General features: G+C 44.1%; 2 long non-coding RNA genes across 3 annotated transcripts; one reads left to right on the top strand and one right to left on the bottom strand.

Annotated features, from left to right (window-relative positions):
* Positions 1–16,362: 16,362 nt before the first annotated feature.
* On the bottom strand, positions 16,363–154,598 carry LOC118153821 (uncharacterized). Of its 2 annotated transcripts, none has more exons than XR_008481616.2 (6): positions 154,478–154,598; positions 137,101–137,371; positions 136,476–136,646; positions 131,768–131,919; positions 129,630–129,787; positions 16,363–20,494 (listed from the first exon to the last, which is right to left on the bottom strand). It is a non-coding gene; the product is annotated as an uncharacterized LOC118153821 (long non-coding RNA). The 2 variants fall into 2 exon arrangements; XR_013536398.1 differs by lacking the exon at positions 16,363–20,494 and adding an exon at positions 125,208–125,997.
* LOC118153820 (uncharacterized) lies at positions 87,039–88,834 on the top strand. Its single transcript, XR_004743430.3, has 3 exons — positions 87,039–87,222; positions 87,694–87,807; positions 88,280–88,834. It is a non-coding gene; the product is annotated as an uncharacterized LOC118153820 (long non-coding RNA).
* Positions 154,599–236,844: the final 82,246 nt, after the last annotated feature.

Below are 236,844 nucleotides of genomic sequence, written 5' to 3'. Positions count from 1 at the left end.
CAATGACACAGATGGTAATTGTACCCCCTGCTGAGCTGTGCCTGCAGATACGAGGGTGTGGGGGTTGGGAGGGTGGCAGGGAGAAGTGGAATAGGGCAGGGAATCTGTACCTGACTGGGAAGGGAGGAGCCTCCCCGAGCATTGCTCTTGTCTAGGAGCAATTGGACTTTCTAGGCATGGGCCATAGGTGCCAAGAAAGCTTCAGTAATTCAGAGGTGGCAAAGAGAGCACAGTGAGGAAGCCTGAGTTCCTTTACTGGCTAGAGCTGAATAGGCTGCATTGTCTCATGCAAACCTTACCTCTCCGAGTCCTGTTTTGCCCCTCTGTAAAATGGGCAGGTTTTCTAGTTGCTATTGAAGAGCCTTTCTTTAAGGAAGGCAAGGGAATAGGATGACAGTGATTTGGGGCCAGTTGTGCTTTTCTAGTTTGGGCAAATGACATCATTTTCCCAGATGTAGTTTTTTAATCTGCAAAATGGGGAAAGTATTTTATTTCTAGTGCAGAGTTTCTTGCAAAGGGTTTATATTCAAGAAACGATAGCTATGAGGATTCTTCCAGCTCTAACCAGTTCTGGTGTGGGGTCTGATTAGTAGGTGCTGGAATAAGGGTTGTTAGATTTGGCTTTATGACATGATGACCCCATATTACCCCCTCTGATGGCACAGGGGCAGCATCTGGGCAAGTCTGAGGGACAGAAAGCATTGAAGGACCACGGACTACAGAAGTCGGTGTGGTTAGACGCAGAGCCTGTGGGATCAGCCATCCACTGGAAGGTGCAAAGGTACTGGGGCAGCAAGAAAGGCCTGGTGCAAGAGGATGGCAGGAGTGCTCACCGCTTTGCTCCTCCTGCCTACCTGGTGTGCATCAGCCAGTGAACACAGGTGCTTAGTAGAGAAAGCACCTCATCTTTGTCCCATTTTTATGAATTTTCCTATAAGTCATTCATCAAAGGTCTTGAACTTGCAAGTTGTCTTCTAAATTAAGCTACTGGACACCTCAAGCTGATGGCATTGATAAGAGGAGGTGGGTCCACTTTAATAAACTTTCATTTTGGAGTAATTTTACATTTACAGACATGTTGCAAAGAGAACATAGAATGATCATGTGCCTCTCACTGGTTTTCCTCATTGTTAACATCTTTTATTACTATACTACTTTTTTTTTTTTTTAAACAGAGTCTTGCTCTATCACCCAGACTGGAGTGCAGTGGTATGATCTTGGCTCAGTGCAACCTCCACCTCCTAGGTTCAGGTGATTCTCATGCCTCAGTCTCCCAAAGAGCTGGGACTACAAGCATGTGTCATCACGCTCGGCTAAGTTTTGTTTTTTTAGTGGAGACGAGATTTCCACCATGTTGGTCTTGAACTCCTGGCCTCAAGTGATCTGCTAACCTCGGCCTCCCAAAGTGCTGGGATTATAGGCATGATCTACTGTGACTGGCCTACTATAATACTTTTGTGAAAACAAAGACATGGGTTGACATTGACAGCTATTAACTAAACTCCAGATTTGAGTTCCACCAGTTTTTCACTGATGGCCTCATTCTGCTCTGGGATCCAACCTGGGGTACCACACTGCATTGCGTTTTCTTGTCTTCTCAGTCTCTTCTAGTCTGTGATGGTTTCTCATTCCTGCCTTGCTTTTTGTGGCCTTAACAGTCTTGGGAAGTACTAACCAGGTAGAGTGTCCAGTGGGCTCATTTTAAACAACTGGACATCACAAACTAAAGGGGATGTTGAAGTTGGTGGCATCATGTGATGCCACCTCTTGGGATGTGGGGGATATTGGCCAACCTCCAGTGAGAGCTGGTTGGTGTCCTGAGGAAAGGCAGGGAGGAGGAGAGGCTGCTGTGGAGGAAATTCTAACAGAACTGGGGCCGGCAGATGGCTGGTGGCTGAAATGAAATTCTGGAGAAAACATGATGTCACATTGTGAATGCACTGCTGACGGATTCCCGGAGGCACACTTGGTCTGAATGAGGGTCCGCTCCCTCATTCCTTGTGCCCCTCTTCATCCCAGCAGCACAGGAAGGGTCACTGAAGAGGCAGAGTGGCTTCTCCCCAGCATCTGCTTCCAGCTCTGCTCTTTCACCCAATATGCACAGATCTATCGCCTCCTGCCTTACTTCAGCTCAAGAGAAAACAACACACTGATGTCAGTGGGCACAATGCATGCTTTGTAAGCATCCTTTCCAAGGCAAATGAATTCTTTGTTTGAAATATTTTTAAGAAAGTGAAACACTTTTAGTTCTTTCTGATCCCTTTCCTCGCCCTCTCCTTTTTAGGGCTTTCTGTTGTAGCACCTAAAACTAGCTGCACTGCTTACTCTTTTCGGTGTCATCTTGGGACCATGAGGTGACAAGCCAACCCTCTAAGGGGACTAAGCACAAAGAAAATAGTATCCCAGATCCTCAGTGACACCCCTGAGCTTCTCTACCAATGGAGGACGCTTTTATCTCTGAACACATGTCAGAAAAATAGAGTGTATTTGTACTGGTGGAAAAAAGAAATCCTGATTGCGTAGGTGATTTTATGTGCTTTACTCCCTCCAAACTATGAGCCCACCATAGCCAGCATGGGATCAGCGAATTCCTAATGAATGCCTGCTGACCAAGTGTGTGGAACATTTGGAAAGTCATGTTTACACAGTCTGAGTCTTTTCAAACAAATTTTCTCCATCAATCATCTCCTCTATCCAGCCACTTCTGCCTCAATCTCTTCCTCTTTTCCCCCTGCTTCTCCTTGAAGCTGCTCCATATGGAAACCGCCTCACTCTCACCTGTCCAGGTCATCTGCCCCAGCTGAGGACAGTAGGATTTCTGGGTGTGGGAAGTAGAAAAGTTCCTTTTTAAAGTTTCCTTTCTTGTTAAAGAATAAATCATAAATGTGCTAATAACTCTTTGTTAAGCCCTAGCCTATGCAGCTGTTAGACATGCCATGCTTATAGGCACGTAGTACATTCTATGTCCTTGTACTTTAACCAAGATATCTGTGCTGGACATGCTCACAGGCACGTCCCAGCTCTCCTTTGCTTTTACCTGTTTAGAAAAGTTTTAAGTTGTTAGCCAATCAGTTTTAGTTTAGATTGTGAGGTATGGCTTCAGCCAATGGAGATCAGACACAGCATTAAGGATGACCCCAAATGGATAAGGGATAAATTTGTGTGTTTTCCTTTGTTCATTGTACTCCCATGGTACGATGGCTAGTGAGAGTACCTGTCCTGCAGTCCAGGAAGTAAAAATTGCATTGCTGAAAGGTCCTTTGTCTCAGTGCTAATTTTTCTTTGTGCCACCGAACATCTATTTCCAACACTGGGCCTTATGTTAAGCATTTCACATGCTATTTTATGTAATCTTCCTCTCAACCTTTTTCAATGGGTAGGGTTTTAGCCTCATTTTGCAGATGAGAAAACTGAGGCTCAGGGGTTCAATGGCTTTAGTCAAGATCATGCAGCTAGAAAGAGAAAGCTGGTTGGAGCTAAGGTCTATTTGGCTTTGAATGACCCCATCCCTGTGGGCTCTAACAAGCCACCCATGTCCACTCACCTGTCCATTCCTCACCACCCCACCCATGGGGTGCACCTGGACAACTGCAGCTCCTCTCAGAGAAGCCTTGGTCTCCTTCCCCTGTACAGTCATCTCACACACATGCTTGTTCTCCATCTCTCAGATGATGAAGGAAATTCCATGGAAAGGGCACTGCTGAGTCACTCCTGACAGAGGGCATGGCCAATACCCATCCCATGAGCCCAAGGGATCATGGAGGGACGAAGAGCTGCTATTCTCTTTGAGCTCCCTGAGCTGGATCAAGGGATCCTCTAGGGAGAAGAAGAAGGAGAGGAAAGAATTCCCAGATCCTGCCCTGCATCCTCCCCAGTGCCAGATCCCCTAGGTCTGTGGGCTCACTGTCAGGAGAAAACCATTCTATCACAGGACACATATAGGACAGGAGGGCAGAGTAACTTGAATAAATAAAGAGCTCCTCTGGATTTTGTCTATTTCCTTCTATTTCCTCCCATGTGTTCTCCCCAATGGGAACCAAGGGATAAGGTGTCGAGAAGAAACCGAAATGCAGAAGATCGAGACTCTCAGCAGCCCAGGCTGACTCTGGTACTTTTAAATCACATGACCAGTGTTCTCCAAGTCTTCTCACCTCTCAGAGCCACAGTTTCCTCACCAGAAGAGTGGAGACCCTGAAGTTAGAGAAGTCCCATTGGGTCTTTGCATTGTGCCTGACACCTTCCATGCATGACTTTACTTATTTCCTTTCCTTCAGAGATGTCCTAATTCGTAGTCATAGTTCCATGTGGATACTTTTTGGGTTAATGCCTGCTTCTAACACTGGACATATCCACAAGCAGGGGCCATGCCAGGGTTGATGAATGCAGCTTCCCCAGGACCTAGACAGCATCTGTGCAGGACAGGGATGAACATATCAGTAAGGAGATGTTCGATGAATGGTGCCCAGTAGCTTGCTTCTCTGCCCATCCCCTCCATCTCTTCCTGGGGCCGCACTGAGGCAGGACTATGTTCCTATGTCTGGAAGTTGTGAGATTCAGACACCTGCTGGGGTGGAGAATTGGAGGAGGTGATGGCTGGGAGCCGGCAGAGGACCTGGAGACACAGAGGGTGTCTGCATCATTCAGAAAGGCCCTGCTCCTCCTGCTTTCATCAGTGTAGGCAGCTCAGAAGAACAAGGAATGCATTTTCAAAGGATAGGAGCAGAGTTGGAGGAGAACACTTCAAACAGGAAGCATTGAGTGGATGGAGAAGATGAATATTCAAGGATGAGGACGGGAAGGTGTGGTTTGCCTGGGTCTAGGACAGCAAACCTACCTGGAATGCTCAGGGGAAGGGGAGAGGTTACTGGGGTGGGACCACGGGTCAGGGCAGGAGGCTGGAGGGGCACGAGGAAACCCCAGTGCATTTGGGCTTCTCCTGGAGCTCGATGCTGAGGCCACTGGGTGCAGAAACCCCTATATGGAGGAGGGAGGGATGGTGCCTCTTGACCATCGCCTGGGCCTGCTGTTGTCATGGCGACCGGTAGTGGGGAGCATGGAGCAGGGTCTTTTGGTTTATGTATGAGTTTGAGCCTCAGAATCCCAGGCTGAGCTTAGGACGAAGAGCTGGGGCCACCTGCTCTCTTTCAGGATCTCCAGGTACGGAGGCAGTTTCAGGACCTTGCCTGCCTTTCTCTCCCTGCTCCCAGCTAGCACAGCCCTGGACTATGGGTCTGGCACCAGCACCCCTCCCAGTTCCTCAAACCTGAGGGCTGACAGGGCTCAGGTGTACATCAGCCTCTCTGACAGCCTCCACCCAGTTCCCACCAAGCTAGGAGGAGCAGGGAAATGGGAAGTGACAGCAAGTGCTAGGAGTCACTAAGTCTCTGTCACCTTGATTTCTAGCCAGACAGAGCTGGCTCTGAACAAATGTAGCACTTCAGAGATGCCCTTTTCCCCAAAGGATCCACCTTGCCCTCTGCCCCTCCCTCACCCCGGATCAGGCTCAGCTGTTTCCTGGACCCTGGGCCTCCTCTCCAGGGTCCAGCCCCAGCCCCAGTCCCCCCAGGGCCCATCCTCGGTGCCCAGCCAGAACCATCCTTGATGTTTCATAAGTCAGATCTGACTCCTCCACTCCCAAACCACAAGCACCTCTTTCCCTATCTTCAGGACCTTGCTCTCAGCATAAACAACTCTCTTCATCACTTGCTTAAAATTACCCTTGAAAGGGTTGCTACAAGGACATCCAACAATCATGGGGTCAGACTCTCAGGAATAATTAATTACTCCATCTGTGTTCAATTCATTTGTCTCCTTTTATTTTTTACTGACAAACTGACGGGGTTTCAAGCTACTGTGACTTTCTCCAAACAGTACTGCTTTTTGAAATAATCTAGGCAATGCCCTGTTTGTTACATGACAAACTTTGGAAGGACTCTTTCCCTTGGGAAAGCATTAAGAAAAATAATTCCATCTTATATGCAGGCATTTATAGTATCTATGATGCCATTTCGGCCAAGTCACCCCCTTCTTGTGATCCTTCAAAGTCCTGCAAGATAAGATACAGACCCCATAAACAGTCTGCGACTGATCTAGCCAAACTTGCCATCCGTGTTTTTCCAGCCTTGCCCAAGACTTTACCCTCAGCCCTTGGATTAAATTTTGTTTTGTTTTGTTTTGTTTTTTGGAGATGGAGTCTCACTCTGTCATCCAGGCTAGAGTGCAATCTCGGCTCACTGCAACCTCCGCCTTCCAGTTTGGATGATTCCCCTGCTTTAGCCTCCAGAGTAGCTGGGATTACAGGCACCCACCACCACACCGGCTAATTTTTTGTATTTTTAATAGATTTGGGGTTTCATCATGTTAGCCAGGCTGGTCTCGAACTCTTGACCTCAGATGATCCACCCACCTTGGCCTCCCAAAGTGCTGAGATTACAGGCGTGAGCCATTGTGCCCGGACTGGGCCACCATGCCCAGCTTCCTGGATTAAATTCTCTGACTCCCCCAGACTGAAATGCCCCCCAATCCAATCACAGACACACATATGCAAGCACAAATACATATGCTAACACACACATACACGTGCATGAGTATAAATACACATATACACACATGTGCACATAAAAGATACACATATATGTTCTACAAAACATCCATATGGACACATGAGCACATGCATGTGTACAGATGCATCTGCAGGTACATACACACATCTGTGTACCTGCACACACACACACAAATGCTTTTTTGTGTGTTTATTTTCATTATGACACTGATACCTTGACCATACTAGAGTGTCTTTGGGTCCTGGTCTGCCCCTCCTCAACTCAACTCCTGGGCCTCAGGGAGCTGACAGTCCCAGAGCCTGGTGAGGGATCATTTAGCACCTCGGTCAGGAGGCAGGGCCCCGGCACTGGTTCTGCCACTGCCTTTTGCTCCGGGTCTGTGGGATGTTCCTGCCCCACTCTGAGGTCCGGTCTCCTGTGAGGACAGTGGTGTGCACTGGCCAGCCATGGGTCCTGCCATCTATCAGCCTGCATGCACCAGGAGGAAGCAGGCCAGTCCCTGCTCCTCTGGTGGGCAGCAGCTGGGAGATCACTCTATAACTCCCCAGTGCAGTGGCCACAATCTCCCAGCCCAGCTTATTTACGATGCTTTTAGCTCCGAGCAGACCCATTTCTGAACTCCTCTCCAAGATATAAATTATCTTAAAGGGCTGATTTGTATCAGTGTGGTTGGACAATGCCTAACTGGGAAGCACTACTGCCTTTCAACAATTTCAAGCCAGGGAGAACTATGGATTTTTTTTTTTTCGCCCTAATTGAGCACTTCAAAAAGAGGGGTTGGAAACCTTCAATAGGTTTCATTTTTAGGGAAAGCAATTTTGACTTATTAGGCACTGTTGGCTTCAGAAACAAGCTTGCTAATGACTTCTATTTAAATATTTTCCTCCAGCTGAGAGGTTTTATTTTTTTTAAATACAGTGTTAATGGATTCAACATTCCCTCTGTGAGTATTTTCTCACCGCAACCTCTGAACTTTCTTGGCCAGATCTTCTGAAATGGTCAAGAGAACCCAAGCAGATTGTGTTAAGAAAACCCCCGGCCAGGCACCGTGGCTCATGCCTCTAATCCCAGCACTTTGGGAGGCCAAGGCAGGCAGATCACCTGAGGTTAGGAGTTCCAGACCAGCCTGACCAATATGGGAAACCTGTCTCTACTAAAAATACAAAAATTAGCCAGTTGTGGTGGTGAGCACCTGTAATTCCAGCTACTCAGGAGGCAGAGACAGGAGAATAGCTTGAACCCTGGAGGCAGAAGTTGCACTGAGCTGAGATCACACCACTACACTCCAGCCTGGGTGACAGAGTAAGACTCCATCTCAAAAGAAAAGAAAAGAAGAGGGGACTCAAGATGGCGCTGTGAGAACAACCCAGGATTGGAGCCCGCGTTGAATTCGCAAACGGTGAGTCAGTGCTGCATTTCCAGACTGATCTTTGTTGCCCACAGAACGGGGAAACTCCCAAGTATAAAAAGACACGGGACGCCAGGCAGTAGGTCTGCCTGGCGAAGCCGGCAGCCGGGGCGGCGGCGGCCGGCCCTACCCAGCAATCCCCACAGGGCGCGCTTGTCCGGGTGCCTTGTTGAACCGGCAACCCGAGACTTGAGAGGGCTGGACTTGAAACTGAACGAGACTTGCACAGTAGCCCAGCCCAGGGGATTGCAGGGACAGATCGCTTGGGATACCCAGTGGGACGAACAAAACCGCCATTTCAAACTATCCCGGGCAGACGGTCCGAGACGCTCTGTGGGGGAGGGGCGTCCACCACTACGGAGGCAACCTGCCCCAACTGATATACACGCCCACTGCTGACGCAGCCAACCGTTGCCGAGGCAACCCGCCCCAACTGAGATACACGCCCACTGCTGACGCAGCCAGCCGTTGCCGAGGCAACCCGTCCCTACTGAGATACACGCCCACTGCTGACGCAGCCTGCCGTTGCTGAGGCAACACGCTACAACGAAGAGACTCCGCCGCAGGGCGTGGCGGAGACCACAGCAGAGCCGGCAGGAACAGCGCGAATCACACAACAGCAGGGCGGAGCCTCGGCAGCCAAACAGTGGCTAGTCTGCCTTTGAGCTGGGCAGGACACCTGATCGGACATCCAAAAATAAAGCCCAAACCCCTCAACACAGAGCATTTGAGAAAAAAAAAAAAAGGGTTGTTTAATGAGCTGTGTTGCAGCAGAATCAAACATAGCAGCCTAACAGCCCTGAATGAACAACAGAGTGCACAGCTCAGAAATTAAACCCCTATAAAGTACAAACTGTCTCCTCAAGCAGCTCCCTGACCCCTCTATATCCAAAAGACTGTCATTAGGCAGGCATCATCCTGGGACAAAGAGAGCAGAAAAAGAAACTGGTAGCATCCCTCGCTGTGCCACGGCTACTAGAGGTGCACCCCAGACAAGCAGGGTCTGGAGCGGACCTCAACAGTCGTACAGCGAAGGGGCTAGACTGGTAGAAGGAAAACCAAGCAACAGAAATACTTCGTCATCAACATTCTGGGTGTCCACTCAGAGACCCAAACGAAAAGTCAGCAACTACGCAGACGACCAGCGGACAAATCCACAAAGATGGGAAGAAACCAGCGCAAAAAGGAGGAAAACACCCGAAACCAGAACACATCGCCTCCTAGAAAGGACCAAAACTCCTCACCAGCAAGGGAACAAAGCTGGACGGAGAATGACTGTGACGAAATGACGGAATTAGACTTCAGAAGATGGATAATGAGAAACTTTTGTGAGCTAAAAGATCATGTATTAAATCAATGCAAAGAAACTAAGAACCTTGAAAAAAGATTTGAAAAAAGATTCGAGGAAATGATAACAAGAATGGATACCTTAGAGAGGAATATGAATGAATTAAAGGAGCTGAAAAACACAATACGAGAACTTCGCGAAGCAAACGCAAGTTTCAATAGCCGAATTGACCAAGCAGAAGAAAGAATATCTGAAGTCGAAGACCAACTCAATGAAATAAAACGAGAAACCAAGATCAGAGAAAAAAGCGCAAAAAGGAATGAACAAAGTCTCCAAGAAATGTGGGACTATGTGAAAAGACCTAACCTACGTTTGATAGGTGTACCAGAATGTGACGAAGAGAATGAATCCCAGCTGGAAAATACTCTTCAGGACATCATCCAGGAAAATTTCCCCCACCTAGCAAGACAAGCCAACACTCAATTGCAGGAAATACAGAGAACACCACAAAGATATTCCGCAAGAAGAGCAACCCCAAGGCACATAATCGTCAGATTCAACAGGGTTGAAATAAAGGAGAGAATACTAAGGGCAGCCAGAGAGAAAGGTCGGGTCACCCACAAAGGGAAGCCCATCAGACTCACAGCAGATCTCTCGGCAGAAACACTACAAGCCAGAAGAGAGTGGGGGCCAATATTCAACATTCTTAAAGAAAAGAACTTTCAACCCAGAATTTCATATCCAGCCAAACTGAGCTTCAGAAGTGAAGGAAGAATAAAATCCTTTGCGAACAAGCAAGTACTCAGAGATTTTGTCACCACCAGGCCTGCTTTACAAGAGCTCCTAAAAGAGGCACTACACATAGAAAAGATCAATCAGTACCAGCCATTCCAAAATCACACTGAATGCTAAAGAGCTTCAACATAATGAAGAATCTACAACAACTAACAGGCAAAACAGCCACTTAGAATCAAAATGGCAGTATCAAATTCACACATAACAATATTAACCCTAAATGTAAATGGACTAAATGCACCAATCAAAAGACACAGACTGGCAAATTGGATAAAAATCCAAAACCCATCAGTGTGCTGTATCCAGGAAACCCATCTCACATGCAAGGATACACAAAGGCTCAAAATAAAGGGATGGAGGAAGATTTACCAAGCTAATGGAAAGCAAAAAAAAGCAGGAGTTGCAATTCTCATCTCTGATAAAATAGACTTTAAAGCAACAAAGATCAAAAGAGACAAAGAAGGCCATTACATAATGGTAAAAGGATTGATACAACAAGAAGAGCTAACGATCCTAAACATATATGGACCCAACACAGGAGCACCCAGATACATAAGGCAAGTTCTTAATGACTTACAGAAGGACTTAGACTCCCACACAATAATAGTGGGAGACTTTAACACTCCACTGTCAATACTAGACAGATCAACCAGACAGAAAATCAACAAGGATACCCAGGGCTTGAACTCAGACCTGGAGCAAGCAAACCTGGTGGACATTTACAGAACTCTCCACCCCAAATCCACAGAATACACATTCTTCTCAGCACCACATCACACCTACTCTAAAATTGACCACATAATTGGAAGTAAAGCACTGCTCAACAAATGCAAAACAACTGAAATCATAACAAACAGCCTCTCAGACCATAGTGCAATCAAGTTAGAACTCAGAATTCAGAAACCGACCCAGAACCGCACAGCTTCATGGAAACTGAAAAACTGGCTCTTGAATGTTGACTGGGTAAACAACGAAATGAAGGCAGAAATAAAGAAGTTCTTCGAAACCAATGAGAATGAAGACACAACGTGCCAGAACCTCTGGGACACATTTAAAGCAGTCTCTAGAGGAAAGTATATAGCAATAAGTGCCCATATGAGGAGAATGGAGAGATCCAAAATTGACACCCTATCGTCAAAATTGAAAGAGCTAGAGGAGCAAGATCAAAAAAACTCAAAACCCAGCAGAAGACAAGAAATTACTAAGATCAGAGCTGAGCTGAAGGAGATTGAGACACGAAAAACCCTTCAAAAAATCAATAAATCCAAGAGCTGGTTTTTTGAAAAGATCAACAAAATAGACAGACCACTAGCCAGATTGATTAAAAAGAAAAGAGAGAACAACCGAATAGATGCAATAAAAAATGATAAAGGGGAAATCACCACAGATTCCACAGAAATTCAAACCATCATCAGAGAATATTACAAACAACTCTATGCACATAAACTAGTAAACCTGGAAGAAATGGATAAATTCCTGGACTCCTGTGTCCTCCCAAGCCTAAACCAGGAGGAAGCTGAAACTATGAATAGACCAATAACAAGGTCTGAAGTTGAGGCAGCAATTAAGAGCCTACCTCACAAAAAAAGCCCAGGTCCAGATGGGTTCACAGCCGAATTCTACCAGACACACAAGGAGGAGCTGGTACCATTCCTTCTAAAACTATTTCAAACAATCCAAAAAGAGGGAATCCTTCCCAAATCATTTTATGAGACCAACATCATCCTGATACCAAAACCCGGCAGAGACCCAACGAGAAAAGAAAACTTCAGGCCAATATCCATGATGAACATAGATGCAAAAATCTTCAATAAAGTATTGGCAAGCCGATTGCAACAGCAAATCAAAAAACTTATTCATCATGATCAAGTAGGATTCATCCCAGGGATGCAAGGCTGGTTCAACATACGCAAGTCTATCAACGTAATTCACCACATAAACAGAACCAAAAACAAAAACCACATGATTATCTCAATTGATGCAGAGAAGGCATTTGACAAAATTCAACAGCCCTTTATGCTAAAAACCCTCAATAAACTCGGTATCGATGGAACGTATCTCAAAGTAATAAAAGCTATTTATGACAAACCAACAGCCAATATCATACTGAATGGGCAAAAACTGGAAGCATTCCCTTTGAAATCTGGTACTAGACAAGGATGCCCTCTCTCACCACTCCTATTCAATATAGTACTGGAAGTTCTAGCCAGAGCAATCAGGCAAGAAAAAGAAATAAAGGGTATTCAAATAGGAAAGGTGGAAGCCAAATTGTCTCTATTTGCAGACGACATGATAGTATACCTAGAAGACCCCATCGCCTCAGCCCAAAAACTCCTGAAACTGATAAACAACTTCAGCAAAGTCTCAGGATATAAAATCAATGTGCAAAAATCACAAGCATTCGTCTACACCAATAACAGACTTAAAGAAAGCCAAATCAAGAGCGAACTGCCATTCACAATTGCTACAAAAAGAATAAAATACCTTGGAATACAACTCACAAGGAATGTAAGGGACCTCTTCAAGGAGAACTACAAACCACTGCTCAACGAAATCAGAGAGGACACAAACAGATGGAGAAACATTCCATGTTCATGGTTAGGAAGAATTAATATCGTGAAAATGGCTATACTGCCCAAAGTAATTTACAGAATCAACGCTATCCCCATCAAGCTACCATTGACTTTCTTCACAGAACTGGAAAAAACCACCATGAACTTCATATGGAACCAAAAGAGAGCCCGCATAGCCAAGTCAATTCTAAGCAAAAAGAACACAGCGGGGGGCATCACACTACCGGATTTCAAACTATACTACAAGGCTACAGTAATGAAAACAGCATGGTACTGGTACCAAAACAGAGATATAGACCAATGGAACAAAACAGAGGCACCGGAGGCAACACAACATACATACAACTATACAATCTTTGATAAACCTGACAAAAACAAGCAATGGGGCAAGGATTCCATGTTTAACAAATGGTGTTGGGAAAACTGGCTAGCCATGTGCAGAAAGCAGAAACTGGACCCCTTCCTGACACCTTACACTAAAATTAACTCCAGATGGATTAAAGACTTAAACATAAGACCTGGCACCATAAAAACCCTAGAAGGAAATCTAGGCAAAACTATCCAGGACATAGGAGTAGGCAAGGACTTCATGAACAAAACACCAAGAGCATTGGCAACAAAAGCCAAAATAGACAAATGGGACCTAATGAAACTCCACAGCTTCTGCACGGCAAAAGAAACAGTCACTAGAGTGGATCGGCAACCAACAGAATGGGAAAAAATTTTCGCAGTCTACCCATCTGACAAAGGGCTGATATCCAGAATTTACAAACAACTCAAGCAGATTTACAGGAAAAAAACAAACAAGCCCATTCAAAAGTGGGCAAAGGATATGAACAGATACTTTACGAAAGAAGACATATATGAGGCCAACAATCATATGAAAAAATGCTCATCGTCACTGGTCATCAGAGAGATGCAAATCAAAACCACATTGAGATACCATCTCACGCCAGTTAGAATGGCGATCATTAAAAAATCTGGAGACAACAGATGCTGGAGAGGATGTGGAGAAAAAGGAACACTTTTACACTGTTGGTGGGAGTGTAAATTAGTTCAACCATTGTGGAAGACAGTGTGGCGATTCCTCAAGGCCTTAGAAATAGAAATTCCATTTGACCCAGCAATCCCATTACTGGGTATATATCCAAAAGACTATAAATCGTTCTACTATAAGGACACATGTACACGAATGTTCATTGCAGCACTGTTTACAATAGCAAAGACCTGGAATCAACCCAAATGCCCATTGATAATAGACTGGATTGGAAAAATGTGGCACATATACACCATGGAATATTATGCAGCAATCAGAAATGATGAGTTCGTGTCGTTTGTAGGGACATGGATGAATCTGGAAAACATCATCCTCAGCAAACTGACACAAGAACAGAAAATGAAACACCGCATATTCTCACTCATAGGTGGGTGATGAAAAATGAGAACACATGGACACAGAAAGGGGAGTACTAAACACTGGGGTCTATTGGGGGGAAAAGGGGAGGGCCAGTGGGAGGGGGAGGTGGGGAGGGATAGCCTGGGGAGAAATGCCAAATGTGGGTGAAGGGGAGAAGAAAAGCAAAGCACACTGCCATGTGTGTACCTACGCAACTGTCTTGCATGCTCTGCTCATGTACCCCAAAACCTATAATCCAATAAAAAATTAAAAAAAATAAAAAAATAAAAATTAAAAAAAAAATAAAAAAAAAAAAAAAAAAAAAAAAAAAAAAAAGAAAAGAAAAGAAAATGCCTGTTGGACTTACCTGCAGGAATGATGGCTGCCACCCACCTAGGCCTTATTTAGAGCTTCCAGTGATCTGCTATATGGAATTACAATCTTAGATGGCATTACTGGTTTCTCAAAATCTTTCCCTGACTCCTCATCCCCTACGGGTTGAATCCACACCCTCTGGCTTTGGGAAAAAAATAAAAATAAAAAAAAGGCCCACCGTTCATACATGTCCCTGCAAAGGACATGAACTCAACGATCATTCTCAGCAAACTGACACAAGAACAGAAAACCAAACACTGCATGTTCTCTCATAAGTGGATGTTGAACAATGAGAACACATGGACACAGGGAGGGGAACATCACACACCAGGGCCTCGGGGGTGGGGGGCTAGGGAAGGAATAGCATGGGGTTGGGGGATTGGGGAGGGATAGCATTAGGAGAAATATGTAATGTAGATGACTGGGCGATGGATGCAGCAAACCACCACCATGGCACGTGTATATCTATGTAACAAACTTGCCCAATCTGCACATGAACCCTAGAACTTAAAGTATAGTAAATAATCTTTTTTTAAAAAGGCCCACCCTGTCCTCATCTGGGACCACAGTTTCCTCCAGGAAGAGACTGTGCTGGCTGCACTGGGGAATTATCTCGTGGTATCCCCCTGCCTCTGCCAGAATCACAGGGCTCCCTCTTGAGCCCCAGGCTGGAAGCAATGGTGGGAGCTTGCACAAACTCCTGGCTGTCTTCTGGGGTGTGAGACCTGCACAGGCTCCCAGGGCCCAGGATCTAGAAAGGTCCACACCTAGTTTAATGTCCTGCTGTTGATATCTTGAAATTCTTAATAATTTATAAACAAGAGGTCCCACACTCTCATTTTACACTGGGTCCTACAAATCATGTCACAGATCCTGCCTAGACTCTCTGTCCTCTCCTCCTCCTCTCTATCTTTCTCTGTCCGTGCTGTTTCCTCTACACCAAGTATCAGCCCCAGCACATCCCTGCCTACTCCTTGCCCTGTGGTAAACCGGGTACAGTAGGCAGGGAGGCAGTCAAACCCAGTGGTGGAACAAAGCCAGGGGTCAGGGTACAAACCTCAGCTCCACCACTTCCAAGTTGCAATGACCTCAGACAAGCAACTTCGCCTCTCTGAGCCTTAGCCTTCCCATCTGAAAAATGGAATCATCATCATCCCTACTTCCTAGGTTGCTACAAAAACGAACTTACAGATAATCACAGAGCATCTGTAAGAGTGTCCCTTGCAGAGTGAGAGATTAATGATGTTGGTCACTGGTATTATTTCTTCTTGAGTGGGATTGATTATCCATCCTTTTATGAAGACTTTGTTCACTGGCCTGACTCCTTCACCTGAAGTTAGAGGTCCTGTTCATGCTCCTGCAGCCTCCCTCCTCTCCTGTCCATGTTATGATTGTTTCGGTATATCACAACTGCCTGTCATAATACTTTACAAATGCTTTTGTTTGCAAGCGTCAGGCACTCCTTCAAACTAGCTTGCTGGGCATCCATAAGGTCTGGGATATAAACTTGGAAAACCTCTGGAAATGCAGCAATTATCCACTTTTCCTCTTTTTCTTCTGCTTTTATCTGAGCATTGGCCTCATTCATTCTCTCTCTCTCTCTCTCTCCCCCCAGACCAGCATCCTCCTCAATTTAGCCACAAGCTTAAAAAGTGTCACTCCACAGGCTTTTAACTATACCTTATGGTTCTAATCACTGAAAAGTTGGGCCATTCCTGATTCAGTCGCAAAGTTCTTCAGACTGAGGCTTGATTGGGCTCTCCAGGCTCAGATGCTCATCAATGAGCCCAAGCTACAAGGTGACCTTACCCTCCATCCTGACTCAATCCTTTTGCACTCATCTACTGCACCTGTCTGTCTTTCCCTAAAGGGCCATAAAGGACCCCTAAAACACTACATAGTTCTCATTGTTATATGTAAATTTTCAGTGCTGCAAAGAAAAATCAGTCCTGGGACAAAGGATCGCTCAGCAAAGCAATTCTTTTTACTGCCTGCAGAAATGGTACCCTTGTTAGCAATCTTCCCACAAAGGTACAATGAACAAAGGAAAAGCAGACATATTTATCCCTTATGCATTTGGGGTTGTCCTTACTGCTGTGTCTGATCCCCATTGGCTAGAGCCAGACCTCACAATCTAAACTAAAACCAATTGGCTAACAACTTAAAACTTTTCTAAACAGGTAAAAGCAACAGAGAACAAAAAGGAGGTCCAAATAAGGAAGGGGCATAGGCTGCGAGCTGGGACATGCCTGTGAGCACGTCCAGCACAGATAACTTGATTAAAGTACAAAGACATAGAGTGTATGACATTCCTGAAAGCATGTCTAATAGCTACATAGGATAAGGCTTAACAAAGAGCTACTAGTGAAAAAAGCAAGAAGGCTTTGAAGAAAGTGTTTAAAATAAACTATTATTTCTAACACTTATGATTTTTCTTAAACAAGAAGGGAAACTTTGAAGAGGAACTTTCCTACTTCCCACACTCATCTTTACCCTTCAGTACCCAGCCCAGTGCTTGAAACATATGTTGTTGTTGACTTAAGGAATGAATGAACGATGGGGGAGGGGCTTGCATGTCCCATGCGGCACACCATGGAATCTCCCAGCTATTCTGTTTCCTGCAGGAATCCAGTAAAGGGCCCTGTCCCAGAAGCCAAAAGCCTCTGAGGCAGCAACTTACCCAGGAAAAGATCACCTCTAAGCAACACACTCAGGCAGGGCTGTGCCTGGTCCCTCACCCCCATGTAGAGCAAGTCCTACCAGCCTCTCCTGCTTGCACTCAAAACAAATCAGGGCTCGGTCTTCCTGAATATGCAGTGTGCAGCCTCAGAATTTAAGTTGATTTCTGCAGGAGGGAACCTGCTCACTCAACAGAATCTACACCCTCAGAAATTATTAAAGGAGCAGAATTAAATTCACTGAGGTCAGAGGTCGGAAAATGCTGGAAACAAGGCAATCCCAGCAGAACCTTTATTAATTGCTGCAGCTGAACATGCTAGAGGGGCAGAAACACTGCTGAATTATTTACCTGGGCCCTAATATCAAAGTAAATAACAGAGGACATGTTTCACAGCCAGTGGCCCCATGAGCTCGGGACATAGTGGTAGTCAGGGTGTTCCCGGCACCTAAGGTGACTCTAGAACCAACACCTACTGACCCTAATTGGCCCCTGCCTAGCTCCTTCCTAGAGCAAGACAGGACCGGGTGAAGATGCAAAGGAAAAGAGTGTGCCTGCTCAGAATTCCTCAAAGGAAACCCAATATGCTGACTGTTGGATTTACAGTTTTTTGCAAAGGGCTCTGTGCATTGGCAGACTTCTAGGAAGCCAGTGTAATGCTCTTCTTCCTGAGTTCCCATCTCAAAGAATGTAGTTGAAGGGAGTGCCTTCTCCCCTTTCCTGGTGTGCATGCAGAAGGCTTTTTCAAAGCTCCTCTCTGGTCTTTGTTCATTTATCTTCTCAGAAGTGAGTGACCACAGGAAGCGGGCACTGTGCTGCCTGCCCCCCACCCCTAGCAGAAGGACCACTTGCCCTGGTCCAGGTAGCAAAACACAGTCAGGTTCCTCTGCTTGGCTTGATGCAGTAGTGAAAGATTTGTGCACCTCTATCTTTTTGTGTGTGTGTTTGTTCAACATGTTCAAACCTTGAGTGAGGAATAAGGTGCTATTTATTGGGGAGGTGTTCAGAGACCTCAATTTTTTTTCTGCTTGGATCAAAAGCTACAGTCACCCACAAAGTCAACATATCACTTGGCCTAAGAAACAACCTGCCTGTCCATACCAGAACGGTTAAAAGACAACTACACAACTATAAAGAACCTATTTGGCCTAATCTAGGTGTCAAGACCTACTCAGGTTAAAGTGTGATGCCCAGGGTCACAGCCACAGGCTCTTGCTGCCCCTGAAACCACTCCATGTACCAATGTGGCTTCCTGAATTCCACATATATTTTTCTCTTCCCCAGTGCACCAAATATGAAGGCTTTGTGAAGAAATCCCTAGCAAGTGGCACCTTGCTACTTCTCCTAGGTTTTGAACAAGTTGTGAAATAAAATAAAAAGTAAAGATAAAGGCCAAAATATCAAGTTTGTTACTTCTAAAAGACATGTGGAAAATGTGGCCTTGGGTCTATTAGACAAGTGGCTTCCTAGTACTAAACTCCCAAACCTGGCAGGTGTATCCACTCAGTCCCAGGCAGCATGAAGGGTCCTGCCCCAGTGAGACTTACGTCTTAGAAGAGCACAGAACTTTTGCCCTCTGAAGTCAGACTTGACCCCAAGAAGAAGAAGAACAAAGCCCAGTGCAATTATTCTTCCTAAGTTTGCCTATCAGAAGAGTCAGCATGTGAAAAGCTGGAGAAAGGTCATGTGTGCTTAGGGGAAAATCCCTTCTCCTGGGACCCAGGAGTGGAGAAAAATGAGTTCCCTTCTAACAATTGGTAACTCTGTTCAGTCACCCAAGCCAGAAACTAGGGCATCATTATCTCCTCCTACCTGTCCACTTCACACATGACTATTTAGTCACTATATCCTGTTGATACCAAATTTCCTTCTAAATAAACTTCAAATCTGTCCACTTCTCTCCAACACCACTGACAATACCCTGGTCCAAGCTGTCTCTCTCCTAGACAACAGCAGTAACTTCCTCACTTGTCTCCTTGTTTCTGTTCTTCTCCCTCCCCCAGCCATTCTTCCCTTCTCAGAGTAGTCATTCTAGAATGAAATTGGTCATATCATTGATCTTCTTAGAACTCTTCAGCTCCTTACAGTGCTGCCTTCAATCTTCAAACTCATGTCTTCCTGATTCCTCCTAATTCTGTGCTTCAGTTATATTGACCATCTCCCTGTGCCTCCAATGAATTGTGCCCATTCATGCCCCAGGGCCTTTATACATGCAGTTTGCTGGTCTGTTCTCCTGCTCCTTCTTTACTTTTTTACCTGGATAAATTTAAATAATTTTTTAAGTCACAAGATGGGATTATAAATATACAACATTCATGGATAGGCAGTCTTAATATCATGAAGATGTCCAGATCCAATAAAATCCCAATCAAAATTCCAAAGTGCTAAATTTTTAACAGTATCTTCTAAAATGATTCTAAATATGTATGTAGGACTAAAGCCTGTAGAATAGCCAGAACATTTCTGATAAAGAAGATCCAGGAGAAGTGACTTATGCTAACAAATACCAGCACTTATTTTGATGCCAGAATAATTCAGTCAGTTGTGGAAAAACAGACTAATAGAGTCCAGAAAAAAGATTCATACACAGAGAGACAATAGACTTACATATCAAGACATTGGAAAAGGGAAGGGTTTTTTTGTTTTGTTTAGTTTTCTATTTTGTTATTTTGTTTTTAAATAAATAGTGCTATGTAGGTATTCATATAGGAAGAAGTACAGCTTGATGCCTACACCTCATACCATACTCAATGAGGCAAGCTACAGCTAGATGATGATATAATATATTTAAGGATTAGTATCAATAATATGTAAAGAATTACAACTGGGCCTGGGGCAGTGGCCCATACCTGTAATCCCAGCACTTTGGGAGGCTGAGGCAGGTGGATCACATGAGTTCAGGAGTTTGAGACTAGCCTGGACAACATGGCAAAAACCCATCTCTAAAATTAAAATAATAATAATAAAAAGAACTACAACCATAACTCAAGGTAACCAAATGATTGCTAATTAATTAATAATAAAATTGGATCACACATGGACCAAAAATGAAAGTGTATTATAAAAATGTATCAGTCTGCTCAGCCTGCCATAACAGAATGCCAAAAACCAGATGGCTTAAACAACAATTATTGGTTTCCTCACAGTTCTGGAGGCTGAAAGTCCAAGATCAAGGTGCCAGGAGGGTTGGTTTCTGGTGAGGGCACTTTTCCTTGCTCACAGATAGATGGCTTTCTTTTTGCTGTGTCTTCATGTGGCCTTTCCTCTGTGCCCTTGAACTCCTGGTATCTCTTCATCTTCTTATGACGACACCAGTCCTCTTGGATTAGGGCTTCATCCTTATGACTTCATTTAATCTTAATTACATCCTTGAAGGTCCTGTCTCCAATTACAGTCAAATTGGGGGATAGAGGTTCAACCTATGAACAGGAGGGAATCACAATTTAGTCCACAACATGAGCTAAGGATGGTGCTTCATCCAATTGTGTGCCCCTAAAACTTAGGTATTAATAAGACCATATATACTGAAAATGTTTGAAAATAGCGACTAAGCAGACACTCACATGTACATGTTCACAGTAACATTCACAATAGCCAAAGGCGGAAACAACCCAAGCATCTATCAACAGATGGACAGATAAACAAAATGTGGTATATCCATCCAATGAAATTTCATTCAGCCATAAAAAAATATGAATCAGCTCTGATACCTGCTACAATATGGATGAACCTTGAAAATATTACGCTAGGTGAAAGATGCAGACACAAAGGATAAATTTCGTATTAGGCAAATTTATAGAAACAGAAAGTAGATTAGAGGCTACAGGGGGTTGGGAGAGGAGGGAATGAGGCATTATTGCTTAATGGCCAGTTTGTTTAGGTGGATGAAAAAATTTTGGAAAAAGATAGTGGTGGTGGTTACATAATGTTGTGAATGTAATTAATGCCACTGATTACATGTAACCAATATGTACTTAAGGATGATTAAAATGGCAAACAGATATAAATATACATGAAATATATATTTATATAAATATACTCAAATATATATTTCATATATATTTATATGGTATATGTAAATACTATATTTGTACTATATACAAATATATATGCTATATGTGTGTGTGTGTGTATATATATTTACCACACTAATAAAATAAAAAGACCAAGCCAAATCCCTTTCCTTGTCTTCCACAGCACCTACATGTCTTCATAAGATTTATGCCAGTGGTGCTTTATTTGTTTGTCCAACTTCAAGTCTGCTCAACAAATTAATAAATAATCGTTAAGTAGTTGAATGAACAAAAAGCAGGAACCACATTAGCCTTATTTTCTGCTACATCTACAACTTCCTGCAGGGTAACATACACAATTAACTATTTCTGAAATCAATGAGTTGGCAGAACAATGCCTGAATTCATCAACAAAGGGCAGGGGAGTCTCCTCAGTTACTGAGTCCATTCTTTGTTCCTAGCAAAGTGCCTGAGACTTAGCAGGCACTTGGTGATATATTTATCAAGTGAATGAACACATGAATGAATTAGTGAATGAATGAATTGGTGTCCAGGGTACAGAAGGAGGGAGGTGACAGTCCTGCTGCCCAGGTATGGTCAGAGATACCCTGAGAGTTTGGTCACATGCTAAGAGGAAGTACAGAGACAATGAGCATTAGACAGAAGATTTCTGCAAATGTTGAAGGAACTGGAAAAGGTGTGACACTTTGTCTTCAAATGTGTCTTTAAACATCTGCCAGGCTGTCACAGGAAGGAGGAGGCAGACGTATTCTGGGGTCCCCAAGGAACCAGCGGAGGAAACTTCAGTAAGGCAGATCTGGGCACAATGTGGAAACGAAGATCTGCACACTTTGTGCACCAACCACATGTGAAGTATTTTGCAAGTTGTTTAACATACATTCACATCTCCCCGAACCAGGCATGATTTCCCCACACTTTATAGATGGAAGATGATGTGCCTTGCTCAAAGTCACAGATAGAACAGGACAAGCCAGGACACAAACCCAGGGCCAGCTGACCTCATGGCCTATAGTGTAGAGCTGACCAAAAAAGGCATAGTCTTCCTTGTGAGTTCTCCATCCCTGAGCTGACCGAGTAGAGGCTTGGTTGATCACTTAGCTGAGAGAAAACACAAGGTGTAACTGAAAGGACAGACTGAACTAGAGTCTTGCTAGTTCCCTGACTATGGGTTCACCCACTCTTTTATTGGGTCCACCCCAGAATCGAAATGGCTTTTGAAACGTTGGTCTAGTGACCTTACTTTAAACAAGATCTATCTGTCCTCTGAGACCACACCTGACTTCAACTGCAAGAATTGCAAATAGATTTTATGTTTCAATTTGATTCAATTGTTAGTGGCTGTCTGAAGTGCTGCCTTAAAAATAATTCTAAAGCTCTGTTTAGGCTTCATGGGAAAGTGTGCTTTGATTGATTAGTGATGTCTGTCACAGGTGCAGGGTAGTAGCTAGCAGACATTTGCTCGGTGTTTGCCATCCTTGCTCCAGGACATGCATTTTAACTCTGGAGAGCCCCATTGGATAATAGTGGTAAAGCCACATTCATCTAAGAAAATACCAAGTACATTGTCTTAGAGCCAGAAAAGGGATTAATTTTCAACATGGAGATTTGCAGCAGTCCAGATTCCAATTCCTAAACACTACTCAACTCCCTTCTTTGTGGGCTTGTTCTTTAATTAGGAAGTTCTGCAAACACTTCAAAGCTGAGCCGTTTCCTGGCCATCCCACCCCAGTGCCTGTCCCTGCCAGCTCCCCAGTCGCCCCAACCCACAGTCTCCTCAGAGCACCAGACTGCCTGTTTTGATCAAGCAAATTGAAATGTATATTTCCCACTGTGAGGTAAATAGCCATCCCCACCACATCTTTATCCCTGAAGCCAATTAGAGCCATGGCTGCCTTCCCAAGAAGAACAGGAGAGCATCTCTGTCTCATCTCTTCTTCTGATGTTTGGAGGATGCAGTAGGCCCGCATCATAGCCTGTCTAGGCCTCCAGAAAATCTGGGATCCTTCCTTGGGCAAGTGACTTCAGGGAATTTCTTAGCCAGCCTTGCCTCTCCAATTTGCAGACACTTTCCCACAGGTGCCTCAGTGGTTACGAGTGTGGGCCAGGCAAGGTGACTCACACCTATAATTCCAGCACTTTGGGAGGCTGAGGAAGACGGACCACTTGAGGTCAGGAGTTCGAGACCAGCCCAGCCAACATGGTAAAACCCGTCTCTACTAAAAATAAAAAAATTAGCCGGGCATGGTGGCGCACACCTGTAATCTCAGCTACTCAAGGGGCTGAGGCAGGTGAATCACTCGAACCCATGAGACAGAGGTTGCAGTGAGCCAAGACTGCACCACTGCACTTCAGTCTGGGTGACAGAGTGAGACTCTGTCTCAAAAGAAAAAAAAAAAAGAGTATGGGGTTTGGAGCCTGACCAACTTGGGTTCAATTTTTTTTTCTTTTTTCTTTTTTTTTTTTTGAGAGAGAATCTCGCTTTGTTGCCCAGGCTGGAGTGCAATAGTGTGATCTTGGCCCACTGCAACCTCTGCTCCCAGGTTCAAGCAATTCTCCTCTCTCAGCCTCCTGAGTAGCTGGGATTACAGGCATGCACCACCACTCCTGGCTAATTTTGTATAATTAATAGAGATGGGGTTCAAATCTTGATTCTGCCATATACTTCCCATGTTACTTTGGAGAAGTCATTTAGTCTGTCTGAGCTTGACTTTCCTCATTTCTAAAAGGGGAAGAATATTCTAAACCTCATGATGCTTTATTTATTCCACTGTCACTCATGCATATCCAGCATGCGCATCTGCTCCACGCCATGGCTGCGGTTTGCATTCAAGCCTTATCTGCTGCTCTTCTCTGTCTAAGGTTTGTGCCTTGTTAGGCATAACTCAAAAATGTTTTAAGCCACAGACACTTCTGTTGGAATTTGTCAGTGTCTTCTCTGCCTGTGTAGGGACATTAAGTCATCTTGAAGCAGGTTGTTTTCTTTCTTTCCTGGGAAGAATATCTGAAAGAAGTCCTCTTAGTGATGGAATGAGGCACACCGAGGAGCTCACCCTCCCATAAGAAAGGAACCAAGGGATCTTTTCTGAGATTTGACCATGGTTGTACCTCCCAATATTCCAGAGCTGGTGACTGGGAGAAAATTTGGCATAGTAGGGGCCTGTTGGGGAAAAAAGAAGTTTCAAGAGCCCAGCTTCTTCCTCATATCTGAAGTTCAGTGATGCAGTTTGAGAAGGGTCTGACTCAGGTCTGCTGGAAGCCCCGGGAGAACACACCTTGAGCTGTGCTCAGCCGCCAAGCTTGGGCTGTAGTTTTTGTCTGGCTCAGAGGTGGCTCTGGCTAGAAGCCCCTCTTCCTGGAGGGGGATGTGCTGGAGGGAAAATACTGGAGCCAGAGAGTGTAAACTAAGAACATTATCCTCAGGAACTGAAGATGCCCGGCAGCCTGCTGAGCATGCAGATCTGATACAGCATGCTACTTATACGGTAGCCATTAGCCAGCCACATGTGGCTACTTAAGACGAAAATCAAATTAATTAAAATGAAATACACTCGAACCTTTAGTTCTTCAATCCCAACTAGCCGCATTTCAAGGGTTCAATTGCCGCATGTGGTTAGTGGTTACCTTAGATGGTGCAGAAGGACAGAACATGCCAATCACTGCAATACATTCTGCTGGACGGTGCTAATCTAGAAAAGAGTTTCTCAACACCGGCACTGCTGACGTTTTGGACCTGATAAATTTTCATCCTGGGAGGCTGTCCCATGAAGGTAGAATGTTTAGCAGAATCTCTGGCCTTTACCCACTAGATGCCAGCAGCACCTGACTCCCACTTGTGACAGCCAAAATATCTCCAGGCATGGCCCAATGTCCTTTGGAGAAAGGGGGAAATTGCCCCCAGTTTCTGCCTAGGGAAGCCCATTTGAGACTCAGAGTTCAGGGTGTTTTATTATTATTATTGGGACTTGATCACATAGGCACTCTTTGGTTGGCAACTGCCAACATTTCAGACTCTCATAAGGAAAATACATCAACACATTGTGCAAAGACTCTAGGCACAGCAAAGAAATTTTATCAGCTGAAGAGTGTTTCAAAAGCCAAGTTCTACGACACCAGCCAAGGGCCAACCTTGCAAGCAAGTTCTAAAGATAGAAGCTTTGAGCTTGCTGTATTAATTCTTTTCTCTACTTTTCTTTTCCCATACCAAAGGCTACTACACTCTTTGTAACACTTTTCGTGCCTCCAAGATAAAGCTGATCCATGGCCTCTAGATCCAGTAGCTTCCTATGACTCGCCGTATCGCAAGAGAAACCATAAGGACCTTGCAACTGCCTGCATATTTCCTGCAACCTGTAAGCACCTTCAAGGCAGGGACTGGCATCGTGAGTTGGTGCTCCGAGGGCCACCGCCCTGGAAGCAGATCTCGTGGTCCCTCAAACAGGAGAGTCAAAAGCAGCCTGAGCTCACATCCTCACTCTGCTGCCAACTGAGATCATATTTTTCCAGGTGGCTCATTGGCCGAGAATACTTGGAATGGACTACTGAGATCCCAGCTGGGCATTAGCAAGGCATCCCAAAGTGCCCGTGTGAACCAGGTGAGGGAGAGAGCTGTCACTGGCTGGGGAATGATGCTTAGCCTCACCTTAGGAGAAGGACCTGGTAAGATGCTCCTGGGAAGAGATGAGGCAGAGGAAGGGCTGCCTTGAAGTTCCCAGTCCTTTTAGTTGAAAAACAGGGTTCATACCCCATCCCCTCGACTTTGGAGTCCAGGTGACCTGCGTTGTAATTCCAGCTTCACCATTTCCTGTGAGATGTGGCAAGTGTCTTAGCTTCTCTGAGCCTCAGTTGGCTCATCTGTAACATGGGAATACCTCCTTCCTGAGGCTGTTGTCAAGGTCACCTGAACTAAGACACATACAGCATTTAGCATAGCACCTCCCCAGCACCCTGTAAGTGGAGCTGGTTGTGACCTCCATCATCATGGTCACTGAATGATTATTGTCAGGATTTGTGGTTCAATTTGCCCTGCTCCTTTGAGCAATGAGCAGAGGAAAGCCTTCCTGAGTGTCAGGCCCTACCTGGCTGGGTGTATCCTTTGGGCAGTTCCAGCTGCCACAGGAGTGTTTGGCTTGGACCCCATGGCTCCCTCCCATCCCTCAGGCCAGTGTGGTCAGTTGGGCTTACCCTGGAAAAACATTTACCATCTCTTTCCGAATAAAAACAACCCCAGAAACTTGTGCGTAACCATGGCAACTGCTTTCCGAACAGGATTATTGTTACTTTATCAGAAAGTTCTCTTTTCCTTCAGCTTTTAGATGCTCCAAAGTTCACTGAATTTTTAAGTGTAGTTTTCATTGTATCTTGGAGCTAAATCTTTTTGCACTAGAAACTGTTCCCCAATCAGTAATGAAAGCCTCCAGTGAAGAGTCTAGAAATCTTCTCCAAAGCAAAGACAACTTATATTTCTTCAAGTTCCTCACCACCTCTGTCTACTTTTACCCCTCGTGAATATCATCTGGGATGTCAATGTCTTCTTGCTACGGATGACCAGTTTTGTCTCCTGGGTCTTCCCTAAGCTGCTCCACTCAGAGCCCTGGGAAGCAGGAACTGTGGGCTCCTCAGAGCAGGCAGCTGCCAGATTCAGCCCTACAGCTGAGCTTTCAGGGCACTGAGCACAGATAAATGTGAGTTGTTCAAGCCAGTCCCAGCTTTCCAGACCAAGGGTGAGATTTTTTAACCTCCTTGGGCTCCAGTTTCCTCTTTGTAAAGGGGCTGATGATATAAGTTAACTACCTAACACATTGTCATGCATCTAGTAAGGGCTCTATAACTGAATGAATGGTTTAACTAATTAATTCCTTGCTGTGCCTCTTGCAAATTTCAAACCAAGAAATGACTGCAGAAGTTCGTTATGAGCTGCAAACTGCTTCTAAGTGCATGTGAGTGTTGCTTAGGGTTGTTACAGGCTAATAATGAGAATGCCACCAGCAGTTGGCCCACCCTGCCAGCAGAAGTGCCTCCTGCAAACCCTGCTCTGCTGTGCTCAGCTTCTCCATGCCTGCCTTGATCATCTGCACTCCTCCCAGAGGAGAGCCATGAGTCCAGCCTTGAGAGATGACAGTCTGAGCTCTTCCACCCTGTCTTTCTTCCTGGTGTCCTTCCACCCTCTGGCCTCTCGGGATTCAGACTAAAAACCACCGCCTACAGGGAAGGGTGAAGGAGGGAACATAAATGCCAAAGCCGAGATCTGGGAATGGTAGTGATCTGGTTTAAATATCTGCCTCCTCTAATTCTCATGCTAAAATGTGATCCCCAGTGTTGGGGGTGGGGCCTGATGAAAGCTATTTGGGTTCTGAAGGAAGATCCCTCAGGAACAGCGTGGTGTCCTCCCTGTGCTAATGAGTGACCAAGAGACCCGATGGTTAGGCAGGCACGGTGGCTCACGCCTGTAATCCCAGCATTTTGGGAGGCCGAGGCGGGTGGATCACCAGAGACCGGGAGTTCAAGACCAGCCTGGCCAACTTAGTGAAACCCCACCTCTACTAAAAATACAAAAATTAGCTGGGCATGGTGGTGCATGCCATGCCTGTAATCACAGCACTTTGGGAGACTGAGGAGGACGGATCACAAGGTCAGGAGATCAAGACCATCCTGTCCAACATGGTGAAACCTGTCTCCACTAAAAATAAAAAAAAATAGCCGAGCATCGTGGCATGTGCCTGTAATCCCATCTACTTGGGAGGCTGAGGCAGAAGAATTACTTGAACCTGGGAGGTGGGTGGTGGAGGGAGCTGAGTACCATTGCACTCCAGTTTGAGCAACAGAGTAAGACTCCGTCTAAAAAAAAAAAGGTCTGGGACCTCCCCACCCATCTCCTGCTCCTTCCCTGGCCATGTAGCACACCTCCATCCCTCCACCTGCTGCCATTATCTTAAGCTTCTTGAAGCCTCACCAGAAGTAGATGCCAGCACTATACCTCTTGCACAGTCTGTAGAACCATGAGCCAAAAATAAGCTTTTTTTTTCCCCCCAAATTACCCAGCCTCAGGTACTCCTTTACAGCAATGCAAAATGAACAGGTGGTTTATCTGACTTCATCTTGTTGTTGTCCAGGGAGAAATAAAACCCCTGCAGTTTTCTCCATGAATTAACCAGTCCCCAGAAAAATTGGCCATGCCTTTCACCCCTTCAGGTTTAGAGGCTGCATAGAGGACATTCCTTTCCCAGCTGCTTAAGGTGAACAAGTCCTTGGGTAGTAGAGGAGAGGAACAAGGTGTCGGAATCCAGACGGGAGGCTCCAGTCTGTTCCCGATACAGAAGCTGGTGGCAGCGCCGTGGGGGAGACACTGCACGCAGCTCGACAGGCTGCTCACAGCAGGGCCAGATGGTGCTGGATGGTTTCCAGCAAACCACAGAGACAGAGGCATTCGACCTGGAGGTAGCATCAAGGGGACAGTGGGTGTTGCTGGGCTCCACAGATCTACTTAGAGGGTTAACGCTTCTCAGAGAAAGAAGGAGCTGGCTCTTGCTGTCACACTAGTGTCTCTTGTACTCGCTCCGCTAAGACAATCACCATTTTACAGCTAGAGAAACTGAGGCTCAAAATAGTTGAGCAAATTGCTTAAGGGCCATGGCTAATAACTGGCCTGGTGGCTGCTGGAATGCCATCCCAGGGATGCTATGGTCACACCTCTGACTCTCTCCTGCTCCAGGAAGCCCCTGCCAAGGTGGGAGCCCAGCCTTAGAAGAGCCTTGGAGGAAGGAGGGTTGCTGAGGGGAGGGTCAGAGCACACTGGGAAACAATAAGGTGCAGAAGGAGTGTGGGGAAGGTAGGGGAGTGGGCGAGGTCACTGGGGATCAATGTCCAGCCAGAAGACAGCCTGAACCAGAAAGCTGGGGCCACCCCCTTGGAAAAGGCACCTTCTCTCTGACTTAACAAGGATAGGTTATTTATACACACACCATCAATGCCCAGGCTGAGCCTGAAGTTGGCATCACATGAACGCTGGCTTCATCTATGAGTGACACTATCTAGGGAAGCACACGGGCTAGAGCAGTTCCAGTGAGGTCGCCTTTTACCCTATTATCCTGCTGGTGTGAGTGTCTAAAATTAGCTCGTCGATACTGTAAATACTGCTGAAAGGTCAGGCCTCCTGCAGCCCGCAGTTGGGGAAGTCTCAGCACTGAGTGACTTTGACCAAGTGCAAAAACACAGCTGTTTAAAATTTCAAAGCTGGCCCAGAAAGAGCTCAAGGCTGGGTTGTTTAAGATTTCTCCCTTCCTCGACCATCCATGACCACTGTCACCAAGTCCTGCTTATTCAACCCCAAGAACAGCCTTTATGTCATCTGCCTGCCCCTATCTCAGCCCTGGCCACACCATTTTCACCTGGACGATTGCTCAGCTTCCCTTCTCACTGGCCTTCCTGGCCCTCCATCCAACCCTCCAAACTGGCCCAGCAAAAATCTTCATAAAGAACACTCATTATTGGCTGGGTATGGTAGCTCACACCTGTAATCCCAGCACTTTGGGAGGCTAAGGTAGGCAGATCACTTGAGGTCAGGAGTTTGAGACCAGTCTGGCCAACCCAGTGAAACCCCGTCTCTACTAAAAATACAAAAATTAGCCGGGCGTGGTGATGGGCACCTGTTATCCCAGCAACTCAGGAGGCTGAGGAATGAGAATTGCTTGAACCCGGTAGGCAGAGGTTGCAGTAAGCCAAGATTATGCCACTGCTCTCTAGCCTGGGTGATAGAACAAGACTTACTGCCCCCAAAAAAGAACACTTATTATTATTATTAAGTTATATAAGCATTTAACGAGGGATTAATACATGCCAAGCCCCAACCACTTTATACACTTCTCAAAATAATCCTAGGCCTTAAGCTACTATTATCATCCATGCCATCATCTAAACGTGTCCCTTAAAGTCTATATGTTGGAAACTTAATCCCCAGTGCAATGGTCTTAGGAGGTGGAGTCTGGGCAGGTGTTTAGGTCATGAGGGCTCCACCTTCATGAATGGATTAATGCTGCTGTGAAAATAGGGCCTGCAGAGTGAGCTCATCCCCTCCTGCTCCTCCACCTTCCACCATGTCAGGGTGCCTTGAGCAGGCCCACACCAGGTGCCAGTGTCTTGCTCTTGGACTTCTCAGCCTCCAGAACTGTGAGAGAATATATTCATATTTCTGTTCCCTATGACTTACCCAGTCTCAAGTATTTCTGTTATGGCAGCACAAAAATAGACTAAGACAACCGCCATCATACAGCTGGGGAAACTGAGTCTTGGAATAGTTGAGCAAATTGCTTGAGGGCCATGGTTTGTTAATAAGTAGCAGATCTGGGGTTCCAACAGAGCTCTGTTTGGCTCTGGGGCCCTTATTCTTAGCCTCTATGCCATACAGGACAGCTCTATTGCCAGATAGAAATTAGACACGGCTCCCTCAAAGAGCTCGGTGTTTCGAGAGACAAATAGGCCCAGAGAGAACTTATAAAGCATTGAGACAGAGGCTGCTCAAAAGGAATAAGGAGTGGCCAGAGATGATACATTTACCTGGCTGGGGTAGCTGGAGGGGGATCTGCTGCCTCACTGAGGACTTGGCTGGAGGAGGCATAGGATGAGGAGGACATTTTGTACAGAGGGAACAGCATATTGGGGGGTTTTGGTAAACAGGGTAAAACTGAGAATTATGACCTGGTAGCAGAAGAAGTAACAGCAATGAAGTAGGGACAAGCAGTATGACTAATAAGCATCTTACACATCATCTGTCCCCATTACGCTCTGCCTGCAAGCCAGCTCCTTGCCTCAGATATTCTTATCTCACTGCACGGCAGCTCCATTTTCCAGAGGCTTAGACCAAACAGCTTGGCGTCATCCTTCATGCCTCTTTTCTTTCATCTCATATCTGGGCCATCAGAAAATGTATTCACCTTTACTTTCAAACTCTATACAGGATTGGATTGCTTCTCACCACCCACTCTGGCCCCCACACCTGATCGGAGCTGAGCCACCATGACTTTGCCCCTGGATGACCGCAGTCACCTCGGAACTTATTTTTGCCTCTGCAGTCTATTTTTTACAGTGACCAGAGTGACTCTCTGTTGGCTGGAGTGCAGTGGCATGACCTCAGCTCACTGATACCTCCACCTCCTGGGTTCAAGAGATTCTCCTGCCTCAGCCTCCTGAGTAGCTGAGATTACAGGCACCCACCACCACGCCCAGCTAATTTTTGTATTTTTAGTAGAGATAGGGTTTCACTATGTTGGCCAGGCTGGTCTCAAACTCCGGACCTCAAGTGATCGACCTACCGCGGCCTCCCAAAGTGCTGGGATTACAGGTGTAAGCCGCCATACACGGCCCAGAATGACTCTTCTTAAAAGTAAGTCAGATTGTGTCACTCTTCTGCTGAAAACGCTCCCATTGGAGTAAGTCAGAGCAAAAGGCAGATCCTGACAGTGACCTGCAGTGGCTGGTGGAATCTGCCCCACCTTGAGTCCCTGGGCTGTCTTTCTCATCCCTGAGCTGTCTTTCTCATCCCTGAGCTATCTTTCTCATCCCTGAGCTGTCGTCTTTCTCATCCCTGTGCCCTCTCTGCTCTGGCCACACAGGCCTCCCAGCTGTTCCTGAACACTCTTGCATGTGCCTACTTGAGTCCCTGCATCTATTGTTCCCTTGCCTGGTACCCACACAACTCACTCCTTCAGGTAGGTGTGCACTCAGTCACCTTCTCACTGAGGCCTTCTCTGGCCATGCTTCTTAAAATCCGAATCTTCAGGCCAGGTGCAGTGGCTCATGCATGTGATCTCAGCACTCCGGGAGACTGAGGTGGGTGGATCACCAGTGGTCAGGAGTTTGAGACCAGCCTGGCCAACATGGCAAAACCTCGTATCTACTAAAAAATGCAAAAATTAGCTGGGTGTGGTGGCACCTGCCTGTAGTTCCAGCTATTCAGAAGGCTGAGGCTGGAGAATTGCTTGAACCCGGGGAGGCAGAGGTTGCAGTGAGCCAAGATCATGCCACTGCACTCCAGCCTGGGCAGCAGAGCGATACTCCATCTCAAAAAATAAAAAATCCAAACCTTCCTCCCCAACAATATTTCACATCCCTTTTCTCTGATTTTTTTTCTTTTTAGCACTACTAAATATGACTGTTAAACATATTAGATATTTAACTCACTTTGTAAATAGTCTGTTTCCCTCAATAACAAAAGGTAAACTGCATGAGAATAGGGATATTTTATTTTATTTTGTCACTTGGAGCTGCTGGGGAGAAAAAGGAAAGGTTTGAGATAAATAGGTTGGTGGCCAGGACTTTTGAGGCCCGGACCTTTGATATCCCTAAAGCGCAGGCTTTCTGGGGAATGGAGAAGCCAGGGAAGTTGTAGGAAAGGAATGGATACAGGGACAGAGAACCTCGACTGTCAGAGACCTGATCTGATCAGAATCAAAGTCACTTGGGATGCAGGCAGAAGTCAAGGAGGAGAGAAGTAGGAACCACAACTGTCTGGGAAGCCAGGGCGCTGGGCACTCAGGAGATGGACAGCTTTGGCCACAGGCTGAAGTTGAAGCACAAGGCCATGGGTCTGGAAGCCACACTGAGGTCACACGTCTTCACACACCCACAGAGTCTCTTTTGTCACCTTCAGTACAAAGTCTAAGCTCTGAGTGGTATCAGAAGTCCCTTATCATTTCACCTAGGCCTGCCCCCTTGGCCTCAGCCCTTCTCACATGGGACTTAGAAAGAAACAGACTTTGTAGCAAGAGAATCTGGTTGGAGCCCTGGTCTGCTGCTGACTCAACTCTCTGAGCCTGTTTCCTCATTGCAAAATAGGGATCAACGTACCTACTCTGTAAGGTTCCTGTCTGGATTAAATTAAATGAGATACCCCCATATGCAAACTGCTTAGCAGAATATTAGACGTAGACTTTGTGGTTGACAAATGGTAGCTGCTGTTTGACCACTCACTTCTCTGAGTCTCATTGTCTTCATATGTAAAATGGGTCTGGCGATACCAACGTATGGGCTTGTCATAAGGATCCAGTGAGAGTAGGCTGGTGGGAATTCATGCAAACAAATCTTGGACCATGTGGTCTACACCAGTGGTCCCCACCTTTCCAGCACCAGGGGCCAGTTTCATGGGAGATCATTTTTCCACAGATCAGGATGGTTTAGGGATGATTCAAGCACATTACATTTATTGTGCACTTTCTTTCTTTCTTTTTTTTTTTTTTTTTTTGAGACGGAGTTTTACTCTTATTACCCAGGCTGGAGTGCAATGGCGTGATCTCAGCTCACCGCAACCTCCACCTCCTGGGTTCAGGCAATTCTCCTGCCTCAGCCTCCCGAGTAGCTGGGATTACAGGCACGAGCCACCATGCCCAGCTAAGTTTTTGTATTTTTAGTAGAGACGGGGTTTCACCATGTTGACCAGGATGGTCTCGATCTCTTGACCTCATGATTCACCTGCCTCGGCCTCCCAAAGTACTGGGATTACAGATGTGAGCCACCACGCTTGGCCTGAAATAATTATATATTACCACTCACCATAATGTAGACTCAGTGGGAGCCCTGAGCTTGTTTTCCTGCAACTAGACAATCCATCAGGGGATGATGGGAGACAGTGGCAGGTCATCAGATGTTAGATTCTCATAAGGAGCGGGCAACCCAGATCCCTCGCATGCACAGTTCACAATAGGGTTCCCACTCCTATGAGAATCTAATGCTGCTGCTGATCTGACAGGAAGCAGAGCTCAGGTGGTAATATGAGTGATCAGGAGTAGCTGTAAAGACAGATGAACCTTTGCTCACTCACCCACCACTCACCTCCTGCTGTGCAGCTCGATTCCTAACAGGCCACAGACTGATCTCAGGGTTGGGGAACCCTGAGTTACACCATGCAACACCCACCTACCCACACTTTCCTGAACAGATTTCCTCCTTTCACCCCCTGAATCTTCATCAGGATGTCCTCTCGGCCTGGAAGCCCTCTTTCCCCAGTCACTCTGCTTGGGCTGGCCTGTCCCAAGGCCCAGCCCTATCTACTCTTACCTTCCCCAGGAAGCCATCCTTCAACGTTCTCCCTCAAATTCCCTGGCTCTCTGCTCAATCAGCTTAGTATCAGAGCTAGTTATTGGTTTATTAGCTTATTTCTGTTTCCCAGCTAGATTGTGAGCTCGTATAGGGGACCGAGGGGGTCCTCACGGGGTGTGGAGCTTTGCAGCCCCCAGTCTAAAGTGTGGCAGCTTCTGATCAAAGTCGTTGTAATTGGATTACAGTAGAGGAATTGAGGGGAGCAGCCTTCTCACCCTCAACTCCTCTTGCAATCAGATGTCTGACTGCTTCTTTAGGATAGGGATTAATTGAACCAAGGGCAATTTTCCTAGCAAAAAGAAGCCAATTTAGGGTTTTCAAAATAATTGCAGTTCTGTGTTATATCCCATTTGGGGGAGGTGACACGACACAGATAAATTCGAGGCAATTGGCAGAGGTGTCCCCATTTTTCTTAATAAAGGATGCACTTAATCTCTTAAGATCACTTATGGCCAGGTGCAGTGGCTCATTCCTGCAATCATGGCACTTTAGGAGGCCAAGGTGGGCAGATCACAAGGTCAGGAGATCGAGACTATCTTGGTTAACATGGTGAAACTCCATCTCTACTAAAAATACAAAAAATTAGCCAGACATGGTGGCATGTGCCTGTAGTTCCAGCTAGTGTGGAGGTTGAGGCATGAGAATCACTTGAACTCGAGAGGTAGAGGTTGCAGCGAGCTGAGATCACACCATTGCACTCCAGCCTGGTGACAGAGAAAGACTGTCTCAAAAAAAAAAAAAAACAAACAAACATTTACAAGTGCCCTCCCACCAGCTGAGATTCCTTCAACTACCCAGATACCCCAACCCACCACAGCAGGGCTCAGAGCAGGGGTCACAGGTTGCAAGAGTCTTTGAACTGACTGCACCATGGACTACACCATAGTTAAGCCACGGTGACCCCTGTGACCCACACGTGCACCTCCAAATGGCCTCCCAGAGCCAAAAAGTCCAAGGTAACAGGAAAACCACAAAAGAAGAAGAATAGCTAGCTCCTGCAATGCCTGATTAACCAACCTTGAAACATTCTGCCATTGTTCCTGCCTCAACTGATAAGCCAACCTTGTGGCATTGGACCCTGTGACAACCCCCCACCAGCTTGCAAAAACCACCCTAAACTGTAACTTTCCACTGCCTACCCCAATGAATGAAACCAGCTCCTATTCCACCACCCTCTACTGACTCTCTTTTCGGACTCAGCACGCTCACACCCAAGTGAATAAACAGCCTTTTTGCTCACACAAAGCTCGTTTAGGTGGTCTCTTGATTCAGAGCGTGCTTAACACAGGCCTCCTGGCTCTGGGTTGAGTCATGGCCACCTGCACGATCTCCAGGTTGGAGTTTACCCAGAAGCTACTGGCCACCTGGCCAGTGTCCACTGCCTCCCTGACCGTCACAGCCCATCCTCTGCAGCCTTCAGTGTATCTCCTGCTGGAGGGCCATATCAGCCACCTTGCTGTATTCTCTGCTTCCCCAGAATTCTCCTCCAGTCCCTCCTTCATGCTAACTGGCATGGGGGGAAATCTTTCTAGAATAAACATCTGAACATGCCCCCATCTCCTTTGTCACTTGTAAAATTCCTTCTTTTTTTCAAAACCCAGCTTTAATGTTACCCCATCTGTAAGGACTTTCTCTGCCTCTCCAAAGTCAAAGGTACTCCGTTGACACCTGTGTTTCTCTTTGTAACACTTGCTACTTTATGCAGGCTTGTTTTGATATGTCTGACTTCCCTGCCATGAGCCCTTAAAGAACTGGGCAGAAATGTTGGAGAATATCTCTGTGTTTCTGGAGTCACAAAGATGGTAGGATGGAGGGGAGCCTGTCTCTTCTCCTGGTGTGTGACCAGAGTTGCCTGTGAAGGCTTGTCTGCCACTCATGGGGTCTGCTGCAACTCTCCAGCTTGGAGATACCACTAGAACTAAGAAGGGTTGGCAGTGTCAGCCAAGCAGACCGAATTCAAAGCAAGATCCTGTCGCAGTGAAGGGCCTGGAGAGCAAATCAGAAAGTGGAAGCACACAGTGAGAGCTGGGAGGAGGCAGAGGCTGCTTGGATCCACAGTGGCCCAGAGCTCACCCTCAGAACTTACAGAAGCTCTTGGTGGAGGATCAGAGCCTGGTGAGACAGCTGCCCCTAACCCACCAGGCTGTGAGATCCTCCAGGGAAGGGATAATTGGCTTGCTCTGTGTCCCCAGTGTCTCCTAACTCAGAGCTGAGCATGAAGAGTGTTTGTTGGACAGAACTAAAGGGATGCTGGCTGGCTTGCTGCTAGAGTTGGGGCAGAGAGAAGAGAGCCTACAGAGTGGAGATGGGGGGTGCCTGGAGCCACAGACCAGGAGAAGGCAGGGGCTGACATACACATCACAGGGCCCCTGAGCCCAGCCTTCTGCACCACCCACTACCTCTCCAGCCATTAATGATCCCAACGCTGTAGTAGTGAGATGGAGTTGCCTTTGCCAGAGCCCTGAGGTCCATGCTTCTCCTCACAGTGTGTTAGAGGCCCTTTGTGAGCAAGTGATGTGGCACCCCATACACCTATAGGAGGCACAAAACAGTGACTCTCGTGTCCCATCTGGGGCCTGATTTTTCCCAGCTATAGCTAGAGGTTGCCAACCTGGTCTACAGGCTCTTAGCAGTGGATTTTCAGAGTGTATCACTGAGAAATAGCCACAACAAATTCTGCACAGTGACTGTCTCTGGATGGCGGGCTTTCAGCAGAGTTTCAGTCTTCCTGTACTTTTCAGTGTCTTCCTAACATTGGCAATATGCTCACAATATTTTAGTAACCAGAAAATGCAATAGCAAATGTCATCTCTTCATGTAAATAGATTGAGAGTACTGCCGAGGTGGCACAGGGGAATTCCAGAAGGCTCGTGTGAGGTGGGAGTGGGGGAAGCACACATATTCCTGGGGTAGAGGGTGGTTACATTGGCTTGGAGGCCAGGGTCCACTCAGGTGCAGTGAGAGATGCAGATGTAACCAGAGCATGGCCCCACCTGTGAAAAAACCTGAATGCCAGGTGAGATGCATGTACTTGATCTTGAAGGAGAGGTAGGAGCCACCAGGGGCCATGAGCTAGGGAGCTCTGGCATCAGTGCTGTGATTCGATGGACCACTCTGGCTGCGGTGGCCAATTGGAAGATGGCTGTCACAGCCTGGGAAAGATGGGAGGGGACACTGAACCACAGTGGCAGGGGGCCGGAGGAGACGGACATGAGAGGCAGTGCAGAATTCTGTCAGGCAAATGTTCTGAGGCTGAGATGGGAGTTCCAGTTGAAGAGATGGGATATTTGAGATGCAGAAGTGAAGGGATATGAGCAGGGGTGTGATGTGTTCTGATCTGCCCTACGGGGACCTCTCTTCATCCCTTCTGCCACAGGCTTGGTGTAAGTCTCCTTATTTCTGTCCCGAATCACAAGAGCAGCTTCCTGACTACACTACCATGCTGTCCTGTGGCTCTCTCCCAACCAACCTCTCAGAACAGCTGATGGGAACATGGTAGAACAGGGCTTTTCAAAGTTGGAGGTTCATCAAGTCATGCAGCTCCTGTTAAAATGCAGGTCCAGAGTGAGGATATGATATGGTTTGGCTGTGTCCCCATACAAATCTCGACTTGAATTTTATCTCCCAGAATTCCCATGTATTGTGGGAAGGGCCCAGGGGGAAGTCATGAAATCATGGGGGCTGGTCTTTCCCATGCTATTCTTGTGATAGTTAATACGCCTCACAAGCTCTGATGGGTTTATCAGGGGTTTCTGCTTTTGCTTTTCCTTATTTTTTCTCTTGCTGCCACCATGTAAGAAATGCCTTTCACCTGCCTCATGATTCTGAGGCCTCCCCAGCCATGTGGGACTATAAGTCCAAGTAAATCTTTCTTTTTTCCCAGTCTCAGGCCTGTCTTTATTGGCAGCATGAAGACAGACTAATACAATAGATTGATACTCGTAGAGTGGGACATTGCTGAAACGATACCTGAAAATGTGGAAGTGACTTTGGAACCGGGTAAAAGGAAGAAAGTGAAACAGTTTGGAGGGCTCAGAAGATAAGAAAATGTCCATGCTGATGTCATCTCAGATGGAGACAAGAAACTTGTCGGGAATTGAAGTAAAGGTGACTCTTGTTATGTTTTAGCAGAGATTGGTGGCATTCTGCCCCTGCCCTAGAGATCTGTGGAACTTTGAACTTGAGAAAGTTGGTTTTGGGTGTCTGGTGAAAGAATTTCTAAACAGCAAAGCATTCAAGAGATGCCTTGGGTGCTGTTAAAGGCATTCAGTGTTATAAGGAAAGTAGAGCATAAAAGTTTAGAAAACTTGCAGACTGACTATGAGATAGAAAAGAAAAACCCATTTTCTGGGGAGAAATTCAAGCTGGCTGCAGAAATTTGAATAAGTATCAAGGAGCCTACTGTTAATCCCCAAGATCATGGGGAAAATGTCTCCAAGCCATGTCAGAGACCTTCACAGCAGCCCTCCCCATCACAGGCTCAGAGGCCCAAGAGGAAAAAATGGTTCCATGGGCTGGGTCCAGGATACCTGTGCTGTGTGCAGCCTAGGGGCTTGGTGCCTTGTGTCCCAGCTGCTATAGTGGCTGAAAGGAGCCAAGGTACAGCTTGAGCTGTAGCTTTAGAGGGTGCAAGCCCCAAGCCTTGGCAGCTTCTATGTGGTGTTGAGCCTGTGGGTGCCCAGAAATCAAGAATTGAGGTTTAGGAACCTCTACCTAGATTTCAGAAGATACATGGAAATGCCTGGATGTACAGACAAAAGATTGCTGCAGAGGGGTGGTGCCCTCATGGAGAACCTTTGCTAGGGCAGTGCAGAAGGGAAATGTGGCATTGGAACTCACACGCAGAGTCCCTAGTGGAGCTGTGAGAAGAGGGCCACTGACCTCTAGACCCCAGAATGGTAGATCCACTGACAGCTTGCACTGTGTGCCTTGAAAAGCTGCAGACACTCAACATCAGCCTGTGAAAGCAGCCAGGAGGGAGGCTGTACCCTGCAGAGCCACAGGGATTGAGCTGCCCAAGACCATGGGAACCCACCTCTTGCATTGGTGTTACCTGGATGTGAGACCTGGAGTCAAAGGCGATCATTTTTGAACTTTAAGATTTGACTGACCCACTGGATTTCGGACTTGCATGGGCCCTGTAATCCCTTTGTTTTGGCCAATTTCTCTCATTTGGAATGGTTGTATTTACCCAATATCTGTACACCCATTGTATCTAGGAAGTCACTAACTTGCTTTTGATTTTACAGTCTCATAGGCAGAAGGGACTTGCCTTGTTTCAGATGAGACTTTGGAGTATGGACTTTTGGGTTAATGCTGAAATGAGTTAAGAATTTGGGAGACTGTTGAGAAGGCATGATTAGTTTTGAAATGTGAAGATATGAGACTTGGCAGGGCCAGGGGTGGAATGACATGATTTGACTGTGTTCCCATCCAAATCTCAACTTGAATTCTATCCCCCAGAATTCTCATGTGTTCTGGGAGGGATCCAGGGGGAGGTCATTGAATCATGGGGGCTAGTCTTTTGTATGCTATTCTTGTGATAGTTAATAAGTCTCATGAGATCCGATGGGTTTATCAGGGGCGTCCACTTTTGCTTCTTCCTCATTTTTTCTCTTGCCACCACCATGTAAGAGGTGCCTTTCACCTTCCACCATGATTCTGAGGCCTCCCCAGCCATGTGGAACTGTAGGTCCAATTAAACCTCTTTTTCTTCCCATCTCAGGTATGTCTTTATCAGCAGTATGAAAACAGACTAATACAGGATAAAAAGTCAGCATTTCCAACAAACTTGCAGGTGATGGCCACACCGCTAGTCCACACTTTGCATGGAAAGAGTCTAAAACCCAAGTCTGATCATGAGACTGCCCTTCCCACAACACTTTAGCAGTACCCCATGGCCCAAAAAATCAGGACCAAAATGCTTCACAAGGCTTCCGAGGCCTGCCGGGATCCCACTCTTGCCCACTTCTCTGGCCTCTTCCTAGACCACTTACTTTCCAGTCTCTCTTTTACCCAGGCATACAGGACTGTCTTCTTCACTTGTGGGCTGACCTCCAGAACCTCCTTCATGTTGTTCTTGCTGCCTGGGATATCCCAATTCCCTCCACTACAACCACCAGAACCACCACCACACACACACACACACACACACACACACACACACTCACACATACACATCACAATCCCTTTGTTTGTGGGAGCCTTTCTTATCCCCCTGCTCCCCAACATGCTCCCACTTTGTAGCATTTGGCTCTTTTGTAATTACATAGTCTATGTCCTTCCCTGCCACTGGTTCATGGCAGGTACGCAGAACATTTTTGTTGAATAGTCCTGAGCTCAATAATCAAACCAAGTCTGTATGACTCCAGGCAGTATGGTTTCATAAAACCACATCTCCCTGCTTTTGAAGTAGAACTCAAGAAATCCACCTGAGCAACGGCTGCCTTCACATGAGTATCTGCACATCTAAACAGCCTCTGAAATCTGATTTCCCGACTCTCATCAAGGTTGGCAGCCCCACCCAGGAACTACCTGCCTCCTTCCCTCCACTGAGGCCACCCCTATCTCACCTCCGACCTGCAGGTTCAGTTCTGCCCTGGACATTTTATGTGTCCTGAGGCAGGAGCTCAGGAGAGGCTCAACTTGCTCTGACTTGGATCCCCAGAGCTGATACCTCCTGGGTCCAGGTGTCTCCTGAGAGTCAGTACCATCCTGCCCCACAGCCCAGTGACTGCCTGGTCCCATTTGCCTGCAGAGTCCACCTGGAGCTTCAGGTCTGTCTGTGCTCTGTCATCTGTTTCCCCTGGGTCTGGAGTCTACCACTGGAGTTATGTTTCCATCACTCACCCAGTCTCCTAGATGGCTATCAAAGCATCCTGTTGGCTGGGTGTGATGGCTCACGCCTGTAATCCCAGCACTTTGGGAGGCCAAAGGCAGTGGATCATGAGGTCAGGAGATCAAGACCATCCTGACCAACATGGAGAAACCCCATCTCTACTAAAAATATAAAAATTAGCTGGGCATGGTGGCATGTGCCTGTAATCCCAGCTACTCAGGAGGCTGAAGCAGAAGAATTGCTTGATCCAGGGAGTTGGAGGTTGCAGTAAGCAGAGATCTCGCCACTACACTCCAGCTTGGCAACAGAGCAAAACTCCATCAAAAAACAAACAAAAAAAACACCCTGTCATGCTCAGCTGGACTAACTTGACACCTTTTGGCAGCCAGGGAGATCACCATCTTCTCCAGAGTTAATACCAAGCTGGTCAGGCTTGAAATCCCTGCTTCACTGATGGTTGGGCATTTTCCCAACCCTTACTGCATCCCCAGAACAATGCCTAAACTAGGATGAGATCCCAGCACTTTTTTATCATCTCTAATCTACTGTTGCAATTCATATTTTCTTGCCCAGCAGGTGGTAAGTCATTCCCAGCTGCTTAGTTAAGGACTCATATTCAAACTTCTTCTGTTAAGCTATGCAGCTCCATTGTATTATATGTGTGAATGATACCCAGTGGAGCTGTGCATGTGGTAATCCTGCATCCTAACCCTCTAGCCGGGGATCTTTCCATAAAAAAAGCCAGATTAGTGTGATGCTCGGAGACATCCATACAACCTGTGGGATTCTCATTGAGTCGACCCTGTGCGCTCAGGGGTTTTCATGAAAGGTCATTAGGATACATTATCAGCTAAGGCTCCCTTTGGCCTTAACTGGCAAATCACTGAGAGATTCAGATTTCCATCATTAACTGAGTCCAAACGTAGGTGACCTCTCTTGAATCTGGGAAGGGCATGAGAAAGGAGGACCCATCATTAGGGAAGCTGATGATGAGCTGATTACTGCTAGCCATGCCGGATTTTCCTTTTAAATTATTCATAAACACAAGTTTAAATGTGTGTGTCCAAGCAGCCATCTAAAAACTAAATAAGAAGATGCAGTTAGAAAATATTGCCCTGTTGGAAACAGCCAGACCAAACTTGACAACTGATCACTTTGTGAATGGATTTATTCTGTTTTCAACATTTCAACTAGAATTTCATGTGCTTGTCATGGAAGGAAGAAGGGGACAGTCCACATTCGGTTGGTGTTTAACCCTGTACTAGCCTGATCCATGCTGTGGGCCTGCCCATCCTGTGGCTCTGCACTTAGTGCCTTAGTGCTTTCCTAAGGCTGGAAACCTTGCCCTTTAGCCATGGGTGCCGGGTTCTCTGGGGTCCTTGCGGTGAAATGTGCAGGAATCTCGCCTGTGGCTCATCAGAGAGTGCTCTCCTAAAGTGCAGGTGAGAGAAATGTAGACTTTCCAAAGTCATACTTGGAGTCAGCAAATTACAGGTACAAAAACAGGAAGGTGAATGGATTTTCTAAAATAGCAAACAGTCTCATATACTTAGAGGGATGACAAAATTTGGAATTTAGTTTTCACTAAAGAGGAGGAGCCTTCTTATATCCCAGGCTTTTGGTTAGGACGTCTGAAGGGTCACCTTGAAAGAGTAATGGCTAGCCAGAAATAGACAAAGCTTTAAACAAAGAAAGCCTGGATTCAAACTGCCATGTTAATAAAACACAGGAGAAAAGTTATGTAATCATCTCAATAAATGCAAAAATGCATATAAGAATTTTATATATTTTTATTTATTTATTTATTTATTTATAGACAGAGTCTTGCTCTGTCACCCAGGCTGGTGTACAGTGGCACGACCTTGGCTCACTGCAACCTCTGCCTCCTGGGTTCAAGTGAATCTCATGCCTCAGTGTCTGAAGCAGCTGTGATTACAGGCATGCACCACCACACCCAGCTAATTTTTGCGTTTTTTGTAGAGATGGGGTTTCACCATGTTGGCCAGACTGATCTCGAACTGGTCTCAAGTGATCTGCTAGCCTCAGCCTACCAAAGTGCTGGGATTATAGACGTGAGCCACTGGCCCTAAAAATGTAATATTTGCTTATAATGAAAACCTTATAGAAAATTAAGAATAGTCAGAAATCTCCTTAGTTTGGTAAACCTACAGGAGTATTATTATACTTAATAGCAAAATATAAAGTATTCCCTAGAGTTTGGAGATACTTTGCTATCACAAATGCTATTCTGCATTGTATTAGAGAAATCCTAGTTAGTGCAATAAGAAAAGACTTTTTGTTTTAATGTATAGGATTAGAGAGAAAAATACCAAATTGTTATTTTTTGACAATGACATGATTTTCATTTTTCACCAGTGACATGATTACATATACAGAAAATTTTAAAAAGTCTACAGATAAATTATTAGAGTAAATTGTGAATTTATTCAGGTTACTTAATATGAGATTGATATATAAAAATAAATTATGTTTCTACATAGTTACAGTAAGCAGAAAAAAATTTTTTGAAGCATAGCATTTACAATAGCATAAAAAAATCAAATAGTGAGAAATAAACCTCATAGAATATTTGTGAGACCTCTTCCTAGAAAACTATAAAACATGGAGTTAAAGAATCCCTAAATAAATGAGCTGTGTTTTATGGACTAGAAGACGCCATGTTACAAAAACATCAATTCTTCCCAAATTGATCTGTAGATTTGATGTAATATTAATTAAAATTCCAGAAGGTGCTATATGTAGGAATTTATCATTCTAAAATTTATGTAAACTGAAAAGGGCTGACAACATCCAAGACAATTACTATCTGATGTTAAGGTTTTTTTTTTTTTTAGAAAGCTACGGTAATTAAGATAGCATTGTATTTGCACAAGGCACACATAGAGAACTCACAAAATGACTCACATATATGTGTGTATGTGTGTACACACACGATTGATTAATGGCAAAGATGGCACTGCCCAACAGTGGGGAAAGGACGGTCTTCTCATTAACTAGTGATAGGCAACAACTGAATATCCATATGGGAAAAACTAATGTTGGTCTGTACCTTACCTCACACCATATACAAAATTAATTCAAGCTGGATTATAGATTTAAATATGAGAGGCAAAACAGTAAAGCTTCTAGGGAACGATAAAGGAAACTGTCTTTATAACCTTGGGATAAAGTTTTCTCAAACAGGACACAAAGGCACTAAACTTAAAAGAAAGGATTGATAAATTGGACCACATTAAAAGTAAGAACATTATTTATCAAATGACACTATAAAGAGAGTAAAAAAGCAAACCAATGTACGAAAAGATATTCTCCACACATCTAGCTGACAAAGACTAATATAAAATATGCTTAGAACAGCTACAGATAAATAAGAGAAAAATAATAGAAAACAAGGCAAAATATTTGAACAGCACTTTAGATAAGAGCATATTTAAATGGCCAATAAACTATGAAAATATGTTCAAAATCATTGCTAATCAGGGAAATGCACATTAAAACCACAATGAGATTCACTATTCTGTCTAAAATAAAAGACTTTAAGTGCTGACAAAGATGTGAAAACTAGAGCTCTCTTATACTACTTGAGGGAATGTAAGTTTGAACAATCACTTTGGAAAAGAATTTCTCCACCAAATTGAGATGATGCATACCTTATAACCAGCAAGTCTAGTCCTGGGCATATGACCAACAGAAACAGCTTACAGCTATGTCTGTAGCATACACTCTGAGAATGTTCACAGTAATATTATGCAAAAACTGGAAACAACTCAAATTTCCTTTAAAAAGAACAATGGACAGGCACAGCAGCTCACACCTGTAATCCCAGCACTTGGGAGGCCGAGGCAGGCGGATCACATGGTCAGGAAATCAAGACCATGTTGGCCAACATGGTAAAACCCTGTCTCTACTAAATATACAAAAATTAGTCGGGTGTGGTGGCATGCACCTGTAATCCCAGCTACTTAGGAGGCTGAGGCAGGAGAATCGCCTGAACCTGGGAGGTGGAGGTTGCAGTGATCCAAGATCTGCACTCCAGCCTGGGCGACAGAGCGAGAGTAAAAAAGAATGGTAAATCAATTTCAATCTATTTGTAGAGTGAAACTTTTAAAAACAATGAAAAGAAGGCACTGAAATTTCCAATAACATGGATGAATCTCACAAATAATCTTGAACAAAAAACCTGGCACAGCATAGCATATACTTGTTGATCCCATATAAAACCAACAAAAATTGCATGAGTCTCTTTTGTTTTTGTTTGTTTGGTTTTTGGTTTTTGGTTTTTGGTTTGTTTGTTTGTTTTGAGATAGAGTCTCACTCTGTCGCCCAGGGTGGAGTGCAATGGCACGATCTCCGCTCACTGCAACCTCAGCCTCCTGGGTTCAAGCAATTCTCCTGCCTCAGCCTCCTTAGTAGCTAGGATTACAGGCATGTGGCACCACACCTGGCTAATTTTTGTATTTTTAGTAGAGATGGGATTTCATCATGTTGGTCAGGCTGGTTTTGAACTCCTGACCTCGTAATGTGCCCACCTCAGCCTCCCAAAGTGCTGGGATTACAGGTGTGAGCCACCACACCCAGCCGTGTGACTCTATTGCAATATTTGCTTGATTGCAGTGGTGTAGAACCGAACCTGCAGTATCTCTAAGGTATGCCTGTATCTCTGGGTATGCTGGAAAAGGAAAGATGGGAGAGAAAAGGTGTTAGTTTCTCCAACCTTTTCCTCTAAATTCTAGGAGATGAAATTGTCAGTCAGGCTTTTACTTGACTTACACTCGCAGCAGATCCTTAATAACTTGTTCTTTGGCGAGAACAAACTTATTCATCCCAGTGAATTCATGATGATTTTATTGCCTCGGGAGTTGAGGGGGTTGTTTCTTGTTTTCTGTTTCCTTAGCTAAATGTTTCAACACACTGTAGTTGAAACACGGCTACTGCTGAAGAGAAGGAAAAATCAACAGAGGACTTGAGTTTATTGGGTTTCTCTTCTGGATTTCTATTGTGAAGTAATTTCTAGAATTGGAATCCAGAAAATGAAGCAAATTGCATAGCGCATAGAGATTTCGTGATATCTTTGCTTCGATACCCCGTCTTTGACCCACCCTGCCCGTGATTAGAAATCCTGGATCTTTCTCAACATAATGCCAAAACACACGTGCTTGTGCATACTCAGGGACACATGTTTCCTGACCCTTAGCCCCAAATCTTTCTATTACTTCCTGCTTCCTCTTTGGACATTCCTTGGCCGGGTGAAAAATTCCTGCCATGTTCTTAGCCTTGGTTCCCCACTTGAACAGTGACGGGGCTGGATAAATGATCTCTCTGATCTCATCTTACTCAGCCCCCAGGCTTTGGTTCTCTGGTTCTCCCTTCCTCTTTTGGAAGCAACATGTAGGCACAGGTAGAGCACAGGCAACGCTGAAAGCCCTTTGATCCTGCAAAGAATTCAGGAGGATCTAAAAGAATCATCTTATGCCTTGATGTGGCTATAGCCCATGGTTTCAGCTTAATCCTATATGCAAAGCCAGGAGTTTCTCCTGTCGGTTACAGAAGGGGCTGTGGAATGGGCCAGTCATCTCCATCACACTGCCTGGGCTGTCCAGCAGCCCCCAGGTAGTCTTCCTGCCACTAGAATGCCTACTCCATTCACATATTCACTCACTCATTCATTATTTAATAATTCATATATTCCACACTACACTGACAAATCCTGGATCTTGAAAAGACCTCCCCACCACAGTCATCAGATACAAGTCCCCGCCTTAGCACATTAATGTCTCACCATTGACCATTGAAATTTGCAATTTCTTTTTCCATGTCCTTAGCCAGTGATCGCACAGCTCTCCTAAGATCAGCCCCAAATGCGAGTGCCCTGCAGGTCAGGAAGGGCTGCCTAACTGCTGCAGTCCCGGTCGTGTCCAGCACTCATGGTGGTGCAGCTCAAGTAGCCACCTTAGCAGCTGCAGGGGGCTCCGCTGTCTCCTCTCCGAGGAACCTGAGGCGCCCGTGTGAGAGGAGCGTACCCTCTCTGGACCAACTCTCTGACTGATGTAGAGCCCCCTTAAGGCCCAAGGTACCTACGGCAGCCCCAGGGATTGGTCTCGGTGGCAGCTGCCAGTGTTCCTGCATTAATGCCGCTCTTGGCCTCCGTTCATCACATTACCTGGCTTCCTTTCAGCACAGAGGCTGTGTAGTGAAGGATGTAATTTCCTGGCTCTAATGCATGATAAGGTTCAACTTAAAGGATAAAATAAAATCACCTTGGAAGGCAGACACTAGGAAGTCATAGATACGACTTAGTCCTCAGCGATATTCAGGGCCGGACAGATTGGAGAAAGCACAGGCGAGTCCCTGGTGTTCATGATAGCACAGCCACCCTGTGGCTCCCAGTTCCTAGTTCCACGGCCAGGTTCAGGATGCAGTGGGGCCAGGGGTGGAGCTCTGTGCAGAACGAACCTATTACTTTATTTTCCCCCACTGCTAATCACCTTTCCCCACACCTTAGACCACTCCACTTCTCTAGCCCATAAATATCTTCCAAGCCTCACCTGTGGGGAGACAGATGCAAGGGGCATTCTCCTGCTGGAGTCAGGACTTTCTATGTAGCCATGGAGTTGACTGTCCTAAATCTACAGGGCTCGTTTAAATAACTGGAAACTATAACCTCGGGGACATCCACCCTGGGTTCGAATCAGTGGCCCCGGCCACCTTTTCCCCCAACAAAGGTCCCTCAAAGAGGTAGAAGCTTCACCAGTTACGCATATGGCCTTCTGGAAGCCTTGTCACCACCCCTGGAGTAACACATGACAACGTGGAGCCAGGAATGAGGAGGGGACTGGGACTGACCCAAGGTTATTGGGTGAGTCATCGACCTAGACAGAGTTTTGACATTTAGGAGTCAAGGGTCAACAGGGAGACAGTGTTCAACAGAAGTGCAACAGCCATGGTGAAGAAGGGATTCCACCTTCCACCCTGACCACCACTGACACCATCCTGATGGGTAAAGGGAGGAGAGGGGACAAGGGTGGGAGGAGTAGTGAGACCCACAAGGGCAGCTTCTGCCAGGAAGTGTCCCCACATAGACACCGGCCCTCCTAGAGGCACAGCTCAGGGCAGATTATTCTTTGGCTGGACTTGTAGAACTTTGATAAAACCCTCCCTCCAGGGAGGTGGGGAGCAGCTCAGCCACCTCCCCTGCTCTCTTGCCCAGAAATGTCCAAAAAGATGCTTGGAGGCCAGGCGCGGTGGCTTACACCTATAACCCCAGCACTTTGGGAGGCCAAGGTGGGCAGATCACAAGGTCAGAAGTGTTAAACCAGCCTGACCAACATTGTGAAACCCTGTCTCTCTAAAAAAAAAAAAAAAAAAATTCGGAAATTAGCCAGGCGTGGTGATGGGCATCTGTAATCCCAGCTACTCAGGAGGCTGAGGCAGGAGAATCGCTTGAACCCAGGAGGTGTAGGTTGCAGTGAGCCGAGGTCATGCCACTGCACTCCAGCCTCGGCAGTAGAGCAAGACTCTGTCTCGGAAAAAAAAAAAAAGAAGATGCTGAGAAGAAGTGGATGTTCTCTGGCTCTGTCCTTAGGAGAAGCTCAGCAGAGCCTGCCTCAGCCGCACACAGAGACGCTGTATCAGGGGATGAGGGAGCTCGGGCTCTCCCACTCTCAGTCTGGGTCAGGCACTGCATCTGCCTTAGGGATGGCCCTTCAAGAACCCAGTGTCCTCCAGACAGGAAGAAGGCTTTTGTTATTCCCAAAAGAAAGCAAAGGGGCTGGGTTCCAGGCACCAGAACTTGCCTCCATTTCTGGCTCTGGGAGGAGCTCAGATTTCTGGAATCTCCTCCAGGCCCTGAGTAAGAAGTTTCTCAGTGTCTCAAGAGTTGGTGCTCATGGAAAGACTGAACCTGAGGGAGACGGTAGTCAACAGAGCTGCATTTAGCACCTTCACCCATAAGAGCTTCCTGAAGGGCTCTCTTATGCTGTCATTGAAACCGAGGGGCTAGCTTCATCAGGTCTACCTGCCTGCTTGCTTTTGGTTGCTTGCTTTTTCTGATTGTTTCCTCTTTCTCCGTGAAGCTGAAGGTAGCTGAAGGCCTTGTGGCTGGATGCTGAAACTTAACCTTCACCAGCTACTTTATAGTAACATTCGTAGGCCACATGGCAGTGGTCACTTCAGTTAGTTATTTATTTATCTTTTTTTTTGAGACAGTGCTGTTGTGTTGCCCAGGCTAGAGCACAGTGGTGTGATCTCGGCTCACTGCAACATTTACCTCCTGGGTTTAAGCTATTCTCTGCCTTAGCCTCCCAAGTAGCTGGGATTATAGGCACCCGCCACCATGCCTGGCTAATTTTTGTATTTGTTAGTAGAGACAGGGTTTCACTGTCTTGGTCAGGCTTGTCTTGAACTCTTGACCTCATGATCCACCTGCCTCAGCCTCCCAAAATGCTAGGATTACAGGCCTGAGCCACTGCGCCCAGCCCACTTCAGTTTTTTTCAGGAACTAGGGCCAGCTCTTGAACCAGTCAAGATCACCAAGTATTCAACTGGGCCTGTGCAAGTGACCAAGAGGTGGTCTTTTTTATATCAGAGGACCAAAAACTCCACCTTCCACCCTCAGACCATGATTTTCTGTACCTATGTCCCATGAAATGCCATGAACCCTGACTACGCTTGCACAGAATGAACTTATTACTTCATTTCTCTCCACTGCTAATCACCTTTCCCCACACCTTAGACCACCCCACTTCTCTAGCCCATAAATAGCTCCAAGACTTACCTGTGGGGAGACGGATGTGAGAGGTGACCCCCGTTATCCTCACTTGGTGCCCTTGCAAATAAATCCTTTCTCTTTTGCAAAACTCATGTCACAGTGATTGATTTACTCTGCATGAGCAGAACAGACCTGGACCTGGCATATGACCTCCTTCAATCTCCTCACCTTGCTTTTAGGTGAGGATAGGAGCACCAATATGCAGGGATGAGTTTTGTTTTTTGTTTTTGAGACAAAGTTTTGCTCTTATTGCCCAGGGTGGAGTACAATGGCACAATCTTGGCTCACCACAACCTCTGCCCCACAGAGGTTCAAGCGATTCTCCTGCCTCAGCCTCAGAAGTAGCTGGGATTATAGGCATACACCACCACGTCTGATTAGTTTTGTATTTTTAGTAGAGACAGGGTTTCTCTGTGTTGGTCAGACTGGTCTCGAACTCCCAACCTTAGGTGATCTGCCTGCCTCGGCCTCCCAAAATGTTGGGATTATAGGCATGAGCCACCGTGCCTGGCCTAAGGATGAGCTTTAATAAGGGGGAAAGGAACCATGAATGTCCACTAAAATTGGGAGGAGTTGAGATCTACAGCAGAGAAAGAACTAAAGAGAGACAGCTTCAGCTTGGCCATGCACTCCCTGGGCAACCACAGCCAGTAGCATTCCTCTCTCCAAACTTTCACTTGTAAAATAGAGATGGCCTCCAAGGGGTTTTCCCCTAGGAGAGGCTGGGTAAGAACCCAATAAACATAAGGTATAAAAACGAGTCTGTAGAAATGCAGACTGGCAGAAGAGGCTTTCTCCACTCCCTGGCCAATTCACTAGAGCTTCAGAGTCTTCAGGCTTTAACTGAAAGTGTCTGCTCAGAGCGGACTGGCTGTATTTGAACTACCCCGTCTCTCACTCACACACATGGCAGGTCTCTTTGGAGAAGCTTGGACTGAGGCAGTCTTCAAAGATGCAACACCAAATATTTTGAATATTCATGGATGAGTTTCATTCGGGGGAGGGAGGTAGGGTACTAAGCATAATAGCTGGACATGCAGGTTGCAAAGAGACCTAATTTTAGAATTGCTTTGATACTTTTCCATGGCTTAGTCACTGATGCCTGGGATAAGAGAAGCCCAGAAGCAGAAAATGCTGCTTTTTAAAAATGTGTTTCTGTCCCATTATTTCTGAAGCAAAGAGAATTCCTAGCTAGATAGGGCCAAGGGCCACATAGGGAAACTCTCTGCCAATATCTTTAACAGTTAAACATGCATCTACCCTATGGACTTGATGTTTCCATACGAAGTATTTATCCAAGAGAGATAAAAGCATATGTCCACAGAAAGGCTTGGACGAGATTGTTCATAGCTTTTTCATGATAGTCAGAAAGCAGAATTAATCCAGATGTCCATTCTCAGGAGAATGGGTAAACTGCGGCAAAGCCATACAGTTTAATACTACTCAGCAAAAATGGAAAGAAACAAAGGCTACTGATACACATTATACAACGTGGATGAATCTCAAAAATAGGGTTTTACTTGTTTGTTTTGGAGACAGAGTCTTGCTCTGTCAGCCAGGCTAGGATGCAATGGCGCGATCTCAGCTCACTGCAACCTCCACCTCCTAGGTTCAAGCAATTCTCCTGCCTCAGCCTCCTGAGTAGCTGGGATTATAAGTGCTCACCACCACACCCAGCTAATTTTTTGTTTTGTTTTGTTTTATTTTAGTAGAGACAAGTTTCATCATTTTGCCCAGGCTGGTCTCAAATGCCTGACCTCAGATGATCTGCCCACCTCGGCCTCCCAAAGTGCAGGGATTACAGGCATGAATCACCATGCCTAGTAAAAATAGGCATTGAATGAAAGAAGCCAAATATAAATGAGAACAAGACGTAGGATTCCCATTTCTATGAAATTTCAGAATAGGAAAACTCACCTATGGAGATAGAAATCAGATCAGAGGTTGCTTTGGGGCTTGAGGATGGAGCATGAGAGAGATCTCTAGGGTAAGGTCAATGCCCTGTCTTGGATCCACCACATCTCTTCCCCTCCATGACTGCTGTTCAAGTGAAACAGAGTTATTTTCTGTCCCTAAGCTTCCAGCCTTCTGTTTCGACTCATGTCATTCCCTTCCCCTGGAAAGACCCTCCACAGCCAGTCTCTGCAGGCCCAGGGCTTTCTACCCCTAGGAGCTATTGCCATCTTCTCCAAGAAGCCTTCCCACTCTACCCTCAATTAGCAGAAGCTGCCCTGCCCTTCCAGCACTGATCCTATAGGGTTTTTCTTTTCTATTTTTCTTTGAGCCTTGATTACTCTTTGTGTTTCTGGGTTTTTTAAACAGTTGGCTGTGCCCATCTCTTAACTCCCTGGCTACATTTTGACCTGACTAACAGGCTAGGCTATGTGGATTTCAGTCACCCCAACTCTTAACGAAGGGTCCCCAGTAGATGCTCGATGTCTACCTGATGAATAAAAGAACAAATGAATTGCCAATCTTCCTTTTTGTGTCTGCCAGACACTGCATTGCATTATGTCCTGACTCCTTTCATTTCTCAGCCATGTACGATGCAAGCCACACTGATCTTTGCAGGAGCATCCTCTGGGCCCCCAGAGAGGGCTGGGCTGCCAACTTCTCATGGAGTAATTAAATGACAAATTACCTGCAGGCTTTCGGCTGGAAAACCTGTAGGAGCACAGCCTTTCCATATTCATAGGATCTAATGAAATCTGAAAGCTTGGAAGGACCTTCACAGCTTTTGTTCTAAGGGCCTTTATTTACAGATGGGGAAACTGAGGCTCAAAGAGGGTCAATGACTCATTCAAGAATATACGGGGCCTTTTGAGGGTGGAATGCTTATCATTCTCTCCTTGTGTTTCTGTGGAATGGAAGCTTCCATTCCATTTCCCAGGATGAGACAGGATTGGAGGAATATTTTTCATCTTTCTCTTAACTCCTTCCTTCAAGAAGAGGAAAGCCTTATCTGATGGAGAAGTTAATGTAAAGAAAAACCACTAGCCAAGAACTGCCTGGCTTTTCTCATGAACAACAGCAGTCTCCTTCCAGCTGCTGCTTCTATGCAGTAGGCTCACAGACAGGATTCCCAAATCCACCAGCAGAGAAACACACCCAGAGTGAGCCCAGATTCTTCTGGTATTCCAGCCCTCTCTGGGTGATAAATAAAATTCAGGAGAAAAAGACTTATATGACAAACTTTGGGCTCAGTAAAACATGAGTTCACCAGTCTGCCTCTGTTGTAATAAAGTTGATATTGTATCTTGTAGGAATTCACTTAGGATGGTAGCAGAAATATTAAGGTAGCAGAAATGTTTTGTAACTTTATTAAAAATAATATTATTTTATTAAAAATAATAAAGTTACAAAACAGTCTTAAACTTTATTAGAAGGCTTCAAAATGTTTTTATAGTTTTAGTAAAAGTTTCATCTAAAGGCAGCCTAAATCCCCTTTACATTTAGTTGATAACTAAAACAAATAGCTAAAGTATGTAAAAGAGTTTACCTAACATGTTTACTTATGTAGTCTTAAAACTAACCTTTAAGCCAAATAGCCCTCTCAAGAGGAAGTTAACCAAAAAAATTACCCTCTAATAGTGTTTGCTTTGGGCATCAGAACTTGTGCTTTAATCTTCTCCCTAGTAGTATTCACTCAAGCCTTTGTCAATTAAACGTTACTAAATAAATGCAAGTCTCCCTAGCTAGTAAAGGCAAGCAGTTACAACTGTTTACAGCACTCTTCAAAGAGTCTATAAGCAGTCACAAATCCTCAGCCAACCTAGCAAAGCATAATATCTGTTTGTCATTATACTTTATTCATCTGTTGCTAAGTCAAAGTCTGCAAACCAGACCCCCACAAGTAGTAACCCCAACAGTATCTTCATCTTCACATGGCTTCTTGCATCTGTTCACACAGTTGTGATTAATTATCACCCTTACCCTGCACACAGGGACCAGTGGAAGTGCTATGGAATAGCCAGGCCCTTCTCCCCTCTGTCCAGCAAATCTCCTAGAAGTGAGGTAGGAATTGGGAAAAAGGTGTGAGGGATGATGCCCTAGTTTCTTGTTTGGGTGACCAGATGGATGGGGAAGTTGATCTCTTTTTAAACATGCACAAGAGTGGGAGGAGAAGGTTTAGGGAGAAGAAAGCAAGTTCAGTTGGGGCCATGCAAGCTAAGGAGGTTCCAGAACATCCAAGTGGAGCTGTCCAGGGAGCAGGTGGAGGTATGACAACCTGGAGCTCCCAGGAGAGCCCTGGGCTAGAAACTTAGCAACCATCAGAGAACATGGGTGTGGGTATATGCCCATGGAGGGTGCACAAAGTGAGATGGGCACTGAAGAAGGACAGGGCCTGCAGGAGCTGCACGTCTGAGTGGTGGGTGAGAATGAAAAAACCAGAAAAATGAAGGAGAAGGAGCAGAGCTGGAACCAGGAGTATGTGGTGCCTTGGGAACAAAGGATGAAAAGACTTTGAAGGAGTGAACACTCAAGAAGTGACAAGAGCATGTTTTATAGTTTTCAGTGTTGAGCAGAAATCCTCAAAATGTGATCCACAGCCCACAGAACCAGCAATCCCTGACAACAAATTCTCCAGCCCCACCCCAGACCTCCTGAATCAGAAACTCTGGGCTTGCAGTCCAGCAGTTTGTATTTTAATAAACTCCCTGGGTAATTCTGATGCACATTGAAGTTTAAGAATCTCTAGTGTTAGAGAGTGCCTTCTTACACATCTTTAATTAGATTTATTTTTAGGTATTTGCTGGGCATTGATGGAGTTTGATGCCATACAAAATGCTATTTTTAAACTTACTTTTCTAGTGGTTGATTTCTAGTATATATAAATACAATTGATTTATATTGAACTTTCATCCAGCAGCCTTGCAAAATTCACTTATTAATTCTAATTAATTGTCCACAGATTCATTCTTTTGGATTTCCTATGTGACTGTTGAATGATATAAGATGATGACAGAGAGGAGCCCTTAGGTTTAGAAATCAGTCGAACATCATGAGCTATTAATGAGCTATTAATAAGAGCTGTTTTGTAGAAAGAAAAAGTGGTCGCAAGTTAGAATGAAAGGCATTTTGCTGTGTGCCACATGGGTGTGCATATATGAACCTATAGGCACAGAGAACCTTCCAGATATCACGTGTGTAAAGCATAGACTGAAATGCAGACGAGCCAGAATCTCCTCTTTTGTCCCACTATGACTGTCATTCTCTCTCTAGGGACAAAAGTCAGAAGATTGACTAATGTACTATATTTTCCAGGAAAGTGAAAGTGGCCTTTTCAGATCTGGACAGGATTCTTTGCCAGTTACGGTGCCCAACCATCCTGTTTTCCTGGGAATAGGGGGTCTCTGGGATGCAGAACTTTCAGTACTAAACTGGAAGAGTCCCAGACAAACCAAAAAGGTCGGTCACACTAATTTCCCACTTGACCTTCATGGAGCTGAACCACCTGATGACCCAAAATAAATCCAGAGACCGTCATGACAGCATTGCCTGACCCCAGACACATGTGAGGATTGGTGTGGGAACGGTGAATGTTCTGCCGCTGCTGTTTCGGGTCACGCTCCTTAAGTCTTTCAAACCTATGAGCCTGCAGCTCAGCTAACCACATGACCTACTTATTTGGGCTGTCTTCTCTGGATAATGGGCAGAACAGGGGTCTTTGTCACCAGAGTTTTCCTAGAATCTTTTAGCAGATAGTACCACCTTGCAGATTTTTGACCACTGACTCTCAGCATCCAGGGAGTGGAAAAATATGACATATCCACGTACTTCCTATTGAAATGTCAGTTCTTAGTTACATTCCCCCTTAACACTCAAGACAAATTCTCATGTGTAATTTCCATCTCACAGATAAAACGTCATCACTTTGCATGCAAGAAGGCAAATCTTGGAGACTGTTACAGGGATCACCTTGAATTCTCTCTAATTTTAATTGTATTTTTTTAAAAAAAGATGAACTCATTTGCAAATGCCAGTAATTTATTGTTAGTAACAAATTACTAGCAACGTGGCACATATGCACACCAGCATGTTGAGGTACTTCCTTGAGGAGCACTAGGCTTGAAATAAGTCCCTTGGAGCAAGAGGACACCTGTGTGTGGACAGGTGGTGGCTGAGATGCTAGACGTGATCAGAGGTACTGCTATAACAATACGTTCTGATCTTCCAGCCCAGATGGAAATGCAGACACTGTGGCCTCCAGATTCCTCCTCGTGATAGTATCCATGGCCAACAGCTGTAGTGAGTCATAGGCATCACTCACCACCCCCAGCATCCTTCATTCCTCCTTCTCTTGCTGTCTTTTTGCAGGAGGCTGAGGCCTTGAGGAGTCTTAAATCTTCACCGTCCTCCCCCAGACAGGCAGGATGTTGAGGATCCAGGTATCATGGCATCTGGTCCAGACTGCCATGACCCATCACTCATAGGTAAAGGGTAAGGAGCAGGCTGCCTTACAGCAGGGAGAAATGGAAATAATCTAGACATTGAGTCAGAAAGCCCCAATCAAGGGTCCTAGCCTAACCTCTCTGAACCTTCTTAGCCTCTTCATCTCAAATCTCTCAAAATCCACATGCCAAAATCACCATTTTGCAGCCAACAATGTGATAATGCAAGAATCATCAATGGACACCAAAACCACTGGATGAGATGATGTGGGAGAATAGAATAGTCACACAGTCTCCAATAATCACCCCACAGTTACTTGTTAATTACTAAAAGAAAATATACCCATGGGCAACAGCTGGTGGATACCAGCTTAACTAGGTGATCAAATTTAATATCACCAAAATTGGGACAAACTGACATTATGTACCTCTTGAGATAATGCAATGGGAAGTACAAAACGTTTATATGATACTCTAGTGAAAACTTCAACCTGATTTAATCATGAAATAATTAGCATATTCTGATGACTTGGACTCCTCAAAAAGGACAATATCATCATATATATGACTATATAGATATATACATACATAACAATTTAAAGCATTTTATATATTTATACAAAGATTTAAAGGTGGGAAGATACTTTGAAATAAAAGAGTCTAATAAGAATTGACAATCAAATGCAAAGTGGGCTGGCTATGGTAGCTCACACCTATAATCCCAACACTTTGGGTGACTGTGGCAGGAGGTTCACTGGAGCCCAGGAGTTTGAGGCCAGCCGGGGCAACATGATCAAACTCCATCTTTTTTTTTTTTAATGCAATATGATTAATGATCAAATCCCTGATTAGTCTTAGATTTACAAAATTGGGGAAGGGTTATAAAGGACATTGCATCAGATACTTTTTCTGTGTCTTTCCAAATTCTCTTAGCTCCACCTATTTCTCCAGCCATTGCTTTAGCAACATTTCATGCTGGCTTTAATCAGCTTTATGCAGGTGCAGCCTGACAAGGTCTGTCTTCAGACTTGAGCTGCTATGGGACCCTTGATTTCAGCCTGGGTGCTTCTTTGAACCCCCCAACATAGAGTGCCCATGCCTAGGCTGGATGTGCAAGGCTGTTAATGCCCCTGCGCTCATCAGCAACCAGGGGAGAGAGGAACCAGGGGACAAGTCTCAAGCTCATTTTTGGGGGGAACCTAGGCTGGAAGAGATGGTTTGGGTAGATTGAAGAGCTGTTTGAATACATTTTGAATACAATTTGAATACGGACTGTATAGTAGATGTTAATGCTTGAATGGCAAATTCATTCATTTGATAACTGTGCTGTATAAGAGAAGGTTCTTGTTCTTGGATGATACATGTTGAAGTACTCAGGAGGTGAAGTGTCATCATGTCTGCAATTTACTTTCAAATAAACTGGCAAGAAAATGCATGTGTGTGTGTGTATATATGCACACACACGGAGAATGTTAATTTGAAATTAACACACAGAATGTTAATTTGAAAGACAGATGATAGCCATAACACCTGAGGGGCAGATGTCAGCCTCAAAACACTCACAAAGAATGACGTATTTCCCCATGACTGTCCAGGTGGGGCATGTGACACCATGGCTGACAGCCATGTGCTTCTGATACCACCTTCTCGGCATTCCTGTGGACCACATCCACATTGTAGCACAGTGAACAGCAATGATCCCCAAACCTGGACTGGTATGATATCCCTTTGCCTTAGTTATCTATTGCAACACAACAAACTATCCCAAACCTAGTGGCTTAAAATAACAGATATTTATTTCCTTAGTTCCTAGGGGTCAGAAATCTGGCAGCAGCTTAGCTGGGTTGCTCTGCCTCAGTCTCTTGCAAGGCCACAAGGACGGTATCAGCTGGAGCTCAACTGAGGCTGAAGGAATCTCTCCCAAATTTATGTATGTGGCTGCTGAAAGAGACCTTCACTTCCTTACCCCAGAGGCTTCTCCATAGGGATGGCAACTGGCTTTCCCCTAGGTGAGTGATAAGAGAGAGGGAGGCAGACAGAGACAGAGAGAGATCAAGCTCAAAGCCTCAGTGAATTTTATAACCTAACTTCAGAAATGCTCTATTATCACTTCTGCAATATTCTACTGGTCATACAGACCCACCGTGGTACAATGTGGTAGGCGACTACACAAGAACATGAATAACAGGAGACAGGGATCAAGGGCACCATCTCAAAAGCTGGCTACCACATCTCTGAACATGCTGCTTTTCCCCCTAAACCACATGTATCTTCTGAAATCTGCTAGGGCAAAGTTTGGGAGGCCCTGGGAATTCCAAAAATACATGAGTGTGTGCATACACACACACACACACACACACACACACACACACTCCTAAAACAGATGGAAGATCCTGCCCCTCTGGGTCATCCTTGTGTGATGCGTTTGAGCAATGGTCAGTTGCCTGAGTGGAAACACCTAGAAGATCGATGCTGTATCAATCAGCATTTAGGTTTCCTTAGACAAGAGGACGAGGAAGAAAGGCAAGGAGGTGATGGTTGTTATGATAATCTATCGCATCCAAGTAGGAGGGTAAAGTCAGGAAGAGGGGATAAATAGTTAAGGTAAGTCATCTCCAACTAGAGGTGTCCATGGGGCTTTAGAACTGGAAGACTTGAACCAGTTCTTAGTGTTGGAGATGACAGTACTAGAGTACGAATGTGGGGATGACTGAGGCAGGGTTAGGGCTGGAAATGTAACTATAAGAGACTTGGTCAAGGAAATTGATGATGATGATGATGATGATGATTATTATTATTTGAGACGGAGTTTCGCTCTTGTTACCCAGGCTGGAGTGCAATGGCGTGATCTCGGCTCACTGCAACCTCTGCCTCCTGGGTTCAGGCAATTGTCCTGCCTCAGCCTCCTGAGTAGCTGGGATTACAGGCACGCGCCACCATGCCCAGCTAATTTTTTGTATTTTTAGTAGAGACGGGGTTTCACCTTGTTGACCAGGATGGTCTCGATCTCTTGACCTCATGATCCACCCTCCTCGGCCTCCCAAAGTGCCGGGATTACAGGCTTGAGCCACCGTGCCCGGCCGGAAATTGATTATTATTATTACTTTTTTTTTTTGAGATGGAGTTTCACTCTTGTTGCCCAGTCTGGAGTGCAATGGCACAATCTCCACTCACCACGACCTCCACCTCTCAGGTTCCAGCGATTCTAGACTACCTCAGCCTCCAAGTAGCTAGGACTACGGGTGCACGCCACCACACCCAGCTAATTTTTGTAGTTTTAGTAGAGACAGGGTTTCACCATGTTGGCCAAGCTGGTCTCAAAGTCCTGACTTTAGATAATCTGCTTGCCTCACCCTCCCAAAGCACTGGGGTTACAGGCGTGAGCCACCACGCCCAGCGACATAGCATTTTAATTGATCTTATTTTTTAAATATTCTGCAATTTTGCTTTGGATTTCCTAACATGACAGTATGTTTTTTGGGAGAATGTGGGTGTTTGATTGTTTTAGTGACAGGCTTTTGTTGCGGTTATATTTTATTGTTATTATTACCTGATGTCATTAAATTGCAATCAGAGAGTGTCTTCCTTATCATTTCTACTCTTTGGAAAGTACTGTTATTTTATGTCCTAATATCCTATGTGGCCAATTTGATAAACATTCCGACAGATGTTTCAGACGTAGCAAGAGTGTGTTATCCGTTGCTGAAGTGCAGTTACATAGTTTGACTTTATCAGTCATAATTTATTAATTTTACTTTATTACATGTTAGGGTCACTTCTTTTATCTATTGAATCTATCATGGGCTGAGAAATGAAGTCACCCATGACTATTATATTTGTCTCTCTTTCCTTTGATTTTTCTGGGTTTTATAAATGAATTCATTGCCATGTACAGATGCAAAAATATTCATGACAGACCATTAAGAATTGTATCCATTTGTGAAAGGCTCTTTTTGGCCTTTTGCTTTGTGTTTTTCACCTTAAATTCAACCTTGGTGGGTACTGAGGCTTTGACTTCTGCTTGCCTTTCACTGCACTTGCCAGGTATGAGCTCAGCCATCCTTTTATTTTATTTCTTTATTTTTTGAGACAGAGTATCTCTCTGTCACCCAGGCTGGAGTGCAGTGGTGCCATCTCATCTCATTGCAACCTCTGCCTCCTGGGTTCAAGCAATTGTCCTGCCTCAGCCTCCTGAGTAGCTGGGATTACAGGCACCTGTCACCACGCCCAGCTAATTTTTGTAGTTTTAGTAGAGATGGGATTTCGCCATGTTGACCAGGCTGGTCTTGAACTCCTGACCTCATGTGATCCATCTGCCTCAGCCTCCCAAAGTGCTGGGATCACAGATGTAAGCCACCATGCCCGATCTGTCACTTGGTTTAGATGCTCTTGTCTATGGCATATAATTTCTTTGCTTTTTGATACAATCTGAGAGCGTTTTCCTTTAATAGGAGTTTATCTCATTTGCATATTATGTACACATAAGACATTCGTGTTTGTTCTTAGCTAGTTTATCATCTTGCTTATGCTTTGTAAAATTCTTTCATTGCTTTAAAAATGTGTCTTTATATGGCCTATTTTCTTTATGTCCTTTCAAATGTTTTCCTTCCGATAGTTTGAGAAGTTTATAACTTATTTTAATTTTTCTTCATGGTTACCTCCTTAATTTATGAACTATGCTCGTGTTAGCCAACATGTGTCTTGTTCTAGGCATTGCTGCAGCCACCAGATCTGTGGTCCAGGCATAACTGGAGACAAGGCCTTGCCTCAGTCACAAGCCTTGAGCCCCTTACCTCCCTCCTCAGGCTTTGCTATTGAGGCCAAGGCATGGAACATCAGGAAAACCTGTGCAGCATCCACACATGGGTGCCAAGGGAGTGCGGGCGTTTATACCCTTTGAACCACCACCCAGTGGGAGATGGGTGTTTATGGATCAATTCTTCCTGCTTCTTCTCTTTGGACAGCCAGTCCCGAAGCACAGTGTATTCCCACTCATGTTATCCTCCCCTCTTGCCTTGAGTATTAGTATGGGGAGCTCCTAACTCATCATCTTTATCCGCTTTGGGTGTGATCTTTCCCGTGGGTGAAGCTACATCTACATGCTGATCATTGTCATCCTTGCTCCTTTTATTCCCAAAGTTTTTTTTTGCACAGACACTGCTTTCTTCTGGATTATTATTCCTCTTTCAATTCAGGGTGTGTAGTTCACCGTCAGCTGACTTTGAAATACATTCAGGGACTGGGAGGAAGCTGAGTGTCAGGCAAACTAAATTTTGGTCACTGGTCAACTCTCTCACTGATTCTCTTCTCTGGCTTATGGCTATTGTGGGCTGGGAGGAGTCTCCCTGGCTCCCAGTGAAACACCACCCTCACCCTGTGCCACACCAGCAGACCACATGCTTGGGCATCTGTTGGTTCATCCTTTACTCCTCTGCAGCTCTTCTGCACTGCTTACCACCCACAGCCTCCCTGCCATTCTGAAATTTGCTTATTGGAAAAATGATGTTTTTCCCTTCTCTTGTTGGACCCCGCCTCTGAGGTCACTTTAGAGTGTAAGCCAGGACCTAGAAGACTTTCCCAGCTTGTCCACTGTCCTTCCTGAGCAGGGGTCGTGAACTTTAATCTTTAAAGTCCTGCTTTGTCAAACGCTAAGGTTTGTAGAAGCAGAAATCTTGCATCTCCTTCCTCCTCTGGTCTGATTTTCACTGAGGTTGCAGTCAACCCCCATACAATGTAATTCAGGGTTATGGGCATTTCTGAGTTTCATCACTGATAAAACTCACTTTTGGCTTTCAAGGAAAAGGGGGCAGAGATACATTTTTTTTCCTGGCTTTAGCCAAATGTCCCATCCACTTACAGTCTTGGACCAGGAGGAAGTCATGGTTCTCTGATTCTGGAAGGGTAGAGACTGAGGTCAGCATGCCCCTACCCTGTGCTGTGACCACTGAGAATGGAGGCATCCCTTCTAAACATGGTCTGTCTTCACTGCATACCAGGGCACCAATGCGGGAGACATTCTTAGAGTTGCCTTCTTTGCCAACAGACATTTCAGCATAATATGTAGTGGCACATGAAAGAACCCCACCAATGAAGTGACTAAAGGAATTTAGATTTGGAGACCCCTTGGTCTGGGGAGAGAGTGGCACTCACAACCCCTTTTTGAAATAGCAACTGGGTTGGGGTCTGGATCCCCTGGACTGAAGAAAGGAGGGTGTACAAACCCAGTGTCTTCTCTTTCTTCCTATTTCCTCTGCTCTCTCCCCTCTGTCTTCCTCTCCTTTGTCCTCCTTTCCAGCCTGCAACCCCTGTGTGAAATGTCAAAGGCATGAAAATCACATGGAGTCAGGCAGAAGTCTCTTGGGTGCTGAGTCTAAGGCAGAGGGAATTGTCATGGCCTGTAAGTCCAGGCTATGGAGACACTATTAAAAGGTGATTGGCAGGAAAGGGAGGAAGAAGACATTTTAAAATTTACGTTACAGCTTTGGGTCAGCTTTGAGTAGGGTTTTACAGCTGGGAAAGAGAGGAGAAAACCTGAGTTTGGGAGACAGAGCTAACTGGACTCAATTCTCAGCTGCACCACTGAAAGGAAGGACACAGGCAAAGTGATTCATCTTCCTGACTCTCAATTTCTTAATTGATTGAATGGAAACAATAGGACATCCACATTAGAAAATTATTGTAAAGATTAATGAGACAGTTATGCTCCAGAAGATGATAAACTAAATTTATACAGAATCCTTCCATCTACAAGTAGTTAAAAAGTTAGATAAGCACAAAATATTTTTTAAATTAAAAACTCACAAAAAAGAAGGACTAGCCCCAGAAACAAAAGCAGTAAATGTGTGAACTCAACAACACAACAGTCCTGGTTGCATATGCTCACCAGAAATATGTAAGAATCTTTATAGCAGCATGGTTTTTCATAGCCCCAAATTGGAAGCAGCCCAAATGTTCAATATATGTAGAATGGATAAATAGTGATACATTTAAATAATAGACCATCACAAATGATTAAAAGAAAGAAACTCTAGTGACACACACCGGCCTGTTGTTTACAAATGATAGTAAATGAAAGAAACAAGACGCAAAGGAGCACACACAATCTGCATCTCTTTATGCAAAACGCAAGTACAGATTTTTTTTCAAAACTCTTCTGTCTGAAAATGGAGTAGTGTTTACATGATTCTCTGCATTTATCAAAACCCATATAACTTTACATCACATACGATGATCTTTAACAGATATACGTTTTGAAACTCAACCAGTGGATCCCAGAATTGAACAAAGTCCAATATATAAATCTAACAGCGTTACTTGTATATTTGTTCAATTCTGGGATCCACTGGTTGAGTTTCAAAGCAGACTGAAGGGGTAGGAGTGGGGAACTTCAGAGACTTTGAAAAACTGTTTTGTCGGAAAATTATAAAGCCAAAGAAAAGAAGAACTGACTCTGAGGATTGTACTCTAGTTGGTAAGTTTGTTTCTCACAAGGGCACAAGCTAACAATTCTGTAATTACATTAATTATCCTGGGGTCTTTCAAATAAGTTAATAAATAACAGATCATGGAAGCTCGTTACTCCCTGTCAGAGAAAGTTACAATGTTACAATAAGCAAGGCACTGAGACTATAAGGGACAGAATATTGCATTAGAGTCAGTAAGAATTCATATTTAGTTTATATTAAACTACAGACACACATCCACACACACACACTTACACACGCTCACACACACACACAGATGGATGGATACAGAAATAATTGCAAATGTGTATATACACATGGATGACTGAGTGCTCACACATTTTCCTGCTCACACATTTCCCTGCTCCGTGCACTGAGAGGGCCTAGAAGCAGTAATACCCCATTAGCAATATGCACACAGAGAGCCCAGATCTTGGTTGCAAATAATCGTTCTCCAATCAAAGAAACCAGAGCTCCTAGGAGAAATGGCTGACCTGGGGCAGGAAATACACAAGATAAGACTAGAGTACCTTATAGTGCCAGAAAGTAAGGATGCTAAAATAAATAAAAGGATAAATAAATAAGGGGATAGGGGGTGTGCCAAAGCTACACAGAAGCTAATCTAAATACCTGAAAGCACCTCCAACTGCCAAAGCTGGAACAATCTCAGCAGCAAACAAAATTGTCTAGTATTTGTTTAAAAGCCTCAGTATAAAATAAATACACACAAGTCCATATTGATATAAACAAATGAGCTAACAAATAAACAAAGGGTAGAAAAGATAAATTTTGCTTACAGAAGAATTACAAATAATATAAATAGGTACTCCTCCTCCAGGCTCCCCCAACTCACTACCTCCTGAATGGGGGCTGGATTTGGTGACTTCCTTCCAAAACATAGAATATGAAAAAAGGGCTGGGTGCTAGAATATGAAAAAGGGGCTGGGCACAGTAGCTCACAGTTGTAATCCCAACATTTTGGGAGGCCGAGGCAGGTGGATCACCTGAGGTCAGGAGTTCGAGACCAGCCTATTCAACATGGCAAAACCCCGTCTCTACTAAAAATACAAAAATTAGCTGGGCATGGTGGCGGACACCTGTAATCCCAGCTAGTCAGGAGGCCAAGACAGAAGAATTGCTCAAACCCAGGAGGTGGAAGCTGCGGTGAACCGAGATAGCACCATTGCACTCCAGCGTGAGTGACAAAGTGAGACTCCATCTCAAAAAAAAAGGCGGGGTGGGGGGAAATAGCTACTTAACCAGGGCAAAAAGTGGCAAAGAGTATCTTAGCCAAGTGATCAAAATTCACACTGCCAGGAGTAAGTCACGCAGGTATCATCCATCCTTGATGTGAGGCAAAGGACACTGTAGCTCTGTGGTATTATTCTCAAAACCCATCACCTCAGTCTTATCATGAGGAAAATATTAGACCGATCCAAACTGAGGGACAGTCTACAAAATACATGGCCAGTACTGTTCAAAATCTCAAGGTCATTGAAAGCAAGGAAAGTCTAAGGAACTGTCTGAGACAAGACATGAGTAAGAAGGCACGATGGCTAAATGCAATGTGCTGTCCTAGATGGGACCCTGGGACAGAGAGTGACATGAGGGGAAAACTGGTGAAGTTCAAATGCAGTTTAGAGTTTAGTTACTAATAATGGGCCAGTGTTAATTTCTCAGTTTTGACAAATACACAGTGGTTATGAAAGATGTAAGAATCAGGAGAAACTGGGAAAGGGGTATAGTAGAACTCTCTGTGCTGTCTCTGAAACATTTTGGAAATAAAAAATTTTTCCTAAATAAAGTTTATAATGATAATAATATATCATAATAAGAGCTTTGCTCTTATTGCCCAGGCTGGAGTGCAATGGCACCATCTCGGCTCACTGTAACCTCTGCCTCCTGGGTTCAGGCAATTCTCCTGCCTCAGCCTCCCAAGTAGCTGGGATTACAGGTGCTCACCACCATGCCCAGCTGATTTTTGTATTTTTAGTAGACATAGGGTTTCACCATGTTGGTCAGGCTGGTCTCGAACTCCTGACCACAGGTGATCCACCCACCTCAGCCTCCCAAAGCGCTGGGATTGTAATCCCAGGCATGAGCCACCACACCAGTCCTTAAAGTTTATTATTAATAGATGTATCAATTTCCTACCTAGGTATTTTCCCGATCGGATTCTAAACATTTACATAAACATAAAAACCTGCACAGAAATATTAATAGCAACTTTATGCATTATTGTCAAAAACCGGAAGCAACCAAGATGTCCTTTAATAAGTGGGTGACTGGATAAACAAACCATAGTGCAGTATTCCCCACTTACCTGAGATTTTGCTTTCTGTTATTTCAATTACGTATAGTTAACCATGGTCCACACATCTTAAATAAAAAATTCCAGAAATAAACATTTCATAAGTTTTAAATTTCATGGTGTTCCGAGTAGTGTGTTGAAATCGCGAGCCATTCTGCTCCATCCCACCTAGGATGTGAACCATCCCTTTGTCCAGAGAATCCGCACTGTAATCACTCCCTGCCTGTGACTCATTCAGTAGCCAGCCTCGTTATCAGATTGACTGTTGCAGTATTGCAGCCTTGTGTTAAGTACCCCTTATTTTATTTCATGACCCCAAATTGCAAGAGTAATGATGCTGGCATATTGTAAAAATTTTTCTATTTTTCTTATTAGGTATTATTCCTAATCTCTTACTGTGGCTAATTTATAAGTTAAATGTTATTTATATATGCATATATCATTTATGTATATTTGTATGTATAGGAAAATACATACTATATATAGGGTTCAGTACTATCTGCCATTCCAGGCACCCACTGGAAGTCTTGGAACACATCTCTCAAAGATAAGGGGCCCTACTATATATGGAATTCTTTTTCATTGAACAAAGAAATCAGTTATTAAGCCATGAAAAGATAATGGTTGAATCTTAAAGCCATATCGCTAAGCTGAAGAAGCCAGTCTGAAAAGTCTACATATTATATGATTCCAAATATGTGATATTCTAGAAAAGGCAAAGCTAAAGACAGTAAACCAAGATCAGTGGTTGCCAGTGGGTGGATGAGTCAGAGGAGGGTTGAATGTTTGAAACACAAGGCATGTTTTTTAAAGGCAGTATCATTGTTCCATATGATATGCTAATGATGGATGTATGACACTTGAGTCAACAGGGTCTTGCTTTGTTGCCCAGGCTGGAGCGCAGTGGCACAATGATTACAGCTCACTACAGCGTTAAACTCCTGGCATCAGTGGGTCCTTCTGCCTCAGCCTCCTGAGTAACTAGAACTACAGGCATAAGCCACCATGGCTGCCTAATTGCTTTTAGAGATGGGGTCTTACTCTGTTGCCCAGGCTGATCTTGAACTCCTGGCTTCAAGCAATCCTCCTGCCTTGGCCTCCTCAAGTGTTGGGATTATAGGCATAAACCTGGTCCATATGCAAAGTTTTAAAAAACACATTAGGAAGTCAGGCATAGTGGCTCACACCTGTAATCCCAGCACTTTGGAAGGCCAAGGTGGGTGGATCACCTGAGGTCAGGAGTTAGAGTCCAGCCCAGCCAACATGGTGAAATCCCATCTTTACTAAAAATACAAAAAATTAGCTGGATCTGGTGGTATGCACTTATAGTCCCAGCTGCATGGAAGGCTGAGGCAGGAGAATTGCTTGAACCTAGGAGGCAGAGGTTGCAGTGAGCTGAGATCACATCACTGCACTGCAGCCTGGGCAACAGAGTGACCCTCGGTCTCAAAAAATAAAAATAAATAGTAAAAGATAAAAATAGGAGAGTTCAGGAAGGAATGCAGAAGGTGATCCCAAAAAACTAATTATATTAAGAATATAGGAAGCAGCCTAACTGAAGGAGCTGGAAGGAAATGGTGCTGACTGAAGTAACCTCAGAAATGAGTGGCATCTGTAAGACAAAGGAAGCTATGTGAGCACTCTATTTGATAAAGCTGTTTCCCATAGAGGTATGGGTTACCAGTTCTGACCTCCTTATACATGTATACGGAACTTAAACAATTAAGTAAATGGATGGTGAGGGCAGGTTTCTCACTGTGAGTCAGAGCTCACAGACAAGCAAAGGGAGGAGCCAGAATGATGCCTGTAAAAACCCATAGGACTTTACAGCATGAAGAGTGAATTTTCATGGATACAAAGCTTTTTTGTTTTGTTTTGTTTTGTTTTTTCAGAGACAGTGATCTGTCACCCAAGCTGAGTGCAAAGTCGCTATCATAGCTCTCTGTAGCCTCACATTCCTGGGGTGGAGGATTGCTTGAGTGAAGTGTATAAGAATTGGCATTGCGGGCCGGGCGCGGTGGCTCACGCCTGTAATCCCAGCACTTTGGGAGGCCAAGGCGGGTGGATCACAAGGTCAAGAGATCGAGACCATCCTGGTCAACATGGTGAAACCCTGTCTCTACTAAAAATACAAAAAATTAGCTGGGCATGGTGATGCGTGCCTGTAGTCCCAGCTACTCAGGAGGCTGAGGCAGGAGAATTGCTTGAACCCAGAAGGCGGAGGTTGTGGTGAGCCATTGCACTCCAGACTGGGTAACAACAGCGAAACTCTGTCTCAAAAAAAAAAGAATTGGCATTGCACACATCAGTATGAATTCATGTTTAGCTGAAATAGACACATAAGTTTACAAATAGAAATAGTTATAGGCATGTGTATATACATGGGTTAATATACATACATGTAATGCATTGCTCTGTCTGTTTGAGAGGTGCCAATAGCAGCTGTATCCCAACAGCAACAAATACACCTAGCACCCAGACTTTGCTTTCTACTACTATTCTCAAGTGATAGAAACAGGACCCCTTGGAGAAGTGGTTGACTCTAGGACTAGGGCAGAAAATATACAAAATTATCCTGGAGCAAGTTATAGTGCCATAAAGTAAGCAGGTGTTCAAAACACACACATACACACACACACACACACGGGAGTGTGTCAAGAGGCGTCACCTAAGAGAACCCTCAATGGCCAAGGCTGGAACAACTTCAGCCACAAAATAAAGGAAGTAGTATTGGATTAAAACACAATACATATAATAAATATTCATGAGTTCATCCTGATATAAAGAAATTATTAAATAAGTAAATAAATGGTAGAGAAGAGATAAATGTCTGTGGAGAAAAATTCCAAATAATTTATGTAGATACTCCCCCCTCAAGGAAGCGGAACAGAACTCCCCACTCCACCCTATGGTGACTGCATTCTAAAGAGTACAATATTGGAAGAGAGGGGAGATAAAGCGTGACTTTACAGCAGAATAACCTGATAAACACTACCTGAAGCCAGTGATCAAGGCTGACATTAACAGTGATATGTCATGTTGATAGTCTGTATCCTTGATGTGATTTTATTAGAATGGCACTTGAAATTTAGTGAATCATGTATCAATCCATATTGATTTATGCATTGTGACAAATGTACTATAATGTAAGGTGTCAACAATAACAGAAACTGAGTGTAGGGATATGCAGAAACTCTCTGTACTATCTTTGCAATTGCTCTGTAAATAAAAAAACTATTCTAGAATCAAAAGCTTACTTTATTTTTTTTTTAATTTTACTTTAAGTTCTGGGATATATGTGCAGAATGTGCAGGTTTGTTACATAGACATACATGTGCAGAACGTGCAGGTTTGTTACATAGGTATACATGTGCTGTGGTGGTTTGCTGCACCTATCAACCTGTCATCAGGTTTTAAGCCCCACATGCATTAGGTATTTGTCCTAACGCTCTCCCTCCTCTTGCCCCCACCCCCATCCCCTGACAGGCCCCAGTATGTGGCAACCTACAGAATGGGAGAAAATTTTTGCAATCTACCCATCTGACAAAGGTCTAACAACCAGAATCAACAAGGAACTTAAACAAATTTACAAAGAAAAAAAAAACAACAACAAAAAGTGGGCAAAGGATGTGAACAGACACTTCTCGAAAGAAGACATTTATGCAACCAACAAACATATAAAAGAAGTTCGTCATCACTGGTCATTAGAGAATGCAGATCAAAACCACATGAGGTACCATCTCAAGCCAGTTAGAATGGTGATTATTGAAAAGTCAGGAAACAACAGATGCTGGTGAGGAGAAACAGTAACACTTTTACTCTGCTGGAGGGAGTATAAAAAAGCTTGCCTTAACAAAATGAATATCCCTCAAAAAATTAGCATATTAACAGTGCAGAAAAAAGTTTACTAAAAAAAGATATTAATAATCCTGGGTTAATTAATCTTAAAGAATGACAGACTGTTGGAGAAAAGATTGCTCAGGAAAACAAACACACAGACACATGCAAGCAGAAAAAATAAATCTTGGCCTTAGCAATGCATCTTTCACTGGTAAAATGATAAGGAAAATCCAGGGAATAATTGCCATGAAAGTCAAAATGATGATGAATTTTGATGGAATAGGAGCTTGAGGGCAGTTTCTGGGAATGCTGAAAGTGCTCTGTTTCTTAACCTGGGGAGCATTTTCATGGATGATAAATTTGTGATACATTATCAATAAAATATGGAGCTATATTTTTTTATTTTGTGAACTTTTTTATGTGTGTGCTACAGTTCTCAACAAAGGTTAGGAAGATAAACACAGAAGAGACAATATGTCAGAATGATCCATAATGGATGAAAGACACGAATCCTCAGACTTCTTCAGTCTGAAACTGACAAAACTTCTTTTAAAACAAAAATAATGAATTCAGATGATATGCAAGACAAGAAAGAAAAGCAAATACAAAAAAGATTTAATTCTATTAAGTCTGGAAATTCAATTCATAGGTATATTATCTTCTGTGCTTTTCTGAATGTTTGAAATATTTTATAATTGGCTTTTTTAATATGAAAGAACCAGTGAGATCATGTATAACCCATGCCCAAAATCTCCATTTAGAAAAATCAGAACAGTGGTTACCTCAAAGAAGAGATTTTGTAACTAATCAGAAAGTAGAAGGGTACTTTCTGGAAGCTAAAAATGTTTATGTCTTGGTCTGGTCAGTGGTTGCATGGGTATACACAAAAATCTAACCAGCTGTGTACTTGACATAAGTACACTTTACATACTTTAATGCATGTATGTTAAACATCAATGGACAAGTTTAAAGAAGCTTAAAAGCTGTCAACCTTAAATAATGAGATTCAGAAAATATGGTTAAGTATAGAGTTTATTTCAGCACAAAGCTTGAGGACATCTGCCCAGAAGACACTGACTTCAAATGAATGAAGTCAGCATTCCAAAGCAGAAGAATTAAGGTTTCACTGATATAGGCAGAGTCAGAGAAATTTTAGCAGAATTACAATTTCCATACAAGTGCAGTACACACATTGCAGCAATTTGATTGGCTACAGATTGCTATTAATACATTCTAAGGAAGACTATTACTCCATGAGGAAGGGCAGTTATCTGAGATGGTTTCATCTCTGGTACCATTTGGTCTTAATTATTTACAGGAAATAAAATAAAATAAATAAAACAGACAGGCACAGTGGCTCACACCTTTAATTCCAGCACTTTGGGAGGCTGAGGCAGGTGTTTCACCTGAGGTCAGGAGTTCAAGACCAGCCTGGTCAATATGGCTAAACCTGGTTTCTACCAAAAATACAAAAATTAGCCAGGCATGGTGGCACTTGCCTATAATCCCAGCTACTTGGGAGGCTGAGGCAGGAGAATTGCTTTGCTTGAACCCAGGAGGCAGAGGTTGCAGTAAGCTGAGATCGTGCCATTGCACTCCAGCCTGGGCAACAACAGTGAAAGTCTGTCCAAAAAAAAAAAAAAAAAGCAGAAATTGCAGCTGTGTGACACAGACTGCATAGCCACATTCCTCTCAAGGCTCAGAATAATGACATGTTCCAACAGCTTTAAGTTTTAATTATTTTAAGTTTGAAGTATTTAATTTTACAAAGAACCTGTCACATGGTTGACATCAATATGATATATGCATGCTTTGGTCCTGTAGAAGTTAGAAGGACTTTTCCTTGAAATAAACAAAGACCCCCTGCAGCCTGAGAACCTGAGTAGAAAAGGAGTTTATACAAGGATAGACCACCAGGATAACCTGGAGAGCCCATGGGTAGGAGGTGCCTGGGCCTAAGGACACAAAGCTGGAGGAGGAATACAGTCCCCCAACCCCGGACTTTCCCTCCACCTCTCCTCTGTGCTCCTCTCTGTCCACCCTAATTTTTCTCTCTCCCAGATGCCTAGTTTCTCTGTTTCCAAGATCACAAGAGAGAAGAACATAGGTCTCTTTCATCGCTGGGTTGAATTCTGCTTCTTTGAAGAGATGGCCAGAGCAAGGGTAGGATGTCTTCCAAATTCCTAGGGAAGCAGCCTAGCTTCAGTGCCCAACCTTGAGCTAAGCATGCTGACCAGGGAGAGGACACCATGTTGAATCAGGGGCTCATCCACTGTGGCCAAGGCAATCCAAGAGGTGTTCTTTACGACCTGGCAATGCCCTACGTGGTCAGGCAATGACTTGACACTCACTCCTTAGGTCTGGATAGCGTTTCCTACCTTATGAGACATGATTACATTTCTGCCTTTGTGTATTCTTGGGATTTTGATGTTAAGGCTAATTTACAGATGAGAAGCTGGGTTCCTAGAAGACAAGTGACCTGATCAGGACCACATAGTGAGTGCAGCCAAGCCAGGGCTCAGCTCCAGCTGTGCATCTCTATGTGGCGCTTGGGCCTGGGCACCGCTGCCTGCTCCTCCCTAAGTACACGCCTGGAGCTGGAGTAGTTTATGGCAGAGGCAGAGGCCGGGATAGTGTGTGTCACACACAGGTTCCACACTCCTGTAGCCAGGCCTTTTTCAAAGCACACCTCAAACCCCTTTGCCATTAAAGCAGTTACCACTCTTAAGACAACCACTCTTCAGGTCTTTGGCTGGACACGGGGCCTAAATGAACAGTCCCATGAGAATGAAAAACACCAAGTATGTGTGAATGGCAGAGAGCGAGCGGGCCCAGGGTCAGGGTCTGTGAGCACCAGCCTCTTCATTACTGTCTTCTGCCCCTCCTCACCCTAAAGAAAGGCCCGGCAATCTGGGATGCATTTTTTTTCTTTTTGAGACAGAGTCTCATCCTGTCTCCCAGGCTGGAGTGCAATGGTTCTCAGTCTTGGCTCACTGTATCCTCCTAGGTTCAAGCAATTCTCCTGTCTCAGCCTCCCAAGTAGCTGGGACTCCAGCTGTCTGCCACCACACCTGGCTAATTTTTTGTATCTTTAGTAGAGATGGAGTTTCACCATGCTAGTCAGGCTGGTCTCAAACACTGACTTTGTGATCCACCCACCTCAGCCTCCCAAAGTGCTGGGATTACCATTGCTAGCCAGCACGCATGGCTGTGGGATGCTTCTTAATAGCATATCCCAGGTTACAAGAGCACCCTGGTGCCCATTTATTCACAGGATTGGTCCTCAAGGTCACTCTGGGAGAATGAGCATGGAAATAGGAACCTGTGGCTCCTAAGGGTTTTTTGACCCAGGTGGGATTCTAACCCAAGTCTCCTGATCTCAAGGCCCATGGTCCACCCACAGCCCTGTGCTGCTCCCTGCACACTTGGGACAATTAAAGAGGATAGGACAAACCCATGCACAAAGTGAGTGATTGAGATCCCAAGAGCTATGAGAGAATTACCAGACTGTCTTCACGCTCTGTAAAAAACTGAGACCTTTTAGGAAATCATAAATACCCCTCAGTTACTATTTTCTCTATTGTACTCCATCCTAAAAAGTGAGGCCACAATCTTTTCTGCTTTTAAAAGAAGCTCACAGCAAGAAAAGAAAAGGGGCAGAGTGTCGTCTGGATATGGGGACTGAATGTCCAGTCCTTTAAGGCTGGAAGTAATAAGCTTTTTATTAAGGCAGATCCAACTTTTATCATTAGTATGTAATAAATTATTCCCAGCTTTCAATGCCTTGGTAATTGTCTCCAAAGAATCTCATTAAACATTGCTGGATACTTTTGATCATTTTTAATAAAAGTGATAACTTGGAATACTCTTGCATTTCTTAGTGGAAGCTGGAAACTTGAAGCATTTTAATAGATAATTAATGACAGGTAGAAATCCCTAGGGGGAACCACCAGGAGTGTCTTCCTTTGCTCTTCCCAGCAGTCCCCCTCTAGGTCAAGGAAAAAGTTTGCCAAAGTCAGATCATCTTGAGTTCCTGCTCCACTGCTTCCTGGCTGTGGGTCTGTGGGCACATTTCTTAAGTTCCCTGAGCATCTGGTTTTTTTTTTGTTTTTTTCATCTGGGTTGTTGTAACTATCAGCGAGAGGATAAACTTTAAAGCTGCAACATAGAAGATGCTCAGAAAATGCCAAGTTCTATTATCATTAGCCAAGAAACATGTTCTCATATATTTTTATCGAAAGCTCAAAATTGTGAAATTTTAGTTGGAAGTTCCTAAAGTAGCCAGGATTAGTTCATCACAGCCCTTTGGAATCAAGATTTCTCTCTGTTCTGAAATACTAGGTTCATGTCTGTAATCCCAGCACTTTGGGAGTTCGAGGCGGGTGCATCACTTGAGGTCAGGAGTTCGAGACCAGCCTGGCTAACATGATGAAACCCCATCTCTACTAAAAATACAAAAAGTACCCAGGCAGTAGTGGTGCATGCCTTTAATCCAAGCACCTCAGGAGGCTGAGGTAAGAGAATTGCCTGAACCCAGGAGGCAGAGGTTGCCATGAGCCAAGGTTGTGCCACTGTACTCCAGTCTGGGTGACAGAATAAGACTCTGTCTCATAATAATAATAATAATAACATATATTATGCTTTTACTAGGTGCCAGGCATGATGCTCTGACCTTTCATATGAATCATCTCATTTGGTGCTTATGACATTTTTAAGAAGTGGGAACTAGTATCCTCGTTTTACTGATAAAAAAAAAATGAGGTCAAAGAGATTATTTAACTTGTCCAAAGTCACTCAGGTAGGAAGCAGTGAAGCTGGGATTCCAACTCATGCACTCAACCTCTGGCACCGGCGTTCTCTATCACCTTCTCACATTTCTTTCAACATTTTGAGGTTCAAACTCAACTTTATGAAAGCAGAGGACCGATGACTTGGAATCTGCTTCATTCTATCTCCAACCTCCTCCCATGTGAACCAAAGAAGATTCTAAGATTTCCCAGTTATTTTCTAATATCCAGACAACGTCCTCACTAGCCTACTTCCAAATCTGAATTGTGAAGCAGATTATATTTTCCAAAAATAGTCTGTCAGTATCTCCAATCACACATGTTCTCTCCTCTTCTTTTTTTTTTGAGACAAGGTCCCACTTCATCACAGAGGCTGGAGTGCAGTGGCACAAACAGAGCTCACTGCAGCCTTGATTTCCCTGGCTCAGATAATCCTCCCATCTTAGCCTCCCGAGCACAACTGGGAATATATATACATATATATATATATATGTATATATATATATATATATATATATATATATATATATATATATATTTATATATATATACACACATAAATATATTTGAGACAGAGTTTTGCTCTTGTTGCCCAGGCTTAAATGTAATGGTGTGATCTCAGCTCACTGCACTCTCCACCTCCCAGGTTCAAGTGATTCTCCCCACCTCAGCCTCCAGAGTAGCTGGGATTATAGGTGACTGCCATCATGGCCAGCTAATTATTGCATTTTTAGTAGAGATGGGGTTTACCATGTTACCCAGGCTGGTCTCAAACTGCTGACCTCAGGTGATATACCTGCCTCGGCCTCCCAGAGTTCTGGGATAACAGGCATGAGCCACCAAGCCTGGCTGTATTTTTTTGTAAAGAAGGGATTTCTCCATGTTGCCCAGGCTGGTTTTGAATTCTTGAGCTTAAGCAATCTGCCCATGTTGGGTTCTCAAAGCATGCTCTTCTTATAATCTAATTTTGACAGTCTTTCCACTCAGCCATGAAGGTCCATGTTCCCTTCTCTTAAATCTGGGAGGGTTTTTGCTGTGTTACTTCCAAGGGTAGGTCATACAAGATACTTCAGCTTCCACATCAGTCTCCTGGGACACTCAGTCTTGGAGCTCATCACCATGTTGTGAGGAGTCACACATGTTCTGTGATGAAAACCATGAGAAAAGGATCATATGGAAAGGAACGAAGACCCGTCCCCACCAGCACTCAGACCTAGCTGAGATCCCAACCAGTTGCCAAGACCAACGTGCTGCCTCTGTGAGTGAGTCCACCATATTGGAAGTGAATATTGTAGACTCCAGTTGAGCCTAACTAGCTGATGCTACATAGAGCACAGACAAGGCTTCTCACTAAACTCTGTCTAAATTGCAGATTTATGAGTGAAATAAACATTGTTGTCAGCTATTATGTTTTGGGGTAGTTTGTTACATAGCAATAGATAAGCTGGAACAAGTTGCAACCTCTTTTTGGCTTTCCTGACAGATATATTGAACTGTCCTCACATGTTTTCACTTGAATATCCTCAAATCACTTCAGACTTCATGTGTTTAGGGAGTTCCACTTCCACTTCCACTTTGGATATGAAAATGCCCCAAGCAATGTCATTCCCATTCTCACTATGAGAAAGAAATCCAGGTAATCTACAAAATTATAATTTTTTTTGAGCCAATCAGAGAGCTGAGCTCAGAAGGCAGGCAACTTAACTGAATTCTGAAGAGTAGCAAACCCCTTTAAAGAGAAATGGGTCATATGAAATGTTTCACCTCTAGCAAAACATTGGAAAAAGACACAGCCACCATAAAAGTAGGTAAGAAGAAATCAGCTAAAATCCTAGTGAATCCTTAAAGGATGAGTGTAGGCTAGCATGAAAGTACAGAAAATAGATCACAATTACAGTTAGCATGATTCCCTATATAGAAAATCTCGAAAATCTCAAAAATCTGCCAAAAAACTGAACTGCATTAATAAGTGAATTCATCAAGGTTGATTGCAGAACACTCTCAAGTCTTCAAAACATTTCTGAGATAAAGTAAAGAGAGCCTAAATAAATGGGAAGATATACCAAGTTCATGGATCAAAAGACAGCGTATTTTTAAGATGTTAATTTTCCCCAAATTGATGACAATTACAGCTAGCATGAAAGTATAGAAAATTGAGAGCCCCAGAGACAAGGGAAGTTTGCACTCACTTGCAAGTTCTTTTCCAAAAGTTTCAGCTGTGTGCTCATGAAAAAGAACTAGACTTCAGAGCAGGCAATTGAAGAAGGCTCAAGTCAGTGGCACAGGCAGGCAGGTGCTGGTCAGGTGCAGCTGGGTCACAGACACAAAGCCCCTCTCATTTTCTCAGGCATTTCTTTCCCAAAGCAAAAGTGTTAAGCCACTGTGAGGACAGAGAGAAAACCCTCCTGCCCCGAGAGCTTAAGCAAAGATACTCTATTTTAGGGAAGTGGTAGGAGCCAAATCATCTGATTCTGGGGGAGGAGCAGAAACAAAAGCCTTCTGCCCTTGGAGAAGAGGAGGAAACAGTATCAGGTCCAGGACCTTGTACTTATACAAAGCATAGGTCTACTAATTCTGGGAGAATAAGGGGTCCCACACCAACCATAGACACAAGGAGTGTTAGGCTGCCACAGAGAGAGAAGCAAGACTATCAATAAAGTCCCATCCCTGAGGCCCAGAGGCACAAGGTCTTACTAAGAATGAAGATCAATGAGTCCCAGATGCACAAGATCATCCTGAGACTGAAGATCAACAAGAATCTGATTGAAGAAGTATTCCCACTCCTGGGGTAAAAATCATTGACCTCAGCCCCTACTGTTCCTCTATACACAATGTTTGACATTCAATATCAAGCTGTGAGACATGCATCAAAAGAAGGAACACACAATGCATTATCAACAGATAAAGCAAGTAACAGAACCAGACTCCGAGATGATACATCAGACTAAGACTTTCAAATGACTGTGATTAATATGATAAACTAGTGGGGGATAGGTGGAAAAGATACAGGAACTGATGGAGAATTTCAGCAAACAAAGGAAACATTTTATAAATGGGAAAATAAATGTACAAATATGATGTCAGGAATGAAGAATTTCTTTGGCATGCTTATTCGTAGAGTAGACTCAGCTGAAGGATAATTGGTGAACCTGAATATGTCAGTGAAAATCATCCAAACGAAAACTCAAAGTGAAAAACAATAGAGAACATGCAAGAGCTGTGAGACAATATAAAACAGTCTAGCATATATGTAATTGGAGCCAAGAAGGAAGACAGAAAGAGAAAATAGGGGCAAATATTTGAAGAAATAGTGGCTAAGAATTTTCTAAAATTAAGGAAATACAGCAAACCATAGATCCAATTTCAGAAAACCTCAAGCAGAATAATTTACAGCACACACAAACATACACACTGTCTCACAGACACACCTAGATCCATTATAGTTAAACTGCTAAAATCTTAAAATTAAAAAGAAAATGACAATCTTGAATGTACTCAGAGGAAATAAACATTACATACAAAAAACAAATACAAAAACTCAGCAGACTTATGGAAAGAAACGTTGCAAGCTAGAAGAAAATGGGGTAACGCTTTCAGAGTACTAAAATAAAAAGCTGTCAATCTAGATTTTTTTTTGGAGGGACAAAATTTTCTCTATCTTTATTTGCATGTTGGTTTCATAGGTTTATACATGTGTCAAAAGTCATTAAACTGTACATGGACACAGGGAAGGGAGCACTACACACTGGGGTCTATTGGGGGGAATAGGGGAGGGACAGTGTTGGGGGAGCTGGGGAGGGATAGCATGGAAAGAAATGCCAAATGTGGGTGAAGGGGAGGAAGGCAGCAAAACATACTGCCATGTGTGTGCCTATGCAACTATCTTGCATGTTCTGCACATGTACCCCAAAACCTAAAATGCAATTAAAAAAAGAAAAAAAAACTGTACACTTAAGATATTTAACTTTTTCTGTATAAAGCAAAAATGTCTTTTAGAAATGAAGTTAAAAATAGAGATTCTTCAAACAAAAGCCAAAGGGAAGTATTTCTAGCAGGCCTTCACTACAAGAACTGTTAAGGGAAATTCTTTGGGAATATAATACCAGATGGAAATTTGGATCTATACAAATAAATAAAATACAAAAAGTGTAAAAACATTGGTAACTAAAAGACACTTTAAGACTAATTTTAAATTGCTTAAAAGTATAATTGTCTGTCTGAAGCAAAAATAGTAATAATGTGTCTGAGGTTTATAGCAAAGGTAGAAGTAAAATATATATCAGCTATGGCACCAAGAAGAAGTAAGGAAATGGAAATATATAGCTATAAGACTGTTACACTATACCTGAAGTAGTGTAATATTATATGAAGAAAGACTGTGATAAGTCAAAGGTATATATTTAAAACCCTACAGCAATCACTAAAAAGTTCAAAAAGAGATGCCACAAGCAAACCAACAGTGGAGATAAAAATGAGTTATAAAAAATGTCCTACTGACTCAAATGAAAGCAGAAAACTAGAACAAGGCTAAAAAACAAAACAAAACAGCAGATGTAACAAATAGCAAACAACCAGCAAAATTAATATGAGGAGCCCTTTTTTGCCCTTCAGCCTTATTTCCTCCTGAGCCTGTTATAATGTTTAAGTTAGAATTCATCATTCTTAGTGAGCCTCTGCCTCCTTCATCAGCATCCAGCATTCTGTGTACTGTTTCTGAAAGCGCCAAGGCACCTTCTTCCTTTATCCATTAACTCACAGCCACAGAACATTTCAGGCCCTAAAGAATTTTTACCAAAGGTTATTGATTGTATCAAAGGCAGATCAGAGTCAAGCCTGTTATCTGAAGATGAGCCTGTGCAGAGCTGCCTCGTCAGCGAAACATCACATGAGTAACAAAAACTCCATGTCCTCACTGCTCCTGATGCTGGGCTCCTGCTCCTCATCAGAGAGCTACCACAAATTGTTTTCAGGCTGAAATGGAATTTTAAATATAAGATGGTTTTAGAATAGAATCAGTTGCTTTTTAATAGCGAAAAAAGAAAAGAGTTGAGGAGAATTGTATGTTTAAATGTGTATGTTAAATCCAGCAAGCTTAATAAACAAATTAAATATAAATGGCTTAAGCAGCCCAATAAAACGGAAATATCATATTTGATTAACAAAAAGCAAGACCCAGCTTTTTGAATTCAAGATTGATTCAAGACTCAATCAATGCTATATATGATAACAACAGACTGAAAAAGAAAAAGCAAATGATTATCTTAATAAATGTTAAAAAATAAGTTGGTAATATTCAGTATCATATATGATATTTTTAAACCATCCATAATCTAGGAATAGAAGAAATTTTCACAGTATAAAAAAAGACATCTGTGAAGAAACTTGCAACTGAACTTTCATAGCCAATGATAACAGATTAAATGCTTTTCCTCAAAAACAGAGAATAAGACAAGGATGTCTTCTTTCACCACTCCCATTCAATAAAATACTGGAAGTTCTACCATTACAAAAGGCAAGAAAAGGAAATAAAGGCATATGATTTGGAAAGGAAGAACTACAGCTCTATATTAGCAGATGGCATGATTGCCTATATAGAAATCTCAAAAATCTACAAAAAAGTTAACTAAATTAATAAGTGGATTTATTAAGGTTGGTTGCAGAATACTCTGAAGCCTTCAAAACATTTCTGAGAGAAAATAAAGAGAATCTAAATAAATGGAAAGATATACCAAATTCATGGATCAAAAGACAGCATATTTTTAAGATGTTAATTTTCCTCAAATTGATCACAGTCAAAATCTCAGAAGGCTTTTTTTGGTAAAAATTAACAAATTGACTATAAGATGTATGTGGGAAAAAATTATGTGAAAAAGAACCTAGAAAAAAACAAAGCAATTTTTAAAAAGAGAAACATTGGAGGAAGCACACGAGCTGATTTCAAGACTAACTATGCAATTGTAGTAATTAAGACAGTGCACAGTGGCACAAGGAGAGACGTATATACCAACATAACAGAAGAATAGAAAATCCAGACAGAGATATACCCATGTGCAGTTCACTGATTTCCAATGAAGATGCCATGGAAATTCAATAGGGAAAGCATATCTTTTCCAACAAATAACACTGGAAGTATTGGATATCTTTATGAAAAATTATTAACCTCAACCCACTACTTATGCCATATATGAAAATTAATTTCAAATGGATTGTAGACCTAAAGTTAAAACCTAATTTTTAAAAACTTCTAGAAAAAAAATATAGAAAAACATCTTAATGACTTTGAGTTAGTCAGACTTCTTAGGACACAAAAAGTGCAAACCGAAAGTGAAACAAGTGATGAATACAATTTATAAAAATTAAACACTTCTGGTCTTTGAAAGGCATTGTTTAGAATTTTTAAACTTTATTTATTTTTTCAAAAGTTATTGGGGTACAGGTGGTGTGTGGTTACATGAGTAAGTTCTTTAGTGGAGATTTATGAGAACCTGGTGCACCCGTCACCTGAGCAGTAGACACTGCAGCATATTAGTTGTCCTTTGTCCCTCACCCCCTCCTACTCTTCCCCCTAAATTTAAAGACAAACCACAGAGTGTCAGCAGATATTTGCAGAACAACTATGTAATAAAGGACTTGTGTCCAGAATGTGTAAATAACTCTAAAAGTGGGCAAAAGTTTCAAACACACATTTCACCAAATAAGATATGCAGATGACAAGTAAGTACATGAAAAGATGTTCAACATCATTAACCATTACCACAAGGAAATGCAAGTTAAAACCAAAATAAAATAGCACTCTGTACCAACTAAAATTGCCAAAACCTTTTAAACAAATGACAGCAGCAAGTGCTAGTGAGGATACAAAGCCTCTAGAACGTGCATACGTTGCAAAGTGCAATACGAAGTGGTGCCATCACTTTTGGATACAGTTTGGTGCTTCCTTATGAGGCGAAATATACATCTACCACATGATCTGGCAACACTGAGGTCACATTTCAACATGAGATTTTGAGGGGACAAAACATCCAAACCACATCACAACACTGGCCCCTCATCCCTGGCTCCTGCCTTCTGGAGTCCCTAGTGTCTATCGTTCCCATCTTTATGGCCACGGGTACCCAGTGTTTAGCTCTAACTGATAAGTGAGAGCAGGTGGTCTTTGATTTTCTATTTCTGCTTTAATTCACTTAGGATAATGGCTTCCAGCTGCATCCAGGTTTCTGCAAAGGATGTGATTTTGGTTTTTTTCATGGCTGTGTAGTATTCCGTGGTGTTTATGTACCACATTTTCTTTTCTTCTCTTTTTTTAATTTTACTTTTCTTTTTTCTTTACTTTTCTTTTTTAATTTTTAAGTTCTGGGATAGATGTGCAGAACGTGCAGGTTTGTTACATAGGTATACATGTGCCATGCTGGTTTGCTGCACCTATCAACCCATCATCTAGGTTATAAGCCCCACATGCATTAGGTATTTGTCTTAATGCTGTCCCTCCCCTTTCTCCCCACCCCAACACACCCCAGTGTGTGATATTCCCCTCCTTGTGCTCATGCATTCTCATTGTTAAACTCTCACTTATGAGTGAGAACATGCAGTGTTTGGTTTTCTGTTTCTGTGTTAGTTTGCTGAGATGATGGTTTCTATCTTCATCCATGTCCCTACAAAGGACATGAGCTCATTATTTTTTTATGGCTGCATAGTATTCCATGGTGTATAATTCACTATTGATGGAGACTTAAGTTGATTCCATGTCTTTGCTCTTGTGAATAGCATTGTGATGAACATGCCAGGGCATGTGTCCTTTTAGTAGAACAATTTATTTTCCTTTGGGTATACCTAGTAATGGGATTGCTGGATCTAAAGGTAGCTTTAAGTTCTTTTAAGAAATTTCCAAACTGCTTTCCACAGTGGCTGAACTAATTTATATTCTCACCAACAGTGTGAATGTTCCCTTTTCTCTGCAACCTCCCCAACATCTGTTATTTTTTGACTTTTTATAATCACCATTCTGCCTGGCGTGACGGTATCTCATTGTGGTTTTGATTTGCATATCTCTAATAATTAGTGATGTTGGGCATTTTTTCATGTTAGTCACTCATGTGTCTTTTGAGAAGTGTCTGTTCATATCCTGTGCCCACTTTTTAGTGGGGTTATCTGTTTTTTCTTGTTGATTTGTCTAAGTTCTGTGTAGATTCTGGTATTAGTCCCTTCTCAGGTGCAAAGTTGTGAATATTTTCTCCCATTCCGTAGGTTGTATATTTACTCTGTTAATAGTTTCTTTTGCTGTACAGAGGTTCTTTGGTTTAATTAGGTCTCACTTGTCAATTTTTGTTTTTGTTGCAATTGTTATTACTATGTTTAAAAAAAATAAAAAATAAACAGATGAAATTAATTTTAATAATATATTTTATTCACTGCAATATATCCAAAATATTATCATTTCAACATGGAATCAACAAAAAATATCAATGAGATATTTTACATTCTTATTTTCTAACTAAATCTTTAAAATATAATGAGTATGTTATATTTTCAGCACATTTCAATTCTAATTAGCCACTTTCAAGTACTCAGTAACCACATGTAGCTACCAGCTACTCTATTAAGCAAAGTAGACAGGCATCAACTTTTTATCCTCCATGTCAGCTGCAGTGGAGATAACCCAGGAGTGCCCAGTTGGGAACAGTCAAAGACCATGTGTGGTATAGTGGGAAGGACTACTCAGAGTGAGAGGCTGTGAGTTTGAGACCTCGGTTTCCCATGGACTAGCTGTAAAATCATAAGCCAGTTTCTTACCTTCTTTGATCTTTGAGTAAAGTCAGTGGTGGAGGTACCTGCTCTAAACAAAGTCGCTATCAGGATAACATGAATGTATCCATATGCTATGGCTACCATAACAAAATGCCACAGATTGGGTGGTTTAAATAACAGGAATTTATTTTCTCGCAGTTCTGGAGGCTGGAAGTCCAAAATCAAGATGCAGGGTCGGCTTCTCTGAAGGCCTCTTTCCTTGGCTTGCAGGCAGCCACTCTCTTATTGCCTTTTCATGTAACCATCCCTCTGAGTTATTGCCTAGTGCCTCCTGTGTCTGAATTTCCTCTTCTTATAAGTACATCAGTCAGATTGGATTGGGACCTACCCTAGTGGTCTCTTTCTAACTTAAGCACCTCTTCCAAGTTTCTGTCTCCAAGCACAGTCTGTGGAGGTTAGGACTTCAACATGTGAAGTTAGGGGGAATACAAGTTAGTCTATATCAGTGAGTAAAAGAAAGTAGATGCCCTTTGGGTTGCACAAAAGGAGGGAGGAGATATTATTATGGGTTGAGGTCATGGGCCCAACAGAAGGCCATTGCAGTGACCTAACCATGGGGTTTCCCCATCAGAGGGCTGAAGGAAGCCAGGGGACAGTCACTGAATCCCTGTCTCAGGCATTGACTTCCAGCAAACTGCTTTAGGGATACTGTCTCATTACATCTTTTCATTTCAGCGTCCAGGGATGTAAGAAAAAGAGAAAGCAAAGAAACAACAACAAATTTCCCTTCCAACCTCATCTCCACTAAAACTTTCTTCAGCCTTATCCTCCAGCTAAGGAGGTTGTCTCCCAGGCCAGTGGTTCTCAAACTTCTTGTTCTCAGGATCACTTTATACATTTAAAAATATTTTCATTATATAGATTCGAATTATTAATATTCACTATATTTGAAATTAAAGCAGAAATCATAAAAGCATTCATTTCAAAATCATAATAATGTTATCACATGCTAATGTGTTTTTAAATAAACTATATTCTTAGAAGAAACTAGTTAGAAGAGTGACAACGTCTTTGCAAATCTCTTTAATGTCTAGTTTAATAGGAGATGGCTAGAGCCTTCTGTCTGCTTCAGCATTCATTCTGTTCTGTTGTAATATGTTGTGGTTAAAAACATGAAGAAAATTGAGCCTCTAACTACAGATATGTAGTTAGAAAAGGGAGAATGTTTTAGCAATGTTTAATAAAGATAATTATGGGTATTCTCCTTTGATACAATCATCTTTCTTAAAGGTTAGACAAAATAGATGGAACTTGAAATCATATCAACGAACATTTTCGTACTTCATTGTATTAAAATCATCAGTCTATCTTGAACTTTGAATAAGCCATATATCAAGCATAATTTTGTAACATCATGCATTGGTCATTTGGAAAATATTGGTCTACTGAGCTCACAGATACTTCAAATGTTGACACATTTCATTATCCACACCAAAAATTCCCATTTGTTATTATCACCACGGATCTCATCATGTAAGTCTTCAAGTATTGAGAGCTGCTAGGCTGTGCAATTGCGGCTGTTATAAGACCTTCAGAATTCTCATTTTAATTCGAAAACCTGATTTTTATCATTGGCAACAAATATTGTCATTGTTTCTCTTGAAATTAACAGGTTTGCCTTGTTCATTTTCAAGAAGTGTCTGAAAAATGCCTAAGTTTTGATATCCATAGCTTGACTCTGTCATTCTTTCAAGTAAAAATGGCATTCGTCTCATGAGAAAGAGGTGAATTGAGCTCACAACTGAAACAAGCACATGAGAACCTTACCTTGAGACAATCACTGTACTCTGCTAAGCAGCTGCAGTGCTTTATTCATCATACCGAATATTCAAAAGATGTGTACTCAAGACTTGAGAGCTAATAACATTAATAACATTTACTGCTCTATTAAAAACATTCTTAAGTGACATTGATGCTTTTTTACTGCCTTTGCCTGCAGTGAAGAAGACAGTGACTACTAGTAGCCTGTTGACATTGCCTTGATTTATGCTAAACGATTTTACCCACCATTGTTTTGGCAATGTCAGTGCAAATATCACATGGTGGAAGAAGCAAATAACATGTCATTATTGTTATGAAAATTGTTTGACCTTATGGATCCCCTGAAATGTCTCAGAGACTCCCCAAAACTCCAGATCACACTGAAATGTACTCTTTCAAATTTTGAAATCTGAGACTTGGCTTATTTTCTGCCTGAAATACCCATCTAAACTTCTCCACCAGTGAAAATCAAATCCTTCTCTCTGACCCTGTTTGAACTACACCTTACCTATCATCCACATTTCAGTCCCTTCCTTTCTCCTGGGCCAGGGCTAGAGTTGACCAGAAAGAGCTGTTCAGGAAGCTGTCTACAGTGAGGATGTAGGAAGGGCTCAGATGGAGTCATTATGAGGGTTTGTGCAGAGGGCACAGGTAGGTAGGAATATGTTTCTGGGGCCCATAACCTGAAAGCAGAAAACTTAGATTTGGAAAATTAAAGTTCAAAGGGGATAGGAGCAAGATTGCAACCAGAAGACAGAGCCAAGGGTCAGGACAAAATGGTTGGGATCAAGTGAGTAGAACCAACCAGAAGAAAAGTTATAACGAGTAGTTAGTAGAGAGACAGTCTATGTAATCAATGAACTCTAGAAAACATGGGCACATCTCTAAAACACTGTGCAGAAACACAAAGCCAGGAGTTAACCAGTGCAGAATATCCATATTCTTTGGACCAAAAAACACGAGTTGAGCCAGGAGCCCCAGTGTTTGGCAGAGATTTCACAAAGGCCTACATTATTTCTCTACCACTTCCTAATGGTCCTGTCGGCGGAACCCCTCTCCAGGGAAAATAACATTATATTAAGGAAAACACACGTACATATGAAGCTAACAATAAATGTTGTCTACTTGACTCCATCTTTGGGAAAATCAGGGAATAATTGCACTGGAGAGAGTGAAACGGTACATGGATAAATATCAGTCAGGTGTGGTGGCTCATGCCTGTCATCCCAGCACTTTGGGAGGCCAAAGTAGGTGGATCACTTGAGGTCAGGAGTTCAAGACCAGCCTGGCCAACATGGCGAAATCTGATCTCTGCTAAAAATACAAAAAAAAAAAGCCAGGTGTGGTGGCAGGCTCCTATAGTTCCAGCTACTCAGAGGCTGAGGCAGGAGAATTGCTTGAACCCAGGAGGTGGAGGTTACAGTAAGCCAAGATTGTACCACTGCACTCCAGCCTGAGCAACAGAGGGAGACTCTGTCTCAAAAAAAAAACAAAAAAAAAACAAAGTTATGAAGAAAAAGAGTGTGAGTTCCACAGAAAGGTTAATTGAGCCTAAGTCATTAAGAGAGGATTTCTGGGGGTGCCTATTGTCCTATTGTGTCTGTCCCTGACAACTGTGAGCCAACAATTGAAGTCAGTGTAAATTGGACACCACGTGGTAGCACAACGGTGTCACTGTGTTCTACTCACGAGCAGTGCTGCCTGGATGAAACCTTGAAGGGAGCCAAGCATTTCACTGAGCCAGCTACCTACATGGAGCTCTTCGTGCTTCCTAAGGGGTTCATGAGGGTAGAACTGTGAGCCAACAATTGAGGGAGGGCTTAAGTGTTTTAGACAGTTGCTTTGAACACTGATTAGCAGACAAATATCTGTGCACAGGGGCAGCGGCAGGGGGACCCTTATTGACACAGAATAGGCCTCTGAGGGTGGACCTCTTGAATGTATCAGTTTAGGTCAGGGGATTATAATCTGGAGTTCACAGTGAGAGCTCAGCACCTATAACAGGAAACAAACCCTGAGGCTGGACTGGTCATTGGAAATTGGTAAGGAAGAGGAAGAGCCAGTAGAAGGCAATGGGAAGGAATTTAAACATGGCAGAACATGGTGACCCAGGAACATGGGTGATAGAAATCAGAAGCGTATTAGGAGTGGTGAGCATATTGGTCCTGCATTAGCTTCCTAGATGGCCTTCAACAACATAAATTAATTCGTTGGCCTAGAGGTTGAAAGTCTAGAAGCAAGGTGTCAGCAAGGTTTCTTCCTGCAGGGAGGCTCTGAGGGAGAGTCTGTTCCATGCCTGTCTCCTAGTTTCTGGTGTTGCCTTTTTTTTTTTTTTTTAATTGGAGACAGAGTTTCCCTCTTATTGCTCAGGCTGGAGTGCAATGGCTCGATTTCAGCTCACTGCAACCTCCATCTCCTGGATTCAAGCAATTTTCCTTCCTCAGACTCCCAAGTAGCTGGGATTACATGCACCCACCCCATGCCACACTAATTTTTGTTTTTGTTGTTGTTAGTACAGACGGGTTTTTCACCATGTTGGTCATGTTGCCTGCAATTCTTGGTGCACCTGGACCTGTAGATGCATCGCTCTAATCCCTGCCTCCATCGTCACATGGTGAACTCCCTGGGTGTGTCTCTTCTCCCCTTCTAAGGGTACCAGTCCTTTTGGTTTAGGGCCCACTCTAATGACCTTATCTCAATTTAATTGCATCTGCAAAGATCCTATTTCTAAATATGATCACATTCACAAATGAAGAGTATGAGGGTTTCAACCTATCTTTGGGGGTGAGAGTGACACAGTTCAACCTATAATAGGCCCCAACCATAGGCGGTGGTGAATTTACAAGCAGATGGAGTGGGAATGACATTTAGAAATCCAAACAGATGTCAGCCCCACCAATGATGATCAACCCCAACCTGGTGGGTTGTGGGTTCTGTTGAGCAAAGCTGACAAGACCAAAACATAGGAATCCTAGATCTCAGCATGCCAGGGTAGGTAGTACATCATCAAGATCAGGCACTCAGGAACAAGGCAGGGGGTCTAGATCAGAATAGGGGACCAGCATTGGGGCTCCTTCTGGGCTGAATCCCTTCCTCTAGGCTCCTGAAACCCCCACCTGCCTGGGCCTGTCTAATCTTGCACTTGTCAAGAGGTCCCTGCTATGAAGAGAGAAGAGCTGGGGGCCAGAGACTGGAGCAGGAAGGGATTCAGTCAAGGCTGACACTGACCCCAGAGGATGAGCCCTTGGGGGAAAATCGTCTCTTCATGATGTAGCCTCCTGGGCCCAAGTTTTGCCTGTAAAACTAGAACAGGTTCCATCCGCCCTGAACTGCACTCCCTTTCTCGTCTTGGTTTCTCTCTGCAATGACTCACTGGTCTGAGCACGTTCCTCCCCACATCAGCAATGGGAAGCACGGAGAAGACAGTGTCCAGCGCCCTCTGAAGTCATTGGCGACCGCAATGGAAGTAGTTGGGGGTCGACAGTAAAGTTGGAGACTGAAATTATTTGAGCTCTTAAAGTGAGATAATAAGGTAACTTTCCTCCTCCTGGTATGAGCTCATTTAATTGTAAAGATCTTAATAAATTCAGCCTGATTAACTCCAACCTTGTGGGGGAAGGTTATTCAGTGTTGTGGAATTAATTTTAAACAGAAGCAAAAAAAAAAAAAAAATGAGTGAAAAGAAAAAACCTTCAGTGCAGAATAAGGTGGGAGGGAGGTGTGTGTGCAGGAAGTCAGGGCTGGTGAGCACCCACTGGGCCTGCTCTGGAAACCATACCAGAGCCCCTGATTGATCAGTTGCTTTCTCAAACATGGTGGAGCCTCGGGTAACTCCCCCAGGCTGAGAGCAGTTTGATTTGTATACACCTCAGGGCTGAGGTAAAGTGTGAACTCCTCAAGGGTCCGTAGGAGTGTCCAGGACCCCTGTCCTGCTCAATCTCCACCTGTTCACCTCGACCTGCTGTTGTCTTGGTCCTGAGTAGTTTCTGTGTCCATGCTTCCACTGTGCTTAGGAGCCAGGCACTCATGGCTTTTGCTTTCAGGCTCTTTTTACCAGCTGTCTAAATATAGGTAAGTTTCTCTCTTTGGACGTCAGTTTCCTAATGAGGCCAAGGATGCTCATTGCAAGGATTAGGTACACATGGAGTGCTTAGCCCAGTTCCAGGAGCATAACAGCTGTAACTACTATCACTGCCCTATCGTTTGTCTTGCTGTGTACTTTCTGTGGCTTTCCACTCCTGTGGTCCCCATGGACTCTGGCTGAGATGCAGCCCCTGATTCTCCCCATCTCAGACCTCTCTGTTCACCTGCTTGAGTGCCCAACATTGGCATGGACCTACAGGCCAGCCTGAGCAATCTGAAAAAGGAAGTCCATTCATCAAAATACCATTCACGCGGGCCAGGCACTGCACTCTATCTATCATAGGCATTATAGCTAAGCCTCGGGGCAGTCTTAGAATCCTATTCTAGAAAATGGGGATCGGGGAGTTTAGAGAGGTTTAATGGCATGTATTTGAGGCTGAGGAAGCCTAGTTCATTACCTACACCCACACCCATAGCGCCTATGGTTTCTAAACAATTTCAGAAATTGAAATAAGCACTATTCAAACAGCCTCTGCTCTATTGCCCAAAGTTCAGGGCTGCCTTATAAAGTTAGATTGAAGAACATGACGCTGACCAGAAGCAGAAAGAGGACTTTTTTTTTTTTGAGACAGAGTCTCACTTTGTCACCCAAGATGGAGTGCAGTGGTGCCATCTCGGCCCTCTGCAAGCTCCACCTCCAGGGCTCAAGAGATTCTTCCACCTCAGCCTCCTGAGTAGCTGCTACTACAGACGCATATCACCACACCCAGCTAATTTTTGTATTTTTAGTAGAGACGGGGGTTTCACCATGTTGGTCAGGCTGGCCTCGAACTCCTGACCTCGTGATCCACCTGCCTCAGCCTCCCAAAGTGCTGAGATTACAGGCATGAGCCACCCCGCCCAGCCAGAAGGAGAACTTTCTACTCCTTTCCCTTGAATTTAGTTGACCTTGGTATAGGTAGAGCTGCTGGGCAACAGCAGGCCTCCCTGTTTAGGGCTGGGAGGGACCAAAATGGGAATAGAGTTCTGCTCGATGAGCTCAATCCATGGGAGAAAAAAGCCCAGTGCAGGATGTGTGAGGCTCAGGTTAAGCCAGAGGGATCAAGAACACACAGCTGGGGCCACTTGGGTTTACTGCACAGCCCCATCTCAGTGGGAGACAAACATGAGACACAGGTGTCATTCTCTAGCCACCATCCAGCTGTGTGCCTTGACTCTTCCTCTTGGCTGAGCTACAGAGTCCCCGACTTGCTGGTCACTTTCTGCATCTGAAAGTCAGCCAGGTTTAAAACACACAATTGAGATCTGATTCAAAGTTCTCACCATGAAGTAGGACGAGGACTCCCTTTGCTCCTTTGCTCCTCCCACTCTGTTGGAAATAGATGCTCAGTGCAAAGAAAGATTAGCACTGAGACAAAGGATCTTTTAGCAAGGCAATTTTTACTTCCTGAACTGCAGGAAGGGTGCCCTCGCTAGCCATCGTGCCGTGAGAGTACCATGAACAAACAAAACAGACAAATTTATCCCTTACGCATTCGGAGTCATCCTTACTGCTGTGTCTCATCTCCGTTGGCTGGAGCCAGACCTCACAATTTAAACTACAACCCGACTGGCTAATAACTTAAAACTTTTTTAAACAGGTAAAAGCAATGGAGAGCTGGGACATGCCTGTGAGCACATCCAGCACAGATATCTTGGTTAAAGTATAGGGACATGGAATGTACTTAAGCATATCATGTCTAACAGATACATAGGATAGGGCTTAACAAGGTCATTAGCACACTTATTATTTTTTTTTAATTGCATTTTAGGTTTTGGGGTACATGTGAAGAACATGCAAGATTGTTACATAGGTACACACATGGCAGTGTGATTCGAACTTTTAAAAGGAACTTTTCTACTTCCCACACACTCCCTTCTTTGGAGCAAGGAGAGAGAGATTCTGCCTCTAAGATCTTTCCTCCCCTCTGTGGCCCAGGCTGTAGACATCTTTCCCTAAGCACCCTCCCCTACACCGCCTCTCCATGTTAGTTCAGCCCTGGATAAGCCACAGCTGTAGGTATCTCTGCTACTCAAACAAGGTTGAAGCCAGAGGCCAGGACAGTGAGGATGGTGAGCAGGGGTAGATGAGGATCCCAGAGTCTTGTGGCCAGAAAGAACCCTCCAGGCCACTCAGCTTGGCTTCCCATCACAGCTATGTCTTGCATGCCCCGTGTTCTTTCCCAGCATCATCCCCACCATCATCGTCTCTTTCCTGAAACTTTGCTGTTACCTCCCCACCAGCAGGTCTGCCACCCACAGTCATTTGGGTCATGCCCTGTTGGAGGATACCAGACCTGAGGGTGAAAGGGGTTGAAATGCAACCACATAAGTTTGGCCCAGACAAGCCCTGCATCTGTCGAGGAAAGGCTTTTTTTTTTTTTTTTTTTTTTTTTTTTGAGACAAAGTCTCACTTTGTCTCCAGGCTGGAGTGCAGTGGTATGATCTTGGCTCACTGCAACCTCCGCCTCCCAGGTTCAAGTGATTCTCCTGCCTCAGCCTCATGAGTAGCTGTAATGCCCAGCTAACTTTTGTTTGTTTTTTTTTTAGTAGAGATGGGGTTTCACCAAGTTGGCCAGACTGGTCTCCATCTCTTGATCTCATGATCTGCCTGCCTCAGCCTCCCAAGGTGCTGGGATTACAGGCATGAGCCACTGCACCCGGCCAATGTGGATTTTTTAAAAGCATCATTTAGTCAGAGTTGTTGTTTAGCTAAGGGTTATGACCCATAAGCAACCTGGAAATTTCACTTCTTGGTTTCAACCAGCATTTTTTAAAAGATGAAATGGAGTAGAAGAAAACAGAATAAAGAATACCAGAGTGATTTTCACTGCATTTGGGAAAACTGTTGAAATTGCATATGTGTGCACACGTGTGCCCTGGGTTGTGATATACAATGTCTCTCACTGTGGATAATGGTCCAAATCTTTGGAAGCCACAGCTGCAGGTGTCTTGCTGCCCAGCACAGGCTGAGAATGATTGCTTTAGTTTTTCAGGGCTCCTAGAGTCATGGAATTGTTGACTGAAGTAAATGATCAGAATGGGAAGGAAGGCAGCTGCTTGCACTCTTTCTGGTTCCAAATGGTAGCTGCTGCTGAAGTGCTCTGACTATGCCCCTGTTGTGTTTCTGAGGCTTCTGCCTCCCTTGACAACTACCACTCCCAGGTTCTCAGCCCTCCCCCTACACACCTAGCCTATAGAATTTGCTTAGGAGATGTTCGTGGCCCAGATGTGTGTCTGTGGGCTGGTGAGTGTCTTGCAAGTACATCACAGGGCAACTACTTTCAAAAACAGGATGACTCTCAGATGGCGATGATAGGAGCTGTCTTCAGCTGCCAAATTTCACTGTACCCCAACCATGAAGTTCTTGTGGGATCTACTCTTGGCAAGTAGTTCATACTTGGCCTTCATGTCCCCACGGTACCCTGTGACTGAGAGGCCCTGCTGGGTAGCCAACATGATGTATACCTTGCTTCAGATCCAGGTCCACTGGCTCCCTGAGAACAGCACTTAGCAGACTCCCACAAACAAGGACATTCATCTTTGTCAGCCCTAATGAACCACATTTGTCAGACAGGAACCAGAGAGCAGCTGTGTTGGAGGGAGACAAATCACTTAATCCAAGCCTCCTGATGTGGCAGCCCCTGGCACGAAGGAGATCATGGCATTTAACTACGGAGGGGCCTGAAGAACTCACATAGCGGGAGGACTGGTTGCCCTCAACTCTTCCTTTCAGGAGCAAGTGTGTGAGTTGCCTACTGCAGTGTGTGCATTGGCTGGTGCTTCTCTCCTGTATGCTTCACTTGGCTCCAGGGATGTACACCCTGCAGATGCCTGGGCAGGAAGAGAGAGACAGGAGGTAGCAGCCTCTGTTCCCAGCCTGATGCAGGCCCTAGAAAAATGTGTTCAGTGTCATCTCTTTTGGTCTCACCAAGTTGCTCCTATTTAAATGTTTACAAAAGACTCTTAGATCCAAGGGACAGAAACCCATTCCCAATAAGCTCAGGCCAAACAGGATGGATTGACTCATGGATGGTCAGATTGAACAGCCATGCTGACACCAAGGTAAGGGTGCAGCTGGGCTCATGAACAAGGGCATCCAGGAACTCACACATGACCTGGCACCTCTGCTGTCTCTCCATGCTTCTCTTGGCATGCTGGCTTTGTTCTCTCTCCCTGTAGACAGGCTTCCTCCTTCACAGGGAAATTTTGACATTGACAGCTCTCAAATTTTACCTCTTAGGGCTCCCACCACTGGAAAGGTCGATAGATGCTTTTCTTGGCCCCAAACTGAAGAGAGAAGGAGAAGAAATATCCTCCCAGGAAAGAGCTCTGAGCTCTGATTGGCCATTTCAGGGCAATTGCCAACACAGTCATATATGGCATGAGAGGTAGAGTCACCTAGGGCAGTTCCCATGTGAACTACATGGCTGGAATCAGAGAGGAACAGTTATTGGGAAAAGGCGGGAGTCCCCAGCAGACATGCCCACTTTGATGGCCTTTTCCCTCACTTCCCCCAAATCCATATCCAACTCAGCTCCTTCTTCTCTGTAACTACTTTCAGGTCCAGAGGAAGAAAACCACTCCTTTCCCCGAAGACACTGCAGGGAATAAGGTTCAGCAGAATGAGTGAGGTTTTATAATGCTGCCTCCTACCAATCCAATTTTCAGAGCTATGTGTGACATTCAGAAGTGGCACCAGGACAAATGCTGGGCTTGCCAGGTAGTTTTACTTTGTTGATTTCGACAGTCAAATATCCCTGAGGCCAGGATCCTGGTGGACTTAGCATATTTACTAAGCTGCTCCTAATCTCCAGCAGCCCTGGGTGCTCAGGTACACCCAACAGAGTAAGAATTGTACTTCTGAATGACAGTTCACTAACACATTTGGCAAAAGCACTTCACATTCATTTTCTCAGTGGCTTTCAAATTTTTTCCACCATGAACCTCAGTAAAAACTACATCTTAGGAACAAAACAATACATTTTGCTTCATGATCCAGTACACAAATATTTTTACAAAACTAAGTCTCAAAAAATCATACCTACCCTTACTAGAGTGATAAGCCTTGATGTTTTTAAATTATGTTCTTTCTTTTCTATTCTATTTTTATAATGTCACCCAAATTTTTTCATGACTAAACCTACATTTTGATAAACATGTACAGCCTCATTTATTCTCCCCACATTATTATCCTCATTGAGCAGTCATCTTTATAGCAAGAGCTCCATGAAGAATGTACCTTCTGGATGCCAGACCGTCATCCAGGCTTTTTATATGTGATCCCACTTAATACTCTCAGTACTGATATTAACAACTGATCCTCAGATTCCTTATCTGAGGATTGTTTTTATTGCATGGATAAGGAATCTGAGGCTCAGTTATTAAAATCAAATGTTAGACTGTTAAATGGCAACACTGAAACCCATCAGACTATGAAACTCTTACTATCACCACCTGGCTCTCCAAGACTTGGTAAGCCCCTGAGCAAAATCACATGCTGGGTAGATTGAAGATGTCTACAAGGTCTTTGATACTCCTCCCATGACAGGTGGGGCCTAATCTCCATCCTCTTAAATCTGGGCTGGTCTTAGTGATCTGCTTAACCAACCAAATGAGGTAGAATGGATGTACTAAGACTACTGATGGTACATCAGAAGAAGCCTTGGAACATCTCCCTGGGTTTCTTGGGCCTTCTCTCTAGGTGCCTTGGGCCATCATTTGAGAAGTTCAGCTGCCCTGAAACCACTATTCTGAAGCAACAATGTGTATATCCTCTGGTTGACAGTCCCAGGTCAGTTCAGCCTTCCAGCTGTCTCCAGCAAGAAGCCAGATATATGATCAAAGATGTCTTGACCAAGCCAAACTAACCCAGGTGAAACAGAAAAATCACCCAGCTGAGCCCTGCCCTAATTCCTTACCCACACAATTATGAAACATAGTAAATTGATTACTTGTCTTAAGCCATTAAGTTTTGGATATTTTGCTTATAGCAATAGATTACCTGAACACAAGCTTCAAGAGCTCCAAACCACCATCATCTTCCAGCAGAAAGGCTCTTGGGAGTGTGTGCCTTTTCTCTCTGCAATTCATGGTAGATTGGGCAAAGTTTCTACACCACCGTAAGAATCCTGCTGAAAATGTGCTAAGGCCACTCCCCACCACCTTCCTTCCCCTTCTCTGTTACTGAGGCTTCAAGTAAAGATTCTTTATTCTATGAATAAGAAGATGCACTCAGTGATGACTTTGAAGTCTTTCCTAGCCCATCCTGTACATGTTAATCTCCCCCATGCTTCTCTTGACATGCTGGCTTTGTTCTCTCTCCCTGTAGACAGGCTTCCTCTTTCACGGGGAAATTTTGACATTGACAGCTCTCAAATTTCACCTCTTAGGGCTCCCACCACTGGAAAAGTCGATAGACACTTTTCTTGGCCCCAAACTGAAGAGAGAAGGGGAAGAAACATCCTCCCAGGAAGGAGCTCTGAGCTCTGACTGGCCATTTCAGGGCAATTGCCAACACAGTCATATATGGCATGAGAGGTAGAGTCACCTAGGGCAGTTCCCATGTAAACCACTAGTTCACTAGTGGTTCACTGGGTCACTAGTCTGAAGCATGGGTGACTTTGAGACAGCAGGTGTCTGCCAACTGAGAGGGAGAATGTGCCAAGCATATGAAAGTGGGGATAAATAATAGAAAAGCATTTTCTTGCATTTCTACATGAGTCTCAGGGTATCCTGACAGACAGCAGAGGGAGGCAGAAAAACAGCCCTGATATCAAAAAGCTTTTCTTCTTGAAAGGAAGCTTTGTAGCAATTGGGTCCAACACCATACATAGAAAGAAAAAAGGAACCCCAGGCAAACCACACCCCCTAGGAGAATGTACTATTTGGGATGAGGTTGGGGAGGTAGCAGGTAGTGGAGGAGAGGTGCAAAAACTGTTTGTTAATATTTACCCAAATTAATAAGATGTTGAGCAACAGCTTCTATGCAAAAGCCACAGTTAAAATTAGTAAGTAGTTCATCCTGTTCTAACAATATGGAATAATTAATTTCCACACTTGGTTTTTTTTTCCATAAGCAGTAATTAAAGAGAAATATTATATACCTGCACCTGTTTTTCACTGTTGGCTTACCACAGTGAGTAAATCCAATCTTTTATTGATGAGAAGAGATGCACATTGGGAATCTGTAGGAAGAGCATCAAAATCCCTCCAGCCTTCCCTTGAGACATGTGAGAAATCTCAAATTATTAAACCATATGGAGGCCATACTGCTAGCGGGCTGTTTCCACTGTGGGAATGAGGCCTAATTTCTAATTTCCTTCTGACTTTCAGCTCCTCTGAAGGTTTCAGGGCTGTTGAAGGAGTGAGGCTTGTCTGTCGAGTAAGGAGACCCCTGTGAATTGGTTACCCAGAAGACAAAGACAGAGCTGATTTCTGTATCCTCTTACTGCTGCCTTCTCACTGGACCTGGATTCTCTGCCCCACCATGAGTGTGTCAGAAATGGCCCCAGGGAGGACAGACTAAATTCAAGTTCAGAGGCTCCTGGTGACCCTCTGTGGACTCTAGCCATCTCTAACCAGCTTATCTGTCCTTGTCCTCAGACAAAGGGCTTCAGCCATACTGTTAAAGGGAGGCCAGAGCTGGAAGAGACAGGAGAGCTAATATTTGCACAGCACTTCACAGTTTATTCTTTATAGCTCTCACACTCTTTATGCAAAGTTACTTTGTTCTCCAGCTAAATCCCATCAGGGATCCTGCCACCGCTGCTGCTTGGAAATTCTCGTTCCTGCCCTTGGTCTCTGATGCTACCCTAAAACTCAGGCGCCGTGGGCAAACAGATGCCATGGTGAGGAACACCCTGCCTCTCCTTGAACTCCAGTGGGTTTTGTTCCTGGAAATGGGCTGTGCATCAAAATAATGCAGGTAGCCTCTGGTATATCACTTAGGTGGGAACAAAGATAATTAGAGGCAATGGGCCCTGATGGAGGACTTGGAGTATATCTTTTCTTTTTAATTTTTTTTTTTTGAGATGAAGTCTTGCTCTGTCACCCAGGCTGAAGTGCAATGGCACTATCTCGGCTCACCACAACCTTTGCCTACCAGGTTCAAGTGATTCTCCCACTTCAGCCTCCCAAGTAGCTGGGACTGCGGGTGCCCGCCACCACACCTGGCTAATTTTTTGTATTTTTAGTAGAGATGGGGTTTCACCACATTGTCCAGGCTGTTCTTGAACTCCTGATCTTAAGTGATCCACCCGCCCTGGCTTCCCAAAGTGCTGGGATTATAAGTGTGAGCTACTGTGCCACACCGAAGTATGCCTTTTATTAGACACAAACATGAGTATTGTTTATTCAGCTTCAAATGATACAACTTGGGCTGACAAGTAAACATACATCCCGCAGACCCTACAGTGACTGGTCGTGCAGCACCTACCACACTGACATGTAATTTAACTTACTGCCTACAACCCTCGCTCAACTGTGGGCTGCGTGAGGCCAGGAAACCATCTTGCTCACTATCCGATGCCTTATATTGGGGCATAGGAGAGTTGCCCTGTAATGAATTGGTAAATTAACAACTGGGCATTTGCGAACCTTCTTTCTGAGCTGGAGCATTCTGTACTAAGACCTCCTGTGACTTCTAACCCAGTTACTGCAGGGAAAGGGAGAGGAGGCTAAGTCCCAGGGGTCTGGACTGCTTAGAATTCTTGCTCAGGTCACCTGGAGCATAGCTACTGCTGCTGATGCTCTCCTATTCCATCTGGGGTCCTAATTCTTGGGATTTCCTTCTAAGTAGCAATGTCAGAAAGGATTGTAGAAGACACAAGTTGAGTAAGTGTCTGCACAGTTTATTACTTCCAGCGACTTGAGTAGGACTGGAGGAAGAAGCACCAGGTCCCTAGAACCCTGGAGGTGCCCAGCTAAAGTCACCCTGACTTTAGAGGTTCACTCTTCTTCTTAATGACATCATTCTTTGTGGCACCCACCCTCCTAAACTCCATAACATCCCACTGTCTTGGCTCAACTGTGGTGGACCACAATTTTCATTTGATTTTTTTTTTTTTTTTTTTTTGAGATGGAGTTTCATTCTTAACGCCCAGGCTGGAGTGCAATGGTACAATCTCTGTTCACTGCCACCACCACCTCCCAGGTTCAAGCAATTCCCCTGCCTCAGCTTTCTGAGTAGCTGGGATTACAAGAGTGCACCATCCTCCTGACTAATTTTGTATTTTTAGTAGAGAAGGGGTTTCACCATCTTGGCCAGGCTGGTCTTGAACTCCTAACCTCAGGTGATCTGCCCACGTCTGCCTCCCAAAATGCTGGGGTTACAGGCATGAGCCACCATGGGTGGTCGGTGCTACACACTTAAACAATCAGATCTCGGGATAACTCACTCCCTATTGTGAGAACAGCACCAAAGGGGAAATCTGCCCCCATGATTCAATCACTTTCCACCAGGCCCCACCCCCAACATTGAGGATTATCATTTTCTCTGAGATTCAGGCATGGACACAGACCCAAACCATATCACTATGTAATAGTTACTCCTTGTCATAGGCAGAATAATAGCTCCCTAAAGATATCCATAGTTCAGCAGGTGCGGTGACTCACGCCTATAATCCCAGCACTTTGGGAGGTCAGAGCAGGTGGATCACCTGAGGTCGGGAGTTCAAGACCAGCCTAACCAACATGGAAAAACATGTCTCTACTAAAAATACAAAATTAGCTGGGCATGGTGTCAGATGCCTGAAATCCCAGCTACTGAGGAGGCTGAGGCAGGAGAATCACTTGAACCAGGAGGCAGAGGTTTCAGAGAGGGTGATAATGCCACTGTACTCCAACCTGGGCAATAAGATCAAAACTCCATCTCAAGAACAAAAAAGATATCCACAATTCTAGCTGACCTTAAAATGGGGCCATTACCCTGGATTAGCTGGGTGGCCCTGATCTCAAGGATCCTTAAAGGTAGAAGAAGGAATCAGAAGAGAGAGCCAGAGACATGGCTACAGGAGAAGGAAGGGACTCAGCCTGCCAGTGCTGGAGGGGCACTTGTACAAGCTAGAAAAGACAAGTAAGTTGATTCTCCCCTAGAGTCTCCAACACTAGGGAGAGTCTCTGTTCTCCAGAACACAGAACGCAGTTCTGCCAACACATTTGACTGTAGCCCCATGGGGCCTTCTGACCTACAGAACTGCAGGATCAGATCTGCATGGTAATTGGTCACAGTAGCATTAGGAAACTAGTACATCTCCTCTAGTCTCTGCTTCCCACTCCACACCACCACATCCATAGCTGCTCCTGCTAACTTGAATATAACCACATGTACAATCACAAAGAGCTTTTGCCATTGTCCAGACCAGGGCACATCCCCTGACTGCTCCTTCCCATATGTGAAAGAAACCACTGGCCTTGGATGAAGAGTCTCTGCTATTGCAACTTAAGCACCTCAGTTACAACACACGTTTCCAAGGAGCTAAGAGTTCAATGGGAAGCACATTGCTGGGATCCACTGGAGTGGGTTCAAATGATGAAGCCCACAAAGTTTCTCTCTGCAGGTCTTTTCACCAGACACCCCATAATCACACACACACACACACACGCACACACACCAATACACCAGGAGCCAGGGCAATGGCTGTGGTCCCCATTTGGTTCTCACAGGGTGGTGATGCTCACCAAGGAGAACAAGTGGCATTCAATGAATCCTTCCCCCTCACCACCGTTCAGTCTGGCACAGCTGGCTTCCTGAACTTTCCAGGAGAACTGAGGACCACAGACCCACATGGCCAGTGCTTGGAACATCAGCAGGCTCTGGGAACAGTCTGGCCCCTCTGGCTATAGGCGCTGAAGTCTCAGCAGGAGATCATTGACCCTCAAAGCTGTGACCTGGGCAACAGAGCCTTCATGTAATTGGGACTCAATGCTGGGCATCCTCATTCTCTTCTCACTGGTGCCCATGGGTGATATGGGCCCTCTATGCTGGCTGTGGCTACTATTCAGAGTATCTTGGAGTTGAGTCCATTATATTCAGAAAGGGTCTGGGACAAGTCCTCCTGCAGTTCAAAGCAAGTGGGAAGAGGGTAAGCTGGGGTGGATAGATTCGGAGTCATACCTGAGTTGGGCTCAACAGGAACTGTGGGCAACCAGAAGCAGATAAAGCCACAAGCAAGGTCCTGGAGGTTACTGGGGTCCACAACCAAGGGAGCAAGTGCTATTGGCAAGTCCCAAGGACTTGGGTGACTTAGAAAAGGATCAAGGAGTTAGGGGGAAATGAAATCAAAGAGTCTTAAGGGATGGCCATGAAGGAATTTGGGGATACTGGGCCCATGCTAACCCTTAGTTCTGAGAGTGAGTCCCTCTTCCTTGTAGTTATTCTGCCTGTAACCTGTAAATTACCCTGGCCTGCTGAGCAAGACAGCCTAGTGACTTATCATAGTACCGGCAAAGAACTAAATAATGCACACACTCAGTCAATGACTAAAGTCTTGAATCTATTGATTTTGACTGTTTTATCCATGTCTAACCACAAAACTGAAACCTTTTGGATTTTTTGTTATAAGCATTCATGCATAGCTAGTTGGAGCATTTTGGCAATATGCATTAATAACTTCAAAATTAGTCAAATCTTTTTTTTTTTTTTTTTTTTGAGACAGAGTTTCGCTCTTGTTACCCAGGCTGGAGTGCAATGGCACAATCTCGGCTCACCACAACCTCCGCCTCCTGGGTTCAGGCAATTCTCCTGCCTCAGCCTCCTGAGTAGCTGGGATTACAGGCACGCACCACCGTGCCCAGCTAATTTTTTGTAATTTTTAGTAGAGACGGGGTTTCACCATGTTGACCAGGATGGTCTCGATCTGTTGACCTCGTGATCCACCCGCCTCAGCCTCCCAAAGTGCTGGGATTACAGGCTTGAGCCACCGCGCCCGGCCTAGTCAAGTCTTTTGACCTAGTAATTGGCCTTCTAAGAATCTAGCCTAAGAGTATCATTGAAAATCTGGACAAAGACCTTGCACAAAGATGTTCATCACAACATAATTTAGAAAAGAAAAGAATTACTGAGACTTGCAATTTCTGGTCTGGCACGTACGGAGCTTGGACATTGCCAATCTGTCCTAACAGCAAGTAAAAAGCTGGGCAAACTGAAAAAAACAACTCTTCTTAGATCCATGAGAGACATGAGGTCACAGGGCAATCTCCTGCCCCTAAAATTAGAGAGACCAACAGGAGAATACAGAGAATCACAACTTACTGGAGCAGAAACCCATGAGATGAAACCTAAGCAAGAACCAATGCCAGAGTAGGGAAATCTTAACTTTAATTGACAAATTGCTGGAGGCTCAGCATGGACAAGTCGAAGAGATAAATCTTCAGTGGGAGCCATCTTATGAGGGTCCCCCACACTTTCGTACATTTTGCCTCTGGGAGCTCAACCCTGACAGTGACTATCAGAAAAAAATCCCAATACACTAGAGCACTCTGTTCTTCACAAGGTCTTCCTCCAGGAGAAACTATTTAATGGAGCCTAACCTACTTGGTTTTACCAGAAACTAACCAGTGGAAAGGGAAATACCGGATTTTAGCTGACTCTCACCTTCCACATGGTGGGTAGGCAAAAATCCAACTCCAGCTCATGTTAGCCATTCTGTTCCACCTAAGGGGGAGGGACAGAAATTGAGAAGATTGCTGTGTGATGTTTACAGTCCAGAGGCATAAGCTCATTAAAAGACTGAGACCTAATCATAGGATTCTAGAACATTCCACCCCATACACAGACCTTACCATTGCATTATTAAAAACGTACAAACAGTTCCTTTTATCCAATACATCATGTTCAGCACATCATGTCCAGCTGTTGAGAAAAAAAATTATAAGGCAAAAAACATAGTATGAAGTGACAGAGCAAACATCAGAGCCAGACTCAGATAAGACAAGGAGGTTGGAGACTGCTAGTTTAAAATAACTAGGATTAATGTATGGGCTCTCATGGATAAAGTAGACAGCATGCAAGAACAGACAAGCAATGTTAGCAGAGATATGTGATGCCAAGAAAGAACCAGGAAGAAATGCTAGAGATAAAAAACGCTTTAATAGAAATGAAGAATGCTTTTGATGGGCTTATTAGTAGACTGGTCATGGCTGAGGAAAGACTTGCTGCATTTGAAGATATCTTAATAGAGACCTCCAAAACTGAAAAAGCAAACAGAAATAAAAGGACTGAAAAAATAAAAACAGAACAAAATATCCAAGAACTATGAGACAACTACAAAAGGCATAACATATATGCAATGGGAATATCAGAAGGAGAAGAAAGTGAGAAAGGAACAGAAGAAATATTTAAAACAATAATGACTGAGAATTTCTCCCAAATTAATGTCAGATACCAAACCGCAGATCTGGAAGCTAAAAGAACACTGAGTGGGATAAATAACAGCAACACAAAAAATCTACACCTAGGCTTATCATCTTTAAGCTATAGAAAACAAAGAAAAAGTCCTGAAAGAAGCAGTAAGAAAAATACATCTTACCAAAGGTAAGAATTACATCTGACTTTCTCCTCAGAAACCAAACATACAAAACGAGAGTACAGTGAAATATTTAAACTGTTGAGATTTTCAAAAATAACAGCAACTTAGAATTTCATATCCTCAGAAATTATTCTTCACAAGTGAAGGAGAAGTAAAGACTGGCTCATGCAAACAAAAATTTTGTTTGAGCGAAGGGATCAAATCTAACAGATAACAGTTTGCTCAAAATAATAACCGCAATAATATATTCCATATACATGCATATAATATATATTTACATGCTTGTGTGCTTATATATGAGCAAAATTAATAACAGCAACAATAAAAGGGATAAGAAGGAGGAATTGATTATTTTGTTACTATAAGGTACTGGTACTACTCATGAAGCAGAATTGTGTTATTTAAAAGTGGGGTTGAATTAGTTGTAAATGTATATTGCATGCTCTGGGGCAACCATTACAAAAGGTATTAAAAAAAAAAACAGAAGTACAAGCAATATACTAAGAAAAGAAAATGCAATTATATAAAATGTTCAATTGATACCACAAAAGGCAAGAAAAGAGTGGAAAACAAAAATGAGAACATTGAACAATGGAAACAAATAGAAAACAGTAACAAATATATTCAGTATTAATCCAACTATAGCAATAAAACTTTAAATGTCAATGGTCTGAACCTGCCAGTTAAAAGAAAGAGTGGATCCAAAAAAACAAGACCCAAATATATATTTGTCTACAAGAAATATATTCATATCCTTTGCCCATTTTTGAATGGGCTTGTTTTTTTTATTGTAAATCTGTTTTAGTTCTTTGTAAATTCTGGATATCAGCCCTTTGTCAGATGGGTAAACTGCAAAAATTTTTTCCCATTCTGTTGGTTGCCGATTCACTCTAATGACTGTTTCTTTTGCCGTGCAGAAGCTGTGGAGTTTGATTAGGTCCCATTTGTCTATTTTGGCTTTTGTTGCCAATGCTTTTGGTGTTTTGGTCATGAAGTCCTTACTCATGGGCAGGTGATGAACAATGAGAACACATGGACACAGGGAGGGGAGCACTACACACTGGGGTCTGTTGGGGGGAATAGGGGAGGGACATTGGGGGCGGGGGGAGTTGAGGAGGGATAGCATGGAGAGAAATGCCAGATGCGGGCGAAGGGGAGGAAGGCAGCAAATCACTCTTCCACGTGTGTACCTATGCAACTATCTTGCATGTTCTGCACATGTACCCCAAAACCTAAAATGCAATTTAAATATATATATATATAATAAATAAAAAGAAATATGTATTGTCTATAAGAAATCCACTTTAAATATAAGGCATATGTAAATTAAAAGGAAATGAATAGAGAATATGCTATGCCAACAATATTAAAAGAAAGCAGGAGTAGCTATATTAATTTTAGACAGAGCAGACTTTAGAACAAGGAAAGTTATCAGGGACAAAGAGGGTTATTGCATAATGATAAAGGAGTCAGTTCTCCAGGAAGACATAACAATTTTTAATATGTACATGCCTAACAATAGAGCATCCAAATGCAAGATATAAAAACTGATTGGACTGCAAGTATAAGTAGATGGATCAATTATTATAGCTGGAAACTTTAATATCTTTTATCAGAAACGATAGATTCAGCAGATAGAGAATTAGTAAGGGCATAGTGGAACTCAACACCACCACTAATCCACTGGATGTCAGAGACATCTATAGACTTTTTCATCCAACAAAAGAATATATATTTTTCTCAAGCTAACATGAAATATTCACTAGCAGACTACATTCAAAGCATTAAGACACCTTAACAAATTTAAAAGAACAGAAATCATACAATGTTTGCTCTCATATCACAATGAATTAAACTAAAATTCAATGACAGAAAAATAGCAAGAAAATTTCAAAATACTTGAAGATTAAACAACATACTGTTAAATAATATCTGAGTCAAAGTATAAATCTCAAGAAAAATCTAAAAATACTTTGAACTAAATGAAAATGAAAGGACAACTTATCAAACTCAATGGGATGCAGCAAAAACAGTGCTTAGATGGGAAATTTATAGCATTGAACACAGATATTACATAAAAAAAGAAAGTTAAAATTAATTATCTAAGCTTTCACCTTGGGTAACTGTAAAAAAAGAGGAAATAAAATTCAAAGTAAGAAAAATTGTAATAAAAGCCATCTATGACAAACCCACAGTCAACATAACACTGAATGGGGAAAAGTTGAAAGCATCATTTCCTCTGAGAACTGGAACAAGACAAGGAAGCCCATTCTCACCACTACTACTCTTCAGCATTGTACTGGAAATCCTAGCCAGAGCAATCAGACAAGACAAAGAAGACAAAGGGCATCCAAATCTGTAAAGAGGAAGTCAAACTGTCGCTGTTTGCTGATAATATTATTGTTCACCTAGAAAACCCTAAAGACTCCTCCAGAAAACTCCTAGAACTGATAAGAGAATTGAGCAAAGTTTCCAAATACAAAATCAATGTACACAAATTAGTAGCTCTTCTATACACCAACAGTGACCAAGCTGAGAATCAAATCGATAATTCAAACCCTTATATAATAGCTGCAAAACAAAACAAAACCTTAAGAATAAACCTTACCAAGGAGGTGAAAAATCTCTATAAGGACTACAAAACACTGCTGAAAGAAATCATAGATGACACAAACAAACGGGAAACACCCCATGCTCATGGATGGGTAGAATCAATGTTGTGCAAATGACCATGCTGCCAAAAGCAATCTATAAATTCCATGCAATTCCCATCAAAATACCACCACCATTCTTCACAGAATTTTTTAAAAAATTCTAAAATTCATACAGAACCAAGAAAGAGCCCACGTATCCAAAGCAAGACTAAGCAAAAAAGAACAAATCTGGAGGCATCACATTACCTAATTTCAAACTATAGTATAAGACCATAGTTACCAAAATATCACGATACTGGTATAAAAATAGGCACATAGACCAATGTAACAGAGTAGAGAACCCAGAAATAAAACCCAAATACTTACAGCCAACTGATCTTTGACAAAGCAAACAAGAACACAAAGTGGGGAAAGGACATTCTTTTCAACAAATGGTGCTGGGATAATTGGCTAGCCACAGTAGGAGAAAGAAACTGGATCCTCATCTCTCACCTTATACAAAAATCAACTCAGGATGGATTAAAGACTTAAACCTAAGACCTGAAACTATAAAAACTATAGAAGAGAAAGTTGGAAAATCCCTTCTAGACATTGGCTTAGGCAAGGATTTCATGACCAAGAACCCAATAGCAAATGCAATAAAAATAAACATAAATAGCTAGGACTTAATTAAACTAAAGAGCTTTTGCACAGCAAAAGGATCAGTCAGCAAAGTAAACAGACAACCTACAGAGTGGGAGAAAAATCTTCACAATCTATACATCTGACAAAGGACTAATATCCAGAATCTACAATGAACTCAAACAAATCATCAAGAAAAAAAATCCCATCAAAAAGTGGGCTAATGACATGAATAGAAATTTCTCAAAAGAAGATATACAAATGGTCAACAAATACATGAAAAAATGCTCAACAACATCACTAATTACCAGGGAAATGCAAATCAAAACCACAATGCAGTGGTCACCTTACTCCTGCAAGAATGGCCATAATCAAAAAGCAAAAAACAGTAGATGTTGGCATGGATGTAGTGAACAGGGATCACTTGCACACTGCTGGTGGAAATGTAAACTAGTACAACACTATGAAAAACAGTGTGGGGATTTCTTAAAGAACTAAAAGTAGAACTACCATTTGATCCAGCAATCCCATTGCTGGGTATCTTCTCAGAGGAAAAGAAGTCATTATATGAAAAAGATACTTGCACACATATGTTTATAGCAGCACAATTCGCAATTGCAAAAACATGGAACCCACTCAAATGCCCATCAATCAACGAGTGGCTAAAGAAACTGTGAGATGCACACACACACACACACACACACACACACGATAGAATACTACTCAGCCAGAAAAAAGGATGACTTAATGGCATTTGCAGTGACTTGGATGAGATTGGAGACTATTATTCTAAGTGAACTAACTCAGGAATGGAAAACCAAACATCATATGTTCTCACTCATAGTGGGAGCTAAGCTATGGGGATGCAAATGCATAAGAACACAATGGACTTTGGGGACTCAGAGGGAAAGGGTGGGAAGGGGATAAGGAAATAAAAGACTACAAATAGGGTGCAGTGTATACTGCTTGGGTGATGGGTGCACCAAAATCTTACAAATCACCACTAAAGAACTTACTTACAAATCACCACTAAAGAACTTACTCATGTAACCAAACACCACGTGTTCCCCAATAACCTAGAGAAATAAAAAAATTTAAAAATTTTAAAAAGAAAAACAATAAAATTGGAGATGAAAATGAAAGCAGAAAGTCTGTTGTTTTTGTGTGTGTGTGTGTGTTTTTTTACCAGTACTATGCTGTTTTGGTAACAACAGCCTTGTAATATAGTTTGAAGTCAGGTACAATGATGCCTCTGGCTTTGCTCTTTTGGCTTAGAATTGCTTTGACTATTAAGGCTCATTTTTGGTTTCATATAAATTTTAGAATAGTGTTTCTAATTCTGTTTAAAATGACATTGGTAGTTTGATAGGAATGACATTTAATCTGTATATTGCTTTGGGCAGTATGGACATTTTAATCATATTGATTTTTCCAGTGAATGAACATGGGATGTCTTAACATATCTATGTTTCATCTATCATCTATGATTCTTTCAGCAGTATTATGTAGTTCACCTTGTAGAGATCTTAACATATCTATGTTTCATGTATCATCTATGATTCTTTCAGCAGTATTATGTAGTTCTCCTTGTAGAGATCTTTCACCTCCTTGGTTAGATGTGTCCCTAGATATTTTATTTTTATGGCTTTGGAAAGAGCATGGTATTCTTGATCGTCTCTCTGATTAAATATTACTGGTATATGGAAATGCTATTGATACATGCACATTGATTTTATACCCTGAAACTTTACCAAAATCATTTATCAGCTCTAGACAGCTTTTCATGGAGTCCTTATAAAATATTTGTTGTAAGTTTTAATAGCAATAATTAAAAACATTGGAATAGTCAGCCAGGCGCGGTGGCTCAAGCCTGTAATCCCAGAACTTTGGGAGGCCAAGGCGGGTGGATCATAAGGTCAAGAGATCGAGACCATCCTGGTCAACATGGTGAAACCCCCATCTCTACTAAAAATACAAAAAATTAGCTGGGCATGGTGGCGCATGCCTGTAATCCCAGCTACTCAGGAGGCTGAGGCAGGAGAATTGCCTGAACCCAGGAGGCGGAAGTTGTGGTGAGCCGAGATCACGCCATTGCATTCCAGCCTGGGTAACAAGAGCGAAAACTCCGTCTCAAAAAAAAAAAAAAAAAAACATTGGAATAGTCATCAAGATTCATAACTAGACCTTGTACAGGCATTAAGAATTTTCTGATAGTCGCCTCCCAGACTTATCTTTGTCTTGCCTCATAGTTGACCACTGTCATGATTCTTTGTATGTTTTTGTATTTTTACCATTTTGTATCTGTACCATCTGTTACTTCCAATTCTCAGTGCTCTTTTCATTTTGCTTTCTTTGAACATTCTATAAGTACTAGTAAAATTTAAGTGAAAGGTTAAAAAGAAGCAGGAAATCAGTAGAGAAAATCAATGAAAACAAAAGTTTGTTCTTTAAAAATTTGATAAAATCAATAAGCCTCTAGCCAGGCTAAGAAAAAAATGAGAAAGGACACAACTAATATCAGAAGTAAGTGAAGAGAATCACTACAGATCCTATGAATATTAAAAAGATAATAGAACAAGTATTATCAACAACTCTATGCCTACAAATTTGATAAACAAGATGAAATGGAACAATTTCTTAAAAGACATAATCTGCCAAAACTCACACAAAAAGAAATAGACAGGGGAGAGTTGGGGGTGGGGAGGGATAACATGGGGAGAAATGCAGATAGAGTATGCACCTAAAGTTAAATAAATAAATTTTAAAAAAAGAAAGAGAAGATCTGAATAGGCCTATGTCTATTAAATAAATTAAATCAATAATGAATAACTTTTCAAAACAGAAAGCATCAGCCCCGAACTGATTCATTGGTAAGCTTTACCAAACATTTAAGGAACAAATTACACCAATTCCCTATAATTTCTTTCACAAGACAGAAGCAAAGAGATTACTTCCTAATGCATTCTATGAGACCAGCATTACCCTAATGTCAAAATTAAACAAAGTTATTACAAGAAAAGAAAACTACATACCAATCTCTCATAAACATAGATGCCAAAATCCTCAACAAATATTAGCAAGTCAAATCCAACAATGTATAAAAATAAGTATACACCACAACCAAGTGAGATTTACACAAGGCTGGCATGATATTTGAAAAAATCAACAGATAAAATCCATAACATCATTAAGCTAATAAAAAAATCACACAATTGTATCAATAGATGCATGAAAACCACTTGACAAAACCCAACACCCATTCATAATAGAAAATATCAGTATGTTAGGAATAGAGGGGAACTTCACCAACTTGATAGAAAATATGTATTTTTAAAAATACCTACAGGTAACATCACACTTAACAGTGAAAAACTCAAAGCCTTGCCATTAAGATCAGGAAGAAGTCAAGAATGTCCTCTCTCACCACTACATTTTAACGTCATCCTGGAAGTCCTAGCTAATGTGATAAAACAAGAAAATTAAATAAAAGGTATGCAGATTGTAAAAGAAGAAATAAAACTATTTTTATCACAGATAATGTGATTATCTATGTAGAAAATCCAAAAGAATGGACCAAAGAAAAAGCTCCTGGAACTAATAAGAGATTACAGCAAAGTTGTGGGATAAAAGTCAATAATTTTTCTATATAGCAGCTATAAATAAGTGGAACTTAAAATTAAAAACAGCACCATTTACATTAGCATCCCCCAAGGTAAATACTTATGTACAAATCTAACAAAATACGAACAAGATCTAAATGAGAAAAACTGAAACACTAATAAAATAAATCAAAAAAGAACTAAGTAAATGGAGTGATGTCTCATGTTCATGGAGAAAGACTTGATATTGTCAAGATGAGTGTTCTTCCCAACTTGATCTATAAATTCAATTCCATCCCAGTCAAAATCCTGACAAGTTATTTTGTGGATAACAACAAACTAATTCTAAGGTTAATATGGAGAAGCAAAAGGCCCAGAATACCTATACAATATTGAAAAACAATAAGGTTAGGGGACTAACATGACTGACTTCAGGATATACTATAAAGCTACAGCAGTCAAAACAACATGGTATTAGTGAAATAATAGACACATAGATCAATGAAACAGAATAGAGCCCAGAAATACACCAATGTAAATACAGCCAACTCATCTTTGACAAAGGGGTAAAGGCAATGCAATGGAGGAAAGATAGTCTTTCCCACAAATGGTGCAGAAACAACTGAACATTCACATACCAAAAAAATGAATCTAGCTTACATCTTTTATGAAAATTATCTCAAAATGAATCATAGCTCTAAACATAAAACATTCTTAGAAAATAACACAGAAAAAATCTAGATGAGCTTGGGTTTGGTGATGACACTTCTAGATACATCAAAGGCAGAAACCATGAAAGGAGGAATTAATAAGCAGAATTTTATTCAACTTGAACATTTTTGCTGTGTGAAGAAACTCTAAGAGAAGGAAAAGCCACAGACTGAGATAAAATATTTACCAAAGATATATCTGATAAAGGACTGTTATCAAAAATATATAAGAACTCTTAAAATGCAACTATAAGAAAACAATCTGATTTAAAAATGGATCAAAGATCTTAACAGATACATTACAAAAGAAGATAAACAGATGAAAAATAAGCATATAAAAAGATGCTTCACATCATATGTCATAAGGGAAATGTGAATTGAAGCAACAATTAGATACCATTACACACCCATTAGATACCATTACACAAAACCCAGAACGCTGGTAACACCAAAGGCTGATGAGGTTGTGGAACAATAGGAACTCTCATTCAATGCAAAGTGACATAGCTACTTTGGAAAAAAGTTTGGCGGTCTCCTTAAAAACTGAATATACTCTTACCACATGATCTAGCAATTTGTACTCTTTAGTATTTACTCAAAAGAACTGAAAACATATATTCACAAAAAGGAAATGAAAAAATATGTCCACACAAAAACCTGCATGTGAATGTTTGTAGTAGCTTTATTCATACTTGCCAAAACTTGGAAGTAATCAAGACGCCCTGCAGTAGGTGACTGGCTGAACCGTGGTAGTACATTTATACACAGAAATATTATTCAGCACTAAAAACTGATTAGCTATCAAGCCAGGAAAATATATGAGGAAACTTAAATATATATAACTAAGTGAAAGAAGCCAATCTGAAAAAGGCTTCACACTCTATGATTTTCTGAAAATCATATGACATTCTGAAAAAGGCAAAACTATGGAGATAGTAAAAAAGATTAGCAGTTGTCAGGTTTTAGGGAGGATGGAAGAGTGAATAGAACAAAGAATATTTTTAGGGCAGTGAGACTACTCTGTGTGATACTATAATGGTGCATATGTGTCAAAATAAATTTTTCCAAACCCGTACAATGTACACCAAGAGTGAACCCTGATGCTAACTATGGACTTTAGATGATAATGATATGTCAATATAGGTTCATTGATTGTAACAAATCTACCACTCTGGCAAGCAATGTTGCTAATAGGGAAGCGTTATGCATATGTGGGGATAGCACATATATGGGAAATATCTGTACCTTCCTCTCAGTTTTGCTGTGAACCTAAAACTGCTCTAAAAATTAAAATCTGTGAATGAAATGAAATGAAAGGAAGGAAGGAAGGGAGGGAGGGAGGGAGGGTGGGAGGGAGGGAGGGGAGGGGCTGAGACATTACTTAAATATTCAACGAAAGAAAAACAGTTATGTATAGAAAATCCTTATGGTTAAATGTTATGCAGCCACTGAGCATGATTACAGAGACATTATTTTGGAGGTCAAAATACCTTACCTTTGATATAAAATTGTATATCCAGAATGATTGTATGTAGATAAAAATATAAATAATACCTGAATTGAGGAATTTTAATGTTTGCTACTTTCTTTGGTATACTTTTCTACTTTTTCTAAAATTTCCACAATACTCACATACTACTTTTAAAATCATGAAACAAACACATAAACAAAGGATTTGCTACCTTCTTCAAGCTCTCAAAGACTTGGCTTCCTGAAACCAGTGTCCCTCATTAACCTAGCTGAGGTTTTTGAAGCCAGTTCCAACACCCTCCCTGTCAACTCTTGCCTGGCACAGCCCAGCAGGAAAATTATCTGGTTCTAATTCCAAATTCCACTAAAAACACCACAGCTGCTGTCGGTTGGAGCTTTTCTTCTGAATTCTCAACACAGCAGATGCAAAACCTTCCCCACGCCTTTGATTCTCTTCTGCACTGCCAATCTCTCTTTTTATGCAAACACTAAATATATTTTAATGGATCTAGATTGTTACTGCTGTAATTAATCCAAGATTAGGATACTGTAGGCACCGTCAGCTGAGTTCCCAAACTGAGTTCAGAAACTCACAAGTCTCCACAAAAGGATGGATATAAATCTAGTCTGGTCTTGAGAGTCATCTAAGTTCAGAATGGGAATCGAATTCAATCTTGGTTAAACACTAAAGAGAATTTATAGTCCCATCAAAATGAAAATCACAGAGGTAGGCAGGTTTTAGACACAGTTTGATCCAGTAGTTCATGGTGGCTCAGGGCTCTGGTGCTGTTTTCTCTGTCATGTTCTGAGCTCAGTTTCATCCTCAGGCTGGCTTCCCTTGGGGCTGCAGCAATCCAGCGGGTCTCTTGTCCACAGAGTGGCCCATTCAGAAGAAGAGAGGAGGTCATTGTCCCAATAGCCCCAAGAGGAGTGCTATTTGCTCTGACTGGGCTAGCTCCAGTCAGGCATTCACCTGTCAACTGTGAACAGCAGGATGGGGATACATTGATAGGTGTAGACCAGGGATGGGTCCCCATCAAAGCCGGCAGAGCAGTGAACTTCCCCCAAACCACATGGATCCTCAAACAGAGATCCAGCTTCTAGAAAGAAAAAAGTGGATGTTGGGGAGGTTACTACAAATGTCCACCACGGGAATACTGTTTTCCAACATTCCTTTTTGGGAGTGTATCTAAAGACTTGTTTTTACAAATGTTAACTACAGGAACACATAGGGATGTTCGACTCTAGTGCTTCATTCAGAAAATGTTTACCATTCATTTACAAACCTACAGAAGTAAAATATTTTAATATCTATAACTTAATATTTTAATAAAAACAGTGTACTTCATTGTTTCTGGCATTTCAAGAAAATTAATACCTTAAGGACATTGATTCAAAATATTATTTTTTCTTTTTTATTGCATTTTAGGTTTTGGGGTACATGTGCAGAACGTGCAAAATAGTTGCATAGGTACATACATGGCAGTGTGTTTTGCTGCCTTCCTGCCCTTCACCCACATTTGGCATTGCTCCCCAGGCTATCCCTCCCCACCTCCCCCTCCCGCTGGCCCTCCCCTTTTCCCCCCAATAGACCCCAGTGTTTAGTACTCCCCTCCCTGTGTCCATGTGTTCTCATTTTTCATCACCCGCCTATGAGTGAGAATATGCGGTATTTCATTTTCTGTTCTTGTGTCAGTTTCCTGAGAATGATGTTCTCCAGATTATCCATGTCCCTACAAACGACACGAACTCATCATTTCTGATTGCTGCATAATATTCCATGGTGTATATGTGCCACATTTTCCCAATCCAGTCTATCATCAATGGGCATTTGGGTTGATTCTAGGTCTTTGCTATTGTAACAGTACTGCAATGACATTCGTGTGCATGTGTCTTTACAGTAGAATGATTTATAGTCCTTTGGATATATACCCAGTAATGGGATTGCTGGGTCAAATGGAATTTCTATTTCTAAGGCCTTGAGGAATCACCACACTGTCTTCCACAATGGTTGAACTAATTTACACTCCCACCAACAGTGTAAAAGTGTTCCTTTTTCTCCACATCCTCTCCAGCATCTGTTGTCTCCAGATTTTTTAATGATCGCCATTCTAACTGGCGTGAAATGGTATCTCAATGTGGTTTTGATTTGCATCTCTCTGATGACCAGTGATGATGAGCATTTTTTCATATGTTTGTTGGCCTCATATATGTCTTCTTTTGTAAAGTGTCTGTTCATATCCTTTGCCCATTTTTGAATGGGCTGGTTTGTTTTTTTCCTGTAAATTTGTTTGAGTTCTTTGTACATTCTGGGTATCAGCCCTTTGTCAGATGGGTAAACTGCAAAAATTTTTTCCCATTCTGTTGGTTACTGATTCACTCTAGTGACTATTTCTTTTGACCTGCAGAAGCTGTGGAGTTTGATTAGGTCCCATTTGTTTATTTTGGCTTTTGTTGCCAATGCTTTTGGTGTTTTGGTCATGAAGTCCTTGCCTACTCCTATGTCCTGAATGGTTTTGCCTAGATTTTCTTCTAGGGTTTTTATGGTGCCAGGTCTTATGTTTAAGTCTTTAATCAAAAAAAAAAGGAGGGAGAAAGGGCTTTCAGGCAGGGAGCCAGGTGATCAGGCTCGGCAGGTCCCACCCCCACAGGGACAAACAAAACGGCCATTCGAAATGCTCGGGGTTGAGAGTTTCACTGCGGGCACAGCTGAATACAGGACCATGCAGCTCCGTGGGGGAGGGGCGTCCACCACTACTGAGGCATTCCACCCCTACTGAGGTACACGCCCATTGCTGATGCAGCCTGCTGTTGCCAAGGCAACCCGCCATAACAGAGAGACTCCGCCAATAGGGTGGAGCCCACAGCAGCAGGGACTGGAGTGGACCTCAGCAGTCGTACAGCAGAGGGGTTAGACTGTTAAAAGGAAAACTAAGTAACAGAAATACTTCAGCATCAACAATATGGGTGTACACTCAGAGACCCAATTGAAAAGCCAGCAACTACTCAGACGACAGGTGGATAAATCCACAAAGATGGGAAGAAACCAGCACAAAAAGGAGGAAAATACCCGAAACCAAAACACCTCGCCTACTACAAAGGACCAAAACTCCTCACTAGCAAGGGAACAAAGCTGAACAGAGAATGAGTGTGACGAAATGACGAAATCAGACTTCAGAAGGTGGATAATGAGAAACTTCTGTGAGCTAAGAGAACATGTTACAAATCAATGCAAAGAAACTAAGAACCTTGAAAAAAGATTCGAGGAAATGATAACAAGAATGGACAACTTAGAGAGGAATATGAATGAATTGAAGGAGCTGAAAAACACAACATGAGAACTTCGGGAAGCATGCACAAGTTCCAATAGCCGAATTGACCAAGCAGAAGAAAGAATATCAGAAGTCGAAGATCAACTCAATGAAATTAAACGAGAAACCAAGATTAGAGAAAAAAGTGCAAAAAGGAATCAACAAAGTCTCCAACAAATGTGGGATTATGTGAAGAGACCTAACCTACGTTTGATAGGTGTACCGGAATGTGATGAAGAGAATGAATCCAAGCTGGAAAATACTCTTCAGGATATTATCCAGGAAAATTTCCCCAACCTAGCAAGGCAGGCCAATATTCAAGTCCAGGAAATACAGAGAACACCACAAAGATATTCCACAAGAAGAGCAACTCCAAGGCACACAATCGTCAGATTCACCAGGGTTGAAATGAAGGAGAAAATACTAAGGGCAGCCAGAGAGAAAGGTCGGGTCACCCACAAAGGGAAGCCCATCAAACTCACAGCAGATCTCTCGGCAGAAACACTACAAGCCAGAAGAGAGTGGGGGCCAATATTCAACATCCTTAAAGAAAAGAACTTTCAACCCAGAATCTCATATCCAGCCAAACTGGGCTTCATAACTGAAGGAAAAATAAAATCCTTTGCAAACAAGCAAGTACTCAGATTTTGTCACCACCAGGCCTGCTTTACAAGAGCTCCTGAAAGAGGCACTATACATAGAAAGGAACAACCAGTACCAGCCATTCTAAAAACATACCAAATGCTAAAGAGCATCAACAAAAAGAAGAATCTGCATCAACTAATGGGCAAAACAGCCAGCTAGCATCAAAATAGCAGGATCAAATTCACACATAACAATATTAACCCTAAATGTAAACGGGCTAAATGCACCAATCAAAAGACACAGACTGGCAAATTTTGGATAAAAATCCAAAACCCATCGGTGTGCTGTATCCAGGAAACCCATCTCACATGCAAGGATACACAAAGGCTCAAAATAAAGGGATGGAGGAAGATTTACCAAGAAAATGGAGAGAAAAAAAAAGCAGGAGTTGCAATTCTCATCACTGATAAAATAGACTTTAAAGCAACAAAGATCAAAAGAGACAAAGAAGGTCATTACAGAATGGTAAAAGGATCGATACAACAAGAAGAGCTAATGAACCTAAATATATATGGACCCAATACAGGAGCACCCAGATATATAAGGCAAGTTCTTAATGGCTTACAAAGATTCAAAATATTTCAATGGCCCAAGGAAGCAAGGATTAGACTATTGCAGGTTTTCTTTTGGGAAAGAAAAGCAAAGATGAGCTTAATAAATAGACCAACAAAAATGTATTCATAAGGATAGACTTCTCCCTTGGGGTCCTACCAGCATTTGCTTGCTTTCCCCTCTGCCCCAAATGCCCCTCCCACTTCCTGCTCACATGTCAACAGCCTTCACCTGTTCCCTCCTTGGGAAGCCTTGGAAATCCTTTCTCCACTTAGCAGAATCAGTGGTGCTCTACCATGGCCCCCCCCCACAGCTGGCCACCTCTCACGGAATGCCCACTCTGACTTTTTTTTTTTTTTAGACAAAGTCTCACTCTGTTACCCAGGCTGGAGTGCAGTGACCCAATCTCAGCTCACCGCAACCTCAGCCTCCTGGGTTTAAGCAATTCTCCTGCCTCAGCCTCCCAAGTAGCTGGGACTGCAGGCGCATGCCACCACGCCCAGCTAGTTTTTGTATTTTTATTAGAGATGGGGTTTCACCCTGCTGGTCTTGATCTCTTGAACTCATGGCCCGCCTGTCTCTGCCTCCTAAAGTGCTGGGATTACAGGTGGGAACCACTGCACCCAGCCCTGACTTTTTATTACAGGGTGTTGTGTTTCTGTTATCCTGTAGAACATAATAACTTCCAGAAAGAAGGATTTGGGCAAGGAAGGGTACTGTGGAGGATGATGATCAGAAGGAAATCCTGGTGGCTAGGAGGGCCAAAGGATTTTTAACCCCAAAATTTCAGCAAATCCTACCACACGGAACCCTTCCTGGTGATCTGCATTCTGGAGAAATGGGGAAAGTAATCTCTGTTCTAATCTCAAACTGATGTGGCATAGGATGGTAAGAAAGTCAAGGCAGAAAGTAGAACTAAAAGCACGTAGGAGACAGATAATCCCTTCAAGAATCCCTGGAGATTTGGATATGGGCACTGAGATTTCCCCCGGCATGTGGTGGGAGTCCCAGCTAACTCGTCCTCCACATTTTTTTTTTTTTTACTTTAAGTTCTGGGACACATGTGCAGAACAGGCAGATTTGGTACAAAGGTATACAAGTGCCATGGTGGTGTGCTGTGCCTACCAACCCATCATGTAGGTTTTAAGCCCTGTATGCATTAGGCATTTGTTCTAACGTTCTCCCTCCTCTTGCCCGCAATGTGCTGACAGGCCCTGGTATATGATGTTCCCCTCCCTGTGTCCATGTGTTCTCATTGTTCAACTCCCGCTTATGAGTGAGAATGTGCAGTGTTTGGTTTTCTGTTCCTGTGTTAGTTTGCTGAGAATGATGGCTTCCAACTTCATCCATGTCCCTGCAAAGGATACGAACTCATTCTTTGTTATCGTTGCATAGTATTCCATGGTATATATGTGCCAAGGATCTAGAACCAGAAATACTATTTGACCCAGCAATCCCATTATGGGTATATACCCAAAGGATTATAAATCATTCTACTATAAAGACACATCCACACGTATGTTTATTGCAGCACTATTTACAACAGCAAATACTTGTAACCAACCCAAATGCCCATCAGTGATAGACTGGAAAAAGTCCTTCACATCTTAAGAGATCATGCAACAAGATGGGCAACCGACATGTGACAGTTGGGTTGCCTTTTGACAAAAAAAGAAATTGCACTTTTTAAAAAATTCCCCCATTCCCAGTATCTAGAGATTTCCTGCCACTCAGGGGGACATCAGCCAATGCTTTCTGAGTAGAATCATCTGTCTGATTTCAGAAAACAGTCTCTCTCTCTCTCTCTCTCTCTCTCTCTCTCTCTCTCTCTCTCTCTCTCTCTCTGTCTCTTTCTCTTTCCCACCACTCTCTAAGAAGAAAATGCCCACAACTAGGCTGGATAGAGTCCACTCTCCATTGTTACCCTGAGCCCCTCCTGCCCCACCCCCTGTGAAAGCTGCTCTGGTAACACTCTGTTACCACCTCCCACCCCAAGGCACCAGCAGCCCCTTTAACATTTAGAGAAGAGATCTTGAAAATTGCCACCTGCGAATAAAATCCAGCCCACCACCTACTTTCGTTATGACCCATTAAGATGGTTTTTACAGGCTGGGCACAGTGGCTCGCGCTTGAAATCCCAGCACTTTGGGAGGCGGAGGTGGGTGGATCACGAGGTCAAGAGATCAAGACCATCCTGGCCAATATGGTGACACCCCATCTCTACTAAAAATACAAAAAATTATCTGGGCATGGTGGTGTGTGTCTGTAGTCCTAGCTACTCAGGAGGTTGAGGCAGAAGAATTGCTTGAACCCAAAAGGCAGAGGTTGCAGTGAGCCGAGATCACACCACTGCACTCCAGCCTGGCAACAGAGTGAGACTCCGTCTCAAAAAAAAAAAGGTTTTTACATTTTTAAGTAGTTGGAGGAAAAAAAAATCAAAAGATGAGTGATATTTTGTGATGTGAAAACTATATGAAATTCAAATTTCAAATTGGGTACTAAAAAGTATCCAATAAAAATTTACTGTAACACAGCCATCCTCATTCATTTACATATGATCTACAGCTGCTTTCATGCTACAATGGCAAAGCTGAGCAGTTGCCACAGATGTGGTCTGGCCCACAAAGCCAAAAATATTGACTCTCTGACCTGTTAGAGAATTTGCTAAGTCCTGGTTTGGATCTTTAAACTTGGCTCTGCTCTAAGTAAACTCACCGCACCAGTGACTTTTCTCTCTCTGTTTGACCTCACCTGGGACAACTTCACTGTGGCAGAAGAAACAAAAAAGGCCTGCCTTCTAAAGCTGATACTCAGCTTCCCAAACTTATCGTCGATGAGGTGCATCTATCCACCCAGCACCAGGTTAAGAGGCCACCTTGACATGACTCACTCATGAAGGGCAGAAGATTCAGAAACTGGGCTAGGCTGGGCCCGGTGGCTCATGCCTGTACTCCCAGCACTTTGGGAGGCTGAGGTGGGAGGATCACCTGAGGTCAGGAGTTTGAGACAAGCTGGCCAACATGGCAAAACCCTGTCTCTACTAAAAATACAAAAATTAGCCTGCTGTAGTGGCAGGCACTTGTAATCCCAGCTACTTGAGAGGCTGAGTCAGGAGAATTGCTTGAACCTGGGAGATGGAGGTTGCAGTGAGCCGAGATCACACCACTGTACTCCAGCCTGGGCGACAGAGTGATACTCCATCTGCAAAAAAAATAAAAAGAAACTGGCCCATAGCGCAGAGGCTCTGCCCATTTCTGCCCATCAATCTCTCCTCTCCAGAAGCAGAAAACTCTCCTTGTGCCGTTCCCCAACCCCCACAAGTGTTTGTGCCCTGTTAGCCAGTCTGACCCAACTTTGACAGCTCCTGGACACCAAACATAGTCTGACCACCAAAGGAAGCCATCAGCTTTCGCAAACTCATTTGAAATTGAAAAGTGCTGATGAAATCACCCCCATTTCTGACTGAATGCTTTTCTTTCTTACAGAAGAAGGCAGAAAGTTGAAGTTGCTATTCAAACTAGAAAGCTCCTTTTTATAGCTCAAATGAGGAGAGGAAACAGTATAAAGTGTGTTCTTGAAAGCTAATCAAACCCTCAGTTTTCCTTAACCCTGCCTCTTGGATTCACAGGAAGAAGGTGCTGGTTGGAAAGTTCTCTGAAGACCAAGCAGCTCCACAGGGGCTCCCGAGCCATTTTCAAGCTGGTGGAGTCCGGCACCTGCTGAGGTGTCCCAGAACGTGAGCTGGCTTTGCTGCCTCTCAGACAGTCCCAGGATCGCACTGGGTAGGAGCCCAGGATGGAATGGATGTGACCTTCCTGCAAACCAGACAAATCTGGGAGTGATTCCCACTTTCAGCCAGGAAAATTTAGAAAAGTAACAGCTCTCTCTTCCTCTCTGAAATGAGAATATTCCTGGCTTACCTCAAAGGAATCTGGGGGATTAAATAAATGATACAATGTTTATGAACACACTGCTCTGGCATGTGACACATTATTAACCCATCTTAAAACAGCCTCAACCAGGTGCAGTGGCTCACACTTGTAATCCCAGCACTTTGGGAGGCCGAGGCAGGAAGATCACCTGAGGTCAGGAGTTTTGAGACCAAACTGGCCAACATGGAGAAACCCCATCTCTACTAAAAAAAAAGTACAAAAGTAGCTGGGCACAGTGGCTCAGGCCTGTAATCCCAGCACTTTGGGAGGCTGAGATGGGCAGTCGATGAGGTTGAGAGACTGAGACCAGCCTGGCGGACATGGTGAAACCCCGTCTCTACTAAAAACACAAAAATTAGCTAGGCATGGTGGCGCATGACTGTAGTCCCAGCTACTTGGGAGGCTGAAGCAGGAGAATCACTTGAACCCAGGAAACGGAGGTTGCAGTGAGCCGAGATCACGCCATTGCACTCTAGCCTGGAGACAGAGCAAGACTCCATCTCAGAAACTAAAATAAAATTTAAAAATTAGCTGGGTGTGGTAATGTGTGCCTGTAATCCAGCTACTTGGGAGGCTGAGGCAGGAGAATCACTTGAACCCAGAAGGCAGAGGCTGCAGTGAGCATGTCACTGCACTCAAGCCTTGGGCAACAGAGCAAGACTCTATCTCAGAAAAAAAAAAAAAAAAAAAAAAAAAAACAGCCAAGAAGGCAGCATCTTGTTTTTCTTGGGAATTTAAGCCACCCAGAAATAGAAAAGCAAACTTTGTGTTTTCTTAGCACCTTTGCTTAAAACATATGAAGACCATCTGCTATGCTTCCCCCAACACTCACACAGACCCCAACACACACTAACAACAGCGACAGCAACCAAATTGTACCGTGTGTGGAGTACTTCACCAGGTGCCAGGGCAAGTGCTTTACATATTAATTTACTTAATTCTCATAAAAACTCTACCAGGCATGTGTTAGTACTGTATTTCCCCACTTCATAGATGAGCCATCTGAGGTACAGAAAGGTGAAGATAACTAGCAAAAAGGTGGCAAAGGCAGGATCAGAACCCAGACAATACAGTCCCCAAGGCCATAACCCAAACCATGACACTATATTGCCCCCAGCAAAGAGATGTACAAATAGATGGAGAGACGTGCAGATAAATAAGCAAATGAAAAAGTAAATTTGTTAATGCCTTACATGCATGGTGTCTAGGCTAAAGGCATATGCAGAAGCTTCGGGAGGCGACCTGCTAAGAGCTGGTTTGTCACTGCTGGGAATATGGTGGCCAGTTGGAGTGGCAGAGAGTGCCCGCCTCCTGGGGCCATCCAATTCATCCACTTGGCACATTGTCCTCACCAAGCCCCTGAAAGCCAAATTCAAGGCAACAGAGAAAGGTCCAGAGAGTGAGCACTCAAAAGAAAGACACTCTGAGCCACCCTAGTAGGTCGCACCTGCTCATGAGCATCGTTTCAGACCCTAACTCCCATCTGCTGTTATTAAATGTCATCCCATCTCAGTGAACCCTATAGGAAGAGGACGAAGAAAATCCTTTGTTTGAAATTCCTATGTAGGCTAAAAGCAACTGAGCCCCCTTTGGGGGATCGTCATTGCCCAACCCCACAAGAAGGACCTGGAACTCAGCTTTCCTCCGACGTCTGATGTGAATGCCTGGATGAGCCTTCACTTCCTTCTTGAGCCTCAGGGGCAGCCAGAGACCAAGTACATCTTGGCAAATGCTTTTCTAGTTCAATAATGCTGAGGTAAAGAAGCAGTACTGTTTGGCTTGGGCTAATCTTCTCCCCACACTCAAGAAAATGCAGCCTCACCTAAGATTGGGTGGGTGTTGCCAGAGGAAGCATCTCTGCTGGAATGTGGTCACTCCTGGCAAGACTCACTGGGTCAGAGAACCATGTTCTACTACGAGACTCTAGGAGAAAAAGGAGATACGGAAGGAAATATTTTATTGATCATTTACTTTGTTCCAGGCACTGGGCTGAACATTTTATCATTAGGCACAGTGGTAAGAGCACAGACTTGGGGCTTGTCTGAAAAACAACAGCAACAACAACAAAAACAAGTTACACACAGAATTATCTGTCCCAATTCCACTCCTAGGTGGAGTTGAAAACAAGGACTCAAGGCCAGGCACATTAGCTTACACCTGTAATCTGTACTTTGGGAGGCAGAGGTGGGTGGATTGCTTGAGGTTAGGAGTTCGAGACAAGCCTGCCAACATGGTAAAACCCTGTCTCTATTAAAAATACAAAACAAACAAACAAAAACAAAAAAAACTAGCCAGGCCTGGTGGTATGTGCCTGTAGTCCCAGCTACTTAGAAGGCTGAGACAGGAGAATTGCTTGAACCTGGGAGGCAGAGGTTGCAGTGAGCTGAGACTGCACCCCTGCACTCCAGTCTGGGCAAATATTTACTACAGCAGCATTACTCACAGCAAGAAAAAGGGAGAAAGAAATTCACTCTCTATCAGAAGTTCAATGGCTAAACAGTGTGTGCAAAATACATAAAACAAATTATTATTCAGTCACAGAAAGGACTGCAGCGCTGATACATGCTTCAATATGGATGAAAACATCATGCTAAGTGAAATAAAAGCAGGCACAAAAGGACAAGTATCATATGATCCCGCTTACATGAGGTATCTAGAATGGGCAAATTCATAGGGACAAAGTAAAACAGAGGCTCCCAGCAGCTGGGGAGAGGGGAAATGAAGAGGTACTGTTTAATGACTATGTTGTTTCATGTGGGGTAAAGAAAAAAGTTTTCAACTAAATAGTGGTGGTGATGACACAACATTGTCAATGTACTTGGTGCCACTGAATTGTATGCTTCAAAATGGTTATGATGATAACTTTTATGTTACATGTATTTTATCACAGCTTTTTAGAAGTAAAACGTTATGTACATGTAAGGATTTCCTTTTCTTCCCCTCTGCGTCCCTTGTTTATTGTTTCGCAGCAGGATGCCCAACATAGAACAGAATTGCGAGTACCTGGCTGTGCAGAGGAGCCTGTACTTAAGTACAAATGGGAAACACGATTCTTTTGTTTTGAATAAATACCTAAGCACGACTTGGGTCCTGCAAGCATCTGGACTTTAGGTCTGAGCATTGGAACGCCTCACCCGCGGCCCGCAAGGACGCTATGGTTCCCTTCCCGCAGTGATCAAGACCTGAAATCGGTGCTGATGGTTGGATCACAACGCGCCCCTTTTCTAGAGCCTTCCTTGGCTGTCTACAGGCAGGATCCAGCTGGGAAAAAGACGACCGGAATTTCTCTAAGGTCGATGTTCCGCACGGTTGAGGATTCTCCGTGGTTCTCTTGGTTCCCTCGGTGTGTGCGGGGGGAGACTGACCCTTAGATGAGCTTCAGTTCCTCGCACAGGACCAGCAGGAAGGCGCCCCCCATGCCCCAGAGGGCATTGGACCTTCTCAAGGGTCCTTGAGAAGGCCTCGCTCCCCTCATCTCTGAAGACCTTCCTCCAACAGACCATGGTGCCCATGTACTTGATGTCAGCTCCTTTGCGCCCCGACTCATCGTGCTCCACCGCTGCCCCTGTGGAAGGGGTAGGAGACCACGCTGGCCATGGCCACCGTCTCTGCAATCATCCAGCTCACCGGGATGTGCGTGTTCTTGGGGTCGGGGAGCATCCCTTGGCCATAGGGTGCACATGGTAGACGATGATGCCCTGTGCAGAGACACTGAGACACTGGAACCCAGTGCAGGCCCCGGATACCTGGGGCTTTGTGACCTTTGCCAGGCTGTCTCCCAGGCCTCGGAACGCACGTTCAGGGCCCGACTTCCCACGTCGGCAGCCCCCGGGGATGCGGACCATGCAGTCCACGACGCCCTTGCACTGCCTGGGGCCAGCAATCTGCTTCCTGGACCTGCCGCAGCAGCTTGAGCCGCTGAATCAGGGCCACAGCCATCTTCGAGAAGGTGGCAGCGATGCCCAGGCCAAGAAGATCTTGGCGAGGAAGGTGGCCTGTTCCATCATGGTGGTGGGGCGGGCTGACAACGGGAGAACAGGACAGACAGTGAAGGGAGGGCGTCGCGGGCTCAGCCCTGCCCCCTCAGGACCGAAAGCATAAGTACTCCTTACAATGTGTACCTATATTATAACAACCAGGGAACAAGCTGAAGTATAAATAGGGGAACCATTTAATACACACCAGTAAGACTGAGACCTGTTTATGCCGAAAAAGAAAATACAAAATGATGTTTGGCATGTTTTAATAACTATTAAAAACATGCCCATAATGAAAACTAATATACAAAAATTAAGATAATTCTAATTCCTCTCATTTCCTTCCTCCACTCACTTTAACTCGTTAAATTTCTTTTCAATCTACCAACAACAAAAATATCCCACATCAAAATAATTATCCTGACTGCTGCGCTAGTGGACTGAGATCGTTTTACTACTGTCCAAAGCAGTTTCAGTAAGCGTCAAAAGGGTTACCCCATGGCCAAGTCTACAAAAGCAGTATACCTATCCTTCTTCACTCTCACACCGAGAGCTTTCGTTGTTCACCACAACTTACCTCTAGGCATGGTCAGGGCAAGTCAGAATTTCATAGCAGAATACGGAAAAATTGAGAGCAAGACTGAAGCGAACAGGATGTGCTGGTGGAAGTTCTGCCATTGCAATATCACCAGCAGCTTCATAAGCCACAAGGCTGTTCTCTGTAGCCTCCTTCCTGTCCTTTCCTGTGGCAAATTCTGCCAGGACCACCTGTGGTGGTCCCCTTTCTTAAAACAAAACCAAAATTAAAAAAAAATTATCTAGGAGCAATAATTTTTAAAGGAAAATAAGCTAAAGTTCTTTATTATTTAAAATATGTGACAAAAATATATGTAACAATTAGCAGGTGCACTTCAATAATTCTAAATGCTCTCAGGAATGTTTGACTTTTATTTTGTTTTCTCAGACATTTTATATTCAAAATATGAGTAAAAATCCCACAGAAATTAACTGGGGAGCCTCTAAAAATCAACAGAATGGTCACAGACTAAAATTAAACAAGAAAATGGTTCCAAGGAATGGCATGGGAGTTTATTAATTATGAAATAAAATTTCATATATAAAACATTGAGACAGCACTGTGAAATGTATGGCCATTAGGGAGAGGGAAAAGGGATAGGTCCCACAAAAGCAAAAGAATATAAATAAGTAAAGCAAAAGCTAATGCATTTTTATAATAGCCTGACCATCTTTTTATTCCAACATTAACTATCCTTCCAACATTAAACAATTATTCTTAAATAAAAGTTGAAAACCTACATAGACAAAATTCATGATTCTATAAAGGTCAACTTTTAATCTTACATTTTCCCTTCTAGGACAGAACCTACATTTTCTAATAGAAAAGTTTGGACTCTGGCTGAGCATGGTGGCTCACGCCTGTAATCCCAGCTTTGGGAGGCCAAAGAGGGTGGATTACCTGAAGTCAGGAGTTAGAGACCTGCCCAGCCAACATAGTGAAATCCCATCTCTACTAATACAAGAATTAGCCAGGTGTGGTAGCGTACACCTATAATCCCAGCTTCTTGGGAGGCCGAGGCACAAGATTTGCTTGAACCCAGGAGACAAAGGTTGCAGTGAGCCGACACTGCACCACTGCACTCCAGCCCAACGGATAAACTTTAGGTCAGCCTCAACCTGAAAAAATGAAAATAATTTTTTAAACATCAGATTAAGTCGAGAAATTCTATAAGTTATTACACATTCTATCTACCTCTGGCTTTGAGGAAGACAGCTTAGTATTAAATAGAATTCATATCCTCCAAATTCCTTCTCCCCTCTTGACACAAATCAGAGAAAGCTGCCTCTAAGTTATAAAAACTGTCTCTTCCTTTCTGCAGTGCTATACACACACACACACACCCCTCTCACAGTCCAGCTGGTAAATTACCAATGACTAAAATTGCACACTGATGCTTCTTGGTAAATGCTGGTCAATTACATGAATTAACTTCTTTCACAAGATAACAACTATTGTGTCCATTTACATGGGCAAACAGAAGCTAAGACATTTCTTCAAAGATCATCAACTTAAAAGAACTTAATAAGCAGATCTAGGATTTGAACCCATGCAGGTTGAAAGGAACAGAATAAAATTCAAACCCAGGCAGTTTGCCTTCAGTACTCTTTTTCCTAACAACGTTCAACAGGCAATTCCTTTAGTGGTAGAGATCTATAACTAGTTAAGACACCAAAAACCTATGGAACAAGGTGACTATTGCCACTCATCTCTATGTATTTATAATGCTGAAAATGTACACTACCTCTAAACGCACATACCCAGCTTGCTTCCTGTTCTCTATGAACTCGTGACACTGCTGTTGAACCTTTCTAGGTTCCTCTCATTCCCCGGGAAACTTCTTTCTACTAGAAAACATTCTCTCCATGTTTCTTTTATAATCACATCCTAATCTTAGCAAGTAAAACTATTTTCTGAATAAACTACCTCCGTGATGGCTTTTCAAATAGAGACTGCTCTAGGAGAAGGAAGATTTCCAAGTTCTCCTTGCTCCTCACACACTCAATGACTGCTCTCCTGTTACTCCAAACCCTTCCTCTCACAAGTTGACATTCTACATTCTATTTCTCAGTTTCTATCATCCATAGACCTCTAGGCCCTTCTCCCACATTCACCGAGTATCTACAGCCAACCTCTCAGGTGTTGGTGATCTCCAACACCTGAGATCACGCCAAGGTATGATGTGGCCATATTCCACGCAACAGTGTTCTCTGCTCTCTACTCCAAGACATTCACTTGTCCACACCCGTAACTGTGCTGCTCCATACTAGAAGTCTTCCATTGTAATACTCCACGTTTGGCCCATGGAGTTGCTTTTCTCTGTGATTTCTACTTAGGAACTCATCAAGGTATCCAGACTCGTTTTTGTAATCATTGTTTGTTTTTTTTTTTTAATGCATGTATCTCATTCAAGATGTCCAGAGTCTTGAACTTTTCACATCTCCTCCCAATCTGTCAGCTGCTCTCTCTGCTTCCCGCTTCCCTTTCCTAGCTAGCCCAAACCCCACCATGGAGATGGAGCTCACGGGCTTCTCTTTTCAGCACTTTCAACTTTCTCATTTCCTTATTCCTCTGGGACTCAAAATTTGTCTATTGATCATGCAAATTCTTTGACCCAACATATTTCAAATGGTAACATCAGTCCCAGCTTACAACTTTATTTTTAGAGAGAAGGTCTCACTTCTTTGCCCACTACCAGGCTCAAGTGATCCTCCTGCCTCCATCTCCCCAAGTGCTGGGATTACACCCATGAGTCATCATGCCTGGCCCCAGCTCACAACTTTCTATCTGACCTCAGGTATGTTATTTAAACACTCAAAACTCTGATTTGTACATTTATAGGTTGAGATAATAGCTATCCTTTCCAGTGCCATTTTAAAGATTTCATATAATACCTTGCACAAATACACATAATCAAAATATTTCCCCACTGATGACAGTGCCCAGTAGAACTGGTGAGTCAGTAACTGTGGGTCCCCCACCTTGCCCTCTCCCTACCAAGCTCACTTTCCACTTGCCAGGTAATTCCCCTCTGCATTCTCTTTCATGTGTTTATGTGCCTGTCTCTTCCACTGGAATCAGTTTCTCAACAGCAGCACTATTGAAGTTTGGGCAGAATCATTCTTTGCTTTGGGGACTGTCCTGTGCATAGTGCAAGGGTTAGCAGCATCCCAGTCTCCACCCACTAGATGCCAGCAGCACCTTCCAAGCTGTGACAATCAAAAACATCTCCAGAGACTGTCGAATGTTCTCTGAAAGACAAAATCACCTCAACTGAAGTGATGGCACTGGAGAGCTCTGCCACTGTCACAGAAGCCGGGCCAGTCCCAAAGCCTTGCAGCCACTGCTGCAGCTTCGCCACCACCAGGTGCCTTCCAGCTGCCATGCAGGCTTTCCCAGTACTCCCACCAAAGAGAATTAGTATAGCAGATGCTCTTGGTCCTGAGGTGAGCAAAACAGCACGCCCTGTGGGTGAAGCCGGCTTCTTTCCCCGCCACCTCATTTGCTGGATGGGCCCATGGAAGAAGTGGCCTTGAGACAGGCATGGGACGGAAGAGGCTCAGCATCCTGCACCTACCCTTACCAAGGCTCACCAGGCTGACACTCCCGCTGATGAGAGACTCGCACTCAGTCCCTGGGTTGGCACCATTTCCCAGGAGGACCAGCTGCCACCTGCTGGCAGGCTGACCACCCTGCAGAGGGGCAGAGACTGGCTTTCGCTGCACTGAGCCACAATGTGGACATGGACTTGCCGGCGCTGCAGTGCACACGACACTGATTCCCACCAGGACACCCCATTCACAGCGATGGACGAGCAGCAGTGCGCTCCCACTTCAGAGCCTTGGCTCTGCCACTTCTACTTGGAATGTTCTCGGTTCCCTCCAGGCTTCTAGAAGTATCTGGGCCAGGGCTCATGGCTGGATAAGCACCCAAGGTCCCAAACGAGCTTCCCATCCTCGTTTTACTTTTTGGTGAACTTCTGAGCATTTACTGAGATATGACTTCCATCCCCGGCAAGCGCACAGCTCAAAAAACATTCACCAGCCCCCAGATCACAAAGCCAGCCATGCCCAGCCCCTCCCTGTGCCCTGAGCCCTGAAACCAGTGTTCTGACTTCTGAAGACCCCCTGAGCCTACCATTGAACTTTATACCCACGGAAGAATAACCACCTTCATGTTGTAAAGTAAACGCTTACTGTTGAAAAGATTTTGCACGTATATCTTCCACCCAGCTGCCCCGAATAATGACATTTTGCATTACCATGGCACGTTTGTCAAAAATAAGAAATTTAGGCCGGTGTGGTGGCTCAAGCCTGTAATCCCAGCAATTTGGGAGGTGAAGCAGGAGGTTCAGGTTCACTTGAAGGCAGGAGTTTGAGACCAGCCTGGGCAACATATGTAGGCCCTGTCTCTAGAGAAAAGTAAAAGAAATTAGCCAGGCATGGTGGCATGTGCCTATAGTCCCAGCTAGTCAGGTGGCTGAGGTGGGAAGATTGTCTGAGCCTGAGTTCCAGGAAGCAGTGAGCTATGATCAATCACAGACTGCACACCAGCCTAGGTGACAGAGGGAGACTTTATATTTAAAAAAAAAAAGGAAGTTAATGTGGGTGCAATCCTATTAACTAAATGATAATGTGAACCATTATCTAAGGTTATTAATGTAATTATACAAATATGGTGACATTTATTCAGATTTCACCGTTTTTGCCCAACTTCTCACACCTGTCCCAAGATCCCACCTCGGACTCACCCTGTGCCTTCAGCTCATGTCTCCTCGGCTTCCTCCAGATGGTCCAACCAAACACACACCTGGGCTGAAGGGTAGAGCTGATTGCTCCTGGGCCCCACGCCTCCGCAGCATGTTACTGTACTGAGTACTGCAGACGATGGGAACATAATGGTGGCTATCTGTGTACAAACAGAGAAGGATCCTAAAAATACAGTATAAACAACAAAAATGGTACACCTGGCCAGGTGTGGAGGTTCATGCCTATAATCCCAGCACTCTGGGAAGCCAAGTTGGGATGATCACTTGACCCCAGGAGTTCTAGACTAGTCTGGGCAACATAACAAGACCCCATCTCTACTTTTTTTTTTGAAGACAGTCTTGCTCTGTCACCCAGATTGGAGTGCAGTGGTATAATCTCAGCTCACTGCAACCTCTGCCTCCCAGATTCAAGCAATTCTTCTGCCTCGGCCTCCTGAGTAGCTGAGACTATAGGTGAATGCCACCATGCCTGGCTAATTTTTTGTATTTTTAGTAGAGACAGGGTTTCACTGTGTTAGCCAATATGGTCTCAATCTCCTGACCCTCGTGATCCACCCACCTCAGCCTCCCAAAGTGCTGGGATTACAGGCATGAGCCACCGCACCTGGCCACCCCATTTCTTCTTAAATATCAGTTTTTAGAGATTGTACACCTGTATAGCGCAGCTCCATTGTAACCTTATGGGACCACCATCCTATATGTATTCTGGCATGGACTGAAGTGTCGTTATCTGACATGTGATTGCATAAGTAATCTAGAGATGATTTAAAGTATCCGAGAAGATGTACTTAGCTTATATGCAAATACTGCACCATTTTATATCAGGACTTGAGCATCTGTGGATTTTGATATCTGTGGGAGATGGTGAAACTGATTCCCTACATATATTTCAGGCCCCGGAGAAGGCTCAAATCCCTGCGCCTCAGCCCCAGGTAAACTCTATTACTGAGACGAGTTTGCCTGGTGATAACTTCATATAAATGGAATCACACATTATCTGTTCTTTTTGTTTGTGTGTTTGTTTGTTTGTTTTTAATCTATTATAGGTTTAACTTCTATCACTCATACATGAGGTGTGTGAGATTCATTTGCGTGCGTTGGCGTAATGTCTTCATTTTCTTTGCTATATCGTATTCCAGTCTTGAATGTACCATGGTTTTTAATCTGTTCTTCTGTGATGGATATTTGGGAAGTTTCGAGTTTGAGGCTATTACAAATTGTGCTGCTATGAGGGTTGTTTTACTTGTATTTTAGTGAAGATATAGACACATCTGTGTAAGGTATGTGCGCAGGGAGGACATCGCTAGCTCATGGGAGGCAAACGTCTGGCTTTGGTGAATATTGCCAAATCATTCTAAAGTGTTTGCTCCACTTTACCTGCTCATCCATGAGCCAGAGCATTCCATCAACAGCTTGGGCTGTCTCAGAAAGACCTGGGTCTAATCCCACTCAGCCACTCAGTAGCTGTGTCCCTTTGGGCAAACCATGTAACTTCTCTGAGCCTCAGTGTCCTCATCTGTAAATTGGGCCACTGGCAGTCCTTACCTCGCAGGGCCAATGTGAGGACTAAGTGAGATGAAAGCTGACCCCTGAGTGACCCCACTTCTTTCTCTCTCAGACTCAGCAGGAAGATGCCTTCACTGCCCAATGCAAAGGCCACGGGGAGGACGTGCAGCCCCAGGGCTCCCCAGTCTCAGGAGCATAAGCCCTGGATTTTTGTTTCCAGAAACAGCCACCCCTGGGAGAAGGATGGCTCTCAAGTCCCCAAAGCCTGTGCTCCCACCCCATGAAGGTGGCGTCTTCAGCAGAGGGGAAAGGGCTGCACTGTGCCCCCTCACCCTGGCCACCATCTGCCCTCATGACTCAGAGCCCAGTGAGGTCCCCAAGCAGAGCAGTGCAGGGTCTAGCCCCAGCCCTGGGCTCCAGACATCCTGGCCACCCCACCTGCTCCAACCCTGCCACCTCCATCCTTCAGCCTGTGCTTGTCTCCTCACAGTTCAGGACATTTTAGCTCCTTGCATGTCACCATCGTTATCTCAAGGGGAGTGCAGCACAAGGGCAGGGAACACAGTCTATGGATATGTCTCTGGTGCCTGGGAGATGAGAAGCTCAATACATACTTGCCCAGTGTCTTTGTGCATTTCACTAAGCAGAAGACAGCTTTGGAAATGAGAAGAGACCCTCCTGAGGTGACAGTGCATAGCTGGCATTTCCCAAATATTCTCAGCATGCCAGGCACTGAGCTGGCCCATGGACACGTGAGCTCTGGAACCTGTGGGATGCCAGATTACAGGCGTGAGATACTGCAACTGGTAGGAAGTATTGCTTATTTCTTTATTAGAATTTGTACTTTCTGAGTTTGTGTAATTGGCAGGCATTGCTTTTGTGACTAGAAACAGTAAAGGTATAGAAAAACGTGTAGAAAAAAGCAGAAAACCAAATCACATCTACGATAAAAGCCTCACTTCTAAATAAAATGTGCAGAGAAGAAAAATGGAAAAGAAATGCAGTAGGCTGGGCACGTTGGCTCATGCCTGTCATCCCAGCACTTTCGGAGGCCAAGGCAGGAAGATCGCTTGAGGTCAGGAGTTTGAGACCAGCCTGGCCAACACGGCGATACCTCGTCCCTACTTAAAAAAAAATTATCAGGGTGAGTTGGCAAGCACCTGTAACCCCGGCTATTCACGGGGCTGAAGCAGGAGAATTGCTTGAACCTGGGAGGTGGAGGTTGCAGTGAGCCAAGATCTTGCCACTGCCCTTCAGCCTGGGTGACAGAGCGAGCCTCCATCTCAAAAACCAAAAACAAAAAAACTGTAATAGCTGTTGTCTCTGAGGGCTGGGACATCAGGAGACTTCCCCTTTCTGTCTGATTTTTTATATGCTCGTATCCAGATTTTACTGTATGAAATTCCTTTAGCAGCCTCCTAATTACTCTCCCTGCCTCCTTTCCTGCCTGAGTCTGCCATGCATTGTGGTAGAGAAAGTGGTTGCTCCTAGGAAAAGTCTTTGTTCTCCCAGCCTAGTTAACTTCCACTTACCCATCAGTACTGTCCTAAAGGTCTCCCCAACTTCTTTACGGAAGGCTTCTGCAGTGGACGCTGTGACCTGCCACCCAGATGTCCACTTCAGGACCGGGGCCCTCACTTCCTGACTGCCAGGAGACTTGGAGATGGATGCTCACAGACGATTCTCACTCTGGAAATGTCCTGGCTGACGGAGCCTATACCCACTGCCTAGTCCATTGGAGCAGGGATATGCGGTGGGCAATAAAATCCCAGACCGCTTGCCTCCATTCAGTGCAAATTTGAAGGGTCATCTACCCTCCAGAGCTCCCTGTGGGAATGGCTAAGGCCTTTGTTGCAACTGCACTGCAGTTTCTCCGTCTAGCCAGGCCTGGTAGCTTCAACCTCTCACAGGTGCTGGTCCTCAGGGCACTTCCTAAGGAACTTCTTCAACCAGCAACACCTTCTTGGCCTCCCAGGCCAGAGTGGACTCCTTAATTATATGCTCATCCAGGGCATGTATCTCATTTGTAAATTTCACATCCATTTGTGATATCTGGCCAGTGTCTGCCTGTCCCATCAACTGTAATAGCCACAGGGTGGAAACTCTGATTTTATTCACCACTGCATTCTGCCATGCTGGCATGTGGTTTAGAAATATTTGTAGAGTGAACAAATAACTTTATTAACCATTTAATCTAATCCCTTAGGAGGCCATCAACTTTACTTAGGGCTGCAGAATGTCTCATTATTCATTCAATAAATATTTACAAAGAGAAGCTGGATTCTTACCTCTCAAAACAAAAATAGTTCCAGATGGTTCAAAGATGCTTATATGTAAGAAAATGAAGCCGGGTGTGGTGGCTCACGCCTGTAATCCCACCACTTTAGGAGGCCAAGGCAAAAGGATCACCTGAGGTTGGGGGTTCGAGACCAGCCTGAACAACATGAAGAAACACCATCTCTACTAAAAATACAAAATTAGCTGGGTGTGGTGGCACATGCATGTAATCCCAGCTAGTTGGGAGGCTGAGGCAGATGAATCACTTGAACCCAGGAGGCAGAGGTTGCAGTGAGCTGAGATTGTGCCATTGCACTCCAGCCTGAGCAACAAGAGCAAAACTCCATCAAGAAAGAAGAAAGAAAGAAAGAGAGAGAGAGGATAAATATTTACAAAGAGAAACCGGATTCCTACAGGTTCAGTCCTGCTGAGGGTCAGTCCTGTTTCCTTGTCTCTTCTCTGTCTCCTGTGACATCATCCATGTTCCTGGGTATATAAAGCATCTTCATGTCCCCCTCCCATGTCCTCTCTCCTGCTTGGGCTCCCTCTGAGCACAGACTCAGGGATGTAACTGTGTCCTTGGCATCTTCATCTGATAGGCATCTCATGTGAAAAACTCAACTCTGGCTTTTAGCTACTCCGCCAACCTTCTCCTGTTTCAATCTTCATCTCAGTAAACTGGGCCACCATTCATCCAGTTGCCTAGGCCAGACACCTAGGAGTCTTCTTTTTTAATGTAATTTTAATTTTGGGGGTTTTTTTTTGCGACAAAGTCTCACTCTGTTGTCCGGGTTGGAGTGCCATTGCATGATCTCAGCTCACTGCAACCTCCACTTCCTGGGTTCAAGCAATTCTCGTGCCTCAGCCTCCTGAGTGGCTGGTATTACAGGCATGTGCCACCATGCCTGACTAATTTTTGAATTTTTAGGAGAGACAAGGTTTGCCATGTTGGCCATGGCTGGTCTCAAATTCCCATGATCTGCATAGTGAGACCTTGTCACTCCCCTGCTTAAAACCTTCCAGCTCTCTGCTCTACTCTGCTCCTCTCTACTTGCTAGCTGCTGTTTCAGACCCTGCTAGAGTTAAAACTGTGGTGGGAGGAGGAGTAAGGAGTAGAACAGCTCTTTTTGAGCTGGGTGGCTTGCCACCACCTGAGCCTGGCAGTTAATTAGAGCTTCCTTAAAACCTTGTGGTCTTTACTTAAAAATACAAAAATTATGAAGGGGAGGAAGGCAGCAAATCACACTGCCACATGTGTACCTATGTAACTATCTTGCATGTTCTTCACATGTACCCCAAAACCTAAAATGCAATTTAAAAAAAAGGAAAAAAAATACAAAAATTAGCAAGATGTGGTGGTGTATGCCTATAATTCCAGCTACTCTGGAGGCTAAGGCAGGAGAATCACTTCAACCCGGGACAGGGAGGTTGCAGTGAACAAAGATCATGCCATTGCACTCCAGCCTGGACCAAAAGAGCGGAACTCCATATCAAAAAAAAAAAATGTTTTTCAGTAGTGGTCATCCTCACTTACTTGGATGGAAACTTGGACTAAACTTTTCTGTGCATTCTCAGGCAAAGGAAAGTCCTATGGTCACTTTCAATCATAAAACACTATTAGATTCAATCATATGAATGTGTCCAGCCCAAACTATTAATTAGTGCTTCAGTCTCTACTCAAAGACTTCTCCCTTCCCTGCACACCTAGACCTGTGTCTGGAGCCCCTGTCTTTGAGGAAGGGAAACACACTCTCTCTGTCTCTCTCTGCTCTATTCTGCTCCTCCCTCTACTTGCTAGCTGCTGCTTTGGACCCTGCTAGAGTTTAAATTGTGGTGGGGGAACAAGTAAGGAGTAGAACAGCTTTTGTTGAGCTGAGTGACTTGCCTCCATCTGAGCCTGGCAGTTAATTAGAGCTGACTTTCACCGGCAGGTGCTTTTGTGCATTCTTTGGAGCCCCATGCCCCTGGCTGGGGACCTCTTATCTGAAGCACTCGGGTCCTAAGTGATGCGATGCATCCCTTGGGCAGGCTGCTTCCCTGCCCGAAGGACCCCTCTTCATTGAAAGTCCCCTCCACCCCACATAAACTATTAGCATTGGAGTCCCATCCCTTTCCAAAGGCAGTCCTCTGAGCCAGGACTTTACAATTACATATTGAATGCAACCACTTCTCACATCTCCATGCCTACACTTTGAGTTCAAGCCGGAATCACCTCTTGCCTGGTGTGACAGGCGGAATTCTAACATGGCTTCTCAGATTCCTACCCCCACTGTGCACACTCCCACTCCATGTGAGGGTGGGTGGGATCTGTGGCTGATAGAGGTCCCCCACCTCAGATGATACCCTGACCCCAGCTGACACCTTGACCAAAGTGTTGTGAGACCCGAAGCATAGGTCCCAGTTGGGCCATGTCCAGACTCCTGAGCCATGGAGACTGTGAGATCATAAACATATGTTGCTTTATGCTGCTAAATGTGTGGTGATTTATTATGTGGCAATACAAGAACTGTACATTTGGATTATTGTTATGGTCATCTAATTCTCATCCTGCCCTGCTCTTGCTTTTCTTGAGTTTATTGTCAACTCACGAATGATCCAAATTCAGCAGTCCTCTCCAAGCTCTGCCACAAAAGCCTCCCACCCCCTGGCCTTACCTCAACCCTCATAGCCCTATACCCATCACTCTATTTGTCATACTATCTGAAATTACCTCTGCTCACAAATGTAACTGAAGGGCCAAGACTTGAATTGATGGCAAGCAGAGGAGCTGCCAGATGTAAATCTACCCTCTCAGCAACCCTTCTCCAAGTTTCTAGCTTCTGGCAACGCCACTTCCTCCCATTTGTTTCTCTAGCCCCTGGGGAGGTCACTGCTCCTCCAGTTGCTGATCTCCAAGCTACCTTAGTATCTCCCTTTTTGCTTTTTTCAATTTTTCCATATGCATGCAACCAACTTCCTATATTAAATCCCCTCTGTTTGAAATATCTACTGTTCTGATCCAAGTAGCAAAGACAGAAGAACAAAAGAAAAGAAGGAAATACCTACCGTGGATTCTGTTTGCTTAACCAACTCCTCTTCAGGTCATCTTGACTGAGTCTCGGTTCCTTGAAATCCAAAGGTCTTTGACCGTAACAGAGAGGTGTTGTGACTTGTCTACAGATATTAATACATTGCAGCAGATATTTGAATCCAGGCCAGCCTCCCCAGTACAACACCCTGGGATCATACAGGCAAAAAAAAAAAAAAAAAAAAAAGTGAGGGGGGTGATGTGTAGAATGGATGAATGAACACGGTAACAACAATAAGCACTCTGTCTTCTAACTCCCTGCTCTTGGACAAAAACTGGACTAACCCTTTGCTGCCTGCAGAACTTTAAATCTCCTTTCCTTCAGCAAAACACCCAGAGATCAGGCTCTTGTCCAAACTCCTCTCACATCCTATTCTGCAATTTCCTCTGAATGAAGTGATTGCACTATCCTTTTGCAGGGGAAGATTAGTCTTCTCAGTCGGGTGACAGGAGCCAAATGGGAGGTGAAGCATTCTGCCTTCACTCCACCATCTGTCAACATAACCCCAAGCCACCCTCAGGTTTGTGCCGTCCCCGCTTGGCTTGCTCTGCACAGGGCTGCTGATGCCATGATTGCTTTTCTTTCAGTGTGTGAATACTCACTTTCTGAGTACAGCCCGTATTCCCACTTACTCCTCCTGACTCTTTAGAGGAAGCATCCAATATAATGTGCATTGGCTGGCTGAACCACAGTCCAGGAAGGACTGTGGCAAGGAGGGGCAACCAGAATCAGCATCAGGGCAGTTTTTCACATTCAGGATTCTTTGTTTCTTTTTACTTTGCAGCCGCTTTCCACATGTTATCTTCAGTCTGGAATGTCATAAATATAAGGCCACTGGGATTGAGTTGACTTCAGCAAGACTACCCTTTATTGCTGCAAAAAAAAAAAAAAAAAAAAAAAACTGACGATTTCAACACACATCTCTTTGGAACCTCAGAAGTAACATAAATACGATCAGGGAATAGGGTCCAATAATCCAAGCTGAACACCTCCCTTTGGATCCCCTCAGAAGAGAAGGGTGCAGGGGAGGAGAGTGGCCTACCCCTGCCCACAACACCTGCACAATCTCATTTATGTATTTCCCAATAAAGGTGAAATGAACGTTATGGTCCATGGTAATCACGTCTTTTCAAGTCATTTTACACAACTGACATGACAAGAACCAGGAGAGTCAGGAAATGCAATCCCTTCTGACGTCTGCACAGAAGATTAACCACCTCAAAGAAATTAGGAAAGTGTCTTCATAACAGTGACTTGAAGACACTGCTATTCTGTATGTTAATGAAAAATCCATTGATGTTTGGCATTTATCAAATGTCAAAAATTAAATTTAGCTGTCCTGTGATTTTAATTAGTGTTAACCCAGTTAAGCCAGCAGGTAGCTGCCATGATTCAAGCAGACACCTTCATCTGCATATCTTTTCTTGGCTAACGTGCAGAGAAAGGTGTGAGTGGTATGTAAGAATTTCATGAGAAGGCAGTGTTTGAACTGGTCTTTGAAGGAATTTGACAACTGTTCAAAGGAGAGACGCTCATTCCAGAAAGAATGAACAGAACATGCAAAGGGGTGGAGGTTTAAAAGAACAAGCCACATTCCCAGAATAGCAAATAGTCCAGTTTGCCTGGAGAGTGGTGAGGAGATGAGAAGGGAGAAGCAGGCAGGGGCTTGGTGGTGGAGGGTCTCAAAGTCAGAGTTGAAATCATCTTATGGAAATTGGGAGTTATTAAAAGCTTTGGGGAAAAATGTGACATGATCATATCTGGGTTTTAGAAAGAACTCGGAGCAGTGGGCAGAAGGAAGGATGGAAGTGTGGGTAGAAGGATTCAGGAGATATTTCAGGGGTTTCTTGTAGGCTCTGTACCTTTATTTGAAACATCATAAGGTCAGAGAGAACAAAGTGAGCTCCTGTGACATTTCTGTTAAAGATGTGAAAAGTATGATCAGATCACTAGATCACTGTGGTATGAATAAAGCTAAGGGTTTATGACAGTTTGACAATACATGCAGAAGCAGATTTCACGCTTCTGTGATCTTTGGTAAAATCGAAGGCATAGCATTAGCACCCAGAGCAATAAAGGGTGATGCTAATGAGGGTAAGATAATGGAACTCAGTCTTCACAGAGCCTCCTAAACCCCAGTGGGGAAGAAAGATCTTGAGGAGTGGGATGTAGAGGGAGGATGTGTGTAGGAAAAGTTAGTGGACAGTTTGCATATCTACCTGTAAGTAAAAGCATAGCATCTTTGAACAGAATGCAGATTCTGGAGTCAGACAATATGTGTGGTAGTTTTAAATGGGTCCATGTATTTTTTTCAACACTTCTCCCTTAAAAAGGCAGCCTAAATCCCTTCCCCTTGAATGTAGGCTGTATACATATGAATGAATGAATGAATGAATGAATGAATGAATGAATACAATACTCATTCATGTATTGTATGAAGAACTGATGAAGAACTGATGGTGTGTAACTTTCAGAACAAGGTCATAAGTGACATTATAGCCTCTTTGTTGCTATCTCTCTTATATTACTCACTCCAGAGGAAGCCAGCTGCCATGTCACAAGGACACTCAAGCAACCCCGTGGTAAGGAACTGAAGCCCTCCTTCCAACAGCCAGCGGGGAATGGAGGCTTACAGCCAATAGCCATGTGAGTGAACCATCTGAGAAGCAGATCCTATAGCCCTAGTCAAGCCTTCAGATGACTGCAGCCCCAGCCAACCAACCTCTTGATTGAAACCTCATGAAAGGCCCTCAGCCACAACCAAGCTAAGCCCTGAGTTCCTGGCCCACAGAAACTACAAGGTAACATGTTTGTTGTCTTAAGCTGCTAATTTTTGGGCAACAGATAACTAATACATTTGAGTTCATATCCAGCCTCCAACATATATAAATGAGTTTAAACTTCAGTTTTCTAAACTGTGAAATAAGGATAATGGAACACATATCCCAGAGTTGGTGTGAGGATTATGTGAGGCAAGATACTAATAAAGTGGCCCCCTGACCTGCCAGGTATTGCTGATGGTCAAAACACCTGTCCACTTATAATCACAGTAAATAACTGTCAAGTGCAGCCAACCATTGGCACCTAGTTTGACCCAAAAAGAATGAGTGCAGCTTTGGAAGTATGAACTGGATATCAAAAGTGTCATCATGGCCAGGCATGGTGGCTCACGCCTGTAATCCCAGCACTTTGGGAGGCTGAGGCAGGTGGATCACCTGAGGTCTGGAGTTTGAGACCAGCCTGGCCAACATGGTGAAACCCCATCTCTACCAAAAATATAAAAAATTAGCCAGGCATGGTGATGGGCACCTGTAATCCCAGCTACTCAGGAGGCTGAGGCAGGAGAATCGCTTGAACCCAGTGGGCAGAGGTTGCAGCAAGCCAAGATCATGCCATTGCAATCCAGCCTGGGCAATAAGAGCGAAACTTCATCTCCAAAAAGAAAAAAAAATGTCATTGTTACCAGGGTCCCCCATTGGCCTCCAGGCTGACTATGGTTGACTGGAATTCTGGGAAAATGTTGTAAAAACAGAGGTCTTCATGACTTTGTTGACTTCAGAGTTACCACCACTATCATGGAAGGAAGTAACATGTTGATTCAAGACCAATATTTCAAAAGGAATACATTTTGAAAGAGTTTTGTATGTAAATTCTCTTGCAGTTTCCTTCCAGTTTAATCTCTTTGCAACCACCAAAACAACCAATATCCCATAAGTAGATATGGAGAGCATCTATCTGGAATTTTATCTAGTGGCTTTATCTTCTTGTGACCTCTTGGGAGCATACCTCTGAGTGCTAGGACTGGAATGTGGGCACACCTGATATCTTGGCTCCAGGCCTCCTGAATGACTGAGAAACACGAACATTACTTAAATCCTAATAATATAATCTCAGGATTGACACAACTTCACATCTGGCATTTGCACCATGGAGTATGCTTTTAAAGGGGGAATATTCAAAGGGAATTGGCAAGAAAATGCAGGTTTATTTCTTTCTCTATAACTGATCTAATCAACTTCACCATCCTCCATCCCTCTGGCTAACAAAGGGCTGGAGGTAGGGGAGAGGGAGAAGGGCAAACCTTAAACTTTCCAATCAATAGTATTGTGGTCTCTGACAGCTTGATGGTCTCTTCCGAATAACTCAGTCCCTTTCTGATACAATCTTTGTCTCTCAGGTTTCTTGCCACTACCTTTGCTTCTCTTTGAGATGGTGTCTGAGTGTCTGGGGGCTCCTGAGCCCTTGTGCTGAGAAAATAAGGGGACTTCTGTCACAGAATGGGCAGCCACACTGTCTGATCCATTGGAGGGGGTCATGTTTACCTCTTTGGAGTCCAGAGTTCAAGCCATGCACACTCTGGGCCTTCATCCTCATGTCATGCATTGGTGTGTCCTCTATACCACCTGAGCTTCTGGCTTCCTGAACAGCACACACAGTCCATGGGAGCCCAGGGCATCTCCCCAGGCTTATCTATCAGGCCTCACTCACAGCCAAAGCTGTACGCTCCTTTCTAGTCTACAATGGCCTGTCTCTGAGCCAGAGGCTGGGCTATGTCTTCAGAACTAGATCACCCCTCTGACTGCGCCCAGGGGAATGGTCCACCCCCTTCATCTTTTTAAGCTCTCCAATCTCTGTGAATCTTTCTTCAGCATTGCCAGTTTAGGTGCATGTGCCTGGAAGGGCACAAAGACTCTGGCATTTGATCTTCTTGCTTCCGCTCCATCCCTCGCCTCTCCACCCTTCTCCAAGATGGAAGGGATGAGCTTTAGCTTCTTTTCTCATTGGCAAAGACTTCCCCTATACTAAATCCTCTTCTTCCTGGGCACTAGCCTGATTAAAGAAGAAGAACCCCTTCTATATTACCAAAGAAACTCTATGTGTTGACCCACCAGGCCTGGCTCTCTTAATACACAAACTCTGAAACAACTCAAACTAGAAATTACTGTATTCATTCATTTTCATGCTGCTAATAAAGACATATTCGAGACTAGGTCATTTATAAAGGAGAAAGGTTTAATGGACGCACAGTTCCACATGGCTGGGAAGGCCTCACAATCATGGCAGAAGGCAAGGAGGAGCAAGTCACATCTTACATGGATGGCAGCAGGCAAAGAGAGCCTGTGCAGAGGAACTCCTCTTTTTAAAACCATCAGATCTTGTGAGACTTATTCACTGTCATGAGAACAGCATGGAAAGACTTGCCCCCATGATTCAATTACCTCCCACAGGGCCCCTCCCACAACATGTGGGAATTCACAATGAGATTTGCATGGGAATGCAGCCAATGCATATCACAATATTATCCCTATTACACAAATTCTGGAATAAATCATCCATTTGGGAGGCTAAGACCTGCATGTTTCCTGACCTGGAGAGAGCTGGCTGTGCTATGGAAACATGGATCTGGTAAGACTCACGATCATTTGAATATCAGTAAGAGAAAAATGTGTGGAAGGCCAGTACATAACTCTCATGTGCCTAACCTTTGTTTTTAGTACCTCCAAAATAAGAACATGAACCCACATGTTCTGATATAAGAGAGTGAACTTTCAAATAGTGATTTTTTTTTTTCTTTCTTTCTTTTTTTTTTTGATAGAGTCTCGCTCTGTTGCCAGGCTGGAGTTCAATAGCCACAATCTTAGCTCACTGCAACCTCCACCTCCTGAGTTGAAGTGACTCTCCTGCCTCAGTATCCTGAGTAGCTCGGATTACAGGCATGCACCACCAACTCCCAGCTAATGTTTTGTATTTTTAGTAGAGATGGGATTTCACCAAGTTGGCCAGGATGGTCTTGATCTCTTGGCCTCCCAAAGTGCTGGGGTTACAGGTGTGAGCCACGGTGCCCAGCATCAAATAGTGGTTTCTAATAAGACAGAGTAGCAATCCCCAAAGCCTTTCCCCGTGCACACTGTGAACATCCCCCATACCTGCTCACACACACACATGGCCATAGCCTTCAGAATGGCCAGCATAGCACTTCCATCCTTCCTTTGGCAATAAGCAGTGACTTTCTGCAGGCAGAACAACAACTCTGCTTCTCAGTTCAAACAACATAAAGGGCACTGTCTCAGAGACAAGAGGGAAGAGACTGCTGTTAACCCCAAATGCCCATGAGGTGTCCTTGCTCATCTCCACTCCCCAATAGCGCCTTCATTGCCATGCCATTTGTGACACCAGTCAGACATGCAACTTGAGCAGCAATCAACCCCAGTCTTTCTTGTATGCAGTCCAGCAGGTGGCTGGGGGCACAGCCTCTCTCTACACTTTGGAAGAGCAATGGGGTATCTTGTTTAGACTGAACGATGGCTGAGTAGCAAGGGATTGTCTTGAATGTCAGCCTCTTGTACCCAGAAACCATCAAACCAAGCCACAATGAAACCAGGTCAGATGCAACACTGAGGACTAAGGCTAGTACCTCACAACCTCTGAGCCTCTTTCCTGCCTGTGCTTCAGACGGACCCAGGGTGCCTGGGCAGCAATAGCCACAAAGAGAACCTTGTTTATTCCAGGAATGTGATGAGAGGGTGACCTGGGATGGCAGCCAAGCAGCTGGAACCCTCCGTATGGCTCATAAGTTTAATTTCCTGTGGGAGCAGAGGTTCTTTTAGTCAAAGGTAATTAATCTCTTCTTGAAGTGACAGGTGGTTGGAACAATTTCTTTTACTTTCAGCAAACCCACACAAGGTACAACAAGCCTCATGCACAGAAGGAAGGAATTAGTCAAATGCAACAATTGGGACCTGATTTCTTAGCTGCCAAACAGGAATGAGGAAAAGAGACTTGGGCTTTTTTGAAGAGTCTCTTTTATGTTTCCAATAAATGTATCTCAAATCAAGTTTATTGTTTTCAGTTGCACGTGACAGAAAATCCATTATAAACTCATTGAGACAAAAAAGAAAATTGATTGCCATATAACCAAAGAATCTGAAGCGAGCATCAGGTATGGGCTGATCAAGGGTTTGAATTATGTGACCAGCAACTTCTCCATCTCTCTTCATGTCTTTGTTTTTCTCTCTGTGTGGATTCCTTTCTCACTTGAGCACTTCCCTTGTGGCTGAAAAACGACCACCAGAAGCTCCTGGGGCCATATGCTTCTAGGCTGAAATCCAGTGGGCAGAGGGAAATGCGTCCACGTCTTCGTCCTGATATTCACTGCAAAATCATGATGTTCTCTCTGATGGGACAAGCGTCAGTCAGGAGACATCCATGAGCCAATCATGAAGGCCCAGATAATGCAGCATAGGAATTGGCATTAGGCTGGGTTGTATTCTCCATCCTGGCTCACAACAGAGACCAAGGGAGGGACAACCCATAAACAGAATTGAAACTGTTGCCAGGAGACCAGACAAGGGGGTGTGTGGGTACTGAAGAGGAAAACAACCATTATCCTCTACAATTACTAACATGTAATGAGCTCCAGCTGTGTGCAGAGGGCTTTCCATGCCACCTCTCATTTATCCTTTCAACAGCACTGTTCCTGTTTTATAGATAACACAACCAAGAGTCAACACAACTAAAGGACCTGCCCACATGTCAGCCATGAGTGCCAAAGGCAGGATTGGAAACGTGGATCCTAAGTCTGCGCTTCTCACACTCACAGCCTCCATGCAGGGTTCTCGAGTACAGTCACAGAGACTGCTGGGGAGGCCCTGAGCTATTACCCACCCACAATTCGATCACCCTGTGGCAATGCCTTCCTCTGACACTGTGATTATCTGACAATAAATTTGTGCTTGTTTGTTGAATATGTTTTGTCTGGATTTTCTGTCACTGGAAATGGAAAGAACCTTAATGGACAAAGCAGTCACTGTTAGTACAGCTTGTCAATTTTCAGAAAGTGAACTTTTCCTGACTCCCTTAAGAACTCAGCTTCTGCAAAGAGCAAACAGTCCATCTATCCCCAGTATCTCAACGCGACCAGATGTGGACACATCAGCAAATTCAAACTCTTCTTCAGAAATAATCGTTCCTTTCCCAAGTGAATCACTTCCAGCCCCATCTGGAACTCCTTACCACAAATCACAGTCAAGACTTGCTGTGGATTTCAGCTGTTTCTCCACTGAATCGGGAAGCTTCTTATCTTATCTGAACCAGATACAGCCCCTTCAGGGAGCCATCAGGCCTCACAAGGCAGGACATCTTCTGCAAAGAACACCCAAAGCTGAGTGCCCCAAAGCATCTGTCTTCATGATGAGCTGACAGAGGGAAATCAATGCAGGAACCAAGATAAGCCAAGGTGAGCGACGGGAGCGGCGGGTGACAGCTGGCAGTGCTGTTTCAAATGTCCGAAATGTATGTTGTCAAAGCCAAGGAGAGAGACTCAAACCCGAATTCAGCTGTTTCACCTGTGTCTGAAACATGAGAGACCTGTCCTGGAGCTTCTCTTGGCTGTTCTTCCTGTCCCTTCAGAGGTCAAACTTCCCCGGATGGCTCCTTCCCCACCCAGCATCCAGCACAGCTGCCCTTTGCAGGTGTTTAGAGGGAGAGCAATGCTTTCCACTTGTTTCTGTTGTGCTCTGATAAACACATTTCCCCCTTTGAACTCATTATCTGCCCTCACCACCTGACCTCCCTCCACCTCCATTATAGTTTTTATTTTTTGGTTAATGGCTTTAAGCAGGCTAAAAATACCAACATTTTGGTTTCCCCCTTCATCTGATCGGTATCTAAACCAGTGGTTTGCAGCCTTAGTGACACATGAAATTCACCTGTAAGGTTTGTTTTTAATACAAATGCCTGCCCCACCCCCTTCATCTCTGGCAGGATAAACTTTTTCAACTATGACCAGCTCAGAACACTCTTCTAAATGTATGAAACAACCCACACCCTCACTATGTGGGAGGTACTCTGATATTTTCCGCACTACTCTCTCTCTCTCTTTGTTATGCTGATCATGATCTGCTAAGAGCTCAGGCAGATCGGAAAAAAAACTTATCTGAGAAATGAATTCGTGTCATTCTCTCTGGATTTCTCTCTATCCCAGTTTCAGTCCCATAATCCTTTCCTTTTCTCTCTCTCTCTCTTTTTTTTTTTTTTCCTTGTGCAATTCTGTCTTAGAGACTTTTTTTTTTTTTGGCCGGGCAGAATACAGAAACTGCCTGAAGTCAAAGGTTTTTCCAGACTTTTGTAAAATCCTCAACTGTTTGATGAGGTTATGCTTGATATTTCTGAGAGGGACAGAAAGAATGGCTTTGGGAAGTGACAAGAGGTTTGGGGCTGGTTTCTACCAGACTAGAAATGGGGATTCTAGAGTAGCTGGGAACTGTGTCCCTTGTGTTAGGCATGTCCTGGGGAGGATTCCTCCTCCCCTGCTCCTCCTCCTGCATGGATAAATATTTTATGCAGTTTCTGGTTACCTTTTAGAAATTAAGACATCAAATCCTTTCTGAATCAAGTGAAAGTCAGCTTCATTCTAAAGATTCGTTTTAAATATTGGAAAATTCCCCCAAGAAAGGCACTTTTAGCCACCAAGGAAAACAATATAGTGGTTCATCAAAAAATTAAAAACGGAATTACCATATAATCCACCAATTCCCCTTCTGGATATGTGTCCAAGAGCACTGATAGTGAGGTCTCGAGGAGGTATTTGCACACCATGTTCATTGTGACGTTATTCACAACAGCCAAGAAGTGGAAGCAATCCAGGTGTCCACTGACACCTGAATGGCTAAACTAAGATATATGCATAGGCCTGGCATGGTGGCTCACGCCTGTAATCCCAGCACTTTGGGAGGCTGAGGCAGGCAGATCATGAGGTCAAGAGATGAGACTAGCCTGACCAACATGGAGAAAGCCTGTCTCTACTAAAAATACAAAATTAGCCACATGTGGTGGCAGGCACCAGAAATTCCAGCTATTCAGTAGGCTGAGGCAGGAGAATTGCTTGGGAGGCGGAGGTTGCAGTGAGCCGAGATTGTGCCATTGCACTCCAGCCTGGGCAACAAGAGTAAAACTCCACCTAAAAATTTAAAAAAAAAAGGTAAAAAAGATCATGGAGGAGCTGCATATAAATAACCACTTAGTGGTTGGCCAAAAACATAATACCTCCCTCCCTTCTTTAAAAGATGACTATCCAGTGCTGTGTCCAGCTTTAAAGTACAGGATCTGGCCGGGCACAGTGGCTCATACCTATAATCCCAGGCAGAGGTGGGTAGATCACTTGAAGTTAGGAGTTTGAGACCAGCCTGGCCAACATGGCAAAACCCCATCTCTACTAAAAATACAAAAATTCGCCAGGCATGGTAGCAGGCATGTGTAGTCCCAGGTACTTGGGAGGCTGAGGCAGGAGAATCACTTGCACCTGAGTGGCAGATGTTGCAGTGAGCCAAGATTGTGCCGCAGCACTCCAGCCTAGGCGACAGAGTGAGACTCTGTCTCAAAAATAAAAAATAAAATAAAGTCTAGGATATCTGGAAAATGTCCCTTTTTCCTCAGGTTTTATCATAATCCTTCTGTTTTTATCATCCTCTTTCTCTGAACACAATAGGAAATTTAACTACTATTTACATACCCTACAGATATTAATAAGAAAAGATACTTCTTAAAATTTTAACAGAAAACAAATAAAAATACAAGTGAAGGCCATAGCCTTCATTTCTGCCTTTCATCACATGACAAAGCTCATATTTATTACTTTCTCGCCTATGCTAATTCTTCCTAATTCCCCTTGCTTGTGTGCCTTTCTTGACCAGGGTTCTTCACCTGGTAAATAAATACAAATATTGCATCCTTCAATGTATTCTCCTTTGCTGATCGGCCTGTAGCACCCGTTAACTTTTATTCCTGGGTATAGTGGGAGAAAGGGATTTTTTCCATTTGAGCTTCATCTGCAGAGCAAAATCCCTGAATCTCTCATTCCACAGAGCAATCAACATAGGAGACACTAAATTCCCCTCTAATGATGACCAGGGGATAATCTTGGGTTCTAATTTGATGGAATTTGATTGTGATTCTTGGTGGAGGCATTTCTCCCTCAGGAACTAAAATGTATCAATACATGATGGAAGTGAAGGCATATGATGAAAGAGGACCCTTGGTGGGGACACCCCTTCTCCACTATATATTGGTGTTGGTTCGGAACATAGTTCACATCCTGCAAGACAGCATCCCAAGGCTATGAGCTATCATCTCCAGCCAGGACTGTCACTCTAGGTGATTTTTCAGTAGACAATTCACATCTTTTTAGAGGCAGCTTCTTGTTGAAAATGGAGTACAATATAAAACCAGTGAAACTCACTGGCCTCAGTCCATGCCCCTCTCCCCATCTTCTGTTGTAATATAACTCTTTAAATGGAAGGTGATCTTGTGCAAGATGCTATGTGCTATAAAAGCCATTCACTAAGTTCATAACTGGTGGTCATGGCCAAGGCATGGAGGCAGAGAATAACAAGCCCAAATTGCAAATTGGTGTGTATTCTGGGGAGGTCTTATTGCAGTCCCTTCCACAGTGAAAACTGCCACCATGAGGCTGGCTGATCCCCTCAGAATACAGTATAGAGCCCAGACATTGGGGCTCCCAGATCTGCCATCTGTGGATCCACTTCTCCGTGCCTACAATTTTCTTTCATCTTTTAAATGGGAATGATAATAGAATCTACTAAGGATGAAATGAGTTGAATGAACAAGGCCAGGCACTAGTGGATTTTGAAGGCATTGTATACCATTATTATCATCATACCAGACATTTTCTGTGGGTCTCCCACACTTCTGCAGGCCTTCTGAGGAGAGACATTGACAGCTTTTGTACCATACTATCTTTCCAAGGCTGCTTGTATCGCAAACAGAAGATATAGCCTCTCCCTCCTGGGAAGAGGGGAAGATTTGATCACTGTTCAGGCTAATAAAAAGAATGTTTCCCTCTGAGGCAAAGGATGAAGCAGGTTTGCTTGCAGCTCAGTACAAAACATTGGAGTTTCCTAAGCTTGAGTTCCTTCACTGAGACACAAACCTACTACATATGCAGCATCCACCTGGGCCATTTTGCATCACCCCAGGGAACTTGAGGCTAAGGACAGCTGACGAAAGCATGAAGCTCTTCCTGTCTGCTGTGCCTGCTGTGAGTAATAGTCTTTTTTTTCTCTGATCCAGGAGTCTCATGTCTTCTGCCAGCATTCATGAAACTGTAACAGACTAAATAGATAGCTTGCAAGGAAAGATCTCAGACCTTTCAGAGTTCTTTAGAACAAGAAGCATCAAGTTTGTTGCTATTGCTGGGAAATCAGAATCAATAGCAATGACTTCCAGAACAAGCTTGACCCACACTGTTGAACCCATTCACAGGCTCAATGCAGGCCTTCATGGATACCTTATCCAAGACCTATTTGAGAAGTTTTGTTTCCATATATAGCACTTCTTATATATATGTGTGCACTTCATATATATGTAATGTGATGTGATGTGATGATGTGATGTGATGTGATGTGATGTGATGTGATGTGATGTGATGTGATGTGATGATGTGATGTGATGTGATGATGTGATGTGATGTGATGTGATGTGATGATGTGATGTGATGTGATGATGTGATGTGATGTGATGATGTGATGTGATGTGGTGATGTGATGTGATGTGAGGATGTGATGTGATGATGTAGTGTGATATGATGATGTGATGTGATGTGATGTTAAGTTTCAGAAAACGTAACTTCATGGCTAAATCAATCAATAACCCCTAAACAGCTCAGATTACATGGTTATCTACCTTTCCTGATTAGATATTCAGCATCCACTTTATAAAAGAATTGTCCATTTCACAAAAGAAGTTTAATTACTTGCTAATGCTCCAACATTTAAGGAGCTGCACTGTGATTTTTCCAATCAGGGCTTATCCACGGCACTGTAGAGTATCCCAAAAGGCCAAATAACAAAGTATTTAATAACTTAACTGTAGCTTGGAACAGCTGGAGAACAGTTAGGGAGATTAATGCCTCTCCATCCCCACCCCACCCCAAAGATAGCCACATTCTAATCCCCAGAACCTGTGAATAAGTTAGCTACACGCCAAAGGGGAATTAAGGAAACAGATGGAATTAAGGTTGCTAATCAGCTGACCTTAAAGTAGGAAGATTATCCAGGTGAGCCCAATACAATCACAAGGGTCCTTACACATGGAAGAAGGCAAAAGAAGAGGCAGGGTGATGATGTAATGTGATGTGATGTGATGTGATGTGATGTGATGTGATGTGATGTGATGTGATGTGATGTGATGATGTGATGATGTGATGTGACGTGATGATGTGATGTGATGTGATGTGATGATGTGATGTGATGTGATGTGGTGATGTGATGTGATGTGATGATGTGATGTGGTGATGTGATGTGATGTGATGTGATGATGTGATGTGATGTGATGTGATGTGATGTGATGTGATGTGATGTGATGTGATGATGTGATGGGATGTGATGATGTGATGTGATGTGATGTGATGTGATGTGATGTGATGTGATGTGATGATGTGATGTGATGTGATGTGGTGATGTGATGTGATGTGATGATGTGATGATGTGATGTGATGTGATGTGATGTGATGTGATGTGATGTGATGTGATGATGATGTGATGTGATGTGATGTGATGTGATGTGATGTGATGTGATGTGATGTGATGTGATGTGATGTAGATTCAACTGGTTATTGCTGGCTTTGATGATGGATGGGAGCCACAGACCAAGGAATATGGGAAGTTTCCAGGACTGGAAAAGGGCAAGAAAACAGATTCTCACCTACAGCCCTCAGAAAGGAAACTTGATTTTAGCCCCTTGAGATTTCTGACCTACAGAGCCGTGTGATAACAAATATGTGTTGCTTTAAGCCAATGAGTTTACGGTAATTCGAAATAGCGACTACAGAAAACTAATGCAAGAACTTCTCATGTTCTGGGGTCTATTCAAAGCTGGTAGTAAAGACCAACGAACAGGTCAAGACAGGACAGTCAATGTGGGTGTGATGACGTCTCCAGACCCTCAAAGATTTGCTCCTCCTGTTAGTGGAAACCATCTGAAATCCTTTCCTTCACATGAAGTCTAGTGAGACATGATAATTCAGCAACAGCAATATCCATCCCTGAGTTTGGTTTTTGCAATCTCAACCCTGTGGCTCCAAGTGGAATAAGATTCTTTTACTATAGTTAACTGATTTTCCATTACCGGTTGTCAGTTAACGTGTGTGTGTGTGTGTGTGTGTGAAGCCATAGAAGCTACTCTAGCTTAAGCCAAAAAAGGAATCTATTGGAAAGAAGCTGTGTGGCTAATAGACAGAGGCAGAGTTAAACCATAAGGCATCTGTAGGGACAGGAGCTACTTCCATTCCTTTGAACAACAAATCCCTCCACTTCTCCTTCGCACTCACCACACAGGCCTATTTTGAAGATCAAATCAGAGCCTGGAGTGGAGAGAAAGGTGTCAGAGATGGTGAAACCCTGTGCACCAGGGTTTTTCTTGTTACCACCTTCATTCAGACCTTTCATTAAAAGTTAGTTCTGATCGAGATCATCCTGGTCAACATGGTGAAACTCCATCTCTACTAAAAATACAAAAAATGAGCTGGGCATGGTGGCGCGTGCCTGTAATCCCAGCTACTCAGGAGGCTGAGGCAGGAGAATTGCTTGAACCCAGGAGGCGGAGGTTGCGGTGAGCCGAGATCACGCCATTGCACTCCAGCCTGGGTAACAAGAGCGGAACTCCGTCTCAAAAAAAAAAAAAAAAGTTGGTTCAAGCATTGTGTAAGACAGTGTGGTTATTCCTCAGAGTTCTAGAATCACAAATACCATTTGACTCAGCAATCCCATTACTAGGTATATACCGAAAGGATTATAAGTCATTCTACTATAAAGACACATGACATGTATGTTTATTGCAGCACTATTTACAATGGCAAGGATTTGGAACCAACCCAAATGCCCATCAATGATAGACTGGATAAAGAAAATGTGACACATATACACCATGGAATACTATGCAGCCATAGAAAAGAATGAGTTCATGTCCTTTGCAGGCGCATGGATGAAGCTGGAAGCCATCATTCTCAGCAAACTAACAAAGGAAGAGAAAACCAAACACCACACATTCTCACTTATAAATGGGAGTTGAAAAATGAGAAGACATGGACACAGGGAGAGGAAAATCACACTAGGGCCTTTCAGGGGGTGGGCCAAGTGGAGGGAGAGGATTAGGGCAAGCACCTAATGCATCTAGGGTTTAAATCCTAGATGATGGGTTGATAGGTCCACCATGGCCCATGTATACCTATGTAACAAACCTGCACATTCTGCACACATACGCCAGAACTCAAAGTAAAATTTAAAAAAAAAAGTTGACATGGGAGTATCCTTGTGGATAGACCGTGGGAATTCAAATGGAGGCTCACAGCTCACATTTTCCAAGAAGCCCCGCCAAACTCAGATGCCTTCTTTTCTCTGCCGGCACCCTCCCCACTGCTACCCCAAACCCCCAAAAGAGCCACACCGCAGACTTCCCTAGTGCCCTGGACCTTTGATCTAGTGATCAGAAAACTATTTATTCCATCCCAGCATTCTTCAAACTGGTAGACTAAGACACAGAGTGGGTTAAGGCCCCAAGGTATGATTGGCCCCCGAGGCAGCCATCAGTATATTCCAAGGAGGTCACCAAGAGAAACTGAGGCAGCATAGACATGAATGAGAAACACCAGATTTGCTACCTTATTACAACTTCTTCCAGCACACTGCTCAGCCAGCTGTTGAGGATTTCAATAAGCCTGCTCTGCGCTGAGCTCTACATCTAAGGCTGTAACAACTCTGTGAGGTACTAGGTCCATATCAGAGACGGTAACTGTTTCTGAGAGAAGGCACTTTCCCAAACACACACTGCTTGCAAATGTCAGAGCTGGAATTTGAACCCTCACCATGCTAGTCCTGAGGGTACAGGACACCTCACCCACCAGGGCACTATTTCTTTGCACAGTTCCCCCCCCAGCCTGTGGCTTTCACTAACACCCTCCTCTCTCCTGGGACTGAGCACTCCCAGCCCAGGTGTCAGTCCCCCTAGGAGAGGCAATTGCAGCTGTTGTTAATTAGCAGGTATTTCACATCAAGGAGTCACTAATGCACCTGAAGTAGCTTGACAGCAAATAAAGTACTGAAACCCTGGCAGGACCAGCCTCCCCATGAGGCTGAAGCATCCTTGCCTGCCATCCCACTGATCTCGTAGCAGGCCAGGACTTTCTTATCTTTGCCCTTTCTAGCCACTGAGACATGCAGGGAAAAGGTGGGAAAAAAATGCCTATATCTGGCCAGGCGAGGTAGCTCACACCTGTAATCCCAGTACTTTGTGGGGGCCAAGGCAGGTAGATTACAAGGTCAGGAGTTCAAGACCAGCCTGATCAAGATGGTAAAACCCTGTCTACTAAAAATACAAAAAATAAAAAATAAATAGCCGGGTGTGGTGACGGGCACCTGTAATCCCAGCTACTCTGGAGGCTGAGGCAGAGAATTGCTTGAACCCAAGAGGTGGAGGTTGCAGTGAGCCAAGATCATACCACTGCACTCCAGCCTGGGTGACAGAGTGAGACTCCATCTCAAAAAAAACAAAAAGAAGTCCATCTCTCTCTGTCCTCTGGCCTCTGACATTCATCTTCTTTGCCCGAGGCAGGTCTGCAAAGTCAAAGGCTAATTCTACAGGGGATAAATCCTTACATGTGAATTGGCCCCAGCTTTAGGCTGAGCCACAACCCCGGCACCACAAAACTCAATTTGTGCCTCCTAATATTCACATAACAAAGACAGGATTATCTTTTTCCTATTTTCCCTGCTCCTCCCTTTGGTGGGCTAGTTCAATGGTGTAAGAGGCAGCTCAAAGGCATAAGGGGAGCTTTCCCGAGCTCAAAGCTCCCACCTGCAGGTAACCCCAGCCCAAGAGAACCTTGCTTTCCCTCCTGACTCCTCTGGGCCTCATAGCCCTCTTCTCTGAATGCCAGGGAACCATGCCCAGTGGCAACCAAGGAGCACCAGACAGCTGCTGGTTACCTCATCCCCCACAGAAAGTGTGCAGATTCTCCCCAACACACAAAAAGAAAGTGAAGGAATTTTCTCTGACGTTTCTGAGTGCCTAAACCCCCTAAGGTCTTCTTCATCATCTGGGGATATCTAGAGATTTGATGTCCCATTGAAAATATATCTTAAGGCTGGGCACAGAGGCTCATGCCTGTAATCCTAGCACTTTGGGAGGCTGAAGTGGGCAGATCACTCGAGCTCAGGAGTTCAAAACCAACTTGGCCAGTATGGTGAAACCCCATCTCTACTAAATATCTAAAAATATAAAAACAGCCAAGTGTGGTGGCACATGCCGTGATCCTAGCTACTTGGGATTGGGTGGCTGAGGCAGGAGAATTGCTTGAACCTGGGAGGCAGAGGTTGCAGTGAGCAAAGATTGCGCCATTGTACTTCAACCTGGGCAACAAGAGAGAAACTCCATTTCAACAATAACAACAAAAAAAGGTTAATATGATCAATTTTATGTTTTGTATATTTGAACACAAATAAAAATACATTTCCTGCATAAATTTTATGAAAAGCCACAGCTATCAAGTGGCAGGGATGAGCACAGAAACCCTGAGACTAGGGAATCATTTTTGGATGGGCAGAGGAGACCAGAGCAATGGGAGAACGCCAGGTCAGGAGTCAGGTCCTGGGCAGTGGTCTGAGCCCTGCCAGCTGGCCCACATACCATCCTGGGCCTGTCTTTTTCATTCACTGGTTTTTCTGGGCTCTAAAACCAAATCAACAAATGGCTTCAGATTCTCTGATTCTGAGTGTGTCTCTGGTCACAGACCACCATTAAAGATGCCAAGAGCAGGCTCACACAGGGAAGTGTAAACTCTCTCATTCCTGGCCCAGCATCAGATAGAGAGAATGAGCTACTAATTCAGACAGAGGCACCAGGTGCCAAGAGGCACCCTCAGTACTCCCCGCCTGCAGAGACAATAATGGTTTATGACTCTGAACTCACCGGAAGGTTAGCTGGGTCAAAGCAGCAACTTGAGCGTTTGTTTAGATGTCTGTCCAAGAATCTCTCAACTTGCTGCTGGAAGATAATGAGTTCTGAGCCACGCAAGAGTCAAGCGCTCTGTGAATTTGACACAATCTGCTCTTTGATGAGAAATCCATGCATATGAATCACTAAAAAGAGGGAGGGAAGGAAAAACATCATTCGCTTGGAAAATGTTTACTGAGCACTACTGTGTGCTAGACACTGTTCTGGGCACTGGGGATAAGAAACAGGGGTAAACAGAAGAGACACGTCTCTGCCTCAAAGAGTTTGCATTTTACTGGTGGATCCCCCAAACATGAATGAAAGAGTCAGGGAGGAAAATAACACAAGGCCAGAGGGTGAAGAGTATCGGGAGTGCCGCTCAGAAAAGGCTCACGCCTGAAATCCCAGCACTTTGGGAGGCCAAGGCAGGCGGATCAAGACCAGGAGTTCAAGACCAGCCTGGCCAACATGGTGAAACTCTATCTCAACTAAAAAAACAAAATTAGCTGGACATGATGGTAGGTGCCTGTAATCCCAGCACAATGGGAAGCTGAGGCTGGTGGATCACTTGAGGCCAGGAGTTCGAGACTAGCCTGGATCACATGGCAAAATCCTGTCTCTACTAAAAAATACAAAAATTAGCCAGGAGTGGTGGTGTGTGCCTGTAATCCCAGCTATTCGGGAGGCTGAGGCAGGAGATTCACTTAAACCCTGGAGGTGGGGGTTGCAGTGAGCCACTCCAGATTGCACCACTGCACTCTAGTCTGAGCTACAGAGTGAGACTCCATCTCAGACCCAAAAAAAAAAAAGGCAATCAGGAAGGTCTCTGCCTGCATGCTGATGTTCATTGCAGTGCTCATTAAAGTAGCAAAGACATGGAATCAACCCAGTTGCCCATTGAAGTGGACTGGATATAGAAAATGTGGTACATATACACCATGGAATGCTACACAGCCATGAAAAAGAATGAAATCATGTCCTCTGCAGCAACATGGATGCAACTGGAGGCTGTTATCCTAAGTGAATTAACACAGAAACACAAAACCAAATACCACAAATTCTCACTTATGATTGGGAGCTAAACATTGAGTACACATAACATAAAGGTGGGAACAACAGAAAGAGGAGACTCCAAAAGGGGAGAGGAAGGGAGGAGGCAAGGGCTAAAAACATTCCTGCTGGAGATGATGTTCACTATTTGGGTGACAGGATCAATACAAGCCAAAACCTCAGTATCACACAAACTGCACATGTATCCCCTGTGACAAACATGCACATGTATCCCCTGAATCCAAAGTACTACATTTTCTAAAAAAAAAAGAAAAAAAATTTTAAAGCTACACATCTACCAAAAGAGTTCTCTTGAGTAAGTGCTGTGAGCCAAAGCCTGAGTGACAGGCAGGAGCAACCATGCACAAAGCTGCAGAAGGAGCCCGTGGGGCAGAGGAAGACCCAGGGCATGAACCCCAAGATGGAATCCGGCCCGAATCAGCATCTTCCCACAATGGCAATGAGCAGAAGTCTCCAAGGTATGCCAAAGGCCTTGAGCTGAGTGGGGGTGACTTGGCAGAAGCAGAAGAGAACCCTTCACCATTACTGGTCTCCAGAGAAAGCCATGGTCTGGATAATCCCTGAACAAAGGGGACCCCAACTACAGAGAAGAAAGGAAGAACTGGGGTCTGCCCAGCAGGATTTCTCTGGGACACAGTGGATAACATAAGCTTCCGGCTCAGAGCGATGGTCAGCCAGGCATTCACTGGACACAGGAGCCACCAACGCATTTGCCAGAATAAACAAGTTTTCTGTGTGAGGGACACTGGTCACAGGTCAGGCAACTAGGCGTTGGGCTGTCCTCCAGGTAAAAGAAGTATCTGTGAGAGGCACACTACAGACAGCCATGCCCAGCTCCCCTTCACTTCCCCTTAGGTGGGATTGCCAGTGGCTCTGGTATTGGGATCCCAATTTAGCTGGGGGCTCACGAGACACAGGCAGGGATTTAGGAATGACCTGTGCCCTCACCTCCCAAGGCCATGCTTACCTCCCCTGCTCACTTCTCTGCGGCCCCAACAGCTTACTCCTTCCATGCACCAAGCTTATTCCCACTGCAAGGCCTTTGAGCAAGCCGTTCTCTGCCTGGAGTGCTCTCTCTTGCCCTCCTTGCACAGCCAAATCCCTCTTGTCATTCTGGCAAAGACTCAAATGGCTCCTCTTCAGAAGAGACCTCCCACACCCCACCCTACTCCACCTGACGGTTGCTCTCCGTGCAATACCTTACCCTGCTTTCTTCAGGACACTTCTTCCATGAGATTGTCTGACTATAACTATTTGTTACAGTTCACATCCCAAGGGGACTGTGGAATCTATTGATATGGGGCCTTGACAGGGACAGCGCCTCCGTGAAAATGCACAAACCTTAGGGCACAGCTGCCATGTTGGTTGGCACTCAGGAAAGAGCCGACAGCTGGAAGGTTAAGATTGGAGGAGAGGGAGGAAGAAAAGAGGAAGAGGGGAGAAGAGAGAGGGAGGGATGGGATAGATGACAGAAAGGAGGGAAAAGAGGAAAGAGGGAAAGAGAGAGAGAGATTTGGCCCCTGCCCTTAAGGATGACACAGACTATGATGGGAACAGATAGGCAAACAAATAATGACAGTGAGGTACATGTGCTAGCTAATGCACAAACGGTACAGAGGGCGGAATGCTTATGTATGAAGCAAGTCAGGGAGTACTTCAGAGAGGTGGTGTCACAAGAGTTGGTTCTGAAGGATGAATAGGAGTTTTCCAGCGAGACATATTGGGATGTCATGTCTAGGGAGAGTCAATTACATTTGGAAAAGCCAAAACACGGCGTTATCAGGAAAGTACATGCGATATTGTCATAGAACAGGCAACTGGGGACTACTGGAGAATGTACTACAAAAAGCAGCAGGGCCATGTCTATAAGCCTTGAATGCCAGGCCCAGGGCCTAGGACTTGATACCATAGGTAACCAGGGAGCAACTGAAGGGTGTTTCGCAAGCAAGAGACATGTGGCCAGATGTGAGTGGAAAGATTGCTGCAGGGAAGTGTGAAGGATTGTCTAATAGAGTGACCATGACCTAATAGGGAGACTATTAGGCCATGCAAGGGTCAAGGTAAGACATGATGTCTTTGCTAGTGATGGTGGATAAAAAAGTGGGTGGGGAAATTCCAGAAATGTTCTAGGGGCAAAGGGGCAGGGCTTGGTGATTGAATAGGGGATGAGGGAGAAGGGAGACAGAAAAATGCCTCTGTTTCTGGTTTAGGGGCCAGCGAGGTCACGACTGAGCTGAGAGCCCAAGACAGGAGCAGGCTCAGGTGAAGATGATGAGCTCATTATGGACATGTAGGTTTGAGGGTCTGTGGCATGTACTGGGGAAAAGTGTCAGGAATCGGTGGCTACACAGAAACATGGGAGGAAAGGGCTCCAGCATGCTGCTCAGGCTTCTCAATATGGAGGGCTGACCTAAAAGATTTTGCTTGAAAACCAAGAGAACGTGCTGAAAAGGCAATGACCTTGTCTCTTCCTGCTTCCACGGGAGAGTCACAGGATGCTTGACCTTCTGTCTCTCTCTCTTTCTTGTCAAAAGATTCCATAACCTTTTATCTGCAGGGCTGAGGGAGGGCTAGTCCCATTATCTGCCTGTAGAAAGATTCTGGTATGTGACCCCATTCCACCTTCTGCAGGTAGACCTGCATCCTCCTCCCCTTTACAAATGGAGTATTTCTCAGAACATAATGCTCAGGGCCTGGGAGACAGTTGCAAGGCCTCATCTGCTTTCCTCTTCCTCAACCAGAATCCTCCTTCCTCCTGCTACCAGATATGGGGGACTCTGGTGCCAATGTCTCATGGCACAGGCCAGCCACAGACAACAAGTATTTTCGGATTCCTTCCTGTCTTCAAATTCTATGACCTGGACATGTACTGAGCTTCTGACCAGCCCTGCCTAAGGCTTCGATTCCCTGAGAAAAAAGAATTGTCAGAACGCCAGCCTTCCTTCCTTTCTCCACTCCAGACACCCACACTCCACTCCCACCCCTACACTCACTGGGACTGCCACACAACTCTAACATTTCTCTGCTTAAATCCTGCCCAATGTCAAGAGTCCTCGCAGTGCCACTGTCTCCAGGAAGCCTTCCACAATGCCCCAGGGTTTGCAACTCAGTCATACCCTGGCCTTGTGATTTTGTGGATGCTCCTCTTGTCTCCACTCCTCCCCCAGAGCCCTGAAACTTTGTCTGGTTCATCAGCATAAGACTGGGACCACCACACCAACCCCAGTACAATGCTCACAGCAGCCTTTCCTAAAGAGCCAACTGCTGATTGGCCAAATCAGAGACAGCAGAGGGATCCATGAGCCCTGCTGGTTCCCTCATACGTTTAATGAGTCTTATAAATCACATAAAATTTTATAATTCCTATAAATTATGTTTTTATGAAGCATGCAAATCACCTGTAAGATACCACCAGTGGATATAGGTAAGACCCAGAGAGATCTTGATTTTTCTAAAAGAGATGAGTATCCCCTCTGTTGGAAACAGATGCTCAGTGCCACGAAGAAAAAATAGCACTGAGACAAAGGATCTCTCAGCAAAGCAACTTTTACTTCCTGCACCGCAGGAAGGGTGCCCTCACTAGCCATCGTGCCGTGAGAGTACAATGAACAAAGGAAAAGAAGACATATTTATCCCTTACGCATTTGGGGTTGTCCTTACTGCTGTGTCTGATCCCCACTGGTTGGAGCCAGACCTCACAATCTAAGCTAAAACCTGATTGTCTAATAACTTAAAACTTTTCTAAACAGGTAAAAACAATGGAAAAGCCCAAATAAGGAAGGGGCATAGGCTGTGAGCTGGGACATGCCCGTGAGCACGTCCAGCACAGATATCTGGTTAAAGTACAAGGACATAGACTGTACTATGTGTCTATAAGCATGCCTAACAGCTACACAGGATAAGGCTTAACAAAGACTTATTAGCAAATTTATTCTTTAACAAGAAAGGAAATTTTGAAGAGGAACTTTTACTTCCCACACCCTCCCTCATGGGTTCGGCATCCCTCACCCTGGCTGGGCACCAGCACACTCCTATCCAGGTGAAGAAAAAGGAGGCATTTACAATCAAGGATTGAAATTGCAGTAGAACAACATGGGTTAAAATTGCAGGCCTGCCTCAAACTAGCTGAGACTTTGAGCAGGACACACAAGTACGCCCCCACCCTCAGCTTCGTCTTCTACAAAGTGAAGAAAGTGACACCTAACTCAGTGATCTGCCATAAAGATGGACAGTCTTGTCAACAATAAAGCGCTATATACATTTTATGATCATGATTTCATTGGTTCCCAATTCTCTAGTGGGGTGGTACAGGAGTTCGGGCTTATGTCCCAGCAGAGTGATATCGTTCAGTGACTTTGAGCAAGACCCGATCCTGGAGAACAAGGAAATGTTGAGGGAAAAACACGAATGGACTTGCGAGCAGACCATGTCCTGGCTATGTGACCTTGGGCAGCTTTCCTCACCTTTCCAAGACTCTGTGCCACCCACTATAAAGTGAGGATAAACAAGGGGAGCTGAAACTTCTTAAATAAGATGTAGCAGTGCAGGGAAGTACCCAGCACACTCTTCACTTGCAGAAAAAACACAAACACCATTTCTTCTTTTCTTCCAACTCCAGGTTTGCATTTCTATTAGTAAAATAAACTGATTGGATGAGCTGGTCCTGCAAATGAGGCTCTCTCCAGGATGTGAGTTCAAATTAGGTAACATGTGAGAATGGCTTTAGGCAGGAAGTGCTGCATGTAGGTATGGGAAGAATTGTCCCAAGTATTCTGACCAGTTGTTTCCACTGTGCCAGTAAGTGAAGGGGATGACTCATGTAAAGAAAGGGAGAGGCCAGGCAAGGTGTCTCACACCTGTAATTCCAGCATTTTGGGAGACCGAGGTGGGAGAATCGCTTGAGCCCAGGAGTTCAAGACCAGTTTGAGCAACATACAGTTACCCCATCTCTACAAAAAAATTTAAAAAATTATGCAGGCATGGTGGCATGTGCCTGAGTGGGAGGATCACTTGAGCCTGGAAGGTCAAGGCTGTAGAAAGTGGTGAGGGTGATTGTGCCACTGCACCCAGCCTGGGCAACAGAGTAAGACCTTGTCTCAAAGCAAAAAAAAAAAAAAAAAAAAAAAAAAAGGGGGTAGAGATGAGATGAGTATAAAAACCTGGTGGTTACCACTTTAACCAAGATGAACTGACTTTACGTGTCTCCTGATAGGCTTTACTGAGGATACAGTATCAGTTCTGCAGGATTCTTGCAAAAAGGCAATCCTCAGTGTAATTGTGAACAAACATCAGACAAAATCCAGTGAGGAGGCAGTCTGTGAAACAGCCAGCCAGTATTCTTCAAAAGTTTCCAAGCCATAAAAGGTAGACTGAGGACTAACCCAGATTGGAGGAAACAAAAAACTTTGACAACTAAACACAACGTGGACAACTGGCAAAACATGAGCAAACCACGTAGAGTAGTTAGATTATCACATAAATGGTTGTGATCATGATACTGTGAGTATGGAAGACAATATAATTTCGGGGAGCTGGGTAAAGGTACAAAGGGACTCAGTACTATTTTTGAAATTTTGTTGTAAATCTAAAATTATTTTCAAATTTTAAAAATATTTTTAATTTTAAAAAAGAGGAGATTGATTCAAGCAAAGGAGATTGACTCACACCTCCCAGTATCAGGATTCAACATACCGAGGACCCTCTCCTCCACAACTCTATGAGACTCTGCAGACATGGGGTGAGCTTAGGGAGAAGGCAGAGTCCTGCTTTCTTCCAAAATCAGGAGCTAAACTCTCTTAAGTCCCAAGGCCCCACTAGCCTTAGGTAAGTCTCCCCCAGAGACACTGACAGAAGCAGAAAACAGAAAATCAGGTCTAATGGGAGTGTCTTTCCAACTCTCCCACCAGCACCTGTGGGACTCCAGGCTAGAGGAAAAGCCAGCCAGGTGAAGCTCTCTGGTCCCAGGATTTGGACCCCAGCATCTCCCCTGGCATGGAAGGATCCCCTTAGGACATTCCTGCTTTCTCCTTGTAACCCCAGCCCCTGAACCCTTGGGTTCAGTGCGCTCAATCTGCATTCTCTACATTTTTCAATTGGTACGATAGCAAGGACCTTATTGTACCAGCAAAAAATCTCTTGGACTCTTCAAAAATTGTAGTCAACCTTTTAGTATCTTTTCTCTGAGAAAATTCATACTGAAAAAAAAAGCCAATTTATTCACCTTTCAAAGGTAATTCTGTGCCTTACCCATCACAATGAAATGCATACATCTTTAAGAAAAGCTGGTGTGTTTATGTCTACAAAGCAGCTTGGATTCTTAAAGACTCAGAAGAAAGAAAGAAAACCTCATGTGAAAATATCTCTTCTCCAGCCAACCCCACAACAGTGCTTTTTACCCCAGGACTCAGGACCCATGACCACAGGATCTCAGGACCTCATAACACAAGACCCTCAGGATGCAGAACTTCAGAACCTCAGGACCCAGGACCTCAAGACCTCAGGATCTCAGAATCTCAGGACCTCAGAACCCATAGGACTCAGGATTTCAGGACCTCAGGACCTCAGGATTTCAGAACCCAGGACTTCATGACCCAATACCTCAGGACCAAGTCCCTCAAGACCTCAGAATCTCAGGGCTCAGGACCTCAGGACCTCAAGACCTTAGGATCTCAGAACCCAGGATCTCAGGACCAAGTACCTCAGGAAATCAGGACCCAGGACCCTCAGGACTCAGGATTGGAGAACCTCAGCACCCAGGACCTCAAGATCTCAGAATTTCAGGACCCAGTGTCCTCAGGACCTCAGGACCCAAGTTCCAGGACCCTCAGGAACTCAGAACCTCAGAATCTCAGGATCCCGAATCTCAGAACCTCAGGACCTAGAACTTCAAGATCTCAGGACCTAAGGAACTCAGGAATTCAAGAACTCAGGATCTCAGGAGCCAGAAGCTTCAGGGCCTCAGGATCTGAGGACTCCCAGGCCTAATACAAGCTGAGCCACATCAGAGTCTGAGGCAAAGAAAACGTGCACCTGTATATACACTAATCAAAATATCTTCCCATCTTTCAAACTAAGTGGTATAGTTAATGCAAGCTTTACCATTAAATAACATGACTTCATATATACAGAGCTCTTCATTGCCCAATCCACTTTCCTACCATTGTCCACCCCCATAAACCCTGCAAAGAGGAGGGCAACAGCGAGGCAGGCTGATCAGAATCAATTCTTGTTGCACAATGATGCAGGGCCACTAAACAGACAAACAACAGCTTGTCTTTATTTAACATTTGGATATTTTGTTTATCCTGGATTTGTTTGTGCTCATTTTGATTTTTTTAATACTGCATTAAAATATTATTTACCTTGATAATTGAGTTTTCAGGTGCTGGGCCCTTAACTTGTGTGCAGTATGTGAATACCTCACTCGTCTTATCCTACCCGCACCCTAGCTAGCCCCCCATTCCCTTCCCACACTCTCGTTCCCCTCTGCTGCCAGCTGCTCTGTCTTCTTCCAGATGATGGATTTTACCAACAGTTGGAGAGAGAAGTCTCTCCCAGCAGCTGTCTGAAGGATTTCTCTGTCACTTACCTCCTCAGACTCTGAACAGGGCTCTTCCAAGGAGATCTACAGGCTTCAGTGCTCTTCAATTCAACTCCAGGTTCCTGTGAGAAAAGATATTACATCATCCTCCTTCACAACTAGCGATCCTCATCTGGAGCTGCCATGTTCTTGAGGGAAGGCTACATTTCATCCTTCCTGGAGAGGTCTCTGGTCCTGTTCTCCGGGCTAAAGGTACAGAAAACGTGTTCATTTATTCTAGCCACCTTATCATGGAGATGGGAAAACTGGGGCCTAGCAAGGGAAAGGGGCTTATCTGGTGTGAAAGAGAGTAATCAGAGGTGAAGCCAGGGCTCCCAAACTCCAGCACAGAACAGGACAGTCATTGTCAGCTACAGGCTCCACACGCTCGTGGAACAACAGGTGAGAAAGGAGCACCCTTAGCCCCACCACCTCACCCCAAAACTGGTCTCATTTTTCACTGGAGAAAACTCACACAGAATTGAAACCCTCAGCATCATTGGCCGGGCGTGGTGGCTCACGCCTGTAATCCCAGCACTTTAGGAGGCCGAGGCAGGTGGATCACAAGGTCAAGAGATCGAGACCATCCTGGTCAACATGGTGAAACCCCGTCTCTACTAACAATACAAAAAATTAGCTGGGCATGGTGGTGCGTGCCTGTAATCCTAGCTACTCAGGAGGCTGAGGCAGAAGAATTGCCTGAACCCAGGAGGCGGAGGTTGTGGTGAGCCGAGATCACGCCATTGCACTCCAGCCTGGGTAACAAGAGCAAAACTCTGTCTCAAAAAAAAAAAAAGAATTGAAACCCTCAGCATCTGCTTATAGAGACCTGAATTTCCTGGTTATATCACTTAATATCATGCAGTTTTCAGCAAGTGGATAAACCTCTGAGTTTGAGACACTGCATCTGTAAAATAATTTTAGTGTTCTGAAGACAGCAAAGACCAGTGGTTAAGCCCAATGTAGAAAGTAAAAAGTTCCTCTTCAAAGTTTCCCTTCTTATTAAAGAATAATCATAATAAATGTTAGAAATAATAGTTTGTTTTAAAGAAAAAAATTATTCTTCCTTTTAAACAAAAAGTAAACCTTCTTGCTTTTTGCTATTAACTCTTCATTAAGCCCTATTCTATGTAGCTGTTAGACATGCTCACAGGCATGTAGTACATGTCCTTGTACTTTAACCAAGATATTTATGCTGGATGTGCTCACAGGCATGCCCCGGTTCACAGCCATGCCCCAGTTCACAGCCTATGCCCCTTCTTTATTTGGGAATGTTATTACTTTTCTAAGTCCTTTTGTAAGCAACTTCCTCTTTTCCTTTTTTCTCTATTGCCTTTACCTATTTAGAAAAGTTTAAAGTTGTTAGCCAATCAGGTTTAGTTTTAGATTGTGAGGTCTGGCCCCAACCAATGGAGACTGGACACAGCAATAAGGACCCAATGTGTAATAAATAAATATGCCTGTTTGTCCTTTGTTCATTGTACTCTCATGGCAAGATGGTTAACAGGAGTACCCTTTCTGCAGGAAGTAAAATTGCCTTGCTGAGAAAACTTTTTGTCTGAATGCTATTTTTTCTTTGTGACACCTGGTAATAAGCATTCCATTTCTAATACCCAACAGGCCTGGATTTGGGCCAGGGCTGCCCCACTCAGGGCTGTGTGGCATGAGTAAGTCACTTGACCTCTCTTCACTTCCATTTCCTGTGGCATAAATCCTTTTTATGCATATTAAGAAATCATTTCTTTACAACATTGTATCTTTTTTTTTTAATTTTTTATTGCATTTTAGGTTTGGAGGTACATGTGCAGAACATGCAAGACAGTTGCATAGATACACACATGGCAGTGTATTTTGCTGTCTTCCTCCCCTTCACCCACATTTGGCATTTCTCCCCAGGCTATCCCTCCCCAGCTCCCCCTCCCACTAGCCCTCCCCTTTTCCCCCCAATAGACCCCAGTGTTTAGTACTCCCCTCCCTGTGTCCATGTGTTCTCATTTTTCATCACCCGCCTATGAGTGAGAACATGCGGTATTTCATTTTCTGTTCTTGTGTCAGTTTCCTGAGAATGATGTTCTCCAGCTTCATCCATGTCCCTACAAACGACACAAATTCATCATTCCTGATTGCTGCATAATATTCCATGGTGTATATGTGCCACATTTTCCCAATCCACTCTATCATCAATGGGCATTTGGGTTGATTCCAGGTCTTTGCTATTGTAAACAGTGCTGCAAGGAACATTCGTGTGTATGTGTCCTTATAGTAGAACGATTTATAGTCCTTTGGATATATACCCAGGAATGGGATTGCTGGGTCAAATGGAATTTCTATTTCTAAGGCCTTGAGGAATCGCCACACTGTCTTCCACAATGGTTGAACTAATTTACACTCCCACAAACAGTGTAAAAGTGTTCCTTTTTCTCCACATCCTCTCCAGCATCTGTTGTCTCCAGATTTTTTAATGATGGCCATTCTAACTGGCGTGAGATGGTATCTCAGTGTGGTTTTGATTTGCATCTCTCTGATGACCAGTGATGATGAGCATTTTTTCATATCATTGTTGGCCTCATATATGTCTTCTTTTGTAAAGTGTCTGTTCATAACCTTTGCCCATTTTTGAATGGGCTTGTTTGTTTTTTTCCTGTAAATCTGTTTGAGTTCTTCTGGATATCAGCCCTTTGTCAGATGGGTAAACTGCAAAAATTTTTTCCCATTCTGTTGGTTGCCGATTCACTCTAGTGACTGTTCCTTTTGCTGTGCAGAAGCTGTGGAGCTTCATTAGGTCCCATTTGTCTATTTTGGCTTTTGTTGCCAATGCTTTTGGTGTTTTGTTCATGAAGTCCTTGCCTACTCCTATGTCCTGGATGGTTTTGCCTAGATTTCCTTCTAGGGATTTTATGGTGCCAGGTCTTATGTTTAAGTCTTTAATCCATCTGGAGTTAATTTTAGTGTAAGGTGTCAGGAAGGGGTCCAGTTTCTGCTTTCTGCACATGGCTAGCCAGTTTTCCCAACACCATTTGTTAAACAGGGAATCCTTTCCCCATTGCTTGTTTTTGTCAGGTTTATCAAAGATTGTATGGTTGTAGATATGTTGTGTTGCCTCCGATACCTCTGTTCTGTTCCATTGGTCTATGTCTCTGTTTTGGTACCAGTACCATGCTGTTTTGATTACTGTAGCCTTGTAGTATAGTTTGAAATTCAGTAGTGTGATGCCCCCCACTGTGTTCTTTTTGCTTAGAATTGACTTGGCTATGCGGGCTCTCTTTTGGTTCCATATGAAGTTCATGGTGGTTTTTTCCAGTTCTGTGAAGAAAGTCAATGGTAGCTTGATGGGGATAGCGTTGATTCTGTAAATTACTTTGGGCAGTATAGCCATTTTCACGATATTAATTCTTCCTAACCATGAACATGGAATGTTTCTCCATCTGTTTGTGTCCTCTCTTACTTCGTTGAGCAGTGGTTTGTAGTTTTCCTTGAAGAGGTCCCTTACGTTCCTTGTGAGTTGTATTCCTAGGTATTTTATTCTTTTTGTAGCAATTGTGAATGGCAGTTCCTTCTTGATTTGGCTTTCTTTAAGTCTGTTATTGGTGTAGAGGAATGCTTGTGATTTTTGCACATTGATTTTATATCCTGAGACTTTGCTGAAGTTGCTTATCAGTTTCAGGAGTTTTTGGGCTGAGGCGATGGGGTCTTCTAGGTATACTATCATGTCGTCTGCAAATAGAGACAATTTGGCTTCCACCTTTCCTATTTGAATGCCCTTTATTTCTTTTTCTTGCCTGATTGCTCTGGCTAGAACTATATTGAATAGGAGTGGTGAAAGAGGGCATCCTTGTCTAGTGCCGGATTTCAAAGGGAATGCTTCCAATTTTTGCCCATTCAATATGATACTGGCTATTGGTTTGTCATAAATAGCTTTTATTACTTTGAGATACGTTCCATCGATACCGAGTTTATTGAGGGTTTTTAGCATAAAGGGCTGTTGAATTTTGTCGAATGCCTTCTCTGCGTCAATTGAGATAATCATGTGGTTTTTGTTTTTGGTTCTGTTTATGTGGTGAATTATGTTTATAGACTTGCATATGTTGAACCAGCCTTGCATCCCCGGGATGAATCCTACTTGATCATGATGAATAAGTTTTTTGATTTGCTGTTGCAATCGGCTTGCCAATATTTTATTGAAGATTTTTGCATCTATGTTCATCATGGATATTGGCCTGAAGCTTTCTTTTCTTGTTGGGTCTCTGCCAGGTTTTGGTATCAGGATGATATTGGTCTCATAAAATGATTTGGGAAGGATTCCCTCTTTTTGGATTATTTGGAATAGTTTCAGAAGGAATGGTACCAGCTCCTCTTTGTGTGTCTGGTAGAATTTGGCTGTGAACCCATCTGGACCTGGGCTTTTTTTGTGTGGTAGACTCTTAATTGCTGCCTCGACTTCTGACCTTGTTATTGGTCTATTCATAGTTTCGGCTTCCTCCTGGTTTAGGCTTGGGAGGACACAGGAGTCCAGGAATTTATCCATTTCTTCCAGGTTTACTAGTTTATGTGCATAGAGTTGTTTGTAATATTCTCTGATGATGGTTTGAATTTCTGTGGAATCTGTCGTGATTTCCCCTTTATCATTTTTTATTCCATCTATTTGGTTGTTCCCTTTTTTTTTTTTTTAATCAATCTGTCTAGTGGTCTCTCTATTTTGTTGATCTTTTCAAAAAACCAGCTCTTGGATTTATTGATTTTTTGAAGGGTTTTGCGTGTCTCTATCTCCTTCAGTTCAGCTCTGATCTTAGTTATTTCTTGTCTTCTGCTAGGTTTTGAGTTTTTTTGATCTTGCTTCTCCAGCTCTTTCAATTTTGATGATAGGGTGTCAATTTTGGATCTCTCCATTCTCCTCATATGGGCACTTATTGCTATATATTTTCCTCTAGAGACTGCTTTAAATGTGTCCCAGAGATTCTGGCATGTTGTGTCTTCGTTCTCATTGGTTTCGAAGAACTTCTTTATTTCTGCCTTCATTTTATTGTTTATCCAGTCAACATTCAAGAGCCAGTTGTTCAGTTTCCATGAAGCTGTGCGGTTCTGGGTTGGTTTCTCAATTCTGAGTTCTAACTTGATTGCACTATGGTCTGAGAGACTGTTTGTTATGATTTCAGTTGTTTTGCATTTGCCGAGGAGTGCTTTACTTCCAATTACGTGGTCAATTTTAGAGTAGGTGTGATGTGGTGCTGAGAAGAATGTATATTCTGTGGATTTGGGGTGGAGAATTCTGTAAATGTCTATCAGGTTTGCTTGCTCCAGGTCTGAGTTCAAGCCCTGGGTATCCTTGTTGATTTTCTGTCTGGTTGATCTGTCTAATATTGACAGTGGAGTATTAAAGTCTCCCACTATTATTGTGTGGGAGTCTAAGTCTCTTTGTAAGTCATTAAGAACTTGCCTTATGTATCTGGGTGCTCCTGTATTTGGTCCATATATGTTTAGGATCGTTAGCTCTTCTTGTTGTATCGATCCTTTTACCATTATGTATTGGCCTTCTTCGTCTCTTTTGATCTTTGTTGCTTTAAAGTCTATTTTATCAGAGATGAGAATTGCAACTCCTGCTTTTTTTTGCTCTCCATTTGCTTGGTAAATCTTCCTCCATCCCTTTATTTTGAGCCTTTGTGTATCCTTGCATGTGAGATGGGTTTCCTGGATACAGCACACTGATGGGTTTTGGATTTTTATCCAATTTGCCAGTCTGTGTCTTTTGATTGATGCATTTAGTCCATTTATGTTTAGGGTTAATATTGTTATGTGTGAATTTGATACTGCCATTTTGATGCTAGCTGGCTGTTTTGCCAGTTAGTTGTTGTAGATTCTTCATTATGTTGATGCTCTTTAGCATTTCGTGTGATTTTGGAATGGCTGGTACTGGTTGTTCCTTTCAATGTGTAGTGCCTCTTTCAGGAGCTCTCGTGAAGCAGGCCTGGTGGTGACAAAATCTCTGAGTACTTGCTTGTTCGCAAAGGATTTTATTTTTCCTTCACTTATGAAGCTCAGTTTGGCTGGATATGAAATTCTGGGTTGAAAGTTCTTTTCTTTAAGGATGTTGAATATTGGCCCCCACTCTCTTCTGGCTTGTAGTGTTTCTGCCGAGAGATCTGCTGTGAGTCTGATGGGCTTCCCTTTGTAGGTGACCTGACCTTTTTCTCTGGCTGCCCTTAGTATTTTCTCCTTTATTTCAACCTTGTTGAATCTGACGATTATGTGCCTTGGGGTTGCTCTTCTTACAGAATATCTTTGTGGTGTTCTCTGTATTTCCTGCATTTGAGTGTTGGCCTGTCTTGCTAGGTGGGGGAAATTTTCCTGGATGATGTCCTGAAGAGTATTTTCCAGCTTGGATTCATTCTCTTCGTCACATTCTGGTACACCTATCAAACATAGGTTAGGTCTCTTCACATAGTCCCACATTTCTTGGGGACTTTGTTCATTCCTTTTTGTGCTTTTTTCTCTGATCTAGATTTCTCGTTTTATTTCATTGAGTTGATCTTCGACTTCTGATATTCTTTCTTCTGCTTGGTCAATTCGGCTGTTGAAACTTGTGCATGCTTTGTGAAGTTCTCGTATTGTGTTTTTCAGCTCCTTTAATTCATTCATATTCCTCTCTAAGGTATCCATTCTTGTTATCATTTCCTCGAATCTTTTTTCAAATCTTTTTTCAAGGTTCTTAGTTTCTTTGCATTGATTTAAAACATGTTCTTTTAGCTCACAAAAGTTTCTCATTATCCACCTTCTGAAATCTAATTCCGTCATTTCATCACAGTCATTCTCCGTCCAGCTTTGTTCCCTTGCTGGTGAGGAGTTTTGGTCCTTTGTAGGAGGCAAGGTGTTCTGGTTTTGGGTGTTTTTCTCCTTTTTGCGCTGGTTTCTTCCCATCTTTGTGGATTTATCCACCTGTCGTCTGTGTAGTTGCTTGCTTTTCGATTGGGTCTCTGAATGGATGCCCAGATTGTTGATGATGAAGTATTTCTGTTATTTGGTTTTCCTTCTACCAGTCTAGCCCCTCCGCTGTACAACTGCTGAGGTCCACTCCAGGCCCTGCTTGTCTGGGGTGCACCTATAGCAGCTGTGGAACAGTGAGGGATGCTACCAGTTTCTTTTTCTGCTATCTTTGTCCCAGAATGATGCCTGCCAAATGTCAGTCTTCTGGATATAGAGGGGTCAGGGAGCTGCTTGAGGAGACAGTCTGTACTTTATAGGAGCTCAAGTGCTGAGCTGTGAGCTCTGTTGTTCATTCAGGGCTGTTAGGCTGCTACATTTAATTCTGCTGCAACAGAACTCATAAAAAGAAAACTTTTTTTCTCAGATGCTCTGCCTCAGGGGGGTTGGGACTTTCTTTGTGAGTGTCCGTTGTGCTGTCCTGCCCAGCTAGGAGGCAGTCTAGTCACTATTTGCCTGCCGAGGCTCCGCCTTGCTGGTGTGAGGTTCGCCCTGTTGCTGCAGGCTCTGCCCTTCTGCTGCGGTCTCTGCCCTGCTGCCACGGGCTACGCCCTGCGGCGGAGTCTCTCTGTTGTAGCGAGTTGCCTCGGCAATGGCAGGCTGCATCAGCAATGGGTGTGTACCTCAGTAGGGGCGGATTGCCTCAGTAATGGCGGACGACCCTCCCCCACAGAGCTGCACCATACTGGGTTCAGCTGTGCCCTAAGGGAACCTCTCCACCGGGAGCGTTTGGAATCTCCGTTTTGTTTGTCCCTCTGCACTATGCCAAACGCTCTTTTCTTGGAATCTCCTGGGCTGGCTCACTGTCCAAGTCGCATTCAGTCTCAAGTTCAGCCCTCTCAAGTCTCAGATTGCCGATTCAACAGGGCACCCGGACCAGTGTGCTTTGTGCGGAGCGCTGTGTAGCGCCACTGCGCTACAGTGCCGGCCGCAGGCCGCACCGGCCAAAGCCTCTGCCTGGCATCCCCCATCTCTTTTATACCTGGGAATTTCCCCGTTCTGTGGGGAACAAAGATCCGTGTGGAAATGCGGCCCTGACTCACCCTCTCCGCGCATTCACCGAGAGCTTCAATCCTGGGTTGTTCTCACTGCGCCATCTTGAGTCCTCCCTCCACAACATTGTATCTTAAACACATTTGCATGTTAATGACCTTTAATGGCCATAGAGCATTCTATTCACAGTGTATGTATGTCTGTATTAGCTAAATAAATAAAAACATATATAATGATTAAATATATTAAGGTATATATTGCTTAACCATTCATTCTTTTTTAATTCAACAGTGTTTACCCTACTGTGTACCAGATACTTCACTAGGAATGGGGGATACAGCAGTAAGCACTACCTGCTAGACCCCTGACCTCAGGAAATGTACTTTCCTATATTCTCCATTCCCAATTCAGTCATGGTCAGCCCCTGTCCCCAGTTCTCTGCAACTATTCTTCCCAGCCATCCTCAAGTTCAGTGCTCCACAGTGTTTATCCCAATTTGGGGTTCTGAAATCAGGGCTTTGTGTGATCACAAATGACATTTCCAGCAACAGTCAGCAAATGTCCTCCTTCTTTTTGGTAATTACCTTTGGATAAATTCTCAGGTGTGCGATCACTGCACCAAAGGCTGTGAGCCTTTTAATGACTCTTGATACATACAATCAACTTGTTTTCCAAAGAGGCTGCACCCAATTTACACGCTGCCACCAGCAATGTGTGGGTGCCATGCTCAGACCATGACTGTGTTAGCCCTGGGTGTGATAATTATATTTCTTAATTTGTGCTAATTTAATAGGTGTAAAATTGCATCTCATTTTAATTTGCATTTCTTTGATAGTGATGAAGGTTGAACATTTTCTCTAGTAAATATACACATGGATAGCTTGATCCATTTATTCATTCATTATACATTAACTCTGTCCTATACCCCAGACACTGCAAAGTGCCAGAGACTCAGAGATACATAGACTACAGGTCCTACCTTCAAGAACCTTATATCTGACTGGGTGCAGTGGCTCATGCCCATAATCCCAGCACTTTGGGAGGCCAAGGCAGGTGGATCACCTGAGGTCAGGAGTTTGAGATATGGTGAAACCTTATCTCTACCAAAAACACAAAAATTAACTAGGGATGGTGGCTTGTGCCTGTGGTCCCAGCTACCTGGGAGACTGAGACTCAGAAGAATTGCTTGAACCTGAGAGGTGGAGTCCAGCCTGAGTGACAGAAAAAAAAAATAGGAAACAGAGGAAAGCAAACAAGTTAGCCGACAGTCCTGATGTGGTGGGACAGACCATGCGCTAGAGAGGCCTAGCAGACTTGTTGCAGAAAGAGGAGGGACAAAGAGAGGTGACATAGATAAGGGCACCCAACCCAGACTGGGGGATTGAAAACAGTGTCTCACCTGCTCTGGATCAGCCTCCAACAGCCAATGGACAAACAGGCAGGGACCTTCCCTTATGTTGATCCATTCGATTCTTGTGCTGTGTGATGTCTTGGCGAGGGTGAGAGCACCATTCTATTTGTACGTGTGCTTCTGTGTGTCTGCTGTCTATGTGCATTTGTTGTGTTGTGTGACGCAAGTGCCTGGGTGACATGTGTTGTGCCTTTGGGTATACCCTGGGATGTCTCTGTGCTTTGGTCGTATTGAGCACACATCAAGTGTGTTCTCTGGGTGCCATGTGCTAGGGTGCTGTGCTATGCATTCTGCAGTTCTGCGTCAGGCAGATGACCCTGGGTGGGCCTGGGCTCCTGTGGGTGGAGAGCTGTGTAGATTTGCATAGGGCTCCTGCCAACTGAGGGGCCCCACTGCACTGACTCCTTGTGGCCACTGGCCCTGCCTCACTCAACCTTGGTTCTAGCCTCTGCCTCTGTTTGCAGTCTGGTAGGGAGGATGAATCTGGCCTCTGGGGTCGGCTCTGTCATCCAGGCAGACTTAGCATCTTCTCTGGGTTGTCAGTTTTCTCTCTGTCAGCTGAATCCCTGCTGAGCCCGGCAGCCTTCCCTTCTTACAGTCCTCCCTGGCACAAGGGATCCCAAGAGGTGGGCAGACACTCAAGCCTCATTCTCTGCCTTGAGTCACTGGAGGGCTTATGAGAGCCCATGAGAAACCACCAGTCAGGAAAGGCCCCCAGAAAAAGTGGCATGAGTCACTCTGCATGGGCACTGCCACCCCTGGGCCACTGATTGCCCATGGAGGAATAGCCATTGGCCCAGAGGCAAACAAGGCAGAGACTCACTGGTTGGCCAGCAGCCCCCTGCCTTAAATGCCTCCCTTGAACGCCTATAAATCATCATCACACTTTGCCACCTGAAGCAAATCGCCAGGACAAGGCAAGTCCTTCACTCCTCCCTCCTAACACAGCACTCCACCCCACACACACAAGATGTAAACACAATTAGTGTTTTTTAAAAACAGTTTATGGAGATATATTTCACAGACAGCCATACACTCCATCCATTTAATGCACACACAGGTCCGTGGCTTTTAGTATATTCACAGTTGTGCAACCATCACTATAGGCTATAGAATGCTTTCATCACCCTAGAGAAAAAAACCCATGCCCATCAGCCTCACTCTCATTCCCCTCTCTCCTCTAGCCCTGGCCCTAAGCAACCCTAATCTAATTCCTGTCTCTACAGATATGCATATCCTGTTACACTTCATATAAACAGAATTACACGCTATGTGGTCCTTTCTGACTGGCTTCCTTGACTTAGGATAATGTTTTCAAAGTTCATCATCCATGTTGCAGCATGCATCATTATTTTAATCCTTTTTATTGCTAAATAATATTCCACTTTACAGATGCAACCACATTTTATTCATAAACCCATCAATTGATGGACATTGGAGTTGTTTCCACTTTTCGACTATTGTCAAAAGTGTTGCTATGGACATTCACATACAGGTTTTTGTGTTGATGTAGTTTTTATTTTGCCTGAGCACATACCTAGGAGTGGAATTTCTGGGTCATGTAATGACTCTATGTTCAACTTTTTGAAGGACTGCTAATTTTCCAAAATGGCTTTTCCAAAGCACCATGTTGCTTTCCTACCAGGTGTGAATGATTTTTCACATCCTCACCAACAGCCATTAGTTTCCATTTTTTAAGTAGCAGCCATTCTGGTGGGTATGAAATGTAACTTGTGGTTTTGATTTGACTCATTGTTATCAATTTTATATACATTGTTTTTCCACATGCCTTCCTTTCTGTAATTCATAGGCAGGTATAGGTTTGAAGCTTTGTAGAGTTTTGTTTTTTGTTTCTTTCTTTGAGACAAAGTCTCACTCTGTCACCCAGGCTGGAGTACAGTGGCACAATCTCAGCTCACTGCAACCTCTGCTTCCTTGGTTCAAGTGATTCTCCTGCCTCAGCCTCCTGAGTAGCTGGGATTACAGGTGATCACCACCACGCCCAGCTAATTTTTGTATTTTTAGTAGAGACAGAGTTTTATCATGTTGGCCAGGATGGTCTCAAACTCCTGACCTCAGGTGATCCACCTATCTTGGCCTCCCAAAATGCTGGGATTACAGGTGTGAGCCACCGTGCCTGGCTGCTTTGTAGGTTTTTAACACACTCATTCCTGATTTACCTTCTGCAACTTATTTCTTCCCTTATCATATCCTGAAAATCTTTCCACATTAGGACAGACAGATCCATTATTCCGCAATTTATATCGACTGTAGTTTTCCTGGCAATCCTCTGTGGGTATGGATATACATTGACGTTGCCTCATATTTTCACTCTCACAAGTAGTGTTTCAATCTAAACATCGGGGACATGTGTCTTTGTGTAAGAGTGTGAGCAATGCAGACTTCCTAGAAACAGAATTGCTGATTCAAAGTAGAATAATTTAAACTGTGGCAGGACTCGCCAGAGTGAAGTCCAATGAGGCTGTAACAGTTCATACCACCGATAATAACATTTGAGAACACAGACAGTTCTAACTGCTAGATCTACATACAGTTGCAGTGGGCTTTCTCTGAAAGTAATGCATTCCCTTTCATAGGAAGTATATAAGCAGAGAATGAACTTGGTGGTGGGCTCTAGAAAATCAATATCAAAATGTGGCAGGGGATTAAACTTTTTTTTTTTTTTTTTTGAGACAAAGTCTCACTCTGTTGCCCAGGCTGGAGTGCAGTGGTGACATCTCGGCTCACTGGAACCTCTGCCTTCTGAGTTCAAGCGATTCTCCTGCCTCAGCCCCCCAAGCAGCTGGGACTACAGGCATGTGTCACCACACCTGGCTCATTTCTTTATTTATTAGTAGAGATGGGGTTTCATTATGTTGGCCAGGCTGGTCTCAAACTCCTGACCTCTAGTGATCCACCCTCCTTGGCTCCCAAAGTGCTGGGATTACAGGCATGAGCCACCATGTCTGGCCAAATTAGACCATTTTTAAGACCACCATTTTTAAGCTCTCTTCACACTCTGAGAGTTTGTGAGTCTATGAAATGCCTGTACCAGGTGGTGAAGGGTTTCCCAGCTCACGCCTGCTGTCATTTGCACACAACCCTAGCTTCACAGCATATTCCAAATATAACTGGAGGCCCAAATGGACCAATCTCTGTGCAGGATCAATTCAAGGAATCTGTAGTCTGACAGCAAAATATAGTTCAAAGCAATTGTAATTTGTGGACACCTTGTGGTGAAGCCTCTAAAGGGAAATTGTGCTTGCATATGCAGGGAGGGCAGGGCACATTCTCAATGCATAGCAAAATATAAATATTTCTTCTCTTGCCACTTTCCATATCTACACATCTGGAAGCCATTCCTCAAGTATCTTTTCCTTTGTCCCACTCTCAGCCCAATCTGAAATTTTCCCTATTGTCTTTCCTTCCCACCCTCTTTCTCCTCCCTTGTGTTCTTTTCTCTTGCAACAGCTCTTTTCTTTCCAATGCAAATTTCCTGACTCCCATTCCTCTGTCCCCAGCCTGTCTATCACTGTCCAGTTCTGCATTATAAAAGCTAAGGGTCTGAGCTGGCAAAGGTGGAACCCTGTCTAGAAGGCTGGAAAGGGTTGCTGGGGAACTGAACAGGCAGAGAAGGAATTCTCTTCATTTAGAGGAGAATGAGAATGTTCACACACCAGCAATTTTTGTCCCATGTCAGAGTGGGCCCAGTTCTCAGCATGCATACCTATCTGAGGGGGGCAAGTGAGCCCAGTTAAATTCAAACAACACATGATTGAAGACACAACTAGTCATTAGGGGTTATCATTGTATTTGACTGGAGACAACTCACATATTTCTTAGATGGCCTTGCATAAATGTGTGTGCAGACACAGAGAGTGTACCAGAAAGTCACTGGGCTGATTTTATTCTTGTGTAGAAAGGAAAATGGAGATCCAGAGACAAAGAAAGATTTGCCCAGTAAATCAACTGTCCAGACACAGATGGGTTTAGAACTCAGGACCCCTGCCCAGAATGGGCTACATTATTTGTGGGGCCAGTACAAATTGAAAATATGAGGCTGGCCCCTTGTTCAAAAATTCAGATTTTTTTTTTTCCTGAGATGGAGTTTTGCTCTTGTTGCTCAGGCTGGCGTGCAGTGGCGTGACCTCAGCTCACCACAACCCCTACCTCCCAGGTTCAAGTGATTCTTTTGCTTCAACCTCCAGAGTAGCTGGGATTACAGGTATATACCACCATGCCTAGCAAATTTTGTATTTTTAGTAGAGAAGAGTTTCTCCATGTTGGTCAGGCTGGTCTCAAACTCCTGACCTCAAGTGATCCACCTGCCTCGGCCTCCCAAAGTGCTGGGATTACAGGTGTGACCCACCACACCCAGCCCAGAATTTTAAGATAACTACAGCAGGGCATTAAGCCAAGCAAGCAGCCTCTCTAGGGTGCAGCCCTGTGTGGCTGTCCAGGTGGCATATCCATCAAACTGTCCCTGAACCCAAACCTCAGCCCCTGGCATCCTCTCCCTATACCTGCATGGCTCACTGTTGGTTAAAACTAGGGAAGGAGGAAGGATGACTCCTGAGTGTAGCTTGCCCCAACAGGTTCATAGTCTAAATTAGGAATTCGCAAACTCTGCTGCTCAACAGATCACCCAGGGAGCTCGTAAAAGTCCCAGTGCCAAGGCTTTTCCCAGACAAATTAAATCAAAATCTCGGCAGGTAGAATACAGGCATCAAATTTTTTTTTAAAGCTTCCTAGATGAATCCATGTGCAGCCAGGTTTGGGAACCAATGGTCCCAGAGGTATAAACCGGAAGAACCAGCACCTTGAGCACAGAGGACCACAGAGCTCTGGCAGCCAGGCCCTAATCCCATCCCTGGAGCAGGGGATCAGCCTAAGTGCAATCCAATTACTGTCTCTTCTTGTTCTCGCCGGCATAACCCACACCCCAGAGATGACTGAATACATAAATAAACAGGTCTAAGCCCTTCTTAGTTTATTCAGGTTTCCCTGATAAATATGGATTCAGGGAAGTTTCTAAGAAATATAATGCTGTGTCTCTTCAGAATTGTTCGGGTCTATTGGAAAAATAAATATTGAAGAGGCCCATCAGATTATCAACAGTCAAGAAAGGCTTCCACTGAAACCCTGCCCATGTCCTCTCACCACTGAAGGAAAGGGAATCTTGACCGCCACCTTCCCCAACACTCAAGCCTTCAAGTGGGAAGGGCACATGCTGGCTGGAACAGACACATCTCTGTCACTTTCCCAGGCTCTGGGCACTGTGTCAGCTTCCAGTTCTAGCCATTGGTCCCAGACCTCAACAGACCAGCTGGCTGATCTTGGGAAGATGCTGCCCCTCCCTGAATCTCAGTGTCCTCTTTTCTTGGGGTCACACCTCCTCCAAAGGCAGCCTGCTCCCTCTGTGGACACTCCAGACTTCTAGAAACTTCTGCCTGTGTTGGCCTCTATATGCCAGTTGTTTGTGTCAACCAGTGACACCTGCTTCCTTGACCCAGAAAGCCCTGTCGAGTTCTGCAGATGTTGCCTGGGCCTCACCTCTCTTCTCCAGTTTGAGCCCCCAGCCCCTCCTTCATCCCTAACAGGGTGGCTTTTCCTTCCCTCCCAACCTTCTGGTTGTCTCTGAAGTTGACATACTGCAATCTCTAAAAGCATCTTCTGTCAAAAATAAAGGAAAAATTCAAAAGCTCGCATTTAGAGAAATTGACTAGAAAATTTGTTCCAAAGGCTCTCAGACATGATCATACAAATATAATTTGCATGAACTTCATGAGTTTATTTTTGCCAAGAGCATAATAAAATAGGGAGGGCCAGGCATGGTGGCTAGTGCCTGTAATCCCAGCACTTTGGGAGGCTGAGGCGGAAAGATTGCCCGAGCTCAGGAGTTCACGAACAGCCTGGACAACACGGTGAAACCCCATCTCTACTAAAATACAAAAAAAAAAAAAGTTAGCCAGGTGTGGTGGTAGGCACCTGTAGTCCCAGCTACTCAGGAGTCTGAGGCAGGAGAATTGCCTGAACCCAGGAGATGGAGGTTGCAGTGAGCCAAGATTGTGCCATTACATTCTAACCTGGATGACAGAGTGAGACTCCATCTCAAAAATAAAAAAAGGAGAAGGCCGTTAATTGATTAAGGGAGAAATGCTCCAAACATCACTGTCTGTTCCCATTGCCCTCTAGGTGAATCATTTGTGGCCAACACCTACTGAGGAGCAAGGAGACAGAGGAAGAGAGTCCCAAGTTACACAGTTTATCATCTGGCACGCCTAGTTAGCCAACACTCCAGCAGGCAGCCCCATTCCAGGGGCCACGTGGAACATCAGGTTGACTCTGGCACAACCTGGAATGAAAGTGCATGATTCCAAGTGGATCAGCCAGGAAGACTGGCTCCAGGTTGTTCTGCTGTCAGTGAGGCTACAGGCATGAGAAACATCACCTAAGCTAACACACACCTATAGAAGGGGCCCCTGCTCAGAGTGAGGATTGTGCTTCATCTGGAGTTCTTAAGTTTCATCAAAGAACAGCTAAAAAAAATAAGATCATGGAATTTATAATCTCTCCACTTTACAGATGGAGAAACTGAGTCCCAAGAAGGGCTGTGGCATGCCTAGGACTATACAGGGGTCAGTGCTGCAAGCCTGGCTGAAACTCAGACTCAGTGGCTATAGCTGGCACTTCTCTTTGTCCTAGGAGTAAACAGGAAGTACTTGCTCAGGATCCAAGTGGAAGTCCTCTTTTATTACCTTCAAACCATGATGCATTATTTCTCAGGATTCGAAGGGCATGTGGGCTCCGCTGGGCAGTTCTGCTCTACACAGTTTGGCACTCCAGTGGTCACTCCAGTGGCTGCACTCAGCTGAGTTCCTGTGAGGCTGAGGTGTCCCAGATGACCTCTCAGCCTCCCTCCTGGTGTCTTCTCTTCCCATGACCTCTTCTCAATAGTCCAACTCGAGCTTCTCCACACGGAGGCTGCCTTCAAGGAGTGCAAAAGTGGAATGTGCCAGGCCTTCTGAAGGCAAGTCTTGAGCTAACATAGCATCGCTTCCAACACATTCTGTTTGTTAAATCAAGTCACATTGTCTAACCCAGGGCCCGTGTGGAAGGGACTTACACCAAAGTGTGATCCCCAGGAGGCAGGGTGGCCTGTAGTGGTCAGTCCACCATCACCCCTCTTGGGAAAGGCTCCACCCTGAGCCCCACTGCAGCCAAAGCACCTGGGTGGCCACACTGACCATGGACCACTAAATGAGCCTGGGTCTCAACCCCAGGATGACTCAGGTACGTGGGCCGTCATTCAGACCTATCCTGTCCAGCGCATCAGGAGCAGAATGAGAGAGAACAATTGCAATCCATGAGGAGATAGGTTGATGTTTCACAGGACAAAGGACTTTTGATCAGAGGTGGCCAAGGAGGAAGCAGGCTGGCTCAGGAAGTAATATATCCCTGTCACTGGAGGTATATAAAGAGAGTTGAAATGACCACTTACCAGGGTTCTGTGAGTCAGGATGCATTGAGAGGAAGTACGGGATGATAGATGTACAGACTTTGTACAGATTCTGTCAGGGCAGGAGAACTCATATTTCTAAAAAAATTTTTCCATACCCACTGAGTTACAGGCCAGAAAACAATAAACAGGGAGCCATATCGATGGGTGAATGGCTGGAAGATGGATGAGTGAATAAATGGATGGATGGATGGATGGAAGATGGATGGATGAATGGATGGATAGGAGGTGGGTGGATGGATGGAAGATGGCTTGATGGATGGATGGGTCATTGGAGGATGGATGAATGGTTAAGAAGTCAGAGGTCTAGGCAGCTAGAACCAGGAATGAGCACTAGAGCAGTTCTCATCTAGACTCTGCCCCTGAATGACTAGGACTCATTTGTCTTCCTTGCACAATCATCTCCCCTTAGAGCAATAATAAATGAACAATAATCAATTTCCCACACTACAGTAATAACTTTAAAATACAGATTGCTTGCTTAAAATGTGTTGATGGCTCCCCATCTTCCCCATTGCAAATCCTACTCCTCAATTCCTTCTGGACTGATGTGGCCTCTGCCCTGTTTCTTTCCCCCCATCACTGCCCATCACTCCCTGGGCTTTCCTTACAAGATGCAGAATTAATGTTCCCTAAGCCTTCCCCAGTGTTACAAGCATCTACACATTGCCAATTCCTGGGATGGCCTGTCTTACTGTCTGGGCAGGGTGGACTCAACCTTCAAGGCCCCAAGGGTGGGCAACAGAATGGCAGAACCTGGAGTAAGATGTCAAACACTCTGGGGAGTCAAGAAAGGCAGCACAGGGTGATATTAACAGTAAATCCTAACTTTCATGAAGTCTAATAGTTATATAGTAAATCCTAACTTTTACCAAGTGCTTACTATATACCAGACATTGTTCTAAGAACTTTATGTGCTGTATTTTATGTAGTCCACATTATAACCCCATGAGATAGAAACCATTTTTATCCCCATTGTCTGGATAGCGAAATTGAGACTCAGAGAGATTAAGTAACTTAGAGCATACACACAACCCCTTTGCTTTTACTTTTCTGTCTCTTTCACTCAGGATATATGTATGATGGTGACAGATAACTCTTTATATCTTCTCTTTCCTCACACCAACTATGCCCCTCTCTTCACTTTCTCACTATCTATTTTTCCCATCCATTGAGAAAATTTTTTTCACTTGTTCAAAAATATTTAAGTACCTGTTACATTTTCTTGTATGCAGGATCACTCCTGATACATCTCTAATGTGCGGCATGAAGGATAGACCTTTTTCTAAGCAAGACTTTAGGAGAAGTTTGTGGGATGAATGGAGAGACAGATAGATGCATGATGGGTGGATGAAAAGCTGAATAGATGACTGGCTGAGTGGATGGATGGATGGATCATTGGAGGATGGATAGATGGATGAATGGATAGAAGATGGATGGAAGATGGATGTATGGATGGATGGATGGAAGATGGATGGATGAATGGATGGATCATTGCAGGATGGATAGATGGGTGGATCAAAGATGGATGAATGAATTGATAGATTAATAAATATGTGGATGGGTGAATGGATGGAAGATGAATGGGTGAATAAATGGATGGATCACTGTAGGATGGATGGATGGAAGATGGATAGATTAATGGATGGATCATTGGAGGATAGGTAAATGGATGGATGGAAGATGGATGAATATATTGATAGATGAATGAATGGGTGGATGAATGGAAGATGGATGAATAAATTGATAGATGATACATGGATGGGTGGATGGATGGAAGATAGATGAATGAATGGATGGATGGATCACTGGAGGATAGATGGATGTGTCAATAAAAAATGGATGGATGAATGGAGGTCTTCGTGAAATTCTAGTTTGGTTGAACTGATTGGGAAACCAAGTTTTAATGCCCAAGAGCCCCCAGCTGAGCCCTGCCCAACTGCTAGCATATGTTTCCTTTGTTCCAAGAATAGATGGGATTTTTCTCTATTCATCGCCAAGTTCCCACAGTGGCCATTTGTTTTAAGTGTCCAGGGAAGCTCTGTGTCGGTACAATTAGTCCTTGTTAGCAGGCACTGTAACTGGACTGTAATTTCCAGGCTGTTGGATGGTAATTGCACATGGACAGCTCAGCGAGGCTCTGCCCCTGTAATGAGAAGCAGAGCCTCTTCCCCTCTCCATGCTGCTCCTAATGCCAACAAGCAGGTGAGCTCCTGATGCTGTATTAGCACAAGGTGATTTTCATTACTAAATGACTCCAGGGCTGTCCAAATGAGGAGAGCAATTAGGCTGATCAGGGGAAGACAAAGCATCTCTTGATGAGCATAATGATGACACAGGCAGAATTGCTCTGGCCTGGGGCAGAGTGTGAAATCAGAGCCCAGGGTTCTTCTGTGGTACAAATCAGCCATACTCAGTTCCTCGGTCCTCTGCCTGGGCATCCATCACTGCCCCCAGGGCCTCAGCACCCACAGAGAAGAAACAACCAGTAGTCCACATAATTAGAAGAAATTGCATATCCAATACCCCTCACTGAGATTCGCAGTTATGGAGTAGACTCTTTCCAAGAAAAATGTTAGTCATTGAAGAGGAGTTAAATAACTGAGAATTATTTGCTTAAAAGTTCATGCTCCTTAGCACAGCAATTAAAATCCTCCTTGATCTCATTTCCGCTGCATCCTCTAGCCATCAAATTCCACGACTTTTGCCAACACAGCAGACACCACCATGCCTCTGGGTGTTTGCTCATGCTGTTCCATCTCCCTCAATCACCTGTTAAACTGATCAGGTTTTAACCACTGACACCAGCCTCATCACTTAAGTCCCTCACGTCCCCTTCTGGGTTCCTTCTGCAGCTCGTGCACCCTTTAAGCCGTCTCTACTTTTCACACTGCACTGTAATTTATGGTCCACATGCAAGCCTCCCCTATGAGACTGTGCCTGTATCTGTGTCTCTAGCACCCAGAAATCATCCAGGGCAAAGGGCCACAAACTATGGTCCAGGGGCAAAATCCAGCCTGTCCCCTGCTTTCATAGATAAGGTTACATTGGGATGCAGCCACCTCCATTTGTTTACCTCTTGTCCAGCTGCTTCTGTACTACAAAGGCATAGTTGACTTGCAGCAACAGAGACCATGTGGCCTGGAAAACAAAGTATTTACTATCTGACCCTTTTGTCCCATAAAGGGACAAAAGCTATTTCTTCAACCCAGGGTATTTTTTTTAATTTAGAAATTTATTCTGTTTAATCCACAAGTTTGATATAGCTTTAGTTAAGAAAAAAAATCATCAAAACAAAAACAGTGAAACCAAGACACTATTCCAAAGTCTGGGCCCTTCCAGACTTCCAATTACAAGATCTCTGAAAGTTGTATATACCAACTGGAAGAACAAGACAAAAATATGGACAGAGCCATGACATTTCATTAAACAAAATTTTACGTAACTGAAGGATCCTTCCTGGGACTAGCTCATTGCCTTTACCAAAGAGAAAAACAAAACCAAAAACAAAACCAGAAGAATAGAATGAGTCCAGCACATCCATTTGCTTACCTCGTGTCCAGCTGCTTCTGCACTACAAAGGCATAGTTGAATAGTTGCAACATAGATTATGTGGCCTGGAAAACATAAAGCATTTACTATCTGGCCCTTTTGTCCCATAAGGGCCAGATTTATGCTATTCATTAAACCCAGGGTTTTTTCAACTGTGATCCAGGGTGAGAGATGCCTGAGAGGTCTCCCAGGCCAAACCCTCACTCTACAGCATGACGTTATCTTGAGCAACGGTGAGAAATGACTCTCCCAAGGTCATGCGGCTTGACTAAGGCAGAGCTGAGGCCAGATCACAGGTCTCTTGCCCCCTTGCCAAAGCACCACATCCTAGGGCCTGAGATTGAATAGCACTCCTTCTCCCTGGACCTGAGAATGAGAAACTGGGAAAATCCAGACACTGGCACAGAGAAAACCCCACAAAAATATGTCACGGTTGCCAGGCCTTGACAGTTACAGGCCCAGGGAAGCTCATAACAAAGGCTCTGGGGAATAAAAGCCATCGTGATCAGCAGGAGAAGGCACCCTGGGCTGGACCATGACAATCTGGACTCTGGTTTACTAAGAAAAAGTGAATTTGACTTCTCTAAACCTCCGTTTCATCATCTGCCAAATGGGGATGAAAACAGCTGCCTTACAGGGTAAGGGTGTGAGATTCCAGAGATAGGATCAGAGGTGAGGCATCTAAGGAGCCCAGCAACAGTACATTCTCAGGGAAGCTTCCTCTGAGACCTGGAATTAAAGGAACTCTGCATTGGCCCCTCCCTACTCCCTGCTCTGTGTACTGTGATCTTCTCACTCTCCTGAGTCCCCGGCTTCTGACCCACCATGTAAGGAACTTGTCCCACACAGGTCTATGTGCCCAGCTCAAGGCCAGTGCCCTTCTTGGATCCCTAGGACTCTCTTCCCCTCACCTAACCAAGGCTCAGGGAAGTCTCTGAGTGGAGATCTCCTCTGTGGGCAATGCCTTGCCAGGATTGGGCTGATGAAAGCCAATCAGACTTACTCCTCAAGGCTTTTCCCCTGAAAGATTTCCAGCTCTTCCCATGTAGAATGACCTCTGCGCTCCTGAGAGTCTTACATATACCTGGGTTCAAATCCCTGGCCCTGCCTCTTACTAACTGAATAAACGTGAGTGAGTTATTTAGCCTCTCTGAGCCCATGGGAAAACAGCTGGGAGCAACACCTGCATCCCCCTCTTCCTCCTCCTCGTGCTTATCCCTTTTTTCTCAGTCCTGTTTTTCTTCCTGCCACCCCGATACTGTTCTTTTCCTTCCTGCCCAGCTGCTGAGCTGAATGCTAATGGGCCCAAGCTCAGTCTCAGCCATGGAGACTTTTCAGGGAATGTCTGGTCCAACTCCTGGTGGTACACTTAGGGGAGAGGACGAGGAGGGTGAATCTGCAGGAACTGATGAGAAGCTCCAGAACCAGCCTTGATCATGAGACCCTGAAATGCCCTGACCTTCCTCTGAGATTATCTTAGGTTGACAGAGCTGCTATGGCCAAAGAGCTGATTGCCATCCCAGCTTTGGGCCTCAAATTCCCCGACTGTCAAGAGTCTGAATTGGACCTTCTGGCTCTAAGATGCTTTCTCATGTCAGCCTGTAGCCATCCCTTACACTCCCACGTGCTGGCTCCTGACACTCAGTTCCAGTGCTCTTGTCTACACTTGCAGCTGCTTTCCATCATGGCATATGATTAGAAGATTAACATTCGTTTGCAGGCCATTTTTGTCATAAAAAGGTATCAATAAAGGAAGGCCCCCCTCAACCAATCTGCACCCAGGAGAGGTGCCCACTGGTAAATCCTGACACAGAAGCTAAAACTGAGTTTTTCATTCTAGCGATAGCTGGTGAGGCCTAGCCCTGGCCACCCAGCCCCAGGCCCCAGTCATCTCTTGTCCCTCCCTGCCACTTTCTGGGAATGGCTGGCTGGTGAATCCATGAGCAGAACTGCATGGAAGTCTTCAGTTCTACCTCTGGGACCCACAGCCAAGACCTGCCTGCCCTAGGAATCCCTCTGATCCTACTCCCTGAAGAGGGCACCAGCTGTGGCTGGCTTCCCCACCTCTGCCAGCCCCTAATCCCTCTGCCTCTGGTGCTTCGGCCCTCCCTTAAGCCCCTCTTCCAGGGAATCCTGGCCCTGCCCACCTTCAGCAGGATATACCCTTCCTCCCTCTGCCTTGGGCTCACAGCTTCTCCAGGTTAAATCTCTTTGTACTCTAGTTCTTCATGCTTGAGGGTGTGCCTCTGGCTGTTCATGAGTGTGTGACCACTGGGCACATCTGTGAGTATCCATGAGCTCATTAAATGTGGGCTCTGGGAGAATGAGGGTCTATGAACAAGTGTGTCTGTGTGAACATGGGTGTACACATGCACTGTGTTTTTCTGTGTGTGCAGACATGTGTGCATGTGGGCCCCCAGTGCCCATGTGGGCAAGTTGTGGATACACATATCTTTGTGTTTGTATGGATGAATTTTGTGACGGATAACACCCATGTGTTTCATGTTGTATGTTTGTGTCTATGCGTATCCATGAGTGTGGCTGGTAAACTGTCAGGTGTTCAGATAACCAGGTCATTATATCTGATCATTTAGATTGGGTATCCCTATTGTAACAATCATCTGTCATCTCTAAAAGGTCAAAAATCATGCCAATAGGCCTTCCATCTACAGAAATCTTGGGGCACTCCAGATCTCCTTTCCATAGTCTGTATAACTTGGGCTTCATGAAATGCATACAAGGCAATAATAATATTACCCCCATTTTGATGGATGTGGTATCTGGGGCACAGAATGTGAAAGAGGCTTTCCCAGGGTCACATAGCAGGCCAGCCACTGAGCTGAAAATGGAAGCTGAGGCTCCTGATGCCCAGCCCAGTGCCCTTAAATATGCCTCCTGTTTTTGCTCCCTAGGTATGATTAGAAGGTTATGGCTATACAAAAATTAGCTGGGTATCGTGGCATGAATGATTTGAACCTAGGAGGTGGAGGCTGCAGTGAGCCAAGATCGCACCACTACTCCAGCCTGGGCGACAGAGCAAGACTCCATCTCAAAAAAAAAAAAAAAAATAGGTTGGCTTGTTTGGGTATGCTCGCTATTCAAGTCATTCAGCCTTTAAAAGAAATGCATTGTTTATCTTATTGAATTGTAAGTGTTCTTTATATATTTTGCATAAAAGCCCTTTGTCACAAACATTAATGATGTATTAAAAGAGTGGAGGGTTTTACTTGATATGCAGTCTAGTTTATTGATTTATTTTTCCTTCAGTGGTTCGCAACTTATTGTGTCTTTTCTAAGAAATCTAATGTCATGAAGATGTTCTATGTTTTTCTTTAAAAGTTTCATAGTTTTAGCTTTTATGTTTAGGTCTATAATCCATTTTGAATTTTTGTTTGTGGTTTGAGGTAGGGGGTTGAGATTTATTTTTTTCCATATAAATATCTAGTTGTTCCAGAACAATCTGTTGAAGAGTTATCTTTTTCCACTGGATTATCCTGGAGCCCTTGTTAGAAATAAATTGACCATATATATGTGGCCATATCTATGAACTGAAGTCTCTATTCTATTCTGTTGATCTTTATGTCTGTCTTTACACCAATACTACACCGTCCTGATGATTGCAGCTGGTAGATTAAGACATTAGAGAGCATATGTTCTTCTTTGTACAGTCATGCGCTGCATAATGACGTTTCAGTCAACACCCACTGGACTGCATCTATGCTCTGCCGGTTGTATAAAAGTATAGTACATATAATTATTTACAGTACATAATATTGATGATAATAAATGACTTACCGTTTATGTATACTATACTATACTTTTTATATATACTTTTTATTTATACTACCGTTTTTATTTATTATACTATCCTTTATTTTTTTTTTTGAGATGGAGTCTCAATCTTGTTGCCCAGGCTGCAGTGCAGTGGTACAATCTTGTCTCATTGCAACCTCTGCCTCCGAGGTTCAAACGATTCTCCTGCCTCAGACTCCTGAGTAGCTGGGATTACAGGTGCCTGCCACCATACTTGGCTAATATTTTTTATTTTTTATTTTTGTATTTTTAGTAGAGACAGGGTTCTGCCATGTTGGCCAGACTGGTCTCGAACCCCTGACCTCAGGTGATCCGCCTGCCTCGGCCTCCCAAAGCACTGGGATTACAAGTCTGAGACACCACACCCAACCTATACTATACTTTTTATGGTTACTTTGGAGTGTACTCCTTTGGCTTATTAAAAATAAATTAACTGTAAAACGTCTCAAGCAGGCCCTACAAGAGACACCTGAAGAAGGCATTATTATTATGAAAGATGGCAGCTCCATGCATGTTACTGCCCCTGAAGATCTTCCAGTGCAAAGAGATTTGGATGCGGGGGACAGTGATCTTGAAGACTCTGACCCTGTATAGACCCTGTGTCTGACCCTGTGTAGGGTAATGTGTGTATTCATGCCTTAGTTTCTAGCAAAAATGTTTAAAAAGTAAAAAAGGCATACATGCATAAACATTTGAACAGAAAAACAGTTTTTAAATAAGAATATAAAGAAAATATATTTTGTACAGCTGTGTTGTAGGTGATTACAAAAGAATATATTCGTGTTTTAGGCTATTACAAAAGAATCAAACAGTTGGCCAGGCATGGTGGCTCATACCTGTAATCTCAGCACTTTTAGAGGCTGAGGAGGGTGAATCACGAGGTGAAGAGTTCAAGACCAGCCTGGCAAACATGGTGAAACCCTATCTCCACTAACAATACAAAAATTAGCTGGGCATGGTGGCACATGCCTGTAATCCCAGCTACTTGGGAGACTGAGGCAGGAGAATTGCTTGAGCCCAATTCTCTGAGGTAGGGATTCTCCTACCTCAGCCTCCTAAGTAGCTGGAGTTACAGGTGCCTGTCACCATGCCTGGCTAAGTTTCGTATTTTTACTAGAGATGGGGTTTCACCATGTTGGCCAGGCTGGTCTCGATATCCTGACCTCATGATCTACCCGCCTCAGCCTCCTGAAGTGCTGGTGTTACAGGCATGAGCTGCCGCACCCAGACTACAATGAATTTTTAAAATTTGATTTGCTATCCTGCAACCTTGCTGTTTCGTCTGTTCACACTTAATGTAATTACCAATATGGCTAGACTGAAGCTGACCATTAGTTTCTCATTTGTTCCTGTTCTTTGCTCTTCAGTTGCCCCTTCACCACCTTCTGTTCGGTGAATCAACTATTTCTTAATATTTCATTTTCTCTTCTCTATTGGCTTTTTAGCTCCTGCTCCTTTTATTAGTTGTTTTAACATACACTCAGGCTCATCATACACATCCTTAGTCAATTCTGTTTCACTTCCCACAAGATCCTTCATACTTCCTCTTTACTATTTCCCAGTTTACAAATAATCTTATAACAGTATAATTATATCATTCTATTAACACCCTTCATTCTTTCTGCTACTGTTGCCTATCTTTTGCTTTCAGCCACAGATGTTTTAAATCGTGGCTGATATTATTATTATTGGTTTAAACTGTCAACTGTCTTTTTTAAAAAATACAACAGAAAAAGCAGTTTGCTCTTTCCTTCCTGGGGATGCAAGTTTCCATCAGGTTTCATTTCTCTTCAACCTGGAGAACATCCTTTGGCAGTTCTTGCTGTGTAGGTCTCTGCCAACACATTCTCTTAGCTTCCATTTGTCTGAAAAATGACTCTATTTCACCTTCATTTTTGAAGGATGTTTTTACTGAATACAAACAGTAAAACTCTGTAGGCTAACAGGGGTTTTTCCCCCTCTTTAAGCACTACAAAGATGTTATTCCTTTGTCTTTTGGCCCCCACTGTTTCTGAGAAGTCAGTCGTAGTTCTTACCATTGTTATCCTATATAAAATATGTCCTTTTTTTCCTCTGACTCCTTTCAAGATTTCCTCCTTATTTTCAGCAGTTTGGATATGATATGGGTGTGTATGAATTTGTCTTTCTTAAAATTCTCTGAATTTTTTGTAACTGTACGTCTATATTTTATCAAATTTTTATCTCTTTATTTCTTTAAATATTATTTCTGACCCATTTTCACTCATTATTCTGACCTATATTACATATATAATATTCTGACATATATAATGCATTATTTCCAACCTACATTCTCCTTCAATTTCTATTACGTGTCTGTCGGACTATTTGACCTTATGAATTTCTGAGGCTTTGTTCATTTTCTTCAATCATTTCCCTCTCAGCTCTCCTGTGATTGGGTCATTTCTAGTGATTCATCTCCAGATTTATTTCCTCATTCTCTGTCTCCTCTAATCTGCTATGAAGCCCATCCAGTGCATTTTTTAGAAATTTCAATTATTATAGTTTTCAATCCTAGAGTTTCCATTTGGTTATTTTTAGTTTCCATTTCTCTACTGAGATTCCCTATTGATTCATTCAGACTATTTTCCTTTAAGCATTTGAACATATTTATAAAGCTGCTTTAAAGCCTTTGCCTGGTTAAATCGAAGACCTGGGTCATCTCAGGGTAACTTTCTATCACCTGAGTTTTTTTCCTTGATTAGAAGTCACATTTTCCCATTTCTTTGTGAGTGAATTCCTGGCCCACAGGGTGCTTCCAGTCCTGGTCCACTAAGGATCTCAGAGTTTCAGTATCTCTGTTTCAGTTCTAGTCTATAGAAATCTCTCTGTTTTTTAATATGGCAGGTCCTATCAAACACAAGACAAAATTAGAATTGCACTTGCATGACAGCTGTTTGTATTATTTGCATGTGATTGAAGGTGGAGCAGGGAGTCTTCAGCACATGCCCACTCCACTGAGACTAGAAGTCAGAAGTGTTTTTTAATACTTAGAGCTATTAACAGAAAGCAACATGAGATTTCTTTTTTTTTTTGAGACAGTCTTACTGACTGGAGTGCAATGACAGGATCTTGACTCACTGCAAGTTCCACCTACCTGGTTCAAGCAATTCTTCTGCCTCAGTCTCCTGAGTAGCTGGGACTACAGGCACGTACCACCACACCCAGCTAATTTTTTGTTTTTAGTAGAGACGGGGTTCCACCATGTTGGCCAGGCTATTCTCGAACTCCTGACTTCAGGTGATCTGCCGGCCTGCAGCCTCCCAAAGTGCTGAGATTACAGGTGTGAGCCACCCCACCCTGTCAGCCAGCATGAGCTTTTTAGAGTTATGGAGTTACTCTCACTGCAAGCACTTAAGGAAAGCCTCTAGGTCCATTGTGGGGAATACTGCAGAGGAAATTCCTACATGGTGGGGGGCTGGAGCAGACGAATCCTACTTGGACTTGTCCAAACATATCACCTTTCAAATATGAAAGTGCCCAGCACAGAGGCGGTACGTGATAGATGTTTGTAAAGTGCATATGTGATTATTACAGCCAAGTTCAGCTCATTACAGCCCAGTATGGTATGGTCTCTCCTCTGGGTGATATTTACCTTCAAGCAGCAAAGAGCTTCAATCCCAGTGCCCAGGCCTGAAAATCGCTCCCACCATTTCAGAATAGAAAGGAAAATGTTTCTCAACTGAAAAGCACATTTGCTGGTTATGAAAATGATTCAGAGCATTTTTTCACGTCTCTGCATTGATTCCCAGCCTTCTTGTTTTATTGTACAATAACAGGCCCCGGGACGGAGAATATATTACTGCATACGCGTAAAAGAATCTCTTCTCAGGGAATTGTCTGCATACCAAGTGCCATGCCTGATGCAGGTTTTTAGTTTAAAACAAAGGCAGCAGGCTGCCAAGAGAGCATCCAGGCCCTCTTTCTCTATGGCTGATGCACCAGAGCTCAGAAAGCCCAAATGGACCACACGTGAGGTCTGGCTTCATGCCTAACCACAGTAGGCCTGGCTGTGAGAAGTGTCCACCCAAGCCCAGCCCTGGGAAGGAACAGGTGTGCCTCCAATCTGATTGGAGCCAACAGGCTGTTACCATCATCACCACCTAATGGTACTCATCTGTCCACTGCACACTCCCCGACCTAATGCTTCGGGTCCTAATTGTCCTAGCGGTGAAACTCACATTCCCCCTCCCAGCACAACTAAATGACTAAGTAATGGCTCCATAAGCAGCCATCTGATTCGCCTGATCCCAAGAGGAGGAATACACAGACCGGCCGTGTGTGCAGGGCCATGTGCAGGGATCCCCATCCATCTCTGTCACCCAGGGTGCCCACATTCATTCATCAGTCCCTGACAGGAGCTGCTAGTCAGTGGCAAAGCGAGTAACAACGGCCCCTTAGTTCTGTACAAGACCCAGGGTATAAGAGCCGGCTCCCTGCCTTTCTCCTTCCCATGGGGATGAAATGGTGTCTATATCACCCAGGTTTGTTTCTCTGTCTGTTGAGAATCCTGGTTGGATTGAGCATCATCCAGAAACAAAAGGGGTAAAAGGACTCCAAAGCCAGAAGGATATATAGGCCCCTGTGTACAAATAGCAACTGAGCCTCATTTTTCCTTGTATATAAAATGGGGATGATAATCCTTTCCCCCGTGCAATTGTTCTCAAGATCTAGAGAGCTCACATATGAAAGTGCCCACTACAGTGTTGGCCACAGAGAGGGCAAGCAGAACCACATGGGACTGGAAAGGACCCCGGAACAGGTTCATTTCAAGCCAGATCCCAGCTTTCCTCCCAGAGGCTGGAGCCTGTTGGATAAGGCTCTGTCTAGCAGGAAGGATCACTTGCTCTCAAGTCATGCTCAGAAGTGAATCAGGAGACAGACCAAAGGAGACAAGAGACTGCCTGAATCCAGGAGCAGGCCCCTTAGCTACACACAGGACAAGAGTAACCCCTGGAAGTAGATTCGTCCTAATCCTGACCCCAGAGAAGCCCTACCTGTCCCCAGGCCAAGATACAACCTGAGCCACTTGTCGACTGAGTTTGGCCTTTATTCCCATTTCTGACCTTAAGCTGACATCTTACCTTAGACACAACTGATCCCTAATCCCCATCATGTGTCTGCCCATTTGACTCCCCAAATCTGCTTCTGACCCCAAAGGGCCTGGATGAGAGTGTGGACAGTTCTGTGAAGCCCATTTCTTGTTGTGGAGGAGACAGGTGTAAATATTGTAAAAACCCAGAAGTCCTTGTCCCCCGACATTTCACAATCCCACATGCCAGAGGGCAGAAGTGTCAGTGACAACCCCGCCCTGTTCCCGTATTATCTTCCATCTTGTAGCTTCCATTGTTATGTTTATATTCACAATTAAAGTAGGAAAAACAGCTTATCTGAAAGAGGATGGCAGACCCCAGCTGTGGCCTTGAGATTAGAATCCACAGGCTTCAGTGCACAGCCCTGTCCCCATCCTTCTCGACAAAGACCCCGCCCCCATGCACCAATGTCACCAGAGACCCCCTAGACACAGAGGACACTTCAGGCCACCTTCATGGACACGCCATTGTGGATATGCTTCTCTTCTGACTTGGTCACCATTTGTAATCCCCCTCTATCCCCTTTGGCCTCCACCCAACCCTTACCACCAAACCACTCTGAACGTCGAGGTAACTCCATGCCTTTCTCCCTGCCTAGAAAAGTCAGACACTGGCTGTTTATTGATCTCTCCAGTTCCAATGGCCATATTCAGTATCCCAGCCATCTCTGGCAGAGCCAGGCTGGGGACCTAGGCAGTCATGGACTGGACTCTTTAATCAAGCATCTGTGTCTGAGCCGGCCAAGCTGGCACAAGCCCTCCTGGAGTGTGGGAATGGAAGGAAGTATCTCTGCCCTTAGTCCTGCTGCAACTGGGTCAAGAGACAATTGAGTTGGATGTCAAGAGTGTCTCTCCCAAAGACACAAGAGGTGACAAGTGTGGGGACTCAAGAAGAGGCTGGAACTACAGTTGGATACCAAAGTCAGAACCACGAGCTGACAGAAATAGGATAAGAGTGAGGGCGGGCTGATGATAAAAAGAGCAAGACACTTGCCATGACCATCAGAGGTGCAGGCGCCCCAAGATAGGCCTGACACCTGCCTTTGATTCCCGGGCCACAGTGTGTCTGCTTGGAAGTCACTGTTTCGGGCCCTCACCCTTCTCAAGGAAATCTCCCTTGGCCAACTTCACTTGCAAGCCAAGACACTCCTGCCCCCAACTCCCTTTTTGCCCCAAAGCACCTGGCATTTTAGCATACTACATGATTTATTTACGTATTATGTTTAGCCATGGTTGTCCATTTCCTTCAATAGAATGTAAGCTCACGAGGCAGGAAGCCGTTTCACTGACGTATGCAAGTTCCTGGCACATAGCAGATGTATAATAAACATTTATTAAATAAATGAACCAGCATGTGCTCTCAAGTCAAACAAATTCATGTACACATCCTGTCTCAGCGAGTTGCAACTCTGTGACTTTGGCTCATGCACTGCCCACCTCTGATCCTCAGTTTAGCTTTCACACCTGCGGAATGGGGACTGTCTACTGCCACCGGCCTGTGGCGAGGACCCACTGAGGCAATGCTAGGGATGAACCGTAGCTGTTGTTGCCGTGATGGTAGCTTATCAATGCCCACCACAGTCAGCATGACGCGTGGCTGTGGTTGCACCCACAGCACTCAGGTAGCATTCAGGGGGGCTCAGCTGGTGCCCAGATATAAAGCATGAAAGGCTCTACAGGGGCATCTGCGGAGTCTGTGAAAAGTCGCCAGGAAGGAACAGGTATGTTTACACATCACAGGCTGCATTTCCAGCGCATGAAGGTAGATTCTGAGGCTTGCCTTCAGAAGCACCGTTTCCACATGAATGGACTCTCACAGAGAGGAAATGATTTTAATCAGCTCAAGAAACACAAAGCCCATCTATCTTCCATTGTTTAAGGAAAGAATTCATCTTGGGAGTGGGGCAGTAGAGATGATGAAGAGAGTAAAGCCAGGACAGATTTAAATGATAAAGAGAGAATTCTCCATAAAGCAACTGAACAGGAGAGCATATGGGCCCCAGACACCACTCACTGATCATCATAATTCCACGTGTGCCCTTCTCAGCAGTGGAAACGTGGGGTAAGGGCAAAACTCGTAATGACGACAGCCTTTACAGACTACAAAACACTTGCAGATCCATTGTCTCATTTAATTTCCATGAAACCCATTCAGGTTTGGCATTATTCACTCTACATATTCGATGGGAAGACTGGGAATCACAGACGCTGCATAAACGGTCTTCAACATGGTACAGAATCTTCCATCCACTTGTTTACTGTGTTTGTTTACTATACTATACGCTTCTGTATTTTTTTTTTATTTTTGAGATAAAAAATACAACCACCCAGCCTGACTCACCCAGGCTGGAGTTGCAGTCTGAGCTCACTGTAACCTCCCAGGTTCAAGCCATTCTCCTATCTCAGCCTCCCGAGTAACTGAGACTACAGGCACACACCACCACCCCCAGTTAATATTTGTATTTTTTAATAGAGACAAGGTTTCACCATGTTGGTCAGACTGGTCTTGAACTCCTGACCTCAGGTGATCCACTCACGTCAGCCTCCCAAAGTGCTAGGATTACAAGTGTGAGCCACCATGCCCAGCCTCTGTATTTCTTTTTAACTTTTCTATTGATGAATAGCACTCATACAGAAAAGCACCCAAATATATAATGAATTTTCACCAGGGGAACATACCCACATTGGAAAATAGAAGACAATTGTCAGCAACCCAGAAGCCCCCCTCCTCCCCTGCCATGCTTCTTCCCAGGCCAAACCCTCCTTTTCTCCAAAGGTAACCTGACCTCCGTCCCCACACATTAGTTCTGTCTGTGCTTCTGTAAACACAATCATTCCAGATTTATTCTTTTGCTCAACATCATGCTTGCCATGTGTGTTGTCATGTGTGGTTGTGTATGTTGTCATAGCTGGAGTTCATTCATTCCATGGCTATATATTCCATTGTTCAAATATAACAAAATTAATGTATCATTCAAGGTAAGTTGGTTATATACATCTAGCAGTGGACTTTCTGTGTGATCATGTGTGCACATTTTGTGTTCCAAATAGTTTGGAAAGTATTGATGCAGCTCTGATGGGTGGAGGAACACCAGCGTTCTTCATTCTGAGTTTAATTTTAATTGGAAAACAATGACACAGACACACGTGGAGTCGTTTTAAGGAGCAGAGAGTTTCTAGAGTAGGCAAGAAAGAAGGGATAAGAAAGAAGACAGAAGTTTCCCTGTGCAGAGACAGAGGGAGGGGGCTCCAAAGCCTAGAGAGGAGACCCCACGTGCCACAAATACCAGCCAGTTTTATGAGGAGACTGGAGGAGGTGGTGTCTGATTTGCAGAGGACTCAGGGGATTGGTTTGACCACATATGTCATTCTGGAAGCCCGAGAAAAAACTGGCCCTCCCACCCTGGCCTTTTAATATGCAAATACAGGGCTCCAGGAAGTCTACACGTGGGGATATGTGGGGGTGGCCATGCTGCCAGGCACATGTGGGGGCAAGGAAAATGAAGGCAGAATCACCGTGTTTGAGTGCACCCAGTTTCTAATGGCTGTCATTTGCATATTAAAGATTGCCTGTCCGGCTCTAAGAGCCAGGGCTTTTCTGCTAGACAAGAAACATTTCTGGAGCTGCTTTAAAAATGAAAACTTTCCAAGGACCCCTTTTCCTCCCTATCTGTCTAAAATAATTTCTCAATAATGCCTACCACATTCCACCACTGTGGATATATTAACTCCTACCACAGTAGTGTTCCGGAGTAGTTGTGTAGATTTATACTTGCACCAGAGTAGAAGACATCGTCAACAACACTTTATATTGTCAGTCTTTCACTTTCAGCCATTCTGGTAGATGTGAAAAGGATCTCAGCTGTGGTTTTGATTTGCAGTTCCTTGGACTAATCAGGGCGAGCTCCTTTTCCAATGCTTACTGGCCATCTGGATTGCCTCACTTGTGAGGGGGCTGTTCCAGTGTTATATCACTTTTTCGTGGTCTTTTTCCTAATTGATTTATATGAGCTATTTATGTATTCTGAAAACAAATTCTTTATTGGACATATAAGTTTTAGATATGAGGGCTGAGAAGGCTTTCGTTTTACCAGATGGCTAGAGAATTGTTTCAGAAAATTATACCTTTACTGTAAATGAAATTCTTCCATGTACTTGGGTCTATTTCTGGATTCTCTATTGCTTTCATCCACCTGTGTGCTTCTTCTCCAGTATTAAACTGCTTTATTGCTGAATTTCAGATGTTTTGGTATCTTACCAGGCTGGTCCCCTGTCCGTAGGTTTTTTTCTCAGAATTCACTCAGTTATTTCTTATAGATTTTTGTCTAGATGAACTTAGTTTTTATTTCATCAGATTCCAAAAAAAGAAAAATCCTGTGAAATTTTAATTGGAATCTCATTTCTCAGTTAATTTTGAGACCACGCTCATCTCTATTAGATTGAATATTCCTCTCTAGAGCCAGGTTCAGAAAGTTTGAAGCAGTCTTTTCTGTATGTCTCTCAAAAGAGAGTAAAAGGGATAATGATCTTCATGGCAGTAATGATCAGCTCAGGCTAAGCTTATACCTCCATTTTGTAGGCTTTTTAATATTTTCCATCATATTTTCTAACTGGCTATTTTTAGCATACAGCAAAACCATTGGTCTTGATTATTAACGTTGAAATCCACCACTTCACTGAATTCTCCTATTGTTTCTACTGTCAGTTTCTCAGCCAGGTCTTAGAATCAGCAAGTATATGGTCCCATTCTTTGTGAATCAAAACACTCGGCCTCCTCCTTTTCAATATTTCTGTCTCTTGTCTAATCTCATTGATTTGTGCTGTGAGAACAATGTAAACTCCACAGTGAGGTTACCCACAGGGCCACGGAAGGAACAGTGAACATAAACCAGCAAAACCGAGAGGATAAAGGTGAGACTTCGCAACCTCAACACCACTGACATCTAGGGTCAGATAATTCCTTATTGTCAGGGGCTGTCCTGTACATTGAGGGATATTTAGAATCATCCTTGGCTGCTACCCATCAGATGCCAATAATACTGCCCCCAAGTTGTGAAACCATAAATGGCTTAGACATTCCCAAATGTCTCTTGGGAGGGAAAATCACCTGGAGTTGAAAACCACTGTTTTCTAAGGGAAAGTAGCTAGCTCCCCTCCCCTCGAGCTGATTTTGAGCAAATCACTGCAGGGCATCTGTCTATTCTGTTCTCTTCATTTCAGAGTTCCCAGGGCTATTAGGCCTTTTATCCTCACCTTTATTCCACCCCTCTTTGACCTCACACTCAGGAAATCCAGGATTTTTCCCAGCCATCCTTTGCAGATACTGTTCTCATCTTGCATGCCCTGAATTTAATGAGGATTCTTCTCATCTTCCACCATGGTTTTGATTTGAACTAAATTTTTTAAATGATGCTAAGAGAATATCAGTCTGAATATCAGTTAGACTGTTTTTAGTTACATGTAATAGAAAACCAACTCAAATTGGCTTACAAAATAAAGATGATTTATTACTTTGCATAAAAATAGCCCAGTGGTAGGTAAGCTTCAGGTGCAGCTTGACTGGGGCTCCAGCTTCATGTCCGTGACTCTCCGAGCTCCGGCCTCTTCTGCATGCTGCTTCTGTTGTCTAGTTGGTTTTCCTTTTAGCAAACAATAATGGCTGCCCCATTCCAGACCTAACATTTGCACACCATATAACCCAGAAAAAAATAAACCTTCTCTTCTTCAAAGCTTTGAAGGAAAAAAAAGTCCTGGTATTTACTCTGATTAGAACATCCTCGACTCTTTTTTTATAACGGAACCAATCACTAAGCAAGAAAATATCTTGCTGAGCAATTGTCCATCCTTAACTGCTCACTGTGGCAGTTGAACTACACTAACCGAGTTGGGGCTTAAAGAAGGGGTAGAGGTTCAACCCAAACCTTTGTATATTTGCAATGGAGGAGGGAGGGATGACAGTAGGAAGGGCACCATCAAGTCCCGTTATGTAAGGTTAGTTCATTGGTTTGTGTTAAATTAGTGGTGCATATTGAATTCAGTTAAAATTCTTTTTTGGCATCCATTGAGTTGATCCTCTGGTGGTTTCCCCCTGTGATACATTAATATAATGTATCATATTAAAAGATTACATAATTTTGAAAAGCCTTTAATTTGGAGGAAGAATCCCACTTGAATGTGGTGTTTTATTCCTTTAATATGCTATTAAATTTTACTCCTTTAATATGCTATTAAAATAAAACTTTACCATCATTTTATTTAAGTTGTTCTTTATAGTGGTTGTGACATTGGTCTAAAGTTTTGTGTTTTTGTGCTAGCTTTGTCAAATTTTGGTATGCTGGTTTTATAAAAAGAATTTGGAAGACATCCTTACTTCTCTAGGTTCTGGAAGGGTTTAAATAGTATCAGAATCATCTGTTACTTGAACTTTCAAAAGAACTTACCTTTGAGACCATCTGGATCTGGCACTTTTGTGGAGAGGTAGCTTTTTTATAACTTTCTCAATTTCTCCCATTGTTTTTGCCCTATTTAGGTTTTCCACCTCTTATGGGATTGATTTTGGTCATTTATAGTACCTAGAAAATATCTATCTCATGCATCTCTTCAAATTTACTTTGACTAAATTTTTTGCTAAGTTTTTCTGTTCTATTCAATTGCTTTTGGATCTGTAGTGTTTTCTCTTGTTTGTTTCTAATGCAGTGGATTTGAATTATCTCCCAATAAGGATTTATTTCTCAATATTATTGTATTTTCCCCCAACAAACTTCTTGAATTTATTTATCTTAAATAAATACGTTATTGGATTTATTTATTAGCTCTACCAATTTTAATTTATAATTCATTAATACCCTTTTGTTCTGATTTTTTTACATTGATTTAGTTGATCTCTCCTAACTTTTCAAATTGGATGCTTAATTCATTTGTTTTAATTTTTTGTGTGTGTAATGTGCTCTGTAAAATTGCAAGATTTGATTGAATAACAAGATATTTTAAGACCAAGCATGGTGGCTCACACCTGTAATCCTAACATTTCTAGGAAGATAGCTTAAGGCCAGGAGTTTGAGACCAGCCTACACAACACAGCGAGACTCCATCGCTACAAAAACATTAAAAAAATAATAAAACACAAAATAAAAGAAGGTAAAATATACTCTAGTTCTCGGACACCAAAGTTAGATGAGAGATGGAGCACCATGCAGAGTATATAAAGGAGGTGGTCTAGAACTAGTTAGGTGAATGATCATAACAAGGATACAACAGGATTGAATGATGAGCCTTAGAATACATTTTGAAGGAGCATTTACTTGTAGAGACAGTAGGTTTTGTAAGAGAGAGTAGGTTCTGACTTTTTAAAAGTAGGACTTTCAGAACCTACTCTGAAGGGTTGCAGAAACAATGCAATCTCCTGACCCAAAGTTAGTAGGATGGTTAGAAGAAAGCATGTGGGTTCCGTACAGTTGGGGGCACAGAGAACTGGTGCCTGACCCACCTTTGAGAAAGCTAACACAACCTGTGGCAACAGGGTAGAGGTCTTCCCCTAGGAAGCCACAGCACTTTCATCCCATGGGCACCAAAACTGAGGGGTCCTCAAGAGGCCAGGCAAAGACAAGGCTGTGCCCCAGAAAGAAGACTGGCAGGGGCCCATTGGAGAAATCTCCAAAGAAATCAGGCAGGTGCTCTAAGAAAGAGTTAATTTTGTAGTCCCAGCTACTAGGAAAGTTGAGGCAGGAGAATTGCTGGAACCCAGGAGGCAGAGGTTGCAGTGAGCCTAGATCACGTCACTGCACTCCAGCATGGGCAACAGAGTGAGACTCCATAAAAAAAAAAAAAAAAAATTGTTAACTTTAACCACATTTCAGGTACAAAACTTGGGAAGCCACCTTAGGAAAGTTCTAGTCCAGAAAGAGTTTTCTGTACCTCATTCTTTCTCCTCCTTTCCCTCAGCTTGAAACCAAAATGAATAGGAAGTGGGGGTGGAAAGGGAGATGTCAGAAACACTCTTAATTTCTTAAAAGTATGTTTGTGCTCCAAAGTGATTATATAAAATTTTTTTAATTACCTGAGAGTTAGCAGAAAAGTAATGAGTATGTGCATACATTAATTAGGTGTCAGGGGAAGAACAACCCAACCAAGCAAATTTAAAAGGACAGTCAAAAATAAAGATGTTTTCTAATTAAATGGGTCCTGCTTTTTAACATACTGGTTACTGGCTGCACTTGTTTGGTTTTTTAAGATTTTAAGAGTAAAGTTTCCCTCCAAGCTATATTTCTAATCATCAATACACAGCATTTTCATTCTCATATATTCTTATCTTCCAGATATTCTTCATTTTCAGGTTTATTCATTGACATAGAAGTTACTATAAGAGAGTTTTTCTTTAGTTTCTAGGTCACTGCTTTGCAAGGGTTGCTATTGTCTTGATTTTGCTTTTAAGTTTTATTGTATTGAAGTCAGATGACATAAATTAGACACTAGAGTCATAACTTATCAAGGGTTAGGTTCTAAGGATAGCATGTGAGAAAAAGAATTGCTCATTCTAATTCTCTTACATTTTTCTTTGTTGCTCTTTATTTTCTCCTCCCATCTGGAAATCTTTAATATCTCCTCTCAACTCATGACATGAAATGTCACAATAGTTTGTGTTAATGTGGGTCTTTTGCCATTCATCGTGCTAGTTCTTTGTGTATGTGTGCCCTTCATTAATGGGGAATTTTCTTGTATTATTTCTTTCATAAGTTTCTCCTCTCCATTTTCTCTGCTCATTCTAGAACTTCTATCAGATATTGGACCCCCTGGACTGATATCCTAGCATTCCTATTCACTCATATTTTCCTCATTTTTCCTTTATGTTCTCCTTTCTTGGAGATTTCTTCTGATTTAGCTTCCAATCCTTCTCCTAATTTGAAAACCAGGAATCTGCAATTAAAAACTTTATGCCAAATAAAAGAAGCCAGGCACAAAAAAGTGAAATATTGTATGATTCCATCTATATGAGAAGTCCAGAATAGGCAAATTCATATGGACAGAAAGTAGAACAGGGGGTGTCATGTGTTGGAGAGAAATGGGGAGTAACTGCTTAGGGGATATAGGGTCTCTTTTTGAGTTTTGTTTTGAAACTAGAGAGAAGTGATGGTTACACAACTAAATGCCTTAAAATGGTTAACTTTCTTTCATAAAATTTCACTTTAATAAAAAAGTAAAATAAATTTTTCACAAAAACAAGTGAAGGAGAAAAAAAAGAAATCAGCAATCATGCTTTAATTTCCAAGACCTTGTTCTCATTCTCTTAATTTTATTTTCCATGGCATTGATTTTGTGGTTTGTTTAATGAATATAATATCCTCTCAAATACTTCTGAGGACATCTATTAAACTTTTTTATTCTCTTTTGCTGCTTGTATTACATCATTTTAGAATTATTTTTAGATATTTATTTATTTCTATCAGTTTTTTTTCCTGTTACAGATTGGGTAGTCTTAAAATATGTTCCTAAATCCTTTGACACTCTTCCTCTCAAGAGGTGAGGCCCAATTCCCCTCCACAGAGCATGAGCTAGACTTAGTGATTTGTTTCTAATGAATGGAAATGACGGCGTGCAGCATCCAAGACTGGATTGTAAAAAGTTTCCTCCTTGTTCTTTCTCTTGGATCACTCAATGTGGGTGAATTCAGCTGCCATGTTAGGAGGACACTCAAGCAGCCCTGTGGAGAGGTCCAAGTAGTGAGAAACTGAAGCCTCCTGCCAACAGCCAGCAAGGACCTAAGACCTCTTTGCCTACAGTCATGTGAGTGAGCCTTCTTGGAAGTGGATTCTCCTGACTTCAGACATGCACCTCATAAGAGATCTTGAGCCAGAACCACCCAGCTAAGCCATTCTCAAATGCCTGACCCACAGAAACTGTGAGATCATAAATGCTTGTTGTTTTAAGCTGCTAAGTGTGGGGGCTAATGTATTGCTCAGCATAACTCATACAGAGGCTTTCCTCAAATATTTTATAATGCCCTGTTTAGTTGTTTTTAAAGAAGGAGGAAATGGAAAGTTGTGAGAAGCTGTAAATACGGGGAGGGCTTGTCTGCTTGTGGGTGTTGCGTCAGGGTGATCGGGTAAGGAGATGGTCGAAACACTGGAGATCTACAAAGGGTAGAAAGAGGAGATAGCTGTTTCTCTGAGATCTTTCAATATACTTTTAAAAGAACATTGATGGCTGCCAGATGTTCTGTGGAGGAAAAATGAGAAAGGGACTGACTGCACAGATGTTAAATGAATCCCCCTTTCAGCCAGTCTCTCATTCAGTTCACCTAGGGCTTCAGTTCTCAAGTGTCTCTTGGTTTAAGAAGCAAATGGGCATCTCCTTCACCTGTATCCCCTCCACTCTAACTCTACCCTACCCTGCAATGCCAATGATCACTGCACTGCCAATGACCACTGCATTGCCAACATACTCTTCTATCTGAAAGAAATGTATTGAAGCCTCCTCTCTGCTGTTAGACCTTCACCCACTGACTGTCTTTCACATAATCAATTACACTTTTTAAAAAAACCATTTTAGTAGGTTCCTGGAGGAAGAAAAGATAATGTCTAGTAATTGAACCACAAGTCCCTCCCTTTAACTCCTCAGCTTTGCATCAGAGTCTCGCTCTGTCACCTAGGCTAGAGTGCAGTGGTACGATCTCGGCTCACTGCAATCTCTTCCTCTCAGGTTCAAGCAATTCTCTTGCCTCAGCCTCCGGAGTAGATAGGACTACAGGCGTGCATCACCATGCCTGGCTAAGTATTTTTAGTAGAGACGGGGTCCCACCATGTTGGCCTTGTTGGTCTCGAACTCCTGACCTCCAGTGATCTGCTTGCCTCAGCCTCCCAAAGTGCTGAGATTAGAGGCATGAGCCACTGGACCCAGCCCACATCACTTTATTTTTAACCCATCTCTTATATACAACTTAGAGTTAATCAGTTTGCTTAACCAAATCTGAGGCTTATTTTAATAACTGAATTTGTCTTATTTGTTTTATATAAGTAATACAGATATTTGGTCTTAATGTATCCTCATTGGTGTTGCTTTAAATCTTTCCTGGTGCTCATTGCCTACATGGATTATCTCATTTGAGTGTATGGTTTCCTTCTTGTGGATTGGAAAGTACATAAAGCTTATTCTAGTCTCCTAATAGTTATCTTTATAACTTTATGAGTGATACTTAATCCTGGTGTCTTACTGTAAAACAGAGGTCTCCAAACTTTTTCTATAAAGAGCCTGATAGTAGATATTTTAGGCTTTGTAGGGCCATATGGTCTCTGTCACAACCACTCACTTCTGCTATGATAGCATGAAAACAGTCATAGACAATACGTAAATGAATGAGTAGGACTGTGTTCCAATAGAAATTTATTTACAAAAACAGGTGGTTTTAAAAAAGAACAGGTGGCAAGTCGAATCTGGCCCATGAGCCATCATTTGCCTATTTCTGCTCTAAAAGATGAGAAAATCATCACACTTATCTTCATGGTGTTGATATCATGCTAATGTTATGCAAGATGTGAACGCTGGGGAAGACGAAGTAAAGGGTACATGGTGCATTTCTTTGCAACTTCCTGTGAATATATAATTATGTCAAAACGAAACTTTCTTTAAGAAATTGAGATAAAGAAGGGGAAACTATTTTAACAAGAGCCACCTTGAACAAGTGTGGAATTATGCAATGGTTGCAGAAGGATAACCTTTCCTGGGGTCCAGTCTGATGAGTCATCACCATCCTGACTTTCTAGCAGCAGGAAAAACAGCTACTAGGGAGCCTGCAGTTTCTTGGACCAAAGCAGAACTGGTCTGACATGCCTGTAGCTTGCCACAGAGAAGACCTGGGCTCCAGCCATCCTGGAATGATAGAAATCAGTTGCTACAAGAGTACAGCTGATCCATGGTGTTGATATCATGCTAATGTTATGCAAGATGTGAACGTTGGGGAAGACGAAGTAAAGACACCTATAGGCGTGAGACCTTTAGGAAGCCCTAAATAATCCCTTTATTGTATTTTTAAAATTTTTTTTTAAAGAGAAACAAAGTCTTGCTCTGTCATCCAAGCTGGAGGGCAGTGGCACAATCATAGCTCACTGCAGCCTCAAACTCCTGGGCTCAAGGGATCCTCCTGCCTTGGCTTCCCAAAGTACTGAGATTATAAGCATGAGCCACCTCATCTGTCCCCCTTTATTCTATAGATGGGAGACTAGACCCACAGTTACAGAGCGAGTTGGTGGCTATGCCGAGTCTAATATTCCTGGCCGGGGCTTTGTAACTGGAACACCCATCTTATGCCATCCAAACCGCCTCTGTCAAGAGACCTCTTTCCCAGAGATCTCAGAGGCCTTAGCCTTAGTATGTACACAGCTTATGTTAATGTCACCTTGAGAATGCCCAGAGCTTGCAAGCTGGGTAGGAAGGGAGAAGCAGTGTGGGATTTGTAGTCCACATTGCAGAGAAGTCAGCACCCAAAGACCAAGGAGCCAGACGTATGCAGTGGTTCTGTTCAAGCCATGGGCCTCCCATCATAATGACCCCTAGTTCCCAACATTGTTTGGGAGCTTTCTCTTCTATGATATATATTTCATGATTAAATCAAGAAATACTACTTTGGGAGGCCGAGGCGGGTGGATCACGAGGTCAAGAGATCGAGACCCTCCTGGTCAACATGGTGAAACCCCGTCTCTACTAAAAATATAAAAAAATTAGCTGGGCATGGTGGCGCATGCCTGTAATCCCAGCTACTCGGGAGGCTGAGGCAGGAGAATTGCCTGAACCCAGGAGGTGGAGGTTGCAGTGAGCCGAGATCAGGCCACTGCCCTCCAGCCTGGGTAACAAGAGCGAAAATCCGTCTCAAAAAAAAAACAAAAAATACTTACGGAGCACCCACTCCAGAGCATGCATTGGGTCTTGCAGGGATACAGCAGTTTGGACAAGATAGAAAGGTCCCTGCCTCTGTGGGGCTTACAGTCCAGTGGGGTATTGTCCCCTCATGGAGCCTACCCAAAGGATAGAGGACAAGCATCTTTTCTCTGACATTGGCCAACAAGTGAATATGCAGAGGGAACACTTTGGCACCAAGTGGGGCCATGACCCTAAGGGCACAGTCCAGTGTCTCTCTGAAGGACCTCCCAGGATGGACAGGCCAGTGGATGGGATAAGAGAGCAAACGCTCATGCTGGAGAAACACCCACCCACCTGAGCTCAATCCTTGCAGGACATAACGTCCCACAGTGCTGCTGGACTCCACCTCTGGCATCCTTACCACCTAGCCCAGCCCTCAATCATTACTTGTTAAATAAAAGAATGAATGGGGGAGATTAATTTCCCTGAGCTTCAGTTTCATCTTTTGCAAAATGGAGATCAAATGAGGAAGCCAGCTAGAAAGCTAGGAGAGATTTTTGCAGAGCTTTGTGTGCTCTGAAACACAAAGAAGTGAAACAGAATCCAGATACCAAAGGGCTTCAAGAGGTGACATGAAAGGCTGCTCCCAGCAACGAAAAACACACATGGGAAATGCAAATTCCCATGCTTGGGCCTGAAACCCAACTGCACAAGACAGCTAGCAGGACAAGGCTGAGAAGAAGCCTTGGGCAGGGTGCAAAGAATTTTCAGCTTGATATTTGTTTGCCCAAAGACTTAATGGGATCTTAATAACACTGATGGTGATGGTGATAACTCACTCTGTGCTAGATGCTGAGCCAAGAACTTCCCACACACATTTTGTTTCATTCTCTCAGAATCCTGATTCAGTCATTCATTTACTCATTCAATAAGTATTTATTAAGCACCCACATCCTTAGACTATATTAGATGGAGAAAAGGGTAAAAAGCAATATTCAGATTCACAATTGAACACTGCAAAACATATGGGGAGGGGTGAGCAGTAAACAAAGGAGACAAAAGCAGGGAGGGGAGCATCACACACTGGGGTCTGCTGGGGACTAGGGGAGGAACAGCGGGGGGTAGGGAGTTGGGGAGGGATAACATGGGGAAAAATGCCAGATATGGGTGATGGGGATGGAGGCAGCAAACCACATTGCCATGTATATACCTATGCAACAATCCTACATGTTCTTCACATGTACCCCAGAACCTAAAGTGCAACAAAATACATATTATTTAAAAAAAAAAAAGCTCTTTCCTACAGAAGCGTATATGCTACTCACAGCAGGCAGATGCAAAACAAAATGAATGAGTAGCATGTAAAGTGGTGATAAGTGTGGGTTAGGGATGCAGGGGCGGGCACAGCCCTCTAAAATATGGTAGAGAGGAAGGACCTCTCTGCAAGGGTGACATTTGAGCAATGCCTAAAAGAAGAGTGAGGGGTGAGGGAAGAGAGTTCTAGGCAGAAGGAACAGCAAGGGCAAAAGCCCTGAGGCAGGTGTGTGGCAGGCATGATGAAAGCACAGCGAGGAGGCCGGGGTGGCTGGAGAGCAGTGCAGAAGGCAGAACGCAGGAGGAGATGGAGGTGGGTTGGTGTGGGGGTGTTCTTTGAAGTTATCACAAGGACTTTGGCTTCTACTCTGAGTAAGGTAAGAAACCAGTGAGGAGGGGCCTTACGCCTATAATCCCAGCAATTTGGGAGGCCAAGGCGGGTGGATCACCCGAGGTCAGGAGTTCGAGACCAGCCTGGCCTGGTGAAACCCCCATCTCTACCAAAAATGCAAAAAGTTAGCCAGGCATGACGGTGCACACCTGTTATTCCAGCTACTAAAGAGGTTGAGGCAGGAAAATCACTTGAACCCAGGAGGCAGAGGTTGCAGTGAGCTGAGATCGGGCCATTACACTCTATCCTGGGTGACAAGAGTGAAACTCTGTCTCATGAAGGAGGGGGGAGGAGAGGGGAGAAAGAAACCAGTGAGAAGCGATGGAATTTGACTTAGATTTTAACATGAGGCTCACTCCATCTGCTGTGTTGGGAAGAAACCAAAGAATGATCTGGTTGGATATAGAAAGTCCAGTTAGAGACTTCACTAATCCAGGAAAGAGGTCATTGTAGTTCAGAGTGGGGTGGTGGCAGTGGGGTGATGGAAACTGGTCAGAATCTGGATCTATCAGCCACAAGACTTGCCGGGTTGGGGTATGGGGTGAGACACAGGGAGTGGAGTTGGCATTCAGGCTTTCCTCTGAGCCACTGCAAGGACAGACTTCCATCCTTTGAGGCAGGGAAGGTAGCAGGAGGAACAGGGGAGGGGAGAATATCTGGGGCTCAGGTTTGGATGTTCTAAATTCAAGCTGTCAGTGGAGATGTTGGGGGGACACGTGGAGTTCAGAGAAACCTGGGCTGGAGACACCAGCATGCAAGAGAATTCAAAGTCATGTGACTGAGTGAGGACCATTACCAGAAAGGGAAAGGTCCTTGCCTCCCAGTTAGGTCCCAAAGGGAGAAAGTAATAAAGACAAAAGGGCGGAGGACTGAGTCCTGAGGCATGAACATGCTGAGAGACACGATGACATAGAGGACTCAGCAGGCTGAGATGGCCCCAAAAATATAAACTCTACTTTCTGGAATCTGTAAATATTACCTGATTTGGAAGAAGGGGTTTTGCAAACATGATTAGATTAATAACTTTGAGATGGATACTGGGTTATCTGGTTGGGTCCTAAATCCAATGACAAGTGTCCTTATAAGACAGAGGTGGAAGGAGATTTGATGGACACAGAGGAGAAGGCCACGTGGCCACAGAGGAAGGTTGGAAGGATATGGTGACAAGCCAGGGAGTGCCGGCAGCCACCAAAAGCTGGAAGAGGCAAGGAATGGATTCTCCCCTATAGTCTCTGAGGGAGGGCAGCCTGCCAACACTTTGATTTTGGCCCGGTGATACTAATTTCAGACTTCTGGCTTCTGGAACTGTGAGAGAATAAATTTCTGTTGTTTTAAGTCACTAAATGCATGGTAATTTGTTTCAGCAACCCTAAGAAACTAACACAAAGGACACTAGTGAACATAAGAGAGGGTGTTAAATAAGTTCTGTCCACATTTTACAGAAGAGGAAAACAAGTCTCAGTAAATTCCCTGAGGTCACAAAGCAGGCAAGTGGACGGACTGGAGTTCCACCTAGGCCTGCCAGGTTCTATGGGTAAGCCCACTCTTAACCACTCCCTTTTGCTGTCTCCATCAGTAGACACCCAGGACCCAGCATCAGCAAATTGACCCTCTTCATTCATCTAGCACTGCCCAGCCTATGCTGGGAGCACCCTGCCAGAGTTCAGCGCAGGCACTGGCTGCTGGTGACTGAGCCGTGAGAAAGGGCTTTTCCTAGAGTGGATATCTAGCCATCTTAGAAAGCAACAGGCCATATGTAGCAACTGTAAATATTCATACCTTCTGATCCCAAGATGCATCTCAAAGAAGCCACACCCAAAAATCTCTATCACAGCATTGGCTATAATAGCATGAAAGTAGAAATGATCTCAATGCTGAACAGTATAAGCTTAAATAAATTATAATAAATACATCAATAGATTGAAGAGTGCACATCCCAAAATGTGGCACATGTTCACCACGGAATACTGTGCAGCCACAAAAAAGGATGAGTTCATGTCCTTTGCAGGAACGTGGTTAAAGCTGGAAACCATCATTCTCAGCAAATTGACACAAGAACAAAAAACCAAACACTGCATGTTCTCACTCATAATTGAGTGTTGAACAATGAGAACGCATGGACACAGGGAGGGGAACATCACACACCGGGGCCTGTAGGCAGGTTGGAGGACTAGGGAAGGGATAGCAGGGGGTAGGGGGATTGGGGAGGGATAACATTAGGAGAAATACCTAGTGTAGATGATGGGGTGATGGATGCAGCAGAACACCATGGCACGTGTATACCTACGTAACAAACCTGCATGTTCTGCACATGAACCCCAGAACTTAAAGTATAATAAGAAAAAATAAATAAAGACTATGAGGGAAAAATTACTTAGAGAAAAAGTTATCAAAATTTACATTCTAACCCAATTACGATGCATATTTTGATACATTCTTTTCTGTCTTTTTCTCCATATGTTGTTTACAGTTTTGAACTGTAAATTTGAATACATTTTACCCCTTTCTGCAGTTGATGTCATGTTCAAATTGTCTTCCGTGCTTGGAATGCACAGCACGTCTGTTTAGAGCTGATCATACCTGGGCAAAGGTGTGCTGCTTCCCAGGCCACTCCGTCCTTTGCTACAGAGCCTGCCAGGGCGGCCAGACTTCCACTCCGGCCCTCCTGCACCATGGGGCTTGTCTGTTTACCTCCAGAAACAAGGACAAACTCCGCAAAGGTTGTGATCTTACCTGGAAAACAAGAACAGAAGCATCAGGGATCAGAACATAAAGATGACGGGCAATTCCAGTTTGACTTTCTCACTTGGTTCCCTCCCTCTCTCTCTCTCTCTCTTTCTCTCTCTCTCTCACACACACACACACAGACACACACACACACACACACACACACACACACTCATTTTTCTAGGAAGAAATTAATGACCTCTTGGACGTTCATTGCTCTTTCACTCTGGTGACAAAAAGCACTAGTGATCATTCTGGTTTCGTATAAAATTAATATTTGATTGCAGGTGATATTTGTTTGGAAATAATGAAATGTCTGTCCAAGCCCAGGCACCACACTGCCCTGAGGTGAGAGCAGAATGCACCCCATTTCATATTTCATTCCAAGGAAATGCCGTCCTGTGATGAAAACAATCATGTCTGTGTCACTGGGCCGGCGTGAGGGAGCCACAGCAAAGAAGGCGCAGTATTTCCCCAGGAAACAGGGAAGAGCCGATCAATAAAATCCATCAGACTCACTGCGTTCTTTAAAGCATTTCTGTATTCATTTATCCTGGACTTGGGAGTGATTATGTCAGGATCATTCTCCCAAGGATTCTGGGAAAGCAAAACGACTTTCCACCCCAATTCTCTTTCCTGAAAGGCTTTGGTTTCTTCAAATGCATGTTTGCTGTTTATTTCAGCCTCCCAGGCAGCCAAGGACAAGTTTATCGTCAGCAACAGGTGTCTTATGACTGCAGCGGCTCATCGTTAGTGGAACCCCCAGCTGGCTGCAGGAAGTACAGGAAACATTTGCAGAGGATGTGGATGTTACCCGAGCCTTTCTGAGAGTCGTGGCCAAGAGCTGATTTCCTGTCTCTACTGAGGAGTGGAGGAAGGTGGGCCATTCCTAATACACTGAAGGGTGACAATGGCCTCGGCAGAGACACTTGATCTTTAAAAAAATGTTTTGAGATAATTGTAGATCCACATGTCGTTGTAAGAAATAATGGCTGGGTGAGGTGGCTCATGCCTGTAATCCCAGCACTCCGGGAGGCTGAGGCAGGCAGGTCACAAGGTTAGGAGATTGAGGCCATCCTGTCTTAACACAGTGAAACCCTGTATCTACTAAAATTACAAAAAAAGGCAGTCCCAGCTACTCGAGAGTCTGAGGCAGGAGAATCTCTTGAACCCAGGAGGTGGAGGTTGCAGTGAGCCAAGACCACTCCACTGCACTCCAGCCTGGGCGACACAGCAAGACTCCATCTCAAAAACAAAAAGAAAGAAGAAACAATATACAGAGAGATCCCTGCACACTTTATCCAGTTCCCCTCATTATAACATTTCACAAAACTATACAATAATATCACAATTGGCATATCGACATTGGCGTAGTCCCCGAACTTATTCAGATTCCCCCGGTTTTGCTTCTCATTTTTGTCTGAATGGATTGAGTTCTACACAATGTTATCGCCTATGTAGCTCGCTGTATACAACATCACCATCAAGATACTGAGTCATGTGTTTCCTCTCATGACCGCTTTAAAACCATACTCACCTCCATCCACCCACCACCAAGCACCTCGGCAGCTACTATTCTGTTTTCCAGTTCTAAAACTCTGCCATTTCAAAAACGTTACGTAAGTAAAATCGCAGAGTGTGCAACCTTCTGAAATTGGCTTTGTAGGCCCAGCAGCATTCACGTAGGTTGTTGCGTGTATGAACAGTTTGTTCCTTTTTTATCACTCAATAGTATTCCTGAGCATGGATATACCAGTTTGTTTAACCATTCACCTGTGGAAGGAACTCTTGGCTGAATCTGGTCTTCAGCAATGATAAATAAAGTTGCTGTGAAAATGTGTGCATGGGTTTTTGGGTACATACAGTTTTTCATTTCTCTGGGATAAATTCCAAGAGTGCCATATGCTAGGTACTGCATGTCTTTTTTTTTTTTTTTTGAGATGGAGTTTCTCTCTTATTGCCCAGGCTGGAGTGGAATGGTGATTTTTCTCAGCTCACTGCGGAGGCCTCCCGGGTTCAAGCAATTCTCCTGCCTTAGCCTCTCGAATAGCTGGGATTATAGGCATGCACCACCACATCTAGCTAATTTTGTATTTTTAGTAGAGACTGGATTTCTCCATGTTGGTTAGGACAGCTCTCAAACTCCTGACCTTAGGTGATCCACCCACCTCAGCCTCCCAAAATGCTGGGATTACAGGCGTAGCCACTGCACCCAGCCCTCATGTTTGGTTTTTCAAAAAACTGCCAAACCATTTTTCATAGTGGCCATACCATTACACAGTCCCACCAGCAACATATGAGTCGTCCAGCTCCTCCGCATCTACACCAGCCTTGGGGGGTGTCACTATTTTTTAAATTGTATTCATTCCCAGAAGTAAGTGGTGATATCTCATTATGGGCTTGATTGGCATGTCCTTAATGGCTACTAATGCTGAACATCGTTTCATGTGTTTGGCTGTCTGTCCATCTTGTTCGGTCAAATGTCCATTCACCTAGCCTATTTTCCAATCAGAATGTTGGGGGGATGTAAACTGTGGTCTACCGTTCTTACATTCCTTCTTTTTTTTTTTTTTTTTTTTTTTTTTGATATGGAGTTTTGCTCTTGTTGCCCAGGCTGGAGTGCAGTGGCACAATCTTGGCTTACTGCAACCTCCACCTCCAAGGTTCAAGCAATTCTCCTGTCTCAGCCTCCCAATTAGCTGGGATTACAGGCACGTGCCACCATGCCTGGCTAATTTTGTATTTTTAATAGAGACAGGGTTTCTCCATATCGATCAGGTTGGTCTCGAACTACCAACCTCAGCTGATCCACCCTCCTCGGCTTCCCAAAATGCTGGGATTACAGGCATGAGCCACTGCGCCTGGCCTGTTCGTACATTCTTGACATCACATGGCACATTTCAGAGCAAGCACACACCACCAGGCTGGCTCTGCCTCATGGGTAAACTGTGCCCACAGCTCTCTACAGGAGAAAAAAAGCAAGAAGCTGAGCAAGTAGCCACTCTCTTCTCCTTCCTTCTCTTCTACCTATGCATTATTGTAGGGAAAGTACTGCAGTGAGTCTCACTAAATTAACTTTTAATCCCAGTTCAGCTATGGATCTGTTGTTCAATCTGAGGCCTCTTCTTCCCAACTCTGACCCTTTATTTTCCCATCTGCAAAATGAGAAAGTTGGGACTTCATGATCTCGGACATCCTAGAGTCTGGTTTCTTTCCCATCCTTGTCTCGGGATTTGGCACACCACAGCTGAGAGGGTCATCTCAGCAAAAAGGGAAGTTGCTGTCTTGCACTCTTGCTGTGTGGAACTGCCCAGCACCGAGGCCTCCTTCTCCCAGTTAACAACTCCGGACTTTCAGGCAGGCAACTACTCTTCCCTACACATCCTGATGCTTCAGTGAAGCTGACTTCATCCCCCAGGTCCCATTGCCTCCCTTCCCAGGACCTCTTGGCCACCCCTAAATGAATCAGGATGTCTCCATCTCCTCGGAGATTTTGTCAACAATGCTGGTCCAACCAGATGAACTCTAGGAATTTTGTTTGCTGGTTAGGGGCAAAAACTTTTTTTCCAGGGAACTTGAACCAAAGAAAAACAGTCCAACCCCCAAGCCAGCAGATATATTAGGGTCACTGAGAAAGGAACTCACATGGAGGAGGTGGAAGTGAGAGGCGGAGAGGACCTGAGTCTTGGTCACATCATCTGAGGCTATGGGATCAAGACTCGTCTGAAGACTCCTTGCTCCACCATGAGTCCAGATGTTATCTTTAGCCACTAGGGTTTTCTGTTACTTGCATACAAAAATTCCTAATATGTACAGGTGCCCTCCAGAAATTCTAACAATTTGGAGCAATTCAGGCACATCTAGTTTCCTGGTGTAGTAGCTCTGCCTTTGAAAGTGCTGCTGGATGTATTTTTATTTTTATTTTTTATTTTTGAGATGGAGTTTCACTGTGTCACTCGGACTGGAGTGCAGTGGCGTGATCTCAGCTCACTGCAACCTCTGACTCCTAGGTTCAGGGGATTCTCCTGCCTCAGCCTCCCAAGCATGTGGAATTATAGGTGCACATCACCACAGCCAGCTAATCTTTGTATTTTTAGGAGAGATGGGGTTTCACCATGTTGGCCAGGCTAGTCCCAAACTGACCTCAAGTGATCTGCCCGCCTCAGCCTCCCAAAGTGCTGGGATTACAGGCATGAGCCACTGTGCCTGGCCTGCTGTATGTATTAGTAAGTGTGGGCCATGTCATCCTTTCTCCCCCATGTTTTTAAAAGCAAGCTGCCTTTATCTCACATGTGGGTCCTGCAAGTGTAGAACCTGCCACCTCAAAACCCTGCCTGCCCCTCTGACCATGACCTGCCCCGACCAGGGAGATGGGTGAAGACCTCCATCCTACAATATGCCATCCCTGAGAGGGCCTCCAGAGGGTGAGGCAGACCAGTGTCTCATGCCATCAGATGCTCAATGGTAACTCATCCTCACAAGTCTCCTGTTTGTGAGCTTATGCCCATAGGCTCTCCACTCCCTCTGAAAGTCTGTTTGCTGCCTAAGTGGTCCCTCTATCCATCAGGTGCACAAATGCCCCTCTCCTGCAGCCATGCATGATAAATACAGCAGCAAGTCCGTGCTGACCCTCTGTCCTCTGAGCGACCTGTTGAGAGGTCTGCCATGCCATGCCTTCAACCACCACTTGTTTCTCTGTCCCGCTCTCCAGCCGGCTGCTGAGTTCCTGGGCCCTCGGAGCCATTCTATCTGCAGGTGGCATGTGGCACAAAGCCTGAATTATAGCAAGCGCCCAGATGGCTGAGTGTCCCCTGTCAGAAATGCTTGGGACAGGAAGTGGAATATCTGCATTACACTTACCTGTGCAGCATCGCTTCTCTGGAAGTCTGAAACTCAAAACACTCCAACGAGCAGTCCTTTTCAGTGTCATGTGGGGCCTCAGTTTCAGATTTAGGAGCATTTCTGATTTCATGTTTTCAGATTAGGGATACTCAACCTGTGCTTGCTTGCTGAGTAACTCACCTCAGCTTGCTGGATCCATGCAATGGGCACATGACTTACCTCTACTGATGCCCACACCTGGGTTCCAGTGCTGGTTTCAGTGCAGGAATCCCCGAACCTCTCTGTGCATGTCTGGTCTCTCCAACCCCCTGTCTGCTCACTTGGTGGCAGAGACCATGCAGACGTCTTGCCCTGACAGCAAGTGGTGCTGCAGGAGGAACAAGTGGTCTGGATCTTGGAGAACTCAGGCCGTGGCAGCAGCTGGAACCCAGTCGAGGACCACAGCCAGGCTTGGTCTGGAAGAGAATGCTGTTTTGTTTAGCTTTGCTGGCTAACATCTCCCTCCGCTGGGTGGGACTGACCCTGTGACTCTGCCCTCATTAACACCATGTTCCAACCTCTGAACTAACTGGGAGCTCACTGCTAGGGTCATTTCAGTACATTCTGAATTTATGCATGGCCCAATTATACTTCCAAAGGGAGGGTGTCCCTCAAAAACTAGGCCAGTGCTTCCTTTGACAGGGCCTGAAGGCAATTCATCTCTGGGTCCCTCCAAAGCCTCACACACAGGTCACTTTTTTTTTTTTTGTCCGAGATGAAGTTTCACTCCTCTTGCCTAGGCTGGAGTGCAATGGTGTGATGTCAGCACACTGCAACCTCCGCCTCCCAGATTGAAGAAATTCTCCTGCCTTAGCCTCCTGAGTAGCTGGGATTACAGGCATGCACCATCACGCCCGGCTAATTTTGTAGTTTTAGTAGAGATAGGATTTCTCCATGTCTGCCAGTCTGGTCTCGAGCTCCCAACCTCAGGTGATCTGCCCACCTTGGCCTCCCAAAGTGCTGGGATTACAGGCATGAGCCACCGCACCAAGCCCACATGTTTTAATCAAGTGGAATGAGACTTCTCTCCACATCCAGGCCAGAGGTTCATTGCAGCCAAACACAATGAAGGGAGTTGGCATTCCCTGCATCTGCAGGTTCACAAATGATTGGACCCCACAGTCAGGTCCTTTAATTCTCTATCATGTGTCAGGCACTGGGTGAAGTAGGGAGGACCTGACTGTAAATGATACCAACATAGCCCCTACTCTCATGAAGCTTATAGTCTCAAAGGAAGAGTGATAAGAACAGAAGCAATGCGATCATAGGGGGAGTACAGGATGCTGTAGCATATAAAGGAAAGGCCCCCCAACTCAATCTTGGCAGATCCTGGAAGGCTTCCTGGAAGAAGTGGCACCCAAGATGAAACATTAAAGATGAGTGAGATTAGGCAGATGATGAGGTAAAGGGAGAGGGGGATAAAAGTGCTCTATTAAAAGGCCCAAAGAGGCTGGGTGCAGTGGATCATGCCTGTAATCCCAGTATTTGGGAGGCTGAGGCGGGCATATCACTTGACGTCAGGAGTTCAAGACCAGTCTGGCTAACATGGTGAAAACCTATCCGTACTAAAAATACAAACGTTAGCTGGGCATGGTGGGCACTTGTAATCCCAGCTACTCTGGAGGCTGAAGTCATGAGAATCACTTGAACTGGGATACAGAGGTTGCAGTGAGCCGAGATCACACCACTGCACTCCAGCCTGGGTGACAGTGAGACTCCATCTCAAATAATTTTTTTTTTAAAAACGGCCAAAAGACAGCTGATGCAAACAGGAAATTTTGTTTTTTGTTTTTTGTTTTTTGTTTTTATGTCTGGCTTTCATTGAGCAGAGGGTGGAAAAGAGAAGAGGCATGAGATTAGATCTGAGGAACAAGCAGGACCACAGCATGGGAGGACTTTGGATGTCATCAGAAGGACATGGAAGCTGTGGATATGTTTGAAGCCAGAGAGTGGCATGAACAGATTTCATGTTAGAATCCTCCCTCTGGTCATAGAGTAGAAAGTGAATTGTGAGGAGCCAGGACTGGAAGCTGTGAGGCTGGGCTGGAGGAAGGAGGTGAGGCTTGAACTAATGTAGGGGACTGGGGAGGAGAGAAGGGGGCAGGTTCAAAAGATAATTAGAGATAGAATTACAGGACTTAATGATTTCTTGGATGAGTGAGAGCAAAGAAGCCAAGGATTTCAGGCTTAAACACCGGATGCCATTCTTTGGAGAAGTGAAGTGTAGATTCAATAGTAGAGTGTGTCCGTCAAGGGCCAGTAAAAAAAATCAGAATTCTTACCAAGAGAAATTTAACACAAGGAACCAGTAACACAGGTGTTAGAAAAGCTGAAAAGGCAAATATAGGTGAGGAAACACAGAAACTGGCAACTATGGAGCTTCTTCTACCCCAGATTGGAGGATCACGGAAGGAAGATGTCATTTCCAAATTCTGAGAGCCAGGATCCCCAGCCGGAGCCAAAACCTTGAAGGAGCCTTGCCACTGGGAAGCCACTGGGAAGCTCCTGGGAGCTAGAATGGCTGCTCAAGCTGCCTGGTAGGAGCTGAGCCACAGAGGAGATGCAGATATTGCCAAAGATGCTCCAGGGATGGGAGAGGTGCAGGGGATACCCTGCCTTCCTTCTTCTCACCATCCCCAGTGTCCCACCTGTCATAGGTCAGAGGTGACTAATGACCACATCCCAAAGGAAGCCAGTTGTCAAGGGAGCTTGGAAAACCCTGTTTGCAGGGACTATCTGACCCTACCTCACCTGTGACAGAGGAAAAACAAAACAGAGGGAGGACAGGAATAAACTGAAAATCAAATCGTTTTCCCAGCCAGATCCTTAATGAGAGAGATGAATAATTGGTCTTGCAATTGGTGCTAAAATCTGTTATTCAAATAATTATGATTCAAGTTTATAAGAATATGCTTAAATTAGGTCAATCCACATGAGATTGCTGGGGGGTTTTTTTTAGGTCAAAAACTCTCCAATAGTGGAAATTATACGGGGCTCGATATTATGAATCTATAGAACCCCTTTGGAAGTCAACACTGAAGCTGTGAACACGGTTTGCCTCCAGGTAGCAAGGAGACTGTGCTGGGAATGGTACTTTCTGCTCTGACCCTTAGTAGACTCTTAGAATTTGCATGTACATGTACCTATTTGAAAACATAAGCTAAAACATTTTTATATGCTTTGTAGAATACGGTAGCATTTATACAAGGTTTTGTTTTTGAAGTTAACATTCTAACAGTGACAGTGTGGAGGGGGATAGTGCAGGACCCCAGAGGGAACCAGCGAGGCAGGGTGGGGAAAAGGGAAGGGCAGCCAAGAAAAATCAGACAGACCTCTGCCCAGGGAACATCTGGAACATTTCAGACTTTGGATTTTTGGATTGGAGCTACTCAGCCTGTACCTGCTTGTGGAGTTAATGAACCTTAGTTTACCGGTCCATGCAATGGGTAGGTACATGGCTTATCTGGGGTTGAACATCACATGAGGACATCCTCTGTGCTCTCCACTCAGCCAAGCCCAGGCTTGACTTCCTCCTGTGATGTGGTCCTTTCCGTCATTCTCTATTAAAGCCCTTTGTGCTTTTTACACAGCCAGGTGGTAGACGGCCCTCCAGGATTTCAGGGGTTTCAGGAGATGGGGCACTAACTGACAATAGAGCCCAAACTCCACCATCAGAGGTGAATCAGGAGGTGGAATAACAGAGGCAGAGGCCAATCCATTCCTGCCTCTGGCTAGTGTCCCTGCGGATAGTCAACTCCTGCTCCTGGGGAAAAAAAAAAGACAACTTTTAGAAGAGTCTGGCCAGAACCATGTGGGGGCTCACAGAGAGACTGGGCCAAATCCTTGATTCACATGATCAGGGAGAGGAGAGAAAGAACCAGGGCCTGAGGATCAACACAATGGCTTCCAATCCTGACCCGCTGATAGATGACTGTGCACAGGGCCCTCCCCAGCTCTGAGATCCCTCTGGCTGAGGGGAATCAAGGCTAACAGGAAAGGAAGGGAAGGTGGGGGCCAGCTGGGTGTCACCCAGGGCTGACTCTGGCCTCAGGGGTCTGGAGAGGTCTCTTTGGCAAAAGGGATCTCAGCACCCTAGATTTTCAGGACCCATACCCCCAGATTTAATGGCGTTCACTCTACTATATTCCAAACTTGGGATAGTAAGTGGCCCATTCATTTCCTCCCTCCATTAAAGTGATCATCTGGGTGATGGATCTTGTCCTGAGCACAAGCACACAGTGATCAGCCTCACCAACAGCTCTCTGGGGCCAAGCCAGGAGGCTGAGGGAGAAGAACCGCTTGAACTCGGGTGATGGAGGTTGCAGTGAGCCGAAATCATGCCGTTATTCTCAAGCCTGGCAACGGAGTGAGACTCCGTCTCAAAAAATAAAATAAAATAATAAAGATTGATATGATGATTCCCTCAAGAAGCTACTTAAATGAGATGATATCTGAAAAGCACATAGATTAAGTGTAGAAGCTGTGATTATTTAGACAACAACTTGATCTGGGTTTCCCATCAGCACTGTGGCCTTTAGATGCTAAGGAAGGTGGGCATCTTGCAGTTTCAAAGTGGAATCACCCGTCCCAAGAGGAGATGGGCCATTGCATGGGTCTACTCATAGTCCTGGAGGCTGAAAATCTGAGATCAGGCTGCTGGCATGGTGGGTTTCTAATGAGGCCTCTCTTACTGGCTTGTGGATCACTGCCAAATCACTGTACTCCCACAGCCCCTTTGTGCGTGCAGGTGAGTGATGGGGGGAGTTCTCCAGTGTCTCTTCTTATAAAGGCACTAATCCTACCAGACCAGGGCCCCTCCCTTATATCTCATTTAGCCTTAATTACTTCTTTAGAGGTCCCAACTCCATAGACAGCCACACTGGGAGTTAGAGCTTCAATATATGAATTTGGCGAGGGGTCAAAAAGGTTCAGTCTATAACCCCCCCTCTAAGCTTGATGGTGGGATTAGCTGAGCCTAGAGGCTACCTGCCCCACCTTTACTCGTTCCCCCATGATCATTCTGGAAAACAAGACCTGTCTCCTTACTGTGGAGAGACAGGCAATATTGAAATTGCTCCCCTAATCTTTATGCGATTGCCTTCTCCCTGATAGAAATATTGCCTCTTGCTGAGTATTTATTGTCCATTTCTCTCCAAAGTATTGACTTTATGTAACAGTTTGATATACATCAAATCCTTTACGGATTTAATAAACTCCTCTGGTCAGCCTTCTGTTGTGAACACAATGAGATTTATGGTCATCTTGGTGTAAAATCCTTTTTCCTTGAAATTTTCTACTTCCAGATATCAAAAGATAAGAAGGGAAGCATTTATCATCTTGGAAATCTCACCCCATGTCTGCCTACTGGGTATTAGTCAGAAATGACTAGTGGTTAAAGGACTCAAATATGACAAATGCTTGACTGCTGAACAGCTGAGGCTGGGAGAAAAGCAGGATCTTAACAACAACAAAAAATTCTTCCCCTTTCCTTCAGAAAGGATTTTTCTTTGCAATTCATCACAAGAGCACGTGAAACAGAGAGCAGCCTGATTTGAGTTGGAAGCATAACCTTGGAAGGACCTGGCTAAAAGGTTAACAAGTTGAGTCAATCCGGGACCCATTTAGCAAGTGTCTATTTCATGCCAGGTGCGCTCAGAGCACCTGCAGGCAGAAGCCGTGCTGCTGGACCATGTGGGCACCTGTATGTGTCAACTGACTCTTCCTCGGGGTGCCTCCAGCTCCCTCTATCTTACTCCAGGTATCTAATCACCCATTTATATTGCTTTTAGACTGAACTTAACCACAGCAAGAGCGGACCAACCAGTCCCTTTAGCTTAGCACCTAGAGAAAGTGAGACGGCTGGAGTGTTGACCAAGGGAATAAAGCAATGAATGAACAAATGAATGAATCTGACCTAGTTGGAAAAGATCAAGGCAGGAAAAGGAAGACCATCTAAAAAGCTCCTGAAATATATTGGTATTTATCATTCCCCTTGATCTCAAAAGAGAGTTACTGGAAGGAAACATCACCTTAACGGGTAGTTAGAGATGATGATCAAGAGGGAGAAGCCTCTTAAATGTTCTCGGTGCTTCTCTGAAGAACTTATGGGAAAGCGAAGAAGAAATAGAAAAGAGATTTATTGAGTCTCAAAGCCTCCCGTTAAAATTAAATGCAGTGAGAAAAGTGGGTTTCCACATTTAATTGTCTTCCTCACAGTAACTGTGTGTCAGTCTTTTCTAAGAGCCTATTAATTCTGTAATTTAGTGTGGCAAGAGCAGAGAGATCGACAGAGCTAGGGTGGGTTTTTTTCCCTCTCCTCATTGACTAGCTGTCATCTGGCATGAATGTTAGGGTGGCTTTCTCCTTGAACACTCTAAATACCCCCAAATTAAAAAGTTTTTACAGTCAGTTTAATAAAAAAAACTGCTTGCGCATCAGTTAACAGAAATGGGGTCCATGACACCGTATGTTATGATTTTAATTATAACTAAAATTAACCGGGCTGGCTGGAAGGGCCCTGTGGAAGCCAAGCCCTGGACAGAGAGATGACTCAAGTGGCTCTACAGTGTGTTGGGAGCTGCTTTCAAATAAAAAAGTGATTTATTAATGTGGCCCCCAAACCCGCTGAGCAATGCAAGTGTGTACGTTTGATAAATGGCTGGGTTTGCCACGCACCAGCTCTCAACCCTGTCAAAGGCGTCGCTGCAGATGCTGTCTTGTACTGTGTTTAATTAGGACCTCCAGCAGGACAGGCTGCTTTAGAGAAGGGGTGCTCAGAAGCCCAGGGCCTTCTCCAGGCACTGGTGGCTGCAGGCAGGCGGAGTTTCTGTGACACAGCAGGATCTGAAAGCAGGTGAGACTCATGGAATATGGATAGCCGCTTTCCCCCTTGCCGAGGTCTCCTGTGCCACGATCCCATTCTCCCCACAATAACTGGAGTGCAGCACAGATCCAATGAGGGGAAACAGCACACGTTTGCAGAGAAACACAGCCAGCCTTGCCTCGACCACTGTCTTTCTGGACATTAAAGATTCATTTTTATGTAAGGCATGAGATAAGAATCTAGAATGTATTTCATTCAAAATAGGTTAACAAATGGCCCTACATCTTTTTTGAATGTTTTGATTTAGAATACTGCTTTTATTATAGAGAAATTTTCGCTACAGACTTGGGTCTCTTCCTCAATTCTCTGTTCTGTTCCATGGACTCGTTGGTCCCTTTTTGTGACAATGTGTTTTCATTATTTTTGCAGCTTCATAATTATTTTTGTAAATTTATAGTACAATGATAAAGACCCAATGTTATGGCACCTCCATGCATTAAAAAATTTGGTGAGGCTGGGGGCAGTGGCTCATGCCTATAATTCCAGCACTTTGGGAGACTGAGGCGGATCACCTGAGGTCAGGAGTTCGAGACCAGCCTGGCCAACAAGGTGAAATTCTGTCTCTACTAAAAAAAAATACAGTGATTAGCCAGGTGTGGTGGCATGTGCCTGTATTACCAGCTACTCAGGAGGCTGAGGCAGGAGAATTGCTTGAACCCGGGAGGCAGAGGTTACAGTGAGCCAAAATTGTTCCACTGCACTCCAGCCTGGGTGACAGAATGAGACCCTGTCTCAAAAAAAAAAAAGAAAAAAGAAAAAGGAAAAATCTGGTTAAAAAAAAATGGAGGGAATCCAGAGAAAGATAAACAGAAAATACCCAAAAGGAGTTATTTCCTGGGCATGAGGGGAGGCAAAGAGGGGATCAGCAAGGAACATGCCATGGCCTCAACAGTATTGGTCTTGTCCTGGTGATAAGACGTCGCCAGCTCACAAGGTTGATGTCTTATTATTATGTATTATTATAAGTTATGACCAAAATTACATATATTCTTTAGTATACACTGATTATTTCATTTTAACAAAGAATAATAATGAGAAAGAGTTTCTGGTCCAAGATGGTGGACAAAGACAAAGTAAACACCCTACTTTCAGCTGGGCATGGTGGCTCGTGCCTGTAATCTCAGCACTTTGGGAGGCTGAGGCAGGTGGATCACCTGAGGTCAGGAGTTCTAGACCAGCCCCGCCAACATGACGAAACCCCGTCTCTACTAAAAATACAGAAAAATTAGCCAGGCATGGTGGCACATACCTGTAATCCCAGCTATATGGGAGGCTAAGGCAGGAGAATGGCTTGAACCAGGAGGCAGAGGTTGCAGTGAGCCAAGATTGTGTCACCATTGCATTCCAGTCTAGGTGACAGAACCAGACTCCATCTCAAAACACAAAACAAAAACAAAACAAAAACCCTTACTTTCCACTCCAAACTTTTCTAGTGTTGAGGAACAATACATGCATATTCAAAAATAAGGAGGGGATATCTCTGTAGTTTTTCAAGCAAGGCTCCTAAGAGAAATGAAATGCAAGGCAGCACAGTAGCGGTATGTGGAGGCTAAAACCACACAGCCCTTCCCAGGCTGCAGCCCAGGGAGATGCCTCCTAGAGGAGGCCAAGAACTGGAAACCACTTCCTGTCCAACTAAGATAGCACCAAGACCTTTTGGACCTGAGTGCCAAGGGAGCTAGGACCTAGAGATGGGGTGGAGGCTGCAGAGGGACCACTCCCTGGAGCCCAGCCCAGCTCAGGACCCAGCAGGTGAACTCATAGAGAGGAGGCACAAAGCTTCTGAGGAAGTGGCCACCATGGAGGGCTCACAACAAACTCTATGAATGAAACCACATCTGAAGGAAAAGAGATCAAACAGAACATTCTGAGAAGCTACGGGGCAAGCACTGTAATCGACCTGAAGAGGTCAAGAAGGGGATTGCAAGCATGACACAAGAGATAAAATGATGGGATAAAAAGGAAACAGCTATGAAAAGGAACCAATTTGAAACCCTAGAAATGAAAAAAAAGAGTTAATGAGATTTTAAAACTCAAGAGAGATACTGACCAGGAGGCTTAACATAGCCAAGGAATAAAACTGGGGACATAAAGAGCAAACGGACCATAGCCAAAAGGAGATAAGAGACTGAAAAATACAAAAGAAAAGTTGAGGGGCATGAAAATCAACTCCAAAAGCTTCAATGTAGGTCTGCTAGGATGTTCCAGTAGAAATAGAGATAACACAGAGTCAGTGCTTGAAGAGAGAACAGCCGGGAATTTCACAGAACTTAGGTAAGACATGAGACAATGTATCTAAAAATCCTACCAGGTGCTGAGCAGGATAAAGAAAAGATCCATACTTAAATCCATAACGATCAAACTCCAGAACATAAAGGATCAAGAGGAAATCCTTAAAGGTACCGAGGAGGGAGATGACTAGAAAGGAATGAGAACCAGCCCTCCTTCAGAGACCACGTAGCTGGTTAATTTAGTGCAGTGAATTTCACAGCCTGAGACCAATCTCAGCCCGCGTTGCTTCTGCCTCTGTGGCCATGAGCAGGTTGTTTTGCCTCAGTTTCCTCCTCTGTAAGAAAGGGATGCTACTACAAGTTGATTACTTAATCTAAAATGCCTAGGACCAGAACTGTTTTTTAGATTTTTTTCAGATTTTGGAATACCTGCATTATACACACTGGTTGAGCATTCCTCATCCAAAAATCCAAAATCTGAAACATTCTAATGAACGTCTCTTTTGAGCATCCCGGCGACACTAAAAATGTTTCAGATTTTGGAGCAGTTTGGATTTCAGATTTTCAGATAAGGGATCCTAAACCCGTCGTACCTCTCTCATAAGGTTGCTCTAAGGATTAAATTACTTTAATCCATGTAAAGCCCGTAGAACAATCCTGCCACAGAGTAAGAGATTGAGAAATGTCAGCTTTTATTAACTGCATGTATTATTCTCGTTATGGTCAAATTTCTCCTAAGTAATTCTGGAAGTAGGAAGGCGATGAGGCTTCATGCAGTCCATGTCTTTTGATGAGGGTGGCCTTAACAGAATGGGAGGGGGACAGAACAGGATCTGTATGGGTGGCTCACCCACCATAGAGCAGGAGATTTTCACACAATGCCTCATTTAATCTTTCTAATACCTTGAGATGACTCATAGTATCATTGTCATTCAGAAGAGAAAACTGAGACACGGAGAAACTAAGGAGTTTGCCCAAGGTCTCTTTGCTAGAAAATAGTGGAGCCAATGGACCCAGGGCTCTCTGACCCTGGTGGGGTGACAGACGTAGGGGAGGCCAGGATCCTGGGCTTGAGTCTGGCCTCCTTTGGGAGCACCTCGTCCAGCCTCAGGAAATGTAGCACTACCTTGGAGCAGGAAGAAAATAAACCATCCTGATTTCTTACAACAGCTTCAATAACCAACATGACATTGTGAAGGACGTGCCAATATTTGTAATCTCCCCTGACAAGTTGTTAAGTATTTATAGAAACATTTTCTCTCCTGGCCTCGCTTAAGGAAAATACTGTATCTAATTTCCTCTGGAGACATGTGCTGGGGGAAATCAGAAAGATAATCTGTCATCATAAGTAGCAATAAATAGTCACCCTGAAAGAGTTGCTTGTTTAGCAAAGTTGCTTGAATATTAACAGATTTTCTTTCATTCTTGACTTTGTGAGGATAAGCTGATGACTTGGAAAGAGGCTGAGTTCCAGAGACAGTGGAGGGAGGGGAAGAAAGGTCAAGGCTGGAGGCAGTGACTCCCAAGCTCAGAGTCAGACACAGGATCTGCATGGGAGAAATCATAGACCATGGGAAGAAGGTGAGTATCCAAGTTCCATGGGACCAAAGCTCCCATGGATCCCAGGCACCAAAGACACTCAGGGATCATCAGAGTGTCTCTTTCAGATGATGGATGATCTCACTGAACTTGAGAACCACAAGACCTTGTCTCCAGTTTTTCTAGCACTGAGTGACATTCTCTCTTTAGGACTCAGTCTTTCCTATCTGTAAAATGGGATGAGCAGCTAAGGCAGATTATCTATGAGAGCTATTTTTGCTCTTACAAAAAGGACTGGAAAGAGCTAACAGCAAACAAGGTATTAGGACTTTCCCCGAGGTTCAGAGCCAGGTCAGTCTGTTCTTGACATACGACTTGGTCTAAATGCCCCTATGTTGGAAATAGATGCTCGGTGCCACAAAGAAGAATCAGCACTAAGACACAGGATTTTTCAGCGATGCAATTTTTACTTCCTGGACTGCAGGAAGGGTACACTCCCTAGCCACTCTTCCACGAGAGTACAATAAACAAGGGAAAACACACTAATTTATCCCTTACGCATTTGGGGTCATCCTTACTGCTGTGTCTGATCTCCGTTGGCTGGAACCAGACCTCACAATCTAAACTAAAACCCAACTGGCTAATAACTTAAAACTTTTCTAAACAGGTAAAACCAATGGAGAGCTGGGACATGCCTGTGAGCACACAGAACCCAAGCAGCTGAAACACCCTCTCCCTACTTGTCAAATACCTATGAGCAAATAGCTTTTCCAAAGGCATAAGAGAATTAGGGAGAAGCGCACAACTGCTCATTTTGTGTGTCAGGTCACACCTGAAGAATAGTGTTCTACAAAGGCCCTCCAAAATGAGGCAGGAAGAGGAACCATGTGCTTAGAAAAGCAGTTGCTGGTTCTCAGGCTGCTTAGCCTGGAAAGGGGAAGATTCCAATGAATGGGCTCACAATGTGCAAATATCTGCAGGACTGAACTGATGACCCAAGATTCATCTTCAGGTGAGTAGCTCCTAGGGGGCACCAATCTGAGCTGGGCAGGTGGAACAAACTGATATCTTTGAAGATGTTCAGAAATTGAATGAGCTTTTTCAGGGGGTAGTGAGCTCCCCATCACTTGGGCTATACAAAGAAAGGTTCGTTGACTACCTCTCGGTGACAATGGAGCAGAAATCCCTGGCTGGATGAAGGCGTTGAACTAACATACTCTAAGGACCCTTTAAGTCATAGAATCCTACTTTTATTTCCAAGCCTTCTGGTAATTGTTGGATCGTTCTAGCTGTCTTAGGATATGTAAAAATATGTTTGGTCTTCCAAGATCCTGACAAGGTGGATGTGTTCCTGCCACAAGAGGGGCAGGAGCAGCAGCAAGAGGCCTTTTTCTCTCTCAGAAGAGGCCTCCTCTTCTTTCAGCCCTCCCTGGTTAGCTTCTGTGCTCATCAACTATAAAATCAAACTTCAAAGTAGAGAGTCCAAATGAACAAAAGATGCTGATTAACTAGCACAAAGGAGACCCTGCAACAGAAGCCTCAAGGCTTGTTCAAGGATGGTTTGAAAAGCCACAGGGTGGCCACGTGCAGTGTCTCACGCCTGTAATTCCAGCACTTTGGGAGACTGAGGTGGGAGGATTGCTTGAGCCCAGGAATTTGAGACCAGCCTGAACAACATAGCAAGATCCTGTCTGCATAAAACATTTTAAAAATCAAAATTAGCCAGGCATGGGGCTGCATGCCTGTGGTGTCAGTTCCTCAGAAGCCTGAGATAAGAGGGTTGCTTGAGCCTGGGAGGTTGAGGCTGCAGTGAGCTATGGTCGTGCCACTGTACTCCAGCCTGGGCAACAGAGTGAGCTCTGTCAGGGAAGAGAAGGGAGAAGGGAGAAGGGAGAAAGGAAGGGAGAAGGGAAAGGGGAAGGGAAGAAGGAAGAAAAGAAGGAAGGGAAGGAAGGAAGGAAGGAAGGAGGGAAGGAGGGAGGGAGGGGGATGGGGGAAGGAGGAGAGAGGGAGGGAGGAGAGAGAGGAAGGGAAGGGAGAGGCAAGGAAGGGAAGAAGGAAAAGAAGGGAAGGGATGAAGGAAAGGAATGGAAGGGAAGAAGGGAGGAAGGGAGGAAGGAAGGGAGGGAGGGAGGGAGGGAGGGAAGGAGGGAGGGAGGGAGGGAGGGAGGGCGGGAGGAAGGAAGGAAGGAAGGAAGGAAGGAAGGAAGGAAGGAAGGAAGGAAGGAAGGAAGGAAGGAAGGGGAAGGGAAGGGAAGGGAAGGGAAGGGAAGGGAAGGGAAGGGAAGGAGGGAGGGAGGGAGGGGACAAAGAACATGAGCACAAAACAGATCAAAGAGGAGCACAGATCCAGGAGCTTGGGAGCCCCCCCCCCATTTTTTTGTGACAGAGTATTGCTGTGTCACCCAGGCTGGCATGGAGTGGTGCAGTCTCCCCTCACTGCAACCTCCACCTCCCAGGTTCAAGTGATTCTCCTGCCTCAGCCTCTCAAGTAACTGGAATTACAGGCAAGCACCACCACACCCAGCTAATTTTTGTATTTTTAGTAAAGAGATAGGGTTTTGCCGTGTTGGCCAGGTTGGTCATGAATTCCTGACCTTGGGTGATCATCCCACCTTGGCCTCCCAAAGTGCTGGGATTATAGGCACAAGTCACTGTGCTCAGCTGGGGGCCCTCATATTTTAAGTGATGCGAAGTTTTTCATGTCAGTCCTGCTTCACCCAAGCCTGGACTCTTTTCATAGAGTTACCATAGGGATCATCTTGTTCAGCTTCCTTTTTCTACCCTGGGAAAACTGAAACCTAAAGGGTTGACTCTCCCACAGCCCCCCAAGGAAATGGTATAATAAGCTCTCCTAAAATTACAGAAGAAATCACTGGGCCCAGAGTTTGAAAGAACGCCAAAGGAAATCTAAATTTCTCAAGCTGTTGGTTTAAGGAACCTGATGCACATGTGCGCTTAGGAGAAGAATTCTGCTTCTTAGCAGCACCACGTGCCATCACTGAAAGATTTCCATTTTACTAGAAGGTGCAGTCGTTTCCAGGCACCCTCTCTGGTTACTTTGCACAGTTGTGCATTTTCTCTCAATTCTTTGATTTACAAGAATCTTGTACTTCCCAGCTGGTAATGTCCTTGGGACCTGTAGTTTATAACAAAGGTCATCTTTCAACCAAACCCATTTGACATTTATAATGAGTGGCCTGTGACCTGACTTCAGCTGCTTCCGGTGAAATCTCAGCCTCTACATAACCGGCAGGCAGAGGGCTCTGACCTAGAGATCCACAGGCCACTGAGAAGTCATGCTGCCGATGGGAACTAAATCGCTCCCAATAGGCCACTCATGCTCAGCCTGCAGGGGGATGTACCTGTAGATAAGGGGGCAGAATGCCATTCCAACATGGGGGAAGTCTCCCTCAAGGGGGTGTGTTATCCAGAGCCCATTTGCATGAAGAAGTTCAGGAAAAATGGTAACATGCTGCATCGCTTGGCACCTGGTGACTGGTGAGTCACAGCTGACCCAGGGGGAGCCAATCCATTGGCTTGGCTGGGCTATCCAGAGTCTTCCTCCTCTGAGTTTTAAACTAATATACACTCTAATCTGAAGAATTATGAATTAGAGGCCGAGCACCGTGGCTCACACCTATAATTCCAGCACTTTGGAAGGCAGCAGTGGCCGGATCATGAAGTCAGGAATTCAAAGACCAGCCTGGCAAACATAGTGAGACCCCCAACTCTACTAAAAATATTTTTTTAAAAAATCAGCGAGCTGTGGTGGTGCACGCCCATAATCCAAGCTACTTGGGAGGCTGAGGCAGGAGAATCACTTGAACCCAGGAGGCAGAGATTGCAGCGAGCAGAGATCATGCCATTGCACTCCAGCCTGGGTGACAGAGCAAGACTCGTATCAAAAAAAAGAAAAAGAATTATGAATTAGGAAGTCATGAAAAGCCACATCCAAGACATGCATTGGATGTGAGTAGAATAGAAAAGATCAGGCTGAAGATACAAGAATGAAAGGCACATACACACACACACACACACGCACGCGCGCGTACACACAGACACGCACACACGCGCGTGCACACACACACACACAAATAGAAGTAAGAGGCCACCCAGCAATGATGGCAGATGGCAGGCTTGTATCCTGGTGGCTTTCCTGCTGAGTATCAGGCCTTAAAGCCCAACTGCCCTTCAGCTCTGGGATTCTGTGACACATCCAGCCAATCAAGCCCTGTCTTTTGCTTAAGCTATGCCAAGGAACTTTTTACTGTTCATTGCAATTTAACAAGTACGTTCGGCAACAATCTTATTGTTGAGTTTCTGTCATGGATCCCTTTCCCTTTGGAAGACAAGCCCTTTGGGAATGAATTAGGTCATACTCTTAGAAGAGAGGTCAACAGAGTCCTCACGATTTCAAGACCTACTGGAAGTAGAGGAAACCCAGAGGCACAATGGATTGGCTACCAAAATATGATCCTCAGAAATACGGGGCCAGCTCCCAACCTAGTGCTGTGGCAGTGATTAGCGTCACAAAAACAAAGGGTGACTTCTGTGTTATAGGCCGCAGTGTTTTGTGGGGTGGACAGATGAGGAAACATTTAGGACAGACTCCTACTGATTTGGTGATGAATTCAAAAATGTATTAGGAGAGTTTAATCACCGCAGTCATTCTTACCATTAATAGGTCTAAGAGAAATCCAGACTAACAGGCCAAAGAAAGGCCTCCTTAGCCCTAGGGTCCCACTGAAATTTAAGTTCCTCAGATGGAAATGAATGGATGTTATATTTCTCCCTCTTTGGGTCACTCTTTCCCCAGCTACCTAAGCAAAACCCACAATCCATCTCCCCAACAGACAGAGCTATAAGACCTCCACCTTCCAGAGATGACTTCAGGCCCTGACTCAACTGCATGAAGGTCTTTCCAACCAGCCTCAGCCTCAGCCTTGTTGATATCATGCAGGGGTAGTAATAATAACAGGAATCATGGAAACCTGTAGGAAAAGATAATTATACCAGACTCTAGGCCGATGGGCTTGCTATGAATCCTTTTACTTAATTATGGAAAGTAGGGGCAATTGTTATCCCTCATTTATAGCTAAAGAAAAAGAGACTTGGCCGGGCGCGGTGGCTCACGCCTATAATCCCAGCACTTTGGGAGGCCAAGGAGGGTGGATCACGAGGTCAAGAGATCAAGACCATCCTGGTCAACATGGTGAAACCCCGTCTCTACTAAAAATACAAAAAATTAGCTGGGCATGGTGGTGTGCGCCTGTAGTCCCAGCTACTCGGGAGGCTGAGGCAGGAGAATTGCTTGAACCCAGAAGGCGGAGGTTGCGGTGAGCCAAAATCGTGCCATTTCACGCCAGTCTGGGTAACAAAAGGGAAACTCCATCTCAAAAACAAACAAACAAACAAAAAAGAAAAAGAGACTCAAATGAGTGACAAGGTTGCATGAAGCACTCCAGATGGATGATGGCTGAGCCCAAGCTCCCCTGTAGGACCCAGGTGTGCTTTGCCCCCATTTCTTATTTCTTCTCTCTTTTTCTCTTTCTTTCTCTCTCTCTCTCTCTCTCTCTCTCTCTCTCTCTCTCTCTCTCTCACACACACACACACACACACACACACACACAAACACAAGTCTGCAAACCATCACCCCACTCTAGCCCCCTAATTCTACTTGCATTCTCTCTCCCCAATACCCAATCACCCCTTTTCTGCCCCTTGTCATTTTCTTTAACTTAAATATAACCAGGTGATCTGAGTGGACTCACTAACATTTAAGAGCTTCCCCATATGTAAATATTAGAACCTATCATGAGATCATGAGCCCGTCTCCTTGCCTTAATTTTGTTGCCAAATTACACGCTGCCTCTGACACCCAAGATTTCTGCAAACTGAAAGTTCATTAAAAAATACTCTACAGGCCAGGCATAGTGGCTCACGCCTCTAATCCTAGCACTTTGGGAGGCCAAGATGGGTGGATCACCTGAGGTCAGGAGTTCAAGACCAACTTGGGCAACATAATGAAACCCTGTCTCTACTAAAAATACAAAAATTAGCTGGGCACGGTGGCGGGTGCCTGTAATCCCAGCTACCTGGGAGGCTGAGGCACAAGAATCGCTTGAACCTGAGAGGTGGGAGTTGCAGTAAACAAAGATTGCACCATTGCATTCCAGCCTGGGCAACAGAGCAAGACTCCATCTCCAAAAAAAAAATACCCTACAGCCATCATTTTCCATGGCCACTATTAGGATCTAAAGAGGCTGAAGTAAGTCAGAAATAATCCAAATGCATAAGTGAAACCTACAAGGTCTACAGACCACAGGGAGAGTCTTCTGAAGGCACTTTGACTTTAGGTGTGAACGCCCTGCGCTTGTCCCTGCAGAGGCCAGACCTGAGCTGTTCCCTCCAGCAGCACCAAGTGTGCAGAGCAGAACTGCGCACTGGGAACAGAATCTCCCAGCCTGTCCCAAGATCACAAAGAAGCCCCCCACACTTCCAAGCCAATCAACATAGAATAATGGCCAGGAGTAAGGGAACGTGGCCCTGAATGCAATCAGCACTTCTGGTTTTGCCTTCCTGATGAGTGTGTTGGGGAAATCCAGCCCAAGTTCCACTGCTTTCTCTTCTTTCCGGGTTCTCAGCCCTGGCCCCGCTGCCCTTCCGCCTCCCACTTGGTTGCAGCTTGATCCCTTTTCCAGGCACTGAGTTGCTCAAATATCCCCCACTGGACACTCAGGCTTCAGTAGCAGCATTGGAAACTCCTGGGGCAGCCTCTTCTCTCCAGGTCTTGGGACACTCCATCTCCCTCAACTCTGATTCCCCTAATAAGAATGCCAAGACCCAAGAACATGCAGAGAGAATGCTTCTCTCATAGTCATGGGGTGCAAGGCTCTGGTTCATTGGCCAGGAGGAGGTTCAGTAACCCCAGGGCAGCTCTGCTGTCTGCTCCAATGATGGTGCTGAACACTCATCAAGACCAAAGGTGTCTCCCAAGCCCTAGGTTTGCTCAAATTCCGAGTCCAAGTGGCCTTTTATACCACTTAGTATTTTCAACATTATCACCAGATAAAACAATAAACAAAAAAAATTAGTGGAAAATCTTTCGCAAGCAGTGAAATAAGAGCAAATGAAACATTAAAGAAAAATTGTCTGGGAAATTATCCTGCCACTCCTGCAGATAAACCTCACCCAACCAATTCAAGTTGGGCAATTTCCATAAGCCTGTGTGTCCTTCCCAGTATCACTTGGTTCTGAGTCTCAGACCATAAAGGTCAATAAAAGCCTCCACTGGAAATCTCACCCCTCCCAGAATAATGATTCTCAGGTTCACAGATAGCCCCAGGGATGGACAGCAGTGTTGGCCCTGAAGCACTTCAGTGAAGGGTTAGACTTGCAAACCCCATAGTCTTTGCATCTCTAGCATTTAACAGGGCACTAGGCACATAGTAGATGCTTAATAATGCCTGTCGAAGTATCTCCCAGGAATCTCATATGCTATTAAATATAATTCTAAGCATTGGCAAAATCCCAGCTTCTTTTCCAAATAAAATAAAAAGAGGGGTTGCAGGATCTTACAGAGGTGTTAGCCATCAGCTCATGCTAAGAAGTCCCCAAGTGTAAGCCTCTAAATCAACTTTTTCTGTAAAGGGTCAGATTGTAAATAATTCAGACTTTGCAGGTCATATGGCCTTGGTTATATCTACTCAGCTTTGCTGTTGTAGCTTGAAATTAGCCACAGATAATATATAAATGAATACATGTGGCTATGTTCCTGGGAAACTTTATTTGCAAAATAAGGCTGCAAGCTGCATTTGGCCCATCCTCCATATTTTGCTGTCCCCTGCCCTAAATTGTTAGCAGCATTCAATTCCATGGTGGCTGCTCCTAAACTCTCCCCAGAGCATCAGATTAATATTTAGACTGGCCTCTAAAGGTTTCACATATACAACAACATCTACATTGGCCTGTTAAGAATTTCCACACACCCAATTAAAATCACTAAATTAATTGAGCCTCAAAGTGAAAAGTAAGTCCAGTAAAAATTACCATAGGAGTCCAATTAGAATTATTGTATATTAAGAAATATACTCCTATTTCATTTTATGAATGCTCTAATGTCACCCACAAGGTATTAAAGGCAGTCATTAATACCCTCTTCCTGTGAGCCTGAAATCAACCAACCATCCTCCATTCATCCATCACTTAGTGAAAAATAGATTGAATTCTTGCCAAAATTAGCAAGAATGTCTACAGGCCACAGGAAGAGTCCTCTGAAGGGGTCCTGACTTTAGGCCTGCACACCCTGTGATTGTCCCAGCAGGGGCCAGACCTGGGCTGTTCCCACCAGCAGCACCAAGCCCACAGAGCAGAATTGCACACTGGGAACAGAATCTCCCAGCCTGTCCCGCTTGTCATACCGATCAACACAGAATGGCCAGGAGTAGGGGAACAAGGGGAACATTGCCCTGAGTGCTACCAGCACCTCCGGTTTTGCCTTCCTAATGAGTGCATTGGGGAAATTCAGCCCAAGCCCCACTGAGTTGTTAGCCTTCAACTCTCCCTAGGAAGTCCCCTTTCTGGTCCAAGTGCAAACCTCTAAATCAGCTTCTTCTGAAAGGGGTCAGATAGTAAGTATTTCAGGCTTTGCAGGCCTTATGGCCTTGGACACATCTACTCAGCTTTGCTGTTATAGCTTGAAATTAGTCATTTTGTGCTAAGTACTCAGCGTACAATGGTACATACAATACATGAGGCCCAGAGAAGGTCATGGCCTCATGATTAGATGTTATATACATGTATGACTCACAGGGTTCCAGGGTGGTAGGGACACTAAGGGAGGCACAGTCACCTTGGCTGGGGGAGTTCAGGAAAACTTCAGGGAAGAAAAATGCCACAGAGTAGTAAAGGGTGTGGAGTGCCTCCCTGGGCAGGCAAGAAGGCAAGGGCATTCCAAGCCCAGGAGATAACCTGTGCAAAAGCACGATAGTGTGAAACTGCATAGTGTGTGTGGGAACTCCAGAGAACTTAGCAAGGCAGAAGAAAAAGGAGAGTAGGGGAAACTAAGCTTCAGATAGCAGGAAGGGTCCGCATTGTGGAAAGCCATGCATGAACTCAGACTTTCTCCTGAGGATACAGGGAGCCCTAGAGGACTATTCACTTTAGTTCAGATTTGCATCTAGACAGACCCATGACTCTGGTGCCCTGTGGAGAGTCTAAAAGCAAGATATCCAAGAGGGGGATGCTGCAAGAGGGGAGGAGAGCGCTGAGAAGGTCTGAACAAGGGCTGTAGCAAAGGGGGTGGAAGCCAAGAGGTGGTACTTAAGGGGTCAAAGCTACAGGACTTCATGACCATGGGCAATCGTGTTACTGGTTCCAATTCTTCATCTCTTCTCCTCTCCACACCCTTTGCCTTTTGACTCTGCAGCTTCTCCCACCAAATGGGCAGAGTACAGATTCAGCCATGTGACTTACTTGGCTAATAGAGTAGGGCAGAGGTAACACTGCACCACTCCAATCTGGTGCCTTGAGAGGTTTTGTGTGTTTTTACGGACCTGGGAGGAGGAAGAGAGACAAGTGAAACAGAACCACCCCAGCCAAGCCCAGCACAGATCACTCAGCCCCCAGTGACAATAACAACCGCTTTAAGCCATTGACTTCTGGGGTGGTGTGTTACCCAGCAATAGTTTACTGCTGAGCGACCAAGGCTTTCGGGATGGGAGGAGAGAAAGGAGTCAACAATCACTTCCAGTTAATTTTATTAATGGGATAAATGGAGACACCATAAACCAGAATATGACATATAAAGAGGAGGAACGGACTTGGGGGAAGTGCCAAGTTCAGTCTTGAATAAGATGAATGTGAGACAGTGGTGGAGGAGTCCTAAAGAGACATTCCACAGTCAGATACGGGGGTTTGAAGACATGGGAGAGGGATTTGGGCTAGAGATACAGTTTCAAGAAGCATCAGTTTATAGGAAGAAGTTGAAGTCATTGGAATTGTAAGAAGAATGGGAGGAAAAAAGTTGACCAAGGATGAGTCTTAAAGGAAGTCCTAACATTTATGGGTCAGGTGCAAGCATTTGACTATTAAACTAATGCACCCCTTGTTCATCTTTATATCAGTATCTGGTATACAGTAGATACCTCACAAATATTTATGAAAGAAGTAATCAGTCATTGAATGGATCGGTCAGATTTTGGCCAATCAATCAATAAGTATTCTCACACACCAATTTCCTAAGAAAGTTGCGGCAGCCCGCATGTTCCTGGCTTGTGAGGAGAAAAAAGAAGGGGAAGGCCAGGTGCGGTGGCTGATGCCTATAATCCCAACACTTTGGGAGGCCGAGGTGGGCAGATCACGAGGTCAGGAGCTCATGACCATCCTAACACAGTGAAACCCCAACTCTAGTAGAAATACAAAACTTAGCCAGGCATGGTGCCAAACACCTATAATCCCAGCTACTTGGGAGGCTGAGGCAGGAGAATCGCTTGAACCCAGGAAGTGGAGGTTGCGGTGAGCCAACAGTGTGCCATTGCACTCCAGCCTGGGCGACAGAATGAGACTTCATCTCAAAAAAAAAAAAAAGAAAGGAGAAAAGAAGGGTAAAAGCTGTATTGCAGATTTTGTCAGTAACATGTTATTTGTTGCAGTCACTGTACTCAAAAGCAAAGGTTAGTGATTGTACAGAAAAGAGTTCACATAGTAGGGCTAGGACTGCAAGTCTTAGAACGGCCTGCTTGGCTGGGTGCTGTGGCTCACGCCTATAATCTCAGCACTTTAGGAGGCGATTCCAGGCAGATTGCCTCAGCTCAGGAGTTCACAACCAGCCTGGGCAACAAAGTGAAACCCTGCCTCTTCTAAAATACAAAAAATTAGCCAGACATGGCAGCGTGCACCTGTAATCCCAGCTACTCGGGAGACTGAGGCAGGAGAATTGCTCGAACCCAGGAGGAGGAGGTTGCAGTGAGCCGAGATCACGCCACTGCACTCCAGCCTGGGCAACAGAGCAATACTTTGTAAGCAGGTCCTTGGCTGGCATCTGGGAACTTGAATGGTAGACAGTTCTTTCTTCTGACGCAAAACTTTGCCTAGAGGGTAAGAGTGACTCCCTGTGCCTAAACCATTTGCGTGAACAATATGGTTTATGCTGATACCTCCTTTTCTTCTGGAAAGCCAGAACTTTGGTCCATACTAGACACAGGGTGCCTAGTGGCCAGCTTCCCATAAAAACCCTTGGCACTGGAACTGAATCTCTAACGAGCTTCCCTGATAGACACATTTCACAGGTGTTATCACGACTCATTGCTGGAGGAATTAAGTGTGTCCTGTGTGACTTCACTCAAAACCACTTTGGGAAACTTGCACCTGGCTTTCTCCAGACTTTACCTCATGTGCATTTTCCCTGGGCTCATTTTTCTGTGTATCCTTTTGCTGTAATGAACCACAGCTGTGACAACAACTACATGTTGAGTCCTGTGAGTCTCCCTAGCAAATCTGCGA

Source organism: Callithrix jacchus, chromosome 5, assembly GCF_049354715.1.
Source record: "Callithrix jacchus isolate 240 chromosome 5, calJac240_pri, whole genome shotgun sequence".
Lineage (NCBI taxonomy): Eukaryota > Metazoa > Chordata > Mammalia > Primates > Cebidae > Callithrix > Callithrix jacchus.
This window is presented reverse-complemented; position numbering and strand designations above follow the sequence as displayed.